This window comes from Polyodon spathula, chromosome 7, assembly GCF_017654505.1.
Source record: "Polyodon spathula isolate WHYD16114869_AA chromosome 7, ASM1765450v1, whole genome shotgun sequence".
In the NCBI taxonomy this organism is placed as follows: Eukaryota; Metazoa; Chordata; class Actinopteri; order Acipenseriformes; family Polyodontidae; genus Polyodon; species Polyodon spathula.
Window position 1 is genome coordinate 47,354,992 of NC_054540.1, and position 288,358 is coordinate 47,643,349.

At 39.0% G+C, this 288,358-nt stretch overlaps 6 protein-coding genes across 15 annotated transcripts in view; 2 read left to right on the forward strand and 4 right to left on the reverse strand.

The window, feature by feature from the left end:
* Positions 1-10,640: 10,640 nt before the first annotated feature.
* Positions 10,641-20,734, reverse strand: LOC121318689 (transmembrane protein 47-like). The gene is made up of 3 exons (XM_041255628.1): positions 20,431-20,734; positions 14,633-14,773; positions 10,641-13,226 (listed from the first exon to the last, which is right to left on the reverse strand). Exons 1-3 carry the CDS (start codon positions 20,624-20,626, stop codon positions 13,045-13,047), a joined length of 519 nt encoding a protein of 172 aa, XP_041111562.1. The 5' UTR covers positions 20,627-20,734; the 3' UTR covers positions 10,641-13,044.
* A 26,630-nt stretch (positions 20,735-47,364) lies between these two features.
* On the forward strand, positions 47,365-166,089 carry LOC121318690 (diacylglycerol kinase delta-like). Of its 3 annotated transcripts, XM_041255631.1 has the most exons (29): positions 47,365-47,626; positions 48,669-48,915; positions 135,789-135,899; positions 137,002-137,082; positions 138,379-138,483; positions 138,971-139,103; positions 140,092-140,198; positions 141,976-142,101; positions 143,174-143,276; positions 145,465-145,624; positions 146,152-146,260; positions 146,701-146,840; positions 147,527-147,611; positions 148,418-148,509; positions 148,934-149,033; positions 149,987-150,218; positions 150,968-151,081; positions 151,627-151,720; positions 152,126-152,233; positions 152,718-152,814; positions 153,672-153,779; positions 154,697-154,810; positions 156,643-156,777; positions 157,374-157,537; positions 157,987-158,101; positions 159,508-159,597; positions 160,081-160,197; positions 161,424-161,532; positions 165,270-166,089. In XM_041255631.1, exons 2-29 carry the CDS (start codon positions 48,730-48,732, stop codon positions 165,281-165,283), a joined length of 3,249 nt encoding a protein of 1,082 aa, XP_041111565.1. In that variant the 5' UTR covers positions 47,365-47,626; positions 48,669-48,729; the 3' UTR covers positions 165,284-166,089. The 3 variants fall into 3 exon arrangements, with proteins under 3 accessions (XP_041111565.1, XP_041111563.1, XP_041111566.1); XM_041255629.1 differs by having other exon boundaries at positions 47,365-48,915; XM_041255632.1 differs by lacking the exons at positions 47,365-47,626; positions 48,669-48,915 and adding an exon at positions 115,633-115,900.
* A 3,632-nt stretch (positions 166,090-169,721) lies between these two features.
* Positions 169,722-183,046, reverse strand: LOC121318692 (G2/mitotic-specific cyclin-B3-like). The gene is made up of 12 exons (XM_041255633.1): positions 182,909-183,046; positions 182,216-182,344; positions 181,768-181,848; positions 180,893-181,005; positions 179,558-179,675; positions 179,126-179,224; positions 178,853-178,945; positions 178,369-178,506; positions 174,915-175,070; positions 172,971-173,120; positions 172,595-172,722; positions 169,722-170,607 (listed from the first exon to the last, which is right to left on the reverse strand). Exons 2-12 carry the CDS (start codon positions 182,306-182,308, stop codon positions 170,520-170,522), a joined length of 1,257 nt encoding a protein of 418 aa, XP_041111567.1. The 5' UTR covers positions 182,309-182,344; positions 182,909-183,046; the 3' UTR covers positions 169,722-170,519.
* A 15,445-nt stretch (positions 183,047-198,491) lies between these two features.
* LOC121318694 (tumor necrosis factor ligand superfamily member 10-like) lies at positions 198,492-214,674 on the forward strand. Its single transcript, XM_041255640.1, has 5 exons — positions 198,492-198,810; positions 204,069-204,224; positions 206,943-206,979; positions 209,389-209,502; positions 210,227-214,674. Exons 1-5 carry the CDS (start codon positions 198,613-198,615, stop codon positions 210,685-210,687), a joined length of 966 nt encoding a protein of 321 aa, XP_041111574.1. The 5' UTR covers positions 198,492-198,612; the 3' UTR covers positions 210,688-214,674.
* Positions 214,675-217,118: 2,444 nt separating this feature from the next.
* On the reverse strand, positions 217,119-247,802 carry LOC121318693 (H(+)/Cl(-) exchange transporter 5-like). 5 transcript variants are annotated; one of them, XM_041255637.1, is made up of 13 exons: positions 247,716-247,802; positions 244,205-244,366; positions 232,882-233,033; positions 230,744-230,843; positions 229,437-229,624; positions 228,730-228,852; positions 227,679-227,885; positions 227,268-227,348; positions 226,534-227,067; positions 225,688-225,874; positions 224,569-224,967; positions 221,836-222,052; positions 217,119-220,769 (listed from the first exon to the last, which is right to left on the reverse strand). In XM_041255637.1, the coding sequence occupies exons 2-13, from the start codon at positions 244,347-244,349 to the stop codon at positions 220,679-220,681; spliced, it is 2,424 nt and encodes an 807-aa protein (XP_041111571.1). In that variant the 5' UTR covers positions 244,350-244,366; positions 247,716-247,802; the 3' UTR covers positions 217,119-220,678. The 5 variants fall into 5 exon arrangements, with proteins under 5 accessions (XP_041111571.1, XP_041111572.1, XP_041111570.1 ...); XM_041255638.1 differs by lacking the exon at positions 247,716-247,802 and adding an exon at positions 245,054-246,604; XM_041255636.1 differs by lacking the exon at positions 247,716-247,802 and adding an exon at positions 247,275-247,542 and having other exon boundaries at positions 217,120-220,769.
* A 4,915-nt stretch (positions 247,803-252,717) lies between these two features.
* The window catches only part of LOC121318695 (protein Shroom4-like), a 58,642-nt gene continuing 23,001 nt past the window's right edge, over positions 252,718-288,358 (reverse strand). For 2 of the 4 annotated variants that reach the window (XM_041255643.1, XM_041255641.1), the window contains 8 exons: positions 267,247-267,378; positions 263,339-266,102; positions 260,032-260,093; positions 258,717-259,463; positions 257,601-258,251; positions 256,147-256,312; positions 255,038-255,310; positions 252,718-254,436 (listed from right to left, as the gene is read on the reverse strand). In XM_041255643.1, coding sequence (XP_041111577.1) covers positions 254,167-254,436; positions 255,038-255,310; positions 256,147-256,312; positions 257,601-258,251; positions 258,717-259,463; positions 260,032-260,093; positions 263,339-266,102; positions 267,247-267,378 — 5,065 coding nt within the window. In that variant the 3' untranslated portion in view covers positions 252,718-254,166. Of the gene's footprint in view, positions 254,437-255,037; positions 255,311-256,146; positions 256,313-257,600; positions 258,252-258,716; positions 259,464-260,031; positions 260,094-263,338; positions 266,103-267,246; positions 267,379-271,089; positions 271,417-288,358 lie in introns of those variants that run through there. The other 2 variants (XM_041255642.1, XM_041255644.1) reach the window with 2 other exon arrangements.

Below are 288,358 nucleotides of genomic sequence, written 5' to 3' on the forward strand. Positions count from 1 at the left end.
AACATGCAGTGAAAAAGGAAACTAAATAGTTGTGAGTAGTTGGTGCTCACCAGGTGGTGCTGGTGCTTTCTAACATAAATACACTTGCTGTTGTTCCCCTATGTAATATATATATATAAGAATAGCTTTTTAACTCAGATCCTAACCTCAGAATACAATAATTGCAAACATCATAGAAAGGTAAGGGGGCAATAAAAAACAAAAACAAACTATGAACATGTAATCTGAAGCTACAGACTTTGCTGGTAAATGTTATGTACACTAATATTATGTTAAATTACATTTATTCTATGATTCCTTCACTGTGTCATGCTTTGCTATTATGAAGAACCCTCAACTCATTTATGACTATCAGTATTCCTTCTTTGTCAATTCTAGATGAAGATCCAGAACCATTTGAACTCCCCACAGCTCACCAGATATCTAGAAGAGGATTCGCTTTTTTGAAAATATTTGTGTCCGAAATGATTTGGCATTTCAGCAGTTGGGACTCTTGCTCAGTGACATTTTGTTCAAGAAGTTTGGAATATATCCCTGGTTGGTGCGGTAAAAGACAGGATGAAATAATTTCGATGGAATTAGAGACGGCACTGTCTGTTCAAAACGTCTTTCACAAGGACAGCCTTTTGATCCTCAGCACGTTGTGTGCTACTGTGAAATGTGTTTAATACGACTGTCATTGGTCTGTTTTTGTGTATTTGAACCTCTTTCAAATGCAGTATGGCTTTCTAGATCATTTGTATCCATTATTTCATGATCCGGTATGCTTAATTATTGAGAGTCATTGAGGTATTCAGGTTTCGCTTTTATTGAACAGTAAAGAAGCATTTACACTGTGAAGTAGCATTTGCACTATGTACTGTATATAACATGTCTAATAAATTCTACTATATATTATTAGAGTTAGGAAGAGGGTATACTAGGTTTGGCACTAATCTTGTTTATGCATTTCAAATCATAGGTCCTGGTTTTGACCTGTCCATGCAGTTTAATTGGAAGTGTGATCCCTGTGAATTTAGTGTGCATTAATGTTGAGAGACAATGGCACTGTCTATAGTCAGGTGTGCTGCTTTCTTCTCTCCAAGCCAAGTCTATAGAGCAAAGACTCTAGGGCACTTTACCTTGTTGACAAAAAGCAGCACCATACAGTTTTTTGGTGTTATTGATTTTAAAACCAGGTAAATTTTCATATTTGCATCCTGTCTGCTGCTGTATTTTTACAGTGATGTAGTGATCTGATTGGCTATGGGTGAGGGCATGCTGCATAATGTATGCACCTGGAAGCTCCCTGCTTTGTGATTGGCTGTGCACCCAGTCTCAGTGTTGAGCCATGGGATGTGTAGTGTAGGTGTCAGACTTTCCTTCACAGATCTGATGTGATCCTGACCTGAGAACCCCCTGCCTGGGCCTCTCTTAAGCAGCGGCTGCTGAATCGTGTGGTGGTTTTGTGATGTAGAGCGGAGACCATCAAATGCATTATATATAAGTGACCTGAGCTAGTTCAAAACAGCCTGCTGCAGCATGTACCCCCCTTTTTAATGGAAAAGGATTTGCCCCTAAAATAAAAACCACATAAAAATCAGTACATGACCTGATATTGTTGCATAAAATTGTGTTTTATATTGTAAAAAAGAAAGAGGGCTGTGGCACCACTCTAGCAACAACTTCTCTGAGAGGCAAAAGTCTACAAAAGGACACTTCATGCTGACATATTCATCTCTACTTCATCATTTCCTCAGCGGATAGAGGAATTGTGCAGTCCATTCACTTCCAATTTCAATTCCAATCTACAGCACAGGGAGGGCTCAGTCTGTTCTTGTATATGAGGGCTGTAAATCAGTGGCTGAGTGAAGCCTGTTTCATGGGCTCGCTCATGGATTTAGAATTTGCCAGTGTGGTTGGTTCGTATTATCCATTTAGTGTCTGTTTCAGTGGGACTGGTGGCTTGAAAAAGAATAATGCAGTAATCTGTCAAAGTTTATCACTGAAATAAATTATTATGTTTTCTGATCTCGTGAATAAAGAATTGTGGGAATCTGGAACCAACTCTCCAGTAATGTTGTTGCAGCTGACACCCTGGAATCCTTCAAGAAGGTGCTTGATGAGATTCTGGGATCAATAAGCTACTAACAACCAAACGAGCAAATGGATTCCTCTCGTTGTAAACTTTCTTATGTTCTTATAATATAATACAAAATGTAGAAACAGTATTTTGTTATAAATCGAAACTATCCCCCAAAATAAAAGGGGTTATTTTATCTAAAGAATAATTTCAATAAATCTTACATATCAGGAACTTCAGTTTACTATGCAGATCTCGGTTTTGAAAGACGTTGAAAAAAACTTGTAGTCGAAACGCTTGTCATTGAATTTAAGCTTCTTTTAGTATTTCTAAATTGAAAGACATGCACCAGCAAACGTGTTTTAATTTCAAACTGTATAACTGGTAGCTTCTTAATTACCCTGTTGAGAACAGGAACGGTGATTGACAGAGCTTAATTGTCTGTCAATCTACATGCCTGCCCTACAAACAAGGTGGTGAAGCCAAAGATTCTGGCCACAGTGCACCTGCACTGTGGGTACCAGGCCACCTCCTAAGAACCTAAAGTCCTATAGTTAGTTACTGCAGCTCATTTACATGCAATCAAAAAAGGATACTAGAGGCAGACTATAACATGTTTCTTCCAAAACTGCACATTTGAGGCCTACATAGTGAATGGAAGTGCATGACTGGTACGGTTTATGTAATTTGTAACCAGTTTCAGGATGTGAGCTTTATAGCACCCAAGAATATTGCTTGTGGTAACTAGGAATGTTGGATTTCATTTAATTCCTTAAACACTTATACTTTATCTTAAAGACTTTTACCCAATCAGAAAAGCTGTCATCAAAATCCACTCATTACGCTGCCTTTACTGTGCAATTATATACTACAACACGATTATGTATGAGGCTGTGGTCTATTCAGCCAGTATGAAAGCTTACCACGGTACTGTGTTTTTGCATGGTGAATTTGCAGTTTTCCCATGCTTTTCCCATTATTATACTATAGTTACCATGGTTTGCCATGTTTTTAACATGCTCTACCATACCTCTCTGGGCTTTACAATGTTATGATGCTGTGTGTACATTGTTGTATGTTTCTTTTGTACTGAGCCATGGTGTATGCTGAAGATAAATTTCCATTTTATGCTCTATTTAGTGGACAATAAAGCTTTTTTGAGTTTGAATTTGAATTACCTACTGTATGGTTTACCGTGTTTTCAATGTGATTTATTACATTGTTCTATGGGAAACTTTGCTGGCGGATCTAAATACTGATCAAGTTATTAAAAGAGGGATACCTTGTGAAAAGCAGCATTTCTAACAGTGTGAGTCTCTTAAGAGTATTTCTGTCTTTCAAAGCAAGTAATATGCCAGGTTTATTGTTTTAATATTTAAACACTGGTGGTGTTGAATAGACCCTTCATCTGTAAAACATTGATGTATCTGTGTGTAGAAATGTATTTGAATAAATAAATAATGCTGTCGTGGTTCTGTTATAGATATATTTTATCACTTCATTTATTGACACAAGGCACACATTAAATACCATCTGGCACCAGTTAAGGAAAAGTTCATTGGCATGACTAACGTGACAGAGCCTTAACTTGAAGTTGAAAGTGGGTGCAATGTGAAATCAAAAGTTCTGAAGATAACCGTCACGCTTTAATCCACTTAGATTGAGAGTCCATTCTGATTGGTTCTTTCACTGCTCTAGAAGGGTACAGTAATCTGAATTGCAGCATTAATATTTCAATCTCACAGTCAAACATTTGAGTCCCTGCCTTTCCATCCGGTTCAATGCCGTGTCTATGAATCTGAAGAGACTGAAAAAGGCATTCTCCACAGACTCGCATGGTGGGGACTAAAATGACTTTGGTTGCATTCCCAAGCTGACAAACATATTGACACCATGCAGATTCAGAAGAAAGGGGCTACATTTTCATGGTGCAGTACCTGCTATATAGGTCAGGCGGAGTTCACTACACTTTATCTTCCTCTTTGTAATAAACGTTCTTTGAATTGCAGTGCTGCTTGCTATCCTTGTCTCAAATCTTTGGAACCCACTGGCTGAGGGAGAAAACATTAATTAGTCTTGAAAGGGATTCTAACTCATGAAATAATTCCATTCCATCTTGCCTGTCGTGCACTTCTATTCACTAAGCAGGGCAACATGGAAATTTGATATAGAATTAATTTCTATTGATAGCAATGCAACATGTGCAGGATGAACATTAATTGTCTCAAAGCCACTATACAGTATGTATAAATGTATAATTAATTTGTGGTACCAAATACATATTATTCATTTGCAAAAGTATTACAAATATACATTGTTATATTACAAAATACAAGCATTTTTAATGCCTTAAATAAACACTGAAAAAGCGGTCTTAACCCAATAGATAATCCTGGCTGAGCTTCAGTTTTCTTGTAATTCGCTTCCAATTGAGGGATCTAAATGTTTGAAACAGACCGTAGAGAAGATGCCCTCCTACAGTGACATCACCCTGAATACTGATGAGAGCACCTGCTACCACTCCCTCTTCCTGGGGTTACAAAGATAAGTGCACAATACCCTCCAAACAAGAACTCATCACTATTTAGGGTGATGTGGAAATAATGCCCAATTATTTACTGCCCTATTTTCTCCTCAACTTAGAATGCTGTGGTGGAGTGTCCTGCTCCTATATGTTTATAAGTGTTTTCTGTTGTATGTAGTGTGTTTAATGTTGGTGTTTATGTATAAAATACATGGGATATAAATTTGGGTTGTGAGCACAAGTGTTTAAAATGTATATTTGTATTTAGGCATGAGGATTGCACAGCACTTCACGTGCAAGTAAAATAATATGTGAGCACGGGGAATTGCACTTTTAGTAATTCACTTGCAGTTGTACCGAGACACCAATTGAATGATTGATTAGCAATCGAGTCTTGGTACAGCTGTGTAAAAGCTGCATGTTTTCACTCACTTGGGGTTGTGTGTTCGGTGAGTGGAGAGGAGAGAATTAAAAGCACAAGCAAAAGTAAATATGTGATTTCACTCTCCGTGTTTGTCTGTTTCGCTTAGTGTTAATTCGTTTTGTTTGTCTGTTTATTTTGGCCTCAAGTGCCGTGTCCTGTGTTTTGTTTGTCTTTGCAACCTTTTATTTTCTGCTTGTTTAAAATATTAAATGCTGAGCGGTACCAATCGCTCAGCTCCACCCAACTCCACCTCTCTGTTGTTTATTTCCTGGTTCCTGTTTCTGGTCTGATGTCACCCACTCCAGCCGTCTTCGTGACACATGGTGTCAGAACCGAGATTACCAGCGCCTCCTTGATGCAGACCAGAGCAGGGACCGCAGTTTTTTGGGGGAAAAAAAAAAGTTATGCTGGAGCTGGAGAGATGGCTGCCAGGATCTGGTGGACCTCCTCGTGGTGTAGAGGACCAAGGCTGGTGCCTTGCCTGTGGGGAGTTCGGGCACCTGGTGGTGCGCTGTCCCTACCAAGAGGGAGAGGAGGAACCGGCCCAGGAGAGGAAGGTGAGGAGAAGGAGGCAGAGAGGAGGAAAGGTTAGGAGGAAGCAGAAGGAACCAAGGTAGTGCACCCTGTGCATTGCCTATGGGCATGAGGACGAGGACTGCCCAGAGCAGGAGCCAGAGGATGAGGAGCCTGAATGTCCTATGCCTGAGTGGGAGGAGCCTGAGCACCCAGGGCCCAGAAGCGGGGAGCACAGGTGTATACAGCCCACAAAGGGGAAGGCAGAGCATCCACAGCCCACGTCTCCACCAGCAGAGGAAGAATGCCTGCTGTTTGCACCACCTGTCACTGTTACTCCCTATTGTGTTTTGATTAACATGGCCATTTTTATGTCTGATTTAAAATATCTATAGACACCCAATGTTTCAGACAGCTTCAAAGAATTGAAGAAAAAAGAGTCCTGTTTTTCACTGGTAAACCTGTCTATGTCTACTTCCATATTAAGGATGCATTTTGTTGGTCCCTTGACCGGCCTGTGTATCAAGTTTTCACAATACATTACAATTGCAGTAATATACCTAGATTAGCATGTTAGCTAAAGCAGTACTGCTAATCTGTGTCTGAATAAGTGTAAACCTTTAAGTTGAGTTTTTTTTGGGGGGGGCTGGCGAGTTGCGTCTACCCTTCCCCTCCTTAATCTCCCTGTCAATCACCCCCCTTCTTCTATATAAGTCTCCCGTTTCCAAGTCCACTTTCTCTAGCATTTGTTTGTTTTTCGTACCCATCCTCCTCCCCTCCTCCTCCTTTCTGATTTAGCAGCCCTGCACCGGTCCCCTCTTGGGGGTTAGTGAGGCTCACTTTCCCTGGCCTCCCTGGGCTATGCCCTTCAAGCTGGAGGTTCTGTGTGGGGCAGAAGGGACCCCTGGTCACACTCTCTATCCTTTCGCAGCTTGTGCTTTTACCCTATTCTAATTTTTAGACTCCTTCTCCTTCTCAGCTGTCGATGTGAAGTCTGTCTTCGATCTCTTATTAATCTCTCTACTTCTTTCTTTCTAGTTCCAGGACTCATGTAAGCTCCATTCCACGAGTCCCTCTAACTTTTTCCTTTTTAAGGCTCTCCTTCGGAGGTCCGTTCAGTTCCGGTGGATAGCTCTGTGCACAAGTCGTTCAGCTACAGCAGCTCTCCAAGAGTCGGGTCCTTTGTCACCTCAATCCCTTATGGGTAGCTCCGTTCCCAAGCTGCCATGCAAGCGGCTCTCTGCAGAGTGGGGGATTCTATCTATGTGTTTTTGGGTCTTGGGTCACCGGACCAGCCTTAGGCTATAAGGTTCTCCATTGCCAAGAACTCCTGTTCTATCCCTTTATCTCCCTTCAAGTATCCTAGCGCTCTCCGAACTGTCATGAAGCACTACACTTGCTACTCACCATCGCCCCTTGAAACACTTGTAAATGATTAAAAATAGCTTTTCCAAATCCACTGTTGGAACGAGAAAGTGTTCTCCCTGTAGCAGATAACAAGGAATTTACATTTCCAATGCTGATGTCATTTCACCTGGTGGGTGAAGCCGTCTCCGCCCCTTCAATGGCGTCTTCCCTGTTTTTAACCAATCAGCTGCTTCCCCAGAAGACACTGTAGAGCAGAATAACTCAGGACGTTCAAGTGGAACAGATACCCTTACAATAAGGCATAGAAACAGTTAACTTTCTTTAACTAAAAATACCAGATATGTCTTAAAAAGAAAATAGCTGTTTATAATAATAAGTGCAACAAATGGAAGTGCATTTTGAAGTGTTTTAAGTTTAGTAAAATTGATTTTTCAAACTGATTTGACAGAAACTCACTACAAAGGTCTCAGCCTTGTGATGAAGAATACATTTCTGAATGGTAGTTGGAAGATCAATATTTTTATACTGCAGCCCTGTGGCATGTGATTAATATTTGGAACGCTATGTGCTGGCGTGATGTCAACAATATGTTTTTTTTTTCTCCCCACGCCTGCTAATGAATTGGCATCACAGTCCATTGAATTGAATGGAAAGACAAGGGCTGGACGCAAACAGCAAACGTCGCTATTCAAAGATAAACGTCTTACCATTCAGTTAAAGAGCAACTCTGTGGTCAAGAGATGTCTGAATTACTAACTCATCAGCTTCTAGGAAGGGATCCGTTGCAGAAAACCATGGGCTCTGACATATTGTCTGTTCACATATTCTTAATCATTTGTTACACCGTGCAAAAAAAACAGTGGAAAAAATGTATTTAGGTCAGTGTCGCAGGTGGACTGTTCTCACTGCTCGGAAAGCAATCACTCTTACCTCTCAATAAAACCTGATGAACCAGCAGGGGCAAGGCTGCTCAATGAATAGTGTTCACAGGTGCTGTCAGCACTGCCACGATACACGAGTGAGGTAGGCACTGTATTTTCACAGAGACTACATTTCCAAAACTGAAAGGGTTGCTATCATACCTCACTGTAACCACTGACCTCACATGACTGGAGAATGGACTGAAAACCAAAAGAACATTTGATCATGCCCAGAACTCCACACTAAGTGCAGTTTCATTTTGTCAAGGTGCCTGTGACTAGATTGACCTTGCAGGGCCCAGATTCTTACTCTCCAATGGAAAGCTGACTGTTCATTCCACAAGGAAGCAAGAGGAGTACAGACAGAGGTGAAACTGCAGAGCAAACCTCAATGGTAACTCTCCAGTCTGGTGATGTATTGGGGTTTCTAAATAAGATTTTAGTTTTCCCTCATTATGCTGGTTTGAAAACACTTGTTCCTTTGAAATAAGTATTCCAGTTTAAGACATGTAGTATGACAAATAAATATAATAGAGTAAAAGGCACAGTTCAGATGGTCTAACAATGGTGTTTAAGGTAATGGCTGCAGGTACTAAAATACATGATTCCAGCTGCAGAGAGTTGCTCTGTTTTAAAATGTGCTATTTGTCATTTAACAGGCTTGACTGATGCTGTCTTCCAAGGTGTGGCTGGGAATAATATGGCTTCTAATGCAGCTTAAATAAGAAGGAATGGAATTGAAAAGTTCAAAACCATGCATTCTATAGTATTGAGGAGCAAATATATAGCCAGTGTTTATAGCTGTGCCTGGTGTGCAATGGGATGCCTATCACGGTGGATTTGGGCTTGAAACATTTCCCATACCTCATTATATGTCATTGAAACTACAGCTGCCTCTAATTTAATTGAAATCTTCAATGCATCCAATTGACATTTCTTGTGTTGGCATTGATTGAACAGTGGGAGTCTGTCAGCTGCTGTCAGTAACTGGAATCTGTCCCTGTGTGTTTACAGAATCCAGGGACAATCCCATTACTGTGCACTGGTGATGGAATGAACATCGGACACCCACTCTAATCAACGAGCACATGGGGTATATATCTAAGCAAGATTAAGATGGGAATCGTGTCTCGAAATCCTCAGATGCTTGAAATGAATTTAAGGTTAATTCATAACTTTAGATTCTCAGTCATAAAGTATGTAGATGAATACTAGACACATGTTTAATCAATGTCTTGCCATTTATCCCGTGGATTTGTTTTTGTCCTTTATTGTTTTTCTGGACCCCCTTGTAAATGAGGCCTCAGTCTCAACAGACTTTGGTTATATATCTGAATGTATTGCTAAATTTAAGCCTGTTTAAAACCAGGCAACCTTCTGGCAACTCTTCAAAAGCAATTTTTACTCAGTTCAAGGATCACATTTCACATAGTGAAAATTCCTTAAAGATATTACTTGTAACAAGCTACCAGAAAAAAAGTTGCACTGAAGTTGCAACGAGTTTAGTTTGTTCCGCTGCTGTTTTGTAATAATTCCACTAGGTGGCAGAAGACAGTTACAATTCCTCCAGTGTGTTGTTATATTACATCACATGCTCTCATAGATGGGTCTACACACAAAGTTATATAGTATATATATATATATAGATATATATATATATATATATATAATATATACCCACACCAACATCTATATGTGTGTATTGTATGTGTGTTTGTACACATTCACATTTGTGATTAACTATTCTACGAGATAACAACAACTTAAAAGTCGTTGAGGTAGCGTCGTCTACCCTTGTAGTAGCAGATCTAAGTGCATATTTTTTCAGACATGTATTGCAAATGTAGACAACTGCCATCTCGTAACTGCCATCGGAGTCAGCTTGTTCATTTTTCTACAAGTCAATTAGTATGTGCAACGTAATGCTTCACTTCAGGGGAGATAGAAGAGCCAGGGGTACAAATTTCAAACTTTAGTTTCACATATACAGCATCTAGAGAGCAGCTTTCTCATTGTAGTGAAATTTGCTAAAGAGAGGACAATTACTAGCGCACCTAAGCTCGTCCGCTTCTAGTAGCTGATTGGTCTCAGAACTCTGTCAAGTAGGGTTTTAAAGGATCCAAATGATTCTCCTTCACAGCATGGGCATGTAGCCCATTCCATAACCTCACACTCTCTGTGTTAAGTGTCTATTACCCTCTGTATTAAGTCTATCTTCACTTGTGTTCCCTGGTCCTGGTTTCTATAGTGCAATAAAAGTAGTGGTTAACTCTTCTTTCTTCCATGCTAAATCGATGTAGTTCTTCTAGCCTTATTATCTTCACAGCTTTGGCCCAGGTATTGGGTGTCTCTCAATGTATGGATACTCTGATTGTGGGTCATGCCGGATGCAGTTGTTATTACTACCGCAGAGGTATTGTTACGGCAAGGGCTGAACATCACACTGTTATAGTTTCGCTTATAGCTGCAGAACTGCATATGCAATTGTGATTGTGTCTGTCTGTATGCATGTCACTATCAGGTTTAAGTCTGACACACTACCGATAACTTGGGTTATTCAAATATACATTTCTCTGTTAATGAATCTATCAAGCAATCCTTGTACAGCTAGAGAAACCCACATTAGGATAAGTGCAGGATAGACAGAGGATGCCTTTACACAGTGAATGTAGCTTTTTGTGCAATGAAGGCTCAGGAATTTGTTCTGACACCCCTCCCCCTTCCTTGTATTGTGGTAAGCACTGCTTGCACCCTTCCACCATACCCCAATTAAAACTAGTCTAGTGGACAAATGTTTGAACAAAAGTGTTTTTTTCCATGCTTAACAAATTCACAAGAGAACACTTTGCATTTATTTGAATCTCAGCAATGCCCATACAAGGCCAATAATGTAAAATAGAGGTGTGCTGGAGTGGCTCAGGCTGCAACAAGAGCCCTCTGTGTTTCATATACGATACGTGGACCCTAGAACACTGGATACAGTTTTAAGAGTGACATAAAAAACCCTGGACAGGAAAACACAGTATTTTACTATAAACACAACTAGACATTTTTAAAAATAATATTGAATTGACCATATAACTGTCTTACCCACTGTATCCCAATACTATTGACCATATAACTGTCTTACCCACTGTATCCCAATACTGTTCAGTTAAACTTTGTTTTAAAGTCAATACAAAGAACATCGCTCAGCATTAAGCCCAAAATGTATAAACCCTTTGTTAAACCCCACCTCCCGCTGTAAACTACCAAATGTGAAAGCTATACCACACAATCCCTACGAGAGTTAAACTGTTAAAAAAACACACGTTGGCTAACTTAAGAACTTTCTAGTAATGACACAATCTGAGCCCTTGACTGGTATTAAATCGAGAGGTTTCACTGTATGCGAAAATGAATGCACAAAGCTAAAAGGATAACTGTCCACAAATTAGTTAAAATGTTTTTTTTTTTAAGCTTTCCACTCACTCCCGCCACTCTGAGTTACAAAGCTTGAAAAATGCAGTACAGCTTTGTTTCAACAGAGAAAATCTTGAAGTTGACGTGTGTGTATCTTTAAGGTAAAGGCAGAGAAGGAGATTGTGCAGCCAACCCAGCCCAGACAGTGTTCCATTGATTATGCAGCACACAGAATAACAGCAAGCATTCAGCTCTGCCCATGAATGACATCACAAGGGCCCCCCCAGGCCATTTGCTGTGTTAGTCTAACACAGTGGAAACATTATGCTAAGGGTTAAATCAACTGGTCATTTCAAAACAAGCACCTTTGAAACTGACATCTCCTTAACATCAAAGTGTGATTCAATATAAAAAAAAATTATATATAAAACAGATAGGAAAATATTTTCTTCTTCCAACATATTTTGATACTAAGGGATGCCATCGAAACAAAGGAACTGTTAGCCATTTCAAAACAGGAAAATACAAATCTGAAACAAACATAATAAATAAAACTAGTTAAGCTGTATTCATGTGCTGTCATTTACTTTTTGAGCCCTTTATTCATGAAGAAACATGGCTGACATTTTAAGTATATGCTGCTCAGGATCTTTCAGCCAATCGGATCGCATGTTTCACCTTCTGTATTCCAGACATCACGGATTCTCCAAATCAGCGCGATTGAGGTCACCTGCTTTAAAACTAAAACCACACCTGTGGCAGCTCTTGGAATTCCATTCAAAACGGTGACATCACAATCGACCGCCTACCTCAGCCACTTAAGTCTTCATTAACCTTTTCAAGGTAACTGAAAAAATGAAATGGACTAAAAGGATGGTCATGATTAGAAAACACACAGAGCTGGATTTATATCTTGTGTACTAATAATAAAGCAGAATATCAAAGTTATAGGACACTGAATGTCTGTGTATGGGTTACATAGACACTCAAAGCACTTCAACAGACCTCGGCTTTCAGCCTCTCTACTAGTGCAGATATTCCTTAATACACAGACGTTCTTGTCCTATAACTATATAATATCGTAGGTGTTCATATAAACACACACAGCGGATCTGAAAGACCTGCTGTTCTGTATAGGGGCGTATCTGTTCACCAACTGACCCGGTTCCAAGCTTTGCGCACTCATCAGCAATGCAAACCCTCTGGACTGGACTTCATTGCCTCTGTGTGCCAGCTTTGTCACATCACACGAGGCAGAGCTGAATTCAACCAAGTAAAATCTGTTATCCTTTCAGAATATTTATTAAAAAAAAACACCACCACCACACTTGGTTATAAATTCTGAAGTAAAACTGATTAAAATCATTAAAAGAAATGTCTATTTGACCAAGTTTCAGATAGTTTTACCCCTGCCTGACAACCCTGGTTAAAATAGAGCAAGCAGTTTATTGCAGCTTTAAAAGGCACACATTTTATACACAGTGTATGTGAATAGAAGGGGGGGGGGGGGGGGGGGGTACTGAACCTGTGGAATAGAGGGAGGAAAACAGGGGTACATGACTTAATAAAACATTTCATGCTATCTCCTGCTGTAGCAAAGACATCTATTTTTTAACACATGGAAATGCACATGGAGTCAGCAGCTGAAGTTGTTACATGGGGAATGATTGCATTGGTCCTTGAGCTCCACCTCTAATAGTCCTCACCCTCATCTCTGCATGGGCTGAGACTACCAGCCTCTTCATACAGCGGTTACCAATTCTATCTTTCCAACAAGCCCAGTCCCATTTACTGGTCTAATAAAAAAAAAGAAGAAGAATCTGGTCTTGGCCTAGTAATAGGGGTCCTCGTACAAATCCGTCCGGAGGCAGAAAAGGATCCCCCCTCCAAGCATGAAGATGGTAGCCCCCCAGCCCAGTCCATAGCCCCAGTTGAACTCATGGTACGTCTGCAGCACCGCCCCATCGATGAACTTGATTGGGTAGAGGACCAGTGCGCAGGCCTGCAGAACCACTGCGAGGGGAAAGAAAGGAACAACAACAAACAGTCTATCAGGTATGGGAGGTGGCTGACTGGAATGTCTAATAAGAGATACAGAACACAGGGCAGGATTTTCTGTATCCCAACAAAGGAAATATGAAACAGGGTTAAATGCAGAAAGTGTTACAACTGCATCATTGTTTGAACTTACTAACTTATGCCTTATCGTTACAGGAAGGTGGATAATAGGGTCGATAGTATTTTTTTAAAACTTTTTTTTAAATAACAGCTCTAATAATGACTGCCCATTTCTCATACTATTCCTTCAAATTTAAGACGCTTTTTTAACCATTTTTTGCTTCTCAAAAATATCCTGCATCTTGAATTCAAGTACAGTATAGTGATGCGTGTATTAAAAAATCGCCAACAAAAGACATGACCACCCGAGTACACAAACAGCAACGTGACACTGCCGAGAAAAGACAAGAAAGATGTCTGCCCGAATACACAAGGAGCAACATAACACTGCTGAGAAAAAACAAACCAAGCTTCCTGAGGAATTCCAAGAGAAACGTTTACAATTTCAGCATTTCCAACAAACAGCACCAGCTTGGACAGATCGGAAATGCTGATCAGACCCCCGTATTTTTCGACATGCCAAGCAATGTTCAATGCTGTTGTGGTTGCTGGGTTACATGTTGTCTGATGCCATGGAGTGTTGTGTCGTGCTTGCTGTTGACAGGATGTGTGATGCCGTAAGTGAGTGGTGGCATGTGTATGACAGAGGTGCCATCTTAAGTGTTATACAGTGTGCAGCACAATAAAAACAAGCTCTGTGGTTAATATACAACAACATTGTTTCGGGTCAGTTTTGTACGATACAACAGCGTAATTGAGGTTGTATCTTTGTAAATGTATATTTTTTTTAAGTCTTATTTTTTCCCTCAAATTCAAGGTGGTAAAACTGGGCTCCGTCTTAAATTCGAGGGCGGAATAGGGTAATTTATACAGTATACTGTATGTAAGTTCAGATAATAGTGGTGGCAATACTCTGGGTATCAGGTCCAGTTCAGTATACAGTCACAGTAGTTACTACTCCATAAAAATGTAATTCTGTGCAATCAACCACATTTTGTTAGTAAAACTCATTCGATCACTAACAGCATGCAATGTTTGAATTGACAAAATAAAGGCACCTCTGCTCAACTATTTGTTGACCCTGTTTAATGTTTCTTTGCATTTAACTCTGTTACTAATACTACTGTACTTCTTTCTTTCTCATTTTCACACCTGCTGCACTTGATCACCCACCATTAAAGTACTTACCTATAACAAAGGGCGACAGTCACCACCTCAGTATGTGAACTCATTACACTGATAGAGGCATTAGCCAAGGCTTTGAGAGTTTGATACACTGGTGATTGATGAGAAGGACATACCTGCGGTGAAGAGGAAGATGGCCACAGTGCGGTAGTGTTTCCTCTGAGTGCCCCGGCACAGCGAGATGAGGCCAATCATGAACGCCACCAGAGTGACCGCTGCTCCAGTCAGCAGCAGCACCAGCGTGGCGACCTGCCAGTCTGATAGAGCAAAGAGAGACGCAACCAGAGTCACAACACTGCACCTGCTGCAGCGGCCGTGCAATGCCATGGACATTATATAGTGTCTGCCGTACTTGCAGGCCATTAGGAACAAATAAAAAACATTTTGGTAACATAATGGAAAAAATAGTTTTAAAAAACGCTGTTTTTATACTCATTTTATAGAGAAGCTCAAAGGCAACGCTGTTATAATGGAGGACTATGTTGTGCAGAACGTTCATTTTAGAGTGTGTATGAGGAAGGATAAAAAAATGAAACTAAATAAATACAATTAACGATAATTCATATACTTTGTCTCGGGCCACATTACCCAAATGTTCCCTAATGCAGGTTAGCAGCAGTTATCCCCAAACTGCAGGAGACTACAAATAGACCGCTCAACGACTGAAACAGCTTCAGCGTCTTACACAGAAATGATATAGGGGCATAGCCAAGAACAGGGGCGTTTAACGGTGTTGGGAGGATTTTCCTAGACTGCACTAGAAGTCTGCAGGTTTGAATGGAGGTATTCCTGCAGTGTTGAAAATAAAATACTGCTCCTGTATTTGTACAGGACTGGAAAACAATTCCGGTGCAATTCCAAACAGATTCGGTTTTCTGAATGATCGCTAACTAATAACAATGACCAATTTGTGGTAACCTCAGGCTAGATCTCAAAAACCACTTGATATTTATTCTTTGTAAAAGTGGCCTTAACCTTCTGATGCAGAGTTTGAAGATATTGGAATTGTGCAAGGCTGAGAACACTGAAAACATTCAGGCCAACACATTAAGGACCTTGCAAAGCCAAGGGAATCTCCTTTTTCCTTCCCATCAATGGTGGCATTTGTGAATACAGTTTGCCAACTCAGGTGAAACCTTTACCCTGCCACAGCAGAACCCTACTTCAGCCTGTGCTAATAAGAAGTAGGGTATTATACAGTTATAGTAGCATTGGCTTACTTAAAGACAATACAAGCACACATACAGGTGGCCTAATGCTACATTGTATATTGTGAAGGTATAGTAACCCACCAACTCTGTTACTTCAACATAAAATACACTGTCATCCTATAAATAAAAAAAGACACATCCAATTAAATTTGCAGTGTATCTACCCCTGCAGCCCCATTCCAACCCAAACAGCTGAATCCTAAATTACATAACACCACTCCACCTGCCATCCTGGCAACCAGGACCCTGCATAATGGAGGACCCCCCCCAATCCCTGCTTGGCTTCATCGCCCCCAGCCCTGCAAGAATGCTCACCCCTTGTTCCTCACCCTACCCCTTCCTTTGGTTCCAGCCCAATTCCTTCACTGCCTGATTTGCTGCTAAGAAAGGCTGGACTTAATTAACCTCAGTTCCCACTGCCTCAACCCAGCGGCCCTATTGTCCACTGCACCGACTGGCTTCACAGTGTTAACCCTTCGTTCCCTCATAACAAGACCGGACAGAGCTACCATTAAACTGCAGAGGGGACGGGTTTGTTATACCCCAATGTCAGGAAGTTTAAAAACAAAACTACTGTAAATGTATTGCTTCACAAAAGCTTAGTATAGCAAATCTTTCAAATATAAATAGTCAGCTCAATGAGTCATTGCTACAGGAAAGGTTTTTTTTTTTTTATGCCTACTAATATTTGTGCCTCATTCAGAGGGTTCCAATCAACTGCCTGTATTTAGTGAAGGGCCCCTTCGTTGTGAGATTGGAACTTTATTTCTTGATCGGGAGAGATTGATCTTGATAAATCTGAGTCAGATTGACCACAAAGTAGATAACGCTTTGTAGTGAGGAAATAAACTGCAATGCATGGACCTGCTACTGTATAATGAGAGTTCATCTCAAGGGACTAGACCATAACTTCTAGATGTACCACTGGAGACTTGTGTTTAAATTCAACTTGAGTCACAGTGGCAGGGTGGGGGTCTCAATTTCCCCCAGTTGACATGCCACAGATGCAGCAATCAGAACTATGAATATAACATTATAGAATGAGAGGAGGCCATTCGCACCAATGCTCATATAGTTCATTGTAACGGACTGATCCCAAAAGCTTTATGAAGCCTTCAAAAAACCCGCAATGATTCAGCAATCACCATGGCTAGGAACCCACTCCATACTCGCACCACTCTCGGTGCACAGAACGAGTCTGTCCACATCGTTTGCAGCCGTGTCCTCTGTCCTGGTTTCTGCTTTGACCACAGCACAGAAACAAGAAATACAACAGCATTAGCAGGAGTTGTTAGTTTCAAACTGAATTAAAATATATAGAAAGATTTCTTAATATTTTCTCCAGCAAGCAATCGTTTGTCTGGTTTGAAGACATGTTCTTGCCTAGGTTGGTTCCACCTCAGCGTGTTAGTCTAAACATCCCCTTACCCTGTGGATTCACGCAGCTTCTGCAGTAGATGTGAAGGGACTTCCAGACAACACACAGCTCAGCTAATGATCCCCTGCTGTTTAATGAGTACTTTAGAAAACAGTGTCACCCAGCAGGTCCAGAAGATGCATTCATCATCACTTTCACTAACTGGGAAGCAGGGTGTTAATACCAGCCATGTGTCACATTTTTAACATTTTGCTTAAACATTTAAATGTGTTAGTCAAAGACAAATGTAAGCCTTTGTGTTTCTACAGTAGCATGAGTACAGAGAAACATTCAGAAAATGATGCAGAAAATTCCAGCAAATAAACAGCATCAAGACATTTTGAACTGCAAATACTGTACAAAAAACTAACCAAGTGTTGCTTTAAGACTCACAGGGCGATATTTTCGAAGTGTTTACTCCATTCTTTAATACACTTCTGTGATATGGAAGTAGAAATAAAATTCTTAATGTTACAAAATGAAAAAGAAAACAATGAGTGTTTACATGAACTTGGAGATATAACTTGGCTGTTTGCTTCTAGTTTTGTAAAATTAACAGGCGTTTCACCTCTTTAAAAAAAACGAAAAACAAAAGGAGTTAAAGACTGCAAACGTGCCTCATACTGCGTTCTTTACACTGTAACATGCCTGAAACCAACACTTCAATATAAGAGAGCCCTGTCGCCCATTCCTCACTCGCTAGGCCTCATGAGGAAACATGAACCTATAAAAACATCCGTCTACCTTCTCTTCAGTTCACCTTGTACTGCAGATATGAATCTGAGCAAAAACTTATGAGGCACCATGAGAGCTTCCCCTTGCAGCTGCTTGTGATTGCACCACAGTCCTGGCCCTGAACACTCAGTCCTCTCTGAAGCAGCCTGTCAGCTGTGCAGGGCGAGACCTGCTTGAAACAATGTGCAAGCGGAAAGACTTGTGCCAGCTTCCCACTGTCGGACCTTTGGCTCTCTTTCCTGGTCTTGATTTGACTAAACCCCCTTAGTGGTTCTTTAAACATTACTTACAGGGATGGAAAAATTCCATTGCACAGCAGTTTGATCTGTTCCTGGTTTTAAAATGAGTTTAAGAAGACACATTGCACTTGTTACCTATACACTGCGGCTAATCAAGCTTGCACCAAAACCTGGAATGAGAGACACTGCTATGCAATAGGAGCCGTACTTCCATCCCTGAATTAACACATCGTCTGTGTTTGTGGATATTTCCTTTGAAGTCATTGCAGTAAGTGATGCGAAGGTCATCACAAGGCAGAACACCCTGCAGTGTTTACTAAAAACGCTTTGCCTTCCCTTATAAAAGTTTACCACGACATACACCTCTCTGCTTCACCATACCTCCACGCGCTACCATGCTTCGGCTATGCTTTAATTACACTTTGCTATGCTTTAAAAATGGTACACTTTTATAAGGGTTATTGTACACATTATGATTACAGCAATATATTTTTTAACACACAAATTATATTGTACATATATATTATTTTCTTAATCCTACATAGTGCGCCCAATACCTGTAACACAGGAAGTGAACTTACTTTTGCAACAGAAATAATTAGGTCTGGAAAACAAAGGGCTCAATGACAAAAAATAATGGATTTGTTAGAAATGTTACTCTAAACAAGAGAGTATTTGCTTAAGACTTGGTTATTACACCTTTAATGGTCTCTGCCTGGTCAGTATGTGTTTCTAATTAAAAGTGTATCCTATTGCATTCACACTGGTTTAAGACACATCTCCTTGATAGAACATTAGATAAGTGTGCACGCAGCTGCATTGTCCTCAAAAGCGATGGCACAAGGCCAGTGCACTCAAAGACTACATGCCTCCATTACTGAGATGGTATGCTAGCAATGTGAAAAAGCAAAATCTCACTGCTGCTGGAATTGAAGCCCAGAGTGCTTGGCTAATTTTATCCCAGTTTTTCAGTGCACACTGAAATACTTCCCACATGTTCTGCAGCTTACTGAGTCTTCCCATTACTGGCTTGGGAGGCAACCTGCTTTACAAGGACAGGAATAGAAATCTATACAACTCCTGAGAATACTTTAGCTAAAAGAAAAGAGGGCAATTCATTCTTACATATTGATGTGTTTCTGTTGAGAAAGGGAAGCTTACTTTTAACTTTAAAACACCTTTGAAAAAGAATATGTTCTGAATATATTTACATATAGATATACATGACATAATACTCTCAGCATGATATATGCAAGGATTGTTTTTGCAAAACTAACAGAAACTAAGTGAAGTAGACAAACGTTTAGGTTAGTTCTTCAGTGCACTTCAAAAATGTAATCAAAAATAGGTATCCAAAACACCTCTCGCTCTCTCGTTCTCCGAGGGATTAGAGACTCCTCATCTCTCTATATATCTATACGATATATATATATAATATATAATATATATATATATATATATATATATATATATATATATATATATTCCTGAAATAACAAGTACTTGTATACAAAAGATATTTATCAGATGGGTGGCAAGGGGAGTGCTTGTCCTGTCACGCAATAGGGCTCCCTAACAATGAGATTCTTCTATTCACATTGAGGGCAGTGTTCCAACACACTTCTCTATGCTCAGAATCAAACAAACCCAATTCTCGTGACAAGGGGGCACTTCAATAGAGTATCCTGCTGGGGCATTTCACGTTATTAATCACATCACCCGTAAGAACGGGAGATCTTCTTTCACACTAAACAGCAAACGGCAGCTTCGCCCTTCCAGCAGAAAAATAACAAAATACATCTTTGTCAAACTGACTGGATAGTTTTCAAACGAAAATGTGTCATCAACGCTGTACAATGATGTTTAGTAACTTTATCTACAGTCTTGCTTAGTTAGACCATCAGGTGTCTTTGCTTCTCTATCCAACGCCAAAAAGAGCAAGGGTTTAACCTGTTGTTCTCCTGCAGAACAGTATCGGGTATTTTTCTGATAGAGCCTGAAATGTGCGCAATTCATTTTACTGGACAAACCTACAGCATTAAAAGTTAACGCTTTGACTAGGCAGGTGGTTGAACTTTTTTGAACTTTTTGCAAACTCAGTAAGAGTTTGTTACTGATATGATACGCTAGCAATTGGGGGTGCAAGATTACTGGGATTCTCGGTAACAATATACAGGTACAGATTACAAAGATTGTTTGTATCATATGTCTAGTCTTGGTACACATTCCGAAAACATCAGTATGGTTCCATCAAATCGACAAACATGCCTGTGTTAACTTAAACAAACCTTGGTTCACAAAATGGTTCTTACCTGTTTTAAACGTAGGGGTGCATTGCCAAAAGTCCCCGTGTTTGTTACAGGACTCCCAAAGCGAAAGAGAGTATTGTTCAGCGGTGACCCAAGCCGGACTGAGCAGTGCTACCAAGTCTAGAGAAAGTGCCAGAAACACGCAGAACAGAGCGATCAGTTTAAAGGGACGCAACACGTATGCTTCATTGACCGACATCCTTTTAGAAAGTATACGAATCTCTAGTTCAGAAGTTTCAAGTATGAGAGGCGAAAAAACTCGTGTACCCACACAGAGAAACTGCTGGAGACTCACGTCAGATGTGCAGTTGAAAGAAATGAATGAGGCGACCGGGTCCTAAACTCCACCACTTCTCTGCAACGTGGAAAGCACTTTATTCAAAATACAGCTTTCAGATTCCAAAATAACTATCATAGACATTTTTGTAAACGAAAAAATACGCCTTAACACTGGTGCGTCACTATCATCCAAAACATCAGCCAAGCGCTTTCAAATTACCCACAGCGAAGTTTATACATCAATATCAACACTTCAGACCGGGTGTTCATTAGTATGCATTTTTATATTAAAAAATAGAACTGTCGATATCAACAGTTGCATTTTTTATATCATCAGTTGTATTTTCGATATCAACAATTTAATTTTCGATATCAACATTCTATTTCTGATAGTAACAATTCTATTTTTCTGTAATTTAAAAGCGCTTGGCAGACATTTTGGCTGATAGATAGTGCACCCCCAGTGTTAACGTTAAGTTGTGTTTTTTTTTCATTTTTTTTTTTTTTTTCTGTAGAAAAGCCAAGGGTTAGAAAAACAGAAGCTTCATAATAGCTGATATTAACACGTGTGGTTTTTTAAAAGTTTCATCCTACCAGGACTGTGTTTCTTGCGTTGAATTGGATTCACACAGATTATCACTTTGAAACAGGCATGTGATAAAAAAATATCGATTATGGTATCTTTACACACGGTATTTGCATGTAGGTTGTAGGTTGTAACTTTACACTAATGAGTATGTGCTTAGCACTCTGGCTGCATGAATAATAATAATAATAATAATAATAATAATAATAATAATAATAATAATAATAATAATAATAATGAAAAGAAGATCATTTTTAAAGAAAATATAAATAACAAAGCCCTGAGGTGCATCTGGGATTGAAAAAGTAAAGCTTGTATGCCAAGACACAAGTTCTCCAGAATAGTCATATGCCCAGACAAGAGACTTCCTGGGTATTCAACAGCGCTCTGTCCTGCAGAACCCTTACTGTGTTTTGGCACTATAAAGAACCATATGGAGCGTTCTACAGGTCCTATGCAAACAGAACCATCAGGGGTATAGGCTACCGTCTGTTATATTTAGAACTGCTTGGTTTTTATTTGTTTAGTTTGTCTAACAGCCCACTCCCCTTAAAAGCTGCCAGACACAATTTAGAGAGGTTTTGGTCAGTCTTTTCGTCAGTCACACAGTATTAGCAGTATCATCTCATGACACTAAAACACAGTGTAAACATGTCTAGTAAAACTAAAATAAATGATATGACAAACAAATCTAATGCTCTGATCTTTGTATATATGGGTACCAAGTCTGTACAGACCACGCTGTATGTATCATTTTGAATATTACATTTTATATCAACTCATTTCTGCAATAGCAGTTTCCAGACTGGACTAAAATAGGAATGACATTTTTTTTTTTGTATCTTAAAGATGAATTTATTTAAAAAAAACAAAACAAACAAAAAAAAAAACGTTATTCCTTAAAATATGTTTATATGTTTTGTTTCTCTATTATGGATCCATTATGTTACTGATATTTTGTTTATATAAAAAAAGAAATAATTCACAACATACAAATTACAAAGTAGCAGTAAACATGAAGAATCCAGCACCATATTCTAAAACTAAAACACATTTTAAAAACATGTTAGGGAGCTTTAGGTCCTATTGACCTATTTATCAACGTTATCTCAGGTTAAACAGTGCTTTGAAAAACGAGAATTACCCTGTTAAGAAACCATGAACTGCAGAGTCTATAGCAATAAGCTCCACCACTATCTAGTGCTCAGCTAGTGTATTGCTGGCAATACACTGCTGTGTACTAGAATGGGGTTTGTGCTTATTAATATGAAGACACTTTGACTGATCCAGTATACAGTGCATATGAGTATAGCTGGAAAGTATAACTGAAGAGCTTTACAACTTTACCCGGTCCAAGAATATCACAAGTAATGCGACAAGGTTTTACATTTAGGTTGACAAAATGGTATGTATCTTCCAGTGCTGTAAAGTCTATCAGGTAAATATGAATATAAGATATAAGATGTTTGAGGTACAGTAATAGTTCAGTAACCCCTGAGCCTATAAATTATGTAGAACCAGACGGGATCCCAATATCTGGAATGATGGATACATGAACTGTAGTCAAAGTGGAATCAAAAGAAGAATTGGAAATGCTGTGAACCTAAAATAAAGTCAAGCAGACACACATTTTGGCTGATGCAATAGTTCTGTAGCAACATTGGTCTGAGCAGGTGGTAGAATGGCACAACAGCAGTAACATTGGGATCATTTGTGCAGTAGAATGGATCAGTATAGACAGGTAATCCATTTCAGCATCACAGTACTATCTCAGCAGTAGTGCACTACAGTATCAGGATCTCTGTGCACTATGAGTTCCAAATCCACTGTGTTGCTATTTCCAGTATTGGTCTGCTGGTGGAATCTGGCCTGAAGGATGATGACGTCCTGAAGAAGAGAGGTAGTTGGCATTTCCTCTGAAACCCAGGAATATGTGGAACTCAAGCTTGTGTTAAAAACAGCCAAATTGAGGCCAGTAGCTCAGCCTGAACTGCGTGAAGCCGGAAATAAACAAACAGCACGCCTTCTTCAGATAGCTGAATAACCTAAAAAGGACAGAGATGTTTCAATCCAGGGCAGACAGCACTCCTACTGCCTGTGTTTAGAAACTGAAGACAGATATAGAATTAAACAAATATAACCACATACAATAAAAACAACACAGCATTACAAACACAGCCCTGGAAGAATACGTGATATGTTATGAATCAACCTCAGCTAGAATCCATAGCAGACCACCACATACCCTGCAATAGTAACATAGTGCATTTGAATATTGCACAGTGGTCCTGGTATTGAACTTCAATGAATTGTCTGTGTGCATGGGTTCATATCATTATGGTAATATCATGGGCTCAGTATTGTGATCTTTAACATGGTCAGTCTAGCTCTGATCACTGGTTACCTTTGCTTGGTATATGGTACCACAGCCTATGAGTAGGAAATTTTGCCTACATGCGATACACAAAAATGAAATATTTACAATGGAAGCTGGTTTCACTACCATATATTTACAGGAAAATAACTTGTCTATTGCCACACTCCATGGTCCCAAATGTATATTGAATCCTATGTAGGCTCACTTGTGCATTTGTGTTAATTTTAAACTCATATTTCCTACCAAAATAATCTATTAATATTCATCAGATCTTTTTTTTATTGTCAGAGCATGGATTTTCAGAAAACGGTCATCCCACACAAGCAGTTGTTGTTATCTCATGGGTCAACAATGGCTTGTTTCACTTTGTTAAAAAACATTGTGTTGCCATTGTCTGATAGAAGATCATTTGTAACAGACGGTCCAATGGATTAGCCCATGCACTTCTCTTCAGAAGACCTGTTTCCATTCACCAAAGCAGTTTTAGCTTCAGGGAGCATGCGCTTTCTTCCACCTTGAATATCTTCATGCCCACAATATTTCCTGTGAGGGGGTTACCCCAATTCCTGTGGACTGAGGCATGGCAGGTATTTTGTGTGGGTAGCAGAGGCAGATGGTCCTTTGATCTCAACTCTTTCACAGTCCAGCCAGTGCTGGGAAGGGAACAGAAGCAGTTCAGTACGCTGGTGAGTGCAGACAGGTGGGAAGAGGCCTCCATGCCACACCCTTGACCCCCAATGCATCATAGCTCAACACACAGCCATCTTCAGGAGATTTGCAGTGCTTGAGGGTAATGACCCTGTAACAGGGCAAGCAACCCTGTTCAGTATTTATTTTAGAATGGCGTTTCCCCCTCTGCCCCTGTACTGTATTTTGTGTTTGTATTATGATGTGTTATTTATTTATGACGGTGAAAGCCGTGGTTATTGTTTTTGTATTTATTTATTGTATTTGTATTTGACGGTGAGGCGCCACGTTTTGTTTTGTTTAAATGTGTTCTGCCAGAGACGAGGTGGCAGCCCGTCCTCTCCCAGTTACAAATTAATAAACGCGTGCAGATTGTGGCCGAGGGGTAATAGAATAATTTTACTAGCTAGGTAAACCCCTCGGCCACGATATATAAACCGGCAGCTCTCCCTGCTCTGGGTGGTGTGTTCTGAATTGAAGAGTACGAGAGGGAGCGAGGAGGGAGAGAGATTAATTAAAAACCAAAAAAAGAAGTCTAGAACAGTGAAGGCGATTTGCCCAGCCTGACCTGGATCATAAGAACATAAGAACATAAGAACATAAGAAAGTTTACAAACCAGAGGAGGCCATTCGGCCCATCTTGCTCGTTTGGTTGTAAGTAGCTTATTGATCCCAAAATCTCATCAAGCAGCTTCTTGATGGATCCCAGGGTGTCAGCTTCAACAACATTACTGGGGAGTTGATTCCAGACCCTCACGATTCTTTGTGTAAAAAAGTGTCTCCTATTTTCTGTTCTGAATGCCCCTTTGTCTAATCTCCATTTGTGACCCCTGGTCCTTGTTTCTTTTTTCAGGCTGAAAAAGTCCCTTGGGTCGACACTGTCAATATCTTTTAGAATTTTGAATGCTTGAATTAGGTCGCCACGTAGTCTTCTTTGTTCAAGACTGAACAGATTCAATTCTTTTAGCCTGTCTGCATATGACATGCCTTTTAAGCCCAGAATAATTCTGGTCGCTCTTCTTTGCACTCTTTCTAGAGTAGCAATATCTTTTTTATAGCGAGGTGACCAGAACTGCACACAATATTCAAGATGAGGTCTTACTAGTGCATTGTACAGTTGTAACATTACTTCCCTTGATTTAAATTCAACACTTTTCACAATGTATCCGAGCATCTTGTTAGCCTTTTTTATAGCTTCCCCACATTGTCTAGATGAAGACATTTCTGAGTCAACAAAAACTCCTAGGTCTTTTTCATAGATTCCTTCTCCAATTTCAGTATCTCCCATATGATATTTATAATGTACATTTTTATTTCCTGCGTGCAGTACCTTACACTTTTCTCTATTAAATGTCATTTGCCATGTGTCTGCCCAGTTCTGAATCTTGTCTAGATCATTTTGAATGACCTTTGCTGCTGCAACAGTGTTTGTATTTGTAGTGTTTTGTGTTCGAGGTTTGTTTAGTTTAATTATTTGTTTTGCTCTGTGATCAGTGTTTATTTTTGATTAAATATTTTATTTATTTTTGCTCTTTAATAAACGGCTCACGCCTCGCCTGTGAGCTGCAGTACCTGCCTGTCTGTTTTTGTTCCGCCTTCTGGCCTGACGTCACCGCAACGCCCTTTCCTGTCACAGACCCCTATTTAAAACATTGTAATTAAGGGCTCCCATTCACTGTGGAATGTATAGATACTACTTAGTAAAAGGAACCCTAGTCGGAAAGCATGCCAGATATTTTTTTTTCACTAGGTTTGTTATTTTCCTTTTGCAAAAAAATGGTGCTTTGATAACTGGGGCACATCTAGCCTTGCAAATGGCAATGCAAATATGCGCTATTTGTTTTACTGTGCCACTAATTCAAATGTTACTATGTATGAAGTAAGATATAATTCACTAACAAGCCGATGTGAACGAATCCTGTACTCACAACACATTACACAGACACTCATAATAAACAAGGAAACAACAACAGATGCTGGCCAGAATGACCCCCCTGATATTTTGTAAGCTGAGTAAAAGTAATAAACACAACTTATTAATATGAATCACAACAGTGAATCTTTCACTTGGTATTGCATTATCATAGAGCACAACAAACTTGGCAAGGCCAGTGGATGCCAGCTTTAAAATTCCTCACTGAATGATGGGACAGAACTTTACAATAATCAACGCCTTCGGCCCATTCTGCCTTCCTGGAAATCTACTTGATAATCAGGCTTCAGCACAAGGCCCAGATCGCATTACAAGCTGGGGATTGGAGGAATGTGCTGAGGATTTGCTTTCCCATTCTCGCCCACTTTCTAACCTTGAATGTTAGGGTCAGATTCCATGTCCCTACAGCCTGATAAAATCACAGCACCTGCTGCTATGGCCTGAAGCCAGCAGATGAGAATATGTAAGGCAGGAAGTTAAATACCAGCCATTCTCAAGGTTGGCTTCAGTCAGTGCTCTGGAAAATCAAGCCAGGTCTATTATTATTATTATTATTATTATTATTATTATTATTATTATTATTATTATTATTATTATTATTATTATTATTAATAATAAATGAGTACTAACCAATGTTTTACCATTTCCTTATCAACACCAGTGTTTGGAATATGTTCATATTTCAAAGACTATGCTGTAGATTGAATGCTGCTGCTGCTTCCTGGTACTTAATCACTTCCTGTGTTGCAGTTTAAACTCACTCCAATAGACTAGCTGCAATCAGACCATATGAACCTACAACGCAAGTTCCAGGATGCTGCAGTTTATCTATAGCGTTATTAAGTATTTGAACTATTTCCTGAATTAAACTAAAGATTCTCAGATACATTGAATGCAGAGAGGGTTAAAACAGGCAGCAAATGCACTCCCAGTTTTAATATACAGTGGAAAGTATCTAACAATCTAGTACAAATATTCATCTTCATCATTTAGTTAGCCTGCAAGGACCCTGAGAAGAAAAAAAGCCAATAATATTGCCGATATTAAACAAGAAAAGAGACTGGAATTATCTACAGTATATTATAACAGATGGAATCTCTCTGGGCCCCTGATACAAAACAAAGCAAAGATGCATGTTTCATATTAACAAATCCCCAGCACAAGCCACTGTCATTAGCCAACATGATTCAGCTTTCCTGCTGCAAGCTCAGTGGAAACACAATGGTGCTTGTTTTATTAATTACATCTTCTATTTACTGAAACATTGCACAGTCGCAGTCTCTTTCAAAAACAATGTACTGTAATACAATGACATTTTATAGCACCGTTCATGAGAAAACATCTCAAAGGGATTTACGATCAGTACGACCTATTACGAATCAGGTCAATCCAGACATATTTAATAGAATTTAGTCATGCTTTCTTGCATAACTTTTGAATTTAGTTTATTCACCTTTAAAAACTAGCTTACTTAAAAGTTAACACATATTCCCAATTTTTGTTGTTCATGACTTGTTATCATGTAGTAAATGGTCAGATAAAACTGTACCGCAAACATGAGATCCATGCTTGGAAATAACTCCAAGTTGATAATTGAAATGGAGTTCAATTTGTTTAAAGGCCTTTTACTATAATAATGTTTAGCAAATGAGATCAGCCTTTATCTTCCTAGTTAACAAATAAGTTAATACAATCTACTATTAAAATGTACACGTGTTAGTAATTCAATTGTTACTTGCTAATAAACTGAATTGGCATTTAAAATAAAGTGCAACCTACACTAATAATAGATAATATTACAAAACCTTCTTTCTTGTCACATCCCCCACTTCATTTTAAACAAACCCCAGTTAATGATGTAGACAAGAGTACATCTAGCAAGGCTTTCCATTGAAAGACGAATGTAAATAAAAGAGATGGATACCTACAGAGGAGCTCACTGAAAGGAACTCTAAGCAATGTGATGTTTGTGACCAAAATGTGAACAAGGGGCCTAGTGGCAAGCAGTCGACTCTACCTTCTGTTCTGAATTTCAGCTTTCATTTGTTGTTTCTCCTGCTCCCTGAGTATGACTCAGCATGTCTACCATAAACCAATAGGTACCTTGTACAAAGGGATGATTTTTGTAGTTGCATCGAAAGCAACAGTCAACACATTGTTTATAAATATGCTGTTCACACCAAAAAAATATGCTGATGTTTTGCACATGTGTGTTTTATTTATAAAGCACAGTATTATTCAGTATGTACTGAGCTATTGGAGGGGCTCCAGCTGGCCTGCTTTAGGAATAGGCGGTGCTCATTCACAGCATCACAAAAGGCAGGCTGGGGCTTTTTAGAACTATCTTATGACACTTTAAGTGTCCGAAAATCAGCATGAAAATAGAGGTGGAACAATAAACAGAATGGCGCCCCCTCCCCTTCTCTGTGGGAAGCATGTTCACTGGAGGCTGCCAGGGGTGACCTGTTTGTCTTTTGGGTGTCCTGCTCATTGATCAAGTGGCTTTTGTTCAGTGCAAATGGTTTGTTTTTTCTCAAGCCACTGTTACAAGTGTGCCCACCTAACCATGAACCCCTTTCCCCTCCCCCTCACACTACTGGACTGGAAGACCTACAACACTATGGTGTATTGTGTTTATTAGGCAGGAATAATTAATTGAAACATGTCTTTTTGCGTCTCACCTGGTTTAAGTAACACTACAGGATAGGGTCTCATATTAGGTGCTTATCTTTGTTTTTACTTTTTCGTGATATGTGAGAATTGCACATTTTTGTAAATGAAGGACAGATATCCCAAGCAGGCATTGGTGGTACATGGATAACATGTTTGACTTTTTCAAACATTTCGTTATTTCATTTAATTTGTTCTTACATTGCACACACTGCTTATACTTTTACTGTTCATACAACAAAATATGTTGAGGTTTTGTGTGTGTTTTATTTATAAACCAAATGATTGTTCGCACTCAGAAATTGCAGCAGGATTGTCAGAGCACTCGAGTTGTTTCTGAATATGGTTGATTATTTAAAAGGCCTATGGAGGTAATTTATAATCATGTTCTGTATTGCAAACACACAATACGAATGCATTCAAATATATTTCTTACATAACTCTTAATCTAAACAAACACATTTCTGCCTTTGCTTTTACCATCACCTTTTTTCTCTACCGTTTAATACACCTATTCTATCATCAATGATGCCTGCGTTGTCTGCTGAATAATAACAATGCATTTTTGTTAAACAGTTATCAGCTATCTTTCTACAGACTGACAGCACTTCCAAAGAAGAATAAGTCTTTGTGATCACTTTGACGTGTGTGTCCGGTTATTTATCCTCATTAACGTGACCAAGCCGGTTCAGGGGGAAGAGTGTCACGGGAGGTGTTGTGTGATGCTCTGCCGTTACAGATTCTGCCCCCTGACAGTGAGATGAGGTTATACGCTGTATAACCACAAATGCAGGAAAGGCCAGCTCTTTTGCATTGTGGCTAAGATGCTGGCTTGCGGTGTGCGAGGTCGCGGATTCTTGTTAGTGGCACTGGAACTAATTTTATATTGGGGGGTGCTGAAAGCCATTGAACAAAACTGTAACCCCTGTATATGGTAGAATCCATGCAAAGCCAGGGGGTGCTGCAGCACCCCCAGCACCCCTAGTTCCAGCACCCTTGGTTATTGTCCAGCCCTGTTACTATATATATATATTTGTGCTGGACAATCCTTCTGGTCTGTAACTTCAATTATTAAAAAAGACCATTAGCTGTAAGAGAGAGAGAAAATGCAACAGTAGTTTTCAAGAGAACCCACCATGGCTGCCCATCATCACTGCCCCACATGAACAGTTGTCCAGCTACCAGTCCCTGAGGCTTGATTATAAAAAGTGGAGCTGCATTTAGAGTGAACTTGTGGAACCGTGACACAGTGTAAAGATTCTATTGAACAAAGGCCAGGCCTGTGTTCTGGAATTGTGTTTGTGTTTTTTTTTTTTTTAAATCAGAGAAGCCTGGTAATCAACACATTTTTACCCACAATACCATGCAGCAGTATTGACTGGCTGACAATAGAACCAGTGAGGGTCTGTCAGTCTGGCTATCCTTCCCTGAATCTAAACAAGCTGCATTTGTGTAAAATGGGTTTGTTTAATTGCTGACAAACAATTCACACTGTCAGATAATTTTGTTTTAAATAAGCGGTACAGACTGTATTCTCAAACCAGTTATGTCCCTTATAATATTTTAGCATACTTATTTTGCATGGTTATTTTGGAGTTTTCCCATGCTTTTCCCCATAGTTATACTATGTATTTCTTTACCTTGGTTGATCTTGGTCTGCCAGGTTTAAGATGCTTTATCATACCTATCTAGGCTTTACAATGCTTAGCTATGCTTTATTACACTTTGCTATGCTTTTACTATGGGAAACTTATTGGAAGGGATCTTCAAAATATTCAAGTTTTTAGCAGAACACTTAGATTTCACATTAAAAATGTCTTAAAAATAGATTATATAACATATAGCTTTTTGGACTGTTCTAGGCTAGAGTACAGTAAAAAAAAAAACTCATGCGATCGAAAGAACAGTACTTACTAAAGCTTCGACAACAAATACTATGCTATAGTATATACACATTTAGTATAAAACACATGAAACAATAGCTTCAATTTATAGTTGTTGCATGAACGACAAAAAAATTTAAAAAATGCTTTACTGCCCATCCCAGCCTGCTAATGAAACATGAAATCTATAAATATTTGTTTAAAATGCTTTAGTTATATTTATTAGTTTGATTTGTTTAATTGTAAAGGAAATAAAATAAGATGATTGGCATGAAAAGTATTCAAGCACATCTTATTATCAACACTTAGCGTGTTGTTATACAAAAAAAATACACCGTCTGGACGACTTGTGCAAGAAACTGCAAGAAAAGGTGAAGATAGACAATTTAAAGATTTATACTGCCCTCTGTTGAGGGAATATGGAACAACAGTACAAAAGCATTACCCTACCTGCAGAGGTAATTAGAAGTTAGACTAATGTTCTTCAAACATGTTTTATAAAGATATTTATTAATTGTATTTTTGCAGTTGTAATTTGAACCAGTTGCCCTGCTTATGAATGTGCTACTGCTGATACATCATTATTGGCCAGCATGGTGACCCCACCACCGGCTCCTTCAGTGATGACACAAAACTTCAACATCAGAGGTGCAACCAGAGACAAAAAGAAAGAAAAAAACATTTTTACTAAATGTCCACAAGGGGGTGCTGCAAATTAGCCAAAACATAACCCTGCACACTCACACAGGCATGCATACATGGACATCTTACTTGCTTAGACAGCATGAAATCTCCTAAACTGTGGTTAATAAGTGAGTAATGAGGTATTACAGATCCTCGTGTCAGTCCTGCGCCCTGCGTGATCTTGGGTCTGCCGAATTGCAAGGTCGTTCTTCATGCTAACATCAGCCAGGCTGCTGAGCAACAATGCCTTCAGTACATTTACAAGATTGGAATCATTATTACTGAGAAAACAGTGCTTAAATAATATGGCATGTGAAGTCACACAATCCACAACCAGAACACATTAGTGAGTAGAACCAACATGATCACTGGAGATGCTGTCGCTTCTACTTATATATCTTCTAAATGATTTAATTCTGACAGTCTAACAGAAATCGTGTGGCACCGCGACATTGCAGCCTTTTTTCAAGCTTCTTTGTGGTGCAGTATAATATAGAAGCAGGTAAACAGAGTTGAAAGGTTACCGTGACACATGATATCTTAAACCTGGAGTCATAGACAGCTGGACAGACAACACAGCCTGCAGCTTCTGAAGTTTGGAATGAAGAGTGACACTATTTGAAACAGGTCTTTTTTTTCATCTAAAGCAGATGCACCATTTTTATTGGCAATATTCGTGAGGAGATTTTATATTTCATCCAGAGTTTACTCGTAGCAATACACTGTTCCTTCAACAGATGTTAAGAACGCCTCTGTCCTGGTCTGAGGTACAGGGAATCAAGTGATGAATATTTCCAGCAAATTTGTCATGAAAAATCTGTAGTCAGTCCTTTTGTAAATGGCCAAAAAAACCAGAGTTTATCTGGGCTTTTATTTTTTTTACAGTACAAAAAGTTGCCCGAAAGCACTCTTCTGTAGTTTGGAAGTGTTGAGGCATCCTGAGAACTGCTTAAACAACAGTGCAGATGGGAATGCCAGTGTGTGCTACACCTCCACTATTGGAACAAGCCAGGTCTGTGTGACACGTATCATTTCAATTTCAAAACACACAGACCAAAACACAGGAAAATGCATGAGTGTACAGTAAGTGAACACAAAAAAGTCTGGGGCTGTTTTGTTGTTTTTTTTTTTGGGGGGGGGGGGCGGTTTAAAACCTAACCCTTAAACCCTACTCTCAAGTTTTGTGAATAGGGTGAAATACCATTGTTATTTCAATGGCCGTCTGGTTTTCTGCCTTTTTGCATGATTGCTTTTGCCACCCTTTTACAGCCCTGAGAACCTCATCTTACCCATCAGGCACTATATAAAATAAATATTGATTGATTGATTGATTGATTGATTGATTTGTGTGGAGACACTTGGTACAGACACTAAAATCTGAAAAGCCTAGACTGGGTATGGATGTGTCTTTGAAGGCTCTCGTACAGCATGTCTGTAGATGCTCCATGTGACCCAATGCCACTCAACAGAGATCTGCTGTTCTCATACAAATGGAGTAAAGGGTATTGACCTTAGTGTCCTGGTTCAGAGAAGGTCCATCTCCTGCACCCACACAGGCATGTCATATTGCCACTGTTTATTAAAAGCTGCCTTAGCACCTCGGTTTCCCTCTCTATCGAATCCCACTGAAACATCTTCCTTACATCCGTTTCTTCATTAACTGAGGGGAGTTTTCTCAACTGAGAAGCTAAGCCTGAGGCTGTGTGTGCCTGAGGCATAAAGAAGTGCACTGTGCTGTCACTGGGGTTTTGCAGGAACAGTGTTGGCTTTCTCGGAAACAGTCACAAAGGCTATACTGTATAAATCATTAAGTCCCAAATGCCAGAATGCATTATTGGAACGTATACCAACCCATTGACAATAATTCTACAATAGACACAAGTGTCATCCCTTTAAAAATATACCACAATGTGTTTGCTCTATAATGTTGCAGTTTTCCAATGCTTTTCCCATGGTTATACTTTGTATTTCCCATGGTTTCCCAGGTTTGTAATATGCTTGACCATAGCTCACTGTGCTTTACAATGTTGACCTGTGCTTGACTATGTTTCCACTGTGCTTTATTACATTTTATTTTTACTGTGGTAACCTTTGGGTTCTACACCTGCTAAGCTTACACAGCAGTCTGGGGTAACAGGGTGAACTGTACATATCGGGGTCTTCAAGAGCAGCTTGATATGGGTTATCTGACATAATGTATTGTTGTTGCTATTTGAATCACATTGTATATTTTTTATATATTTTTTATTTTTCATTGCATATATTTTAGTCATCCCATCTGGGTGTCTTTTTAAACCCTTAAAGCACAGGTTCATTGTACTTAGTTCAAGGTGATGTCTGAGAGCTCTATTGACGAGGTGCTTTTCTGACAGTTAAAAAGTCGCCTGGACATGACGAAAATGCTACAAAGTGAATCTAAACCACAAGAAGATTACATTAATTAAATAGACATTTCACACCCACAAGAAGTTGATCCTTTTACAGTTTTATTTAATTAAATGAGGGGGCCAATAACAACTTATGAGATCGGGGCGACTTAAACAAGAACCCACAGCAGCTTGTCTGGTTATGCTAAAATACATAGACGCCTTGAGTGTGTTTTAAAGCTTGTCTAGTACCAATGAAAGTTGATGGCAATGGTACTGGATAACACCTCAAACCTGACCTGAACAACCAGCTGTCTCTGCCATTCAGTCCTGGCTGCCTACGAAGCAGATACTGTACAAAGGGTCAGCCTTTACAAATGCTTCAAAAAGAGTGTCTATAAAAGTTAATAGGGAAACACAGCACAACAGATGGTTATCCTCTAACTTACAAATACAAAAACATCTACAGCAAAATGGGAATGGAATTGTGACAATGTTAGAAATAGTCAAACACAATATAATAATAAAACATGACCCTAGATGATAACAGCTTTAATTCCAGGCTGAACGAAAGCTGAATCTGCTGCAGTGTGCTTTCAATACAACAGGTGGCAGTGTTGCTTTTCAATGTCCTTTTTAGTGATCCAATAAATAAATCATTACTTGGACCCTTACTGAAACCTACCCGTTTTACAAATGAATGTACCCTTGCATTTCATTATGACTGTTTATGACTTAATTCTGTGATGACACAGTGTTTATTCTCTTGTTTATCAGAAACAGATTGAAAAGTAATTGGATCCCAAGTTTCTAATTGGATCAAATACTTTACCACCAATAAAGCTACCACAACAGCTTGAGTACATTTTCACAAAATGAAAGAAAGCCATATTATAGCACATGTGTTTTCATTTAAAAAACGTGATGTCTGCTTCTAATTTAGGTTAAAGGAAGCTTTCAGTTTGCATCCACCTAAGCAGTGTCTTCTGGGTCTTGATACTGGTGGAAAGCATGTCAATTAACTGATGAACGAGCTGGCAGGTTAACGACAGCAAAGAAGGCATTGACGATGTGGGGACAATTTCACCTTCCACCCTTCAAGCAAGTGTAACACTAACTAAAAGCTATGGCATGGCAAACTGTGACTTCTTTTACCAAATGTAGTACCATATATAATGATTTCAAATAAAAATACAAGTTTACCTGTGATGTGTGTTTTATTGGACATGTGGGACTTATCATTTCACTTCTAATGAATGGAAGAGCATAGCCCCTTAGTGTTATGAAATAGTTTTATTCGCTACAATTCCTTTAATTAAAGCTTAGGAGACATATTACACCATCCTGTTGAATTGCAGACACCCCTGTACACATAAAAAATTAATTCTCAAAAGACACCAGGCTATTCAACAGAACATTATTGGAAGTGTTGCTAAAATCTAGGGCCTGTGCCCTTCTTATATCAAGAACAAGCTTCAAGAGTTTCAGGATAAATACAGGATTTCTACCGTTAAAATAAGCTCCAGTATATAACAAGCAATGTTGTAATAAAGATGATTCTGAAATGGGTTTAACACATTTAAAAGAATTGTTCTGCCTCTCATCAATGCCTTCTGAAGCAGGCCCTTGAAAAAACTCTCACAGATTCATAACTGAAACCAATCTCATGGCCTCTTTAAACCTTAGAACTAGATAACACAACATAACAGTTGCCAAGGAGAGGAAAGCAGGTCTGCGCTTTTGGAATGCACCTCTGTTGTTCTACTGAGGAAAACTATTTCAAAATTGAAATAGGTAGAACACTTTTTAAAATGTATTTATTTTGTATTTCCATCTTCTCAATCTGAACTATATATTACACATTCTTGCGACACGGCTCTTAGGAATGTGTAACAGTTTGTTTATACTACTGTGGTACATGACCCTCACAGAAAGAAAAGTCAATCTCCAGTACACCCTATACGTGTGGTTTGAAACTCTGTGGTGAAGGCATCAATACTGGACAAATAAGAAAATTCATGATTAAAAGAGGAAATAGCTTCACTTACCGAACCCTTTTAATGATGCAACCATTCTGAGTGCTTCCTTTATTATATTATCCCTGCTGGGGATCAAACCCCCTGCAAAGGGAGGATATTGCGGACAGGCATAGGTACTGTATGTCAAACTTTACAGGTTTCTCTATTTATCAGGAAGAGATGCTGATGCAGTTGTTAGAAAACTTGGTATCAACATTATTTAGCGGTAGTTACTGATAATATCAGAGTCTGGGGATAAAGGGGGGTGTCTGTCTGTCTGTACATCCGTACATCATATATCACACTTATAATTGTGCATATACAGTTTATGTTAAACCACTTATCCAATTGTTCTAAGACCTGGTATTAACATGATTTAGTTAAAGGTATTGCGAGTATTGGATTCTGGGGTAATAGGGGGGTGTTTGTTTGTCTGTTCATCCAGTTGTATGCCACGTTTACATTTTTGCATATAACTGGTTAATCACTTATCAAATTGTCATGAAACTTTGCAATTCCTAGCCCATACTATTCAGTACATACTGTTGACTGTATATAGGTCATGCTTTTAGTGATGCAGGACCTCTCATTTTTACCATCGTGGCGGGGTCTATATGTTACTGACACACTTGTTTACATGTCTGGACTGAAGGATGTCAGGACTGACAAAGAAAATGATACAAAGTGAATCTCAAGAACAAAAAGAATATATTAAATAACCCCTACCAAGTAATTTTAAAGAACCCCTTTACCACTTCAAATGCACATGAAATCACCACCAGTGATAATGATGGTAAACACTCAGCTGTGCAAGCTGGTCTCAAGTTTTTATGAATGAACAAATTGCATTTGCTGGTACTTCAAGACAGACCAGCCCCATTACAAAATGTTCTGAAGACGCAGGATATCGATGCACTCAGTACAGAGAAAATTCCCATCCTCCAGCCCTCGTTAGAATATCACAGTGTTCACACAACAACACTTGAGGAGGTAAAATGTGGAATTCATTACAAACTACTATCTGGATTAATTCACGTTTTCAGCATGCAGAGGAGCTGTGCATCGATTTGCATTTATTAAGTTGAGTATTTATTCCCTTTTAAGATAAGTGTCTCATAATTTAACTCTTTCCATCCTGTGCACTTCAAAGAGTTTTGTGCGGTTCTTTGGGTAGTTATAAGGATATTAAGCATGCGTTAATAATTTACAATCTATTGAACAGCTTGTTATTGTCTTGTCATTATAATGTTAGATTTCAAGCTTTTTATTTTTTTTATTCATGCTAAAATGTGTTGTACTTTGTTGTAACATATACACAGTGGAATCCTTTTAGGAAATAAAACTGTGCCAGAGGTTGAAATTATAGTTGTATTTCCATACACTGTTGTGTAAAAACATTGTTTACAAATAAAAACCATTGTACAGTACAATAATAATAACTGAAGTATCATTTTGACTGCCTTTTCAGTTAAAATCAAGTTAAACCCAAATTTAAAAAAAAAACAAAAAAAAAACATCTGTTTACTGGGTAGGCAGTTAATCAGTGTCTGTCAGGTAAAAAAAAAAAAAAAAACTAAAATCTGATTCCCTACAGTTCTGTGTTTCCTATTCCTTAGGCATATGATTTATAAAAAGGTTACAGCTAACTAAATACTTCCATAAATCATATCTGCCATGCACTCCCTTTGCTATATAAGACTTGGGTGTGCAGTTTTGAAAGAAACACATTTTTTTTTTTTTTTTTTGATAGGCTAGGTTAAGTAAAATCCTGTTTGTATTCATTACTTTCAGGCAGTCTTGCTCTTCCTTGACCATTTCATCACCTGGAGAGTGACATTGTTCTCACTTCTTCAATGCCTTTTGCCCTTTTATTAATCTGCCAGCTGCTTCTCCTAACAACAGACAAACTTTGACCTTGAAGACACTGCTGAGGTAAAATGACACAGGAAGTAAAACAGTAACTACCTGAAAGTAAACAGGGACTTTCTTTGGCCTAGTATGTGTTATTTTTCAAACGTGAGACCCAGTAAGATTTATAAAGGATATTACTCTGAATACTGGTAAGGCATTCTGTTATCCACATAGCACTGTAACAGGATTTCCTTATATAAATACCATGATAAAAACATGCCAATGCTTGGATGCACTGGAAAAGCCTTTTAAAAACTAAATTTGGCAGAACTGGGTACATTTATAGGATAAGCATAAAAAGCATGGGATGCTGCCTCATTGGCCCTTTATAAGGGTTTCATCTAAAATAGATGGCATTTTCATTGGAGTTTAAATACAACTGGTTTTCATATGAGAAAGACTAAGACGTGACTGAATATTCTTTACCTTTGGGCTTTAAGAAAACAAACTTTACAGAATTTCCTGTTTTGCAAAAAATGAGGAAGACAGTAATAAAGAGGGACTTGCCCATACAAGTAGATTGTGCCATACACATCAGGTATGATGAACTACAGTACAGGAAGCTTGGAGGTATTGCTAAACTCACAGTATCATACCAAAGACAACAGAGCTTTGCATCTAAATGGTACTCATGATTTTAAGTGAAATTAAATCCAGTAGCAATGCAAAGAATGCCGTCTTTCGTGAATTGACCACCCGATATAGATGTGTGCTGGTCCAAAATAAAATAAAATAATCAATACAATTCATATAGTTAAAGTAAAGTTCCTTGAAACTTGATTCCAGAAGACTGCAAAAGGAATGCATCAGAAATGCAAAACAGGCTGCAGTTTGCTTGAGGAAGTCACTGTGTGTGTTGTTCATTTCTGTCACCTGGAATTTATGAATTGTCCAGCAGGTGGAATGCATGTATTTACTTATAGTTACTTTTGGGGCCAAGCAAAAGGGGAGAGGGTTTAACCAGGAGAAATGATTAAGATGCTGGAGGTTACTTGGGGTTTCAGCGGTTTGCAAATGATCCAAATTCCAACAAAAAACAATGATCCCTGATAAAATATGGACAAAGGCACTGTGTAAGGAGCTAAAATCAACCTTTTGAACAGTCAGCTAGATTTGAATCGGGGTGTAATGATATGCTAATATCATGATAAAAATGTGTGTCATGATATGCAGGTCACACTACGCGATGTATCACCATACATGTGATAGTCCTGATCGGCTACTTGTATGATGCATAACAGGATCATTTAATGATGGACTATTTTGTTTAAAGACAAAAATGACTTGAGATGGAGAAAGTATGTATTCATCCCAGCTATAAAACACACTTATTCTTCATTCAAAAAGCATTTGGTGAAATACCATCAGCTAGGTTGTGCTTTTGGTCTTGCATCGCGAAACCAGTGATGCCTGTCTCATGTCATCAGTCTTAAACAAAGAAGATCAGTCTTAAACAAAGAAGACTACATGGCGACCTAATTCAAGCATTCAAAATTCTAAAAGGTATTGACAATGTCGACCCAAGGGACTTTTTCAGCCTGAAAAAAAGAAATAAGGACCAGGGGTCACAAATGGAGATTAGACAAAGGGGCATTCAGAACAGAAAATAGGAGACACTTTTTTACACAGAGAATCGTGAGGGTGTGGAATCAACTCCACAGTAATGTTGTTGAAGCTGACACCCTGGGATCCTTCAAGAAGCTGCTTGATGAGATTCTGGGATCAACAAGCTACTAACAACCAAACGAGCAAGATGGGCCGAATGGCCTCCTCTGGTTTGTAAACTTTCTTATGTTCTTATGTTCTTATGTAAAGAAATCGTGTAAAGAAAGTGTCACGATTCATTGGTACACCGATCATTACTCCCCTAGAACTGAACGCATAGTCTTTCTGTCTTGGATTTATCACGTGTAAACTGACTTTCTCTCCTTTCTGTATAGCAGAGATATAGGAAACTTAACATGGTACAATTATACTTGCAGTCGACAAAAAGCACAATTTAAAAGGAAGCTAAATGTGCACCAATTAAACTTCGACAGAAGTATATGGTTTTGTCACCCAATTTATTTCTATGTGTGTCTGCCTAAACATTTAAACTATGGTCAGAAGGCCAAATATACATGCTGTTTATAAATGTGAAGTGTAAGACAGTTTAAGACATTCCCAATATATTAACGCTGAAATGCTTAGGACATGAAAAGGTCAGATACACCCCTATCTACTTCCTCCCTGGGTTGCAGGTAATCAGACCTCATGGTACCCAAGCAGTTTCCTTTTGGCAGTATAAAATGCAAAGATTTTAGTGTCGCTGGAAAAAGAATCAACAGGCCAGCAGCAGTACAATCAGGGACCAAAAACCCCAAGACACAATGATTACATAAACACACTTTATTGGTGAAGTATGCAAATCAGATGAACACAGAACAAACAATTTGGCATAACACCTACTTGGATCGAAGATCCCCTCCCTGGCAGTTGGACGAGGCAAGAGCCTCCCCTCTTTCCCCTCCCCCAACAGAACTAATTTAAAGTAGGAGACGGGGGCAGGTGATGGGTTGCGAAAGAACGAATGTAAAAGGTCGAGTAAACAGGTTATTGATGCCAGTGGTAATTATTCAATTTGGATTCATTAGATATGATTCAGTTAGATGAAGTGACAAATGTGTGGGGGTTTGTCCATCCTCCCGAACCCAAATACGAAACTATTCCAACAGGTGTTTTTGTCAGCCTCCTCCTTCTCTGTCTCATTTTCTTTGGAAGCGCAGTCTCGCACAGTAAATGCATGCTCTGTTTTGATGTTAAATGTCATGGAAGGATTGCCCTGCGTGCGTGTGTGTTTAACCTGCTATCTGTAATCCGGCTGTGTCCTCCTGGATGACGATGTAAATGAGATGCTCCTGCCCTGCAGTCCACGTCGGTCAGCATGAGCAATAAAACCATGCTGTAATTAACGAGCTTGGCAGGAGCAGGGCTATGCTACATTGATTTGTGGGGCAAAGGGGGAAGGGCAAGAACGTGGCAGCAGGAAGTGATTCCGACTGTGCAAGGGCAGAGATCACTTTGATTTCTGTGATAATATTAGTGGTTTAAGAAAACCGGACGCGATTAGAAGGGACAATGTATTTTTATTTGTTCTGAGATTATTACATAGCAGTGTTATGTTTTTCTTTTTTGATAATAAAATATTATTAAGTACTGTATTTCCTCATTAACCGAAGTAGGTTCATCACATACGTGAAACCATGTATACTGTATGTTTATGATTTGAACTATTGAAAACATTTTTGTTATGCAGTTCCTACAGAACTTAATCTCCACCAATTTGGATTTGAATAGGTGGGATATTGAGAAAACATGCTGGAGCTGATTTCAAAGCATGACTTGGAATAGCCCGGTAGCAACCTAGGTCTCTGTTTCATTGGCTGGTCATTGAGATGTACTGTATTAACACAGATGGGTATGCAGAAAGCTTAGACTTGTCTTTCCCTTTAATGCGAGCCGAAATTATATTTGACCAGTAGGGGGCACTGTGTGCTAAATTAATATTCCATTCAAAGAGGCAGTTAACAGCAAGTCTATCGAGGACACTGGGTGCTGTACAAAAATCCCATTTCAATGTGTAAAAACATCCCCCAGCTTGATATGTGGCTCAGGGAATGATTGCCAACTATTCTGTAATAAACAGATTGAGTTTCCTTCAGTAAATAAAAAATGTGATTTGAAAGAGCCCGGTAATACCTTTGAAATGAGTTACTGTCTATCATAATCAGGAGAAAAGGTAAAGTAAAAACTGAAGATTAAATTAGATTGAACACTCAATAGTGATGAATTTAGAAACTTAATGAATTCAATGCCAACCGTTTCGTCAAAATGAAGACGCTGAAAAAGACTTCTAGTCGAAACGATTGTCGTTGCAGTTATTATGTTTCTTTTAGTATTTCTAATTCAGAACTATTGGGTGTTCAATATTTCTAACATTAAACTACCTTTTCTTCTGATTAAGCTAGACAGTAAATAACCTAAATTGTATTTTGTGTGGTGTTTGTCTGTATTGTATTAAGGTCATGTAATAAAAGTGATTTAGAAGGACTCAAAAGAAAATGAGTCACCCTGAATGAATGCCTTTACTCCTGCAATGTGATCTGTATGGGTAGTATCTTCAAAACGGCACAGTAACAAAAGTCAGTTGAATAAAATTCAGACAAGCAGTCAAAGCTACTGCCTTGAAGTGACCCAAAACCATTACTTTAATCACAGTACAGAAACCGGTACCAGAGGACACAACTGGAAATTAAGTGGTGATAGGCATAGGACAGAGGAAAGGAGGCACTTCATCACACAGAAAGTGGTGAGGGTGTGGAATGGGTTATCAAGTCATGTTGTTGAGGCAGAATCACCTGGAGCCTTTAAGACCCGACTTGACAATGTTTTGAGATCAGTCAGCTACTAAACCTAAAAGGTGGGTAAAATGGCCTCCTCTTGTTTGTAAATGTTCTTATTTTGTTATGTCATGCATACAGACAGAAGGATGGACAGAAAGATGTAACAAGACCTATGTAATATATTTAGGAAACAGGAGAACAGCTTAATTAACTAGGAACCGATTCAACATATGTGTTCTTGGTTCAAACAAGACAGGCCGCTCAGAATGTTAAACCCTTCAGTTTTATTTTTGTTTCAAATGCCTTTTTTTTTTTTAACCAAAGAAGTACAGTATTTTCAGAGTCAGTTACTATAACAGCTGAGAATGCAATAGCTTAAGCTTTTGCCCCTTCCTGTCACTGTTTCATTCTATCCTAATTGATTTCACCTCAGTGGGGTCTAAGAATGGTACTGGCTGCAAAGCATGCCAGTCAACTGGTTAGTTAATGACAGGAAAGAAGGCATTGAAGGGGTGGGACAGTTTCTAAAGAAGTTCAAGACTTCCTGTATGCAAGGCTTGCAAACTGAGATTTCTTTAAACTGCTGTAGTACAGTACCATGTTTTAATATCCAATTATGGGTTTTCAAATGAAAATACTTGGCTACAGCGTGGGATTCTTTCAAAATCAATACTGCACATTTGAGAGCTATATAGTGGTATATAGCTTGATTTTACAATTGGTCCGAGGGATAAACGATCACACCTTGACTATAAGGAGTGGATGTTGTGATGGCATGCAGTAAACAGAATGTGACACCGCTAAAGCATCACTCTACATGGCGCTGTTCTCTCAAATTTGTTCATGCTGTGCTTGGATCCTGGGGGGTTCTTGTTGAGGAATTCCCTTTGACAGGAAGGTGATGCAGGTGGTGATTCTGGGTGATCTCAAATAATGTGCTACTGGATAAGTGATAGAAATCTGGATATCACCAACAATAATAAGAGAGATCACTGATAGTGTTGCTGGTGTTAATAAGAGGCAAGGGAATTGGGTTTAAAGACTGGTTTAATGCTCCTTTAAGGCTAGTGTGTGTGTAATGTTAGTTCTTTTCAGGTCAGTAAGTATGCAAAGCCAAATGATAATTTAGAGATATCCCAAATTGCATTATAAGATATCTTAAAATATTTAGAGATATCTGTAAATCATTTGCAGATATCTTTAAATGAATATGAGATATCTGTATCTAATAAACCCTTTTGAAGATATCTTAATTTCATTTTGAGATATCTAAAAATTGATTTACAGGTATCTTTCAATAATGTTTTGCTAGCATGGTACTCCAAACTATCATTTAGGGATATCTCGAAATAACTTCCCGTTCATTTAGCGATATCTCTACCTTGCAATAAATTCCTGTTCATTTAGAGATATCTCTAAATCATTTTGTGATATCTTGAAATAACTTCTTGTCCATCTAAATCATTTTCTCTAAATGACTTCCTATGAAAATGCTCTATGTTTTAAATTGACTTTCTGTCCGTTTAGAAATATCTAGAAATCAACACAAAGAAATAGGAAGTTATTTCAAAATATCTTAAAATATTTAGAGATATGTATAAATTAATTTGTGAGGCAAATTCTATTTGACTTCATGTAATTTATGACGTGTAGAGCGTATTTTGCATGATACTTTTCTGTCATTTTTCAACAGCACCAAAACCGATCAATAAAAAATAACAGAGCGACCTTCCGAGAAACAGAATTGCAATTGAAGACCACATCCTGAATAACATGGTGGCTACTGAGAACAAATGCTTTAAAATGTGTGAAAAACGCCTAAAAATAGTTTGTGCAAATTTACATAATCAAATCATACCATGTGACCCCTTACACACATTTCCCATAGTAAAAGCAAAGCAAAATGTAATATAGCAGAGTGAAAGCACTATAAAGCAAAGGTATGCCTTGTAAAGCCCAAAGACATATGGTAAAGCATACTGAAAAACAAATCATTGTAAAAAAAAAAATTAAAAGTGGTAAGAGCAAAGAATCACCATGGGAAAACTGAAAAATGACTGTAGTAACTTTTATAAGGGACATTCTTTTACCAGACTGTGTGCCTTTCTTCGGCTACCTGTGCTTGTTTTACTATTAACCACACTTCTTCACCACTTGTTAATTCCTGTCTGTTTCAGCCTCCGCTGTACTACTTATTGTTGCAAATGTCCTTTTAAACAAAATATTATTATACAGAGTTATGTAGCTACATAGTGTACAATGCAAATAATACATTTATATATTGTCCTGGATCATAAATCTGTAAGAAACTTTTACCAATGTTATTACCCCTCCCCACCACTTAAAAAAGACTGCTGTGTTTACGCTTGAGTTGTATGTGAATGCTGGTAAATTTAAACTAGCTACATGTCATGGGCTTGCCTAGTTAAGACACCACTGCATGGTGTGCATGGGGAGTCATGCAGTCAGGGGAGTGCATCTTTGCATCCTGGCTGCATGAAGGTGCGTTTCTTTGCATGACGCTCCATAAGAAGTGTTGCTCTGGCTCTGGCTCTGGAAGAATAAATCACAGACCCTACTCACCAGACGTCCATTGAGCTGAAGTGGATACCTGCAGGAATTCTGGAGTTCCAGGGTGTAAAGGTTGCGCGATCGCATGACACCCACTGACCTTCAATTCGACAGGTCATAATGAATTAGATTCTGAGAGCATGATCCACTCAGGCCACCATGATCTACCGTACAATATGGATGTACTTAAAGCACCCGAAGCAAAGAGAGTCCAACTACAGAGGACATAGAGCACATGTGCTTTGGTTGTCCAGTGCATCAGAGCATAGCCTATCTCCACAGCTCCATTCTATAATATCCAGGTTCTTTAATAAAGCCGTATCACTGGAGATTGAATTAAATGAATTTTCCGCTTACCAATTAGATTACATTGATCTTATTACTAAACACCCCCATAGAATCTCATTATAGACAAATCTGGGATAAGAAGGTGCTTATTCTTTTTAGATTTTGATGGCTGTAATGTAATGTTATTAAATGACCCAGGAACTAGAAGACATTGATAATACTGATTACTTTTTCAACTCCAGAATGTATCAAATCAGACGGTTTTTAAAACATGTATTTACTATACCTTGGCAAGCTGAAAATCATTATTTCCAGGGGCTTCATTTTGAAGTAATTTACAGTACAAGTACTGCAGGATATTTATACTGTAAAAAAAAGAATGGCCACAAATTCCAAAGCATTTCAATACATTTTGATAGTATCACGTAGCTGTTTGAGAGCTACAATACAAATCGTTATAGTCTACATTTGACATGCTTTAAACCAGTAACATGCTTTGACCCAGAAGATGCTGCTGAGGTTAATCACACAGGGAGTACAAAACAGATAACCCAAGAAGATGGCCCTGGAGGGCCGCTGTCCTTTCTGGTTTTAGTTCTAACTGTACACTAAATTGATCTATTGGACCAATTATGCATCTAATAAGCACTTAAGTGGTCCAATTAAGTAACTTAGGATACAGTTGGAACATAAACCAGGAGGGGCAGCAGCGCTCTAGGACCAGGATTGGAGATCCCTGAAAAAGTAGTACCAGATATTATCAAGTTTTAAAATGAAAATAAATGTTTACTGTAGAGTGTGCTTATTTTAAAACTGCACATTGGAGACCTATGCAGCTAATGGGAGTGCAACATGACTAAGTTCTACAAATAGTGTAAGTGTTGTATCTGAACATATTGCAAAGAATATAGTGGTCTTTGTGACGTGCTCCAGACCTATTCTTTGTTGACGAGACTAGATTCACAAAATGACGGGGTTCTCGTCACAAAAGAGGTTGAGAAACAATAACCACACATGGTCCTACTGTTTTGGAGATTTTTTGTTATCTGAATATCATACTGCTTCTTTCTAAGAAAAAAGAAGTAGCAGCTGAGACAGAATATGACGGAGCTGGTACTGGGTAGACCGAAGCCCTGCAGGACCTAAGTGATATAAGACTTACAGTAACCCCTTCTGACAACAGTAAAATGACAAATGACAACAAGAACAACAACAACAACAATAATAATATAATAATAATAATAATAATAATAATAATAATAATAATAATAATAATAATAATAAAGCATTTATTGCCAAGCTGCAGAAATTCCTTATCAGAATTATAAAATTTGCCTGAAATTTTCCGTCTTGGGCTCCTGGGTTATCCGTCTGTACATTTGTCCAACTGCATATATTGTACGTGGAAAGTTGCTCATTATATTGTAGTGAAACATTATTTAACATAAGTCATGGGAAGTATCAGATTGTGGGCATATATGGAGGTGTCCCTGTCTGTACATCTGTCTGTCTGTATGTCACACTCACAGTTTCACATGCATCACTAAGTTAAGAAGTTATCCCACCTACTGTAAACCAGTCATTGTAATATACTGTATTATGATACTAACACCACATTTGCTTAAATACCATGTTTCAAATTTTCTTTACACTGTTCATTAGGTATTTGTGATTGAAAAACAAAACAAAAAAACTGTAATTGACTCTTTAAGGTAGGCTCTACCTACATGTTGGAAATATCAGCTTTATTGGTAAATGTTTTCAGTATAACAAAAGCAAGTTGTAAAAACAGCTTGACTGTTTGTCATATGAAGCAAATTAAAAATCGTCATTACCAAATTATATTTTTGCTATACTGCTAACATTTTACGGAAGCTATCAAAGTCTTAATAATTTAAATATTGAGTCGAATAAAGTAATAACGATCTTTATTAAAAATAAAAAAACAAACAAAAAAAAACTGTATGAGACAATATAACCTTGAATATCTCTGGGACATCCACAAGTTACGTGTTCCTCAGTGCTAAAGAGACCTGAACGCGACTGCGACAAATCAGGCGTGTGCAATCATCAATGCTTTGATAAAGCGACCACATCGTCATCTATCCATGCATTGTGATCATATAATGTTTTTTATATAACTTTCCTTTCCGGTCCTCTCGTGTCCCTATTCTATTGCACTGTGGACTCAAGGACATGCATGCATCTGTCTCTATGTACATATTGTTTTGTCCAGCCTTCTTCCCCACATCCTACCGTGTGCTTTGCATATGTAGCCGCTGTGAGGTGAATAATCTGAAATCGACTGTGACAGTTCAGTGCAACACAGAGAGAGGAGCAGCACTGCAGAGATAAACAGAACAGCATGTTCAAGTTTTAACCAGGAGGTTCAAACGGGACAGAAACCAGGACGTGCAATTCTAGAGTAAAAGTGTTGAAATTCTGAATGGACGCGTGAAATCTATTATTACGAGATGAAAAAACACATTGCCACCTCAGACTGCTCTATTTGGTACGTGTCAACCTAGCTTACAGCCTTCAGCGCTCTCGCCTGTTGCCTCAAGGTACGTTTGATAAAGTAAAATATTAATATACCCAATTAAGACACCACAGTGATTTGTATTATAACAATTATCAATAGTACCATTTAAAAAAACAAACAAAACCAAAAAAAAAACAACAAAAAAAAAAAAAAAATCAAAAAACAAAAACACGTTGTAACAGAAATGGATTGACCAGGAAACTGAATCACGAAGGAGTCGATGAATAAACCGGGCGTCATAGATGAAATTATCAACAGCACTACTGTGTAGGGTACAATAGTACTTGCAATATCATAACAGGCTGCTTCCCAAGGTGTCTCTTGAAAAAAAACAAAAAAAAAAAACGTGTAAATGGACGTTTCCGACGAATGCAGTAAATGCTTAAATAGGTAGCAAAGATATGTATTTTGAAACCTTTGAATGACAAAACGAACCTTTTCGTTGGTAACTGAACAGGAATATTGATGGAGTCATCATGCTGATATAAGCTTGTCTAGCTCAATAAAACAAAACAAAACAAAAATACCGATAGTAAAAAAAAAAAAAAAAAAAAGCTACTAGCATGTTAATCGAACTGTTTTGTTTGATTAGTTCTCGGAAACGCTTAACTGTCAGTTTAATCCCGTGTGTAATGAGTGTCATGGTGTCTATTTAAAACACAGACACAGTACTTCAAAGGGGAATGCACAGTTCAGAAACCGGGAGACACACAGACGCAAACAGCTATTTTGAAACAGATCAAATGCTGCGGGTTCGCTTTCCCTTGTACTTTTACAGTCGCGGGACTGATTAAGGGAGCAGCAATTAAGCAAAAGCTACCATCTGACTAAACTCGTACAGAGATAGCAAGGAATCAATCGCTTGACCGTTACTTCATGTTACATAAAATCTAAAGACACAACTGTGCTTCCAATTTGAGTTGTTTAAAAATAAAAGTAGAAAGAGAAAACGTTTAACCTAACAATGACAACAAGGAAACGATAGTCGCTGCAGGGAACGGGAAGTTAATATTGTGGCTAAATAACCGGATTCTATTTCTTACTGTACATAACTCAACCCACAGGACATTGGAACCTGCCAGTCAGCCGTGCGGACCTGTTGTTTCCTCTGTCATATACCCGAAGATGGCAGAGAAGCTGAACCCCAATGTGCTGTATGTGAGGGAGCCGCGCGAGTCGGTCTCCTCACTGGATTCTGACCGCCTGACCCAACCCGACGGCGGTGAAGAATCCTCGGACAGTGACGGGGAGCAGGAGATCTCGCACAAACTCATTCGGAAAGTCTCAACATCAGGACAGATCAGGGCTAAGGTAGGAACGACTTTATTGTTTGTTTTATAGAATATCTTGGTGCATATTGCGTACAATTAAAGGTGATGTGCATACCTGTTTTGCTTACACAATTTTAACGTGTATCTGACCAACATACTTAATATGCTTTTCAGTTTGCTATATACTGTGCTGTTGCGGTAATGTTAGAATATTAAAAGACGAATCTCTTACATGTTCATTAAAATGTACAAATGTAATAAAGTACTGGTGCGGATACGTTTTTGTATAGTTGTGTAGTGCTAAAGCGTTCAATATTACTCTATCTGCCTCCAATTTTGATGTCGTAATCTGTAGATTACCAGCCATGTTTCCAGACATGCATTATAATAAACCACTGCGGGTCCCTATAATATCAAACAGGAATTCTGTAACCAGCTAAACTGCTGCTACAGTGAAAAATACACACTGCATTACATTCCGTGGTTGCCAATCAATATCATTGAGTGAGTCTTATAGAATTATCTTGGAATATTTGGCTCTTAGTAAAACGACGAACCTTCTAGTAGTTCTAATAGAAAATCATATAGGAAACATACTTTATTTATTTACTATTTTGCTCTTATAACTACTGTAGTAGTCATAGCTTTACAATAGGGAGTCCCGTGATAAAATGCAACATAGTTATACGAAGGGGATACTGTAGTAAAGGCCTATATGTTAAAGGATCATTTTGTGAGTGTGATATTTATTTAATGTTTTTAGCAGTCTAAATGCATTTTTTTATATTCAACACGTGGATTAGGAAACCCTTTCAATAAACACAATCGAAGGCATCCTCTATTAAAGAGCTAGCACATGAACAATACAGTTTTTCTTTTTCTTTTTCTTTTTTCACTGTTAACACTAGGATTATCACTAAGATTAAGATTTAAGAGATACATAGGTCTTGTTAATGGGTTGAGTTAATGGGTTGTTCTCAATTCCTGGGATTATAAATGTGTTCACTAACAGCCGTGAGCCCTGAATTAGTGGTAGTAGGCCCTTCAAATAGTTGCTTAACTTAAGACATCACATTTTGTTGTAAGGCGTTCCCTTTATTTACTGTACGTGGATTTAACTTTGTAGGAGTCTCATACACCAAGGACTGCAGTCCATCCCTTTAGCTCCACCGTTTTTGAGACAGCTGTCTGTCTAGAACAAAGCAGCAATACAGTATTCTTCTCAAAGCCTTGCTCGTCAGGTTAATGAAGATTTGTAGTGCAAAATCCCATCGTTCCTGATCCCATCGTTCCTGACTGTCATGTTTAAAGAAAACTATTCAGAGGCAATTGAGAGCCCCCCCCCTACTGCATGCACCCCCCAGACCCCCCCCCCCCCCCCCCCCCTTCTGTTCACCTCTCTGACTTCCTCATGATTTTCAGTAGGCTATCACTGCATGCATTCCACTTGCAGATATATTAAAGGCAGCATCGGTTATACATACAATCATAATAACCTATTCATGTAAAATGATATGTAAATTAAACAAGGTCCTTGTTTACTGCGTTGTTCTATTGTATTTCTCCACTGTTGTCGTCTCTTAGATTTTTGTTGACCTTTTGCAAGTTGCCAAATGAATACCACATTCACTCTTTTAATCTCCTATGCCACATATTCTGTTCAATAACCTTTTGAAAAAAGGGAAAAAAGCCATTTTGACCCTTTCTGATGATGTTTATTTCACCAAGAAATTGAAAATGAAATAGTCATTATCAAATATCTCTGTTTATAGTGTATTTCTAGAGGCTTTGATGTCATGCACTAAGTGATTATTGCACCCCCTCTACGTTGACTGTCTAAGTAAGGAGTTCCCTTTCAATGGAATGACAACCATTACTGAATGGGAAGAGCCCTCTCTGACCGTCAATCACTGAACATGTATAAAAAATATATATAAAATATATATAAAATATATATAAAAAAAGCTGCCCTATCAGGGCCCTGCTTTGAAGAGGAAGTCACTCCCATCTCCTGTTGAAGAGGGTCGTCCTCACAGTAGCATATCGCCATTTTCTCTTTCAGTCCACTGAGTCAGGTCACAGATTGCCTTGTGCGTCTTTGCTCTGGGAATTGGCTGATTTGTCGTTTTTTCTAAACCCACAAATTTATTAAAATCACATGGTAAGCCACTCAAGTGTTTTTAAAGATTGCTCTTGCCTTAGTCTCACGTCAGTTTTACTGATTAGAGTTGGTTTCAACTCCTCTTATTGAGATTGGCAATCAGCCATTGCTCTCTTTACTACCTCATGTGAGGTTATTACTGTTAGTTGAGCTATTGTGGTGCTGTACAGTGAACCTGCAGGCTTGCGCCATGTCAATGTGCTCCACTGGGTCCTCCGCTGGGTTCCACCAGTGTGACCAGTGCACGGCAAAGCTCCCCAGGCGGGACGAAAATTCGTCCTGTGCCAGATGCCTTGGGCGAGACCACGCGGCCATGGCACTGGTGGGCGAGCTGGACTGCTCTCCCTGCTGCAAGTTCTCCAGAAGAACTAAGTACAGGAGGGCAGCCCTCTCCCCTGCGTGCTGCCGTTTGGCCTCTCGCTGGCGCCCTGCACATTTTCAAAATGCAGGGATGCAGCACTGGCTCCACTCAGGCTGCGGGGTATTCGGATCCTGAACGATTGGCTAGTTTGCACATGTTCCAACGCACGCGCCGAGGCGGACACCAAACAGGTGATAGATCATGTGACGAAGTTAAGGCTCTCCATACATCAACAGAAGAGCAACTTCGTACCGTCTCAGTCCACAGTGTTCCTGGGGCTCAAACTGAACTCTGTGAGCATGCTTGCCTCACTGTCAGAAGACAGGATGCTCTTCTACAGGTCAGAATATTTCAAAGGTTGTTGGGGCTGATGGCAGCCACCTCGAGAATCCTTACCTTAGGGCTGCTGAAAATGCGCCCACTTCAAGCCTGGGTAAATACATTCAAGGTACACCTGGTCCTCGACTGACACCGACTGGTGCGAGTTTTCAGACAATGCCGGAAGACACTGGAGTGGTTGCTCCGTCCCGGCAATCTGCATCTCGGACCTCCCCTTGGCTCCCTTAACAGAAGGGAAGTTGTCACTATGGATACCTTCAGCCTGGGCTGGGGAGCAGTCTGAAATGGGAGGGGAATAAGAGGTCAATGGAAGGGACATTGGCAGCAAGCGCACATAAATGCTCAAGAGCTGCAAGCAGTAGCCCTGGCGTTATCTCTTTTTCGCCAGCAGTTAGCGCACAAACATGTGCTGGTCTGGACACACAATACTACAGTGGTAGCCTACATAAACCACCAAGGTGGCCTGTGCTTGCCGGACCTTCACCACACAGTGCACACACTCCAGTCCTGGACGCACAGAAACTTGCGTTCCATCAGGGTGGTTCACCTCCCCCGTGTGGACAACAAGGAAGCAGACCTCCTGTCCAGAAGAACTCCAGACAGTTCGGAATGGAGACTGCATCCTCAAGCGGTGAAACAGATTTGGGAGAGGTTTCGTACTGCACATGTCGACCTCTTCGCCACACTCATTGCCCCCTATGTTTCTCTATGGAGAGAGACGGAGACCCCCTGGGAGTAGACGCGCTAGCTCACCCCTGGCCTCAGGGGCTCTTGTATGCATTCCCTCTGCTACCGCTATTACCCCTGATACTAGAGAGGATCAGGGTGGAGAGAGCACAGGTTTTGCTGTTTGCACCCAGATGGCCCAGGTGCCCCTGGTTTGCTCTCCTCTCCAACATGTTGTTGGGTCAACCGTGGCAGCTCATGCTACGCAGGGATGTCCTGAGCCAAGCAGAGGGGCTATTATGGCACCCGAACCCAGCTCAGCTCCAACTCTGGGTCTGGCCGTTGAATGGAGCTATCTATCCAGACGAGGTTTGCCAGATGCAGTGGTAGAGACACTACAGTCTGCTAGGGCGTCTAGCACTAGAGCCCAGTATTCATATAAATGGAAAGTTTTCTAAGACTGGTGCCTTGCTGAAGGTCACAATCCAGTGACCTGCCCTATTGAGGCAATATTAACCTTCTTACAACACCCATTTGATGCGGGAAGATCCGTGTCCACTCTGAAGGTCTAGCTGGCAGCAATATGTGTTCCACAAAAAAATTGACTCTGTGTCCCCTGGGGCACACTTCCTGGCAGTGCAATTTCTTAAAGGGGCTCGGAGACTTCGTCCTCCCATGAAAAGCATGGTCCCCAAGTGGGATCTGGAACTGGTACTGCGGGTCCTTATGGGTCCCCCTTTTGGTTTATGGCCTTATGGCTTTCACTGGAAATTACTTGCGGGTAACATTAAGAACAAACCCAGCCTTTTTACCAAAGGTGGTCTCATCATTCCATATTAACCAACCAGTGGTTTTGGAAACTTTCAGACCTCCTCCACATGAGTCAGAGGAGGACCGTAGACAGCACATGCTTTGCCCGGTCCGGGCTCTGCGCTGTTACCTGGATAGGACGGCGTCCTGGAGACAGTCCAACCAGCTGCTTCTCTGCTATGGGTCCTGCTCTAGAGGTCAGGCCCTATCGAAGCAATGTCTAGCGCACTGGGTGGCAGATGCCATACGCTTGGCGTATGAACAGACGGACTCCCCATTGTTGGGGGACATTACAGCCCATTCTACCAGGGGCCAAACAACTTCGTGGGCCTTCCTTCATGGCACCTCCTTGGATGAGCTTTGCAATGCTGCTACTTGGACAGGTAGTCAGACATTTGCATGTTTTTACCGCCATGATGATGCAAACCAAGCGAGGCCCTCTCTGGGCTCTAGGGTGTTGCAGGCAGCATGCCTTAGGCATCATGAGGGCTCTGAGGCTATCGCTGAGAGACTGTACTGCCGGTAATCTGGATCCATGACAGCTTTGGTACAGCTTCCCATTCAGTAATGATTGTCATTCCATTGAAAGGGAACGTTCGGTTATTACCATAACCCTGGTTCTCTGAAAAAGAATGACAACCATTACCCTTCGAGGTTGTGTCCCCAGCTGACCTCCGATTTCGAAAGAAAATGGCGATATGCTACTGTGAGGATGACCCTCTTCAATAGGAGGTGGGAGGGACTTCCTCCTCACAGCAGGGCCCTGATAGGGCAGCTTTTTTATATATGCTCAGTGATTGACAGTCAGAGAGGGCTCTTCCCATTCGGTTATGGTTGTCATTCTTTTTCAGGGAACCAGGGTGTGGCAGAGCAAAGCTCTGCCCTTTTTAAATTGGCAGGGATGGGGTTAATTTCCCCTACCTGCCTGGGTTTATTATGTTCAGGTGGCTGGGGTTGATTAGTTGATTAGGTTAATTAATGATCAATCAGCACCCAGCCACCTGACATAAAAGGAGGCCTCTGCTTCTCATTTGGGAGGAGAGAGCTGAGGAAGCAGGTTGGTTTTGTTGGTTGTCTAAATTTTTTCTAAATCCAGTGAAGGCATTGCCCAGCCTGGAAATCTTTATTTTTGTAAGTTTTGTTTTTTTTGTTTGGTTATTTGTGTTTAAACATAATTATTTTGCCCTTGTGCCTTTTTATTTTGTGTTTATTTATAATAAAAGTATATTTTTTTTGAACTACAGTCTGTCTCTGGGCCTCTATCCACTCGCCAGCCTGCCACACAGGGTTATGGTAATAACCTAACGTTATCCCCCCAAAAAAATCCCACTCTTTGATTGAAACTGCTGTATCTCACAGTCATGTTCAGTGTTATACTAAAATGGGATTTCTGGTTGACTGTTGACAACATCGTCAGAGCTTCTATTGGCATTCCTTTGTTGGTATTCCCCAAAGGCAATGTTAACTGGTGACACACAAGCTTCCCCTTGGTTTTTGAACACATGTACTATGGCAAGCCAAATGATCATTTACAGATATCTCAAATTGCAGTTTAGGATCTTGAAATAATTAGATATCTATAAAGGATTTCTTTAAATGAATATGAGATATCTGTAAATAAATCATTTTGAAGATATCTTAATTTCATTTTGAGATATCTAAAAATGAAATAAAGAAATCTCAAATTGGTATCTTTAAATAATGTTTTGCTAGCGTGGTAAGCGAAGCTGTCATTTAGAGATATCTTGAAATAACTTCCTGTTCATTAAAAGATATCTCTAAATCATTTTAAGATATCTTTAAGTAACTTCCCATTCAATTAGAGATATCTCTAAATCATATCGATTAGAGATACAGCATCTTGAAATAACTTCCTGTTCATTTAGTGAAATTAACAGGAAATCATTTTAAGATATCTCTAAATGACCTCTTGCAAAAATGCTCTATTTTTTTAATGGACTTCCTGTCCATTTAGAGAAATCCCTAAATAAACAGGAAGTTATTTCAATATATCTTAAAATGATTTAGAGATATATCTAAATGGACAGGGAGTTATTTAGAGATATCTCTACATGATTTAGAGCTATCTGAAAATGATTGCAAGATATCTTAAAAAACTTTTAAAGATATCTTTAAATGATTTCAAGATATCTGAAAATGCATTTTAGGTATCTCATTTAAAGCTTTATTTAAAGATTTCTGGAAATCAGTTTGAGATATCTATAAATTAATTTGACATATCTATAAATTATATTTTGGCTTGCCATAGTATACAGCCAGTATCCTTATAGAAGTTTTCCACTTTAAAAGAATAGTAAAGAATAATAAAGCATAGTGGTACAGCATATGTTAGCATGGTAAAGCCCAGAAAAGGATGGCAATTAAGCGATAGCGCCCGTCAATGAAGGCAATACTGTAGTTGATAGTTGACAGCGACTGGAGTTAAACTATGGTGGATGCATGGTATATCCATCGGAAAACTGAAGAACTACCATGCAGAACTATAGTGGCAAAAGGGCATGCCCTTCAGCTAGCTCTGCTGATGCTTTTGCAAGCAAAATAAACATGAAAAGGAAGAAACTGAACTATTTGTTTTTTTAATAGTTGGTGTTTCTGTTAAACACTTTACAGGAAGCACAGCAGAGATGATTTTTCCTGTATTGTACTCTTGTATTGGCAGGGAGAACCACACCATAAATGTTTTGACACATATCAACCAACAAGATCTCTCAAATAAGGCAGTAGGACATGTTGCTATAGAAACAAATCACGTTAACTCAAGAAGTTGGGAATATCATAATCTAGGAGCATATGAAGGCAACGGTCTATATTTGTGAATGTCAAACTTTTATTTCTATGCATCCCTGTGAAGGGAACTTGTATGAATTTGCAAATCATAAACCATTCAAGCTGGCAAATTCAAACTCCTTTAATGACACCCTTCACTTTGACCTGTGACCTAAGATGGCTGCCATATTGGGGTCATGCGGCATTTTGCTTTTTGGATGATAAAGGCCTAACACTTTGAGATATTGGTACATACTTGGTAAACAACTGTATTCTATGATGTTGCTTGTCAAGTTCAATAGTGGGTATCGTGCAATAAAAATGAACCCTTTCATAACGGTTATGTTATAATGTTACTTCTGCCACAGTGTTAGAGCCTCTTATCTCAGAAGCCATTTCAGGCAGTGACTTCATTTACAGGGTTACATATTCACTCCACACTAAAGGGGCGATGTAAGGATACATGCAAAGTGATTTGCAGGTGCAAAACACCCATATTGCTGCCAAAAAACATGTTTAACTGGTGTAAAGTGGGACGTTAGTGTTCACTAAAAATGTGGCATATTTAGAGGTATAAACGAGTAATAAAGAGGTGTATAAAACCACACACCTTCAGAGACCTGTCATTGGCCTCAGCATGGCTGCTGTGGTACACTTCCTGATGCCGCAATGCTTGGCTCTTGTTGAAGACAGGCAGGAAAACCCTTGGAGGAGAAGGGCAAGGTGGAGAAGACCCTGCATATTCAAAGCCAGGGTCACTTGGTTTGTAATGTGAATGGCGGCCAGCCTTTTGTTCCTGCTGCATGCCTGTAGTGACCAGTGACTTCAGCCTTAAAGTCCATATTTCACATAGAAAATCATTTTTTTGGCTTTGGAGTCGTACTTGGTTTACTTTTACAATGAGCAAGAAATTAAATCTTCATGATCAATTTATAGCACTGCGAGATGTAAACTATCAATAATTCCAGAAAATACCGACATTGCGTCGAAGATGCACGAAGTTGGAGTGAAGTCACTAGGGGAACACATACCAGGAACAGCTGAGATATATATATATGGCTTCAGACTGTGAAAGCTATCATTACGAATTTCTCCGACGTTTTGAATAGTCTGTATTACAATAAGGACAGCAGGAGTGTGGTGGGTAATGAAAGTGGAACGCTGGCATGAGGAATGCAAGTGACACGCCCCCTTGTCTGCTGGTCAGCAATTCTGAATGTTGTACTTGTACAGTTAACCCCAGCTAGCAGTTCATTTATGACAATAAAAAAATGTATATTTCTATATTTGGTTTGTTGTACCATTTATATCTTGCAAATAGTGTTTGCCGTTTCCCATCCACTTCAATAATAAAGCATTGTTTGTATTACAGGGCAGAGATGACTTGCATGGTTACGTATAGCTCTTCAACTTCATTCATGAAATACACACTTACGCTTTCCCTGATTTAATGAAATTAAATAGGCCTAACCTCCTTGTGAACTGCACGGAATTACTATTATTAGTATTATTATTTCTTGGCAGACGCCCTTACCCAGCAATGTGCTTATGAACATTACCTTAAAGAGAACATTGAAAATCGAAAGCTTACCTAAAAAAGCTGAATGAGTGGATTCATTCTTTTGATATCTGCATCATAAATCTTGAGCACGCAATGTGTTTGTACTGGTTTATAGTACGCTGGTCTTATTGCTTTCATTAAGTCAGCAATATGAAAGCCGTGCTCATGTGTATTTTCTTTGGGTAGTTTTGGGCCACAGAGTTTATTTGATAACGGTATATTGTATAATAATAATTATAAATAATAATAATAATATCTGACACCAGCAAAAACAAATGCAACACTTGCAGAGAACTGATTCTACGCGGTGGATAGCCTAGTAGTACTGAGCACTAGTGCACAGGGTAAGAAAAAAAAATCTCTGGTAATCATTGTTATATCTGTACGAAGTGTCATATAGATGCAGTTGTTTAAAAATGTATTTTTGATATAAAAGTAAGCAGAACGAAATAGTTTAATTAAAGCTGATAAAAAAAAAAAAAGTATTGCGGTTTCTAAATGGTTCCGCTGTTGTCAGGGGAAAATGAATCAATGGTCACTTGATGATTGTCTTTGTGAGCAGCTGTCTTTGTAAAGGTCTGCGTGTGTTTGTGAACTTGTGTACCAGTGTATTACAAAAGAGAAAAAATGAAATTTGTACCTGTCAGAAACCAACAAACAAAAGCTTTAGTCTCTTTGTTCCATGTTGTATGAAGTGATCATTGCATTGCACACTGACAAACTGGTTGATTTTACTTTGACGGAATACAGTACTTTTTTTTCATGCAATGCATTCCCTTGCACCTATCTTAAGTGAAATGTACTTTTCACACTGTTTAACCATCGTGAAATAGGCCTGTATGTATGATCGTTTTATTTATGCTATAGACAGACACATGCACGTTTATGGTTCGTGTTTCTCCCCTAGTGACGTCACAGACGTGCACTAATGTGCACTGAATACTTTGCTGCCCTTCCTCTGACATATTTTTTTAGTTTGTTTGATTTTCATGCTCCACAAATCTCATACAGCACCTACTGCTGTCTGTACTCCTAACTCACCTCACCTCCAGGCTGTAACTGTGGCTGCTGAGTAGCCCAAAGCACAGGTGGCGCTCATTGATGGTGTTTACATGGACAAGTCATGACAGTTTTCCTCACAATGTTTTGGCCTTACTTCGCAGGAATTGCATTTCAATGTAGTTAAGATTTAGGACGACAAATCAGACCGTGACAATGCAAATTACTGCAATCATAGTGATTTAGGGGCGGGGATATCTAAATGTCCCTATCTGCATACTATTTATGGAAAGAACGACTTTTAATTGTGTGAGGAGAGCTTGCATGCGTTGCCATGAAGATAAAAACATTAAACAAGATACATGAATTCATGTGTTGCCGCGCACATTCTGAATTACACGGCCATTAGCTACTTGTTTTTCTAGTTACTAAAAGTTACATTTCATTAACACTAGAACCTCCTTTACAATACATGTTTTTATTTTGAATATAACCTGCAATATTCAATTTTTTATATATGTACAAGCCTGTTGTTATCTCTACTGGACCTGGCAGCCATCAATTCCTTCATTTTGTACAAGGCAGGAGAGATTTAATCTTAAAGCTAGCCATAGTGCTTCAGCAGAACATATTGATCAAAAAAACTGCAAAGCTGCAGGCTACAGCAGCCCAACTTCGATTCTGTGCTGCGAGCGACACACACGCAAGATAAATCATATGTTACTTTCATTTTAGATTAAAAACTACTTTTGTTTTTACAGTTTTGTATGTGCATATACCTGTTTACACACTAGTTACTTTCGAAATGTTTATTTTATTGTAGTTTTTCTTTTTTTTAAGTAGTGCTTTACATGTGGTGAATTAGAAAATAAACTCTTTCATGTTTAATTGTTCATTTAAGTACGATTTCGGATGTACGATTTCGGATGTGCAGATGTTTGATGTGATGTGGTTGAATAAAACTTTGTTTGATAGTTTGTCTTTTATTTTAATATTGATGGTGTTTGAAATGTACCGGTGGGTGTAGGTATGAGTATAACCGCGGCGGTTCTAGTGTGGAAGTAGGCAATAACTGTACAGTGTGTGTGTGTGTGTGTGTGTGTGTGTGTGTGTGTGTGTGTGTGTGTGTGTGTGTGTGTGTGTGTGTGTGTGTGTGTGTGTGTGTGTGTGTGTGTTGTGTGTGGGAGTGTCTATTACATGATATTAAGTCAGAAAAACGAGATCTTGACTCCTGAAATCTTGTGATCCACAAGCATGATTCCTGCTCCGGTTTACATGGGATTTTACAGCTATTTTTATCGTGAAAAAGCGATTGACCCTGCCCTTAAAGTCCCGCTGACCAAAGGATGTTCTTTTGCTGTTTTGCGTGACAACGTCACAGATTCGCGTGACAGCGTCACAGAGTCAAGATTGTAGAGTTGATTTTCATGTGCATGTAAACCCAGCCATTGAGACCCTCATTATCATGATTGCAGCATGTCAAATTAATGACGATATTGGCATTCATTGAGATATATAGATATAGCTGAACTTTTGATCATGGACATATATATGACCAGTTTTGTGATACAAAGCCCATCTTGTCCGTGTTACAATATACTTGTTTAACCACCACAGTCCACATTTTTTTTCTTTTTTTTCTGGCATGGCATTATTGTGCAGTTACACAGTGCTTCCTCCAAAAACAAAGCAACAGAAACAAGGCATGGTAACGTAAACGTTAATCATTAAACAGTTTTAGATACTGTGATAATTTTTTTTTTTTTTAATCTGTGATCTTTAGTTGTTTTTGTGCATTTTCATTTGCAAGCGAACTGTGACATTAGGGCCTTATCGAGCACTATATTCTGCAATTTTGAATACTGACTTTGGATGCTGTTTTAATTTTGGAAACTGTTTTTTTTTTTTAATCTTTTGCTAAATTGCATTGCCTTTTATGTTTTGTGCAGTTCTGTATCATTTTGATTTCATTTTGCTGTTGGGTCGTTAATGGGGAATTTTACATACTGTTGCAATATGTACTGGATTTAAAAGTATGTACTGTATTACAGTCTACATGTCGTTTATTTTGGCAAGTGATATTTTCAGAATCATATCGTTCTGAATTAAAATACTGCTTCTGTTGAAAATATAATACTGTATCAACAAAACCAACTACAGCACATCTAAATGGAAGCCTATTTATTTTAAAACAGTCCTTTTAGCTGCAGTGCCTATAGAAAGTCTACACCCCCTTCCAAAATGTTCATGTTTTGTTGCCTTATAGCCTGGAATTAGAATGCATTAAAAAAAAAAAATCATTTATCTACACATCCTACCCCACAACTTCCAAGTGAAAAAAAAATTGTAGAAAATTAATTAAAAATAAAAAACAAAAAAGCTTGGTTGGATAAGTGTCCACCCCCCTTGTAATAGCAATCCTAAATTAGCTCAGTTGTAACCAATTACCTTCAAAATCACACACCAAGTTAAGTGACCTCCACCTGTGTTAAATTGTAGTGCTTCACATGATTTCAGGATAAATTCAGCAGTTCCTGCAGGTTCTCTCTGCTGGGTAGTGCATTTCAAAGCAAAGACTCAACCATGAGCACCAAGATGCTTTCAAAAGAACTCTGGGCCAAGACTGGTCAAAGTGTGCATGTGACAACAATATCCCAAGCACTCCACAAATCTGGCCTGTGTGGTAGGGTGGCAAGAAGGAAGCCATTACTCAAGAAAGCCCACCTTGAATCCCGTTTGAAATATGCAAAAAACCACTAAGGAGATTCTGTAGCCATGTGGCAAAAAGTTGTGTGGTCTGACAAAATTAAAATGGAACTTTTTTTCCTAACTGCAAAGTGTTCTTTTTGGTGCAAACCCAACACAGGGCATCACCTAAAGAACACCATCCCTACTGTGAAGCATGATAGTGGCAGCATCATGTTATGAGGATTTTTCTTATCGGCAGGGACTGGGGCACTTGTCAGGATAGAAGGGAAAATGAATGGAGCAAAGTACAGAGAAGTCCTTGAGGAAAGCCTGCTGCCCTCTGCAAAAAAGCTGAAATTGGGACAGAAGTTCACCTTTCAGCATGACAACGACCCAAAGCACACAAAGCTACACTGGAGTGGCTAAGGAACAAAAAGGTAAATGTCCTTGAGTGGCCCAGTCAGAGCCCCAACCTAAATCCAATTGAAAATTTGTGGCATGACTTGAAGATTGCTGTCCATCAACACTCCCCAAGGAACTTGACAGAGCTTGAACGGTTTTGTAAAGAACAAGGGTCAAAAATTGCCAAATCTAGGTGTGCAAAGTTGGTAGAGACGTATCCTAACAGACTCACAGCTATAATTGCTGCCAAAGGTGCTTCCACCAAGAATTAACTCAGCCGGGGGTGGAGACTTAATATATAATTTTTTTCTCAACAAAAACTTTTTGCCCCTTAAAAGCATGGAGTATGATGTGTAGATAAGTGGAAAAAATTCTCATTTAAATGCATGAAACTCTGAGGTAATGACACAACAAAATGTGAAAAAAGTTCAAGGGGGTGTAGAAATAAAATGGCAACAGCGCCAAAGAAAAGAAAAATATGAGCTACAATATATGTTTCCCTGTTCAGCTCCTCAAACCCAAGTCATATTTTTTCTTTCCATATGAAAGTCAACATTTTATAGGGCTGGATATGTGAGTGCTGACTGTATTATTAAGCCCCCCCCCCCCCCCCCCCCCCCCCCCCGCGCATCTGTTTTGGTTTTATATTTCAATTTGGAATATGTAGATATTTAAAAGACAATGCTATAAAAGTTAACTTTTCTGCTGCTTCCTGGCATGAGATCACTTTCACTGTGGTAGCTCCGTTTACCTGGTTAGTTTGTAGCACATATATCCATCCTACAGTACTTCAGTATCAGTATCATTTTCAATTGCAATCAAACTGTTGAAGTGAACACTCAGCACAGTTACTGTACTGTATACTGACTGTGCCTCCTACCAGAGCTGGAGAAACTACTCTTCAGTGATCGATGGAGTGAGTGGGTGAGACAGGCAGATGAGTAACTTACACTAACTACCTGTAAAGGTGAAGAGTGGGGTCTTCTTACATCTGTGTTTAACAATGCATTTGGTCATTTGTATTTTGCATTCGAAAATAGTTTTAAAACATTGGTTAGCTTTCCTTTAAAATTACAGCGCCTATAGTAAATATTCACCCCCTTGGACATTTTCACAGTTTGTTGTTATAACCTGAAATCTTGATGCATTTAAATGGGATTTTTTCCCCTTTGATTTACACAACCTACTCAACACTTTGAATACGCAAGAGAATTTTTATAAAAATATTTTAAAAAAAACTGAAATGTCTTGGTTAGGTAAGTATTAACCCCCCTGAGTGAATACTTGGTAGAACCACCTTTTGCAGCAATTATAACTGTGAGTCTTTTGTGGGTGTCTCTACCAGGTTTGCATACTTGGATCATGCAATATTTGCCCATTCTTCTTGGCAAAATTGTTCGAGCTCTGTCAAGTTTGATGGGCATTGCTGGTGGAAGCAATCTTCAAGTCTTACCACAGATTCTCAATCGGATTCCAAGTCCGGCTTTGACTGGGCCACTCTAGGACATTCACTTTATTGTTTTTAAGCCACTGCAGGTGTCACTTTGGCTGTGTGCTTGGGGTCATTGTCCTGCTGAAAAATGAATCTCCGTCCCAGTCTTAGGTCTTTTGCAGACTGAAGCAAGTTTTCCTCAAGGATTTGCCTGTATTTAGCTCCATCCATTTTGCCCTCTACCCTGACAAGCTTCCCAGTCCCTGCCGATGAAAACCACCCCCATAGCGTGATGCTGCCACCACCATGCTTCACAGTAGAGATGGTGTTACCTGGGTGATGTGCTGTGTTGGGTTTGCAACAGACATATTGCTTTGCATTTAGGCCAAATAGTTACATTTTTGTTTCAATTGACCACAGAATCTTTTGCCACATCTTTTCAGAGTGTCTCACATGCCTTTTTGCAATTTCCAAGCAGGATTTTGCATAGGCTTTTTTCAGAAATGGCTTCCTTCTTGCCTTCTTGTATTTACAGTATAATCGTAAATCTCGAAAAACTACTCACTTTGAAATCTTTTGTAGTCATTTTTGTATTACTTTAGTATAAATACATGTTAATTTGGATGCATATGTTGTTTTTTTCTGACTTTATGTGAACGAAAAGGCACACATTTGCCCGTTTTCCCATTGGAAATAGTGATATTTTGAAATATCACTGTCCTGGTCACAAAAGCAAAGTCTGTGGGGAATAATAGCCATTTTCTATACTTTTGAGGCATAAGCAATTAGGAAATAACACTTACTACCCAGGAACAAAAAAAAAAAAAAATTGTTACACAGTGTAATCAATCAGATGATTTCAAACATTATAAAAGGGAATAATAAAAAAATAAATATGAAAATGTAATTTGAAGCTAACAGTAAATATCTGTGCTGGGGAGGAAGGCATTCTATGTAATGCATTACTGAAATCTGATTTCATTTTTAACTTGTGACTGCAATACTAACTTTTTCAGACAGGTAACGAAATGTGGTAATGCATTACATTTTGTGTGAAAAAATAATGTAGTTACTTTTAGTTAAATTAAAAAAAAACGTGTATGTAACAGATTACTTTTTAAAAGTAACACTGGTAAGAGTAGAAGAGAAAACAAGTCAATTCTGCCACCTTGCATTCCTTCATTCATACATACATGACGTAAAACACAGCAATCACATGCTAATCATTCGCTCAAAGCAAATGACGGACTTGACCAGCCTATAACCTTGCTGACAAATTATAATTTTCTATAAGATAGTTATGTGCTTGATGAAATGTTATGGCTTTGAGCATATTTCTGTGATGTAATATTTCTGTTATCTCTTCATGAAATCAGAAAACTAAGATTTCCAAGAGCTATGAAAACCGTTCAGTGGATTACATGCGCCAAATTAATGTAACTCACTGGCTTATGGCTAAATTATGACATTATGTAATGAAGTTAACCCTTAGTTAATCACATGACGTACAGATACCTATAGCCCCAATGATTCGTGCTCTTACTCAGTAACTGCTGTGCAATTACATGGCAGTGGCCTTGTGAACAACATTGTGTTAGCTGTGCTCAGGGATATACATCCCCATAATTGGCTGTATTTACTAGGAGCAGAGTTATTCATTGTGTATCAATAAATCGTGATACTTACTTTACATAATATATTGTATTGTAATAGAAGACAAAAAGCACAACATAGCTCAATGTTGTTCACCAAGTGATTCTTAAATGAAGAATACGTGTGTTTTATATTTAGTGTAAATAACAAAACGTTGTCTTTTAACAAAACAGTCTGTCATTAAATGACATTTGATCTTATTGTGCATCATACAGGTAGCTCACCCTGATCATCACATGTATGGTGATACATATTGTATTGCAACCTGTGATGGGAGGTGGTGAGTAACAAGGGTGTTTGATTCACAGAGGACTTTTGGGCAATACTAGAAAGATCTTTTTGGTGGTATTTAAAAAAAAAAAAAAAAAGAAAATTAACTTGGAACAATTTTTGGCCAGATACAAAGAAAAAGCCTTTGCTCAGAATAAACACAGGAAAAGGAAACCAGAGAACAGGTCCTTAATGTAGTTTAATACACTCCAGGGATGTAGTGTGTTGTAATATTTCACATACCTCAAGCTTGGTGTTTGATATTTATAGAACTGGCTGTTATCTGGGAGATACCTATTCATGTGGGCAGCAATCAGATATTGGTTTTCTAAAACCAGAGACACAGCTCAAACTGGCTGGCTGAATCGATTGCCAGTAGATTGCATCTCCGTTTCATAGAAAGGTTTAGCCTGAAAGGAATTTGGTACTGAAATGTATCGACTATTGTTTAAATATTAAATTAATGGACCTATCATAGCTACACAGTCATGCAACTGACAAGTTTGGAAAAGCTTGGAAAAAGATATAAGGGTAGTTGCTGCTAATAGGTTCCAAAGGGGATGAGATTAAAGATCTACAATGTATTTATTTTTTCATGCCGGCTTCTAAGTGATGTCCTAATGTTCTACTTGGTTAAATGTTTTGCACTGTATAAATTGTATACCTTTCATCGCTTGATTAACACCTACTTTCTCATCTCCATTTTGACTCCCCCAACGCAGAGTTCTCCAACATCTATGGCCGTGTGAGCCACTCCTCCATTACGGAGAGGCACTAATAAAACATTATTAAGCAAACAGTTGGTTTGCTGCAAACAAAGAGATTGCTCTCCTTCACTTACTGAAGGAGCTGCTTTTTTCATTATATAACCTTTACATGCGCTGCTTTATTTTAGTCTATTTTCCCCACTTAGAAATGCTGTAACAGAAACACTTTATATATATCAATATGCAGTAAACCCCCTTTGTGACCAACTGCTTCTATGAGCTAGCTTACCATTATACCACGCACTGTCTGTCTCTATTGTAATGAATTCTCTGTGGTACAGTGGTAATATAAACTTGTGTCAGTCAGCTCTGGAAATAGTGGCCTGTGTAACACCAGAGTCTGATAGATGCACATTGTAATGTTTTATATATACAGTGGCTTGCAAAAGTATTCAGACCCCTGACAAATTCTCTCATATTACTGAATTACAAATGGTACATTGAAATTTCGTTCTGTTCGATATTTTATTTTAAAACACTTAAACTCAAAATCAATTATTGTAAGGTGACATTGGTTTTATGTTGGGAAATATTTTTAAGAAAAAGAAAAAACTGAAATATCTTGCTTGCATAAGTATTCAACCCCCACACATTAATATTTGGTAGAGCCACCTTTTGCTGCAATAACAGCTTTAAGTCTTTTGGGGTAAGTATGTACTAGCTTTGCACACAGTGTCGGAGTGATTTTGGCCCATTCTTCTTGGCAGATTTGCTCCAGGTTGTTCAGGTTGATTGGACGATGCTTGTGGACCGCAATTTTCAAATAGTGCCACAGATTCTCAATGGGATTGAGATCAGGACTTTGACTGGGCCACTGTAGGACATTCACCTTTTTGTTCTTGAGCCACTCCAATGTTGCTTTGGCCTTGTGCATGGGATCATTGTCCTGCTGAAAGGTAAATTTCCTCCCAAGCTTCAGTTTTTTAGCAGACTGAAGCAGATTCTCTTGCAGTATTTTCTTGTATTTTGCTCCATCCATTCTTCCTTTAATTGTAACAAGATGCCCAGTCCCTGCTGATGAGAAGCATCCCCACAGCATGATGGTGCCACCACCATACTTCACTGTAGGGATGGTGTGTCTTGAGGCACGGGCAGTGTTAGGTTTGCGCCACACATAGCACTTTGAGTTTTGGCCAAAAAGCTCTATCTTGGTCTCATCTGACCACAAAACCTTTTCCCACATCGCAGCTGGGTCACTCTCATGCTTTCTGGTAAACTCCAGACGTGCTTTCGGATGGTACTTTTTGAGTAACGGCTTCTTTCTTGCCACCCTCCCATACAGGCCAGTGTTATGCAGAGCTCTTGATATGGTTGACTGTTGCACCATTACTCCACTCCCAGCCACTGAACTCTGTAGCTCCTTCAAAGTGATTGTTGGCCTCTCTGTGGCTTCTCTCACAAGTCTCCTTCTTGTTTGAGCGCTAAGTTTTGCGGGACTGCCTTTTCTTGGCAGTGCCTGGGTGGTGTGGGTGGTGTGATGCAGCTTCCACTTCCTGATTATTGATCCAACTGTGCTCACTGGGATATCCAAACACTTGGATATTATTTTGTACCCTTTCCCTAATCTATGCATTTGTATTACTTTATCTCTAACTTCTGTAGAATGCTCTTTGGTCTTCATTTTCCTTCAGATTCATAGCCTTCCCAATGATCCTTCAACAGTGGGATTTTTATCCAGAAAATGTGACAACAACTTTAATGGTTCACAGGTGGAGGCCAATGGTAAGGTAATTGTGTCCTCGTTAGGGTAATTTCTTTCAGCGATGCATACTCGGAGCTTCCACAGTACAGGTTGAATACTTATGCAAGCAAGATATTTCAGTTTTTTATTTTTCTTAAAAATATTTCCCAACATAAAACCAATGTCACTTTACAATAATTGATTCTGAGTTTCAGTGTTTAAAAATAAAATATCAAACAGAACGAAATTTCAATGTACCATTTGTAATTTGGTAATATGAGAGAATTGATCAGGGGTCTGAATACTTTTGCAAGGCACTGTATATATGACAGGCTAAGTATCCAGAGCAGGTAGTTCAAACAAAAGTCATGGTTTATTATGTAGTTTTCACATGTAGTTTCAACAACTCTTCAGTGCAAACGAAATGAGATTCCAGAACACAAAATGAGATTCCAGAACACAAAATACATTGCACCGTAGCAATCCAGGAAACAGTCAAACACAAGTCCAGGCTGTTCACTTTACTATATAACAGGATTGCCCCATACAGCTCTTAAACAGTTGCAGATTTGAAGTTAGCTATAACATTTTATAAGTAGCTTGAACTCTGCAACTGTTTATGAAAACAATTAAAAAGGTCTAATTAAGCAAATTATCAGTTCAATTAAGGCTATAGTTAAGTAATTGAGAGCTCAGTTGGAATGAAAACCAGCAGTCACAGGGGGGTCCACAGGACCACAGTTGGGAGCCACTGTAATAGCGCATAGTGAAAGCACGGTAAAGCATAGGTAAAGAAAAGCAAGGTATGGTGAAGCAGATTAACAAACAGAAAAAACACAGTAAATTATGGTAAATGCAAAGTATAACCATGGGTACAGCATAGTAAAACTGCAAACAAACTGTGGTAAACTTTTATACAGCTGACATTTATTTTACTTGTGACCTGAGCCAGATTGAAACCTATAGTATATCTCATTATTTTAAGAGCTTTGAAGAGAAAATGGTAAAGACGTTACATGTGAATTGGTGGTAGGTTTATATAGATAAGGCTTTGCATAACTAATAGATATGCCTCAGCTTTGTTTTGTCCGCAGTGTGCTTTTAATTCATAAATCCATAAACTGCGTTATTGATGATAAGAAATGTCTCAGACCAGGAATCAACATGGGGTTAGTTTAGAATTGGTAAAGTCAGTCAGGGTCATTTAAAGACCAGTCCTGGGAATCAGTACTTACAAATATTTTCAAATAAATCTCTTGTTATGGTCTGAAATATAATGAAACATTGATAGCAACTGCAAAAAAATGGCAGCACATTCGCACTAATTTGCACTAATACGCATTTCAAGGGACCAGCAAAAAAAATAAAAATGAAGTTTTATCAGTAATTCTTATTATCAGGAGTCTAAGCCAAATGCATACTGTCTGTTTTTATAGTTACAGTAACACTGAAATCAAAATTGAATTACAGTACAATGAAAAGTGTTACACATTTGAAAGTACTTTGCATTTTATTGACAGTAAAGTTGTAATGCACTTGAAATCTGCAAGATTTTCTCGACATCAGAGTATTGAGCAAATCAGAAAAGCAGACGACTTGCATCCACAGTTCGCTTCACAGGCCTGTATTATTGTGTCCTGTTTTTTCTAAATTGTTGACAAAGTGTTCGTGGGAATGTTGAAATCGGCAGTAATAGTTTTCGTTTTCTTGTACTGTGGTGCATTATTCATCATTTTCAACCTCCACTTTTGTCTGTAAGGATAATGCACATTTTTTAAGCCGCTTCGTGGAAATATTGTTGATGCGTGAGTGCTATGGCAACTCAAACTGTGTCTATGGCAACTCGAAATGCATCATAGGATGAGTAGTCCCAAAACAGCACTACAATACAGAACAGAGGTGCTAATGTGGATGCAATGTGGATTTACAATTCATGACTGCTAAATGTGTCCAGGACTCTGTATAAAATCAGGAAATGGGTTTAATCTTAGTTTGTATTAATGAGAATTGACTGTAGCTAAATGTCAAGGTTCATAGCTACAAACCTTACGCTGAAGATTATTTCTGATGTAAAAGGTTCTGAATTCTATTTGAAATCATCTTCAGAAGAAAGGCTTGTGGCTAATAACCTTTTTAAAAATAAGATTCCATAATGTATAGAAAAACAGAGAGAAGACAAGACCAATTAACGTGAATAACATGTTGGTACGAGAATAATCAATTTTTTTAAAGCCCTCTCCATTCTACATTTATGGTCATTTATGGAGTGTTTAAAACTTGCTGATATGAAGTCTTTATCTCAAATGGTTTTTAAGAGTGGCTTCTTCACCAAAACAAAAGTTGGTGCTTTCAATACACATGTTACTATGGGAGGATATACAAGATTTGGGGAGTGAGCAAAAGAATCGTTCAGGGATGTCTTCTTTCTCAATGCCAGAAGCAAGAGAAGGGCTTCAGCAAATGTAGCACATGTGTGATGTCCATGCAAACATCACTATGACGTGTATGTTCATGGTGATCAAAGATCCCGCTAAAACTACAAGCCTCAATCCACTATAAACACATCATTGTTTTGGCTGTGATGCAAGAGTCCAGATAGCCAGAATAAATTTAGTCAGCTGAGTTTACATTATTAAGTTAAGTCAGTGAAAGCTTTTAAGAAAAATGACATAAGGTTACCACATGTGTAAATATTATGTTATTTCAAAAGTAAATGCATGTTGGCTTGCCAGGGTATGGTGTAATTGCAACACAGTTAGTGTTGTTCTAATACATACACTGTGGTACAGATTGGTCCATTTGTTTGTGCAGCACTTGACTTAATACATGTTTGAGTGGTTTTGCTTTCATTAACCTTGTCATTGACCAAATTGAATTGATGTTGAAACCAAGGCAACAGGAAATTCCCATTGACATCATACCACAGATCAAAGTATGCGTGTGCCTATCAGGAATACAAAAAGGCATGCAATTATTACAAAGGGATATAGCAAGTTGGAATGTTAATGATACAACAGATGAAGTTCTAGTTACCATGCAATGTAAAGTCGTGTTATAATACATTTTCAACCCTTCATTTTATATATATATATATATATATATATATATATATATATATATATATATATATATATATATATATATATATATATATATATAGTGAGAAAGAACCTCCAACAGATACCCTTCTGAGACTGGCTGAACTTGTGCTCACACTGAATTGTTTTTCCTTTGATGGTGATTTTTACACTCAAGTAAGAGGTGTTAGCATGGGAACTAAAATGGGACCATCATATGCTTGCCTTTTTGTGGGATTGGTTGAAAACAAATTTTTACGGCAATACAATGGAAACACCCCTAAACTATATCTTAGGTACATTGACGACTTCTTTGGAATTTCCACCAACCAGTGAGGATAATAAACAGTTCATTCAGTCAGTAACAAATTTCCTCCCAACCCTGGATTTCACATGAAACATAACAGAAACGGGCAATAGTATATCATTCTCAGACATTTCCATCACTGTTTTGAATTCCGCCATTAACACCACTGTCTACTACAAACCACACCACTGTCTACTACAAACCAACTGATTCACATTTATATCTGCAGTATGACTCCTAACACCCTAAGGCTTGCCGTGACTCGATTCCTTATTCACAACTGTTAAGACTCAGATGTATTTGCAGCGACAATCAAGATTTCTTCACCAAAAGGGAGGAAATGTGTGTTTTTTGGAAATTGTGGCTTTCCGGACAAGATCATCACTAAAGCTAAATCCTACATTTCAAATCCTGCATTTCCCCATTGATGTCGTATAGAAGAGACAAGAATATAAGAGAATATGTGGCACACAGTGCTAGTCGTCCTTCTGGGGAGCCTTTGAAAGGTACATATCCATATAATAGACCACAATGTAATACCTGTAAATACATTCATTCTGAAACAGAGATTGGAGGCATTAAATCTTCATTCAACATTCATGAACATTTTTACATGTAAAGGAATAGTCTACTGCATTATCTGCATTATCTGCAAGAAATGCAACAAAAAGGCATTTAGCAGACCGATTTGTAGAAAACTTAAGAAGCATTTGCATTAACACCACTGCATTTCCTGTAGCCCATCACTTCAACACTGATGATCACACTGCTGAAGACATCACAATCTGTGTGATTAATCAGTGCTATGGAAGAAATGTATCTCAGAAACAAAAGGAATGAGAGTTTATCTTCAAACTGGGAACTTTGGAACTTCTAGAAATGAACATTTTATTCTAATAATCACGACACCATCCACAGAATATTTGTATAATTACCATTCTTGAACAACAACAAGTTTTCTGCATGTGTTTACTTTAAACAGCTGAAGAAGGGCTTTTGCCCGAAACGTCCTGAAAATAAAATATTTTTTAATCTTTTAAATATTTTATAATCTTTTAAAAAATTAAAATACGGAAGTAAAAACTTTTTTTCATAAAGCCTTCAATTTGCACTCTGTATCTATATATATATATATATATATATATATATATATATATATATATATATATATATATATATATATATATATATATATATATATATATATATTTGCACAGGAACATTACCAAGGCCAAATGTGTTATCTGTCAAGCAAGTGAATTTAGAGATTAGTTTGCTGATAAATACAATTTTTGTGGAATAGGTCATGACATTTAGAACATCTGCAATTGTTGGCAGAATTGGGACGACAAAAGGGCCAGCTTTCATCAAGCCGTTAATCAGTCCCTCATTGAGCTGGCTCAGCAAAACATACGAGAACAGCAACCCAGGCGGTGTACTGAAAGTATGACTGCATATTGCATTGCACTGGCGCTGGCTACATTGAAGCATACTTGTTCAATCTGTAAGCATTATCTTACTGAGAAATTACCATTGGGTTACCATTACATTATTACCCTTTGGAGAACACAAACAGCAGCGGTAAGACAAGAGATTTGGAATAACTTGTATCGAAGATAAGCCACAGCATGTCTGAATACCACTGTGACCTATGCCAGCCCCATGTTAATATATATGTATTTTTGTGTAGATAAGTATTGTAATTGCAATTTCTTTCAATACCACTGTGTTACATCTGGTGGACAATCGTGGCAAGGATGTGGACTATTATTATATATGACTTTTAGTTTTTAAACCCCAAGGTATTTTTTGCTGTGATCATGGTCTTCTTATGCTTGGACAGATTCATATGCCATTAATAGAAACAATGCAAAAGCATTGCCATCCTTTACATTCCCTATACATCTTCTTTTAATCTATACCATCATCTAAAATATCGATTATATACTTGTCATTAATGGCAGAGTAAACCTGTCAGTCTTCTTCACCACTCCGTGCACTATCAATAGGGTGAAACAAAGACAGGGTGGAAATAGAAACCTCAAGTGCCAGTGCTGTACTCACGTTAGGGAGCATGTGTGCTTTGAGACTTTGTTGGGAGTGGTTTGAAATAGCCCGTGGAGACGAGACATCTGTCTCTATTCAATTGATCTAATTAGTGGTGTATCTAAATATCAACTCTTGTTTAAAAAATACAAACCATCCCACTTAGGGACTCTAAATACACTAGAGAGTACAGACCAGGTCTTTGTCGCATAGCAATTAAGACTTGAGTGTTTGGGTGGCGTTGTCAAAAACAAAAATGACGGCAGCTGATTTTAAAGTGGTTGTTACACAGAGTGCTGTATGGTATTTATACACAGTACAGTAAAACATGCTTGTATCAACACTTCTTTTGTGTTTTATTTTACTATTTTACAGCCAGAAATGACTATTTAGTCTGGTTTTTCTCATGATTTGAAAAGGGTTTATTAACAACAATTAACAATCTGAGTCCCTGTAGGGTTGTCAGCCCAAACCGGATGGAAGCGTCCTGCTACCTAGGCAGTGAGTGAGGGGGGCTCAGAGTGTTTTGAGTGGTAAGCTGCTGAGACCCACCCTGCACGAAAAATATTGTTACGCCCATAAGCTACTGCATCATGGAGGGCAATGTCTGCTTTTGTGAAGGCAGCAATGGGCTACTAATTGCTGAGAAAGCTGTCATTCCTTTGCAGGGCCGGGGCTGCTAGAAATCCTCTGCATTGCATGAGATTAATGGTATTAGTGGTAGTCTGCTCTTGTAGGTCTGAGATATTGATTTAAAAAAGGCTGAGAGATTGCAGTGCATTCCAGTTGATCCCCCGCTAAGCAGTACTTCTTTGTTTTATTATCTGGCAAAAAAAAAAAAAAAAGCAATTCTTTACTTGTGTAAGATTACCAAAGAAAAATACTTCTCCAATGAGGGCAGGAGGAAAAACATTGTGGCCAAAAATTCAATTTGCAGTAAATCAATTCAAGTGAACAAAACTCTGCCATACCCATTACTTCAGAAATAAGACGCAATAAAAAACACAAGGAATCATTGCTTGCACAATTCCAAGCGTTACTATAACTTACTAATTTGGATTGGGCATACAATTCAAGTTCATAGCCCATTAAATTTCAAGATTTTACAACAGAATTACGATATTTCCTGCCTGCTCTTAATAAGGGATGTGCAAACAAACAAAAATTGCTTTTTTTAAATGGTTAATTCTTCTTGTAATTACAATTTTAATCATTGCTAAGGATCTGTTACGTACCAAATCAATTTTGGATGGTCTGTTTCCCCTGTTGCATTACGAATGTAAGTATTGTATGTTTTGTTTTGGCTATCCAGTCAAGAATGTGACTTAAATGGAGGAAACTAGGAACCCTGATTGGTTGGTCACAGCTTCAAATAAATTACCATTAAAAAATCAATTTCACCATAATCTGTGCATTTTTTTCATATGCAGGTAGACCTACGAAACTTTGTCAATGTGACGTATATTAGATAAGACTGAAATTATTTTGTTAGCACCATGTGCTTTAAGCCCAACAGGTGTGGTATTCTTTGTTTAAAATTGGTTATTCTTATAAATTAAACAATGGTGTCCTTTTAAATATGACTATATAGAAGATGCAGTATACCTTTAGCAGGGCCTACGTATCTTAATGTAAGCAGGGGGTTAGGTGTTTGCAGTCCATTCTTCATGCTGTCTGTGAGCCATATATTGGGGAAGAGATGAGAGCTAAGCGCCTGGCAGCTGAGATGATCCGGTTCAATATGTAGAAGGTCACAGGAACAAGAGGGATGCTCCCTTGAACAGGAAGGCTCAAGTAGGAAACATGAGGTTCATAAACACTTATCCACCTCAGTCACAGCACACGTACTGTCAGCAACCTGACAGCTATTACCCAGGCTGCTTCTGTGATATACCTCCTGAATGCAGAAAGCAAAACAAAGGCAGTACTGCGGGGCAAAAGATGCTTACGGCGTCGTTTTTATTAAAGATTTTAATAAAACAATGCTCACAGAGCAAAACAAAAAGATAAACAAAAACAAAATCACGAACACAAAAACACAGGTCAGGCTGGGCAATCGCCTTCATCGATCCTGTATGTTTGTTTTATTTTAAATTTCTTGCTCCTCTCGCTCTCCCGTACTCTCTTCTTTACACACCCACCCGGAACATGGAGAGCTGCAGGCTTTCTATACCATGGCCGAGGGGTTTAACTAGCTCGTAATTATTCTATTACCCCTCAGCCACAATCTGCACGAGTTTGTTAATTACTCCTGGTAGAGGACGAGCAACTAACCTCGCCTCAGCCAGAACACGTTTTAAATAAAAACAATAACAAACAACATGGCTACACCATATATATATATATATATATATATATATATATATATATATATATATATATATATATATATATATATATATATATATATATATATATAATACAAACACATACAAAATAATAAATTGAACAGGGGTGGAGGGGGAGACCCCGTTCTAAAAATAAATAACAAATAAATGTACAGGACTTTTCGCCCATGTGTTTAAATACCAGGACTGAGCCTGGTATTTAAACACATATATAACTAAAGAGAATTGTAATAATATGTGTTGATACAAAGTGGGCTACCTTGGATAATAAAAACACAGTCATTAATATCTATCTATCTATTTATCTTTCTATCTCAGCTGAGAGTATAATACACAGAATCGTTCTCATTCTTTGTGCACTACAGCTGTAATGTATAAATGTCACTGCCGGTCCCTGCAGCTCTGTTGGGCAGAGGAGCTTCAGTGGACATTCCCTCCAGAGCTCCTGCCTCTGCTCATCTCCTCCGCTGCTCGATCCAGGCAAGAGTGAGGAACAGCAGCCCTGGGGTGCCAAACTGTGCCCAAGCAAGAAGGGAACATGCTGTTTGTTATCCTGCCAGAGAATACTTAATTGCAGGAAGCTGTTTTTATATGGAATGGAAGGTCAAGCTTTGCTAAAACTAATGCTATTAAGTCTGTATTACTGTTCAGCCTCAATCCATCCTTGATCATAGATTACATTGCTGGTCTATTTTGGGATGGTCACTATTATTATTATTGCAATTTTTCTATTCTGCACTTGACAACTTTTATAGTGGTAATGAAACAGAAATAAATACTACTACCAGGAGATAGAGGAGCCATATGATAAATAAGTTTTTTATACCTATAGTGACTTATTAATGACTTACGCAATATAAACTATAAGCTATAAACCTTTTAATAAAGTACAGCTACCCTTCAATTATTCAACCCCTGTTATTGAAAGAGTGGATTTCACATCTCCCTAGAAAGGATAATTGAAGGTGTACTCTATTATTAAATTACATTAAACTGTGGGTGGCAGTGGAACGTAACCACTTTCAGTGATAAAAGCTCTACAGCGACCCCTGCAGATGAGTTGCTTGTGGTGTGCATGGTTGCCAGTTCCCGCCCAGCATCCGCCCTGTTACATTAGCAATGCATTCCATTTCAGCTAAAGTATCTGAACAGTGTAATCTGTGAAATGCCCTTTCTGTTTTTCCTGCTGTATTATGCTGTTAGCATTCTTTGCTACTTTATTGGATTCAGATCAAAGAAAACAACACAGAACGCAACTCACAGCGTCTTTCATCAAATACGAAGGAATTCAGACGCACTGACTAGTTGTTCATTAGCATTGCGGAGATGTTACATAAATGAACGTGGAACTGAACTACAAGTATTTAGTTGCACAGTGTTGTCAAAATGTAAGCATGGGGACTCTCAAGAGCATTTAAGGAAACGTTTAAAGGAAACATTTTGTGTTAGATATTTCACACTGTTAAAACTATTCTGAGAAATATACTTTCTTTGTGTGTGCGTACCTCAGGAGAAAAATATTTATATTCCACAGCGACAGGGATATACATTGGAGGCGACAATACAGAACCGTTCATCCAGTTATGATGAAACTTGGTAATGACATTCTTTAGCATCATTGAGAGTGATCAGCATCTGGGGGTATGTTGAAGCTGTCAGGCTGTCTTCTGTCTGTACATGCCAGTCCATCTCTCTGCTGTCTGTGTGTCAGGTCATGGTGATTTCCTTTTTCATGGGAATGTTGGCTCTATAGTACATCCATGGTAGTGTATGTAAAGTATTGGTTAGAGTTAACTATGTCAATTGCTTTTAAGATTTTAAAGACTCCCCTAATTCTTTCTTGTTCTAGGCAGAATAGATTCAGTTCTTTCAGCTGGCTGTATCTTCAGCACATTCCTTTAACGACCTGTGATTAATCTGGTTGCTGGTTGCTCTTCACAGCCACACTATCCCTTCAGTACTGTTGTGACCAGAGTTCAGACTCACCAGGGCATTATCCAACCAAGCACCTACAATCAACCGTCTTAAAAATCCTGTGGAATTGCCTCTTCTAAATGATACTAACTTGCAAATGTCATAAAGCCCAATTTACATAAAAGTGTGTGCTATCCCTTATAAAAGTTTACCATAGTGAAAGTGCAATAAGCATTGTAAAACCCAGAGATGGATGGTGAAGCATGTTAAAACATTTTTTTCAAAAAAACCCATTGCAAACGATAATAAAATATGGTAAATGTATAGTATAACCAATAACTGCAAATGTAGCATGGTAAACTTTTATAATGGACTGTGGCAAAATGGCTGCTAATTGTGAACAGGTGCATAGGTGATACAGTGCAGGAATAATCACACCGAAGGAAAATGTGATCTGTTTTTGAAAAGGGGTCTTTATTTGTATTCCTGGTCTAGTGACCAAATAATAAACTCCGGTAATACACAGCAATATGTAAAACACTGAGTACAGAAAACAGGGATTGCAGCCCAAAACAGTAAACACATGTTATCCGCCCCACAATACTTGCTATGGTCACCTGTCCAGGTACATTCTCTGTCCCCTTTATGCTGTCAGGCATGACCCCTTGGTAAATGATTGCAGCTGTCTCTATTGCCTGCAACTGCTACATCGTTTACCTTCCGGTTCAATACGTTCCTGCAATGGAGTCTCGCCTTCTTCCAAGCTGATCGACTTCCCCACCCTGGAAATGAACTGTCAGGCCAGCCTGTCCAAAGACTTCCCCATTCGCTACTTAGCGCCCGTACAGGTCTGGAGGTAGATTTACAACCAAAACTCATTGTATTTCTGTCACATGGACACATTGTGTGTTTCACAGTCTGTTCACACCTTGCATGCACTGGAGACTAATGTCTATATGTCACATTTTGACATGTAGGGCCTGCTTTTTCATTTGCATTTATATTTTGGGCTGTGGCAGGGGTGTGTCAGAGTTGTATTCATTTTCAAGTTCATATTGGAGAACAAAGGAGAACGAGGGAGGCAGTGCATTTTCAGTGAGGCATTCAATGGAAATGAAATCAGAAATGTGGCCTGCATGTGATATGCAGCAGGACGGCAAAGGTTAGCTGCTGGGCAGCATTGTGCTCACAATTGTGCCTTCCAGCAGGGTAATGAAGTGAAACGCTCTGAAACAACATCATGGAGAAGAAAGGAAAGATTGAGAAATCAATTGAGAAGTTCTTCAACCTGCTTTTGAGTAACTGTGCAATAATGCAGTAGTGACATTATAGGGAGAAACAGATCAAAGGACCCGTGTTTTTTAATCTAACTCTTAGAGAGTAGTGTCAAGTCTAAAAGTGTTACAGAACACCCTACATTTCTAAACATATTGCCAGCTCTTTATAAAAATGTAATCGTGGGTCAGTCAACTGGGCAATACATTTCTGAACATTTACTCAGGAACGTTCACCTGGATTGCAGTGTGTCCGGATCACGCTCCCCCCCTGCAATAATGCTGTTTTTTTTGTTCCCACAATGCACCGCATGTTTTAATCACCAGCACTGCTGCAGGTGGGAGCATGACACTGCACAAGTTCAGAAGAAAAAGGATCCTTCTTATACATTGCAGTGATATGGACAACTCAGCATACATTAATGTCAAAGTACGAAATATCAACACATATCCATAAAACTATATGTAAGCTTTTGTGTCCAGGCTGTGCTAAGTCGCCTGTCTTCGCTGGGGGTTCCAGAAGGAGCGTTGCATTGGCTTAGGTGCTCCTGCAGGTTAGGGAGGATGGCAGGGACTGTTTCTTCTCATAACGCTACAGTGGACCCTTCTAGCCAGGCGCCTGGTGAGTTCACCAGCAGAGCCAGATACCAGTAGCTTACTGACATCCACACTCAAGATCCTGAGTGTAAAGAGGCAGGTGACTTGGTCATGGGATCGGAGAATGCCCACTAAACGTTCAGTTCTCCTGAAGTCGCTGCAATGAGGGAATGTAATTGAACTAAATTTGGGAGAAAGTTCAGGATAGAATGATTACACATGCTAAATACATTTTTTAAATAAAAAACATAACAAACTGTGGTAAATTGTGTGCTAAATGCATTGTATAACCATGGGAAAAGCATGAGAAAAGTGCATCATTATTGTGCAAATGAAAGCATTAAATAAAAATAAAATATTAGAAGGTTTACATGTAAGTTGTTGTAAATTGCTAAATGTTCCAATCTATAATGTTTGAAAGCACCACATAGGATATAGAACAGTGCAATGTGTATGTTTACTGTATATTAAATAGAAATTGTATTAATGCACATTACTGTAATCAATATGCCGCACTGTATTTCGAGTTCCACAGGAAGCAAGGTGTTAAAAGATCTGTTACCATTTTTGCTCAGTCCCTTTGAAATGCTGTTAAAAGGGTTTTACTGTATAGCTATGGAAGTGCCACATAGAGAGAGGACAGTTGAGTGGGGTGTCACAATACTGTATTACACTGGAACATTCTGTGATGTAAATGCAGTATATATCTCCCACTCAAGACCATTAACCACAGTGCTAGCACTGAAGTGTGTGCAGGACTCCTTTTAGATCAGCAGCATATCTCTAAATTAACTAAATGTCCCACCTCACACTTTTCTGACTAAATCTGGAGAGCCTTTTGTCCAATTGTTATCAATCCACTGCAAGTATGTTTTTGCATATATAGTACTGTGCAAAAGTTTTAGGCAGGTGTGAAAAAATGCTGTAAAGTAAGAATGCTTTAAAAAATAGACATGTTAATAGATTATATATATCAATTAACTAAATGCAAAGTGAGTGAACAGAAGAAAAATCTAAATCAAATCCATATGTGGTGTGACCACCCTTTGCCTTCAAAACAGCATCAATTCTTCTAGGTACACTTCCACAAAGTCAGGGATTTTGTAGGTATATAGTCAGGTGTATGATTAAACAATTATTCCAAACAGGTGTTAATGATCATCAATTCAATATGTAGGTTGAAACACAATAATTAACTGAAACAGAAACAGCTATGTAGGAGGAATAAAACTTTGTGAGGAACAGCCAAACTCAGCTAACAAGGTGAGGTTGCTGAAGACAGTTTACTGTCAAAAGTCATACACCATGGCAAGACTGAGCACAGCAACAAGACACAAGGTAGTTATACTGCATCAGCAAGGTCTCTCCCAGGCAGAAATTTCAAGGCAGACAGGGGTTTCCAGATGCGCTGTCCAAGCTCTTTTGAAGAAGCACAAAGAAAGGGGCACCGCTGAGGACCGTAGACGCAGTGGTTGGCCAAGGAAACTTACTGCAGCAGATGAAAAACACATCATGCTTACTTCCCTTCACAATCGGAAGATGTCCAGCAATGCCATCAGCTCAGAATTAGCAGAAAACAGTGGGACCCTGGTACACCCATCTACTGTCCAGAGAAGTCTGGTCAGAAGTGGCCTTCATGGAAGACTTGTGGCCAAAAAGCCATACCTCCGATGTGGAAACAAGGCCAAGCGACTCAACTATGCACGAAAACACGGGAACTGGGGTGCAGAAAAATGGCAGCAGGTGGTCTGGACTGATGAGTCAAAATTTGAAATATTTGGCTGTAGCAGAAGGCAGTTTGTTCGCCGAAGGGCTGGAGAGTGGTACACGAAATAGTGTCTGCAGGCAACAATGAAGCATGGTGGAGGTTCCTTGCAACTTTGGAGCTGCATTTCTGCAAATGGAGTTTGGGATTTGGTCATAATTAATGGTCTCCTCAATGCTGAGAAGTACAGGCAGATACTTATCCATCATGCAATACCATCAGGGAGGCATCTGATTGGCCCCAAATTTATTCTGCAGCATGACAACGACCCCAAACATACAGCGAAAGTCATTAAGAACTATCTTCAGCGTAAAGAAGAACAAGGAGTCCTGGAAGTGATGGTATGGCCCCCACAGAGCCTTGATATCAACATCATCGAGTCTGTCTGGGATTACATGAAGAGAGAGAAGCAACTGAGGCTGCCTAAATCCACAGAAGAACTGTGGTTAGTTCTCCAAGATGTTTGGTCCAACCTACCTACCGAGTTCCTTCAAAAACTGTGTGCAAGTGTAGCTAGAAGAATTGATGCTGTTTTGAAGGCAAAGGGTGGTCACACCAAATATAGATTTGATGTAGATTTTTCTTCTGTTCACTCACTTTGCATTTTGTTAATTGATAAATATAAACTATTATCATGTCTATTTTTGAAAGCATTCCTACTTTACAGCATTTTTTCACGCCTGCCTAAACCTTTTGCACAGTACTGCATATGTAGAGAACTGCTTATTAAACTATGATTAAGCATCACATTGCTAATTTTCATTCCATGCTATTCAGTACATACTGCTGATAGATGTCAGTAACTTTAATTGTAACAGTAATTTCATCATACTCTTAGCTTTTGAATTTACAGCCGTAGGTGAGTTACTGACATACAAGTTTTAGGTTACTGTCAGAAATGATCAATAATTATTTAGAAGAATAAATAAATAAAACAATTGATAGAATCTTGCTTATCGATTCCCGTTCCAACCCTATTTTTCATCATCACATAGTCCCTTTACAGGGAGCTCTTGAAATGCATGAGAAATGGATAAGCATACATTGGGAAGACTGCTTTCAAATCACACAAGAGGAGCTACATTGGTGGAGGCTAAATGGATTGACAAGCATCTGGCATCATACCGCTAACGGAGATGCATTGTGGATAGCGGGAGCAAACCTGCCTGTTTCGCTATAGAGGGGTTTCACATTGAGCAGGAGAAGAAGCAGCAGCCCTTTCTCCAGTGCAGCATGCTGACTCTAGAGATGGGATGCACAGCAGAAGAAAAAAACATCCATAAATCTGCCACCTCGGGCCACAGAGAAAGATAAAGCACACTGCTGAAACCTGAACTTCGCAGCAGCAGGTGTGGCCAAACTCACTTTGACAGCGCTATATTATTTAGTATCAGTTGTTATGCTGCATACAATAGCTGCGCCTACATATATTTATTATGCTTTATTAAGTAGGTAAGCAAACCAACTTGGTGTAAGCAAAGTTGTTTTTGTGAAATACATACTTAGAACAATGCCTTTTGGTTAATTATTAGCAAAGGCATACGGAAATATATACATAGGACCTCATTATATTTTTAGAAGTACCTGGGGGTCTATATGCACAATAGTTCCCAGAAAAGTCCTGCACTATTAAGTGTTGAAGCAGAATAACACGCTATTAATAGCTATGCTATTTCATACAGTAGGGCCCTCAAACCCCTTAAGGTACGCAAGGAACTGAGCGTTTGTTCAAACGGTTCCTTCTTAAAATACATCTGAGAGCGACTCAAGTATCACGAGGAAACTGCCAACTTGGGTGAGCAGATCCAATCTGTCAGTACATTGTAAACGCTGTTTCATGCACCACATTGCAAAAATAAGAAAGTCTGCATAATGTGGGACACATATTTCCTTGTACCTTAAAGGGTTAATCACAGCATAGTACCTGAGAGGTTAAAAATGTTTTCGGATTGGGGCCAAATATAATCTCTATAGGGGGCTAGATAAATGTAGTCTGTAATTATCACCACCTATGTGTACTCACTTGAGAAAATATTTTATTGCAAAATGATTTGCTAACAGCTAGTAGGAAAAGTACTGCAAAGTGAGGCAATTTAAAAAGTGCAGTTATTTCGTAAGAGCTTACAAGGATGTGTTGTGTTTTCAGTTTCAGAAAACAGGAAGTGACTCCTCTCTACTTTAATAAATATTATGTTTATAGCTTTTACAAAAGACAGAAGTCAATAGCTATTTTGACATTATCTTTCCGTTCGCTTACATCCAAAAATAAAATATAGATTAATTTATGAGACGGCTACCCAAATAGGATGCTCGTAATAATATGTCTACGTACCCAACATAGTGTGAAAAGTACGAGTCCCTGTTACCAAACTAATACCAACAAGTGTTTGCCGTTCTCTGAGAAAAGACAACAGATTTTGTTTTATAGTCGCGGTCAAGCACTGAAAAAAAAACAAAAAACAAAAGTGGTCGAGCACTGCTTCCACTGTAAGGAAGGTTCAGCTCCAGTAACTCTCTGCACTGACTCACCACTCACTTACTGGTGTGGGAAATAAACCTGGGTTGGCCAATCACTCTCCTGGAGAGCCATTCCACTACCTCAGGGTCTGGATTGAGGTTCAGTTAAACCATTTAGAACAGGGTTGGAATGAAGACCAGGAGTGGAAGGGACAACTTTGGCCACCCCTGCCCTAAACTAAATCTATACTTGAAGGTTTCAGTTATCCTGGTCTACACACAGTGATAATGCAAACCAAAAGTTTCTTTTCACATTTTGCTCACCTTGGCTAAACACACTGCCATGTGTGTTTTCAAACATGTGATTTCAGGTGATCGTCAAGCCAAAAACACTGATTTAATTTGTTTTTAGTCATTTAAGATCCAATAACATTTAATATAGACATTTTTTATGCTGTGCCTTATGTTATTTTGTGCTGTGCCAATATTTCCTCCTAGACTGTTTCATGAGAAATCAGAACAAGGTGCTTTTTCCTGACATGAAAAATATATACGGAAGAATGTGACCAAGAAGGAGTTTTGTTGAAGGTTAGCACTTGGAAACATACAATACCAAAACGTTGTATGAATCTAAATAAGATAATCCCAGTGGAAGATACTTGGAAGGTAGATGCATGGTGTATTGTACTGGCAGTGGGGCTACTGAATCCTACGTGTAAAACCATGTTCTGCCATACTGGGGCCACAGGCTTTGCCAAGTCCATTTGGAAGCAGTTTCCTATTGGTTTAGCAGAACCCAGGTCCTTACAGTATATCTCCTGGCTGGTTGTTGCAGCCGAGCCTCAGTCAGTCCCAATGGCAGTGCTGCCCAACTGCAGTCTAGTCCCAGGGAGGAAGCATGACCTTTCTTTTAATGAAGAGCACTGGCACAGAAGCTTTGTACCCATCAATACACAGGCTGGCTCTCTCCCTGGGACTCAGAGAGTGCATAGGGAGCTCAAAGCTAACCCCACACAGGGATATTCTTCACACACACAATTTATTGAGACAGTTCCTGTAAATCTGGCCTCTCGATTGTACAGTTTGGAGACTGACTCCCTGTCACATACTGTTTTTACTTTAACGATGGCTCGTAATGTGTCTTTTTTTGTTTACCTAATCTCATATTGTATACACTAGACCATAATCAACTTTCCCTTTCAGAGACAATAGAAGTGCAATGGAAAACATAGCTAGATAATAGCCATGTGTGGTAGTGTATATACCGGTGCTGGCAAGTCTATAAAGAAAAAATAGTTTGAAGCCAAGGTTGTTTAATACACACGAGGGCTCAAGTGGCGTCTTACCTTTACTTCAGTGTTGTGTAGGGAAAAAGTAGCTTTACTTGAGTCAAAGTGAAAATAAAGATTTGCAGAAAAACAAAAACTTTCTTGTAAAAATGTTGCTCTGTCTATGAGAGCAATAACAATAAGCGGGTACGGTAAGATTTCAGTAAATATATTTTGATAAGATTTGTATAAAAATATTCTGTAGCTACCTCGTTTGAAGATGCTGTACAGCTCGTCCCTTCTGACAGGCGAGCTGGATATAGAGAAATGCAGTCTTCAGACCCAGTGTTTAGTGAAGTTCTGTTCAAATATATTAAGTCTGAATTTAGACCAAAGTTTACTTCAATTTGAGAATATTAAAGTTTTGTAACAGCGTTTGTTTTAAAAGATGCGCATCATGCTTAACGACAGAATGTAAGTGCTGAGTCCCAAAAGAAAAGAAATAGATCTGGCCAATAACTTTCCAGGAAAATAATTCTTGGAAATTTAGCCACATGAGTGGTTTACATTTTTTTTAAAGCCTTGGCTATTTTGATAAGCCTCTGCAAATTCCACTGCTGTTTCCCAATCAAATAATGTTAACTTCAGGACATAAAACAATGTTTTGTCTAAGCTCTCAGATGTCTCTCTATTGAGGGCAGCTGATAAACGGATGACTCAGTGTTTATTTTTATATGCTTGTGATGTGGGAATTGAAAAAGTCATTTAATAAAGTCATTTATCATTGTATGGTGTCATCTTTCTTCATGTGCTGCCTTTACAGATTCAGATTGCACTGTTTCATTTTCCCAAGCAAACTGAGAGACTTCTGCCTAATTTTGGGGTTGTTTTGTGTAGACTGATTTAATTTGTGTCCTTAACTGAATTTGACTCCTGAAGTTAAGATATAACATCAAATGAATGAGCCTGCTGTGCTAGCTACCCTCTTGAGAGGGTCCTTTTTCCCTCAGTTTACTGTACAGTGTAGTTAATCTTCCAAATACAATTCACACTCTTCCACATTCTTGGAGAATGTCTGTGTGTTGTAGTTGGGTTATAGCACAGTGTTTGATCGAGGTTTGTATTATACAAGATATTTAAGCCAGATCACTTACAACCATCTATGTGCACTGGACACGTATATACATCAAATCCGTCGCAGGCTCTAGTTTTAGTCCCGGATCCACCCGAGCAGTATCCACCCCGACCCTTTTTCAGTCCGGTCTTCTACAGTTTTTTCTTTATTAGAGGAAGCTGAAAAGAAATATTTTTCTTTTTTAGCATGAATATATATATATATATATATATATATATATATATATATATATATATATATATATATATATATATATATATAAGAAAAAAGAAAGTGAGAAAATGAACAAACTTAACTACAATATACCATGTGGTGTCCTAGCAGTAGGTTTTTAAAGGTCTGTTGTGGAGAACTAACACTTCAACACTAAACTAAGATCGAAGCGGCCTGTCTTTGAGGTCTTTGGACTGAGGACAGCCGAGAACAGACACCCAAGGCCAAGGCTGAGACCAGAGAAACTGTCCTTGAGTACTCCAGACTGGGGCTATATTCCAAAAAAGAATAATGATGTAAGGTTGTAGTTATGGTGTGGTTACCGTACAGATGAGCTAATCTGCAGTCTTAATACAAAACAACTACTAATAAATAATATAATTACCTGAAGCCAGTTATAGTCACTCTCCGTGTAATATAAAACAATTACCATGTGTTCTCTATTCCCATCAGTTACACTGGCTGGATGAGCGGAGTAGGTCGTTCCTTGTCATGGTTTGTGCTTTCATGTTTGCTTCTCAGAATAACGTTTGCCTTTAAATAAATGTCACTTCCCTGTTTCACTGACCACGGCTTACCTTTCCTTTACTCGTCTCTCTACGAAAGGAAAAGTGAATACGACTAACTTCCTCATCCCTTCTCTGTTTAAACAGATTGTATGTCACTGCAGGATTGCTAAAAAGCTAATTGTTTAAATACAATAGTATCTGGAAAGGGTTTTGTGATTTCTAAAATACAATTAAATACATATTTTCCTCCTGCAATAGTTCATCATAAATTCTAGGTGCAATTGTGTTTGAATGATTTCCTAGTTTGTTTTTGGATATAATCTATGTAAATCACTTTGAGTAATTAAAAACCTATTTAAAAAAAAGTCCCTTGAACAATGTACACCTTTATAGTACACACTGCTGGACTGGTGACCTACTGGTATTACAAGCACAGGCCTGTCTTGTTTTTTTTTGGTCTGAGAGCTTTGCTATCTTTGTTGAGGTTAGATGTGTAATCTGCTCGTTCTATTTCTGGGTTTACTGGAAGTCGTACTGCATTGTGTTCAGATGTTTATGTATCAGGATGTCGAGTGGTATAGAAATAACTGTTACAAACAGCACTGAATTAAAACTAAAGGAAGTGGTTTGAGCTCAGCTTATGCAGTAGATGTGGCTGTTGTCAGTTTTTTTTGGACAGACGGTATATTTTTAGCACTGGTATATTTAGTTTAAGTTTGATGTACACTTGCATAAAATGGCTGTTATTTAGAGCAAAGCTGGCGATGTGAAAATGTGGTTTGTATATCGTTGTGTCTCCCTGCAGGGGTACATATCCCTGGTTCAAGGATAGAGTGGGAGCATGTGTGCAACTGTCCACATGTCACACTTACATTGTTTCGATTTATAAGGGGAAACGATAATCAAATTGCAAGTAAAGATATTGAGAGCATTTGAATTTAGGACAGCATTCTAACCTGGTGTGGGTTGGGCTACTAGTCTATTTTGTAAGAACCAGTCACCTACATTTTAGGAAACTCAGTATTGTTAAAGAAACATGTATTCAACATACAGCACTTTGAACGTAGTTTGTGGTACCCCTGTCCTATCTGGATGTCATGCTGTACAGTACTTACATTTTTTTTTTTACTTATAAATGAATCATTGAACTCTATTTTCACAGTAACTCGATCATAATCACGCTATACTAAGGCTGTATCTGGGGAACCTTTTACATGACTATGATCCAACTGCATCGATTTTTATTGCCATAAGACACTGAACTTGATATCACAGCACTTCAAATAGCATTGTAGGTTTTAAATGGGTTATATCTTGGCCATGTAATGTATATAGTTTTGGAACACCCATGGTATTTGAAGTTTGAGCAGTAAATATCCATTACTGAAGTATGCTACAATCCTTTACCCTAAGAGTGTGCAATATATCAATGAAAATACTGGCTAAGGTTGGTATTGTTTATATTGCTTGCCTGTGGAATTGTAGCAGTAGCATGTTTGCCATTATAATAAGAATGAAGACAGCATGCCTATTTGGCTCAAAAAAGCCAAAAAAAAACAAAAAAAAACAGTGTGAGCTAACTAGTGGGCTAACCTATGATAGAATCCAGTAAACAAACACCAAAGTATGACATTCTATTGACAAATTGAGCTATAATCTAGCTATAATGAACTCCCATTGACTGTAGTTGCTTTTTATGTTGGGACCACTGGAAATCTTGCAAAAAATACAGAGTAAACGAAAATATTTTCTTATATTGAGCTTTTACGATCTTAACTAGTAAAACCCATTAGCATGAGAAATCTATACGTTTGCAGGGCTTGAAAGAGAGGCCGGCTGCAATCTGAAGCCAAGGAGAGGCAGACCCTCATTGAAGCCTGCATTGGGTTATTGCTGTAGCTAAGAGATGGGTGCTACAAAGCAGGAAGCAAATTTGCCTATTTGTGCAGCGCATACACAGTAGGGCTCGCCCATTATGAAAAATGAAATTGGAGCAGTCAGTACTGCTTCAAGAGATATTCATTCTAAAAAACACAGATAAGTGCAGCAAGAGATGCCTGAGATCGTCCGTGTGATGTAGCATGGAAACTGAATAGTATAAATGAGTACATTTTATTATACACTTACAAACTTGAAAAGATAAATCAGTTCAACAGCTTTTTAAAAAAATCAAGCAAGTCGTTTGGGGAATCGTTTCTGTCATTTACTCCCTTGCTTGTACAAGTTCAGGAACAGTTAGGAAATCATCAAATGGGTGGGACAGAAATCAAACAGACCTTCCATGATTAAAACCTGGCGTTGTAGGAGACTGTCAACCAGGCAGTTTGGCGAAACTGTTAATAGGAAAACAGAATGCTTGATTACATAGTCAAATGTGTAGAGTACTCCTAAAGGGAGGGTATGATGCAGCTGAATAATGCTCTAGTGAGACATCTCCAGCTCTGCATTCAATTCAGAGCCCCATATTACAAAAAGGACATTGAGGCTGTGGCGAGAGTCCAGCAAGTAATGATGATTGCTCTTAAGAATCCGTGACACCTGCCAGTTTCTGCTGTAGCTGTTTGTTCTGCATTCACATGAAGCAGTGCAGAAAATGATGGGAGGAGAGCTCAGATCCTGTTCGGCAGCTTCCATCCTTATCAGTCATTGTCTGGCTGTCAGAAGCAGCTGCTGCAGGTTATTGCAGGCTAATCAGCTATGCCGCGACCCACAAAGCCATTCAATGAACATCTTTCTTAAGGGTAATTCACTCACTGCAATCAATCAGCTGGAACTGCCATGTGAGGTTTAGGTTGGGTGCTGACAGTGTCCTTGAATTCTCCCACCATTGGTAACCCAGCTGTGTCCTCTGGTCATGCTTTCTGCGCTTAAAGTATTGGTTTGGGGTTAACTTTGTCAAATCTTTTTTAAAATTCTAAGAACTTCACTCAAGCCCCCCAAACTTTCTTTGTTCAAGGCTAAATAAATTCAGTTCCTTCCATCTGAATTCAGAGCTCATTCCTTTAAGTCCTGGGATAAGTCATTGGAGTCTCTCCAGAGCCACAACATCCTCTTACCAGAGCTGAACACAGCATTCTGAGTGGATTCTTCCCAGTACTCTAGCCTTTTGTATATAGATTGAGCATATCACCAGAATCAGGGATATATTTGAAATTACTTTCATGAAATCCATTCCTGGAATGCCCTGAAACTTTTATCAGGTCATGAAAATTGATGATTTTATTTTTTGTGTGTGTGAAAATTCGTTAATGCGTTTGACAAATGCAGCATGTATTCCAAAATATTCACCAAACAACCCTGAAGTGTGGCCTCAAAGATTAGCGTGATATTTTGCTTAAATGCAACAATAACTAGCTAATTATAATGTTGTTTAGTGTTATTATTTTGTAAATTGGCAATGTTTTACAAAATAAATGTAACACGGTGATTAGAATGAATAAGAATTATTGAGAGTAACAAAATCTGGAGATTGAGATTGAAGATAGATCTCTAAGCAAAACATTCCTTAAATAATATTAATATTTATTACAGCATTCCTTAAAACAGTCACTCTTACATGTTTGGCTTTCAAGTAAACAAATGTTTGGGCTAGTGCCTTCATCAGACTACTGATAACGCTGTTATATATTATTGCATTATGGTATTATGATATGTCAATAAGGAAGGGTTAGACTCCCTGAGTAAAGAGCACTTGTGCTAATTATGATTAGTACATTTACTGCATGCTGTGGATACAGATCACAGTGAACCGCTATTGAATGATACTGGAAGATTTGAATTCCGTGTTTACTGTAGAGGTGTGGGGATGTATGCAAGACCATTAAATAAGCTTCTCAAACCGGAGCTAACTAGTAAATGAAGCAATACATACAGCATCCTCAAAGGATACCCGAGCAATGTATTTTACTAAGTGCAGCACTTACAGATAGGAAGCCCTGAGCCATAGGAATAACAGCAATGCATTGTGACTTTCAGAAATCTGTTAAAATCAAGGGGCCCCTTTCTTTTGCCTCTGATTTTAAAATAGGCAGAAAGAAAAGTGCCAGCAAAGCCATTATGTCCAGTAGCTCAGTTCTCAGTGAGTACGTTGAAGTCAAAGTGCTTTATTATATTTATATGGGAGTTTTATTGTGGTGTTTAATGAATAACGAAGGCATGCAACAACTTTTTAAGCTTGATATTAATTGGTGATATTAAACTGCCTGATGCCATTCTCCTTCATAGGAAAACAAAAACAGGGCTATATTTTGGTATCTACAAAAAAAAAAACTGCAGGGCTTCTTGGTTGAAGAAGATAATCTATAATTTTCATTAAGCAGAATATTATTTGACTTAAGTACTGCACATGCCTTTATATCCTCTCTCAGTTGACATTGAGAAGGTATGACTATATAAAAGAACATGGGTTTCTCCACTTGTAAATATGTAAAAAAATTTACGAAACTTTACCCCAAAAATTCGCCTGAATTTGTATTTAAAAGGTGATGTGACATAGTAGTGAAATATTTTTTGTTTGTTAAAAAATTAATTTAATAGATGTGTATAAGCATGAGGTAAGTGTGCTCTTATAAGAGTGTCAGTATGCCCAGATTTTGACGTTATTGCACCTGAGTGATTTTTGGTTTGAATGTAGGAGGCTGTAGATATGTGGTGAAAGGGAAAGCCCCTCCTACAGTAATACAGCAGTTCTGTTTTCTACCTTCGGATCCCCAGCCCACCTCTCTGTGACATGGTGAAACTGCGGAGGCTATAGGTTCTTTGTGGACTGAGCTACAAAGATCTTTGTACTTCTGGTGCAGTTTTAAACAGATCTCTAGTACAAATAACTACAGCCCTCATAATGTGCAAAAATAGTGTATATACTGGATGTACAGCTATGGCCAAAGGTTTTTCATCACCTAGAATTTTAGGATTCAGACATGTTTAAAAAATAAACAGAAATCTGATAGTACAGTATTTCATGTTAGATTTCGAAATGTCAGATTGTTCAGTTTTTGTCAGTTTTTCGTGAAGTATCTGGAAAACTGCAAAACTGTGTGTAATTCAATATGTCAGCGTAACATTGTTCAGCAGGTTTCATTTAACTTTATGAAGCAAAATTAGTTAATTCTACAGGGGGATGCAAAACTTTTGGTCATAGCTGTATATATGTAGATACAGTATATAAACCAGGGGGAGACCAGCAAGGGACACTTTGTGATTTAGTTGAGTGCTAATCTTTAAAAACAGAAATGAAACATAACGTGGGTTTTCATGAAATGGAAATTGACCGATATTGAAATGGAAAAATTACTTGTTTTCTCCAGTGTCATTAGCACCATTTTTTTAAAGGAGAAAAAACCCCAAGCTGTAAAACTTGAAATAAGCAACTTTAGAAATTGAATTAATTCTCAAATGGTTTAAATTTAATGTTCTTTTTCTTTTCAGTAAAGGAATGGGGACACTAAAGATAATTACCACTATGTATTCTGAAAGTCTTTTAATAGTGGCTGCTTTATTCTAAAAAAACCAAAGAAAACATTTTTATTTCAGTGATATTGAAGTATTGTATTGGCTTTTCACTGGGGGGGGGGGGGGGGGGGGGGACACCAGACAGACAGTCATTTTAAAAGACATCGCAACCAATATATGAGAAGCACAGCACTAAAATGATGTGCTGAGTACATTTAGCCCTATTTTGTCTTGCAAAAGAAACCCAGCCGAGTGTCTCTGAGGTTATATTCTATCGAGAGGGAAGAATGGTGTGACACTTTGCAGAGCCCTGATGCGTGTCTTTGGGAAATATTGCCAGTGTTGAAGAACTCCGCTCTGTAGCTTGTGTAAACCACAGGCACTCACATCAGCCACTCTCTGCTGGGGTTTGGTAAGAAGATTACAGGAGGACCTGTGTTTGTGAAACTCCTTTGTAGAGAGAGATGGGCGAACACGGTAAAAAGTTGACTTACTGAGAACAAAAGAACAAAGTAAAGCAGAGAGGAAACCCAAGGATGGTGTTGATAAGATTGTAGCAGTTTGTAGAAGTTTGTTGTTTTAGAGAGAAAAGCATGGTTTTGCAATGTCAAATGAACATGAAGCAGCCCATGTTGCTGTACATTTTAGTCCCCTTTCAAGAAGAATTTTCACACAAACTTTTTTAATTTTATATTTTCAGATAAAAAAGATATAACATTTTGAAATTACACAACACATTATTCCAAGTTTTTGCAAAACTGTCTATATCTTCTGCTGGGGAGTGGGGATGTAGGCCTACTGTATGTATGTCACACATTAATTTTTATAAATACAGTCGACTCATATTTGGATTACTTTCAGTTTCTTTACCATGCTAAAACTTTCTGGTCTAGTCTTTATTTAGTGTTTTGTATACTTATACGTAATCAAAAATAGTAACCCTTTCAATTAAAATAGACAGCTGTAAATGTGTTATATACTGGTAGTTACAGTAGACTTATTATAGTGAGGATTGATTTCTACAGCTGATATTAGCATGCATTTCATTAGGATAGCATGGCTTGGATTATAGGTCAATTTGTATTATCAGTGTTTGGATTAGTGAGAATCTATTGCAGGTAGTAAAACATTGAGACATTGAAGACTTCTAGTTGAAACATTAGTCATTAAATTGATTAAGTTTATTTTAGTATTTATAAATTATATTTATTTATATATAGTAAGAAGAAACAAATAAAGTTTATTTTAGTATTTCTAAAACTAAAAAAAAACTTTGGCAAGCATTTTGTTTAGAGTTCTATCTTCATGTCTTCAGTAGAATTTTAAGTTTAGTTTAGTATTACATCATATGACTCATTGATTGTATCCGAACCATGACACCAAACCTTTTTGGTCCAGACTAGATTTTCTCTAATTAGCCCAGAATAAAATAGGCAGGTGTTTCAGCTAGTGCCCTCAAAAAAGGCTTGTGTACTTGGCTTACTTTCTTGTATTTTACCTGAGAAATGTACGAAAGGGTTTTTGACAGCTTTGAATGATCACACAAATATTGGTGAATTAAAATACAAATTAATTTCTTCAATCAGCTCCTGGAATAAAACAAAATGAGGTTTCCTAGCACTTTCTGGGAAAGTCAGAAGTTGTATTTGATTGTGAATTTTCTATTAAATAAAGAAAAGATCCTCTCTAAAGATTCAGCGGCCTCATGTTCTCAAATGATAGGTCAAAGAAGGTAATTTCATATCCTGAACAAGTTTCACAGCTTCTTTTTATTCAAATCCCTCTGAATTCCTTTTCAGAGTTTGGAGTTTAGGAGACACAGAGCTAGGGAAAAATCATTCACCCCAGTTACATCTTTGATTGCTGGATATTAATAGATGTGTAAATTGAATGTTCTGTAATCATTATTCTTTTCAACAAAAAAAGAAAGTGTTTGATGTATTAGCTTTGCAAATTCAATAAGTATTATTACAGCATGTTCATTCATTTGCATGCACAACACTCACCATTGTGTCGATATTATTACGCTGTAATATAAAGAGCATCCTGTCTTAACAGATAACATTGAAGAACGCTACACTTCTGTGCTAATTGAATAAACATGTCTGCTGATTCTCATGCCGTAGTTGAAATTACTGAAGTGTTTTTTAATGTCAGTTTGCTATTTGAATAGACGACGAGAACGAATCTCACAGCAGCACCCACTTCTCGGATCGCTTTTCGTGTATTATTCTTTTATTGGGTGTGATGAGTCCACACACACACACACAATATGTCCCAGTCTCTCTATAGCTTCAGTACTGATCTTTCCACTTTGACTCGCTGATTCCAGTATAATGGTGTTTATCATTTACAGTGTTGGATGTATTTTGTTTTAAATATGTTTTGCTTGGCAGGACACAGTTCCACAGTTTTGCCGTTGTTATAGTATAGTTTACAGTGGTTTGCAGTGTTTTTAACCAGACCTATCTCTACTTTATAATGCCTACTTATGCTTTTCCATGCTTTAATACACAATGCTATGCTTTTGCAACGGGAAACTTTTAGAAGGGGTCTCTTAAGTACACAGTGTTTTTTAAAACAGCAACGTCGATTTTCTGTCCTTTGACAGAGAAGGAATATGTTAAAATATAGTTTTTATCTTTAAGTTAGAGACAGTAGGGTTGTAACTAAGACCCCAAGAGGTGTTGTTTTTGTGACTGCAGGTGTTCTTAAAGCAGCAGCGTAAAGCATCTGGAAAACCACAAGCATCCTTTTGTTAAAGCATAATGTGGAGACACAAAGCTGGTTCGAGCAATCTACTTTATCAGACCTATACTATGCTTTAAGAAGTATGTCCTATATATACTGCTCATTAAACACAAAACCACATTTCACCAGAACATCAATAGGGGGATTCGGAGAGAAGTAAAAAAAAAAAAGTAAAATAAATCTTTACAGTACAATAAAGCCTAAAGTGGAAAATTAATGTTAGATGTTAGTCAGTGTTAGAGTGGATTACTTGTGGTACATTTTTTTAAATGAAACAATTTTAATAATGTATAATACAAGCCACGCAGCTTTGTTGCAGGTAGGCACAGTTCTGAGTAGTTGTTTTCTTGCTTCGAGAAAATGTGCTTTTTCACTGGACAGTATCAATCCGTTCCATCTGCAATCTATAATCCAGCCTGCTGCCAGAGGTTAAACAAAGGTCAAAGATTGCCCATGCGTGTGGAAATAAATATACCTTCTTTCCAACCCAGTCATCATTAAGACTGCACATAATTTACATATGTGTAGCTTCCTTCTTCAGAGCTATTTGGAGAAATGTATTTCTGCCAGCCCCTAAACCTCACTGGGGCTGACAATCCAAACTACTTTGATTGATGAAAACAGACATTTTAAGTTTAGCTCAACCCCAGTGGCGTATAGCAACGGCCAAGTATGGCTATTTTGTAAGCTATTGCAGATCAAAACAGGCCGTTGCAACTTCAGAGACATCAACCTGGTGGTTGCTTGTTATTCTCTGCTGATTTCCTCCTGCAGGGCAGTGGGGTCGAATGCTACAGAGAGCTTGTTAACCTCTGTAGTGTTGTAATATAGGTGAGGCACATGAAGCAAGTAAATGTGTACGTGTGTGAGGTTCTTTGGTAACAAACCCTATTTTTTGTTGCGGTCACCCTAAGCAGGGGTGGGCAACCTATAGATCCCTAAAGGTCAATGTATGGACCAAAGATAAACGAGATGTAATGTTTTAGATTCAAGTGCCCAATTTGACCAAGGGGCATCCTCTATTAAGTATGTCAGTTCAATCAATTCTTTTCATTCTGAACTTGAGCAACAGAGATTAAATGCTAAATAAATGGGGGGTGGGGCATTTGTTGCCTGTTGTGGCTGTTAAACTCAACAGAAACAAAATAATCTATTGAGGAAACCGTCACACAAGCACACTGGCAAAATTGAGAAACTCTCATCTAGACCTCAGGCTGTGTGCAAGAGACTGTTTATTGGCAAGCTTGCTGCTGAAAGGTGTAGTTTTCACCAAATTAATTAAATTAGAAGGCTGCTGCACAGATGAAACAGGGAACAGGTGAAACTTGAATTAATAATGTTTTGTATTAATAATATAATAATAATAATAATAATAATAATAATAATAATAATAATAATAATAATAATATTTTTTTAATTCCTGTCGCTCGTAATCTAACCTGGATTTAAGCTGTTTGGAGCTTGTTGTGCATTAGGTGCTAATATAAAATTAAAATGAAATGTTCTGATGCTGTAAACCTGCCATGGTTATTTTTTGTCATAAACCAGGTGGGCAAACAGCAAGAAATCTGTGAATAGCTGTTTGAATTCACAGATTTTTTGCCAGCAGAGCAGCCGCTGGTGAAATTTCCATCTGTGTTAATTGGGTGTGGAGTAGAAAACAGTCCCTCCTTTTCCCACCCCAGTGCGTTTTTGTCATGCACAACAGAGCCGTTTCTCAACACTGAGTCCTGCTTGATCTGCATAACCAATGCTAGAAAAGCAGTGCGAGCCAGCAGTGTGCAGGTCCTTTTTTTTGTGCTGTTTATGGAAGAGCATTGAAATGCAAGTGATGTTATGACTGCAAGGTGAAGGTGTAAGGGGCTGCTGTCTCCATTGCCTTCGGCGCACAACTTCGACCCAGTTGAAGTGTACACCACGCGTGTGGGTGGAGGGTTTGATGCTAATTAAGGCACATGTTATTCATTATCAATATTACACCGCTGTACATTTTGTCAATAGGTGATTCTTATTTGTATTTTTTTAATTTAAAAGTTTTTATTAAACAGCTTTAAAAATAGTCCCTTATACATTACTCCTTATAGAAGATAAAAGCATGTGTAATACACAGTAAAAGCATAGCGGAGTGTAATAAATCACATTGACAGCATGATGAAGTGTAGGTAAACACTGTAAAGCATACTGTGAAGCATATTAAAACACACAGTGGTAAACTATGGTAAATGCATGGAAAATCTGTAAAATTACTGTGCGGATTTACTGTGTTGATGATACATTTTTGAAATAGGATTTAGTAATACAACATAGGTAGTTCCACCTTGTAAGATGACTTGAATTTAAATACCGGTCAGCAAGGAACACTCAAAAGTCAAATCAAGTTAAACGGGTTTAACTCAAACACTTTAGAAGTCAGCTGATAATAACTGTCAAATCATACTGTAAGCAAGAAACATCCCACAGCCAGATGTACTACAGTAAAAATAATCAGATTGACTCAAGCCAACGCGCAGCGACATTTGAGAGAGAGAAAATGGTGCAGAACAAAAAAAACAAGCAAATCAGCCCTTGATTGTGACTTGTAGTTTCTGAGAGGTTTCTATTGAAAAACAGAACCTTTCTCCTGGTGGATTTCCTATACAAAGAAAATGAAAAAAAGAAAAAACCCAGAGTGCCTTTCACTCAAACTGAGCACTTTTTTAAAAAGAGCTGGAAACGGACAGGCCTGTCTGCTTCTCCTGTGGTCAGCTTTTAAAATGGTTTCAATGTCACTTTAGCAGGCAGGGCCATTTCTTTGGGGCCTTTGTGTAGAGAGATTCTTTGCTTGTGGAATAGGAGAAACAGTTGCTTTTCCAATAGTAACCATTATAAAAGCTGACCACAGTAAAAGCATGGCGTGTGTTATAAAGCATGGTAAAGCACAGGTAATCATTGTATTGCCCGGAGAGGTATGGTAAGGTATAGAAGTAAAATGGTAAATGAGAACAATACAGTGCAAATTTACAGCAGTAAATTTTTATAAGGTAAAGGGCAAGTTAAACCTTCTGTTACAGAGTTGGGCATTTGAACAGATATTCATTTTGCACATCATATTTTCATTGTTTTCTAAGTGTTTATAAATGTCTATTTTAAGCTTCTTCGTACTGTGTCAGTTTCGCTGCTGTTGTCTGATAACCCTCCCTCTGACCAGGCGGATATCGCTGTGGTTTTTATCTGGATCTGCAGTCGAATGCTAAGTTTCCATTATGTAAGCAAGACCCCCTTTTTATAAAAAAAAGAAAAAGAAACTCATTGAAGGGTTGAAGGGTTTATTTTCTTGCTGAATATGGATTCTTTCATTAGTTTATTTTTTTTTATTATTATTTCTCGTATGGCCGCTTGGTAAAGATTTTTAAATTATTATTTTTTTAACCTTTTGTTGAACAATGATGCATGATATCTGATGAGGCCTGCCATAATAACGGTAAGCATTAGCTTGGCTTTATATACTTCAGCTGGATTGCATAAGAGAATAACCAGCCCTACATCAGTAACCGTTTGCCAAAACCGGCGCTGACAGTATTTTGAGAGTTCTCTTTTCGAAACGTCTGCTTACACATAGGGCAATATGTTCACAGTGTTTACACTAGTCTTCAATTAACTCCTGTTTTTTGATAGATGCTAATTCAACAATAGTGCACAAAAATGAGAAACGAACAACTGGAGAGTGCTTACGAAGCCTTAAGTTGCATGATATTTGATATTTTGTAAAGTTAATAGGGGATTTTCTCCTTTCAAAAAATAGGAGTTAACTGAAGACTGCAGAAAACGTTTTGAAAATATGGCCTACAGTCAGTTAGTAATTACACACATGGACAGTTTGGCCCTTTTACATGATTTACAGTCTATGTAACATTTCCTAAAGTCCATAACCGCAACTGAATGTTAACAACAGTTAGGATTCCCATTATGCAGTTCGAACCAAAAAATGGTATTGAACCACCAGAAATTCTAAACCTGATTCCATTTTATGAACACCAATGTAAAAGAGAAATGCTTCTGTCCACATCGTGGGGTGTATTAAGCTATTTTAAACAGTAATCTAAATACTGTAGCCCTTCAGATAACTAAATAGCACCCTCTGGATTGTCAAGAGGGCTCAACAGTGATTCTGGCATCCCATCATCTCCCCCCTCCGTCCCCCACTCAACTCAGCCCAGCTTATACGTACATCAGCGTTGCTTTCTTCCTATTGTGCTTGAGATCCCCAGCCAGAATCTTTCCATCTCAACCACAGCCAGTTGCTCCTCCTTTCTGCTGCTTCAGATAAGTTCTTCACTGCACATCGCAACGCGTGGCCACTGAACTCTGCATCTCTAAGAAACCGGGTTGTAGAGTGTGCCACAAATCCTCGACAACACACCTCCACTGGGTAAACCCAGACTCTCTATCCTCGTTGTTCCGCTTCAGCTGCTAGTTGAGCATACTGAAGTTTCTTTCTCTCATACGCTTCATCCACAGCATCCTCCCATGGCACTGTTAACTCTACCAGATGAACAAGGCGTTCTGATCCAGACCACAAGACAATGTCTGGTCAAAGGTTAGTGGTGGCAATCTCAGGTGAAAAAATAAGCCGTTGACCAACATCTGCCAGCATTTTCCAGTCTCTAGCAGCTTCTAGTTGTCCAGGGCGAGGCTTGGTTTTAACACCTTTTCTTGGTGTTTGCTCTCCTGGATGGAAGAATATTGTCTTTTATGTGTAATGCTTTGATGGAACTGGTGGCAACTTATTGGTCAGGTTACGCTTGTCTTCCAATGCTAAGGCCAAACATCGCAGCACATGGTCATGGCGAAAGTAAACCACCCTTGGTTAAGACCCACCTTAAATCCTGTCAAAATGTGCCTTAATGTTGCATGAACCCTTCTACTGCTTGTTGTCTAACTTCTCCCACACTGTGTCCTTTAGATCTCTGTCGTACCATCTCCCAAGACTTTTCACTGGCTTCTCGGACACTGTTGGCATTGCCTCACTGTTAATGTAAAACCTTTTATCTACTATTTTACCTTTAATTATAGAGATGCTCCTCGATTTCATGGGCTTGAATTACATTCCTGCCCATTCAATGTTATTGGTTAATTTGCCCAATAACCAATTAGTGCAGGCTACTGTTGTAGTCATGGTTGTCATGCTCGAATTGGTGTTAGTTGCATTCCAGAGCCAAGCGCTCTCCCCCCACTACCCATTTTGATGCCCTAATAATTACTTCCATTGCCATGGTAAAAGCCAGTGGAGAAATGGTACATCCTGCCATTATTCCAACTTCTAGGCATTGCCATGTAGTTCAGAGTTGTGAAGTTGAAAAACTAAATTGCAAATCTCCAAAGTAGGCTTTCACTAAATTTGTTATTGTCATCGGTATGCTTAAAAAATCAAAGAAGTTCTGCCCAAAGAAGTTCATGTGGCACTGAACGATATGCATTATCCAAATCCAGGAATGTCACATTGAGCTCCTTCCACTCCTTTTTTGATGATTGAATTTGTTGCCAGATTACGCTGATGTGTTCTAAGCATCCTGGGAAACCTGAAATGCCCGCTTTTTGTACTGAAGTGTCAATGAAGCAGTTCTTTAATAGGTAGGTTAATAATGCTGAAGAAATTCTTGCCTTCTATGTTTAATAGGAAAATAGGACAAAACTAATTGATGCTTGTAGAATCTTTTTCTTTTGGTATAAAGACTCCACCTGCTCGGCGTCATGCTTTTGGTACAACCTGTTTTTCCCATGCCACTTTCATCAATTTCCACAGGATTCGTAGAACTCCAGAAGCACTCTTGTGCACTCTGTATGGAACTTCATTAGGCCCTGGAGATGATGACGCCATTGCTTTTTTTCACAGCTTGCTCTACTTCTTTCCACTTAGGTGCACAGTCCTCCATTTGGTGTTCAGATGGATTGATAGGTGGGATGTCTGAAGGAACTAACATAGGCTCCTGCCTTTTTGAATCTGTATGTGTTTCCTCCAAATATCTCTCTAGCTCAAACTAGATGATTTTAGTGTGCCATTTTTCTCACTGGTGAATATCTTCTTTACAAATTTGAATTGATCTATATAAAAGTTAGTTCTCGCACGCTCTTTATTTTTGTAGCATTTCCGTAGGCGCTCTACTCTGCGCAATGTTGAAAGCTTTGTTCTGATTTTCTCCATTGCTTCCTCAACTGCCTCCTTTCTCTAAGTGTTCAATCTCCTGTTGCTGTCTAGACTTTCCAGGAAGTTTGTAGTTTTTCCTTCCTTTTTTCAACTCCAAACCTCTCGGTTCCATATGCGTAGATGATGTCCCAAAATGTATCCAGTTTCTTTTCAACTGTTCCATTTAACCTTTCCAAAGTAAAACAGAGATCCATGTTTACTGTGTCCCATGCAGTTTTCTCACAAGCTCTTGGCCATTTAACTCCAGGCTTGTGACCGTTGAGGTTCTTTTCTCTCTTACGCTGGTTCATCTGACTGGGTTTGCAAGGATCATTAGGTTCATCACTAGTTGTATCCACGGAGGTCCTCCACATGTCTATGACAGGGGTTCTGATATCCTGCAAACTGTGGTTTGCTTCCTGTCGCTGGATTTAATTCGACTGACTTGACTGACTTCTTAAGAAGTACTGATCGATGCGAGGCCCTTGTCCCTTCTCCCTCAAGCATTTCATTCTCCCTTGATGAATCTTCAAACCCCTGACCATTGTCACCTTGCTCCAGCCACAGACACAAACCTGGAGTTCCATGTCTTTGCTAACTGCAGATCTTGAACTAGTGTTTTGTGAATTTATCTCCATTCACATATCCGTTTCCGTTCCTAAGTCGTTAACCGTGTTATCCAACGTTGAGTCGTCTTCCGCCCCTGCATTGGCAGACTCTAGGGTTATTTTTTTCTTTAATTTCTGAGAAGCCTTGGGCGGGTGTCTCCAGCATCCTCTTTACCTTTGAAAACATAGAGCTGGATACTGCCGACAAGGGTAGCTAACCCTTGCCAGCCCCAATGGGGTCTCCTTCCTCCTGTCATCTGTTTCTCCATGCTGTCACAAGGTCTTTCCCTTGTTGCCAGCTGCACTTTTCACAGCAGTCACTGGACGTAAATCCAGATCTTCATGATTTCCATTGCATGAGAGTAGATGTTAAATCTTCTTGCTGATTTGAACTTGGCTCTCACCAAGATAAGCACCAACTAAGACATAGCTTTACAGTAAACTAATATGATCCATCTGCAACTCCATCCATTTATGTTGCTTTCCATCTGATGATGTAGATATGCTTCTGTCTGGTGTTGATGTCTGAAGTGTAATGCTTGTTCCAGGGATCAGCTTATTTTGCCTCCCCAGCGCATCATCACACACAACGGCTGAGATGCTGGCTCGGGGATCAACCACAGTGCGGTCTCCCCAGCGCATCAGCATGACATAGTACATCTCTGGGATGTTCAAGTGGGCACCTTCCATCCTTGGTGAATGTAAATATCCACCATGATCCTTTCTGAGAATTAAAAAAGTCCGAAGTCTGGTGTGTTTTGTGCACAGAGTATGGCAGCCCAGATTAAGCAGGGAGATTTTTTGTGCAAAATAAACCATGTTCTAGTTTAGAAGTCCTCCAAACTGCAATGTATTAACCAGGAATATATTTGAGGGAAACAGGCCTATAGATACCTTCAATTCTTTGAGAGATAAGGACTATAAAAACTCGGTACACTCTACTCACAATGTGAAAATGTGAACGCTAGGCCAGCTTTCAGCATCATGGTGTGTTTTTAATAAAGCATCTTACTCTTGCCGGAGGCAGGATGGCCACTCCTGGGAGGATTCACTACTGTCCCAAACTTTCTCCATTTGGACAATATGGCTCTGACTGTGGTTTGGTGGCGCCCCAGAGCCTTAGAAATGGCTTTGTAACCCTTTCCAGACTGATAGGCATCAACAACTTTATTTCCGGAGGTCTTCAGGAATTTCTTTTGATTGTGTGATGGTGTGCCTCTGGAACCTGTGTGCTGACAACTTGATGATGGTAAGGGCCAAAGTTAGTCACATGGGAATGGTAATTAACATTGCTTGAAGTTCTTCCTACCAATAAAAGTGGCCAAACAATAATAGTGAATCATTATATTGTTATATTACCTTACAGCATCCTAAACATTAAACTATTTAAGTCAGTGCTTTGCCTATTTGTTTTTAATTGCTTTATTTGTAGGTGGTGTAAAACAATGATCAGCTTGATGTAATTTTGAGATCAGATATTGATTATAATCTTGCAGTACACAAGTCACTTGTATAAAAACTAATCAGAGAACTGACTGGAGGGGAAATCCACACTCTGGAGTCTAAAATGACTGGACCCACAGCAACAGCAGGGTCCGTATGACTGGCATTATGTTCAATTCATTCTGCTACATGGGGCAGGATTCAAACACGTCTGAACATCACATGCTTTTTGATGTTTTTACAGTGCAGGGTTGTTGTTTTTTGTGAATTTAGTGCTCATAAAAGATAAGGGAGAGTGGCACTGGATATAGTCTGACATGTTCAGCAGATCAGAGCATGCCTTTGGTTTTCATTGCTGTCAGCAAACAGACAGTTTGGGGAAGCACTTAAAAAGGCAAACAGAATGCTTGACTATAGTTAGAAGTGTTCAGAACAAAAGGTTGTGATGAGGTCACTGAGAACCCAGCGTTCAGTTCGGGTCCCCACAAAATGAAAAGAACTCGGGAGCTTGGGAGAGAATCCAGCAACCAAACAGACTAATCCCAATCCATAGAGAACATAATTTACTGATTGAAATCTTTAAAAGCTTAAAAGGAGTCAACACTAGACAATACTTTAAGCTTTGTACAGACACCGGGACCACAGTTTGAAATTAAGTGTAGGCATACTTAGAGGGTAAGAGGCAGCTCTTCACACAGAGAGCACTGAGGGTGTGGAATTGGTTACCTAGCCATGGTTGTTGTAATTGGGATCCTTTAAGACTTGACTTGACGTTTTGAGATCAACCAGCTACTTGGAACCGGATGAACACTGAAGGGCTGAATGCCCCGCCTCTTGTACGTATGTTTACTGATGTTCTTATATTCTGTCCTGGGCCCTTCCCAAGCAGATACTGACAACTGTGAAACTCCACTAGGGGCTACAATAAGTAGGCCTCTCAGCCTGCCCCTCAAATGAAAGAATCTTGAATCTATTGAAGAGAAGCCTGTTTTAACCTCCAGGATAGCTGGGAATTCCCAGCAAGCTCTTTTCATTACAGCTTTGTTTGAGGGAAAAAACATTTCACTGGGGGATAGAAGCGTGACCTTTTCATCAATACAGAGTACTTGAACTCTGTACAGTGTGCTCTCAAAGAATGTGCAGGCAGCAGGCATGGTGTCTCGAGTACAGTACAGCACAATACATGCAAGCTACGCCCTTTCCTAAGGCAGTATTACTACAGTACATGGTCACGTAATTTGGTCTGGCAGCTTCTGCTTGAAAATCACACTGAGAAGGCCTGTAACAAATTCAATTTAAATGGAAACAAGCTTTCAAAGCACTCACGTCTCAAATGACCTGTAGAGTCTTCCTCAGTTGTGATGATTTACCAGTTTCATTGAGTAACCTCTGAAAAATAAATGAATGAATACATTCTTTGAAAGAGTTTACAGTCTAGAAAACCACACGGCCATTGTCTTCACTGTGACTGCAGGTAGACTGATATATAGTTGTCATTTTGGGCACTAGACATTTCTTAAAGACACTTGACTGTAATGTGCCAACTAAGCCAAGTAACAAACTGCTGTAGGTCTTATATACTGAACATATATACACTGCATAGTTTTAATATTGAGATTATTTTTCTGAATATTTAATATTCTGGAATCTGTGATGGTAGCATAGAAATATCTAAAAGGAGCAATTAACAAATTGTCATCACTACTTGTAGTACTTGCTGTGGGTGACTTTCTCAATTGCCACAACCCCTCAAAATGTATGTCAATTCACAGCCAGCATGGCCATAGTGTCCTTTCAGCTACAGCTGCTAGAGACACCTGTATGAGGAAGGATTTGGATCCAAACAATAACATGATGATGTGATTTGCGTGGTTAAGTAGGATCAAGCAACAACGAACGTGACCCTTTCAAGCACATGGATCTCTATCATGTGTAGTAATGCCTTCTCAGAGAAGAGTCCAGAAAGAAAAGTAGAAAGCCTTGCACAAGCTGTTAAAACACAATTGCAAAACTTGATCGTTTTTTCAGGTTGGTAGTTTAGAAATCTTTACGATACTTACAAGTGCTTTTCTTTGAGATTGATTTTTTTTTTTTCCTAAAACTAATGTATTGTTGGGGTTTGGGTGTGGTGAAGAAATAACTTATATCAATAATTCAGCTGGATGCAGTCAGATTCCACTGTCACAGTGTTATTACTGCAGCTCACACATTGTTTTTCAACCTCTCAACTCAACTTACTTCATGGTTTCTCAATAAAGCTTACTGAATACAAGACCATTCAATAACTTTATACAAACAATTAGAAGGCAAACACAAATACATGACTGCAAAGAAAGCTTAATGCTAACAGGAGTTTAACCAATTGACTTATTAGTCTTTAAACAGTAAGGATTTTTCATGTATTATTATTATTATTATTATTATTATTATTATTATTATTATTATTATTATTATTATTATTATTATTATTATTATTATTAATTGTAATATGGATGTTGTTTTATTCATTTTTAATATTGTACATTAATTATTATTTTTATAAATATAGGTGTTAACCTAACTTTGAAATGCGTACAAGTCCTTAATGGTCTTAAACAATAACAAAAATAATTTTACACTAACTTGAATATGTTTCAATTGTCATTATCCCCTTATTTTAATTTCCTTATTTTTACCACAACTAATCCAAAATGGTAGGGAATACTATTCTACATTGTATTATGGTGTTGATTATCATTAGTTGTGCATCTTAAGATGAAGTTAAGTTTTTGTTTTTCCAGTTCATCCATGAATGCGACACAACGGCTCTCATACGTTACATGCAGGAGCGAGATTTCAGAGTTTAGTTTATTTTAAACTCAGTAGAATATAGGCAATTAAAAATGATCCCATGGATTAGTGATGAAAGCCAATGCCTGGCTTCACCCAAGGGAGCTATGTCCTCACAGGCTCCATTCTCTAAGCTGCTGGTTAGTTATTATTAAGTTAAACTGTGTTGTTTCTTTCTGTTTCCAATAATTAGCTTTATATATAAATCCGAAGCAAATTAAGTTTAGTGGCCTTGGTGCTCTCTACAAATATATTGAACTGAAGGCCATATTGACCTTGAGCCCTGTAATAACTAGAATAAAATACATATATTTGATTACAATCGAATACATGTTTAAAATCATTTGTCTTTTACATGGTACAATGTAATACAAATGTATTAATACATATTAGCTTAGATTTATTTGACTTATTTTGGTAGCTCTATGGCAAGTCTTTTTGGAAGTATTTTAGCTTTTTGCATCTCATTGATATAAACCGATACTTAGTTTCAGCTCCTAGAAGAACTAGAAAATTAGTCATGATTGCGGAAGTCCTCTACATTCCACATAGGAAGAGGATTACAGTCTCTTCTGAAGTGTAAATGACTCACAATTGCAAAAATAAAAGCAGATTCCTAACTGGATGAGTTGAATTCTAGTGATGTTTTCATGCACCATTCTGGGAGCTGTGTCTTGCATTCCCATGTTGTTTGCACACAAAGCACACACACACACCTGCTTACAAAACATCATCTGGCTATTTTAGCACAGATCCCCGCCCCCTCATGGTGGCTTCCTTCTCATTGGACCTTCCTGAGCGATTGCCGTGGAGACCATGTCCCAATCAGCATGCAAGGCATGGATTTGTGAATGAAGGACTCTCCAGCTCAGCATGCCTCTATCCACCACTGAGTAGTTCACAGATATGGGCAAAGTAGATTATTTTACAATCAGTTTTCTGATATTCTGATCTCTTGGAATCACAAAAGATTGTGTTTCAATAACTAGCAAGGTCAGTGAAGAGTGTAGCAGCTAGAACAGTGGAACACACTTGTGATTGATGAAAACAAGACAATGTATTGGGAACATGCATGTGCAATCTGTTGGAATGTATAGACACACAAGGTTGTGTTGATAAAGGACACATTCCAGTGTCCAGTGACATTTTAAAGTAGAGCTAAACAAAATAAAATCTTACTTTATTATTGCCATCTCTTCCATTAAGGAAAGATGCACACAATATAGTACATATGCATTTGATTTTTTTTTTTTTCATTCAAATTAGTGGACAAAAAATAGACAACCTCCTGTGCACATATTTGAGGGCTGCACTTCCAGTCATGAAGACAGTGAGTCATGGGGTAAGCAATGACTAAGCACTACATTCATTATACTGTATACGTCTAAAATGTGCTCTGTTGAAAGAAACACATGTTTTAGCAATGATATCTGCTACTACATAAGGATAAATAAATCTGTTTGCAAGCCATGCTTTTAGACTGTCTTGCACTTCCTGGATCATTTCGCCTGGAAGTGAGTAAAAGTAAAGCAGTAACAGACTTCCTGGAAGGCAAGACAAGCAAACTGAGAACTTTCTTTAACTCGATGTAGTAAAATGAAAGTACATGTTTGCTAAGCCATATGTTTTTTACAAAGCTGCACATTTGACATATACTGTATGCAGCCAATGGAAGTGGAAATTGGGTAAGATTTATGGAATTATTTTGTTAGCTACAATTTATTTAAATGTATCCACAAATGTCTTTTTTAAAAAGCCTTACTTGATATTCAGTCTTGTTTAAGAACAATTCATGAAGACCAGATATTCACAGGTAAACTGTGACTTCACTGTGCTACCACTGCTCTTCTTTGTACATCTCTGGATCACCAAGGGTTAAAGGTACAGAACTATTTGTGAACAAAGCTGCAGAATCCTGGTACAGGCACAATGCACCTTGTCGTGACAACTCATGGTCGAAGCAGCAAGCCTGAGCACTTAAAGAAAAGGAAAGATTATGAATAGGTTTGATTCTGTCTTTCATATAAACACTGTAAAAAAAAAATGAATAAAGTGAACGATTCTGAGCATTATTAACAGGCAACAAATGACATATTATCGGCTATACTAGGGCCTTTATAAGATCAGCTATTCCAACAGATTTCCAGAGAAAAAGGCATGGACACTAAGAGCTTTCTTTAACCCAGTGAGGTCCCACATATCAGCAGTTCAAATTAAAAGACATGCTTGTATAACGTGTTTCTTTCAAAACTGCACATTGGATATTTGTTACAATTGCAAGCAATGAAAGCAATCAGCAATATCGAGTGTACGGTACTCAGCATGCCCAGTACTGGTCTTATTCTGTTTCTATATGCATCATGTGCTTTATTAATAGAATATATGTGCGCGTTCGTACGTGCGTGCGTGCATGCGTGCGTGCTTGCGTGCGTGCGTGCGTGCATGTGCGTGTATATGTGTGTATATTCTATTAATAAAACACACAGCTTTCAGAAGGGATGTGGTTTTCCGATTAACTCTACCTACGCATTTCAGAGCATCTTTTTCTTTTTTTTTCTAAGTGATCTGCTTGTCCTCAAAGCCCAAGTTGTTTATCAACAGCACTTATCTACAAGGCTGCAGAGCATTCACTGTAGCGTTGCAAAGACCATACTGCTTCGTTCATGCATTTGTTTCTGAAGTGAAAGTAATACTACTTAATACTAAGTCACTGTATAGCAGAGGGGAAAGAGGTCAACTATTATTCCTAGAAAGTATGAACAGGTGAAGCTACCCATTTTAAATGGCAAAGCATTGGCACTGTAATGGCAATGCAAGGTGCTGTAATGTGCTGCAGTGGTGCCTGCTATTGGGGTACAATAAGGCACTGTGGTAACAGTGCAAGTGAATCACAGAGCAATGATTGTGTCAAATCCATCTGGGTGCAATTTGTGGTAATGCTGTGGTCTTTAATGGGGTTCTTGTCCAATTATTTTAGCCCCGATTTCCTGCCAAATTTAGAATTTACAATTACGTTTCCAACCACAGCAATTCCCCCCAACAGCTCAGTAGAAGTGAAGGTCAGTGGTCATCCTCTGATCCCATGACCAAGCCAACTGCCTCTTTACACCCAGGAGGACAATCGACAGCCATGCAGATGTCCATTTGAGCTCACCATGTGCCTGGCCAGGTCTGCGTCTGTATTCGCAGCTGTACAAGATCATCGATCTTCACTGGGGATTCCACAGGGACTTAGTAATTTCACCTTGCTACAGTGACCCCTACTGGCAGGTCCGGACCTGTATTCGCAGCTGTACAAGATCATCGATCTTCACTGGGGATTCCACAGGGACTGAGTCATTTCACCTTGCTACAGTGACCACTACTGGCCAGGCACCTACAGGGCTGTATTACAGGTTTGAGAGCTCGCTGACAGTGGAGCTCCTGGGTGAAAAAAGGCCATAGGCTTGGCAGTGGGACAGTAGTACGCCCACTGACTGTCCACTCTCCTGAGGTGTTGTGAGGGAACATAACCGGACACTCTGCATTGTGAAGGGATACAGGAGCTATTTGGAGGTGAAATAGTTGGGCGCTATAAAAATGAACAAAAACAACTTGAAGACAGACATGTGTGACTGCTAATGCTTACTCTGCATACTATTTTCTGTGTTATGGCAGGTGTTTTTATACAGCCTCTGTAAATCACCACAATATTCACCTTTCTTCAACCGATGCTTAACTGAATACCTTAATGCCAGTTTGGTCCCAATAGGGATATTGTAACGTTCAGTGTTGCCATAGCAACCCATAATGAGTTTGACAAACCACACATCAGACAGCCGGCAGAATTAGGAACGTCCCTTCAGACAGCCATCAAGGATGTCTCTCGGTTGCCGTTAGCTCCAGTGCAGTAAACAGCTGTTATTTTGGAGGCTTTTGTTTTGGTGAAGCGCTAAAGGTAGCAGACGTTTCTCCTTTCAAGACAGAGGCAATCTAAGCAGTTTACTCTAGTTTCCTTTAAAAAGATGATCAATTAATGCAAATGCAATTGAATTAATACAGCTTATAGTTAATACAGATCTCATGTCTTATTTTGGTGTCCATTACAGCAGGCAGTATACCATGGTGTAGTGAAAACATAGCAAACAGACAAGCAATGTAAAGCACAGATATAGCTGTGGAATGAGAGGGCAGAACTGAGGAATCACCATGCAAACTGACAGTGGCATGGTTACGTAGCTACTGATTGAGGAAGAGACTTATCCCCAGGGTTACAGTTTAATTGCAGTTTTTAATTAAGAAATTATATGATATACAACCAGGCATTGGGGCAAACATGTCACCTTTTTACATTGAAAAAATACCTGTTCTTTCAAGCTATAGATACATAGCTAGAAAACTGAACATGGTACAATTGTGCTGAAGGGAAGCTGGAATAACAGCAGCTGACAAAAACTGAAAGCCGAGCAGAAGGGATAGACCATTTTTGTTAACGAACAGGAATATAAAGTATATACGAAAATAAGAAAATGATAGTCATGATAATATTCATAAAACATTAGCACCCCAAATAGTTTAAAAGCCTTTCATAGCCCCTTATAAAAGGTTACCACAGTAAAAGCATAACAAAGTGCAGTAAAGTGTAGTGAAAAAAAGTATAACCATGGTAAAAGCATGGGAAAACTGCAACAATATAGTGCAAAAATACCGGAGCTGCACATCTATATCCACTGTGCAATGAATTGGTTTCTCAAGCCATTACACTGAATGAAAAGGCAAGGGCTGGACAGAACTGCAAGCTGTCTAGTCGAGAGGCATTATGAAGTGTATACCAAAATTTTGAATCAGTTCAGTCCGCAGCATTTGAGTTTCAGTTGAAGCAAGTGATGGTGAACCTGGCACATAAACTTCCAGTCACATCTTCAGCTATGTATGAGTGGTCTGTATCAGACCTGTCTGACCCTATACGTGTCTGGATATTCAGATCAGCGCAGGCAGGGTCAGTGCCACCTGTGTGGAGATAGTTTCCATTCTCCTATCTTTAGTCTGCATGCGCTAGTACCTCTGGAAATAACAGGCAGATCGTGGCACTCACTAAGTCTGAATTCCCACATTTGCTGTTCAGTTTTATCATTGTGGTGAGTGTTGCACCTTAAATAAGATCATTGTTCGTAGCAGGGTTACTCTGCATCACCTCTAATTGTACAATGAACTTACTGTGCTTCACCATTCTTATGCTTCTGTCCTATAATCCATGACTATTAAACAGTCTTTAAGGTTATATTTATGAAATTTTTTTTGTGCTTGTATCCTAGTACTATATACCACACGACAGATGGACCCTCAACTAATAACTAGCTAGTGTGCTTTTCATTCAATTATAGAAAATAACCGCGGTATTTAGTATTAGTATTTTTAGTATTTAGTATTTTTTTATATACTGCATATCAAAAAATATGTATACAAAACCAGTTTAACTCACTAATATTGATTCAGTCTGAATGTGGTGCTTATATTTAAAAATTGCCATTTTATTATCCTGTTGAAGGGCTTGCTAAAGATAAGTTGCACAATTTCGTGAAATATGAATACACAATTTTATAATTATAGCGCAACACATTGTGTAAAGTATATTAATGCAATGAGCTATTTAGGTTCCAAATAAAAAGCTCAACGGTGTCTTTCTCTAAGATAGACTTATGTTTCACTGTGTTTCAAAGGACCAGACAGCATGGGGCAGTAAAGGATTCTGGCACTAGGGGTGGCGAATACAAATGACTGCACCACTGGCAGTGTCATCTCAGTGCTGCTGCCTCCCCCTTGTGGACTCACAGAGTACTACAGCCTCTTACCAATTCAAGCTGCAAGGGAATGCAATTTAGGAATACATACTTCTTTCAGAAGTTCACACTGTTTTAATTTATATAGAAAATCAGTGACACCTAAAATAATTCCAATACTTTAGCTGCTATGTCCGACTTGAATTATTTATGAATTTGTGGATATGTTTTCTTAAATTCTCTACAGGACTAGACAAATCATAACAGAATATTAACAAAATTTCAATTGTTCATAGACACAACAGTTTTAATAAATTGCCACCAGTGCAATTCAAAGCAGATTCCAATGCAGCTGCATAAAAAGTGTTCTGACAACCAGATGCATAGGTTTCTGGGATTCCCTGTTGAAGCCTGATTTCAGCCACTGTGATCTGAAATACCCGGCTAGACAATCTCTTTATATAGCCTGCAGTTAATAAGCTGCTGCCGGTTTATACTGGTAACACTTGCCAGCTTTTATTCTGAAAATTATTTACCTGCAGCCTTTCTGTTGTAAAGCTTTTTAAAACAATATTGCTGGCAATATTACCAGCAGTTAAATGTAAATTTTACCGGGAGAGAGAAAGAGGATCCAAATCAACAATGAAAAAAAAAAAAAAAATCAGTTCTGTTTGATTTTGTGGCAAGTTGAGGATATAAAAGAGCCTTCAAAAATATGTGTGTTCATACTCAAAGTTAGCTGTTAACCTTCGAGATGTCTATTAGAATGCCATTCCGGAATGACGAGGAGGATTACATCACTGCTGCTCTAGGCTGGATATGAAATGCACCATTGTTCCACGTGGGAATGTAAGACTCTGCAAACGAGTAGATATGAATGGAAACGGTATTTGGAGTGGTATTTCTGTAAAGACACTGCCAGCTGTTTATTTGAGCTCATTTAATAACAGCTCCGGCTTTGCCCTTGATTTGCATGAGGATGTAACAGAAGTGGGCGGTTCCGGGAAATTTTAAGGCACGGCGACGCAGAGAGGTGCTGTAAGGGGTAAATCGTTTTTTGTGCCAAAAACCGATTGACGGATACACCTTTTGGGAGTTTTTTGCATTACTTAAGCCTGCAATGCAGTTTATATAGGATGATAATGGTAAAGGACAGAGGTATGTGGCATAGTAGCCAGTGCATAGTTGTGGTAATAGTAAGGTTACCAAGGCAACCCCAGTCCGTATATGATACTGTGTGACCTACTGCTTTTGTGTTTTGAGTCTATTTAAAAGGACTGCTGTAGTATTCCTGGCAGCAGGGCAGTGTGTCAGAGATTTGATATGTAGACTAGCAGAATCCTATTTATCAAAGATCAGTTCCACTCGTGATAGGGCTGGTTTGATATAGGAATGGGATGAGATTGAGTGTCGACTGGCTTCCTGGTACCGTTGGAAACGTGGCTTTGGAATTAAAATCGGGTTTCCCGCCTCTTCATTAATATGAAATCAGTAACACGCCCAGGGGTTAAACGGGCGTATTTGAACACCCTGTTGATGCACTTCATGGACCTCCGTTTTTTTATTCATACTGGAATGCTCTAATTTTGAGTTTACAGCTGTGATAGGGGTTTATGTGTTAGTTTTTGTACTGTCTAGTGCATACTGATGTCATGTTCATGAGGAGGTTTGCGGCTTTGCCATGCCTCACTCTGATTGCATCAATTCCAGGTATACCATCCAGCTTCCATATTCCCTTAATAATGTTGTCTTCAAAACTGGTACTAACTTCCCTGTTACAGGTTCCACAGGCTTTACAATGGCAGAGTCAGTGAACATTTACCTTTCTATATTTTTTAAACTCCCAAAAAACCCTAGGGATTTAACAGCTGCCTCCTGAAGTTATTTGTGTCTGGTGGCCTCCTGGGATCCTCAGTTTTGATTGATATTGATAGCATGCTACACTAAATGATAGCCAGCTTCAGCTTTATTACTTGGTCTCTACCCAGCCACCTAGAACATTGGGTGTCTTCTGGACTCTAATGAGATATGAAGCCAGGGATATGCTGCCGATTTAATAGATTAATAGGTTTGGATTATTAGCTCAGGGTCCAGTTATTACCTCGAAGCCTAATTGAAAATACACTATTGATCTCTCGCCATGGCACTGACAACATTGAGTTATGCAGAATGGAGTCTCACAGGGCTTATCCTGCAGGGAGTGAGAAGGGTTAATGTGCAGAGCAGCTAACTTTATTCAGCATTCTTTACAAGCAGGATTCTTTGAGTCAACCTATGTCTAGACAGTTCACTGGTCCCATGATTCAGGACCAGAAACATAGTTGAGTGTACAAACTTTGTCATTAATATCCCCCCGCTGGAGATGAAACACTCTGCGAAGGGCATATAGTGGAGACACTGGTACACCTGCATGCCACATGTTACATATCTTCATATGTTGCTTATCCATTGATTACATTCAGACATATTTCTGTCTGTACATCTGTATGTCACACTTACCACAGAACCGCATATCCAATTGTCATGAAACTTGGCATTAGTATTTTTTTTGTTTAAGCTGAGGTGGAGGTGGTTGTATGTACAGTAATGTATGTATAGCACAGATTTCCACATAGATCATGCAACTTCTCAGATCTCAGCGATATAGGCGGATGCCTGTCTAGCTTACATTTTTTCATATATGTGGATAATCACTTAAGAAACTGTCATGACACTTGACAATTCATGAACTTTTCCATCATACCGGACTCACAGCAGTGCCAGTGATTACAAATCCACTACATCTGCAATGATGAGGGCTATTCAGCGCTGGTGTTTAGACATTTTTATTCAGCCACTGGTTTATGAATCATGAATCAAATAAAATAATATGGCTACAAACACACTAGAGGAATAAAGAAAAATAATCACATAGGCATGTTAGGGCATGTGTTCAGGTCAGAGACCCAAAGTGCTCAAAGCCCAGTGATAGAGTGCTCTTTCCCTATTTCATTTTCAATGTGTTCATAGCACTGCTTTCTTTGACCTTGTTTTCCAAGTAGGACAAGTCTCTTGATAGCAGTACAATCAGCTACTGGCAGTGGATATGTAATCATCCTGCAGTGTGCATGTGTCCTTGCAGATCACAATGGCAGTGCTATCTTCCAATAATAGACACTTTTACAGTAGCGGAGTAGTGCTCCAGTCCTATATGCTCAGAAGCACTCCTCTGGACCCCTCAGACCAGATCTAGCCCAACCAGTTCTGTAGTCAGTTTTATATGTTTTTTAGAAATTGTACTATTATAGATAAAAGAAAAAACAAACAATGCAGTGTGTGGTTTCTGTAACGTTGCTTAGTAATGTATAAAAGTGTCTTTTAAGTGTTAATGTTGTTTGATCCCTGTAAAAGTTGGTCACTTTGACCACAAGATTGAAAATCCTGGAACAAACCCTGATTCAAGTTGGCCAGCAGTTCAAAGTTTTGATTGCTTGTTCGTGGCCGTCATCTTTGCCAGGATCCTGCTCTGGTTGTCATACTTTTTATGCCATGAAATACACAACTTTCCAATGGATATATGGTGGTAATATAGTATATATTTGATCATTCAATTTTAGTATGACATATATTAGCACAGGTTATTGAGTAAATTTACATTTTGGGAATTGACTTCTGTTTTTGTTCGATTGATTCCTCAGAGTATTAAAGACGCTGAATTCTGTAATTCTTTTCAATCTAGGCTTAAGACCTACTGTTTTGTCGTCACTCTGTGTTGCCTACAGGAGAACTATAGAATGTTTGTATTGTATTATTCTAGGAATCAATTTCTCCGGCTGTAGCATTTCTTACATTCAAGTTTGTGATAATAGCATAGTAACAAAGATGTTGTCTTGGGAACAGGTATCAAGTATTTGATCATCCTTTGCATTGACATTGGCAATTTGTTATTAAATAATTTGGGATATGTCTTGAGTCATATTCAGAGTTTAAAAGATGGTTTAGACTCCAGTGTATGCATTGTGAAAAAATGGAGTTGTCCTATTTAAGCATATCTTCTTCCTGGTCTCTTCTAAAAATAGCCCAGTACCTATTCCTATCAAGTCCTAAACATATGCGAAGCATCCCATTACTTCAGCCTTCTGCCTCTCCTTGCGATTGCTTTTGTGCTACCTATGGTTTTCTGCCTCAGCTGGTTGCCCAAGTCCGTCCCCTATTCTATTTATAATTGCAGCCCCGCCTCAGAACTTACCAGGATCATTTCCTTTACCTGTATCTTTTGAAAGAATGGAAGAGGGGGAGTTTATTTGCATTGGTAGTCCTATTGGCAGACTAGCTATCACGGTATCTAGTGCACACCTGTGGGCTTAGTGTGAGATATTATGCGAAAGCCTCACATCAGTAATGCATTGTCATGCCTTTAAACTACACACCAAACAACTGCAGAGTTTCTCAGTCAAACATTTCACAAGGACCTCGAGACGGAGCCGGGATGAGGTTAAGAAGACACGGCAGTCTGGAGTTTCTGGAGGCCTACACCAGCGTGCCTGAGAAAGAGGTTTGCAAATGAGTTTTGTTTCTTTAGCTGGGGAAAGGACCGCTGATGTTTCTTTCATAACAAAAGATGGGCTGAGATGGACAGGATTCTTTTAGCTTGCGACACGCTGTCATATAGTAAAATATTTTCTTTTGTTGAATATTGATGTCTTACAGTAAGAAGCAGTTGATATGGCCAAAAGTTGAAATTTGATAGTTTTGATTTTGATTTGGTTTGTTTTAGAACCTACTGTAAACGATATGACATTTGCGTATAATGTACTGTTCTTTAATTCTGTCCATATAATACCATTTATTACCTAACTACGAAAATACTGTAAGGTTTAGGGATAGGGTTAGGGTCAGGGTCAGGGTTAGGGTCAAGGTCAGGTTTGATGAGGGGGTTACTTATGGAAATGTGTAGTCCTATAAGAGTGGTACCGGCCAGTTCACATTTGATGGGTTAAGGTTTTTTCTATATTTTCTATATTGAAAGGTAACTAACACCGTATACACCTGTATGATTTCATTTTATTTTTTAAATCAGCCTATTATTATTATTATTATTATTATTATTATTATTATTATTATTATTATTATTATTATTATTATTTTGTACTTGCACATTCTGTGTCAATGAAATGTGTGAATCAGTGGAACTGGTTACAAGCATCACATGAGCTTCCCCTCACAGTTCTGCAAGCTCAGCTCAATCCTGACCTGTCTGCTTCCATCACCCGATGCACACGGCCACCAGGTTGAACCCAGGCCACCAGGAGTTAGAAACATGACAAACACAGCCTTGCCCCACATTGTCTAACTTTAGCATGGTCATTTACACTATGCTATAATAAAAGAAGGACCAAATAGTCATACAAATGCACCATTCCAGCACTCTGTCAACATATCAGCACACAGAATGAAAAACGCTTAAAAATAGATCTGAAAAATTGATCTACGAGACCAGGGCAAGCTAAATGAGGCATGGAAGAATATAGCCAGGTCTGGACTTGAATGCAGCTGTGATACGCTAATCATTGTCAGTTGCACAGTGAACAATGTGGGCTAGAATTCAGAAATAAGACACACTCATGCCTGCTTTCTCTGTGTCTCAGTGCAAATGCATCTTTAAGTATGTTTACTCTGTAACCTAGCCAGCATTGAAACAGAGGTAAAAAAAAAACAAAACATGCCTGTCAGTACAAGTCCCTGAGGTGGGAACCGCTTAGCATTCTTTTGTTTCAGTTGAAGTGGTTACTTAAAACAACACCGACAACAGCTTTCACTTCTATAGTACACCAATTGTGTTGAAACCTCCTACAGCGTGTACAATTAAAACAAGCCCAGGGCTGGATATAAGCAAACTACATGAGCAGCTTCAAACAAGCACAGTGGGGCTTAAATATTGACTAAAGATGCATCTGTTGTGGAATTCCTCAGTGGTTCTCCGGCATGTGTTTTTTTGTACTTATTTATAGTGCGTTTACACTTACAAGTCTGACACGAGCCTCCTTGCAGTCGATTGGATTTAAAGATTCTTATCAGTTGGGCCACCCATTTACGCTTGCACTGGGATCTAAGCCACCTTAGACCTGTATGCACATGCATAATCCTGAACTGAAGCGTGTGACCTCAGACACCATATCTCCATGGCTACCTCACTACAAACAGGAAGTACAGTAAATAGATGTGCATTGTGGGCTTGCAAATGATTAAAACAGCCCTTGTTCATTTTATTGTTTAGAATCCCAAAAAGAACAAACTATTCAAAAGGGTATAGTTTTAGTATCAAATTGAACAGGAGAGTGAAGCCTGCATATAGTCTGAGCAAAAGGAACGTTTTTTTATTTAACAGTCTGGGCTATGCAAACACATTGTACACAATTGAGGTGTGTCCCTGTAATGAACAGAAACCTTTTCTGGCTGGTTGACACTTAGCTGTTGATTGGTTGCCTGTCTAGAATTGTAAACAATTATTATTTTTTCCACAGTACTAACATGCTGGTGGGGGACCAATTCAATCAACGTTTAGCTGGAAAAATCAGGTCTGGGAAATACAGTTTCGGCCAAAAGTTTTGCTTGAATTAACTAATTTTGCTTTATTCATAAAGTCAAATGTAACCTGCTGAATAATGTTATGTTAACATATTGAATTACATACCGCTTTATAGTTTCCATATACTTAACAAAAATTTAAAAATGTGACATTTAGAAATCTAACATGAAACACTGTACTGGCTTCCAGTAGGCTTTTGCGATATCATTTGGTAGTTAATTTGATTACACGGTGTTAAATGAAAGATCAAAATTATATTCATATATATGTGTGTGTGTGTTTGTGTGTATGTATATATATATAGATATATAATGTCTTAATACTAAAATTCTAGGTAATGCAATAGTTTAATGAGACTTAATGACATAGTGGTCATTACCCACTAGAGAATGATGTGTGTATAGCTGAAGATAAGTTACAGATAAAGAACACTGTAGAGAGTATTAATGCTATTATAAACATAATACATATGTTTGTGTTATATTTTGAGCTGGATCGCTAATATTGATCAATTTCAATTCAGATTTGTTATGACAGTATCTGAGTGTTGAAATTGCATTTCAGAACATTTGCCTCTGACCTTGCCTCCAATAGGCCCCTATGTGAACCTGAGCAGTCAGTGCGTTCATTTGGTTGAGTTACCATCCAGTTTATCTTTTGTTTGTTAGTTTGTTTGATTATAAATGCTTCTGTTGCTGACAGAATATGACATACAGATATGACACACTAACAAATGCTTTCATATGCCTCTTAATAGCTTGTGCTGAAGAATATTCTCAAATTACAACTTAGTTGGACAATCAGTCCTCTAAATATGTGGTACAATGTAGATGTGACAGACAGACAGTTCAATAGATGTACAAACTATGTCCCCCGGTGGGAATATTCATTAACCAGGCAATCAAAAAGGCAAAGAGAATGCTTGGGTACATAGCCAAATCAAAGGAGGCTGTGACAAGTTTGTAAAATGCACTGGTGAGACCGTACAGGTACACTACTGTGTTCAATTCAAGTCACCACATTACCCTGGAGAGAGCAACCAATCTAATCCCAGGACCTAAAGTAAGAAGCTATGAGCTGAATCTTTAGCCTAGAAGAGCTTGAAAGGTCTGAGCCTAGAAGAAATAATTTCTTTTTGTGAAATACACATTCAAAAGTGCCCGCTAGCTGCATTGTTTTGTTAATTATTGGAATTATTATCATATTGCAATGTATAGAGCAGAGATCCTCTTTTGAGACATGTGTCCGGTATCCCAGGGTGTCCTGTACAAACAGAAAATCCAAGTGTACTAACCACCCACACCTTACCATATACATGAGTCTTTTAATCATCAAACAGTAGCAGATCTTAATATCACCGCCTTCAAACTTTGTTTTTGGACCAAAACCGAGAAAATGAGGTCAGGGCTCTGCTTCAGGAAAGATAACGTAAAACCCCTTCTAAATAAAAACTCACCCTGTTTTGTTTGCTGCCTCTTAGCTGTCAGGGCCTGGAAGCGTACTACTACACACCCTCCTTATTGTATTGCGATACTAAGGTGTTTTTTTATAGCAAGGCTGTTGTTTAAGACAATGGCATATAAAGCTGTACTTGGTTCCCCATGCTGTGTTTTACTACAGTGGTATGTACCAAAAGGCTTGCACAATTGCTTCAGGAATCCAGGTAAACTCGACTGAGATTCAGATCATTTACTGAAAATGAAAACTCCTTCCTTATGAGATAGAAATCAGTGTCTGTGTTAACAAATCTAATGCATTCCTTGCAGATGGTCAATCCAAGAACATGCAGCTTTAGGGAATATTTTCATAATGATGAACTACTATATACGTTTTGTATTTTCAGATACAATTGCATTACATGTTGTTCCAGTTTATATTGCGCAAAGGTTTGTGATAACTGAAACATGACGAAGACCATTAACATTGTTGTCACCTGGCCGAGTGACTGAGGATAATAAAAACACCAGAATTAAATTGCAAAAAAAACAATTTAGTTATAGGAAACAAAAGAAAAACTAGAGAAAGACATTCCATGTGTAATACAGATACAAAAATACTTCACTAACATCATCAAAGAAATATTTTGGCCAGACTCACACACATACGGTTAACCATACACATATACAATACAACAACATAAAGAGAAGTGCACTTTTAAATATTAGCTATGACCTTTAACCTCCAAGGTCAGCAACCATTTTCTTTCTGCTGATGTGGCACTATCAGCCATCTTTATATGCTGAGGTATCACTGGCGGCCATCTTTTATACAATGCTGACCAGCTACTATCAGCAACAAGGATTTTTGCACACAGGTATGAATAATACAGCTTTGATTTTCTAATTATATTTTCTCTTTGCTTATGTTGTTCTCCAAGAATGGGGATACACTGCAGTGATTTGGGAAAGTGGTATGTAAGAATTCATTCCTCATGCATATCACAGGCACACACACATTCATACATGAAGGGAAGTAGGAAAGGTTCTTGGAGTCAACAAAAATACCTTGATACCAAAATAAATTAAAAAGCCACCCTGTCACAATTGTGTTGTGGAGCGCTCGTGTTTATCTACAGGAGAGACACTAAGCCAAGTGTCTAGGTCAGTGAGCCACTGAGGGTCTACCTGCTGACCCTATATATACAGTGCCTTGCAAAAGTATTCAGACCCCTGACCAATTCTCTCATATTACCGAATTACAAATGTACATTGAAATTTCGTTCTGCTTGATATTTTATTTTTAAACACTGAAACTCAGAATCAATTATTGTAAGGTGACATTGGTTTTATGTTGGGAAATATTTTTAAGAAAAATAAAAAACTGAAATATCTTGCTTGCATAAGTATTAACCCCTGTGCTGTGGAAGCTCCCAGTTTGCACCGATGAAAGAAATTGCCCTAACGAGGACCCAATTACCTTACCATTGGCCTCTACCTGTGAACCATTAAAGTTGCTGTCACATTTTCAGGATAAAAACCCCACTGTTGAAGGATCATTGGTAAGGCTGTGAATCTGAAGGAAAATGAAGACCAAAGAGCATTCTACAGAAGTTAGAGATAAAGTAATGCAAATACATAGATTATGGAAAGGGTACAAAATAATATCCAAGTGTTTGGATATCCCAGTGAGCACAGTTGGATCAATAATCAGGAAGTGGAAGCTGCATCACTCCACCCAGGCACTGCCAAGAAAAGTCCTTCCCTCAAAACTCAGCGCTCAGACAAGAAGGAGACTTGTGAGAGAAGCCACAGAGAGGCCAACAATCACTTTGAAGGAGCTAGAGAGTCAACCATATCAAGAGCTCTGCGTAACACTGACCTGTATGGGAGGGTGGCAAGAAAGAAGCCATTACTCAAAAAGTACCATCTGAAAGCACATCTGGAGTTTACCAGAAAGCATGAGAGTGACCCAGCTGCGATGTGGGAAAAGGTTTTGTGGTCAGATGAGACCAAGATAGAGCTTTTTGGCCAAAACTCAAAGTGCTATGTGTGGCACAAACCTAACGCTGCCCATGCCTCAAGACACACCATCCCTACAGTGAAGTATGGTGGTGGCAGCATCATGCTGTGGGGATGCTTCTCATCAGCAGGGACTGGGCATCTTGTTACAATTGAAGGAAGAATGGATGGAGCAAAATACAGGAAAATACTGCAAAAGAATCTGCTTCAGTCCACTAAAAAACTGAAGCTTGGGAGGAAATTCACCTTTCAGCAGGACAAGCACAAGGCCAAAGCAACATTGGAGTGGCTCAAGAACAAAAAAGTGAATGTCTTACAGTGGCCCAGTCAAAGTCCTGATCTCAATCCCATTGAGAATCTGTGGCACTATTTGAAAATTGCGGTCCACAAGCATCGTCCAACCAACCTGAACAACCTGGAGCAAATCTGCCAAGAAGCATGGGCCAAAATCACTCCGACACTGTGTGCAAAGCTACTACATACTTACCCCAAAAGACTTAAAGCTGTTATTGCAGCGAAAGGTGGCTCTACCAAATATTAATGTGTGGGGGTTGAATACTTATGCAAGCAAGATATTTCAGTTTTTTATTTTTCTTAAAAATATTTCCCAACATAAAACCAATGTCACCTTGCAATAATTGATTTTGAGTTTAAGTGTTTTAAAATAAAATATCGAACAGAATGAAATTTCAATTTACCATTTGTAATTCAGTAATATGAGAGAATTGGTAAGGGGTCTGAATACTTTTGTAAGGCACTGTATATGCACACCCGATAGGAATGCTTAATTAGTTAATGCAAGGAAAAAAGGCTGTTTAGTCATTTTTAATGACACCTTGTAACAAAGTGCCCGCCCCTGTGTATATTATCTGTTATGTGTTGCGTGTGGTGTGTTTAAATGTTGGTGTATAGACATTGGTACACGGGATATAAACGGGTCTGTGTAACACGAGTGTTTAAAATGTATATTTGTATTTAGGCACGAGGATTGCACAGCACTTCACGTGCAAGTAAAATGTAGTAATATGTGAGCACGGGGAATTGCACTTTATTAATTCACGTGCTGGGATTCAAGTGAATAATTAATTGGTAATTGAATCCCAGCACAATAGTATATATAGATGCACGTTGGCACATACTGGGGTTGGGTGTTCGGTGAGCGGAGAACGGGATTGGAGACGGAGGAAATAAGCAGTAGTAGTAATGATAAGAGGAGAAAGTATCCGCTCATCGTGTTTGTCAGTGTCTGTGCGTGCACCGTTTTGTTAAGTTTAGTCTGTTTTCGTTTGTCTATTTATTTTGGCGTAGTGCCGTGTCCTGTGTTCTTCGTGTTTGTTTAAACCTTTTATTTGGTATTAAACCGGCGCCAACAGGCGTCTTCATCACTTCATTTCATCCGTCCTGTGTTTTGTGTATTTCATTACTTTTCCTGGCTCTGACGCCGCCCACTTCGGCCGTCTCTGTGACACGTGGTGTCCTGCGTGGGATTTAACAGCGCCTCCAAGCGTCAGAACCAGGAGAGGTTTTTTTTTTTGTGTGGGAGAAAAAAAAAAAAAAAAAGGGGCGTTTTTGGATTAAAAAAAAAAAAAAAAAGAAAGAAATGGGGAGAAGCAGGAAAGAGGATAAAGAGGTGAGGGACAGGGAGGAGGAGTGCCGCCTAAGGGCCAGACATCCCCGGCGATGTAACCAGTCCTTGCCGGGGTGCCTCCTCTGCAACCAGGACCATCTCTTTGCCAATTGTCCCTTCCGCTGCCCCTACCAGGAGGGAGAGGAGGAACTGCCGCAGGAGAGGAAGGTGAGGAGGTGGCAGAGAAGGGGAAAGGGGAAGAGGAAGGCAGAGGTCCCACCGCTGTCTCCACAGCCGCACCGGTCCCCTGCAAGTGAGGAAGAGCCGCACCAGTCCCCTGCAAGTGAGGGAGAGCCGCACCAGTCCCCTGTATCAAGGGGAGACTACACACCGCTCCCACCTCCACCACCAGGAGACTACACGCCGCTCCTACCTCCATGGGCAGGAGCAGAGCAGCAGGAGCTGCCTCTGCCTCCGCCACCTCCACCGGCAGGAGCAGAGCAGCAGGAGCTGCCTCTGCCTCCGCCACCTCCACCGGCAGGAGCAGAGCAGCAGGAGCTGCCTCTGCCTCCGCCACCTCCACCGGCAGGCGCAGAGCAGCAGGAGCTGCCTCTGCCTCCGCCACCTCCACCGGCAGGAGCAGAGCAGCAGGAGCTGCCTCTGCCTCCGCCACCTCCACTGGCAGGGGGAGAGCAGCAGGAGCTGCCTCTGCCTCCGCCACCTCCACCGGCAGGAGCAGAGCAGCAGGAGCTGCCTCTGCCTCCGCCACCTCCACCGGCAGGGGGAGAGCAGCAGGAGCTGCCTCTGCCTCCGCCACCTCCACCGGCAGGGGGAGAGCAGCAGGAGCTGCCTCTGCCTCCGCCACCTCCACCGGCAGGGGGAGAGCAGCAGGAGCTGCCTCTGCCTCCGCCACCTCCACCGGCAGGGGGAGAGCAGCAGGAGCTGCCTCTGCCTCCGCCACCTCCACCGGCAGGGGGAGAGCAGCAGGAGCTGCCTCTGCCTCCGCCACCTCCACCGGCAGGAGCAGAGCAGCAGGAGCTGCCTCTGCCTCCGCCACCAGCAGAGGGTGAATGCCTGCTGGGTCCCTGTCCACCAGCAGAGGGTGAATGCCTGCTGGGTCCCTCCCCCCACCAGCAGAGGGTGAATGCCTGCTGGTATCACTTCCCCCACCAGCAGAGGGTGAATGCCTGCTGGTATCACTTCCCCCACCAGCAGAGGGTGAATGCCTGCTGGTATCACTTCCCCCACCAGCAGAGGGTGAATGCCTGCTGGTATCACTTCCCCCACCAGCAGAGGGTGAATGCCTGCTGGTATCACCTCCCCCACCAGCAGAGGGTGAATGCCTGCTGGGTCCCTGTCCACCAGCAGAGGGTGAATGCCTGCTGGGTCCCTGTCCACCAGCAGAGGGTGAATGCCTGCTGGTATCACTTCCCCCACCAGCAGAGGGTGAATGCCTGCTGGTATCACTTCCCCCACCAGCAGAGGGTGAATGCCTGCTGGTATCACTTCCCCCACCAGCAGAGGGTGAATGCCTGCTGGTATCACTTCCCCCACCAGCAGAGGGTGAATGCCTGCTGGGTCCCTGTCCACCAGCAGAGGGTGAATGCCTGCTGGGTCCCTGTCCACCAGCAGAGGGTGAATGCCTGCTGGGTCCCTGTCCACCAGCAGAGGGTGAATGCCTGCTGGTATCACTTCCCCCACCAGCAGAGGGTGAATGCCTGCTGGTATCACTTCCCCCACCAGCAGAGGGTGAATGCCTGCTGGTATCACTTCCCCCACCAGCAGAGGGTGAATGCCTGCTGGTATCACTTCCCCCACCATCACGAGGAGAGGAGCTGGAGCTTCCTCTGCCTCCACCTCCATCAGGGGGAGAGGAGCAGGAGCTGCCTCTCCCTGCACCACAAGGGCCAGGACTAGATGCTGGCGGTCCTCAGCAGCCCTTGCATAGGCTGCTGAGGGAAGCACGGGGAAGAACCTCCCGGCTGCAGTGGCCGAAAAGAGGGCCAACACCCGCACCCCAGCTTGTCCTGACTGCCAGCCTCGCTTCGCCCAAGGATGCCAGCCTCGCTTCGCCCAAGGATGCCAGCCTCGCTTCGCCCAAGGATGCCAGCCTCGCTTCGCCCAAGGATGCCTTCGCCTCTGCATCGCCTGGGGTTGCCCGCCTCTGCATCGCCTGGGGTTGCCCGCCGCTCTGCATCGCCTGGGGTTGCCCGCCGCTCTGCATCGCCTGGGGTTGCCCGCCGCTCTGCATCGCCTGGGGTTGCCCGCCGCTCTGCATCGCCTGGGGTTGCCGCTCTGCATCGCCTGGGGTTGCCCGCGCTCCGCATCACAGCCGGAAGTACTGTGGCCGGAACCCCACGAAGGGGAGCTGCCGGCCACGAAGAAGGGGGAGGAGGTCTGGAGACCGCCAACCCCAGCAGCAGTTTCGCTGCCGGAGGAGGGGGAGGAGGTCTGGAGACCGCCAACCCCAGCAGCAGTTTCGCTGCCGGAGGAGGGGGAGGAGGTCTGGAGACCGCCAACCCCAGCAGCAGTTTCGCTGCCGGAGGAGGGGGAGGAGGTCTGGAGACCGCCAACCCCAGCAGCAGTTTCTCCGCCGGAGATCGTGGGGGAGGAGGTCTGGAGACCGCCAACCCCAGCAGCAGTTTCTCCGCCGGAGATCGTGGGGGAGGTCCGGAGACCTGCTCCCTCTGCAGTTTCTTCCCTGCAGGAAGAACGGTGGTTGAAGCCCCACCAAGGGGAGCTGCCGGCGCCGAAGGAGGGGGAAGGTCAGGAGACCACACCCCAAGCAGCCTTTCCGCTGCTAGGACTACCCTGGCAGGAGAATGCTACCCTGCTGACAGCATTACGACCTGTGGGCCCCTGGAAGCCTCTGGTCCTGGCCAAGGACTTTGGGCGGGACTTTTGGGCTTTTAAGGGGGGAGGTGGCCATTGAGGCCATGTGTGCTTTGCACAGGAGGGGGTATATGTAACAAAGTGCCCGCCCCTGTGTATATTATCTGTTATGTGTTGCGTGTGGTGTGTTTAAATGTTGGTGTATAGACATTGGTACACGGGATATAAACGGGTCTGTGTAACACGAGTGTTTAAAAATGTATATGTGTATTTAGGCACGAGGATTGCACAGCACTTCACATGCAAGTAAAATGTAGTAATATGTGAGCACGGGGAATTGCACTTTATTAATTCACGTGCTGGGATTCAAGTGAATAATTAATTGGTAATTGAATCCCAGCACAATAGTATATATAGATGCACGTTGGCACATACTGGGGTTGGGTGTTCGGTGAGCGGAGAACGGGATTGGAGACGGAGGAAATAAGCAGTAGTAGTAATGATAAGAGGAGAAAGTATCCGCTCATCGTGTTTGTCAGTGTCTGTGCGTGCACCGTTTTGTTAAGTTTAGTCTGTTTTCGTTTGTCTATTTATTTTGGCGTAGTGCCGTGTCCTGTGTTCTTCGTGTTTGTGTAAACCTTTTATTTGGTATTAAACCGGCGCCAACAGGCATCTTCATCACTTCATTTCATCCGTCCTGTGTTTTGTGTATTTCATTACTTTTCCTGGCTCTGACGCCGCCCACTTCGGCCGTCTCTGTGACACACCTTAATAGGTTATCATCTCAAATCATGTATTTTTTTTTTTTTGGTTAACAGAAAAAGTGGGCCAGTCTGGTCAGAACAATTGCTAATGTTTAAAGATAATATGATAAAAATAGCAAATTCATAATAAACCTGCCTTCTTATAACCAGCACATATTGTTAATTGCAGCCCTCCTTTTATACAAGTCACCGTAGCAAAAGCATGGCAAAGTATAATACAACGTAGGTAAGCATTGTAGAGCACAGCAGAATGGGGCAGAATGTATAGGGATTCTCACTGTACACACTCAGTGATGAGATATACCCAAAATCGAATCGTATCTTTACTGAACTCAGCCCAGGCCTTCTTCTAGGTCCTCCAGTTAGTATCAGATACAGAGTCTAACAACTCCCTATGTGTCTTCTACCCTCTGTCCTTAGACTGTTTCCTGTAATTTCCAATGGCGTCCTTTGGTTCTGGTTTCTGTGCTGTGCTTAATGTATTGGCAAGAGTTAACCAACACTGTAGATATATAGACAAAACTCTTATTACTTACCTTACTCGTTTTTTTGCCTCTTTAATGCTGTTGAAATTTGTTTTCACAGATTTATTGGTAACAGTACCTGTCTACTTGACCTGATGTGCCCACCATATTGTGGCCATGTGGCTTTATGGTTTCCGGATGATAAAGACCAAATGCTTTGAGATAATTGCTTCAAATCAGATTTTGTTCCTTATGAGTGTAACTGCTTCTATTTATTGTTACCTCCAGTATCGCCCTAATTTTACTCTAGTACAGAATGTGCACAGATGTTTTAAAACACTCTTTAATGTTATAAAACTAGTTCACTGTGACTGTATCTTACCGTCATGGAAAGGCAAATAGTGTTGGGTTACATTGCCAAAAGTGGAATACAGAAGTCATGCCAAGAGCTGAGGGCAAAAGAAAAGAGGAAACACATTTTTAGTGTGTAATAAACTAGGGGAAGTAATAACAGTTAATATTATAGGAACAATAACTAAATAATGGTGTTCTCCTAGCAAAGCCCACAACAGTAGCAAAGAACAGCCTGGTTCTCTGAAGTGTTTTTCAAATGAAGAAAAAACAAATAAAAGAAGTCTTGATACCCTGATCCGCTTCCCAGCACTTCAAGCTAACAACATAGTTTAAGGTTTTTGTTTTATCTTAAATATTGGGGAAAAACAGATCGCTTGTTATTTCCATTGCCGGCACTTTGCATCCTTCTTGCTGTGTTGTTTCCGTCACAGTGCTCAATAATACAATTGGGCAGGAATAGGACCCATCTGGTGGATGCTGCCTCACAGCTGAACCACAGGGTTGGTCGGAGGCTCTCTTATTCTGAAGTATTGCATGTCAGTAGAGGTACTGAACCTTGGGCAACACAGTGGTGCACCAGCAAGGCATGAGCCTTGAACTACTGAACAGTCTTCAAATCTCCACTATATAAAAATTGTTTCATGTAAATGTGAATTCATAGGTACAGACAAGGTGACGTTTGGAATAAGTATTTTATTGCAGGACATTTGGAGACTCCTTGTTGAAATAAGAGGTCACACTGTGTCTTCTGGCTGCTTGCCCTACTGACCTGCAATTAACCTCATAGCTTTTCACTTAGTGAGCTGGTTATGCGTTAGTGTTCTTAAGATAGTAAAACACAGCAATAATTGCTTCCAAAGGGCAAAGCTATATAGTTTTATTACTATTCACAGTGCACAGAGATACGAGAAAGGTATGGCACAAGACTGCAGGTAATCAGTGTTGTTCTGAGACTAATGGTATAAGAAATTGTTTTAGAAGAGCTTGCAGTATAAAAAAGTAGCAGAGTAGCTTTCTTAAAAGTTTAAAAAGTTTTTTCATATCATAATATATATATATATATATATATATATATATATATATATATATATATATATATATATATATATATATATATATATATATATTTATTTTATTTTTTACAATATTTGAAAATAAATTGTTAAGGCATGATTATGTCTTTTTAAAATATAAAACCAATGCTGCAAAATTGTACTTTTCCTAGAAAGAAAGGTCTGCTTTCTGTTACCATCAGCAACTTCTTCAGGTGAACAGTATTTTGGAAGTTTTTAGATATCAGCATGGAACACACTTTTTGTTTCCAACGTATATTTGCTTAAGTGATTTCTGAAACTGAATATTGTATGTGATCTATGTTTATGCTTCATTTGTATGCAGATAAAGTGATCATTAAATAAATATAGTGACATTTGCAAACAAATGAGATTTGCAACTGGAGAATAAAAAAAAATCAATCGTTTGTTTCTATTGGTGCTTGTCAACTTATCAAATATAAAGCCTGTCATGATAAAGGTTCCTGCATTGCACATTTACAAATGTTATATCTTTAACCTCAGGGCATAATGAAAACCTGTTGTATACTAACAAACACAACAATGTCATTTTGTCACAAATTCGATTCAAATTCCAAATGTTGGGGTACTGGGTTCAGTTTTGGATCCTTCACTACAACATTGCTTGGGAGAGAGTCTAGCGAAAAGCAACCACACTTACCCCAGAGAATCAGTACAAGGTATGAACTGTGAAGTCACAGAGAGAGCTGAGGGTTTGGAATTGGTTATCAAGCCGTGTGGCTGCTGCTACTGATTTATTGGGTTGAGAGCAAACCAGACAAGCACTGATGGGTTAAATGGCCTCCTCTCTTTCATATCTGTTCTTGTGTTATAAGGAAAATACTATATTGAGAATGCTGTCTTCTAACTGAATTTCTCATGACTGCAAAAGTATTTTTTTAAAATGCATTACAGACATTCCATCCCGACTAGCATTTGAGGGGGGGGGGGTGTTGGGGGGGGGGGGGGGGGGGGGGGGGGGGGGGGGGGGGGGTTTGAATAATCTCTAATAATATGAACTAGATTATTATATGCAATAGTCATAGTATAAATAGTAACCAATTGTGTAGTATTTAAAATCATATTTATTTATTACCTCATATATGTAATGTTAAATAGATCTGCCATTTTAGAAACATAGCACATAAGCTACATATTGTTCATATTAAGGTAAGCTTTGTAATAGATTTTAAATGCACCGTTGTGCTTTGTAGGCAGGAATTAAATAAATGAAAATGTGCGACATGTCTTGCGTGGAGATGGTGTTGCTCCGCTGAGCTGAAATAACATGGCCACTAATAATAACGATTCCCCAAGTGTGGCTCTGCCTGATGGCCTGAATGACAAACTGCTGCGCTATCCAAACACTCCAGCACAGTTTGATGCTGCTTTACTGAAATGGCAAGTGAAGCTTATCAGAAGCAGCAGATAGACTCTCAGCAGGGATTCATAAATCTGCTTGCAAAATGTAGGCAAGCTGTCTTCAGGCACATCTCCATTAACCTCCAGAGGAAGCACTGCAGCACAGAAAGAGAGAGGACGAGATTCTTTAGCACAGAGGTACTTCAGTCGCATTGGAAATTAGAACTCATCATTTACTGGGTCTCACTGGTCAACATATTGGAATGTAAAACACCAGAGTTCCTGTTTCCTTACAATTCTATCAGAGCACCCTTTACCAGAAACCACACCTTATTGGCTGTCCAATTTGTTTACATTCGCTAAATGTAGTTTCATCTGCAGGTTGACAAGTTTCAACTGGGCTACAGTGAATCACTGCCCCTTTAAGTGTAGACCATAACTGTACTGCAGGGCTCCAAATTACCACCGGAATGCCCCTCAAAATGTATGCCTATACACGGCTATTATGGCCACAGTGCACTTTCAGCTACAGCAACTAGAGGCGCCTGTATTAGGAAGTGTTTGGAGCCAAACAATAACACGATGACGTGTTTGCGTGGTTAAGTAGCATCAGCGAGGAAAAAAACAACAACAAACAAAAACGAACATGACCATAATAATGCCATCTCAGAAGAGTCCAGTAAAAAAAGAGTAAAAAGCTTTGCATAATATTAGGTCAGTAGTTTAGAAATGTTTACAATACTTACAAGTGGTTTTCTTTTCAGGTTAAAAAAAAAAAAAAAAAAAAAAAAAAAACATTTTACTGTAACTAATGTTTCAATTGCTGTTGTCCCCTGATTTTAATTTCCTTATTTTTACCACAATGAAACCAAAACGGTAGGGAATACTATTCTACATTGTATTGCGGTGTTGATTATCATTAGTTGTGCATCTTATGATAACTGAACGTTTTTGTTTTTTTAGTTCATTCTTAAATGCAACACAGCGACTATGCCTTCGATACGAGGCTTTCTGCAATGCAAACATGCAAATATGCCAAAACAACTCATTGAAAGAAGTGTGGACCAAGACTGTGTTTGGTTTGCCTGGTTCTCTGGTGATTATGACACTAGCTCACAGGTAGCTTATTCAGTGAGCTGAACATTCAGTTGGAAATTCAGAATGCATTATATTGTATTGGAAGATTGTTTCCCTTGATAGACAACTAGCTTGGTGGCACACAGCAAGTCCTCATTGGAGGAATCTCTCCAGTCTGCCTTCTGATGCGGAAGGCCACTGGAAACCAGACGAGAGTTTGATATGCAGTCTGCTTTATGTTCTGGATACAGTATTTAATGACAGTAGTAAAAATGCCACACTCAAGCAACAGTGTTTTTAGAATGAGCTGGCTTGGTGAAGTGATCTGTTTTAACTACATTTCTACATGTATTATGTAAATTCTTGGATTTAAGTCAAGACTTGGCTGTTATGTGGTCCAGTGTAAAATGACACCTCTTTAGAAGCTGCCACTAAAAGATATCTTTAACCTTTAGAGTTATTTTGACGTCAGTGATGATATTACTCCATGAGAGTGACTGCAGACTGAAGTGCTCAGTTTATCTACAAATGAGTTGTGTACCATAAACAACAGTACAAGCTTCCCTACAGCCAAAACATACAGCATTGCTTTATAACCGCTCCCTGTTATCTGACACTAATCAAGCAAATGTAGGTCATGCAATATCAAATGAACAGGATGCACAGCATGAAACAGCTCTCTCTCCTATGTGTAATACATGTTATTTGGTTTTCATTATTTTGTTTGCATTTTTCTTTATGTTTGTATTTTTAAGAAGTTTGGGTTCAGCACAGTCAATAAAAGACGTGTTTGTTTTTAGTCAGTTCTCTAGAAGAGCTTTAGACTAAAGGTAAGAGAGTGAGACTACAGAGTGTATTTATTGAGCTGTAGAACAAGGATGGAGATTCAAAGATAAGTGATCTGTTGATAACGTGATGAGAAGTGGTTATTAGCTGCTTTTTGTCCAGTTTTTCTATTTATATCACCAGTGTTGTAACAGCATTTTAGTCACATTTGAATTGCTATAATTACATGCTGTACAGTAACTGCTGTTTAAGAAACCACTGTAATTACAGTAATCTATGCTTTGACAGTGAGCTTGAATAAATGTGTTTCGCTTTAAATGATATCTTTATTTAAAACATTTCACATGAATAGGTAATAACACTGAGGGTGTCAGAATGGCAGGCCAAGACGCATGAAAGCTGTGCTTGAAAATCAGGGTTATTCCACCAAATATTGATTTCTGAACTCTTCCTAAGTTAAAACATTAGTATTGTGTTGTTTAAAAATGAATCTGAACTTATTTTCTTTGCATTATTCGAGGTCTGACAACACTGCATCTTTTTTGTTATTTTGACCAGTTGTCATTTTCTGCAAATAAATGCTCTATATGACAATATTTTTATTTGGAATGTGGCAGAAATGTTGTCAGTAGTTTATAGAATAAAACAAAAATGTTCATTTTACCCAAACACATACCTAGAAATAGTAAAACCAGAGAAACTGATAATTTTGAGGTGGTCTCTTAATTTTTTCCAGAGCTGTGTGTGTGTGTGTGTGTGTGTATATATATATATATATATATATATATATATATATATATATATATATATATATATATATAGTGAGCAGGGAGAGGGTTAATTTCCTCCCTGCTAGAAAAAAACACAGGCGAATGCACATTTGTTTGTTTTTATTGTTTAGTTATCACCTGCACCTGGGGATCATTTCAAATTAGGACCAGGTGCAGGGTTTAAATAGTCAGCAGCCAGTATACTCAGGGCTGCTGAGTAGAAGGAGGCAGAAAGTGTACTCTGCTTCCGAGCAGTCAAAGTAAAGTACGTGCTGTGTTAAACCGGTGTGGTTTGTTTGGTGCTGTTTTATGTCAGGTAAACGGCTTAGCCGCCCTGCGTGTTAGTCAGGGATCTGTTAATGTATAGTCAGAGCTCCAAAAAGGAGTTAGGTTTTGTTTGTTTATTTATGATTTGTGTTTATTAAAAAGTGCGCGTTAGCGCTGCAAAAATTCAATTTCCGTGTCTGGGTCTACGTTTTTTAAAAGGGGCAACGAACCTTGAGAGTTGCAGGATCTATCACTATATATATTCTAGTGCTTTTATTTTTTGTCAGATTTCGAGCTTGGTATTAACGATATTTAGCATTAGTTATTGAGAGTATTAGATTCTAAGGTTATACTGGGGTTCCTGTCTGTCTGTACATTTGTCCAATATGGATTTGGTCAGGACCTAAAATCAATGACAAATGATACAGGTGTGTAGAGGGGCTAGCCCTTATAAAAATTGGCCGTGATATTTCTGCATGTTATTTTTGAAGTTTTGCCATTCCCATGGTTATATGCATTTACCATAGTTTGCCATGTTTATTAACATGCTTTACTATACCTCACTATTCTTTACAATGCTTACCTATTCTTAACCATGCATTCACTATACTTTCTTACACTTGTTTTGCTGTGCTTTTACTATGATACATTTAATGCTGATTAGACATGTTGTACTGCACTTACTCTTTAAATGTGTATAACAGTGGTTTCCATAAAAGCTGTCTATATAAGCTTGGACTGTTTAAGTGATGCCATCATTGGCATGTCTCACTCACTGTGAACTAGAGAACCAGAAATTCAACCCCTCCCACATACATACAAAAAAGCAAACAACAAGCATTGCTATTATAGTATTAGATGTGCAGTCACCTTTCTTCCAGCTCTATCACGGTAGTGTCCTTGTAAAGACCACACCCCTGACACTTCTATATGACATGACACCACTGTCTGATAGCGTATTAGCTGAAAATCATATCTAATAAAAGAGAACGAGAACTGCATTTTCCTATTACAAAAATAGCAGTGGAGCATGGCAGCTTTACTGACTATCAACACATGTTGGATGGATTCTATTCCACAGTACATATTTACATTTACATATGGTTATTCCGGGTTACCATCATTTTCCATTGCTTACCCCTATTCTGTTTTTAACCCTAACCCACACCCCGCTCAACCCTAACACATGAGATATGAATGTGCACAGATAACCCATTTCATATTACACTTGTATCTTTCTAGCCCACTATTTAAAATAGGGAATGTTTAAGTCTAGTAAGTAAATGTAGCCAGTCTTTTCTATCAGTGACAGGTTGGAATTTGCATATACTATTAAAACATTGATTTATTGTTTTAGGACGGTCAGTGGGAAGAATATTTTCCGAGTATGTTTAATTCGTTTCCCCCCCCCCAACCCCCCCCCCCCCCCCCCCCACCCCCAGTTCTGTCTTGTGTTTGTTAGTTCCTGTCAGCGCCTCTGCCGTAGTGTTTGAAGTGTATGATTAGAAAGCAAGCTCAGTTCCTATCTCATAGCAACCCACTGCACACTCATCAGCAGTGTGTACAGTGTTATCAGTTCTGAACAGTAATGACAGCCCCTGCTGGTGAGATGGAAATTGAAAGAATGTCCTATAATTAGTAACCTGCTACTCTATATTTAACCAAAACAGGAAGTTAACACTATCAGTGTGTAGATCTACTATAAATATTATGAAGGACCTACACTCCATCTTTTTTGTACAATAGTGCAGCAGTCAAACCTGTTTGTTTTGTTCACAGTATTTTGTTCCTATTTATTTTACCATACAGTAACTGGTAAATTATAATCGTAATAATTGCTCAACTCAGATATCATCTGTTAGTTAATAGCTGAGACTGCAGTGTCATAGTTTAATTGTATGCAGAAGGGAATTAGAGAAACACCTGCAATATGTTGCACACACTTTAAAGTAATTATAGTGCAATGCATTTTCTCCACCATGCACATCCTTTCATTAAACAGTTTTAAAATGTTTTAGAAAGTATGTTTTTTTTTCATTGTAAAACATGATATCTGGTACTACACTAGTTAAGAAACCTGTTTGCAAGCCATGCTTTACAACTGGCTTGCACTTCCTGGGCCATTTCCCATGGAGGGTGAAATTGTCCCCACCCCACCCCAGATAACCAATCACCTGCTTCCCCTGTTAGTGTAGAACCAGATTTCTGTTTTAAAATGAAAAAGTGTGCATTTGAAACCTATGTAATCAATGGAAGTGCATAACGGAGATGTTTTATAAAAAAAGGGCAGAATACCTTCAAGTCATCAAAGTTATTCTTATCTCAAAATCCCACGTATATAAATAGAAACATGGCTGGTGGGTTTGTAACCAAAAAAGCTAAATATATAGTCCGATCACAGGTTAACATTGAGGAAGTCTTATATTTTCAAGGCTGTTTGTATTCGCTGTAAACTACTTATTTTTGGATACTCTTTTTTACATATGATGCATCCAACTCAAAGAACAGCAATCCAGTAACCCAGCAAAGCTTTAACGATATTAACTTATGACTGAAACCAGAGAAAATAAGAACTGTGGGGAAATCTTTCTTCAGTGTAATCCTAGGATATTGTAATGGTATTGGTTGATCTTTGTTGTAAGGATAGCTGTTTACCCAGAAGTTCTGTAAGCTATCATTGTTGACTGTGGTTCATCCTCATGGTATAACATACACTGCAATACAGGCTCTATTGAGTCAGGACTAGCCCTGCCCACACTCTGTGTACCAGGATTCAGTACATGTTTGGATATAACAGTGTCCCAGTTCTTCGGTTACAACTGCCACAGATCTATATATCCCTTCAGTTACCACAGTATTTTTGCATGCTATTTTTGCAGTTTTCCCATGTTTTTCCCACGGTAATACAATGCATTTACCATAGGTTAGCAAGGTTTGCCATGTTTGTTAATATGCTTTAGCATATGTTGCTGTGTTAACAGTATTGTTATTGCAGACTGGACTGTGGGTCACCATTGCTCTTTGTTCCAAACCCCATCAGCATTGATGTAAGAATTGTGTTCTCTTTTTTTACCTTTCAGAAAAGTGTGAAGGAAGGCCTGCTCCTGAAGCAAACCAGCTCGTTCCAGAGATGGAAGAGAAGGTACTTCAAACTGAGGGGGAGGACTCTCTATTATGCCAAGGATTCCAAGGTAATGACTTGCATCAGAACACCAAGGAAATGTGTTAGAAAGAAAAAAAAAAAAGTTTTAACCCTACAATTCCCAATATGGTACAGCAAATAATCCTAAAGTTCGATAGGTACGATTGCTGTAGCTTTGTAGTGAAGGATAATGCCTTGCCTCCAAGTGTTTTGTTCTTTTATTTTGAAACTTTATTTTGGCCCTCATGCCTTGTTTCTTTGTTTTTGTTAATTTTCTTTAAATAAATATGCACTTCAGTGCTTTAAATGCAGCTTTCTATGTTTGAGTCTGTCTCCTGCCGGTAAACAGCCATGCCAGTGACATTACCCTTTCACATGGGTGACATAATTTTTCACATAACATGACTAGGTAGCCCATTCCATACCCCCCACCACTCTCTGTGTGAAGTGTCTGCTCTCTGTCCTAGGTCTGTCTCCACTTAATTCCCAGCCATGTCCTCTAGTCCTGGTTTCTGTACTGTGTTTAAAGTATTGGTTTAGGAAATTAAATGGAATAGGTCATGAGATCTTTTTTTTCTGAAAGGAAAACAATCACCAAACATAATCCTAAAGCAAATAAGAAGCAACTGCAGACTATATTCAAGCTTTAAATTAAATTCCCAAGTTTGTTTTTATTTCTGATTTGGTGCATTTTACCTGTCTGGAAAAAATAATATTTATGTAATGATAATTTACAGTAAACAGCCTTTAGTGTAAATAGTGTCTTTTGTGTTATATTACAAAAAACAAACATATGAAAAGCATTAAAAAAATACAACAAAAAAACATGATGTTTGTTTATAGGTGTGAAACACAAAGTGAAACCTGTGCACAGTGTTTGTTTTCAGCAGTTAGTTTATCTCAGATTCAAGCTAATCAAACTCAAACAGGATATAAACTGTGTGTATCTTGACAGCGAAACAGAGTAGCACGAGGAATAGTTTGTACTGGTGACTCCAGCAAAACAAAGTCCATTTTAGAGAACTGTACTGACAAACCAAGCAGGAAACTATGAAAAAAGAAGTGCTTGGATCTAGAACTGATACAGTTTAACAGCAAGTGTACGGACAGGAATCATTTTAACGATTTCATCTTCCTATTACTGTTTTCAGTCTTTGATATTCGATGAAGTGGATCTGTCGGATGCCAGTGTTGCAGAGACAAGCACAAAGAACATTAACAACAGCTTCACAGTAAGTAACAACTTGAGTACATCGAGAATGAACCATATAGCAGATCATTATATCTTTTAAAATTTAAGTTGACAGCTTTTATTTACTTTCATGCTTTATACTGTAGTGTACATATTTATCAGAACACCTCAAGATGTGCCATTTATAGCCTGTATATACCTATCTGCATGAAAACCTCAGGGTGTGATTTTCAGTTAGTAATCAGTGATATAGAAATAATAGGTGTGAAAATGGTTGACCACTTTGTGCTTAAATTAGACATCATAAAAACAACTTCTAGAAAGTCTCATGCATTTTACCATTGTGGCTATGTGTTCTCTTGCTCTTTAATGAATGTGTGGCCTAGTTAAGTCATTAATTAAATTAGACAATCAGTAATTTGCCTATTCTGACAATTTTCAGAGATTTTCAGTTAAAGTGGTTTGATTTAATATGCAAAACAAAAGCAAAACTACAGAAGCAATATAATGTTTTAATACATGTGCACACAACTGTATATATTTGGATACTCTTCAGTATTAAGGTATTTTGATAAAGGTGTATGATTTGTGATGCAGTAAAACATTGTTAAATATATATTGTCTGCATGGAATTCCATATGTGCAATTCCAGGATAGTGTGCTCAGTGCATAATAAATATCTCTAAATGGGAACTGCAATGTAACTGCATGTAGCTAATGTATTTTGAAGTGGATGATTAATAAAATATTCACCTACTGGCCAGTGTCTTTTGTGACAGAGCTACTTTTAATATGTCCTATATTTTACCTGAGAAATGTGTATTCTTTCAAGCTCACAGTTTATTATTTAAAGGAGATTTGTACAGTATATATTGAATTATAATAGAATTAGTCAAACTCTCTTTGCATACAGTAATGAAAAAAACATTATTCATGAAAAACAAATCTAACAGGAAAGCTACCTAATTTCAGTGCTATGTGATGAATACATTTCCTCCAGTGTTACTATTTGGCTTCATATCCACCCTGTAGCTGTTGACTACATTTTAAAGTAATACATATGGTACGGTATAGACCATCAAACTCACCTCAGACTCAGATTAAAAAACAGGAACAGTACAATTAAGTTCTTCTTTTTATTTGTAGACTTGCCTGCTTCACATTAAAAATAAGCCTTTGGAATAAACCTTAGAGCTATTCTTTTACAGTTTAGCAAAATATAGTTATGTAAGCAGGCTCTTTTGGAGAAGGGTCGATGAGAAGGGCTGTGTGTTTGAAACAGAGCTTATCTCCTTGTAACTCTCTCTCGCTCGCTCGCTCTCTCTCTCTCTCTCAGGTGATTACTCCATTTCGGAAGTTGATCCTCTGTGCAGAAAACAGAAAAGAAATGGAAGACTGGATCAGCACACTGAAATCTGTCCAGAAATGGGAGATTTATGAGGTAGGCACATTTAGACTGTGCTCATAGTGAAACAATGTTGATAATAAAATGTGGGATGGAATAGAGAGGGTTTACCTGTTTGAAGAAAGCTGTGGGTCCACCACTGTTAAGATCCTTATTATGGATGGATGACAAATCAATCCTTGCTAAGGATCTTTCCAAGACATCTTATCCTGTGCATAGATGTTATCCTTTACACAGAACATAAATCAAAAGTTTAAAAGTGTAAAAAACAACTCCTCTTTTTTTAATGGTAGTTCATATTCTTCGTTTTTGTGATTTAAAATTAGTTAATACATAATGCCTCTTATTATACCAGGAATCACTTCAGATAGTTTGAGCTGCTCTGTCCTCTTAACCAAACTGCACGAGTTTCTTTTCAAGACATCTTTTATAACAGAGACACCCTACACATGATGTATTGACAATGAGACCATGCACGAGTCTGTTCTCTAACGCTGAAGCAGAGACATGTTTTCTCTTGCAGGCCAGCCAGTTTAACATGGAGCATTTCTCTGGGATGCATAACTGGTACGCCTGCTCTCACGCGCGCCCCACCTTCTGTAATGTCTGCCGGGAGGTTCTGTCTGGGGTCACCTCGCACGGACTCTCCTGTGAAGGTGCAGTATAGCGGCGTTCATTTTACTGTTTGTTTTTTTTTTTAAACGGCCTATCAGAGCAATATTCACAGACTGGTAGCTTCCCGCGCTATTGCGTTTCATTCATTCGCATCCCTCCGCCTCCCCCAGCTCCACCCTTGTAGCTGCCCTTTGGTCTATTATGGGGCTTCGACCAGCAGGCCAGGTGGTGAACCCTCATACCAAGCAGGTTTCAGTTGTTCATTTCTCTATGTCACATAATCGTCAATAAATTATGAATTATTCAAATTGCTGTGTTGTGGGGGTTTGTCCTGAAACTGTCTGATATGCAGACTTTATATTTCTGGTGTTACAGAAACTCAGAAGGTACCTTTCATTTACCTGTCACATGATATAACTGCCATATTGCAGCTGAGTAACTTTGCAGATGACAAAGACCACATGCCTTGAAATAGTTGCTTCACGTTTGGTACACAGCTGTATTCTATGACTCTATAACTTTGTTATCGTCGTCATATCTCAGAAACCATTTGAAATTTAAACTGCATATAAAAATACAAGAAAATGTACGAACAAGACCATTCAGCCCATCTATGTTCATCTGGTTCCTAGTAGCATATTGATCTTAGAGCTTTGTCAAGTTGGAGCTTAAAGGATCCAAGTGATTCTGTCTCAACAACATGACTAGGCAGCCCATTCCCTACCTTCACCACTCTCTGTGTGAAGTCTTCTTCCCTCTGTTTAAAGTCTAACTCCACTTAATTTCCACTTGTGTCCTCTGGTCCTGGTTTCTGTGCTGCGCTTTAAGTATTGGTTAGGGTTAACTAGGTTTACTCCTTTTAAGAAATCATATACGTGACCTTGAAGGGTGGCAGTGATCTTAAACTTGACTTCTAAACTAATATGGCTGCTATATAGATATATTTTCCATTTGTAGACGATAAACACCACTTACATATTGTCACCTCAAGAAAATGACTAATGCCTCTTTTAACGGATGTGTTTCTAGTGTGCAAGTTTAAAGCCCACAAACGCTGTGCTGTGCGATCCACCAACAACTGCAAATGGACTACACTGGCTTCCATAGGAAATGACATAATCGAAGATGAGGATGGAGTAAGTACACACAAGGTCATTTATGTTTTTCATGGATGACAAAATGATGAAACTACTCATCAAGCGAAATTAAAAGGTCCCTCAATGCTCACCCTTTGGTCGGTGGTGGTTGAGGTCCATCTACAGTATCATCTTCTTGGAACCAACAACAGTGAAACCTTTTTATACAGGCCAGTGCTTATTGTAGTTTTCTTCTATCCAAAATGTTCAAATTTACTGTTTTAGTTCCTAATACTTATTGTTTTAAATCTAAATCAGATGTGCAAACGAATGGAATCCAAGCTTTCAGAGGGTTTAGTCATTTACAGTGTATTGGTGGTTTAACAGTGGTTTGAGACGTTACTGATGGTGGCTTTAATATTGATTACAATTTTTCAGTGCTTATTTTTAGCTATTTTCGAGGGTTTTTTTTTTTTTTTTTTTTTTCAGGGGCTATTGCTTTTATATACCGTTTGAAATTATTGTTTTCGGTCACTTTCCAAAATGCTTGGCCTTTTTTTTCTGTCACTGTATGTATTGTACCTCGACAGTATTTGCACACTTAAGTTGTACCTTCTTTTCTTTGCTGACTTCCTCAACAAAATCCTTCTGGTCACAGGCACATTCTTCTGGGTTTTTTTGCTGTGTCAAGGCATTTTTTTACATTTCGCCATAATTTTTCAATTTTGTTTTAACTGTAATATAGCTTTAAATCCCGCAAACAAGTCTCCGTTCCTAATTGTAATCTTGTTTTAAATCTCGCAGGTGGAGTCTCCAATAGAAATGTAGGAATTTGCTGCTACTCAGTTATGAATTCTCACACCACCAAGAGTGAATTGTGCAGGCACTTGGGGCCTTATAATTAAAGCTTGAACTGTAAAACAGCCATCCCGATCCCACTAAAATGCCCTCCGAGGAGTAATGAATCCCTTTTCAATGAGGAGACTTCTTTCTCCATCCCGGATAATACCTAAATAAAAGACTTCCTCAAGCCTGTAATTGACAAGCGCATCCAGCCAGATTTAGAAACATATCCAAAAAAGGATGTCAGCCGAGTTTGCTATGCAGCATTCCAACAGAGATGCAATCTGCTGGTCTAGCAGGAGTTGTTTCAGCTCATTGTTTCCTGTTTTCATTTAATGCATTTAATAGCATTTTGGGCAAGGCACCAGAAGCAGATGACAAGTGATTCTTCAGGAATATGTACTCTCTTGTCTACCAAATCAATGCCCTGAACTTGTTTGTAATTCATGGCGGCACTCGCAAGACTAGCTGTTTCATCAATAATGTGTTTTTCACAACTAAGGATTTGGTAATAACCAAACCCATTTCACTTGTGGCATAAAACACTGCACAACATAGAGTCCTTAAAGAAACATTTTACCAGAAAATAGAATGAAAGATCAAACACACACTTAAAAGCCAAAGTACTTCACAGTACCATACTGAAATGAGTATACTTTTACAAATTAAAAAAAAAATTACTAATTACTATGAAAAGGGGTGAAAACAATAAGTAAATTACAGTGATCCAACCCTGTGTGTTTCATGGATACTAAAAGCAGCACCACAGGATCACCCTGTGCTATTTGATGCAGTGTCCAGGGATCCTACCCTGTGAGAGTCACTGTGGAAACATCAGAAAGCTTTAAAAGGGGGCAACCTCACCTATCCCCCAAGTGGTTTATTGATTTATTTATTAATAATTCAGCCATTCAAACAGCGAATGCCTTCACTTCTGTTGTTTTGCTGGGTGAGCTGCCCTTGCTGATCGGGGTTTGTGGTCATTTCTGTGCAGGTGTCCATGCCTCACCAGTGGCTCGAAGGGAATCTGCCGGTCAGTGCCAAGTGTGCGGTGTGTGACAAGACGTGTGGGAGTGTGAGGAGGCTGCAGGACTGCCGCTGTCTGTGGTGCAAAGCCATTGTGAGTACTCTAGAACAACCTTCAAATCTAATACATAAGGACAGGGACAGAACAACTGGGGCTGGGCCATGTGTAGCCCATTCTACCATACTCAGAACCTCTGCTCATTACATGTTGTTGCTATCCTTAAATAGAAATGTACAAAAACATGTAATAGATTGTAATCCTGCCCACAGTGGTACCTCCAAATATTGTCAGTTTTCTAACAATGCTGATGTATATGGATGTTTGTTATTAGGGGCAGCACCAACTAGTCTAGCTGAATAGAAAGGAGAGAGATGACCTTAGAAACCAGTAGTTGACTAATCGCAAGTCACGTGATTGTGAAGTAATTGTGAAACATGTGCTATCAGTCGCATAGTGTGCTGCAGTACCCCATACAGAGTTTTCAGATCACGGCTATGCATACACTTAAGGTCACTGTGTGGTTACTGGTTGGGGAAATGCATTATTTTTGTATTTTTATAATATATATACAGCTATGGCCAAAAGTTTTGCATCACCTAGAATTTTAGGATGAGACATCTTTTTTTTTTAAACTGACATGAACATAACTTAGATCTTTTTATTGAACATTGTGTAGTCAAAGAAACTAAGCAGAACTACAAAGCGATAGGTAATACAATATGATAACATAACATTATTCAGCAGGTTTCATTCGACTTTATGAAGCAAACTTTTAGCCATAGCTGTACATGTTATTGCTTGTCGTCACAGTTGAAGATGTGACAAAAACCTGGTACATGTAAGATTTCAATACTTAAATACTTAAAAAGTGTTTACTTCAATCTTTAATTAACTCCTGTAACTGCAGACATGGAAAAAAAAAATACAGCAGCTTCACAGAGGTAAACATAACCTTGATATAGCTTAGCTACTATAAGCAAGTATCGTGAAACTTGAACCAGAAACTGTACGCCCCAAATCTCTCACTTTGTACACAGCTGACATGCTGAATGATATTCACCATCCAAAATAACATTTCCCAACATCTACAACCATTTAGCTTCACCCCTTTAGTACTCACTGTGAATCTATTGATAACAAAAGTGTTACTGGCTTGTTGCTGCAGGTACACAGCGCTTGCAAGGAGCAGTTTGGAAAAAAGTGTTCCCTGGGTCCCTTCCGTGTGTCGATCATCCCTCCCACTGCCCTCAACAGCATCGACTCCGACGGTGAGTTATTGATGATGTCACACCATGTCACCCCAGCCTGCCTTTTTCAATCACAGAGAGAGAGAGAGTGGAGGAAAAGCTTTCGCCTGTAATTGATCTGGTCTTTTTTTTATTACAGAGATGGCCTTTTGCTAGCTCAGCTCCAGAAAGTCATTTCTCATCCCTTACATTATGTTATGAAAACCTCAGTGGCATAGCAAGTACGAGAGGAAGAGGGGGAGGAAGAGGGAGAGAGGGGGAGGGAGAGGGAGAGATTGGATTGTAGAATCCTGATGGATGACCCCCACATGTCAAAGCTGAGCTGGTTTCTTGCATTGGGATAAAGCAGCTTTAACAAGGCACTCGTATGTAACTTTACATACATCTATAGCCTCTGACTTATGAAACTTTAGGTCACACATTTTTACATGTAGAGAGAACTGCTTAGCAAATCATGATAGAACTTGGTTACGGCATTCTTTAGCACAAATTACTGAGGAATCAGAATATGGGGAGGAGCCAGTCTTACCTACATGGTTATACTCGAGCAGTCATTGGATTGAAGTCATGGTGATATTTTTTTTCATATTGCTGGCACTAATTGTGTTATTTACAGTGGTGGCAGAGGGATGTATGTCATGGCTGGAGTAATAATACTTCAGAATGATTTCAAGTCATTTCCTAATGTCAGAAAGCCATCTGATGCATTCAATTTCTCCTAAGTTTGCATGACTAATGAATGGTACAGAATTGCTGGCATTTCATTTAAAATCGAGTGACATCACCCTGGCAAGCTAAGAGGCGCTTTCAAACGTGGCTGTGCCTACTGGCATTAACACAAGTCGATCATCAAATTCCATCAGTGTCATATCCCTATTTATGAGTGTGCAGAATGGTATTCTCGTAGTTAGTTCTCATGAGCAGATAAATTCCCTTTGTTTGACGGAGGAGTTTGTGCTGTGTTTTTTTGTATTGCTTTGTATCAGAAGTGAAGGCAAATGTTTGTTCCTGTTTTTGTGTTTGTTTTGTTAATAAACGTATGCACCAGCACTTAAACTGCAGCTATCTGTCTCTGGGTGTCTTTCCTGCCGGTAACAGCCTGGGCCGTGATGCTACCCTGTCACATGTGGTGTCGGAAGTGATCTGATCTGATCTGCCACAGGGAGAAAAATTGATAAAATAATTGGGCACACTAACAAATAGATTGGATGGTATTTTCATAAACATATCCTATGAGAATGCAGACCATTATGAAAATACAAACATGAAAGGTGGATGATCAAGTACACCCAGAGGGTGAAAGGACATTAGTAATAACTATAGTAGTAATAGTATTAAGTTAAATAAAATAAACACAAGACATCAATAAATCATTCTGCAATGCCGTTTTATTTCCCTGGATGATTCTTACATGCTAGTAACTAGCTGCCATCATTGAGAGCCACAAAGGCAGGATGTGCTAATCTGTCCTTATCTACTCTCAGATAGATGCTTCTGAAATGCCATTGAACAGGTTAGCTGAGGAAGAAAATTCCCCTTCCTTGTGCTTTAGTTCACCCTAGGGCTGAAAGACAGATCTTCAAGCTTAACCTTTTCTCTCTTTGCCACCTAAAGTGTTGTTTTAGAACAAACAGACTAACAGTTTAGGAGTAAGTGCCAGTGCTGCTGTTAAAGTACAATTCAACTACTGGAACAGAATAAATATTGAGGACCCATTTGATGACTTATATTGCAAGTAATTGTATTACTTATTTACATTTTTGTTACATTATTTAATGTATTTAGAACCAACTTATATAACAGGTAATTCCATTCTTACAATTACAAGTATAGTGTGCTAAATGCATGTAGTAAATATTAGTAAATGGTAACTACAGTGTAACAGCATTTAATTCACTCAACTGTATTTCCCCTGTATGTTGGTATTCTTAAGTAGATCAACATCTTCAAATATACTTAAAGTATTTTATTTAGCAGTCTGCACCACACCATGCCCAGAATAATATTAATTTAATACCATTTAATACCATCTTGGGTGAGCTGGGACAATTGTGCTTCATTTTACCCCTTAAAATGAGTTTCAGCAAACCGCCAAGACAGCAGATAAAATTAAGGACACAATTGATGTCCCCAACAGATGTCCACATGTCTTTGTAAAAGACAGTACATTGTTTTCTGCTTTATAACTCGTCTTTGCTTTTCTTGTCAGGTTTCTGGAAGGCCACTTCCCCCTCTTGTTCCAGCCCCCTGCTTGTGTTAGTCAACTCCAAGAGTGGGGACAACCAGGGAGTGAAGTTTCTACGCAAATTCAAGCAGCTACTCAACCCTGCCCAGGTCTTCGACTTGATGAATGGAGGACCCCATCTTGGGTGAGCTGGGAATACAGCGGCTTCTCCTTGTGAAATGTGTTGAAGCTTTGAAAGAGGGGTGATCCACTATGGCTGGAAGGAATGGTTCAACCTGGATAGGAAACCATAGACACACAAGGCCTAGCCAGACAAACAGATGCTTGGTATTTATTTAAACAGCATGCAGTGTATCCTGCATCTAATTACAGTTTGACTTCCTCGTTATTACTGTAAAGTGTAACCAAGTGTTTAAAGATTCAAATGTTTGTTTGTTTTTTGGTTGTCAGCATTTTTTTAAATAGGAAAAGCTACTTTATGTAACTGGATTCCATTTCTTGTACAAAACGGCAACACATACTGTACTGCATATGAAAAACTCTGGCTTGTGAGGCTGGATTTAAAAAATAATAATATAAAAGGGTGGAGATAAGAAAAGGGCATTACATGGTTTTATGATGAATGATCGTTTACACAGAAGGTTTAAACGATGTGTCTATTAAATGTAGATTTACAGCCTTATCAATAGCTAGGGTTTCCCTGTTTTACAGTTTAAGGCTGTTCCAGAAATTTGCTACCTTCCGAATCTTGGTCTGTGGAGGGGATGGAAGTGTGGGCTGGGTGCTGTCTGAACTTGATAAACTAGGACTGCATAAGCAGGTAAGGCAGGGTATAAACCAGAACCTTGCTGTGTGTAGTATAACCGGAACTTAAACTGCCTTGAAAATAACTGTTAGATCACAGTATGTATTACGAATGTAATGATTATAACAGTTCAACCTACTTCAGGGAAAATTATAAATCATAGTCATCTGAATCACAAACATTCGGTTACATCTTATTCTGAATTGTTGTCTCTTGCATGGAAACCAATCAACTGACAAAAAGAAATATTCTACATGGATCATAGTAAAATGGTTATATAAATTGAATGAATGATTCATTTTTAACAAAATGTAAATTCCACACAAAATATTAAACTGCTGTTAGTTTTAGAATTTTATGCAGTGGCTGATAAATGTATGACTAGCTTGTAGCACGAGTGACCTGGGACGTGCCCTCGGTGTGACCCCTGTAACCCCCTTGTGTCTCCTCCCCAGTGCCAACTGGGAGTGTTGCCACTTGGCACAGGAAATGACCTCGCCCGGGTGCTGGGCTGGGGGGGCCTGTGTGATGACGATACCCAGCTGCTGCAGATCCTGGAGAAACTGGAACGTGCCACCACAAAAATGCTGGACAGGTAACTGTCTGTCACTGTACAACACAAGGCTGCACACACTTACCACTGGGTTTATATACAGTGACTAGCCACCACAAGTACTGGGACAATAGTTATTTGTTGCACGCTTGCCATCACTCAGATCCTTTGCTTGCTAAATATCTTGGTATCCCTGAAAAGATAATCTTGTTCTCTCTAAGAATATGCATAACATTTTAATGAGTAGGCTGTAAAGAAACAAGAAGTCTTATTCATAACTTTATTTTGTAGGGACAAGAATGAAACCAAAACAGATACTGTTACATGAAAACAACTTTATACATAGCAGGGAAAAAAGAAACCCTGTATATAACCGCTGACAGAAAACATCAGGTCTATGCACAGGTCTGGAAATAGTATAACAAGAACAGTGAAACAGGTCTGTTTAAACTTTCTGTTATGAACTGTACCAGAGCTTAGAGGTTTGGTGGTATATAAAATAATAATATTGGTGCTATATTCATTCCTGCAGTTCAATGCAAGTGGATGAAATGGAAACCCATTTATCCAGCTGATAATGCTCTTTGTAGTTTAAGAGGCTTTTTTGGATCATATGAAACCAATTTGCCATTACTATCTGAGCTTAGTGGACCGGTGGGATGATGACCAGTGAAGTCATCTTGGCTAATATAAGAATGGGTTTTCCTTCTTTTATCCCTGCGATACAGGTGGAGTATCCTGACATACGAGGTGCCATCAAAGCAGCCCCCTCCAGCCATTAAACAGGAGGAGAATGGAGACTCTGCTCTGCAGGTACGCGGAGCACCCAACTAGAGGATCCAATTCAATGAGTGGACCTGCCCACTCAAAACAAAGAGCTTGGGACAGTACCAGAGGGGTTGCTGGGTTTGTGGTCAGGGGATACCAGAAAGGACAGCGCTGCTGACCTAACGAGAAAGCACTTATAGATTGTGGATGAGTGATAGCAAGGCTTTGGCCAAAGAGAACAAGGGGTGGGTTAGCGTTTATGACGGATGGTGATGTATTGAGCTTCATTATTATCAATGGGAATTTGGATTATGCTTAAAGAGATGCTGTGTTATTTGTAGCTCAGGGAGGACTGTGGAAGTTTGGGACAGGACACTGGGGTGACAGTGGGTTGATATTTTTTTTCTGTTAATAACTTCAAGTTCATGGTTCTAACATAGTGGAGGTCCATGGATGTAATGAGTAAGTTCTAAGACCTACCGTGTACATCCAGTGATCCTTTTATAGTTATTAGTTAATAGTTATAGTTATTTTGTTGTAACTCATAATACAGTTCTCCCCGCTTATACGGCTGTAGTCACTAACCATAGTTATAAGCTTGTGCAATTTGTGTTCTGCCTTATAATGAGAATACTAGTGCTAGTGTGTCATTATGGGGCAAATGGGAGCCATGACTGTATAGCCTTACAACCCGTTTCACTGTATAAAGGACTGGCTTATAATGAGGGAGCACAGTGGAGTTTAAGAAATTGTTTCAGCAGTAAACACAGGCCTTCAGTATAATGTTTTTTTCAGGAATGCAGTTCTGTTGTGTACTAGCTCTACCAATCCTCTTATTGGTTTCGCTTCAGGTTCAGCTGACCCAGTACTCTGATTCTGTTGCTTTCCACCTGGCTAAGATTCTGGATTCCGACAAACACGCGAATGTCATTTCATCAGCCAAGTAAGATTTCTGTCATTCACTGCCTTCACAGTCAAGCAGATACTGGATGATACTAGGCAGACCATTATGTTGATTTGAATGCTGTTTTGTCATTCTCATATGGATTTCCATGTAATATCCCTGTAATCAATGCAGTGCTGATGTAGAACCTAATGGATACCATGTATTTCTAAATTTGCTTTAGTAACAAATGCACAGTTAACAAGAAATGTACGTAATACGCACTGATATATTTGCAGTTCTAAACCAGTATGCACGTACATAGGGGGGCTATTTTAATGATCTGACAATGGCAGACCTTAATACCCCAATATGTGGCTGAGATTCTTTTAAATATGCTGTTAATAATAACCCTGAAGGGTTTGCCTTGTCAGCGATGTATACTCCTGCTGATTCCTGGTTTGTTGGCGCTCCTGCCCCCCAGGTTCCTTTGTGGCACAGTCAATGAATTTGTTGCTGAGGTGGGGAAGGCTTATGAACGGGCCACGGAGAACAAAGAAGAGGCTGATACAATGGCCAAAAAGGCAAGTACCACCAGGTCCATCCAAGCACCTGTAGACTGTAGTGGCTTATGTACTGAATCCACATGCAGTACACTTGTTAAGAATGTTGATAAAAGGGGTCTAATTTGCTTTAATTGTTTAAATGTGACATAAGAACATTTACAAACGAGTGGAGGCCATTCGGCCCACCTAAGTCCATTTCCAAGTAGCTGATTGATCTCAAAGGTTGGGTCTGAAAGGATTCAAGTGATTCTTCCTCAACAATGAGGTAACCCACTCCATACCCTCACCACCCTGTGTGTAAAGAAAGTGTCTCTCTGCCCAAAGTCTATCTCCACTTAATTTCCAACTGGGTCCTGGTTTCTAGATTTACTAAATATGAATTCAATAGGACATGTAATTACTCCATTATGCCAGGGTGAATTGCATCAGAATTAACTAGCCACTCTGGGGGTTCCTGCCAAAACAGTTGAGAAATGTGAAAGCCTGTGCCCTGTCTCTAGCACTAAATATTAATTTATTTATTGAAGAAAGAAGTTAAAAATGCAGTCACTAGTGCTGTAAGGGCAAGTGAGGTTAATGTATAGTGATCCTTAAGATACAATTGAGTATCACTGATTTAGCACATTGCTAACCCGCGGCTGTTACAAATAGCAGCTGGGCTAAAGATAGGTTTTTGGCATTTGATACAGTTTTAGCATTCCATAATTCCACAATGATCATGTTAAGTGGTGCTTTCAAAAAGAATAAAGATAGCGGCACCATAATGTAAATACAAGTAAGAGGTGGACTCAGTCCAGAAATGCAGCATCACTGTTATAAAAGTTTTCTGACTGTGTGCCACGTCTGGATCTCCAGTATCTGGGAGTTGAACAGAGCCATTTACAAGGGCAGCTGTGTGTTTGGTTTGAATCCCTTCTATGAAGGGCCCCAGAGAAGCCATCCTGTAACCACTCTGGTGTGTCCCTGTGCAGTGCACATTGCTGAACGAGAAGCTGGACTCCCTAGTGAAAACCCTGAGTGAGGAGGCGGACGCAGTGCTCGTGCCCTCTGGCTCCCCTGTGATGTCCTCCAAAGAGACCAGACAGGGGGGGAAAAAGGAGGAAGACACCCTGCCCAGGATCTTCAGATCCAAGGACCAGCTCATGCTGAGAGCCAATAGCCTGAAGAAAGCCCTGAGGCAAATCATTGAACAGGCAGAGAAGGGTGAGTCTTATATACTGTATGAAGAAACAAACAGGTACAGGTACAAGCACTAGTGCTTCAAGCACTTGAAGTGCTAACTGTTTTATGGTGATTTTCACATTTATTAAAAACATTTCATAATTTGTAATATCTTGCTTCATTGTTAACTACTGTAATTGAATACTGTACAGTGTGTGACAATTTAAAACACAGTAGTAAACTAGCTTGACAGTTTGCGCTTGTAAAGAATTGTGCTTTTAGATCTGTTAATAGCCAGGGGTGGGTTTTGGGGGTGTTTGCATCAGTTATTAATCTGGAATTGTGCGTTTCAATCCTCCACCATTATGAATGCCTACATACAATCTCAGATCAATCCAACAAGCCATCCACAAGTCACAAGGATCACAAGCTATCTTACAGTAGAAACACCCAACGATCAAGACAACGTATGAAATAAGAATGGACAATGCCCAACAGTTCTCACACATCAGTAAAATGATGACTGTGAACACTAATCAAGTCTACTTTGTCATTGAAAATGTGTGTAATTATTTAAAAAGAGACTGCTTTTACACAGAACGTTTAACCGTTGAATCTATGAAACAGGTACAGTACATCCTTATACAGGTATACATGCAGGGTAGCTGCAGTACACTCAAATCAAAATTGAAGCAACCAGATCCGTCAGTTATTTAAATAACGTCTTGCTGCCGTCCCACAAACAGTTGACCTGCAGCCTCTTCATGCTCTGACCTTGTGTTCTCTCTCAGTGGTCGATGAACAGAACAGACACACTCAGGTCTACCGGATATCTTCCTCTTCCTCGATGTCGTTGAAGAAAGACAGCAGCGAGGAGTTCAAAGAAAAAGAAGCCGATGCTCTGCGTGAGTGCCCTGTCCTATTTTCTGCCTAAACCCTAAATGAAATGTCTGGCAGACATGTCTGTTAGATAGTCTTGCCTAGCTTGCAACACAGAGGTTTTTTATTTTTATTTTATTTCAAGTTTACCAGGCAATTATTATTCTTGAGAACTGATTTTTAGGAAGGATCGCGGCAAAGGGTAGCATTCTAAAACAAAATTTAGAAGTGCGACTTAAAAAAAAAAACACAATTTACAAATCCCCTTTAGTCCAGTAATTGCATTTTAAAAGTGCCGTTTAAAAGTCAAACAAGTTATCAACATAAATCAGATGCAGCTTTTACATATTCCAGAATGCCTGACAGGGGTACCGTTTTAAACAAACAAAGGAATTCGTTATGTCAGAGACTGTCCATTTAGTCAAAAGTGTGTGCTATATAGCTTCTCTTTTATTTCTCAATCACCATTAACAGTGAACATGATTTTAAACAGTCTGAAAGCAAAGGAGAAAGTATCAATGAGCTAATATTGTCTTAATCAAGCCAGCTTCGTTTTGTTTCTCCTCCACAGGTCAAGGGACAATGAGCTCAACCACATCCTCAATCTTCTTGGAGAAGTCAGACAGCTTCAGCTCTGTTCATTTCACTGAGGATCCCAACTCCATGTAAGTCTCAAGCTGATGGAGCACAAAGTAACTTTTTCAGGAACAGCAAAGTTCCAAGCTGCAAAGTGGCTTCATGTTCCCTCAGCTTTAGAACGTGCATTCCTAAAGAGATGCAATAGCTGTGTTCTTATAGATGTATTGCACAGGTAATGTTAGGTCACCAGAAAGCAGTTTTTTTTCAGGACTAACTGTACAGAAAGATTCCTTAGGATAACTAATGAAATATTCTTATTCTGAAAAACTGAGAAATAAATACAAACGGTAGATTTGTCATAAGCTGTCTTTCCTAGGCTTGTATGCAGGTCCTCTGTATTGAAAGAAATCTAAGAAACAAAACAAGTACACCTTCAGGGATAATGTCAGTAACATACAGAATTACTAACTGACCTCTGAATCTGTTCCCAGACAATGCACTGAGAAGTGTGTCATGAACAACTACTTTGGGATTGGACTGGATGCCAAAATCTCTTTGGAGTTCAACAACAAACGGGATGAGCACCCAAAGAAATGCAGGTATGGATTGACCCCGTGTTCCAGTTCTTCATTTTTCCTGGTGTGGGATTCCCTGCTAAATGGTTTCTTCCTACTCTCTGTTTTCCAAATGCGGATATTGGCAAACGAACACAAATAAGTAAACTTTGATCTACATTTTGACGTAGATGAGGATATTTTAATAAAGGAGTTTAGAAAACACGGGTCTAAAGACTGCAGTTCTCTACATCCAGCTCGCCTGTCAGAAGGGATAAGCTCCATTCTGCTTACTACATACTGCCTTGCAAAAATAGATTACTGTACGCTACCTTCAAATGCGCTAGGGTAGCCACAGTATATTATTATCAACATCTTATTTTTAGCTAATCGTTTTTACAAACATTTGTAACAAATAAGGGCTTCTTTATTATCGCTGCACCCCATGACAAGTATTGCATGCCATGGGGTTGTATCACCTATCCTGAGTTTAATATTAACATTATTGTCCCTCTTTTTGTCACCACAGCAGTCGTACGAAGAACATGATGTGGTACGGAGTGCTGGGGACCAAGGAGCTGCTTCAGAAAACATACAAGAACCTAGAGCAGCGAGTGCAGCTTGAGGTACAGCAATCTCACCAGAGCCCAGAAACAGCGCTGAGGGGGAGGGGTAGTGTGGGGATGCAGAAGCAAACTATTCCAGCTGAAATGAAAGGGTGGATTTGATCAACCTATGTATACCCTGTTGGGGAAAGCCAAAGCTGCAGCCACCTGCATTGCATCAGCCACTACTATTTATAGGTGATTCTGGAATAACCACATGTAGGTGGTTGATGCAGTCCAGGGTGACCCACCCCCCCCCCCCCCCCCCCCCCCCCCCCCCCCCCCCCCCCGCCCCACTCCCAGTGCTGTAAAATGCAGGGTATAGGTTAATCAAATCAATCCCTTACTCAGTGCCTTCATCAGTGACGTTTTTTTACTTGACTTTGTTTCTTATAGGTTTTATCTATGTCCTTAATTTGAAAAACCAGAGCTGCATTACACCATCTGCATCTTATTTACACCCAGTGTACAAACTACTGCTGTGGCCACAGCACAGGTTGCAAGAATAAGGGCTTCAGTTTAAACCATAAAAGAGAGTGCAGTTGTTGTATTGCTCATAATAAAGTTGTTTTTGAATGACGTGTGTCAAAGTCTATATGTTAGACCACCAAATGAATGACACCTCCAAAGGTTAAAAGCCTGCCGTGGTAACTGTTTTCAGACTACAGTGATTAGCAACAAATATTAAAAACAACCGCAAGAGGAACATGCACTTCCCTGACATGTCTAAGTATAACCCTGAGGTTTGGGTACTGTTTATTTTTAGTAACTTTGCTAGTTGTTTTTCACGAAAGCTTTGAAGATGTTTGTCTGTTGTGTGGTGCTGTGCCAGCCCTCTCTGCTGTGGTGCTCATGCTTTGGGTGTGCTTGTGTTGCAGTGCGACGGTGTGCCCATGTCCTTGCCCAGTCTACAGGGGCTGGCAGTGCTCAACATTCCCAGCTATGCCGGGGGAATCAACTTCTGGGGAGGGACCAAAGAGGACAACGTGAGTCATTGTGCATTAGCTTTCAGAATGGTCTGATCCACTGTGAGGTTCAGGTGTGACTTATACTACAGTGGCCTTATACTAGATAAGCCTCTTTAGTACAACAACAACTTATTTGAGGTTGACTAGTCGACCACAACTTCCCCATCTGAAACCCCACACGTCACAATTAATTTCCATTTTAGTTCAAACAATACAGTTCAAATGTTTACATTGTTACATCCCTACTGATACACACATTAAACACACAAACACCTTGCTGTGTTGCTGCTGCTTTGAATGTGTGATTTAGATGGCTACCAGTTTCTGAGGTTGACTGCCACTTTTCTAGCTGACTATTACGTGCCACCCCTGTTATAAAGGTCTGTTACATACCCTAGTAAAACATAAACAACCTAAAGATAGTAGACATTGCAGAGTATAGTCAAGCTTGGTAATAATGCCATCAAGTGTTTTGCCCTGCATTATGGGTACTAACCCCTGTTAAGAGACAAGATAATGGCCGATGAGCTTGTTTAAAAACAAAGAAAGGCACAGTTCACCATGAGCACTCGAGGAGTAGTAGTTAACCCAAGACTGAGGAATAACCCACAAGCAAGGGACGAGTGGGTATGTAGCTATCCTCATGAGCGAAATACTCATATTCCATGTTGCTGGAGTATTCTGTTTATATTCAAAAAAAAAAGTTTAACCCAAAATTAAAAGAGCTGAATTCAGAGTATTACTTTTACTTAGATAAAGCTCCACAGCCGCTCAGCATGGTGAAACAGCCATTCTCTTGTTGGAGTTGAATGAAGATAGATTTCAAAAAAGTTTGGGTTAAAAAAAAAAAACAATATTTACTCTGTAGCCTTGAGTACGGAAAGATTTTCAATGCCCTGTTCACTAAAGACCCCCCCCTTCCTCACCCCCCACAGTTTTTTGGTGCGCCCTCGTTTGATGATAAGAAGCTGGAAGTGGTGGCTGTGTTTGGGAGTATGCAGATGGCGATGTCCAGGGTTATAAAGCTGCAGCATCACAGAATAGCTCAGGTAAGAACGTGTGAAAGAACGTGGAACTCAAGGAACTGCCGTTTTGTGAGAAGTAGAACAGATCCATAGTTGTAATTTATAACACAGCATGTTGGGCCAGATTCTCAAAGATATATATATAGATACTTCAAATCATCATTAACACCATTTTAAGAAACAAAAAACAACAATAAACAACTCACATTTAATTTAGTGTCTTGTAAGACGTTAATTGTTTATTAGTTTACGAATTAGGAATTATTGGAAATAAAGTAGCACTAATAATTGCAAGTAACTGCTTTTGAGAATCTAGCCCGTCATCTTGTAATGTTCACAAAGGGTAATTTGAACAAATAAGCTGGCAGTTCAGTCTGTATTTAACCCTTAGTATCTCTTCTGAACTGAAATGGCTGTACAAAATCCTCCTGGTCTGGTGCTTGAATGTTTCTTTGTAACCTTAGTTTGTGTGAAGACTGGGTGGAAGGCCGAGCCCTGGTTGAAGGAGTTCTCAAAGACTAACCTGAATTTGAGCCTGTATAGCACATCTCGTTTAGATGCAGTTTTTGAACTGTTTTATACATTAGCTTGTTTTGTATTGCTAGGATGGCTCTGGAACAATATATGTAAAAAAAAAAAAAAGTATATTTTTGATATAAGAACATCACAGTTAATGGGTTTATGGGTTTGACTACAGGGTTAATCGGTAGTCTTTTTAGCAATGGTCAAAATGCGACAATTGATATGGTGTTAAACAAGCAATCTGTTTAATGAGTGCAAAATATACTGAAGCAGTATCATATTCAGAAGTAACTTAAGGTGGCATTTAAATGACCTCTGATACCGAAGGGCTGTTTTGTTCCTGAATAAGCCTGTAAGAGTAGTTTAGTTAAATCTTATCTCTAATTATTATAAATAGCGAGTCATCAGTTTAGCAATTAAGTTTCTTCTTCATGAAGTATTTCCAGTGATTGATGCCTGTTGGATCCTGATTCTCCTTGGATATAGAGCGGTTTGATGATTTTGAATTCTCTGTACTGTCTGTAAACCACACAGCTGTCTGAAATAATAAAAAAAAATAAAGGTTATTAATCTTAATGTCTTTCCTACGCACTTTTATGAAAAACTTTTAGCCATGACTCCTTGTTTACCTTTGACTGTCATTCATCTAAGTCAGTTGGGGTGTAACCCTATTTGAGCTGCTACAACCCCAAGGCTATTACTGTACCTTTTGAGTTTAGTCAGGTAACAATATGGCTGAGCACATGCAACCTAATACTGTATTTACATAGATGACCTTGAGTACTGTCTGAACTATGTTATTTGTAATGAATATTGGCTAGGTATTCAGTCCATCTCTCCTGCACAAGCTTGTGAACACATATGTAAACCTGGGTATATTACTACAAGTTCAATTGTAAGTTCATTCAAGTAACATTTTCGTTTTTATTTACTTTCCCCTTTACCTTTATGATGCTATTCTGAGTGATTCTTATTGCAGTTACTCACACACTGTTTTTTCAGAAGTCTGTGTCAAGTCTATGTAATATATAGACACCAAACACAAATACTAGTGCATGCACGCATGCTCAATGCTACAGTAGGTTAAAAACTTGTATAAAATGAAAAGGATAATGTGCAATCCAAAAGGTCTAGGTGGCTGTGAGTCTAGGATAGTTCAAGTGTTCACCAGGTAGACAGAGAGCCATGTGCAGAAGGGTCTACATTTGAATCCTAATGATCCTTCACTGCGCTCCTACACAAACAGCAGTAAATTAGCATGGTCACCTCAAGGATGCAAAGGCAGATCTGAAGGGGTGTTTTGCTCAGCGCTCGTGTGTGTGCTTGGTTTGCAGTGTCGGTCAGTAAAGATCACCATCCTGGGAGATGAGGGGGTGCCCGTGCAGGTGGACGGAGAAGCCTGGGTCCAGCCCCCCGGAATCCTCAAGATAGTGCACAAGAACCGAGCCCAGATGTTAACCAGGGACCGGGTAGGACTAAGGAGCTCTGATCCATTGTACTCCACTACTGTCTACTGTGCCTCAGTCTGGATATAGCTGAAGAAAGTCCGGTAGACAAGCATCTCCACTGGTCCTCAAAGCAAATCTACCATTAGCAATACTGACCTAATGAGAAATATACAAATGTGCTGTAATAGGCATATGTTTGTTGAATTTCTCGCCATCAACATGTAAATAATACAGGGGTAGTGCACTGTGACAGATACTCTTATTTGCCGATATAAAACAAATCTAAAGTAATAGTGTAAGCAAATAGGTTATTCTACTTAAACTGTTTAAGCACATAATGCATAGTACCACCTGGAGGGCAAATGTTGCAACTGTAGTTGGTCTAAATCAGATATTCTGCCTCAAACATGGCGCTTTTTTTTTATTATAGTTTTTAAAGTTTCAAAGTGAAATAAAAAATCATAACTGGTTGCACATTCCTGTTTGTAAATTGAATTTGGTAGCTTACAAATGGTTCACATTTCTATATCTCAATGTTTCCAAATCAGATTTTTACGATTTGTTTTTTAAAGATGTATAACGAATCTAATACTAATTGTTGTCTTCCCTGTTTCCAGGCGTTTGAGAGCACTCTGAAATCATGGGAAGACAAGCGCAAGTGTGATAACTACCGGGATTCACGGCCACGCCTCAACTCACAGCAGTCTATGGAGTACCTCACTGAGGAGGAGTATTCACAGCTGCAGCAGTTCGGACAGGCCGGGGACACGCTCATCAACAAGTGAGCATAACACCCAGCCTGCACTCCACAGCATTGGGAGGAAGTCATACACAAATAGCAATGTACCGTACAGTCGCTCCTGTTGCACTCCTCCCTGATACTGCGTCCCATGCATTCCTTTCCCAGCAGAGTGCGCCAGAGAGCTTTCACATATTGGCTGCACTTCTGCGTGGCTTAGCTTGGAATAGAGCAACGACTGTTTTAATAGTCTAATAGTTTGCAGTAGTTGAGGTAACCGATCTACAATTGTTTAGCTTTGTAATTACTTTGCAAATCATGTGACACGTGACGAGTCAACGTTTGCCTGTCACTCGTCGACACTATTCCGTTCTGTACAAGATCATTTTTTCAGCGGTATAGCATTTTTTATACGTTCTTTATTTTGTAATACTATAGGCTGTCACAAACTTTAAATTGCCCAGTGATTAAAAACTATTTATTTTCCCTAGAATCCGCGAAGCAGCAAAGACCCAAAAGGCGATTGAGCAGGAACTGGCCCACCCAGTCAATGCCAGCGCTCTCATACTGAATGAATCCTTCTCAAACAAGGCCAGTACTCCAGAGGTAAGGGGGCACCAAACTCCTTCCACTTGTATACCAAACCCTGCCCTCCAGAGATGGAGAGTTTGGAAAGTTTGTCATTTATCCAGGAAGTTAAGTCATTTTATAAACAGAGCCAACCCAGAATGTTAGGGCCTCCATACAGAAAGTGCAGAAAGTGTTCCATAAACTGTGAAATGAAAATAGCAGTTTGTAAAATCCTACACTACATGTATTGTGAGTAAGCAGATTGTGGGGGTTGACTTTATTCAAGATTAGAACGTGACTCAGAGCTCCAGACCAGACCAGATTGAAATTCTAATCTCATCTGGTTTATTAATGTTGTAAAGGAGTGACTGAGTGCTTCCTTTAGGGTCATGACGTGTACATTGTAAGATGCAGCAGTGTATGAGTCATATCCTCATTCTTAACAGGTTTTACCGTAAATGTGTGTTTGATCTTTTCCAAGTACTGTAGCACGTGTACTCGAGTTATCTGATGAAGTCAGAAGGTTAGTGGGATTGTAGCCAACATAACTTTTACAGCTAGTGTACGTACCTCTGTTATATAAGTCTCGAATGTCCAGTTTAAAAAAACGCATGTTATAGTTAACTTGTAATCTTTTTTATTTTAAAACATGACATATGGTACTGCTTTAGGTTAAAGAAATCTCTCTTGGGAAGCTGTGCGTTCAGTTTGTGTTGCACCTGGAGGTTGAAATTGTCTCCAGCCCTTCAATGGCTTCTTTCCTGCCATTAACCAATCAGCTGCTTCCCCAATTGACTGACTTGCTTTCATCCAGTAACATACTTTGACCCAGAAGCCACCGCTGAGTTGAAGTGACCTAGAAGTACAAGTGAAGCAGATAAAGCATAGTAACTGAGAGCTTCCTTTAACCAAAAGCAGTACCAGATGTCATGTTTTAAAATGAAAGTATATGTGTGCTATAACATGTGTTTCTTTCAAAACTGTATATTGGAGACCTGTGCAGATAATGGAAGTGAGAAACAGGTACGATTCAGGAAGTTATTGCTTTAGCTAAAATTACTTTAAACAAGCATAGAACTGTCAAACGTACTTGTTCAAGAATGTATAACTTATCAAGTACTAACCCTATTGGCTTCAGTTGATGCTTTATACGTCTACGGATATGTATTCAATTAACTTTTGTACAACCATTTAGTGTCAATGCAATTCAAAAGAAGTGCCTTAGATTATATGGCTTGCTGTAGGTAAAGTGGTCAAATTGCAGCTAGGCCACTGAGTTTGAAGTAGAACAAATTAAGCTATTAGATACTAGGAAATAGGCAGCGATAAAACAGCTTGCAGTTGCCTGATTGCCTTACCATTTGTGAACACAGTTTTAAAACATGCAGCATTTCCTAGCCGTGGTGTGGAAGAGGTGCTAAAGCACATTGATTTTCTTGCAGTATCTCAGTCGGAATGCAGCAGTGGATATTGTGAACTCTGTCAAGGTTCTACAGCTGGAAACAAAGATGCTGCTGGAAGGGAAGCTATTGGTGAGTGCAACACAGGACAACATATGCATGTAGCTGAGCAGGGAAATCCACTGTATTATATGTACATCTGTGCTTGCTGGGAGCCTGCCTTTATAAGAGTTCACTATAGTACAGTTTGCATGGTCCTTTTGCAGTTTTCCCAGTCTATTCATTCCTATGGCTGCATTAAGCATTTACTACAGTTAACCTCTGTTGCTGTGCTATGCTTTATCACTGTGCTATGGTTTTTCTACAGTACATTTTTATAAAGGAGAATATAACTGTGCCTATATACTAATTTGTACTATAAATCTAGGTGTTCTGCAAACATAAACTTACAGATTAATAATATGTTTGGCCCCTGGACTCTCACGCTATCCCAGTAGGCAACATTCCAAACAAACATGGATTGGGTCTCCTGGTTTGAGAGTAGAAGCTGGCCATTGTGCGATCAGTTCTTTTCTCTTTATATGTCATCACTGGCTCATGTTTGTTGTATTGCAGCAGCTGGAATCTCCCCAGGAAGAAGGGCTGCACTCTGCACTGAATAACCTCAGCAACGAGCTGCAGAAAGTAGCAGAGATCCACTGGATCACACATATCATCAACTGCACTGAAGAGGTCAGTCAGGGGAACCTCCTTATTAAGAAACTGCTTTCAGTCTTCCATTGAAGAGTTGACTTCCATGATCAGAACAAGTATCCTTCTCTTTTTATTTAAAATTCAATATTTTTGCCAAATCACAGCATACATTAAATACCAGAGACAAAGGTATATATTTTTCGATTTTGGTAAGTTTGCCTGAAACAATCACGATGCATTGTCTGGTTTTGAAAATCACGCTTAAAAAAAACTCTACTTGAAGGGGATAATCAGGTTCTGTTTTATTTTTTATATATATTATATATATATATATATATATATATATATATATATATATATATATATATATTATATATAGATATATATAGATAACGTATCATGGTTAATGCATAGCAAAGTGTGGTAAAGCATTGTGAAAGCACAGATCTATGCTTTAGGTTATGCTTCGGCACTGTTCATAAAATGCTCTGTGAATGACCTTCGGAGAATACTGTTTCAAAACCTTTGGAAACAGTGCCACCTAGTGGTGAGAAATTTTAGTTTTAAGTTAGAATGTTTGCAACTTTAAGAAATACAGTTCCTCCTGTTTCTAGTAAAATATATAATAGACAGAATGTCTTATTTAAGCAGATAACATTAGACTATTAGAATGATGAGTGGTGTTTACTGTATCTGAAAAACAATTTCTTAAGGGTAGATATTGAACTATTCCAGTTTTAACTGTGGTATATAAGGACGTGGTGTTATTTTGAACAGATACTGTGGCCAAATAATTGATGTGATAGGGTTTAGAACTAAGAAGTGAGTGTTCACCATCCAAGGAAGTTTCCATTGATATACATGAAAAAGCAAGTTACACAAAGTAATTACAGTATCTAAAATTATAACACTGATTGGGGAGGGGGGGGGGGGGGGGGGGGGGGGGGGGGGGAATGCTCCTCCTAGAAGCACAGAAGATTCCCAAAACCAAAAAGGTTGAGAGAAGAGTCCTTTACTCTCAACTACATGTGGACAATAGTTGTTCATGGTTAGGATTTTGAACTAAACCTTGTGGTCTTCTAAGGTCAAAAAATAGTATGTGTCAGTTTCTTAAAACCATCTCCATATTCACAGTCTTGAGTCTTGTGGATTTCTGGCCCTATATTGATTTGATTTAGAAAGAGCCCATAAGGGTGAATGAGCGAGCTTACTTCTGTTGTCTCACAGCAGGAGTTCAGTGTATGTTCCTCCTTTCCATCACTCAGGAGGGCCCCAGGAGCAGTAGCAAGAGCAGCATGAAGGTGAAGATCATGCCTAAAGCCAAGAGGGAACGAGAGAAGCTGCAGAAGCAGAGATCCAACAGCTCACTGCCCGGTAAGAGAACTGGAACCAGGGAGCATTTTCACTGACACAGCACAGCAACGCATTAGCAACACTTTCATGTGTCACAACTTAAAGCTAATATGATTTTTAACAGACTTATGAACAGAAAAAGTTACATTCGGCCAAAGTTAAAATCAACTAAAACCACCTTTATCTGAAAGTGAAGAAGGCAATAGATTCATGGTTTGTATATACAATTTAATTTAAAAAGTATCCAAAAACACATTATTATCTTTACTCATTTGCTGCTGCTGCTTCTTCCTGTTGCAATTAATTCTTTTTTTTTTTTTTTTTTTAAACACAGCTCCAATTTTACTCCCCACAGATCGTATCAGACAACAGCTCTATTTAGCAGCATTCTCGTGAACATGAGTGAGTTGCAGGACCTCGGCTACAGGGACATAGTGAAGAAGAACATCCTTTAAAAACACACAGGGGAGACATTAAGAAAGACTTCGAGTCTAAGCATTTATACAGGGTGTGGCAAAGTGGCTGCTGATAATGAACAGGTGCAGAGGTGATGGTCTGCAGGAATAATCACAGGCAGACAATTGTAATCCAGTTTAGAAAAAGGACACTATTTGTAAATCAAATAATAAGCTCCGGTAACAGCAATGTGTAAGACATGGAGAAGAGTAACAGGGATTGCAGCCCTAAATAATAAAAACAAATTATCTGCCCCACAATAATACTCGCCACGGTCACCCGTCCTGGTGCATGCAGTAGCGCTCATGGTGGGTGATAACAATTTATTATTTCTCGTGACAGTTTTAGTGCAGATGATCCAATTTTGTGCTGGCCCAAGGAGACAGCTCCAGATTCATGTTTAGCTGCCTAGTGATAGACAAACACAGGCAGTTACTTTAAACAGACACGTGGGTGATAACAATTTATCAACCAGCCTAGGCACAAGTTGCACTAAACCACTTTTCTAGACTCCAGGTCCTACACGTCATCGTGATTTTGTCCTAAGAGGTGTATCTAAACCCTTACACTTAACACAGGATTCTACGTTTTGAGAAGAAGAGCTCCAAGATCAAAACTCTTCTCTAAGAGGTGCTTTTTGTGACATGACACATCAGACTACTTTGGTACTTTTTAAATAACCTATAGACCTACCTTACAGCAGGCTCATCCGGGGGGGGGGGGGGCGGCACATTAATTAATAATGAAATAATCCCCTGTTTCGGAGGTCACATCCTATATCCTTTCAATGAAAAAGACAGGACAGTCTAACTGTGCCTTCATTCCTTCCAGGGTATTCATACACTGATTTCATTTGTTTGGTTTTCATGTTATAGTAACCAGGAAACCAATTATTTTAGTGTGTTGTTTTTTAATTATTGAGGTCACTGGTTGTTCAAACTGTAGATAAAGGATAGAAAGGAAATCAGGTTTTAAATTGCTTATGAGAGGATCAGCCATAATAAAACTCCCATTTTTCCAGTTACAAAAATATATATCCACAGGGTAAAAAGTAAGACATTTTTTGAGGCTACCAGTGGTTTAGAAAGGTTTGTAGTTAAATACATTTAGAGAAGTCACCCTTATAAAAGTTTCCCATAATAAAAAGTGTCAAAGCATAGGCAAGCAAAGTCCAGAGTGGTACAGTAAAGCATATTAAAACACATGGCAAACCATGGGAAACTATGCTAAATGCATGGGAAATGCAAAACTGCAAAAATCTGTAATGCACATTTACTGTAGTAAACTTTTATAAAGGACTTTGAAAATGGTGGGATGAATATAAACTGTGGATATTTTTTAACCTAGAGTGTTTAACAGTTTTGTGGAAAATGAATCACAGCACACCAGCTCTCTTTTTCATGCTCCTCAAACAGCACTGTCTATCAGTAACATGTGGAAAAACCCTACAGCCATGCAGAACACTGTGTCTACATCTATGATAAACTCATTACTGTAGTTTTAATTACAAAAAAGATGCACTGGAGTACATAAAAAAAAATATTGTCATTGTAGCCCAGCCTCATGAATAATAGCAGAGGGCTTCCTGTCTCCTGTTGAAGAATTGCACATACCTGTAAACTACACACATGCCATCATAGAGGCAAAAGATAAGAAGCGGACATGGTCCAAGAAATCCTCTACACACTTTCTACAAATCTATATTTACCCAGGGCAGGCATATAGTTGCTTTGAGGTATTTTCACACATGTTGTGGCTTAGTCACAGTAGATTATTTCGGTATTATAAAAAACACAGACCGCCCAGAGAGGGCACCTTGAAGCCCATATCACATGGTCTTCAATGGAGCCACACAAAAAGATGTTGCTGTGAGTGCTTTTAATTCTAGTGGCTTCAGACCTCTGAGGGAGCTTGTACTGTTGCAAGCCCCATCACAGAAAGCTGTGCCCTGTTTCGTCTGCTCTGGACCGCTCCTCTTTGTGTCTCTCTTAGTCTGTGTCTTTGCCTGTTGATTCTTGGTTTGTATGTGTGACAATAGCAACTAGTCTCCGGGTTCAATGACAAATTAGAAATCAAACAACTAGATAGTTTCAGCAACTTTATTTTTTTTCAGCAATCATAACAACACCACAGTCACGGTGCTCTTTTCTCTTACGGCATTACTCACGGAATATTGAGGAAAACTTTTGTATTCATCAGCAACAAAAACTAGTGCTGTATAAAATCATGAAAAATAGTCAGACAAATGTATCCTCATAAGAGGGCTTTACTGTTTTGGGCTTGGTCATGTAATGGCACGATGCAGGACTTACCAGATGGTAAAGCCCTCTTTGGGTTCTGTTGATTTAAATAAACGTAGGGTACAAATACTTTTGTCTGTGACTGTATTTAGTTTGTTTTTGAGGTTCTGGTAAACTGGAAATATTCAGTGCGCTATTTCTGACAGTCCTTTGATCCAATATTTAAATTAGAATCATCTGGATTTAGAACTTGAATGCATCTGTTCTGTTTAACCAAATCTTCAACCTATCCACACGTTACCTATTGCATATGTATCCTGTGAAATCTACATTTTAGACATTCAAGAGGCAGATGGGGGAACATATATTCAGCTAAGCAGAAGAACATTTTGGCAAGTGCCTTCGTCAGTTTGGACATTTTCAGTGAACTTCCCTCCTCCCTTCTTACTTAAAGATCACCTCTAAGAAGCCAAACTGATCATAATTTTTAGAGTGACAGAGAAGTGAACCTGGGTTCTTCTATTCTTGCGTACAGCACTGGGACCCAGGTATTATACTTCATATTTCTGCATGTGCTAGATACCATGTGGATGGGGTGAAATCTTTGTAAGAAATGGAAGTAAATTAAGAAAATGTAAATCACCTTAATGTTTGGAGGATCAGATAAGACAGATTTGGAGGCCCAATGTCAAGTACAGCTAATATCAAAACCAGCAGGGTCTGTTTTACCTCATCGCACTACAGCAGACCCTACTCAGGATTGGGGGAAAAAATACAAGGTGAAATAATTGGGCACTTAAAATTTAAGTGTGCCAAGTTTTTCTCATTGAGAGATTACTCTTACGTGAACATTAACACTCTTGTGCTGTTTCTGAATATGGCTCTGTTCTGTTTTTCATATTGTTTTTAATAAGCCTTTTTCCATTTATGCATTATGTACATTTAGAAAAAATTTACATCACTGTATTGGGGCCAGTTTGTAGGAGATCATTAGGGTGGGTGGTTCGCCATTTGGTTCTTAATAATATACAAATATTTACATATTTTGTTTCTTATTTTTAGGATCTTGGGATTAAAAAAAGTGGGTCATATGAGGCGGATTCTCCAGGGAATTAAAGAAATGAGCAGCCACTTCTGACGAGGGACAGCGGTGCCACATTTGCTTCAAGACCCCTCTGCTACAGGGCCCGTCTTCTGGGAGGGCTGATGTTGCGTGCAGAAGCCTGCCCATTTCTTTGTCCTGGGAGGAAGATGGCAAAACAAGGGCATGGTCACACATTTTTCTTTGCAAGCATGTAGTCTCATAACCATACAAAGAAGTTTGGGTGGAACTAGGCCAAAGGGCTTCCAGCGCCTCTGATTCCTGTCAGGCCCTGCAGCGAGGACTCCTTGAAACCCTCCGTTAGGGTCTAACAACATGACAAAAGCCACAAACCTGACAGAGTCTGTCACTTTCAGCGACTTTCAGGAATCCCAAGGTCAAAATATCTGGGCTTTTGTTTCTTCTCCATGGAGGGATACTGTATAAGCACCTTGAAGAATGTATGTGCCGCTGCTGCTGTTTTTGACTGTCTGCTTTGGAACTTGTGTGGAGTTACAGTAATGTTAGTGCTGCTGCTGCCCTGGTGCACCAGTGTCTTGTGTCTCCTGCATGGCTTCCCCTAGTGATGCAATCTTAGTGACCTGCCAGATTTTTGCTCGTAGTGTAGATTGTGGCCCTATTGTAATTCTGTTCAAAGCTTAAGCTGAATGCAGGACCTTGATATTAAACCTGAGCCTCACTGACAATGGTACTAGGCACCAGTATTGATATTTTGATATATCAATATCGATAATAATTTCCGTATCCCGATATCGTGGGATTTAAAACAAAAATTCACATACGCTAATACTAGAAATACAAACACAAGTTTGTTATATTAAGATAAAAAAAAAATAAAAAAAACTATACATACCAATCACTGTCAGTGTCGAAGGCAAACACCACAGACAACAGCAAGTAAACAGAGGAATGGAACACTTTATTTAAAAAAAAAGAAGTAACTTCTTTTATTTTAAGTAAAAGAAGTAGCTTGTAAAAAGTAATACAAGCTCACTGTAGAGCAGCCATTTATCCAACTCCTGACGCAGTCCCATGTTTCTATATGTAAAATACCCAGTAGATGGTGCTCCTTTTTAGGTATACGGTTAACACACACACACACAAAAGTATTATTTAACCATGTTATCCCATTGGCATTTAGGTACCAAACGCTATCTGCATGCTGGATTAAGGTCACCCATTTGCCATTATTTTGAGATATGCGCACACACAAAGGTTCTTTGCATATTGTCTGTGTGATTACTTACTTACGCTATTATTAATGTATTTTTAAAATACGAACTTTCGGTATTATAAATGAGATGTAATTTTAGAACATCAAAACAATGCAAAATTTATCATGACACCATACTTAATACTTTTGTGTGTCAGCATTTATACGCAGAGCAACTGAAGATTCAGTTACTTCCAGATTGGCAATGCGCAGTGAAGTATAGAAATATTTAGGTTTTGAGGTGGCTAATGATGGAATAGTAAAACAATATAACAATATCTTGTTGTTCTCCATGGATATTGTGAAGCAAAGCACCACTAAGTTAAAGTAAGTTATTGCTTTTCATATGTAAATATGTTATCGATATCTATATAGTTTTCATATGGCTGCTCACCACTAATAATAGCGTTATTGTTTTGGACGTATCCCTTGGAAAATCAGTTTACCTGGGTTCACAGTATATCACTGTCTTTGGTATAGACTTAATTGTTCACCACCAATCATTAATATCCAGTAAACTACATCCCTTACCCTCATCTCCAGCAAATAAGACCACACCTGCAAGCCTCAACTGAATGTTACTGTAGTCCTTCTATCGACTAATCAGTCGTATATTACACAAATTAAGTCTTGATAAACAATATTATATTAAAATATTGCAAAAATATATGAAAATGAGATATTTACCTCAATATTACAGTATGCAATACTGTGTTTACAATCAAGCCTTAATTGCCAACATCTTCATATGCAACAGATCAGGTGTTTGGCACAAGGAAATTAGGGTCTAGTTTGATATGGTAGTTTTTCTCCATACAAAAATACTTGGCAATTACAGGGCTTATATCAGTTTGTTTGCCCTGGAACACTTTGCAGTCACAATAAAAGACAATGCAGAAAATCGAATAAATGTATTTATCCACCGCCAATGAAGATTGATTATAACATTGTTTGGTACTGTCCTTCATAGCTGATTCAACCAGTAAAAACGCTGACTGAAATTCAATCAGCTAAACGCTTCCATCTATAGCCAGACCATGCGCTTGTTTTCCTCAGCAGCTCCTGGTGTTAGGAGGTCTAATATTCCCCACAGTCATTTAAGAGAATGAGCTTTCTTGCGTTTTGCAAGTTGGTGGGTTTGCTGAAGTTGCAAACGAGGACAGTTGTAAAATTAAATAAAATAAAATAAACATCAAATTGTAATAAGAATATTAAAACCGCAAAGGAATGTATTAAGAGCATATATAATATAGAATATATTACAAGCCAGCACAATCCCATGAGGTTTGTAATACAGCTAGGTAACACAGGATATAAAAACAAGCTGCTACAAAACATGGTATTTGGAAGTGCTGCAGGAAAACATAACATTTACTAAACACATTATATAAAAAAGGTGACTGATGACCAATAAAATGACAGCAAAATCAGAAAATCATACTATTAAAGTATACAAGAACTGTGTAGTCTCTGTGATTCCTGAACAGATGGATTTTTTTTTTTTGTGTTTCTGTGTGTGCCTTGGGTGGGTTATATTAGGTAGTGTATTTAAAAATAGCCCAAGACACTGTAGCTTAATTTGGCTTAATTGTAATTGTGTTTGTTTATTTTATTAATATGAGATATAATGTCTCCGAGCCAAAAAGCAATGAAATGTGTACAGTGCACTGATGACTTCTATTTAAATGATCTGCTGTTGCTGTTTCAATATTCATGATCTTATTTATTTTTGTAAATGGTCTCATTGAATTCCATTGTGGATATACCTCCAAGATGGCACATTTATTGTACTTGATCGTTTACATGTCTACCAACATTTTTGCTGAAGAGTTGATGGATTGAGGAAAAGCAAGTATTAAAGTTGTACTGGTACTGGACAGTTTCTATTGTGTTTGATTGACTGAGCCAGCTTTCTATGTGCAAGTGTATGATTAGGGGTTCCTCAGTGTATCGCCTGATAAAAGCAAGGCCACTTGGTGTGCAGTGTGAGTCACACAGGCAGGAGAATGCAGGTCAGGGTCACCCACCTTGCAATTTTTTTTTTTTTTTTTTATATTTAGTCTCCCAATTTGTTATGTCCAATTATTTTTTTAGGCTCAGCCAATTGTGTGCCAGCCCCTGGGAGCTCCCATACACAGTTGGCTGTGGAATAGCATGGACTTGAACCGGCAACATCCAGGCTACAGGGCGTGCCTTTACTGGAAATGCCACTCGGGAGCCTCTGTACTTTCTTTCCTCATAATGTCCTTAGGTCTTATTTAATTCTTATGGTCGTACATGGACACAATTTCAGAGTGGATCATTTGCTTTGTTGGTCTGAATCCTTGACAGTCAAAATTCCATCCAGAATGTCTGAGAAAAAATGTGTTCTAATTTTTGCAGTATTTGTGCAGCAAAGCAAACATATTAATGGCAAACTTGGCAAATGCAGGAAAACATGGCTGCCCATTAGGTGTAGACAAGGGCACAATTTTGTGCCAGTCTTCAGATCCCAGATCCCATCTAAGAACCATCAAGTCAGTCACTTGGTATTGCATATATTCCATTTCTAGGCTATCCAGCATATTTCTATTAACAATCTGGTAAAAGGATTAAAGTAGGACGATGTCTCCCGATCGCCCTGTGCTTTGGCTACTTGGTTGAAGAATGCCTACCAATTTCAGCACAGTACTGTTAAATTGGCATTCTTTTTTTTTTTTTTTTAAATACTTTTCACTGCCATCACCGAAGGGGTAGGGTTATGTCATTCGAGCTGATTGGGTAAGCGACAAGCTTACCAAAATCACAGAAAAGTTTTATTACTTATGGAAAGTGTTCAAACGTGACTGTAAATTTACATTTGGCATCCTGGCTGGGCAAAGTCGCCGGTCTTCACTGGGGATTCCAGAGGGAGCATCACACTGGCACCGACACTCCCACACGTTAGAGGCAAAACCAGCAGGGACTGTTTCTCCCGGCCACACTACAGCAAATCCTACTGAGCTTAACTGTGCACCTGTAAGGGTGGCCTTTGTCATCCAGTGTAGTCTTTGTAGATTTCATATCTTTATACAGCTGGTCCCTTTATTCTAACATGAGTGTTTTTGGACATCTTCCCAAAACCAAAGAACTGTACCTGACCAGCAACACAAGGGGAGGAAACAGTAAACATCAGCAGAACAAACTCAGATACCTTATTTAATATGGAAGCTTGTTTATATTTTTTTCACAAAATGTCATCTTTATAAAATAAACATTATAAAATACATTTGATTATAAAACAAACCCATCAAATATTTTTACTAACAGTGTCTCTGGCTGAGGACAAGACATTATAACTACTTATCGTCATTGTAATTGGTGAACTCAGTTGGACAGTCAACAGTATAATACTGCTGCCAATTTACTCGATACAGTCAGAGAGAAGGAAACATTTAGTGCACACAAACTCCATTCACCAACACAAAACGTTCACAAAACCTACTCCACTGACCCAGAATAGCAGACCATTAATAGTCACAGTTTTGCATGAAATGACTTGACTTGACTTTCACTATAGCAACCAGGGAACTAAAAGTAATAAAACAGTACTGTGGAAAGACTAATATTACCAGAATAAAATGCAAGCACATGGCAAATTCTTGTTGAAAAACAGGCTTCTGCCTGTTAAAAGCTTGGCTATTTAGAATCATTAACAGCTTAATTATTTTTCTTAAGCATTGATGAAGCATTCCTCATAACAAATCCCAGTTAGAATGCATCTGGTATTAAAACTAGTACCAACCTGATGTTCTTACTAGAACATGCATTAGTACTGCACAGTAAGCATGATCCTAGCAACAACAGTTTGAGTCACAACAGCCAGATACTGTATTTTCACATAAAAAAAAAGCTTACACAATTACAACTGCATTTTTTTTAGAACATCAATTAACAGTACATACCATATAAATAGTTACAAATTATATAAATTTACATTCCTTGCATAATATACATATTTTTTATTTTTTTCTTGCTGCTATGGCAACTTCTCCACGTACCCGCTTAATATTTCTTGCAGTTTCAGCATGTCAAGGGGCTTCAGTTTTGCCACTTCGAAAAACACCCTGCAGGAAACAAACCCCAAACACGCAGCATAAACACAGGGTTCACCATGGAGGGGAAGGGGCACAGTCTGCGTTAAAACAGGATTTCTTGGGTACCAATAGGGATACAGGGGGCTACATTTTGAAGTCTGTTGTGTCCACGCACTGAAAATGAACATGTCAATTCTACGACATCACTTCCCATTGCTGTTGCTGAATAGTTGCACACATCTCTTGCGCTCAGTTTGTTTGGCCAGTCAGTAATTTATATATCGTGGCTCTCAAAAGTATTTCACGCCATTGGACTTTTCCACATTTTATTTACAACATAGAATTAAAATGGATTTAATTAGGAGTTTTTGCCACTGATCAACACAAAAAAAGTCCTTAATGTCAAAGTGAAAAATAAAATCTACAAATTGTTCTAAATTAATTACAAATCAAAACAGAAAATAATTGATTGCATAAGTCTTCACCCCCTTGAGTCAATATTTGGTAAAGGCACTTTTGGCAGCAATTACAGCCATGAGTCTATTTGGATAAGTCTCTACGAGCTTTACACATCTGGACACTGCAATTTTTGCCCATTCTTCTTTGCAAAATTGCTCAAGCTCCATCAAGTTGGATGGGGACCTTTGACTGGGCCACTCCAGGACACTGACTGTTTTGTTTTTAAGCCACTCCAGTGTGGCTTTGGCTGTATGTCTGGGGTCATTGTCCTGCTGGAAGATGAATCTTCCCCCAGATCCCAGGTCTCTTGCAGACTTCAGCAGGTTTTCCTCCAGGATTTCTATGTACTTTGCTGCATCCATTTTGCCCTCTATCTTCAAGCGCTTTCCAGGCCCTGACGCAGAGATGCATCCCCATAGCATGATGCTGCCCCCACCATGCTTCATGGTAGAGATGGTGTTCTCAGGATGATGTTTGGTGTTAGGCTTGTGCCAAACATAGCGCTTAGCGTTGAGGCCAGAAAGCTCTATTTTTAATAGAATCTTCTTCCACTTGGTCTCAGTCTCCCACATGCCTTCTGGCAAACTGTAGCTGAGATTTGATTTGAGTTTTTTTCAACAATGGCTTTCTTTTTTCCACTCTCCCATAAAGGCCAGTTTTCTGAAGCACCTGGGCTATTGTTGCGGTAAGCACAGTGTCTCCCAGCTCAGCTGTAGAAGACTAACTCCTTCAGAGTTGCCATAGGCCTCTTGGTGGCCTCCCTGAGTATGCCCTTCTCGCCCGGATACTCAGTTTTTGAGGACGGCCTGTTCTAGACAGATTCACAGTTGTGCCATATTCTCTCCATTTCTTAATAATGGACTTTACTGTGCTCCGGGGGATATTCGATGCCTTGGAAATGTTCTTATATCCTACCCCTGATTGGTGCTTTTGAAGAACCTTATTCTGGATTTGCTTTGAATGTTCCTTCGTCTTCATGATGTAGTTTTTGTTAGGAAATGTACTAACCAACTGTGGGACCTCCCAGAGACAGGTGTATTTAACCTGAAATCATGTGAAACACCTTAATTGCACACAGGTGGACTCCATTCAACTAATTATGTGACTTCTAAAGACAACTGGTTGCACCAGAGCTTATTTAGGTGTGTCATAGCAAAGGGGGTGAATACTTATGCAATCAATTATTTTCTGTTTTATATTTGTAATTAATTTAGAACAATTTGTAGATGTTATTTTTCACTTTGACATTATGGACTTTTTTTGTGTTGATCAGTGGCAAAAACTCCTAATTAAATCCATTTTGATTTCATGTTGTAACACAATAAAATGTGGAAAAGTCCAAGGGGGGGGGGGGGGGGGGGGTGTGTGTGTGTGTGTGAATACTTTTGAGAGTCACTGTGTGTGTGTGTGTGTGTGTGTGTGTGTAATTATATATATATATAACTTCACAGTTTAGTTGTGTTGCACTTCTAGTCATAACAAAAATCAACTGCACTGCTTTGGAGCCAGCATCAGGTTTACATAAAACAACATAAAAAATAAGTGATCAGTAGCTTACTTGTGAGAGTATTTGTTTCTGACAGCCTTCAACTTGTCGTCTGGGAAGGTGATGAGGAAGTTTAACCTCTTGACCAGGCCCACCAGCTCTTCAGCAGTGTATCCTGTGTAATACTGCAGTGTGGGGGTCTGAAACAGAGGCAAGAAGCACAGTCAGCCAGCCATTTCACTGAACTATGAGTGTATCTCAACCCAGGGAAGTCCAATTGTGTTATGCTACATAAATTCTTAATTTAAAAAAAATGTAAAAATGACAAAAAAAAAAACACGATTGTGTGCTTTCTAAACAATCCTTAGTATGGAGGGGTTCACACCACTCAAATACCATACGTTTTAACGCTTTTTTTTTTAGGCCCAGACTGCAGCAGCAGACTCACCCAGCCTCCAAGCCCCTTCATGGACACCGCGAGGAGCAGGCAGGCAGCAGCAAGATGGGATGCTCTCTCAGAAACAAAGTCCAGCTCTTGCAGGGTCAACTCACAGATATAGCGGGCCAGGGTCAGCGTCTCCATGGAGGCCCGAGCACACTGGAGAGATAACAAAACCCAGAGACGATATAATTAACCACAAAATGAAAAGGATTTACAAAAGCTGGGCAACATCGTTTCTTAACATGTTTACAGACAGACCTGAATTAGCTTCAGGTGCAACAGTATGCAAAATAAGAATACATTCATACCACATTTGTTCCTTACTGTACTTCACATTCCATTACACAGAGCATACAACTCAGTAATCCACAAATAAGGCACCCTAACTGAACAAACTGACAATAATTCAAGGTCAAGGTGAGGCCAAGAACAAGCTTTCAGCTGTACCTGCAAAATGTCTTCCCATTCACCCCTACAAAAAGGGAACCATGCAAACCAGAAGGCTTGCAGCTATAATGCATTCACCAAGGATGTGACAGACTAGTTCAGCACAGTCAGCACTTGTTTGTCCGACCCCTCCTGTCCCAGGAGCCACTGGCCGATAAATTAGAGGCTCTTTTACTTAAAAAGCCCGCTAGACCAAGGTGCTGAACCAAAAAGTTAATAATCTAATTCCATTATACCAGAAATAAATCATGCAAGTTTTGTATAAAAATGTAATTTCCAAACATTGCATTTAAATAACATGCATACAGTTTATACTGCAATTTAACCTACAATACTGGAAAACAACATTCACAGTACAGGTCTGTCCAGTGCTGTATTTAAATGGTATTTCAAACAGTGAAACACATTTAAACAAAAAACAGCAAACTTTCAGCTTGCAACACAAACCTACATGATTCAAAAACATAATGTGTGAATGCACTTAAGAAATGAGAAACACTCTGGATGGCACTTGTTTTTACTTTATCAAATGCAATATCAACAACACTGTAACTTAACTTTGTTCCGGTTGCTACAAATGGCTTCTTAACAGGTAAAACCAGCAAAACAAACAGAACTATAAGTAGGCTAATTCCACAGTTCAGTAGTTATTAACTTGTGCAATCATTCCTGCAGCTTCTTGTTTTTAAAACCCAGGAGTATCTTGGGCAGGATGTACCAGAGTTAACCCTTTGCGGTCCTATGTTGGACCAACATTTGCTCCAGCATTACATTTTTTCCTTTCTGGTCCGATTTGCCCTTTCTGACCCTGCCCGCCATCATCAAAAAAGGTGTCACACACAGGTCCCTAGTCGGAAAAAGTTGAGAAAACCTTTCAATGGCCGAGAGAGGCCGATAGGCGCCGAAAAAAAAGGGGAGGCGTATCTGAGCAATAGGCATAGTCCCTTCACCACAAACATAACACGGATATAAACAAACAAGACAGCTGCTTCCGCATCCAGTGCTCAAAGAAAATCGCTGGCATTTGCCAAGCTTTTTGAGATGTTCTAGTAATAAAATAATGACTTGGATCGCATTATTGAGCAGTTTGGCAACAAATCAAGTGACCAGGAGATGATTTATCAGTATGCACTACTATGAAGAGATGATATGTGATGAATACAGCGAACAAGGAGTGTGGAAGGGCTGGAGATGCAGTACTGAGTGTCATTTTGATGTGCTGTGCCTTTAAACCTGTTTTACTGTGAATAAAATGACTTTTAAAACAGCGCCTGTGAAAATAAATTAGACCGGACGCGACTGACAGGCACCAAAATAATAACAAGGAAACGCAGAAAACGTGACACAGTTAAATGTTGTATGTTATAATAGAATCAATCTGTTACAGCGCTAACCAACAGCTTAAATGAAAGTGATTAATGAGAGCTAGATAAGAGTGCTGAAGAAGCTAAAGAATTGGAAGGGCTTAACTGACCAACCAAGAGTCCAGCAGTGCGTTCCTACCTTGGCATATCTCCTCAGGAAGCGGTACGCTATGGGAATGCTGATATCAAAGTGAAGCGTTTTCAGAATGTTCATTTCCATGGCGATTAGCTCCTCCCTTTTGTACGCATCGTCACAGATGTACATGAAGTCATCCACACAGGGCGGGCAGCGCTCCTGCAAGACAGAAACAGCCCAGCAATGAATTTACTGACAGACTATCAAATATGGAATGGATATTGATATAGCAACTTAACATTCATTGAACAACCGCTGGGACAGGTCTGAACCTGCACTGCAATATTTGTTTCAAAAGTTTTTGTCCTAAATTACTTACAAAAATGACACTTGGTGTTCGATCTTCTTCCTGACTTGGGTAAAGGTAAAGGGAGCGGAATACCCTGGACAAAAAGGCATGACACTTTATTCCCATGGGTAGGTGGAAGTCGGCCGACCTGAAAAGGGACTGAGCTACTGTACCCGAACGGGAAACAGTGTGGCATCTGCGGATTGGAGAGGCTGATGCGCTCGTTAACCAAGGGGTCATGAGTGAGGGTATAAAATAGGGGCGTAGCAAAGTAATCTGTTCCTTGGTAAATGATTAGTGTTAACCCACAAGGAGTTGCCGTTTTGTGAACCATGAGTTTTGTCTTGTGCGTGTTAGTGTTTTGTTAACTGTTTGTTTTTTAATAGATTACTAGCAGCACGATCCGGAGCTGTAGTGAAAGCCAGCATAAACCCGGACAACGCTTTCACCCCTGCATTTCACGGAGAACTGTAATACACCACAAGCACGTATTCACTGTCACTAAGAACGGTGTTTGTGTTTTGTGTTAAACTGGACTTTTGTTTGTGGGCAAAACCTGTGGGATTTTTACAAACATAAGTGATACACGCCGCTGTATTCACTTCCATCATTTGTTATTTATGGACATTGTTAATAAACCAATAAACACCCTTGCACCTGGAAATCATTGTCTGTTTTGTATTCACTCAGCACTGCACACATCTGTAATCACTTACCACTTTGCCACAATTATTTAAACTGTTCCTGTTTTGAATAAGTGTGCTTCTGAAGTGGTAAGCATTTCTTATATACAGTATTTTTATGATTTGGACCAAGCCATCAATAGTAAATGCCTTTAAAATGCCACAAACAAACATAAAACTAATAAATACAATTCTGTACTTGGAAACTTAACGTACAAAATATAGAAAAAAAAACTGTACTGTAATGCAGTAATCAAATGTAGTGCTGGGAACTTATGTATAAACACAGAGACGCTCATTGTAAGATATAAAATTACAACACTGGGCTAAAAATGAATCTTTACGGCCAAATTAATAATTTTAGAAGCAGTACATTTACATCTCTCCCAACACCCCTGCAACTCTATTCTGCAAGTGGTGGCCTATAGTTTATGAAAGACACCTTTTTTGCTCCCTGAAGACAGAACACATAATAAAATGACAATACTGTATCAGGTAATAAACAAGATACTAGAAAGATTGCAGTTATCAAATACAGCACAACTTCATGAAAACTACAAACAATTTTAGAAGTGTTGCACTTTTTCTACATCCCCCTCAGCTCTCCCGCAAATGCTGCTGTTATGGCAAATTCTGTGCTCGCTTCCTCACTTTTCTTTGCCTGCTTTTTCTTCATTTGAGCATCTCGCCATCAAGCTCCCCTCTCCCATGTGCCTTACCCTTGCTGTTATCTACCGTCCACCTAGGAGCAACTCTGCTTTTATTGCAGTTTTCAGAATTCCTCTCCCTCATCTGCACTTCTGCTGACAAAATCCTTCTACTAGGTGACTTCATGTTGACTTCATGTTGACTTTCCTTCCTCCCCCTAGTGACCGACTTCAACACGCTTCTGAACTCTCTCAATCTGTCAAAGTCCCCACTCGCAGCCGAGGACACACCCTGGATCTGCTCATCACCAGGGGCCTTACATAGATGTATGCATTTCTTAATCATTGCTAATATTAATATCGGGTCACTTCATCTGCCAACACAGCCTCATGTTTCACTCCTATGCTGACGACACCCAACTCTACTTAAAACTCAGTCCTGGAAGCTCCTCTGCCATGGTTTGGCTCTTGGCTTGCATTCAAGACAGAGGCCTGGATGTCTTCCAATTTTCTTCAACTGAGCAACAACAAATCTGAACTCCTCCTAGTAGGATCTAAAACTCAACTTATGAATCTCAATATAACTGCCCTGAACCTCAGAAACTGTCTGCTGCTGCCTTCCTCCACAGTATGAAGCCTTGTTGTACTTCTTGACTGCAACCTCTTCTTTGATGCCCACATCTCCTCCATGGTCAAATCTTCCATTTACTATCTTCGAAACATCTCCAAAGTCCGTCCCTACCTTTCCCTCCCAGATGCAGAGATACTTTGTCATGCATTTGTCTCCTCTTGACTACTGCAACCCCGGATGGTCTCTCGGCACGCACCATAAACTGACTGCAACTAGTTCAGAATGCTGCTGCTGCCAGGATCTTACCAGATGTAAAAATGTGATCACATCACCCCCAGTCTTGCTCAGCTGCACTGTCTACCTGTAAAGTTCAGGATTATTTTCAAAACTCTTATGATCACGTACAATGCCCTTCATCACACAGGTCCCGAGTACCTCCTCAACCTGCTGACCCGCTATGTCTCTGCCCACAAACAGAGGTCCTCCGACTCTGGCCTGCTTTTTATCCCCAAGGAAAAGTGCGCCACACTTGGACAATGCTCATTTAGCTTCATGGCTCCAACTCTTTGGAACTCTCTCCCAGCTTTGGTGCGTGATGCTCCCACCGTCACTCGCTTTAAATCAACTCTCAAGACCCGCCTGTTCTCTCTGGCTTTCCATGTTCTTTAAGCCTGATATCTGCTATTAGTTGCTGCTACTATTTCACATATGTTACTACCATGTATTATGCACTTTCCACTATATTTAATGTATTATGCTACTACCATGTATTAAGCACTCTCCATTATATTTAATGTATTATGCATTTTCCACTATATTTAATGTAATGCTTTTTAATTTTTAACAGTATAGCACATATTATACATTTCTCTGTATATAAATATATAAAGTATTATGGATTTTCTTCTTGTTACTGCATCTTGTAAAGCACTTTGTGATGGTGGTCCACTATGAAATGCGCTATGTAAAATAAAGACTGATTGATCGATTGAAATCTCAACCTATTCTGTCAGCGAGCAGGAGCCGTGACCGATTTAAAATAAAAAAATAAAAATAGAGATTTGTTATAACCCTTGAAATGTACCGCATGTACTTTGAAGGATTACTTCTGTTCTCAGAGACAAACAAGTTGTTGGTATCGTGAAGTATAATCATGTGTAAGGGTATCCTACACTCTTCAGAGTAATGTGATCTGTTCACTTTAAACATGCCCAGGTGCACCCCTGACACGGATCAAGGGTTAACCAGACAGCAGGAAGTCTCTTACCTCAAATTTGGAGGAAATGAGCATCGCGGAGGAGCCGATCAGCTGTAGGGTCTCTCTCATGCACACCGTTTCTGCCAAAAAGTGATCCACCAGCTTCACAGCAAGGTACAGGGTCTCATGATTCAATTCAAAATTCTCCTGGAAAAAATTATATTTCACAGGGGACAAAGAGAGATAGGTCAGGAGAGGAATCAGAAATAAAGGTGTTATGAAACTTTATACTTTATTTTTGGATTTTGGTCAGTAATTTATTTTTATTTTATTTATTTATTTTTTTAAATATAACAAATCTATTTTATACCTAACAACTTGTTAGCATTACAGGTGAAAAACAGTGCTTGACTGAGCCTTGCTCACCTAACGCTATAAAAACCAGCTGCACCCAAATGTTCAAGTCAACTGTACTGGAGTTCCCTATGACGGCACTAACACATTCACTGATGCACAGTCCTTCAAGTAAAAACACAGAAGAAAGCAAGATCACCTGAACTTCTATCATCCAGTCCACCAAGATGGCTCTCATCTCCTTGTTCAGGTCAGACTGCTTCTCCATGTAATTTGGAATGACAAATTTCTCCTGTTGAAAACACACACACAGATTAATTACAACACAGAACACCTTGTCAATCCAACATATCTAGAGCTATGCTTTCAGGAACAGTACAGCTTGCTTTAATATGGAGTACAGGGGTAGCCTTAAAAACAAAGATGACTACATGTTGTCATCAATATGACCAAGGCATGAAAAGCAGTTCACCTCTCTTTTCTTGAGATAATCAAATATATCTTTGGCATATTCTGCACTCAAACAGGGATCCTCAAGGTTTTCTTTATCAACGTCATCAATTGCAGGAATCTGCAGGGAGAAAGTCAGATTGATAAAAGACATCCTGTTAAAACCTGTGTCAAGGAAAATTGCTAGTTTAATTTAGGATTACACTACACCAGAATAATTTTACAGAGCCATTTACAAATGTCTAAACATGCAGTACGTCACAATGAAAAAATAAATCTGGTCACTAACTATTTATAACATAACAAAAGAACTCCTGGACATTCTGCCACCTGAATGATGTAAAAGTTGCGTTAATCACAGCATGAATACAAGCACTTTTAGTGACACCAGCAGGTTAAGTGACTTTCAGGTGTACACATTTATGAGAAGGTCTATGTGAAATCAGTTTTATACATCTGCTGGTTTCTCTTCAGAGAGCACGTTGGTATTTTTTTCTTCTGATTTTTGGACATCCTTCTTCTGCTCCAGCTCAGCAGGGGGGATCTCCTTAGTTGGGATTTTATCCTCTGACCTGAAACAGCAACAGGTTATTGAACCAGCAGCAGCAGCTAGCGAGATAGGACTACCAGCAACCTGTAGTTTTGCAGATCAAGGGTACATCAAAATATTCTGGCACAAGAAATACTTAAATGTTTTAATGAAACTGGGGTCTAGTTCTTCCAGTAGAATATTGCCTAGCCGCTGGTTCTTTCCCTTGTATGAACCCCCTACAGTACTTGATGTACCCTACTCAGTACCTCTTCTGCTCAGGACTAAAAAAAAAAATCACTTGGTGATGAATGAACTTGTCATGACATTTCGGGAAAGGATGAGATCTTTTTTTTTTTACACATTTTGAATATTCGAACGAGCTACTAAAATATGTACATATAAGGTGGAAGTCATTTATTATTTTGTTCAAAATAAAAAAAAAAAAGAAGAAAACACTTTTTTTGTTTTTGTTTCATTACTTTTTTTTATTTTTTTGCATTATCAATATAATGGCATGGATTTTTTTTCAGTTTTTTTTTGGAGTTTTTTTCTTTTTTTTTGGTTTTTTAGATTTTTTTCTGATCTGTATTGTGGTGACATCGGTACTTGTTCTTGTGTCTTCTGTAATCAAGGTTTTGCAAGCTTGTTTTGTTTCTGCTTTGGCTGCACTGCTCTTTTTTTTCTTATTTTGCTTTTTTATTTTTTTATTATTTGTTTAAATTTTTTTTTTTTGTTTTTTTTTTTCTTTATTCCCATGTTTTGTATCCAGCTCTTCCTCTGACCTGAAACAGCAACAGGTTATTGAACCAGCAGCAGCAGCTAGCGAGATAGGACTACCAGCAACCTGTAGTTTTGCAGATCAAGGGTACATCAAAATATTCTGGCACAAGAAATACTTAAATGTTTTAATGAAACTGGGAAATGTGAAATAAGATTACCTGGATTATTAAGCGCATTAATAAAAACAAATACAAAGACTAATTGGATCCAGATGGGACTGACCCATTTCATAATATTACATAGATGTAGTACTGATCCCAATCAGAATCATACTTCAGATGTCTAGTCTTTGCTTTTAGGTTTGATACACTTTTTTTTTTTTTTTTTTACACATTTTTGAATTATTGCAAATGATGAGCTGCACCTTTATTATATGTGGAAGTCAATATGCCAGTAACATTTCAATTCATTACTGCTTTCAGCATGCATTTCAATATAATGGCATGGATTATTTCAGACTTGGAGTCAGTAACTTACTTCTTTAGATTGGTTTGATTGTTTGTGGTGACATCGGTACTTTTCTGTGTCTTCTTAATCAAGGTTTTGCAAGCTTCCTTCTGCTTTGGCTGCACTGCTTGTATTTTGCAGGCCTATTTAAAAAGACACACAATTAGGAAACTGCACACAGAACTCCATCTCCCATGATTGTATCCAGCTCTTGGACACAACTCAGCTTCCTTCCTCCAACTGCAGAGATGTTTAATGTGGGGAAACCAGTCACTCACATTCAAGTTTTATGTAGTAGAGCAGGGTTAGAAACTCACACTACCCTCAACGAAGTCTATTATGATTTATTTTGAAATGATCAGGAACTAGGAGTTTGCGCAGGGTTAAAAACTAATGCTAGCCCTGCACCCAGTCCTGTGTTTCAGAACTACCATCACTTAAGTATATTATTTAAAAGATTCAGTAGCCAGGAGTTTTGGGCAACCCTTGTTAAACATATTGTACCTCCCCTTATAGCTGCATGAGTCAACCTATAGACACAGACGAGACTTACTGAAGTGTGAACAGTTCAGAGCAGATTTAGCAGGGGCCTGATTGTTCAAACCCCTGGCACCTATTGATTTCAATACCTAAACAAGGAGATTGTGAAATCCAGGACTTGGTGCAGGACTAGTGGAATGTCTAACCCTGGAAGAGGAGGTTAAGAAATTCATGTTAAGCTCAGAGTCTGCAATATGCAGAACACATTGAAGCTGGAGCCAATGCAAAACAAATAGCAGCCACTGCACACAAGTGTGGTCTCTTACAGAACAGAATTCTTGTTAAAGTAGCGGTCTACTCCCAGAATATTTGGACTTGATCTGTTTTAAACACACACTGTATGTGAAACATACAGCAGTACTTACATTAGTAATGTCTCCAAATGCAGATCTCTTCTTCGGGGCTCCTTGAGGAGAGGATGGAGATCTCTTGGTCTGGCTGCTCTCCTACAAAGGCGAAAGCCCATCACTCCAATTAAAAACCTTGTATGAGCATCATTCATAGATTGAAGCTCAGCATTGTAAGATAAAAAGTGTAGTGTGGGATGATTGACTGTTTGCTCATCTACAACACTATACTTGTTTAGCATTAGTACTTATGGGAAAAACAGCAAAGAACAATAGATTTGTAGAGGACGTGATCCCATATAGAACGCATCTTAAAGCCAGGTTATCTAGCTTACAGAAAAACAGAGAATACATTTAAGCCATTTTAGAAGCAAAGTAAATTCATACCACTGATCGGTCCTGCAGGGTAGAACTATGGCGCTGGAATGCGTGCAGAATTAAGAACTACAGATAGTAAAAGGTCTACCTTTTCAGACCGGACATTCTCCGTGCTTCCAGGCTTACTGCTCAGCTTGGGGATTTTGCTGGTTGTCTGTTTTGTACCCCGCGATACCGGCATTTTTGTTGTCTTTAAAGAATAAAGGATGTCAAAACGCTGTGGGGATAAATAGGAACCATGTTATTTTAAAAGATGTTGTAGGAAAGGCTACAGCAAATGATAACATATTTCCAAAATACTAAAAACAGTTGTGTCAAACCACGGTCCTGGATAGCCATTACTTTACTACTAGTTTATTGCACGTGATGCGTGGTCTGACCAAAGATTCGCTGCAATGTTGTTACAATCAATGTCCTGGATATATAAACCAACAAAAAACAGCATTAACTGGGACGCAACAGCCAAAACCCAAACGTGCTAGCATTGCTTTGTGAAACTAGCCCCTCGGGTGACAAAGCTGCAATCATGTTTATTCTTCATGTAACAAAGAGTCTACTGTACTTTACAAAAAAACATTATCACAAATACTAAAAATGCAACACAATCGCGAATCAGCTGCACGCTGGTTACAGCAATGCATTAATAACAACATAATTTTTCCCCAGACGGATTTGGGAAGAAAAACAATATACCCAGACTTCCGAATTCAGCGAACAACAGATCGCAAAAACAAACGAGGGTGGTATCTATATTTTATAGAAACAAATCACAAAATCTCACCTTATTCTTTTTGGAATGGTTGTAAGATAGATGTACCGCTTCAATACATTAAATAATATTAAGATTAACCAAATTAAAACCTTGTTTAATGAATATCAGAGGCTGCTGCGCAGTGTTGATAATCTCTATGTTGCTGTAGATTTTTTGAAAAGTGCAACAAGAACACGCAATTCCCTTTTCCGTCCTCTGATTGGCTGACGGTCATTTCCCACTATCCTATGAGCGTATCGCTAAGATGCCGTTGTTAAGGGGCGATGCTCTTAGAATTTTCAAACTTGGGGATAGCCTATGGAAGACACACAATGCATAAACGTCACATAATACTTTTTAAAGGTCCAGTTCCCAATAAATAGATGCGTGGTGGTACAGAGCCGTTAGATCCAGTCTTTAACTCTCAAAGGAGAAAAAAAAAAACACATTTTGAGTGCAATAAGCCATTTGTAAATATGGCCCATTTAGTTTATAGTGTGTATTGTTTTTACAAGTGGCAAAAGACGTTCAGTAGAAGCAGAATTTGCTACAATTAGTAATTTGTATGATAAAATAAGAAGGATGTTTTTTTTTTTGTTGTTGTTCTTGTTGTTTTAGCCAAAGCTAAATATTATCTTATTTGGGTATAGTGTTAATTAAAACATAATGGTAAAAAAAAAAAAAAAAGTCAAATTCCTTAGTATCTCTCTCTCTGAAAAGGTTTTATATTATTTAGATGAACACGAAAGGTTTAAATGATAAAGACGTCTCAGTCAAATGCCCTTCCTCAGCTGAGTAGAAAGAAGAGTAAACATAGTGCAGTAATCTTAATTTTCATATAGCGTGCAGGGGAAGGCAGCAGCAGGGCTTGTAGGTGACGTAATCACATACAAAGACATAAGTCCGATATACGCTCCTTACGAAGGACCCGGTTCTTATACAGCGGTATCGGCGCTATTCTTTAGTGCGAGAGGTCCCGGATTCGCAAAAATCAATAATTAAAACCTTTTTTTAATTAACATTTTATTATAACATCCAACTAGCTTCGGACAAGCTACTTTTTATGACAAATACACATTATATATATATATATATATATATATATATATATATATATATATATATATATATATATATATATATATATATATATATATATATATATACAAGAGCTAGCACCGGTACTTTGTGTGCGTGTGTGTCTGCTTGAACTGTGTTTGTACAGAACTGTGCTGGTTTGCAGAAGCTAAGCTGCACAGGTCTGCAACCGTGCTTCCTGCACGCTGGAGTGCTTACCCTGCTGCAGATACTGTTCCCTGTTACTGGACTATTGGTGCAATAGTACCAAGGGATCATTACCTGCACCTGGCAGGAGACGGGTAGTGGGGCTGATAGAGGCTACTGATTGGTCGGGGTTAACCTGCAATGTGGCGGGATAGAGAGTTGGAGGAATAATCTATCTTGCTGAGAAGTATTGCCGACCTGCTTATCCTGTGCTTTTATGCAAAATAACAGTGATTGCTGCTTTTGAAGAACTCCTGTTTCACTCTCCTGTTCTTACCAAGTCAGTATAATAAGTAGAAATACATTTATAAACTACATGACAACAACACTTATACCTTCACAATCATTTTTTTTCTGTTTTACAGCACTTGAGTCCTTCAAGTAACATCTCTTATTATCACAGAACAATCCAGAACCTTAGCAGAACATAGGCTGCAATTACTGTCAATGACTCTGAATTTGAATACATCTTAAATACATCAGATTATCTGAACTCGTGTCATGCAACAAGGAAACCATTTAAATTGTAAATGATATAGTCCTTCTTAAAAAAAAAGTCTCTAGAAGACAAGTCTGATTGAATAGGGTTTTGCTGAATTGGATCAACTGAGGACAGGATCTGCCAGTGGAGACATGGGGAATACCCTTTTCTAGTTCGAGGGGAGAAGGATAGAGTCGTCATCTGGAAGCCCTTATATTGATGTGATGAGCGTTCCCTGCCTTCTAGAGAGAGACTAGACTGGCTTGCATCTGTCACTGGCCATTGCGGCTAGAAGTATCTGATACCTTCTGTGGATTTCAGGATTGTTTCTTTGGTGTGAATTGCTTCAGCATTTACCTAATTTACCTTTAATCTTACCTTGAGCTAATCCTGCACACCTACTTTCTATCCATGATTATGAATCCCCAGAACATCCCTGCCACGCACTCTGAAGCAGAAAACAAACACTATTGGAGTGTTGGAGAGAAATTACTGTAATCTGATTACATTGTTCAGTAATTTGTAACTGTAATGTGATTACATATTTACTTTTAGTTACATTTGAAAACAAGGACAGCGGCTAATGCACAACATGGGAATCAGAAGGCGCTTCTACATTGCAAGTCAAACCTTTTTTTATATTATTTTGCTAGGGATTTGCGTCAAAGTGAATGAGTGGGTTTGATAGCTGGATCTTCAAAGCATGTTTCTGTAACTAGCTGTTTAAGTAATTTGTAACTTTTTAAAAATGCAAACTTTATTGATTATTAGGTGCATAGAAAAACACAAAAATACAGACAAATAAAATACAAATCAGAACACAAAAACAGAAATAAACGACAATAATATGCACATTAGTTTACGCGCAGTAAAACGGGAAGTACAGTAGTCCGTAAACAATGCTCCTAAGCTGAAAAGATTCTTCAATGAGAGAGCTTAGTCAGTCTCTACAATGGAATGCATGCACCCACAGTAACTGTAGCGGATTATACAAAGCAAACAAGGAATCATATTTCTACTGAATTATCATTGATTAGAATCTAATTAATATTGTTTCCCATTCAATCTGTTCTCAGTGAGAGAGTTCATTGAATTGGGTGAAGGGAGCCACGGCCAGGGGCCACAGCAAGGTCCAACTTGTCAACAACAGCAGCCTCATCAGCTTGCATGTGCTGCAGATTCTGTGGGTGCTAAAGAGGAAGTCACCGCCAACACAAAACCACTAGACCACCGACGCTCAGTACCTTCTCGATCAGCTAGACCCTGCGATCATTTGTTCAGAAGCTTTTCTTTACAAATCAGCCTTGTCATTTTCAGATTAAGTACAAAGTTGAATTCCACATTTTAGATTTGTTGTGCTGGCCTCGCCTGTATTGTGTGTGAAATTGTGGACTAACATTTGGGTATTTTCAAATTGTCAAATTACAAAGTACAAGGAATTTCTTGTTCGATTGTTGCAGCAATTTCAGTTCAGTTATTTGACAGCTTTTGTTTGACTTACATGTTAAGATATTTTTTTATATGTGGTTATAATATGTTCTCATTTTAATACAACAAATGATCTCAGAACAAAAAAATGATAATTAAAATAATATGCATTAGATGTTCTCAGTAATAATATCCCGTGCCATACTGCATAGAACAATTGGGCACAGACAAGTGACAGACAATGCAGGAGAATAAATGAAAATGTTATTTAAATATCTGGCAAAATCACAAGTAGTGCAACTTAACTGTTAACCTGCCTTTGAAAACTCCCTAGTGAATTCCAAAAATGCCAGTACTCTAAATGATACACTTTATTGTAGTTTTAAAAATGTTAGTAACAGACAGCCCCCACCACAGGTGTGAATTCAGGTCCCCCAAAATGTTTTCTTTTTTTTTCTAGGAAAGCTGTACAGCTGTGGAGGGAAGTTTGTTGCCTGATAACTTTGCTTAGGTTATTTGCTCTCTAAATATCTCGGTATCTCTGAATAGAGAATTGTTTCCTCTTTAAAAATATGCTAAATATTTGAATGAGCAGTCTGTCCCACAAGTACCTCAAATACGATCCTCTTTCTACCAATGCACAGTGACTAGGTATCGCATGTATACCTTTTACCCTCAAAAATATGTTTCTGGCCAATGACTCCACGTAATATACCAGTCTTGGCCTTCGCCATTCAGGAAACTCGTTGGGTAAAGCATTTGTCATTCAGCATTTGTCGTAAATTAATTATATTTAGAATTCCAGTGTACAGAGAAGTTGCTCATTAAAATCTTTAACACATTTTTAAAGAGGAGACATGCAGGGACACCAGAAAATGTAGCAAGCAAGCAGCTGAGGTGAAGTTATCAGGCAACAAATGTAAATTTGCCAACCCAGAGAATCCTTTACAACCTTTAGCAATAATGTTTTTAAAAATTCAATAAAAAAATTTAGCACCTCTTACTGCCCCACTTTATCTCCCTCTCTTATGGCGCTATTCAATCAACTCCCAGAACACTGCATTCGGCAAAAGTGTCAGAACTTGAGCAAACATTCCAAATGCTCATTAAAGTGTAAATACATTTTCTTCATTTGTTACCGTCCCTTATATTTTGATGATGGTTGCAAGGCAGTGTGGTTCTTATTCAATTCAGTTGATTCCTATGATGATAAGCTATAACAAGGTTGAATCAATACTGCGGCTGGGTCCGTATGATCAAAGGTGAATCACAAATGCTTGAACAAAGGGTGCTGCAGCCTCTCACTGCCCGGTCCTGTGAAAAGCTACTATGTGTCTGCAGGTCATGAGAATGCTGCCTCAACCTGATCACTTAATTAGAAACAGAGTGAGCAAAACAAAGCTACAAAGCAGCGCAAGGTCCTATTAAATATGAAATATATACCATCAAGTGGGGAAAGTGTAAAACAGAAAACAGCTACCAGGCCCTCCTGAGGAAACTTGTGTGGGGAGACCAGAGCATGCTGTTGATGTTATCTGGGTAGAGGGGGGTGGAACCAAACCTGCTGACAGATGACATGAGCTGGATAACCATGATTTAAAATGGAGATTATACTGTCGGTTTGAATTGGTTAGTAGACATGGCATTTATTATACATGTAACATATATTTGAAGAGGAATTATCTTCTTTGTTACTCTCCCCTTAAGGTATTATGATGTTTACAATCATGAATTATTGCAATTACTCAAATACAGTGTTTTATTTTTCTTAAAGCCTGTCTTAAGGTGCTTTCCTCTGAGTTCACAACCTCGGTTCTAGCTGCCTGTCACAGTAATATGTAAAACAAGCCAAATCAGCCACTATCTTAATAGAAGAGCCAGTGGCATCTAATGATCTGCCAAGTTTCCTTTTGTTTTGCTGGCATGCACTACACTGCTGTGCACAACAAGGGTCTGCTGCTTATTAACATAAAGACTTAGGCTGACCTAGCCTACGTATGTCTATAGCTGGAAACTAGCATTGAAGAACTGCTTGTGAACTCACAGTCACACAGTTAGCAAAAAAACAAAGGATTTCACATTCAAAGCTACTCATTCTTTAATTCTGTAAAACACAAAATAAAAAGCTTTTGGATGTTAGTCAAGTTTTTTTATTGTCTGTAACACTGTAATCACCATTCTAAAAGTTCCACATAAAACAAGCATAGCAAAGTGTAATAAAAGCACAGTGAAAGCATAGCATTGTAAGCACTGCAAAGCACAGAGAGGTATGGTAAAGTATAGTAAAAAAAAAAAAAAAAAAAAAGGAAGACCATGGTAAATGCATAGCATAACCATGGGAAAAGCACAGGAGAACTGCTAAATGACTGAGCAGATTTACTGTGTTAAACCTTTATAAGGGCAGACACATAGCTGACAGTGTAATTATTCATGTAGACAGCTGTCTAACTAATCGAGATTTAAATCTTTTACTTACTTATCGTAGAATTCTGATATTCTGGTCTGGTTTCTAGCAGCCTGTATTTCATTATCTAGTTCAAGCTGGATTACCAGGGTTTGGATTAGCGACAGTTTATTGTATGAAGTTACTATGTACCCACCAAATATGCCTTTGTTAAGAGTGATATTTAAGTATTGCAATGTTACAACATAACCTCAGGATTAAATGTGAACTATGATGCTGCTTTCCTTAAAAGCATATCCGTGTAATAACGCATAGTGAAAGCATTATTAAACATTGGTAAGCATTGTAAAGCCCAGAGAGGTATGGTAAAGCACATTAAAAAGCATGGTACAATACAATAGTAAGTGCATGATATTGCAAATTTACTGTGGTAAACTTGTATCCCCTTAAAGTAAAACAAAACAACTCATTTTTGTGACAACTCATTTTTGTTAGTATGACATTATTGCATACAGTTATCTTTGTTGCCGTTATTTTGATACCATACAGCAATTAAGATTTGAGACCAGTGTTATTCATTCATTATATATACATACAATATATATATATATATATATATATATATATATATATATATATATATATATATATATATATATATATATAATGTAAAAGACCCAATTATAGTACAAAAGTTGAGTGTAGCTTTAACCAGCTCCATATTAAAAACTGTGTTCAAGAGGTAAGCCAATTTGTACACTGCCCACTCAAACCCTCTCAAAAGCAATGCCTGCCTGTCTGAAACAATTTATTCTCTGTGACGTCTTCTCAAAAACTAGCCGTCCTTCCTTCCTGTCTGCCACGTGACTACATTCCTATAACCCCCCCCCCCCCCCCACCCCCAGGGTGCAGAAATGTGATTTCAATTAGAGTTCACTCAAAATGGTTCATGGCTGAGGTTGAAAAGCTTTATTCTCTGAAAAGAAAGCACTCTCTGGTTTGAGATTCTGCTCATGGAAAACTCTTAGTGAGTAAGTTTCTCTACACTCTAACAACCAGTGCTGGTGAACAAGAGAAAGGGGAGCTCGTAGAGTTATTAACAGTCTTCCTTAGTTCTGAGCAGCTCAGGCAGAGGAAATGCGGCTCTTGAAGTTGCTTGCCAACCTGTTTTCAATGAAAAGCTGTCAAACCTAGATATGGCACACTTCCTTAGTATATATAGTGGCCGGTGGCTGTAAATTGAGTTCATTGCATTTCCTTTTCCCTTTGCAGAATTCAGGAGCTGTGTATCTTACCACACAACCAGGTGTGAGTCCCACCTACAAAAGAACAGCTGTTCTCAACACACTCAATGCATATACACAAGGATTGAGCCAGGCTCTAGGCATGGCTCCTGGGGAGCAGGGAGCAGAGACTGATAACATTCCCCAGCACTCCACAGAACCTGGGTACAGTTCGATTTCTAGCTATGCAGACTACATGACGAGTGATATTACGCGTGTTATTAAAAGGCAATTAGAACCAACTGTGAGCAGAAATGCTGCATTAGAGTTGAACTAACCCCTACCTGACTGGCAGTCTGTATCCATTGGTGGAACAGGTGTCATGCACAAAGAAGGTGATTGGCATGTGTCTCCAATGGAATTAGATGCAGGTACTACTCCCAGCACTGATGGTAAGGGCTTCCTGGGTTTGGCTACTAAGCTGTCATCTATTATTATTCAGGAAATACATGAAGAGATTAATAAGGGGCTAACAAGGCTCTTCCTCCCAATGCACCAATAGCACCTTATCAGAAGAGAGGAAGATTACTCGTATTCAGTCTGTTGCAGAGGAATTTGCATCAAAACTGACAAAGGAACTGGACTCTATATGTATGGACGAATTAAGAGACACAATAATGACATTGACCTTGAGGGCTCTGTTGGAAATGGATGGAAGTATAATGGGCCATGAATCATGTACCAGTGGGAGGTTCTCTGAAGAAGCTAGACATATAAACTCAGTCAGATCCCCAGACACACCAATGCCTTGCTGCACCAGGAACTGTTGCAGGAGAGATCAGCATTATTGCTTTCCCAGCCCAGTGGTCTGCAATCCCCTCTTAAGTGAGGTGGAAACTCACTGCAGGTTTTTCAATTCATTTTTAAGAGAGTACGGGACAGGGGGCTTCATCACAACAAGACAAAACCAAGAGCCATCCTGTTTTTCAGCTCCAGCAAAATCTGTGTTCTCCAACAAGAGTTTGATGGACTATCCTGATGCTCCTCCACCCACCCCCCTCGTGCCAGAGAAAGGTAAGAACCAGAGCAGCTTCTCTAGGAAACTGAAAGGTGGCCCCGCCAAGGAGTTCCTCCCATCTCCCCCTCCGCCAACCCCCAAGGAACACTCTACTAGTTCTTCCAGGAAAGAGCAAGACACTAGGGATAAGGCAGAGTTCATGGCCAAACTCATGAGGTTGCTCCCTCTGGAGTATTCAGAAAGAGAAAGGGAAGCAGAGCAAAGTATTGGTCAGGCCAAGGAGGATGGAAGGTCTCAGATGCATTCAAGGGAGAATCAAGGATTTCAACAGATTTCAGTCTATGCTAACTAGTTAGCTTTAACTATAATGAGCTGGAGTGCAAATGAAAAACTTTTAAAATACCTGAATGTGAAGACTGGGGACAGCTGTGTGGACAGCACTTCAACAGAAGGTAATCTAACAAGTATCCAGGAGCAGTCTCAGATGCAGAGCGTGGCTCTCATAAGAATGACTCACAGCCCACTCAGCCCTGTGTCTGTCTATGCAGGGAGTATGTCAAGAAATAAGAGGCGAGGTTGTGGCAATTCAAAGAGAAATGTTGCTTGAAAACAAAATCCCCTGCAAAGCCAAGGCAGCAACAACAACTAATGGGATCCAGCCACACTGTGAAGTGCATCTCAGCCACTTGGCAGAAAGGCTTGCCGAAGAACTCATTCAGGCCTCGTTTCAGATGCTTGTGACAAGCCTGTCGGTGTCGGATATCAAGACAGGCAGAGGAGGGGGGACAGCTGTCCAGAACTGTCCCTCATCCAGACTGACATGTGATGTTCAGCCAGCAGTCAGTTTTTTTTGATGGGGTGATAAAGAAATGCCAGACACATCAGTGGAGAATGCATCAACTAAGACACCTGCACCAGGCAAATGTGCCGTACACTTGGGAGACCAATATTAACTTTGGTGCTTCCTAAAATGCAGACCTGACCCAATTTGCAGGGTTATTGATTAAAGATGTCCTGCAGGAAGCTGTCAAACAACTCAAGAAAACCCCTTTTGACAATGTAAAAGATCAGTGCCCAATCAGACCAACCATGGTAGAGGAAATAGCAGAGAAGCTGAGCAGAAAGATCTTGGCCTGTACCGTTCCTTCAGTGGTGGAGCAAGAACACCACCAACTCCATAGGAAGCTTTATGAAAGAGAGGGCGCATCTGCAGTTACCATTCCCCAGCAATCTGGAAGGAGATTCAATGGAGGTTGTACACAGTCACACCAGCCAGAATTGATTGACTTCGAAATGATGAATTTGCATGGGTCCTATGCTGAGGATTTAGCTAAAGCTGTGCTGAAAACTTCATTAGATGAAGCTGGCAAATACGGTAGTGATCTTTTTAATAGCCCTATTTTAAAGCCTGCCATTGGCACAAAAAAACCCCACAACCTTCAGGTTCACACATGTGAACTCAGGAGAAAAAAGGAGATTCCCAAATGGAAGGGCCTTGAAGGCATACCAGCACACTGACCCTGAAGGAGCCTTCTCTGCATCTGGGAAGCCAGGCCTCAGGCCAGTGGTGGCACAGCTGGATGCTCACTGCGACATTACCACACACCAGCTGCAGGGAGTGCTCCAATGGGCAGTAGCCTCTCAGTCAAACATGCCTGTACTCCAGTGTAGAACCCTAGCAAAGGACCTTAGAACAAAGGTAGGTAGTCACATGCTGTACATGCGCTTAGTAGCAACATTATCACTGGCAACCTTATCATTTGGTATGCAGATTTCTTTCAAGGACAGCACTGTTACTTATGATCTGGGCTTCAGCCAGAAAAAAAGTAGTTTAGACTTATACATCTAAAATGCAGAATTTTAAAAAAGTTATATTATTACCCTTTTCAACATTTTTTTTTACTCATTTAAAAATGACATTGTGTTCTGAACTGTTAGCTACTTTGATAACAGTCTGAAAACTTTTCATGCATACCACACGTAAGAGTATGATGTTTTTAACAATACCATAGAAAACAGTAGAGATGCTTAGTACACTATTCACAGCAGATGCAAAGTATAAATTGCTCTTTAACCTAACCAGAAGGGGCCTTTTAGTAAGCAAACCCTTTTTTAGACATACAGGTTTAACTGTGCACATAAATAAATAAACCATTGAGGCCAGATAGTTAATCTATTATTATTTTGTTTTCTGTCAGTTTTCCAGCCTGGCGCGGAGGGCTGTGGAGGGGGGCTGGACGGTGGGGGATCTGGTGATGGCTCTGCTTCGCTACAGTGACCTGACAGAGCAGACCGCAGCCAGGGGTCACAGTACACAGAGCTCTCTCCTGGACTGGCTGTGGGACTGTATGGATCTCCTTCACACCACTTCTCTTAGCAACAGTTCTCCACCCTAAACCAGTCCCAGTTTTCTTTCAACCAGTTCCTATAAAAAGGGTGGTTTTATTGTCAGTTGGCCGTTTTGAAATGCTGCTGTGGAAATAAAACATTCAAAAGTGATTTTAAAAGATGCCATCCATCAGGAGGTCTTTTGTGCCTCTGTGAAAATGCAGCATTGGTGGTTTTAATGACGATCTCAAAGTTTAATCCAAAATGTCACAAGCATGATTTTTACATGTACTAATAAACACATCCAATAACGTTACCAAATCTGAAATAAGCCGCAAAGACGTTTACTTTAGGGCACTATGAGCAGACTGAAGATGATTCCTATTGCTTTTAGAACTGTAAATAGTTATCTGTTCTTTTTTATCTCTTGACAGTGTGGAGTAATCAATCAATCACATTATTTTGATACAGTGTCATATTATAAAGTAATCTATTTAGCTAACAATTTAAAATCTCATAGACAGTTTGTGAATCTTAATGTACTGGGAATACATTTCCAGACAGAATTCCCTTCAACAAAAGTCCTGGATCAGTGTTGAGAAGAACAACCTTATATAATTTGGAGCTGCAACTTGGAATAACGAATTTTATAAACTGATGAACTAATACTGGCCTACGTTTCCCTTGGAGTGTTTTTTGATTTTGTCTTTAATTAATTGTTTTGTTTTTTTACATCTTTGTTTATTGATTGATGGCATGTCTATTTAATTTCTGTGTACCATTTCTCTTTCTCTCCTTTCATGTTCTTTCTTCTATTTCTTGCAGTGCAGGAAATTGTGTTTTGAAAATTACTTCGGGGAAACTGACTTTGTAATACATGCATTCCTAACATACCTGTGTGTTGTCAGACAATCCTAATAGACAGTACATACACAAGTGTTTGGATGTATGGTCTAGAAAGGTTTTGTACTGGCTGCAGTTGTAACTTCTTAGAGCCTGGTCTAAATCTCATAAGCTATGTGTTCTAGAATGTACAATTGAACCTGGGTTACAAAGGGCCCTGGATGAAACCTGCATCGCAATTCATTTAGATGCAATTCATGTGCCGTGGTTCAGTTCAAACACATTCTGATTTCATTACTTAAGCTCCATTCCGCCACGGCGCCACTTCCTTCAACCTGAGCAGGCAACAGTACCTGCGCTCGACTGAACCGATACTGAGTTCATGATATTGAAACTGAACAGGTAGAAGGAACTGTAATCTTAAATATACAAAGTTATGCATAAATGAGATCATCATGTTATAGCTATTCAACACACCCTCTTGAAAAACATATGTTTAATTATACAACAGAGACTTTGTTTACAAAGAGCTGAAAGCTCTTTAAAATGTTTTTTTTTGAGTCTGTTATACACCTATTACTGTTGAACCAGTTTATTTAAAGGTCATAAACCTCCACGTCATGCTGTCTCACGCCATCCTAAAATAGCTTCTGCATTCAGCTGTTGCATCATTATTCTACAAAGACCATTACAACAGCACCAAAACCAAACTTTCTGTAAACTTACTGTGAAAGGCTTCTGTTATTTATTATTTGTATAGTTTTAGATTTTATGCTCCAGAAAGGGGCTAATAGACACCCAAAACTTCACGCAGACACATTAACTCTGACCTGAAGAGCCTGTCCTGCTTTTCAGCATTGGTCTCCATGTCAGAAAGTATATGGTAGAGTCGACTACAGCTGCGGCCAAAGGTTTTGCATCACCAAGAATTTTAGGATTCATATATATATATATATATATATATATATATATATATATATATATATATATATATATATATATATATATATATATATATATATATATATATATATATATATATATATATATGAACATAATTTAGATCTTTTATTTATCATAACATTATTCGGCAGGTTTCATTTGAAGCAAAATGAGTTAATTCTATAGGGTGATGCAAAATCTTTGACCACAGCTGTACATGCTTATCATGGTATTATTCCTTTTCATCCTATAGTTTACGTAATTCATTATCCCAAAAGATCTTGAGGTAAATCCTTTGGCAATGCATTCTTTTTGCATGCTGTTGTACCGGGGCAGATGTTATTGTTTCAGCTGGTCTCCCTGGTCAGTAGAAGTCCTGTCTCCCCCCTCCGGGGCAGCTGCGATGTGGGGGTGGGATATCTGTTACTTCCAAGTCTCAAACACAGCATGTCTGTTGAACAACAGCATTCGGTATGCATACATCTGCCATGCCTTGGTTTTAGTGTTTTCGCTTGGGGCTAATCAAGCCCACTCACATTAATATAAGAGCTCCACTGTTCAGATCTCAGTGAAAAAATGTCGCTGTTCCAGAGTGAAATATTAAGTTGTCTCAATTTGTAACAATGTGGTACATATGCTCAAACCATATGGTGTACCAAGCTGGTGTCTAACTGAACCTTTTATAGTAATCAAGGAAAGTCACTAGTAGGGATTATCACGCTATTTTGTAATACTAAAAAACCATATACCTAATCTATCTCACAGAAAGGGATAAGGTATTGAGAAGCTACATTTGCTAAGTTTGGAAATACTAAAAAAAACTTAATAAATGCAATGAATAACGTTTCAGCTAGATGTCTTTCTCAATGTCTTCAATGCTAAAGTGAATTTGAATTAACATACAGTAGTTACATTACTGGATGGTGATGGGTGGAGTCAACATTCTCCAGTGATAGATGTACAGTATGTGAATCTAAATTATTTTGAGCATGGAAGACAATAAGAAAGAGTATTAATATTTCTAAATTCAGCACTGAGTGCTTAATGGCTACAGATGAAGAACCACACTGTGCATTTAGAACATTTAAACCACTGGTTCCTAATATCTTATCACTTCCTGTGCTGCGGATTAGCTCTATGGTCTAGCCTCATTTCCTTGGGTATCACTGTAACAAATGGGGCAGTCATACAAACACCAAAGCCCTGCAGGAATAAGCTTTTGGGGAAGTAATACAAAAGATGTGCAATAATATGGGCTATAGATTTCAAAACTAGAAAAAGAAAAAAAATGACATTCTCAACAACTGCTCAGTAAATGGGAGTGTCAATCCTATTGATGACACCACTGTAATTTCACAGCTGCACTTGCTGCTGAGATGAGATTAAAAGCTTTATAAATGTCTCCTTTGTGCGGTGGTCAAGACGCCGCAGTATGTGTGGTCACTGGTTCATAAATAATAATCAAATACTCAATAGATAGAAATACTACACTTTTTTTAATTCAATCACTAGAAGTCTCTCTCAAGGTCTTCAATGCTGAAATGAGTCTAGATTTGCATTCTTCTATCAAGTGTGAAAAATTTCTTAATGTGTTTGTGCTAATTATTCACAAACAGGAAATTAACCTTGCAAGTAGGCAAGAGATAAAAAAGAAGTGGAAAATTAAGGAGGAAAAATAAGCCTATGAATGGAGAGAAGGGATCAATTTGTGAAGTATTCCATCCTCCTTCCCCTTTGTCTTATAATTCAGACCATAGCGATCCAATTAATGTGCTACTGTGTGCACAGTAATACTGTATTCATCTCTTCCTCACAAAGATGGATGTCTTTACCACATGCATGACTGAATCATTTTGTAAGGGAAAAACATTGTCAGTATACTAACTCTGAAATCTCTTCTTGTAAAGGTTCTCTGTATAAATAGAATGGGCTTCAGCAGCTCACTACATGATGGACTTCGCTAATGCCATGAAAGGATCAGTGGGTTTTTTCTGACTGGTGCAAAGCTAAGGTCAAGACTAGATTTCACTCTCTAATTGACTTCATTTGTTCCAGTTGGTTTTCCAGGAACACAACTTGTGTTTATTTTAAATGACTTTCATTTGCTTTTCTAATTGTGATTCAATTTTGTCTGATCTATTCTAACATTTGTTGTTTTCTATAGTTTTTTCCCTTTATCATGTCTTATTATTCTATTTGATTAATGCTGTCAGAGTCTAATAAATTCTTTATACTATAATACACTCTGGCTAGGTGTTATAATAGGTGATTGCTGTGTTTTTTTTCCGAATTTGATTCAGCTCAGTGGCCTGCATCTATTGTTTTACCACAGAGCTGCCGTATTCTTGTAACCCAAAACTAAACCTTTGATAACATTCACTTTCATTTACTCCAGAACAGAGACGAGATCCTGAACACTGTCTTCAATAAACACACTTTACTGAAGTAGGAGATTAAAGTGATATATTACTAGAACCTTGCTAATCTGAACCCTGATAGTCCAAATTATAATCTGAACCACAACTATACAAGATGTTATGCTGACAATAGCTGTAAAAAAAAAAACTGAATTTCCATTCAACTGCACATCATGTTTAGTATGGCACAGTTTCTGGTCACTACATCCTTCAGCAGTTTAACCTTTGGTTCAAGGTACTGTGTGGGTTTTAAAGAAAGGATACATTTCCGACTGCAGGAATCTACTGTACAAAATGGCCCAAAAATGAAGCAATGTCAAACTCGTGTAATTATATTAAAATGTTTAAATCTCAAAATAAGTTTAGTTAGTTGTTCATGTTCTTCCTCTCAGCCAGCAAACACATTAACAGTAAAATATAGCATAAATCCCCTGCCATGTCTGTAAATTTAAAATTAGAACTTTACACTTTCAAAACTTTACAATCACACATGCGTATATCTTTAGTGTTCCCTGGTGAGAGAGCATACACACAGCTCGACAGTGCTGCCATCAGCTTCATTGTGTGGGTGCTGGGTGTTCCCAGTAAACCGGTAAATCATTTTCTTAATAAGGTCGAACGGGAATAAGAAGCCTGGAGGCAACGAGTTAATCCTTTATCGCCTGAGGTGTGTTCTGAACCTGTTAACCTATTCATGGGTTTAACTATGTTTTTTTTTTTTTTTTAAGTGTCTTACAGCATAAACATTCACTTAGTTTAAAACATTTAATAAGGTTCCATGAACTGTAAACTTGCTTTTATTATTCAGAATGGAACAGTCTTTGAAAACATTCACTTAAACCTCTTTTGCGACAGGACCCTTTATTTGAAACCTATATTTTCATATGAATTTGCTTTTTTACTACTTACTTATTTGAATGTGTTGGTGAAAAAAAACAAAAAACAAAAAAACAATTGAGACAATTCAGTTCAGGTGTTGTGTGTGTAGGGCTACAGGGCTGGTATACATCATTTTATATTTCTATAGAATTTTATAATGAACATTACTCTATATAGTTCTACTGTAGACATATTTGTATAGATAATTATTGGTATGTATTTTCAAAATATTTATTTATTTTTAAATAGTTGTCTAACAATGTGACTCTAACCTTGGTGCTGGAAAGGGTTAACTACAGCTCATTAATTTGAAACGTGCTCGCTTGTTAGCAGTAACGCAGTAAACGAACTGGCGCTAGTCTGAGATATAACACGGCAAAGTCCTCCCATAAAAAGCACTCTGGCAAAACTTTTTAGCAGGAAGCTGCTTCCTTCAGTGAGTAACCAGGGTCAAACGGTACTGGATGTGTGTACTACGAGGAATGCCATGGCTAACCAGAACAACCAGGATTACTCTAGATCCAACAGCAACGACTCAAAAACGTACATGGTCATCCCGGCTGCCAAGCAAGGGAATAATACATCTTCAAAGCTATGGGTCGCCATGGTGGTCATTGTCGTGATTGCGCTACAGATTGCGTGTACCACGGCGCTGTTCGTTTACTTCAACATGTCGATTTCACAGGTAAGATATTGACATGTTGCTCTTTACTTAATATGCAAGTGCAGCAACACACAGTAGCTGTGCTCAGGCAGGCGAGTCTTTCCAAACACCGCTGACTGTACGAATTGGCACAGGTTCACCACCGTTGTGTTTTTCCAAACTGATTTATTTTTTAGCTGTTCCTTTACAACAAAGCAAAGTACAGTAGGCTAATGCGGTAGGGCGCAGACTACTGCAAAAATAACTGCGTTAAAAAAAGTGAACTACACTGTACAGTATTGTAATACTGGAGTTCCCTTGATTTAAAATCGTATTGCTAATTAACATCTAATTTAATGGTATTTTGAAAAGTGAATAATAATAATAATAATAATAATATATAATAATAATAATAATAATATATTTAACACTTTAGTTATGCCTATTATTGGCTAACGAGGGGCGCGCTTGTTCTGGGAATGCAGTAACTGCGCTGATGTCAATTTGAAAATAAATAATAATCGATTATCAGGCAGTAAACATTTGGGCAAATAAAAACAGGGTTGAGATAGACAGCTGGTAGAACTAAAGTGATGCCAGGAACAAAACGTGTCATTGTAAATCAAAATAGGAATAAACTACACAATTCTGTAAAGCCTAACTAAAATGTTTAAAAGATAAGCGAGGGCACTATTATTATCTCTCCACAATCCCTCGGTCTCCCTACACCCCATCTCTCCCTCTTTGCGTCGACTGGTCATGCCTTCCCTCCACTCCATCCTGCAGTTTAAACAGTCACATAACTGAGAACAGGTAATATTTTGAGCTATATCTAGAGAACTGCCTATTCATATGTGATGAAACTTAGTATGTGGGCATTGAGTATCAAGGTTATGGGGCTCAGTGCACAGATGTTTTAAGGACTGTTTTTACAAATTGATTGCATAACATTTCGAGCAATATTTTCAGCTACGGTGGGTTACAAGTTTATTAATGTGTTCAAAACATAGGTTAACCAAAACAAATGTTTGTAAACACTTAAATAAACATAGGGAATATGAGGACCTACTTTATTCATAAGTTCTGGCTTGTGACTGGGGTATTGAAGGTTATGTCTTAGGAAATGATCCTGTAAATGTCTGTCTATTTTACAATTGTTTTCTGTATCATGTCATGCAATTACAATGGATGTAATGTAGTGTATGGTATCATATGAATCTAGCTGTGATCACTACATTCAAGCATGGTTTGTGATTGGTCAAGCTAATAAAGGATATCATTTGGGTTCAATCTTTACATTCCCTTTTTTTTTTCTTTACAATAAGCTCTTCTGCAGAAGTTCAAACACGTAGATCTCTGGTTCTGTGATGCTATGAATGCCTTGATGTGCTTAGCTTGGGTCCAAGTGAATCATTTTAGATGTTATTCTAAAATAAAATGCAGAGCTGCAATTAAACAGCCAGTAGGACATTCTTGTGTAATGACATCTTTCTGTTGGTCTCAGATGTGATTGAAAGGCTGGCCAAAGCCTAGTTTATCCCTGAGGTGAAATAAGATGTTTTTTTTTTTTTTTTAAGTTGTGTATATTTCTAACCTTTTCACATGGTAACTGACTCAAACTGACTGCAATAAAGTTTGTCTAAACCTGCCAGTTAGAAATGTTGCTTTGCATTATTAATTTGAGTCCACAGCAGTGATGTACTTATATTCTGTAGAAGGAGAGGCACTGGCTGCAGTCAGACAGTGCTCAGGCATCATGGGAGCTTCCCCCCCTCTGGGAGCGCACCTCAGTCCTGGGCCTCTCGCAAGCAGGCTGCCAGCATTGTGTCAAGCTCTGCGGGTGTGCAGCAGATTAACGGCCCATTTCACATCATGGATTTAACCCAAGAGTGAGCCTGCTGTTACACCCAACCTCCTCCACCCCTACACACAGCAAAGACAGCCTGTGTGAAACCAGTTCAGATTACAAGTGAAATGAGCCTGGTGGTCTTTATGTAAAAAGCATCCCCCTGTATCCACTGAGACCATCTAGGAGGGAAGGAAGGCTCTACACAAAAAATATGTAAATGTTATTGGCTCCTTAACATAAATACATTGTCAGAAAAAGTAATTAAAGACTAGTGTTGCATTTCTTTGGTGTTGTAAGGGAACATGTTTGGTTTTGCTTCCTGTAAGCATTGTTTTACTTATTCATTTTAATATACAGGTTCTTAAGACATTATTAAAATAATTAAGCAACTATTGATTACTTCTTGCAACTCTGAGATGAAAAAATAAACAGTGTTTGTCATAATAATACTAGGTATTCAGTATATATCTATTCTGGACATAGTAACATAGTGCGATAGTAAATGCATCACTTTCCACACTATTGTTTTACTATGTCCTTTTCTTGTGTGTCACCTTTAGATTAGTTTCATTTCATAAGAAGGAAAAAACGGCAGGTAACAAAATGAAAGCTATAACTTTTATTTCTCCTATCTCATCTTGTTCTTTTGCCCCTAGCAGATATCTTGAAAAGACTTCATAAACTAAATCCCTGCTCAAGGCACTGACTCCTACCGGAACTAAAACACTTTGCTACACAGTCTGTAGAACATTGTAGGGCTGATTTTCACACAAACGTCCAAATGTGACATGAGTTTAATTGTACAAACCTAGACTTGTTACCTCCTGAGGTCTATCCAGTTTGGCTCAGATGTGACTGCTCAGATTGAAACCTGGATCAGCCCAAACAGCTGATACCGTGCACTACCACACTTCCACCTACTGACTACGTTTTTCTGTGCCGCCCTATATGATAATGCTTTGTGTAAGTCTGTGACCCTCGCTTGTAAAAGTTTACCATAGTTAAAGCATAGCAAAGTGGAATAAATCACAGTGAACATGTGGTAAAGAATTGGAAGCATTGTAAAGCCCAGAGAGGTATGGAACAGCATGTTAAAAAGACAGCAAACCATGGTAAATGTAAATAAATAGTATATAACCACAGGGAAACTAGAAAAATGACATTGCAAATGAACTGTGGTCACATTTTGCAAGGGCTGCCCCTGCAGCTATCACACCCAAAAGTGATCAAAGTCTAGTCATGTTCATGAGTCACCTACTAAGAATAAGAAGGAATAGACAATAACAGCACTAGGCAACTGCTGACTGCTATTTGAATGAGACCTATTGAACTATTAGCCTTCTGTTCATAATATTAGAAGAAACAAAGTTTGATGTCGTATCAAAAACATTACTTAATATTAACAACATTGTTTTATTTATGAAATACCAATAATGATTATCTGAATATGATGTCTGAAGCATTCATTCCATTTCAGTACAATTCAAACATTAAGACAGAAGTTCATTTACAGCCAAAATTACTCCACTAAAAAAGGGAAGCAGTTCAGCTCCACTGTACAGAAACCGCTGTGCAGGATGGTGAACATCTGTATGAGTAGAAGTGTTTTCTAATTATTGTCATCCTTTAGTCCATTTCATTGAAAAGAGGGAAAAGGTTGAAGAGAACTCTTAAGTGGCAGGTGATCATTTGTGATGTCACCGTTTTGAATTGTCTTTGCAGTTGAATGGAAATCCGAGAGGTGCCTCTGGTAAGACTTTTTAAAGCAGGTGTATTCTCCATGTCAGCACGGTTAAAACTAAAAGTGGGACACTTGATGTCATGTTCAGTTTTTCTGTGATGTGGAATGCAGAAGGCGAAACGTGCATCCTGATTGGTTGAAAAATCCTGAGCAATCTATAATCTATAACATAATGCCTTTTTGTAAGAAAGATATAAATTACAGGACCATTTAAAAATTGTTTTCAGACTGGAATGGGTTTGTTACATTTTTTCATTGACTTGAAAACTTGTGCGTGTCTTATTTACTCACCTACAGAATGCAGCCTATATGGTAGTCTCCATATTTAATGGCCTGTTACCAGTGTATTACAGACTTACATTTTCTTTTTAAATTAGAGCATCAGTAAAATAAAATACAATAAGTTAATGTTATACTTAACAAATAAAAAATCATGAAAAAACAATCTCATATTCATGTACTTTGGATAACTACAAATCTATTGTTATTGAAAACACTTGAGACACCATGAATTCTGAAGATCAGCTTACATACTGGCAGCCTAAAACAAGATAAATGTTTTTGATTTATACTTAACACGAAGCAAAGCAGCCTTAAAACAAAGATTTCTGGAAGCCATCTTGCTTAGTTTTACGATTGTGACCAAAACTGTAAGACAAAAAAAAAAAAAAAAAAAAAAACCCTCAATAAAACAGAAAACTAGCTAATACATTTCCTTTTTTAAAGTTACAGCTTGACTACGGCACCGCATTCCACAAATGTCTTATCTTTCACTTTCCAGTTCCTGCGTGTGTTTCCACTAAACTACAGAACGTTGCCAGCCTTTAAGAGCTGTTTTGGCACAGTGGATGACTGTTGCCTTCGTTTGTGCTTGTCTTGACTAAAGTTATAACCACATTCATGAGCATGTAAATACATTGGGTCGCCCACTCATCATTTATCCAAATTCACAAAGTTAATATTCAGCCTACAAGGAGTCTGCACTGAAAGGAATCTAAACTGAAAATCCTGCACACACTAGGCACTTTTTTCATATATGTTAATGCAATGTAATGAGAAAATAGATCATATTTTTTCATTTACTTATTTTGAATAGCATGCCCAATTATTTTACCACCATTTTTCTCCCCAATTCTGCATGTCCAATAATGTTCCCTCAACCCACAACAGCACGGGTGAACTGGAGATCAGTGAGGTCCTCCAATCCCTTGACCAAGTTCCAGTGCCTGACTGTATAACTCCCCCTGCACACCACTCGTCATAGGGATCTTGTTGCCTTTTTTACTTTGCAACGTGGCAGGCTTCTTTAAATTGCTGGTGTTTCCTCTCTGGCAAAGACAAATGCATTTCTCTGTATTTGAAGTATTATGGATTTTTTTCTTACTACTGCATCTTATAAAGCTCTTTGTGATGGTGGTCCGCTGTGAAAGATGCTATATAAAATAAAGATTGATTGATTGATAAACTCTTGTGGTGCTGTGGTGGTTCATACATATCAATAAATAGTTTTCTCATCAAAATGTTTGTCTACATTTTATAAAATGTTTCTTTTTATTCCTACTGTGGGATCTAAAAAGTCCAAAATAACAAAAACTATATAAAGAAAGAGGTTCCCTATAATTGTATATGAATAAAAAGTTCAGCTTTAAGTATGAATGAAACTGCACTTTTGTAGTACAAAATAAGACTTAAACATGTTGTCTTTTGCAGACAAAAAACCAAGGTGTGACTGAGGAGCTTAAGTGCCTGAAACTCCTGAACAAGCTAGAAGATACAATCGCTGGAGGACAGATCCCAGAGGAAGTGAGGGTGTTCATGGAGCCCTGCATGAAAGTGGCAGACAGTATCAAGTCCTACATATCCAAGGTTACCAACCAGGATTTTCTAGATTTCATAGACTTCATGGTGAAGCTGCTTGTTCAAGTTTCCCTTCCTTTAGGTCATACACTCCTGTTCTGTGCTCCATAAAGGAAATGTTGCAGTGGGGTCCTCTTACCTGAAACACAGGCTGTGGAGAGTTACTGCCAATAAAGTGAAATTAGTCAAGAAAAAAGACCAGCAAGACAAAAAGGAGTGTTCTAATGAGAGAACATTTTATAAAACTGAAATACCCATGATACAATATTTTCATCTATGTACACAACATGTTCCAAACCTCCAGCATCCATGCAGTACTTCAGCTGCATCTGGTCTGAACTTGAAAGCTGTTGGTTTCCATCAGTTCATTTCAAATGGCCCGTCAGGTTTGTGTGCTCGCGTCATTGTTGTGAAGTGTGTGTTACAGTGGTTAGCCTGGCGTGGAAGTTCCTGTCTTTGATCCCTGGTCAGTATTGGTTTAGGGGGATGCAAATTATAACAGAAATGGAGGGCAAGCTGCTTTCCTGTACAGAGGGTAGTTGCATCCACTTGATTGGAGCCAGGGGTATGAGAGCGATGTCTGCATGGTTCCATCAGCCCTAGTGGAGAGGATACAGCCATCCCAGGAGGCTGTGAACCAGCATATGAGTAGATGAATGGAATGCCGGTCTTTTTATTAGATTGTCTTTAGAAAAGTCTGATTTATACAAACTAGTGTCTGTAAAATTCTCAAATCTTCTGCAATCAGTTGATTGGCACTTTGGTGCTTTTTTTTCTTGGTGTTTCAATTGTGCATCCAAGTATTTATTTATTTTGTATTATTAATTAATTTTAATACCTTGTGTCACAACAATCTTCAGTATTACATATGTTCAATGTTGGGCAGTAACACATTACTATAATCTGATTCCACGTCTCAGTAACTGTAATGGTTCATTTTTTCTGACAGGCAGAGAAACGTGGTGACAAATAACATTTTATGTAGTTACAGTTAGTTTCATTAAAAGAAGTGCATACCTTGGAAATCCTGAAAGTGATTCAACAGTGCAAGTGAAACCTTACATATCACACAAACATGTGTTTCATATCATCCTGCTCAGTGGAGAGAACTAGTGTGTTTGATAAGTGGCTCTTCAAAGAACATTTCAAGCAGCAGCCTGACCAAAAAATACCTATGTAAAATGTGTCTGAGAAGTAGCTATTTGTAACTGATACTAACTAGTTACATTTTCCTAGTAATAAGTTACTGTAACTAGTTACAAGTTTAAGTAACTTGTAACTGTAATAGATTGCTTTTTGAAAGTACTGGTTTGACATGAGGAGTCAGCAAGGGGTTTAAACTGTTAAGAATTTGATTTGGCTTTTTCTTCAATCATTGAAAATCTGGAGCCAGCACTTCATTTTTTTATTTGTGAATTGCAGAATTCAAGTAGGGGTGCTATTTTCATAACAAATGAATGTAAGGGTGAGCTGATTTACACAAAAGTGTGCATACTGTCTAGATCTATTTCACATGTCTATTGTTCGTTCTTATAGATGATAGCTGGCATTTTCTCAGTCAGTCTGCAGGGGCTAAGGATAATGGTCTGAATTGTGTGGGGCAGGTTTGGCGTGTGTGTGTTCCTGCAGGCCCTGCTACATGAATAAACAAAGACTGGCCCTTGTTATCTGGAACAAAAATATTTATCTCTTTATAGGTCAACATAGCTTGGAGTCCTTTATTCTTGCGTTTTGAATTGATTGTTTTAACAATCCATTCTTTGTTGGGGATTGATCACATTAAAAACAGATTTCTTGGACACAATTCTAGTTTTCCATTATGTAGTTCAGTCAGCCTCAAACAATTCAAATATTTATACAAGGTCAAAGACACATTTTTCATGCTAACTTCCTTGTATCCTGCATGTATGATTGGAATTTAAACTCCTGTAAAAGGAAGATTACCTGTGTTTTAGATGCAATTGCATTGTAATTGAGAAATGTTTTGTAATATCAGTAATAGATGGAATAAATACATTAGAGGGCTTGGGCTTATAAAAGCTTACTGTATTATACTGTGGTAAAATCCTAGGAAAATGTAGTAAAGCAAAGTGAAATTACGGTATAGCACAGGTAAGCGTTTCTCTCGGGTAAATGTAAAAACAGCGTGCAGAATTACTGCGGTAAACTTTGACATTGGTTAGTTAAAGGAATACTTCATACTCTGAATATGATTCATACTGTTTTTTGATCAGTTGTCTCATTTATTACAGTTTTGCACTCATTGGTGTTTGGGATGTTTATTAAAATCACCAGCATAGTTTAATGTTAGGTCTGTCTGAACATGCCTGGATAGTATAACAAAAGAATACAAATGACACTATGAGTTAGTCTGAGATTTTCCATTGCAAATCTTTATTAAACGTACTGCTTCTGGAGGGCAGTAAATTACTGGTGCACACCCCTAGTGGTCATGTTATACTGGCCTCATTATAGAAATCCCACCTCGTTCACTGTAAACGCCAACTATCCAACAAATAAATTATGTTTAAGAACATGTATTATGAGATAATAAATAGATAAAAAAAAAATGTTTTGCAAATTCCAAGGGTTTAAAGTACTCATTTAAGAGCACTCGCTCCTTTTAAATGTGTTTTTTCTTATTCAGGTATCTCCGATAATGCTCACAGTTTTATAGCTTGTGTGTAAAGATTACATGTGTAAGTAAAGGTTACTGTTGTCTTTCAGGTTACTGAAAATGTCATCAGGAGACATGTACTTCAAGGTAAGCACTTGTTAGCATGCTTGTCATTCTGAAATCTAGAAAGCTGTATTGGATGCAGGGTTAGGCGTGAGGGATGTCACGGTATGCCGGTTTTACGGTAAACCGTGGTATAAACTGCCAGTTTATGTTCGGTGATCCACTGGGTTCGTCAGAACTAACGAACACTGACATCAAGTTCTGAAAACTGCCATGCATGAGACTATCCGAATAGGCTGTTTAATATAAACCGCCATACTAAACAGCGATGTGGTGACATCAAACCAGAAGAAAACACACAGCACTGTGAGTGATATGGTAAATGCGCTTGCTTGCGCCGGTTTATTGTAAAATAAAAAGGGTGAACGAAACAAACAAAACACAGGACACGGCACTGGTAGCCAAAACAAAGAGGTGAAACAAAACGGATTAACACTTAAACAGTGGACTAACAGACGAACAAACACTGGGAGTCAAAACGTTCTATTAACGTTATTTTACTTTGTTTACTCTCCTTCTCCACACCCGTTCTCCACTCACCGAACACACAACCCTGAGTGAATGAAAACATGCTGCTTTTATGCAGCTGTACCGAGACTCGATCGCTAATCAATCATTCAATTGGAGTCTCTGTACAACTGCACGTGAATTAATAGTGCAATTCTCCGTGCTCACATATTACAACATTTTACCTGCATGTGAAGTGCTGTGCAATCCTCGTGCCTAAATACAAATATACATTTTAAACGCTTGTGCGCATAACCCATGTTATATCCCGTGTACCAACTACAATATAACCACATTAACACACCACATGCAACATATAACACCGAAATACACACAGGGGCGGGGCATCATTGCCACAGATTGTCAGTAAATGAAACACACATACAAATATCAGCAAGAACAAGGCAGTGGCACTAGACAGTCCCCTAGAGCAGTGGTTCTCAACCCTGGTCCTGGGGGAACACAGCCCTGCTGGTTTGGGGGCAAGGTTAAAGAGCAACTTGGATTGGAATCTTTTGGATTCACCTTGTATATCATTATCTGTTTTCAGTCGTCACATATCAGTGAACCGATGTGTAACTATTAACCCCCCCCCCCCCAGCAAAACTATGCCCCAAGTGGATGTAAGAAATACTTCATATAATTGAAGTGGTACCATATCCACTAGAGGCAGAGTGTCGCAGGGGACAGATTAATGATTACACTTCAGTGTACCGGGTTTAATTATAAAGACATTATTGCAGGACACAGGATTGTTTTCAACTTTGATTTTTAAAAAGTCCCCAGGATGTGAAGCGAAGTGATTCTAAACCGTAAGGAGAATACATTAGTAAAGATAACTATGATATTTCAGAACTGGATCTACTTGCTCTTCAGGACTACCAATCTCATTAATAAATCAGTAGAAACAGTCAAATATAAGTATGTCAACAAACTTTCAAATGAAACTAGGAATCCAGCTTTGGTTGGAAAATAAGTGTCCATGCTCAGTTTTGGCTGGTGTTGTGTGCTTGGCATGAACACAGTCCGATTTTATAATGCTTTAGCAAACTGTACAAACCACCCCTAGAAGAGAAAAGCCAGAACTGGAGATAACATTCTCAATGCTTGAGATAATGTTTCAGAACTAGTTCAACATGTAGCTTCATATGTTTATTCCAAAGCTCCTCTGTGTACACATCATTTGATTAAAAATAATGAAAAAAGCATGCTTTTGTGTTTTGCAATTAAGCCGTTTTTAACAGGGTTTCTTTCTCTTTGAATTAATACCTTAATTAAAACATGTCAAAGGGAATTACTTGGAGACTCCGAGTATCTGCACAGCCCTATCATGAGTAATTAAACTGCTCCTACTGGGGTGCTAAATTCCGTTTAATTTAATAAACATTGAAACTTTTAAAAATATAGTTTAAATGTTCAAATAAAAACATTTTGAAAGACGCTGTGTAAGGGGGGGTAGTACGCGTCCCCCTCTGTGCGTCTCGACAGCAGGAGAAAACAGGAATTCGGCCATCTTGGGGAAGTGCGTTACCTGCAAGGGCTCCAAGGATTTTAAAATAAATAGCTTTCTATAAATTACAGCATACACAGTGCCGAGAAGAAGTTTGTGAACCCCTTAGGATTTTCACATTTCACGTATTTCAAATCTAAAATGTTATTAGATCTTAATCCAAGTCCTAATAATAGATAAAGATAACCTGATTAAACAAATGACATAAAATATGATGGTAAAGCATACCTCTTTGCGCTTTGGGGTGTGTGTGGGAATCCCCAGTTGCTAATGCAGCCTTGAGATTCCCCCAGAGGGTTTAGTAATGAGGGCAGAGCTGTTTGAGAAGTCCAACCTTAAGGAAGTGAAAAGTTCTGACTGTCAGTGTTTCTTTGGAGGTGTTTCCTTACTGGAGTTGTGTCTGTCCTGTTTTCTAGAAGCAAGAAACATTCCAAGGAGTTTCAACACATCGGATGCTCAGTTTGTGAGCGAAGTCACCCAAAGACCTTCCGCACACCTTTCTCTGAGGGACGTCAGCCATCGACCACACGGTGAGACCAACGAGTTGAAATTGTGATATCTGCTTTAATGCAAAGAAGATTCTCAAGTCTTATCACTTATTTAACTGTTGATATGTAAGTCAAATCCAAATAAATATTGTCCCAGTCAGTTCACCACCTTTTCCTGATGAAAAAGGTGTCTGAAATGGCTTCACAGTGAACACAAACCAGAAAGCCGCTATTGGCTTGCACTCTGTATTAAAACTCCAAACAACACTTTTTTCTGACTTAATGCCTTCATTGTCAAAGGAGGTTTGGATGAGGTTGTGTAATGCACTGGTAAGACCATTCTGGTCACCAAGTTACCACCACGTTGGCCTTGGAGAGTCTAACAAAGAGAAACCAGTCTAATCCAAGGGATTAAAGAAATGAGCTACGAGTACAGGGGGAGGGAATGGAATTTATTTAACACAGAACAAAGGATTAGGGGAAACTTTGACTGAAGTCTGAAATCTTAAAAGGAGTTGACAAAGTTTATCCTAGCAGAACCAAAACCAGGACCGGAGAACACCGTTAGAAATTAAGTGGAAGTAGACTTAGAACAGAGTGAAGGAGACACTTCATCGCACAGAGGGTGGTGAGGTATGGAATGGGTTACTTCGTCATGCTGTTGAGGCTGAATCATCAGGGATCCTTTAAGACCCAACAAGTTTTTCAATGTCTCCTCTCCCTCATGCTCCCAACTCTGCTTACCTTTCCTCCTCATTTTGTCCAGATGAATCCCAGAGCAATGACTTGCACCAGTCTTGCCGTCACCCCATCAGAACCTGGGACACTGGCAGCTTCGGATCGCACATCCACAACATGAGCCTGAGCGAGGGGTGGCTGAAAGTGCCCCGGGATGGCCGCTACTACCTGTACTCTCAGGTCTACTTCCGCTACCCCTTGGACTCCTCCCTGGACCCCCACAACGCAGCCCCGGAGAGCCACAGCAGCCACCAGCTCGTCCAGTGCATCTACAAGAAGACGTCCTACCTGAAGCCCATCCTGCTGCTGAAAGGCGTGGGCACCAAGTGCTGGGCGGAAGACGTAGAGTACGCCCTTCACTCTGTCTACCAGGGAGGACTGTTTGAGCTGAGATCAGGCGACGAGGTCTTTGTGTCAGTGTCCTCCGTGCCCATGGTCTACACTGACGAAACCTCCAGCTATTTCGGGGCCTTCCGACTTGACCTGTGATCGTGACGGATCGTAATTGCAGGTGCATGGATCCTGTGGAGGTTATTAATGTGAATGGAAGAGAGGGAGAACCATTCTTATGAATTTATTTTATTTTTCTGAATTTTGCATGTATTCAGAAGAAACTTTAAATCTAGTCCTGTTTACTGTGCGGACATAAACAGCTTTTTAAGAAAAGCAAATCTAGTTGATAACCCTGGCATGGATAAGAAAGCAAGTCAATTCTTCTTACCATTCCAAGGTCACCACTATAAATGAGAACCCGTTGGCCTGACCTGATTCAATTGGAATTCATAAACAGTATACATTTGGTGGAAAATGTCCCACAGTTCCTGCTGCTTCTCATATATCATATGTTTTGACTTGTTCCGTTTTAAGATGGTAAATGGGATCTAATGATTAGCTTCCTGCTTGCCTGAGCTTGAATGTAGCTTTCTTCATTAGTCAAGGGATTTGAAAAATCTTCAATGGATTATCAGGCAAGGTAAAGATACACTACACAGTTTGGCACAGTAGTTACAAAGCAAAGGACAAACTACCAGAACATACTAGTTTGGAAGCTCTTGCATCACAACTGACCCACTCATTGAACCAGATTCTGATTGGCTCCCACCCCAACCATCAAGGGGAGCAAAAGCAGGAACTCGATTGATACCTGGAATGTGGACTCCTTACCTTTCCATAAACCCTAGCCTAGAATAATCCAAGTACTGAAAAGAAAAAAAACTGTTGGTTCAGCAGGTTGGTTGGGAATGTGGGAGAATACTACGCCTTCACCCTTTTGATTTTAATCTATTAAGACCTCGTCGTATATAATAAATACATTGAAAATGAATTGATTTATAATTCAGATATAGTTTATTTGGCCTGACATTAAATATATAGTAACTGTATTGTGGACTATTTTCATATTCAGTTTGTTTTGAATAATGAATTTTAAGGATCAGCAAATATGTTTTAGATATATTTAATAGGTTTGATATATAATATGAAAAATTTTCAAAGAAATGAGTGACGATAAATCCATTACAGCCCTATGCATTTATCAGGGAGCTAATGCTTGTTATTAAGACCTGCAACTAAAGTTAGAAAATCAAAAGATTAAGACCTTGCTGCAAAATGGAATAATTGTGCACATGCACACAATGTGTGCCAAAGGATTTGGTCGGGACTTGAAGATTTTCTTCCAGCTGTAATTTTCTGAGAGCAGACAGGAACATTCTCATGTTGGCATCAGCAGGTGCCAGAAACCCCCTTCTGAGCTATTTTTTGCACGGCGAAGCGAATCTCTTCTCAGATTCGAAAGCCTAACTTAAAACTTTTGTCTTTGTTAGTTTTATAAACATATAATGATTTGGTTCTAGATGGTTTGGAATTTGTGGCTCTTTTTGTGGCATTTGTGGAATGTATCTGTACCTTGCCTTGCTGGTGCTACAATTGACATTTACAATTTTAAAAATCTGTTTTATTTGTAACAGTACTTCACCTCATCAGTCATTCTACAGTTACAGTGATAGGGGACAATGCACAACTCCTGTGGAAAATCTGATTACTGTAACAAAATTAGTTTAGTAAATCAGACTGCACCCAGAAAGGAAACAATGTAAAAGTGATATAAATTGGATTGGATTTCTGTGTGACCCCGAAACATGCAGCTTATGTTCTTTTATAACAAGAGAAAAAAAAAAAAATCGATATGCTTTAAGTTTTAGAGAAAAAGTTGTTTTTTTTTCCTTAGAAGAAGAATGGTGCCGTGTACAGAGAACAAATATATTTTCAGTTTTACTTTTGTATTTAAACTTAGGAATGCCTGTCCTGTAAGGTAACTTTGGTTGTTTTTGGAGGTTGAAGATTTTACACCTTACACATTTTCTGTCCACTAATTATATATATTATACTTTTTTTTTGTTGTTTTGTTTTTGCACATTAATGGAATGTTTGCCATCTCGTACACTTCTGTACATACTATATCACAGAAAGTAGTGTTTTTTTGGAAAGGTTATTATACAGTCTCTGTTTGCATTTATCTTTGAAAACTGTGCAATATCAACAGGTATATTTTATTTGAAAACTTAAAGTTCATATCTCAATTTTAGAAATACTAAAAAAAGCATAATACATTCAAATGACAAATGTTTCTTTTCAGTGTCTTCAGAATTGAATTGTCTGTCACTGTATTTATTACATTTTTGTTCGTATTTCAAAATCCCACGCTGGTGAGTATTTAACAGTTAGGGATGAATTCCTTTTCAGAACTGTTGGTGCACAGTGTTACTGTCATCATTTTGATTAGGTGTGAGTGGAAATCGTTGTTTTGGAGTTGGGTTGAAATACACTGGTGGGAGGATTGTCATTAGCGCCAGTGCTTACCGGGTAGCTCTGTTACTGATATACTGTGGTAAAGTGCTTTAAATTCTTGTTTAAACTGTAAATAGTATGAAACTCCTCATACGTTCATACAATTGTATCTATGTGCACGCCTTAAGAGTCTCTCGCAAATGTGAATTGACCCAGTTTTTTTTAAAAATGCATTGTTGCCATGTAGCTGCCTTTTAGTTTTATAAATTCAAAGAAAGCACCTTCAAAGCCTGTCGAACAAAACAAGAAGTCTGATAAGTGTTAGAAAAACCTAAATAACATGGTAACAAACCATTGAACTGCCATCACTGAAATGCAAACTGCTCCACTTATTGGGTGTACTGTACCTGTAAGAAGTGTTGGCTGTCACAAGAGGCTCTTTGGCCCTTTCCAGCACACTATTTGCCCCGGGACATTACATCGAATGAGCCCCCCCGTGTTTTAGCTTCACTTGTTAATGTATGCAATAACATTCACAGTATGAATTGTTGCAGAGAAAGAAAAAAAACAGATTAAAATATGTAGGCATACCAGTTCTTGATGTGAACAAGGTGCTCATTGGGAATTTGTGAATTTGAGTCTGACTGGTAGGACAGCATACTTCTCATCACGAAGATCATATGTTGACATGCAAAGACAGCTTGAATATAATGGGGATGTTTGGTAGATTTTAATGCATTCTTGAAGTATGACTAATTCTTTTTTAAAGAATACACAAACTAACATCTGGTTTGGATGAAATAGAGTGCCGTGTGTTAATGTGACCATTTGCTGGGGGTTCATAGTGGATAATTAAAAAGGCCTAACTCTTCTGCAAAAAGATGGTATTTCAGCTTTAAGATCTGAACATAATGTACACATTATTTCAGTGTAGCATACACACCACTGTGTCAATGGATTAGAACTGACAATATGAAAGAAAAGCATTGCATTAGTATTAACAATTAAATCACTAAGTTGATGGGATCACCGGCTGTCACTGTCTATCTTCATCAGCTTTCTTATTGGTCTTCTGTACAGCATGATTAAGCGCTTGTAAAAATAACTCTCCTTTATTGATGACTAACCATGATTAAAAGACATTACTGAGGAATTGAATTGTATTATTGTTCTATAACTTGTAAAACAGCAATTCTATGTTTTATTTCAATTTTTAAAAAAATTAATTCTGCTTTTGAGCAATTGTATGTTTTACCGACTAGTGAGAACAGATTAGTTCAGAGTTTTTACTGTTTTAATAGATTTTTTAAAAAAAATTTAAATTAGTAGTTTTTAATATTACAAATCAGTAAATTAAACAATGTTGTGGAAATGCTAGGCATTTAGTGAAATGAGCCTCTGCTGAATCATTTCATATCCTGATTTTCAGGATGTGCACCTGTAGCACTTACTTTTTCATAAATTTGAGGACCAAATTAAGTTCTCATCAGTCTTATATTCATCTCAATTATAATTTACATGAGGCACTATTAATGTTTCATTGGTCTTTTACTGTGTTATGTAGAAATTTGCAATACCTCTAGAAATGCACAATGTTTAGGGACCACTTATTGATTGTGAATGTATGTGTCTGTGATAGGGCACTTTTTCACTTGTATATTTTCTGTAAAATAAAACCACGATTCCTTTGATGAAATGTCTTATTTAGAACATCTTCAATGCTGTTCTTTATGTAGCAAGCATCCAGTGATGCTGTTATTAAGACCTGATCTTGACTCTCTAGATTTTATTTCTTTTAACAAAACTGAATGAACTTGTTTAACACCAAGATACCGGGGACAAAATAAAGGTCAAGTGTGTATTACCTATAATCATGGGAACAATGAAGAAACACATGCGGACTGGATTTTGAATGATCCGATATAATATTTAAAGTTTCATCAAAATGTGACTAGCGTTCTCAAGGTATGTAGTAAAACTTCAAAGTAAAATTAATTTGTTAGTGATAATTGACAAACACCTACACAAGGTGTGCTACATGCAAAACCAGCACACACTCATTGCACTAAACTGAAATATTAAGACACATAACTCTCTGGTATAGGAGTGTGAGCTCAAAACTTGTTTCACCAGCGAAGACATTGAAAGACCTGTAGTTCCTACTGGGCAACACGGTGGCGTGGTGGTTCGCACTGCTGTCTCACAGCACCAGGGTCCTAGGTTCTATTCCCTGTGTCTGTGTGGGAATTTTTGCCATCTGTGTGACTGTTTGTTTGTGTGTGGTGCCCAGTGATTGACTTGCATGTAGTACTGCCTTGCTCCCTGTGTCTGCTGGGTTAGGCTCTAGCTCACCACGATTGATGGATGTAGTTCTAATGGCTCACCTGGTAAAGGCACGGTCACACTGGGAATCCTGCAGTTGCAGATCTTCACTGAGGATTCCACAGGAAGCGTTGTATTGGCTCTGGTGCTCTGTGGGTTAGGGAGACAAAACTGGCAGGGAAGGTTTCTTCTCATGCACTCAAGTGGACACTACTGGCCAGGTACCTGGTGAGCTCAAAGCAGACATCTGCAGCCCTGGCTTTTTTTTAAACTTCTTTATTTGTTAGGGACAATTTTTAACATTCATGACAAGTCACAAGATGTATTGTACCCAAACCTAGCTATAAGCTAATTTACATCATAAGTCCCTGGGCTTGTGAGAACCCCCAATTCTATATTATATAGAATCTTAACAAATACTTACTACAGAATTTTTCTACCTTTTAACTTAAATGTTATTGCATGGTTGAAGTTGCAATTGAAATATGTATTTCAAGTTTTAAAACACCTTCAATATGTCTTTTTTTGTTTTGTTTTAATGGGAATCATTATTTGTTTGGGAAATCAAATGCAACTGGTATACAACAGCTGTCTTTAAACTGAGAAAGAGTTTCATTTTCCTAGAAAGCGCATTTGTTGGTAGGACAGCATCATTTCTGGCTCAGTTATGTTAATGTGGCTCATTCTGCTCAGAGACTCCTATGCACCTCTTGATGAAGTTCAACTCCCTGTCTCAGAGGAAGAGCTGGAAGCTGGGTGTGTCTTGCTAGCTGTTGGCAATTGTTAGCTTTTCCTGAATGCATAAACACTGTTATTTTTCCTACTGAACTTAACAGAACCTAAAAAAAAAAAAAAAAAAAATTAAAAACTAAAAAGTAATGACAACAATAAGAGAATTTGATCCAAGTATTCCTTCCAACAGTTGCTTAAAAGACTTTGCATACAGAGAATTGCAGGCAATGTCTATTGAACCCAGTTTACTTTATCACTGGGTTAAAGAGTGAGGGTTATTTTGTGTTTATGAATATTCTTACTGAAACAAAGTTTATCACAATGGGATAAGTAGTTCTCTTGAAAGGTAAATGTGTGGCATACCTGCAGACATGTGCCTCCATATATATCCCAGATTCTCAAATAATTTAAGATAAATAATGTCCTTTCCAAGTTTCGTCGCAGTTGCAAGTGTCCACAAGTATTGACACCGTCAAATAATTTCAATGTGATTCCCTTGAGGAGCATGCAATATTCACTGTGACTAAATATTATAAAACTGGGTGAAAACATCAAAGTTCTTGTTCAATAGCCCAGACTTTCTCCAGTCACCAATAATTGGGTGTAATGATCAAGACTTTACTTGGTCCCCAAGTGGCTCACCTGGTAAAAGCCCGGTCACGTGGCGTGCAGGGCAAGTCATAGTCAAGGGAGAGCAGGCTTGCATCCTGGCTATGCAAAGTTCACAGTCTATGCTGGGGATTCCATAAGGAGTGTTGCAATTGATCTGTTGCTCCTGTGGATTAGGGATGCAAAACTGGCATTGTGCTACAGTGGACCTTAAATGACCAGGCACGTGGTGAGCTTGCCTTTTGTCCATGAGGTGCCAGTAGCTTGCTGAAATCTGCTCTCGAGCCCCTGGGTTTAGAGGCAATTGGCTTGGTCAAGGGATTGGAGGACGGCCACTGACATTCAGTTCTCCTGAGCTGTTGAATTGACTTTATTTAACATATCAATTTTCATTTAAAATTGGTATGAACAGTAATAAAAGATCTGTATCAAAGTGATGTCACTGAAACATAGTTATGTAGTTTATTTTATTAATACTGCAACTATCTATGTCTATAGTGTTTCAGATTTTAACTACCTGTAACAGAAAATAAGAAAGAAAAGCAAGTCCTAAAGAGTTATTGCAAGTTTTTTTTTTTTTTAATACATTGAAAAGGTGATTAGGTTAGGGTCTTTAATTATGCCTTCTTAGTCACATTCATGCACAGAGGATGCAATACTGTATATTACAATGGAATGTTACAACACACATTTGCATTGGATTTTTAACATATACACAAAAATAATCAATATGTGAACACAAATTAGGTTTATAAGTGTTACATTATACCTGGACATAGATAATAAACAGAAACATAATATTACAAAGTACTTCAAAAATGCCACTTTCTCTCCCATGACGAACATGATTAAATATAGGATGAACTGGCCTCAAACCTAAACACAATGATCTTGCTGGCACATCTGAGTTAAATAAGAACATAAGAACATGTACAAATGAGAGGAGGCTGTACAGCTCATCTATACTCATCAGTTACCGATTCATCTCAGAACTTTGTCAAGTTGGATCTTAAAAGTATCTAAAGCCAAGTCTATGGAATAAAGAAAGATTTTTTTCTTTTACATATCTGTCAAAAGGAATCAAAATGTTACTGTTTAATAGCTTGTTTTGGTAACACTTAGAGATTCCAACATATACTTTGTGTTATCAAAGTTTTACAGGCCATGTAGTCTTATCTTTTGTGTAACCAGATATTACTTGTCCTATAAACTCTAACAGGGAAGGATCCCTTACCGTTGCTGTAAAAAAAAAAAAAGGGGGCAAAAGAACAAAATCTTTCAAATAGGATTTCATTGTTTTGTTGTGGTTTTCTTTTTTATGAGGTTTACATTCCGAGTTGCTTTGTTGCTTCAGAGTTTATTAGGGATACACAAATGTAAACAAAGGCTCTGAGTGGATTGTCACCCAGACGTTCGTCATCCCTTGAAAATGGACTGTTGACTGTTGTGAGAAGACCTTTCATTAAAATAATTTACATTCATTTGAAGAACTGAAGGTTTTTGATTTACGGAGACAACACAATTTATAAAGCAAAAGAAGTTTAAATAGGCAACAAATGTCCCATAACAATGTTTAATCAAATTGCTGTTGGATGGTGTTCAGAATATGCTTTAATTATCCCAACCAGTCAGAGACCAAAACTCATGAAAAAATATGTCACTCTGATCTGATACACCCAAGAGCTTATCACAAGTTTTATAACAGGATAAGTTGTTCTCAAGATAGAGCTTCAGTGTGATATATACTGGTGCCTCCACTATATCCCCATCACCAATGCTAATCACAATCCCAGAGGGATAATACAACTCTTCACTTGAGCAACAAAAACACCACTCAGAACCATTATAATAGGGTCAAGAAAGGACAAAACAAAATACAATAAACAGCATCTTCTCATTTAGAACAGGTATTCATTTAATAAATAATGATTCATCCAGACCACTCAGTCTTGATCAATGGAATGATTCCATGAATTTTCAGCCTATAAATTCTGATACAGCCCTAATATTTAAAAACATGTTTTTGAACCATCCTGGGAAAAAAACAAAACAAAACTGTTGTGGTAATTGAACCTGGTTACCTTCAGGTTCATGGCGTTTATAAGACTTGCTCAATTGTACAACAAAAACACGCATTGTACCTGTAGTTAAGACAAAGTAGTGATAAAAATATATTGGTCTGACATAAGGGTGAGTTGTGCACCATAAACAATGTCCCTGAATGAGTGAAAGTAACTCCGGCAGTAGCATGGATTTCCTATGGTGCATAACTCACTTTAATGCAAATCTTGTTTTTTTATATAGACTAAAATCACTGCACATACAAAAATCAAGGAACACATCTCTATCTCTTTCTTTCTGTGTCGTTATGGACTTCCTTATTTTGAAGAAAAGTGTTTAAAGTCCTTAGAAAACAGCTTGTTGTCACTACACATTACCAAACATACTCTGCAAGGAAGTTGGAGGTTTAAACTTGCTAGAACATCTCAATATACACCTGGAAAGGACAACACACACACACACACACACACACACACACACACACACATATATATATATGTAGGGGATAACACAATCCTGGGAATGATCTGCACATTTTGATATTCCTCAGACTGTATCCTAGCTGACTATTACTTAATAAATTCAAGTCAACATCCCTGCAAATAATGTGTGTGGATACTCCTGCTGAGAGTGATGTTGTCATTGTGTATTGTGTATAATCAGATGGAGAGCTCCTTAACAAGGGAATTAGCAGGAGAGTTAGGAAAGAGTTTTTTTACAGTGTAGTGACATGCAACAGATCCAGGCAGCTGGCTATGCCTGCAGTTATAAACTCACGCAGGCTCTGCCTTTGTTCTGGCAGTGGAGGCGTGTTGGACCACATCTCTCACTTATTTGTTTTGATTTTGCTTTTGCCAGAAATCCCCCAGCATGAAGTGAAAATATGCTTCATTATAATAACAATACAGTAGAACCCTTTTAAGACAATGTCCCCAGTACCAAATGCATATTTTAATGTAAATGCTTACTCGGTACTGGGAACCAGCTTGGTTTGTAGACAAGTATTTACTGTTACCACTATTAATACATCTTTGCTGCTGGATCTGGGCTTAAATTTAAAGCCTTTAAAAAGCATTTCTCATTAATATATCATTGTTCTCTCAATCCCCTTATTATTTTACATTTTGTAGACTTTGACTCTGGTAATAATTTATTCTGCCACTAGTACATTACCTGCTTGTGCAACTGTTATTAGGACAGTAGCGCTACACTCACAGTCTCAGAGAGAATCAGACTATTTTACATTAGTTTATTCTGCTTATCAAAACCATTGTATAATTAGTTTTCCTTCTTCGGTGTCAAATAGATCAATTAATATTATACATGGAGGGAGGGATCACAGTTTAGTTTCTTGATTTATGAAACTGCTCTGCACTGTGCAGCTTGTGAAAGACTAATGCTGAACCCTGAAGCACTCTCAGAAATTGCACAACATTCAGACAAAACCCACCTGTGCTAGTGCATGCCACCAAGAAACCAGGTCTAACAGATGAAACAGAGACACACACAAACACTTTCATACCAGCACGGTCCTGCAAAGTTTAACCAGAGATGCTTTTCCTTGTCAGTATCGAGTCCCAGAATCATCCTGCTGCAGTCAATTCTGCAATATATACTGGATTTGTATGTCCCTTCATTGTTTACATTCATTAGAGGGAATCGGCAGTGCCAGACCCTAATTTACTGTACAGCTCCGACCCTTTCAAGTTGATATGTTAAGGACAGGACAGAGATCTTGCAGCAATGAATGTCATGTCCAGTCAGGTTCCTATTCAGGCTCGACTGCAGCACAATGGCTAGTGTGGGTCCCCTGTACAGCTGACACTGCGTTTGATTCGACAAAGAAACCCAGGTGAAAAGAGACTCCCACAGATAAAGTAGTGCAATTAATCTGAACAGTTTGTATGAAAAGAAGCTAACAGGAGTATCCCGTCATCCTGGGTGCAGTCACAGTGAAGGGGAGGCTACTTCAGTTGAAAAGAATGGAGTCTGGGTCCTGATTCACTACCTGGGCCATGTGTTTTAATATGTCCTTTTTCGTGATAATTCCCAGAAGGCGGCTGAAAGGAAGCAGACATTTTTTAAATTAAAAATAAGGTCTATATACATACGTTCTTGCAAAATTGATGCACATATTTCATTACCAAGACAAAGTAAGTCACCATGGCCTTAAACTACAGTATGTAAAATAACAGCTCATAACAAATGGACAACCAGTTTACTAAAGAATACAACAGGCTGATCCCAAGAGAACTTCACTAGAGTAGCTAATAAGCCCAGAAACTTTCACAGTACAGCATGTGGCATGATTACTAAAGAACAAGCAAAGTTTAATCAAATTGAGAACCGATGTTAGCCCCTCTTCCTTGTATTCAAGTGTTAATTCCTTTAATCTGTCCCAGTCACTACAAACTGTATACTGCACAATTATTAAGTGTATCTATGTGCAAAGAGGTTCTTAAGATGCGAGTAGCAATGTCAAATTTGAAAATGAAAGATAATTAGTCCAGCAGATAAACCATCTGTCAGCATTGAAAGATTTGTCTAAACACACAGTATGTCTACTGGTCTATTTCATATTCCATCAAAAAAAAGTGTTACATTGGTGAAAATAGTCCACTGCAATTATTTTAGACACAGATTCACCAGTTTAGTTATTTATCTCAAAACATTTGCAATTCAACTGATATTCATTCAAAATGTGATTGCCAAATATCACCGACAACATAAAAAATGTACGTATGTCACAAATCTCAGGAATTAATTACAAAAAAAGTGTTGACAGCTACCAGTCATGCAAATTAACTCGAAACGCTGACATTTCAATTCCAGTGTTTTAGTTTGTAAGAAATGTTCTAAAAACAAGTTATGAATACTGGTTTTCAAAGTGACTGACTTTCAGAGAGGAAAACAAGCAACTGACTAACAAATCCACAGTTAAGACACATTCACAGTTCTCTGTGTGCTCAACTTTATTTGCTCGCTTACCCCAAAGACTTGGAGTAGAAGAGGTTATGAAACTATAGAGCAATTAGAACCCCTCATAGGAATGCAGTTTCACAGATGTTTCTACCTTGTAAAGCTTGATTATCACCCCAGTCACAGAGCCCCTGGGCTGCCTCTTACCCATTGTGAGTGACCAGACACTGGCGCAGGCCCAGCTTGCGGAAGATGTCCACCACAATCTCCATGGCCGTGTGGTCGGTGACAGTGAAGGGACTCAGGTCCATGACTTTGCGCAGTTTGAGTGTCGCTGGGCTGCTGGGAGGCTGTGGTGGAATGTGCTCTGTGAAGTAAATATCTGAAGAGCTAACAACACCATCCTGCCTCTTTCGAGCATTTTCTGTAAAGAGAAAGATAGAGAAAAAGCTCACTCTATATACAGTACTTCTGTAAACAAACCTGCATTGTGATGGAACTTGCAGAGATCAAAGGACTGGTTCTGTACGATTTTCTGTAAAACATCTTATAGTCCCTCGTACCTGAAACAAATGTCCTGCGTGCTTGAGAGTTTTACTAACAAGATCAATTTAAACGCGATTGTAATTCTAGAGAAATGTTAGTGTAGAACTTGTTGTGCTATAAAATGAACAATTCATGCTCTATTTTACATTTACTAGCAATAGCTGGAATGAAACACTACTCTAGTATCTTGTAAAAGCACTTTGTGATGGTGGTCCACTATGAAAGGTGCTATATAAAAATTATTATTATTATTATTATTATATTATTATTATTATTATTATTATTATTATTATTATTATTATTATTATTCTCCTCTTTGTCTCTCTTTTAGCTGCCTGGGGACTACCCAGTGGAAGTTATGCAGAAACCAACAAGTTCACATTTCACACTTGCAAATATATAAAGATCCATCAACAAATTTTTATTTTAAACTACAAAGATAAAACAAAGAAAATAATAGTAATCATTATTTTATAAAATAGACACAAATGCCTTGTAAAGCTAAAGTTGTACTCGCAATCATTGCAAAAGCCATTTCCTAATTTCGTTGATTTTAAAACATGATAAAAATGAGAATCTCTCTTACTCCACTCATTTTATAAAAGGAACAATCAATACTGAGTCGGTGTACAGCTATGCTAACAAAGGTATAAGAGCCTGCCTCAGCCTACTTGCTCAGCTCACTGCTCAGAGACAGTACTTGACCCAATCAGAGATTTATTAAATAATTAAAAAAACAAAACTAGAAATGGGAGTTTGTGAACTGGGGGCATAATGAAAGGGGCCTGGCATATCACATTGAAAGGATACGTGAACAATATCTGTATCATCGATATGTAATGGTTAAACAATGTGAAATTAGCAATGCATTTAGCTTCACTGGTGCTTAACTACAGACAGCTTCAGTTTTTTTCAGCAGAGGCAATGTTGTTTCAGTGAACCACCTAGTCAGGCCCTACAGGCCACTTCTTAAATTATTATTTGTCAAACATTAATACGCTTAAGAGGCTCACTTGCATGTTAGAAGTTTCATTTTTAAAACTAAGCAAAGAGCCCTTTTTTATTGTAAACAGTGGCTTTACTACGTATGTGGTATGGTGTCTTTAAATACTGGTGTACATAACACAGCTGATGGACTGCAGATCATTTATATATAATATACCGATGAACAAAATGCAGATCATCTGGTTTAAAAGCCTTTTGGCAATAAAGGCTTTAATGTAACTTGGCAGTAGCAAAGCAAAAAAGTTTAAGACACCACCTCAGTCAAGTGAACAACAAACAGGAATGTGTGGACGCCAGGGCACAGGAAGGGGGTGAATACCAAGCTGGAGGTGCATGGCGTGGAAAGGACCGGTTCTGTGCAGCTCTTATTGTAAATAACTGTGATGGTTTAGAGCCAGACTGAGCTTCAATGGATAATAAGATTGAACTGGAACATGATGCACAGAACCACACCTTTTTCTTTTAGACAGAAGCCTTACCTGATCTTCAAAAAAAGCATTTTACCATAGTCACAGCTAAATAAATGTATCGCCTTTATGCACATATTGCCCTCAGGCTTCCAAAACCTACTTTGCGTTTTAAATTTACATGAGTCATAATAAACAGGATTTAGACTGTATAAGAAGTGCACAGAACCTATCGCAGTGTTTAAAAGAAAGGCTATGACTTTACTTCTTTAATTGTTTTGATATTTGTAGTCACAAGTCATAAATAAACAAACTAGGGAATTTGTTTTTTTCTCTTCACTTTTCCACTGTTTTGTAAAGTGCAGTGTATCCAGATCATGCTCCCTCCTGAAACAATGCTTGATCTGGATACACTGCGATCCTTATAAGCCAGGCGAATGCTCCTGAGTACATTTTGAGAAAAGTATTTCCCAATTGACCTTGAGAGTGGGCAATCCATTTAATACGCTGAGATACAGACAACACAATGCAATGTGATTCTTGTAAACTGCAGGTTGTTCTTTAACACTAAAACATATAACTTAACCAAGTAGTATTTAAAAAATAAATGACATTTATTACCGTTTTTAGATGTAACTTATGCTAGCCATCTTGCTAGTGCCAAATTAGAAATAGTACAGTTTTGTTTTCCTCCCAATCATCACATCTCCCCAAGGTACTTCCCTCAGTTATATTGGAGGGCAATTTTACTTCCCACTGTACAGTATACAAGCAATGGGAAGCAGGGATATACATAACTGGGAAATAAACAGAACAAGGGTAGCCCAGATCCTAAGACCACCCCTCTGTATATAGAAAGGTTTTGAATGACAGTCAGGGTTTTTACTGGATTTTGGGTTTAATGTGTCAGGTGGGACATCCATTTATACAACTCTTCTTCAGAACTTTATGAAGCAGCACAGCTGAAGAATTAAACTCTTACCTATTGATATAATAAGATCTCTTTTCAGAACGAAGCCGACCAGCCTCTGGGACTCTCTGGACACTACCACGGGGAAGCCACTGCAAGTGGTCTCATTGATAAGAGTCTCCACGTCCTCCACCTTTAGGCCGTCCTGTGTGAGCACAGTCAGCGGCGGGTCATTCCTGCGCGGCCGCATCACATCCATGGCTAGGGTCTTGTGTGTGAACTCCTCCTTGGCCTCCAGGAAGGGGTATCCATTCAAACGGATGTGGGCATCATAGATCCCCTCTCTGCCAATTGCATCTGCCACCCACTTGCTGGTCATGGCCGCAGCCATCAGAGGCACAATGTATTCCAGCCCGCCGGTCAGCTCGAACATGATGACCACCAGGGACACGGTCATCCTGGTCACCCCACCTGGGAAACAAGACATCGTCAACTGTACAGGAGTCTTAAATTAACTATATCAACACTAGAGGGGTAAAAAGGGTAGTATACTGTTTAAACACAAATGACATCTTACTGAGAATCTGTACAATCATTTTTCAGAATCATATTCTGATGCAGAATTTAACCAAATCGGACCGATTTTTGCAGCTTCCCCCACTTCTCATTTCTTTCAATTGTCTCATTCACAACCCACTTCTGAACTGAGCTTCCTCTAAACCGACAGCTCTACCATTGTAAAAACACTAACTGCAAGAGAAAGTTGTGTAAGGCTAATCTGATTAAATACTGGCTTTAGACAGCAAAATGTCAACCATCATTGGATATTCTGAATTTAAGTATTACTGCATATAAAGTAAAGGTCAAATCTACTAGACTTTTTTTTGTCTTAAATCTTACATAATAACTTTGTTTAGTAAATGCACAAGGTGGAAAGTTACACAAACACAACTTCCTTCAAAAGTATTTAAGTGGTAAAAGGGCTACAGGAACAGAATATAAGGAAATGGAAACCCCTTCACCAGTAACACAACTTGAACAGCTGGCACTCCAATCCTTAGTGGAGGGGAATGGCAGAGTTAGCAGAGTGAACTGTAATTTAAAGACCATTGCCAAGAGCTGGTTCTATTAATGAAGATATTAGCACCTGGGTCAAAAGAAGGAGAAGACATGGATAGACTGGCTACTTACCAAGGCATGCTGCTGCTCCCACCATGGCATAGAGCCCTGGAGTGATGCAATCTGCCCCTGGGCTGCACCAGCCTTTGAAGATGACCCAGTCGTGGTGGTAATAGGCCAGCTGTTCCATTCCAATTCCCAGCAGCCTACCCGCTATTGCACCCACAGCCAGACTCGGGATGAAAAGTCCTGATGGGACCTAAATGCACAAAAGAGACACATATTTAAACCAGATCTATATGACAACTGCAAACCCACCCTTTCTATGTAAATATATACAGGGGTTACACAGGGGTTGAGTAAGTATATATGTCCCCCCTGTAGGTCATTACAAAGACAAAACAGATGTGGCCCTGCTACTACATGCAACTGCAAGATGTTACAAACAAAAACTGCAGGCTGTACTGGCGCCAAGGGACCACAAACAAAATTACATTTGTTGTGTGAAACACCCTAATTACAAAGGTAAAGAAATACAAACATTGATACAATACTCATGGTTTAAATATAAATGGGTGATGAGATAGTATTAGGTCATGATTTTAAATCAAATTGCTCTGTTACAAATATAGTAGTTCTGCTTGCATTCCAGATATTGCTTGTATATCAACTCACTACAAATGAGAGGACACCATTCCACCCATCTATGTTTGTCAAGTTCCTTAAAGTATCCAAGTGATTCTGCATCTAAAACATGACTAGGTAGCCCATTCAATACCCTCACCCTCTGTCTGAAGAAGTGTTAATTTTCCTCTATCTATCAGTCTATCGCAGCTTCATTTGCAACCGTGTCCTCGGGTCCTGGTTTCTGTACTGTCATTCCAGTCCTGGTTAGCGTTAACTTTGTCAAGTGCTCACCTTCATGCCAAAGGTGATGATTGTGATAAAGACCTTGAAGACGAGCGCAAGTGCGAGCTGCCACATGGCGGTGTAGACGTTGGGGCCGGCAGCGCGGTCGTCAGTGGTCTCGGTGGTGTTGTCATTGATGTAGTCGCAGAGCTTGGAAGAGTCCAGCAGGCCACAGTCATTGAAGAGCTCTGATATGAGCTCACTGGTGCTGATGCGCGTGTAGTCGTTGGGGAAGGCGACGATGGCTGTGATGGCTGTCACCACCAGCACCTCCAGCACGGGGTAGCGGCCCAGCTTGGTGGTCTTGCGGCGGTGACACCAGGCTATGTTGGTGCGGATGAAGAAAGCCCCCCACAGCCCCCCAAAGATACCCAGCATGATGAAGGGGATGAGCTCCAGTAGGTGCCAGGGGGCGTGGAACTCGACATAGAACAGAACCAGCCGGCTGTTCCCAAACGGGTTGATGGAGCGCAGGGTGAAAGCTGCCACCAGGGCGGCGAAGAAGGACCTCCACAGGGTCTTCAGGGGGAAATAGTAGCTGACCTGGAAACAGGGAAAAGAAATCAGCTGCACATAATGGGCTGAATTTTAATGATCTAAACAGTTGCAAATCTAAAAATACAGCCCCCTTTGAACTCTATGAACTCTGCTGGTGTGTCATTCCCCCGCCCGTGACATTTTCTTTCCCATTCTTTAACCCAGTGTAATGCCACATTAAGTTGAGAACATTACAAGCACCCTACCTCCTCCAGGCTGAACAGGACTCCTCCGATAGGGGCACCGAAAGCCACTGAGACTCCAGCCGCTGCTGCTGCAGACAATACCTGAAACAAAGCAATTGAAGACATTTTACACAAGCCAGGTTTTGTAAATAGGCATAATAATTTGAGTCATCCCTTCATTATTGCAGCAAAAAGACCAGCATAAGTGTATCTGTATAAAAGCAGGAATCAGCTACCAAACTCCTGATCATTTTGAAGCCTGACCTCTCTTAAACATATTCATTATTATTGTTGATTATAATTTGATTTGTTGCAATGCTTCTCATAGAACAGGAAAATAAAGTACAGAGGCGCTGAAGGTTTGCATTGATTCCACACCTAAATAACTAAAGAAGTCAGTCCAAGCCTCCCAGAGTGCCCCACTGCCCTCACCTCTCTCCTCTTGGCCTCATTCTTACTATACTTGGTGAAGAGGTGGCAGAGGATGTTGCCACAGCAACAGGCCACGTGCACCAGCGGTCCCTCCTTGCCCAGACTGAGCCCAGACGACACAGCCAGAACCAGGGTGATGGTCTTGATCACCAGTGTCCACTTCCCAAGATAGCCCCGGATGATAAAGCCACTCAGAATGGTCTTAATCTGAAGAGCAAGGTGAGCAACAAGGCTCTGTAACAAACATTCTGCTGACTCTCAAACCGTTTGCATGTTCGATACGATCATGCACACATGGCTTGAAATTCGAACTGTACAACACAATACTATATATTATCTAATGCTGGAATGACCACCAAATACTTTTCTGTACAGTAGAGTAGCACTTATTTATTTCAGACATCACGTAATACAGTACATATAAATCTGACTACTCAGATGGAAGGTTTTCAGTACACTAATGTCAATAAATTATGTTTGATCATTTATATGTAGCAATACTAGATATAAAACAGGTCATCAATACACATCATTGTAACATCAGCAGGTCGTTCCCCCCACCCCACTCCTGCACTCAGAAAGCCCCCAGTGGAAATATAGGGCCTACTTGACAGTTTTACAAGTAATACATCGAGAGTAAATATTTCTGGACATTCCAGCCCTGTATCCCTGTACCCTAATAAATTAAAATTCATAGACATGTGCCTTTTCTCAACATACAAGCCATAATCAGCGATGACAGCTGCCTAGCAATGAGACAACGTTTATTTGAGCTTTTCCTACTGAAGCTAGCTGTGGTTAAAAATGTGTAATTTTTACAGCAAAAAACCTAACTAAAATCTGGTCTTACTTGTTTCCTATTGGTAGCCTAGGGCTCTGGTGGGGTTCTATTACATGCACAGGAAGTGAACTATAGGGTTCTGGCACAAATTGGCTTCACCAGAATCATAGTCCAGAAAATGTAAGCAATATGACAGCAGGCTTGTGAGCATGACGTATTGCTTTGGTTATTCTACCTTTGCAGTAACAGCGTGCAGGTATCAGGGCTTACCTCTGGGATTCCAGACCCACAAGCATAAGGAGCGAAAGACCTGACGAGGGACACAGCCAGGAATGAGAACAGCAGGGCCCAGATGACGTACATCAAGTAGTTGACTATGTAGGCAAATGCTCCCTGTAAGACAGAAAGAACAGATTTAAGCTCTGTTACGCTCAAAAAGAAAGACAGAGATTTTGTCACAAAAGACAAAGCAGCCAAGAGCACAATCAAAGGTAAATGTCGTGTAAATTTGACTGGTTTGTACATTTATTTGCAATAATGTGGAATGTTTTAAGTCCTGTCTAATAAACATTCCCAATAAAATTGATAAATAAATAAATGTTGCTTTCAAAAAGTCATTGCTTGAAAACATTTTACATATTTTCATTTACCTGGCTCTTTAGTGGAAACAAATGCTATATTAGAAAAGAAAGAGCAGAGCCTGACCAAATGAAAGCTGTCCAAAATTACTTTGTGTACATGTAAATGTAAACAACAATATGCTATATTAAAAAAATTAAATGTACAAATGGCTGAACTTTGGAAGAATGTACTAAATAGGTAAAATAATAATAACACAAAAACAGCAGATGGCACTATACGTACATAAAATAAGTTTCGAAGTTCAAAGCACCTTGGCTGCACATTGGGGAATCCCAGCCAGCCTATGCCACTGTATGACTCTCTTATAATATGCTTGTATTATGAAAGGCACTCACATCGGGCTGTCCGACAATGAGCTCGGCCCAGCTCCTCCACTGAGGGCACTTGTCTCTCTCGATGAACGTGGTCTCATTGGAGGTCCAGCAGCAGTGTTCATGATTGAACCAGAACCCAGAGAGACACACCCCCTCTTTCAGATCCGTCATCCAGTGAGCAGAGATATCGATCAGACCAGCAAGGGAACCTTGAAAAGCATCATGCAGTAACATGAAAAATAGAAAAAAATATCCTCCTGCATTAGCTTTTTGAATAGATTTGAATGTGCATCAAACATTTCTTTGGGACGGAAATGTTTACTGTTTTACAGCAATTTAAAATAAACAAATAAATTATGGTCAATCACAAAAAAAACTTTATTATGAGAGGGAGATAAACATTTTTATTCTCGTTGATATTTCCACAACTGAGACAGCTGCTTCTTTTACACCCAGGAACGAGAGAGAGGATGTCAGCGAGCTACCGGTCTCTGGAGAACAAACCCCAGCCCTGCAGGTGTCTGCTTTTGAGCTCACAGGGCGTCTGGCCAGCAGGGTTCAGCTGTAGCATGATGAGGAGAAACAGTACCTGCTGGTTTTGCCTCCCTAACCCACGGGAGTGCCAGAGCCAATGCAATGCTCCCTTAAGAAGCCTCAGCGAAGACCATCAACTTCGCACAGCCAGGACATGAACCTGTGCTGTATAACTCTTTGACACTTAGTATTTACCGGATTCTGCCACGTCAACGCTGGACTGAGTTTGAGAAGCCCTACTGTAGAACAACGTCACCCTTTGGGTACTGAAGGCTCAAGCCAGCATTTATTGAATGAGTAAGGATAGGGAACAGGAACTGGAAGCAAATAAAAGACTAAGGTAGCTAATGAGCACAGTGATTCGTAAACCCCCGGAGGCCCTCTCCAGCAGGTACTCTGAGACACAGATAATAGCAACAGAAACACGAGCTACAGCCTTGCTTAGAATTTAATCTGCACGGTCCCGTCCCCACTCAGCACTAGCTGCCACTCCACATTCGTGCTACTCACACTCCCCAAACAACTCCAGATAACCACCACAAACACACCTGGGCTCTCGACACCCAGCCATTCAGCATTCCCTCCTCGCTTAAGACCCCCCCCCCCCCCCAGGAATATAAAGCTGTGTATTTCATTTGAAAAAAATATGCACACAATAATGCAGTTAAATAGGAAGCCAGGCAAAAAAACGAAGCAACTCTGATGTTTTCTTGTTCTACAGTATGAAACTGAAAAAACAAACAAACAAACAAAAAAAAACAATACGGTAAACAGAAACAATGTGGTGTTCGTACCTGCCATAAGACCAATTAGCAGCATCAGCAGCCAGCCAGAGAAAGCATCGCTCACACTCTGGACAAGTGCCCATGTTGATTCTTTGCTTTTATTTGCAATCTGAAAAATAAGCAAATAAGGTAGGTGAACTCAGTTATTTAGGTACAGTACTCATTCCACATTGCCTCTACCGAACAAACACTATTGTGCTTCACAATGCCCTCTGCTGGCGATGCTGTGACCTGCTCTCTGAATCAACAATAACAGCTTTTATTATGTTACTGAAAATAAACACTTTCAGCACTGCAAATACTGAGCAAAGTGTAGCCATAGAGAACACACAGTTCTAAGAAACCCAGTGCTAAAAAAAACACAAAATGTTTTCATCAAAGTACCTGTACTTATGAATCTGACAATGATTTAGAATGTGTTATACAGTATGTACACTCCTCATAGTCCCATACTCTCAGTAACTGCACTAAAGAATGTCCTAAGCAAGTTTCAAAGTTGGAAAAGTGATTATATTTTTAAAACCCTGAAGTGCAAGTCTTACCTATGAATGGGCGCCTCAGTGGGGGTTTAAAACTCATATGCACCAACTACAGAATCTCCATTTTTTAAACTATGAAACTATGTGGATGCTTAAAGAATCCATTAATCTATACCATAACTTAAGCCGCTGGTTAGATATTGAGCAAATTTAATATTTAACAAGAGAATATAAAAGTTCACAGTGTCATGATTAAGATGGACCTTTGGGTTCTGATAAGGATTACATTGCACTAACAAGACTACTTTATTGTTTTACATTAGACGCAAGAAAGATGGAATGATTAGGAAAAAGGGTGAGAATATATTTGTACAGCAGTAAACGAGTAAGTCAATAACATACATTCACCCCCACGGCAGCTTCAAAATTAGAGCTGAATGAATAAGCTGATAACCAGATATACAGGGTGATTAGAAAGTAAGTTTACCGCATTAATGCACCATATTAGTGGTGTGGTAAACTTACTTTCTATCAACAGTATTACAGAATATTTTAAGAATTAGCAATGAAATGTGCAATCACGATTTGATAAACCATTCTCTAGATTAAATTATAAAAATAGGTGTGTCACACAGACGGGTGGACGGATTAACGGACATACAGACACTCCCCTGCATCCCTAGAATATGATATTCTCAAAAACTTAATCTAAATAATACTAATACCAAATTCAAATGACATTTGGATGAGCGGTTCAACAGTCACCTCCACTAAATTTCATCCACGGAGCGGATAACAACATCAGAGTATACTGTCTAAAGGGAAAACATCAAAATGGTACAACAAGTATTTTAGTAAGATGCTTTTCCCGCCACGACCAATAATGTAACATTATAACCATCGGTTGGATCACCTTGACCTACTGAAAATCCATTGTTTGCAGATGTCAAAACGTACATGTGCCACACGGACCACACCATATATGCCCAGATTCTGATCCTCACAATAACCTGCTGTAACAGCGTGTTTCCACAGTTGGAAAAGCAGTTTAAATGTAGGTGTGCCTCAACCCTGTTGTAGTATATCCATAAGCGTCTCTTAAATCTCCAGATTCTTACGCTTACTGTACTGAAGGTACGACCTGCTCCGATGACATGGTTAATACACAAGAGTAAGATTTTTTTTGTTGGACCTAACAATCAGGTTTAATTGAGCTTGATTATTAATTTGATATGTACTGATTATCAATTGTGATTGATTTCTAGTCAGCATATCATCAGATTTATGATTAATATATCACCTCACCAGTACTGTTTTAAAAAAGAACTGAATGTCATCAACTGAATCTTTTGGTCGATACCCCTGGGTGACTGGGAGTGCAGGTAAGAGATGGTGGGAGATGCTAAAGACCTCATAGATTGCAATGGGTGTGGACAAAATCTTAAAAAAATAAAGATTGTTCCTAATTTTTTTTAAAAACACAGTGACATTGGTGGTATTTTGAACAGGGCTAATAAGTGTTGAAGCTACCGGGTAGTATAACTTAGAGCTACTTGCCCTCCACCTCCCAAGCCATTGAATTGGTTGCGTCCCCATATTTCTGCAGGTCATCCTTGTGCCCCCACTGCAGCAGGGAGGCATATCTTGTGGCCAATGTCTATTACTCACCTCTCTGTGCCTGTCTCTGTCCTTCGACTTCTCCCTCACCCAGTCGATAGTATTGAAATCTTCATACGTCCCCACCCCTGGGATAGGCTCCTCTAGGAAATCCATCATCTTACTGGCACCATTCAAGCCTTCTCCATTAAAAGTGGAGTGTCCTGCAAAACAAAGAGAGAGCGAGAGAGAGAGAGAGAGAGAGAGAGATGAGTCTAGATCCCTTCTACTCAATACTGTAGATGAGGCCTACAATGACTTGCAGGGCAGAAGCTTTGGATTTCATTGACTTCATTGAAGAACCTCCTAATCCAGCTCCTCTACAAGATGGCACTCTGAATAATTTGTCATTATTTTGCGGTCTCAACCAAATCCCTATTAAAATTAATGGTGTGACTCTACATAATCTGGAACCTGTCTATTGTGGAATCCGATACTATTTGTAAATCTTGTCAGCCTAAAAATCACTGTACTGTCCAGCACCAAGTCATGTGATTATTCTTCTCTAAATTTATAATTCAGTCAGTTTTTAAAGTGTTAAAAATTGTACCTTTGTTCTTTTTAGGTACAGTGTTAGATTTTGCAGTACTTCCCTAATCCAGCACAGGTTCCCAGACAAGAGATACTGGAATAACTGGTTTTACTGTACTAATAGCATAACTTCTCACAGAAAATAAATACAACTAGAAATGAGAACAAATTCTAGCTAAAATGTCTGTAATTTAATTTTTTAAGTTTCTTTTGGCATTTCTTCAATGTAACACTATTGAGTGTTTAGCTACTGTGTGGGTAAAAAAAAAAAAAACCTCCCACATTTAACATTGCAAAGTTAATGGTCCCATAATGTGCATGACTAAAACAGTGCTTGTAGGGTTGTATCTGTTTAAGGGCATGCCAAAGTATTACCTCTGATACAATAGGTTTGATTGTTTTACATGGATTTTCTGCATGCACAAATTTGTTTTTTTTTTTTTTTAAAAGGTACATGATTTGCACGGTCTGGTAGGTTTTACTATGCACACACTAGAAAATGTATTTTTCAGTCCTGCAGTATATTTCACAAGCTCATATCCCCACAAAGGCATCAAGGAATAAAGCACATCCCAGTCTTGTATCATCAGCAAAATAGACAGCAGTGGCATTAACATTAATGGAATTGTGACAGGCTCGCCACTTCCTTTTAAGATGTCAATATGGTACCATTTGGCTGAAGTGGTTAATAAACAAACAATGACATGGGTTCCTCATTATTTCTTACTGCATGAGTTCTTCCTGGCTAGCATCAGTGATGGGCAGTGAAAGGAAAGATTAGAAGTCATTAGCCTAGAAGAGCTGGCACTGCGGTTTCTTTTCTGAAGTCATCGAAAAATAAAACCAAGCACATCTTGATTTAAGGGCATTATTTTCCACTGACTTATTTACTGGTAAAGAGATTTTGCTCCTGAAGGTCTAGGAGAGGATTACTTTATTTATATAGGGGATACAACAGAAAAAGGCCATTAGTTTTTGATTTTTAATAACTAAACTAGGAAACATCTTGCTTCCTCATGTACTAATTAAAACCAGCAGTGTAAGTGCTCAAGAAGACACTATTCTGACATCAAATCCTCACTTCTAGGCAAGATTGTATCTATGTTCTGTACTGAAATGTTTCAACCTGTTTTATAAATGGTCACTTACTCCCTAATTTCTTACTTTAGACATTTATATTTAAACTTTCATATTTATTTCAAATTAATTTAATTTCCAGATACAGTATTTAATTACAGTGGTTTACAATGCATCATTATAAACTGAGACTTTTTTTTTTTTTAAATATATGTGTATATGCAACATTTTAAAAATCCATGCAAGATTATGTCAAAACAGGGCATTTCTCAATTAAACGTTTTGATAAATACTATACCATTTAGGATTTGTATTGTTGAAAACCTTTATAGGCTTTAAAAGGTACAAAGCTGTCTGCTGATTTTTGCTCTGCTTATTTGAGTGAGCCACTTAAGAACTCATGGCTATATCCCAAGAACCTAATTAAGGTGCTGCAGTGCAGCTCTCATGTGCCACTGCTCTTTAATTCAATACAATGTTCTATCTGGAGCACAGCAAATATGTTTAAGTACAGAAAACACACGCATTAGCTTAGATAGCAGTCTAGACATTTGTTACCTTGAAATCGGTATTGTATGATATAATATATCTGGTCTGGTAACAAAAATCTCAGAGTAGAGCTTTTTTACTAAAGTGACCATGATTTTAATATTGGGGAGGGACCTATCCTGGAGCTTAGCCAATGCAAAGGTTACACACAGTGGAATTCAATTCAAAATCTTGTCACATTCTTAGACCTTTGCACCACACCACGTTTCCTGTTTCTTTTAAGTGGCTCATAAAGGCATCTTGAAACCCAATACAATAGTTTTAACCAATTAATGCCCACATACTGTGCTCAGTAAATTCACATTAGGAGGTGTCCGTGACTCCTGTGCATGGGTGCCTTTATTAAAACTTTAAAAAGGATTAAAACTCTGGCTAAGTCAAACGGGTATCTGAAGAATTGCCTGGGCTGATATGAACAGGGTACAATATTTCACTGGCTGATGTGCAACTCACTACACAGAAACTTTTTTTACTTGGGCTATAGAATCAAATGTAAGCTTTCATTCTAAACAAGCCGTTACTGCTTTAACAATGCCTAACATACCATACTGTACTGTTTTCTCCTTCCTGTGCTTTTATTTAAAAGCATTAGTGAGTGTGAATGTGTCTTATTCATAGACAAGTGTTACACTGTGGTTAAAACATGAACTACTAACATGGTCAGCCCCAAGTTATTCCCAGACCATGCTTACCATAAAACTTTAAATAAATGCGCTGGTGTTTATTTACAATATTTGCCAGCAGCCCCAGCGACTCAATGCCCACTCAATAAATACGAAATCCAGTTTACCGACTAAAAAGAAAGGTTTGAAATCTAGAAGGGTAGGAGGCTGGTCCCAGCATTTAAAACTGAACCCTGTATGCAGTTACATCAGTTAAATGACCAAGATAAAAACAAGGAAGCTATCTGACTGGCTGGCCTGTACTAATCTTCTGTCATCGAGCTGTCAGCATATAAACAGATTTAAGACAACACTTGATCAGACCACAGGGAAGTGAGTGAATGCATGTGTTGATTTTGCCCCGACTGTTACTACTGTGCCTTGTATTTTTCTGGTCTGGCTAAATTTTAGGTGATTGTTTTATGTATCAAATGGCTTAACCCTCAAATGACTATCAATAATCACTTTAAATCAGCGTTGGTAGTTTCAGATGACATGTAAAGCTAAAAAGGAGAAAACCCCATTACTGAGACCCTTTGTTCTTCTCTTTCTGAATGAGACCTATTTGTTCCAAATTTGTCCATATCATGATGACGGGAGCAAGGGGAAATTACATGAGCTACTCTACTTTACCGTGACAGACAGCAGTGGTATGGCCATATTTAAAAGCCACAAGTGAAAACCAGGCAGGAGAAAAAAAAGCATTAACAGAGTTAACAAAAAGGAGAAAGTTAAACTAAATGAAAAGTACTGAGTCTATATTTTATTAGCACTCGAATTTTCTCGAGCAGACAGAACACCAAGTTAAACTATGTTCAAAGGTAACAAGCAAAAATCTTTAAGAACAAGCCTGTTGGCACCAGTCTTTGAATGCAACTTTGAACTGACATTTACCAGGGACTGAACAATGTTTCTTTGACATGAAATAAAGAAGGGCTAATAAGAACAATCCAGTCATACATAATACAGCACTTACATTCTCAAGCACCTCAGCACTTACTGATTAGTGCTATAATCAGGGAAAAGCATCAACCCCCTAACCCGTTTCTTACCTTGTTATTTCTCCCCTTTCCATTGCATATTTTCTCCTGAGTTAAAGCATGCTGTTGAAATGCATGGCTGAGGAAAGCTGCACGGTGCTGTGTTTTCCACTGTGGGCAGCCTTGTCCGTGGCCTATTTGAAATCCACAGCCTTGAGATCTCTCTCCCCTCAACACTAAATACGCTCTCTCACACTCTCTCTCTCTGCACAGCATTCCAATTCACCTGCACTCTGCTCATGATGTCATCAGCGGCAGGCATAGCCCATGCTACAGAGGGAGCTGAGAATATAGCTGCATCATGGTTCATTTCCTGAGTCGCTGTATTTGTTGCTGTCTCCCATTTTTATTTTTTTTATTTTTATAACTTGTGTGTTTGTGTGTGTGTGTGTGTGTGTATATATATATATATATATATATCACACACACATACACACACACACACACACACACACACACGTCTGCAGATAGGTGCAAAGGGTGGGGGGCACTTGCCGCCCCCCCCCCATATGAATTTCCAAAAAAAACTAAAAATAACAATAGTTGTACAGTGTTTCTCAGGGAAATTAATAGACTGATCTTTAGGTCTAGTTGCATTTTTTAAAAATGTGTATCAGTTAAGTTTTTTTTTGTGTAAATAAACAAATAAAAACAGACTACCTCTAATTTTCTCCAAGAGTCATCCTCCCTCTCTTACGTGTCGAGAGAAGTTACACACACACACAAGGGCTTCTGGCTTTTGGCGTTTTCTTGACTTTTCGCCTCTGCTTTACAAATTCATTTCACAATTAACAGTTTCTGTTTTAATTCAGAAACCAAAACACATTAAAACAGTGCTCAGGGTCATTTAAAATAAAATAAATAAATAAATATATCATCAAATATATTCAGTACCAGTCAAAAGTTTGAGTACACTTGCTGGAAACTTGTTTTTTTTTCATAATTGACAATGTTTTACACTGTATGTTTCTGTAAAATGAAAACACATGTTACAATAAACAAAACAAAACATAAGGAGTATCAAAGCAATGTTCAAGAAAATTGAAAATTGTCTCTAAATCCTGGATTCCTCAAAATAGCCACCCTTTGCCTTAATAACAGCCTCACAAACATGAGGCATTTGGTTAACAAATTTCAACAGGAAATCACCCGACATGTCTTCCCAGCTCTTCTGCAGCAATTCCCAGAGATGTAGGGCACTTGTGGGTAGCTTTGCTTTGACTCTTCTGTCCAGTTCGTCCCATACAAGTTCTATGGGATTGAGGTCTGGAGACTGGGCAGGCCAGGTCATTAGATTGAGTTGTCCTTCACTTTCCTTCTTCGCCAGATAGTTCTTGCACAACTTTGAGGTGTGTTGCGGGTCATTATCTTGCTGAAGAATGAAGGACTGCCCAACTAGCTGTAATCCTGATGGAATGGCATGACTCTGAAGTATGCTATGATAGCCATGCTGATTGAGCTTGCCATGGACTTGGTAAAGATCATCAACTCTGTCACCAGCTAAGCAACCCCAGACCATGACACTGCCTCCTCCATGCTTGACAGTGGGAACCACACATGCAGAACTCATGCGTTCACCCTCTCTGCGTCTTACAAATACTTGGCGGTTGGACCCAAATATTTCAAATTTTGACTCGTTGGTCCATAAGACCAACTTTCACTCCTCAAGGAAAGGAAACTCCTCTCTTCCTCTTATTCTGCACTCTTAACACTGGTTTCTTTGCAGCAATTCTTCCAGTTAGGCAAGCTTCACGCAATCTCCTCTGAACAGTTGATGTTGAAACAACTGTACTTCTAGTAGCATTTAGCTGAGCTTGTATTTCAGGGGCAGTTAATCTCTGGTTTTGAAGACATGTGACTCAAATTAACTTGTTCACCCTTGGCCTGCCTGACCTTGTTCGGTCCTCATGAGTGCCAGTTTCTTCAAATCATTTGATGGTTTTGGCCACAGCAGTTACAGACACTTGCAAAGTTGTTGAGATTTGTCTTAAAGATTGACCTTCATTTTTTAAAGTAATTCTTTTTCTTTGCTTAACTGAGCATATTTTGCCATTTTCTGCTCCCTTACATTCAGGAATAACAAACTTGTGCCTATGCTACCTATATTTATAGTAATCATGGACCCTCACCTGTTAATAATTGGTGACAAACGGTTAATTAGGTAACATGCTAGTTAACTCAGAGAACATCTAACAAAGACACTTTTATACTTAGGCCAATGTTCTAACACTGTGTTATACACATTTCAGACTTTTAACTGCCTTGGCTTCAGACTGAAATCCCTTTGCTTTGGGTGACTATTTCATTGAAATTGACAAGATTTACATTTTCATTTAAAAATAAAATTTTTTAATGCAGTTCACTTATGGTTATCAGCTTATATAAGTACACGTATCATATAATGAAATATTAAGTTTATAGACAAATTTATAGAGTTAAAAATATCGATAATCATGAAAAACCTGGTTTCAAGCAGGTGTACTCAAACTTTTGACTGGTACTGTGTGTATATATATATATAGCATTGCATGATAATATAAATATAAGTTTATGTAAAATAATGTTAATTAGAATTAATATAGATTTAAAGATATAAGTAAAAGTGATGTCACATATAGAACACCATTACATCATGTAAGAATAAATCATGGATTTGAATATAAATAATAAGTAGTTGTCAACACCTACAAATACCTCCAAGGTTCTGATTCAAACAGAGGCTCCCTTGAGAAAGATACGTACAACATATTGAAACGTTGGGCAGCTGGCTTTTTGAGCTCTCTATATATATATAAGCTCAAAGAGTACCAGTACACACAGTACCAGTATTTGTGTGTATATATATATATATATATATATATATATATATATATATATATATATATATATATACACATACATACACACACACACACACACATACATATTTATATATTAGTATATTTACATATATTATATAAACATGATATATAAATTTATATATATATAAATTTAGTTGTTGCCAATAATTTTTTATTTTCTCCCAATTTGAAATGGCCAATTATTATTTAGGCTCAGCTCACCGCTACCACCCCTGCAATGATTCGGAAACGGCGGAGACCACTTCTTTACACACTGCAGATTCAACATGCAGTCACCCAGGAGCTACAGCGTGGGAGAACAACGCAGCTCCCGGGCAGCTAACAGGCAAGCCCGCAGCTGCCCGATCAGACTATAGGGGTCGCTGCTGTGCGGTGAGTTGATGACACCCTTGCCGACCTAGACCCCCCCCCAACCCCACCCCCCAGCGACGCTCAGCCAATTGAGTGTCGCCTCCTGGGAACTCCCGTCCATGGTAGGCTGTGGAATAAATATAATACTTGATTTTTGTGCAATCAATGGATCTGAATTGAATTCTCCTGGAATGCATCTGTGAGGACAGGGTGAAACGCCAAGCTGCAGAGTGCAATGAAACCAAGTGCAGCCCAGTGCTGTGCGGCTCGGACTCAAGAAATGAGACACAGGGAGATACAGGTATATGTATGAGTTGAGTATTAACAGACTCTTCCTTTAGTGTTATCATTAACATTTTCTGTATTGCATTCTGAGCTACAAGAATGAGCAAAGATGTCTTAATAACCTCCTACTGTTGCTGGCAGTAGCAGCAGCTTTCCTATGTTACTCAAAGAGTGAGACAGCGGTAACTAGCTAATACGGTCTCAGGTACATGAAAATAAACTATACTGTGATCAAAGTGTCTGGTACAGAAGGCTGACCCTTAGAATAATGTAACAGTCAGCAAGGAATTATAAACATAATGGAGTCGAGAACAGAAGTGACTGTGAAATCAGACTTTTCTGTGTAATGTGTTAGAAATCAGCCTCTGTCTAATTAATAAAACAAATGCAGGTAAACAGAGTCTGGGTCCTGCAGATGAGAACATCATCACAACAGAGTATTGTTTTAAGAAAGACATCAGTGTCGATAAAGGAAAGATTAATGGCTCATCATCACAAACCACTGATTGACATTGCATGGTGTAAGCCTTTAAAGGCATACATTGTTGATTTAGTATGATCAGTTAAACCTCTTTGGTTCTGTTCAGAGTGTTGTTTTTTAGTACATGCCAACTTTCCTTTATACAAAACACAAGCCATTCCTCTCTAGTGAGTGTGCACTAGAGAAAAACTGGTTCAGAATGTTAACGATGTCAAGGTGTTTATTCAAAACGGCCAAAGCAGCTTCAATTCCAAGACAGAGCAAAAATGTATGGGACTTGTGGGGAGAAGGTGATGGCAAGGTTTTTTTTTTTTTTTTTTTTTTTTTTTTTTTAAGATGAATTATCTCACTGCAATCCCCAATCTGCTTGCCTCCAGACAATCTTGACAATGTATTTGCCTCTTCAGATTCTCAATATGTCAGATCTATAGATTTATATAGCTGAACACTGCAGATTGTAAATGCAACCCAGTATCAGGATCCTGCTTGTGTGAACTGGAATACCCTCAAATCAGCAGCAACCGATACTGTGACCATGGTAACAGCTCACTAGTGTGATGTGATGGTTACTTAATGTTTGTATGTAAAGGAAAAACTAACACCTTTCAAAAATAGGAACGTTTATCACATCTGTGGTGAGGTTAAAAAAAAAAGAAAGGCGGCGGCCCTGAAGGGGCCCTGGCACAGTGTACATCTACTGTAGCAGAAGAACACTGTTAAATGAAGTCCATATTTGAAAAAAGACTTTTATCCTGTCTCATATTTAGTGCTTTTCAAGAGCTGTTCTAACCAGAGCACAGAGCTCTGCTTGATTGAAGTATAGGAAATGACAAAAGAACAGTGAAAAGGGAAACGGGACATTCCATCCCAAGTGAGACGATGATGGTGTTGGCACACTCTACTCATACATAATGATTCCCACAGCCCTTTGAGGGACAGCCCCTTCTCTCCCACCTAGTTGATGTTGTCTCTCCTAAACTATTTTAGCCATAGCTGATTAACTAGCTCAAATTAAAGCTACAAAGACTAGAATTCATACATTTAAACCAGGGGTGCAATTTTTTTTTTTTTTTTTTTTTTTAATTCTAGTCCAAGTAACAAAATGCTACAAAAATCTACTTGTCCCTCCACGTCACACAAAAAAGTAGAATATAACTTGTTGGAATTGGGTTTTACTTACCACAATCGATCAATTAGTGATTAACCGGGGCGGATCTAGCCTTGTAGCTTGACTGGTTCTTTAAGTTCTTCAAGATACACAAAAAGTTCCCTGTGACACCACCTCACCTCAACAAATGTATAACATACTTTAAGGAAATGTTTCTTTCAGTACAGTTTGGAACAAATTTAAGTAACAAACCAAGATAAAAAATAGCTTCTGCCTGTTTTTTTTTCCCCACTCTTTCTCTATATGTTGATTTTAACTGCTGATATACAGGTGTTTCAGTTTGTTGCATCACAGATACAAAATCAATGTTATCAAATACTACTGCTGCTTAGTGAAATTCTGACTTTTCTTGATGTTCTTTCGGTTTTGTAACTGCTGAACCCCAGATTTTTAAAGGACTTCTGCATAGGTTTCTCTGCATTTTTTTACTGTTTTTCTACCAAAATGCGCACAGTATTTACAGCAAGCTCCATTAAATTCTGCAAAGGCAAAACATTTTTTAGTTTTTGTTTATTTCTGTTATATACTTTTTTTTTTTTTTTTTTTTTTTAAAACATTATCTAACATCTTGTCCCATGATGGCTAACTGGAACACTGCAGCAGCAGGGTGCTCCTGGTTTCATACCCTAATGGATGGGGGGGCAACATTCTTGTACTACTCACTGGAAAAAAAACAAAAACATAAATGAATTAATACATAAGCACATTGCCATGAGATTTACAGTTATTTTATTTGAAAATAATAATACAATATTGTACAGACTCATATAAAAGTGTTTAATTTCTATCATTATAAAAATATTTGTCAATCTTCATGTTTTAGTAGTTTCACAAATTGATAGATTGTAAAGAGCTATAAAATATACAGTAGTTTTTTTTTTTTTATATAAATTTTACTGTTGCTAACCAAACTTGCTATTTACCTATTTTTTTTTTTAGATTTAAACGCTATATTTAAAAAATAAAAATGTTTTACTAGATTTGAACAGAAGCAATATTAATTATTTATTGGCCATGCACAATCCATCAAAACTATATGTGAAACATGAAGATTGGCAAATATGTTTATAATGATAGAACTGAAATGCTTATATATGAGATTATCTGTACAACATTTTCTTATTTTTTAAAAATAAAATAGACAGTAAATCTCATGCAATGTGTTTATGTAGTGCAGGGAACAAATGCTGTCCTCCCAAAAAAATCTAAATTAAAGAAACCCATCAAGGTATGAAACCAGGATCCAGTTAGTCGTCATGGGACAAGATGTTAGATGAGGAAAAACAGCTGTAAAATGTTGTACACTGTTGTGTCTCTTTTGTGTATCTTGAAAAACTTAGTGAACCAGTCAAGCTACAAGGCTAGATCCGCACCTGTTAAACACTAATTGATTGATTGTGTTCACTGTTAACTAAAACCAAAATCCTATAAGTTATATTCTACTTTTTGTGTGTGTATGTTTTGTGCAACGAGGAGGGAGCAAGTATTTTGAAAAGGACTGTGACAGAGATCGAATGACGCTCTGTGTTAGAGCTCCCTCCTGATCTGTGAGGGCACTAGGTAAAGGGAACAGAATACCCTGGACTAAAACGCATGACACTTTATTCCCATGGGTAGGAAGTCGGCCAGCTAGAAAAGGGACGGAGCTATGGTACCTGAACTCAACGACGTGGACAGGAAACGGCGTGGAATCCGCGGTCTGGAGAAGCATATGCGCTCATTAACCAAGGGGTCATGAGGGAGGGTATAAAATAGGGGCATAGCAAAGTAATCTGTTCCTTTACAAATGGTTGGATTTGACCTTGAAGTAAATACTGTGTATACTAAAAACTGTGAGTGTTTGTTTTGTGTTTGTTAGTGTTGGCTGCAAATGTTGTTTGTCTCACTAGACTACCAGTAACACAATCCAGAGCTGTAGCGTAAGCCGGCATCAACCCGGACATCACTTTCACCCCAGCATTTCACGGAGAACTGTCAATTGCACCACTAGAACGTAACATCACTTCACTTCACTGTCTTGTGTTTTGTGTTTAGTGTTGGTGTGTGTAAAAACTGGACTTTTGATTTCAGGTCCAACCCGGGGATTACAATTACGAGTGATACACGCTGCTGTATCACTCTAACATTTATTATTTACTAGTGTTTGCCTTCAGGCTCTGGAAATTACCATTCATTAAATAAAACACCCTTGCACCTGAAAGCAATTGTCTGTGTGATTAACCTGATCTGCACTGCACTCACCTGTATTCACTTACCACTTTGCCACAAGGACAAATGAGAGCTGCACGACTCTAATGTTTAGTATGGAAATGTAATGATTGAAAACATACCCCTGGAAACATCCCTGTCCAACGGCGGCACATCGTCTGTCACTGAGGAATCCAATGTGGCTCCAGCTATCTCCACCATGTCCTCATCACTGGTGCCGCTCTGCATGCTGTTAAAGCTTCCTCTGCGGTACCCAGGCTTGTCCATGTCTTACCAGCAAAGACCTGAAAGAAACCACATCACTTATGAAAATTACATCCTATTACAAGTGCTCCTCTCTTTGCCTTACAAAATGCCTCAGTTTTCCCATACTGTTTCCATGCCTTACGATTGTTTTCCATGCTTTTTAAAATATGCTTTACCATACATGTCAGGGCTTTACATGCTCAATCTGGGTTTTCAATTACTGTAGTTTTGGGATCCCGAGTAGTGCACCCAGTAAAGGCACTCCTCTCGGAGTGCAGAATGCGCTCTAAGGTTGGAGTTTGCCGGTTCGAATCCAAGCTATGCCACTGCCGAGTTCCCAAGTTTCCTGGGTGCAGCGCACAACTGACCAAGCGCTGGCTGGGCAGGGTAGGGGTTAGGTCGGCTAGAGAATCCTTGGCTCACGCACATAGCAACCCCTGTGGCTGGCCGGTCGCCTGCAGGCGGGCCTGTATGCAGTTCAGGACTGTGTGGTCCTCCGACGTTTCAAGTTCTGGATATGGCTGTATGGCGGGCTTGCAGAGTGAAAAGAAAAAGCGGACGGCTAATAGCACTCGTTTCCGAGTTAGTTCGGGGGTTGCAGCAGTGAGCCAGGTTGAATAATTGGACATTCCAAAATTTAGAAAATGAATAATGAAATGAAAATGAATTGATAATGAAAAAAAAAATAATAAAAATAATGTAGTTTTAAGGTATGTGGCACTTACAAGGTAGTAGGGGGCACTGATATCATCGTGGCTCATAGCGCCGCTGTGAAGTGTGAGAGGGAGACATTTTTGGAAAGAGGGATTATAATGGTGCACTCTGGAGCATTGTTGCATGGTTTAAGCATGTGCTAGACTAGTAGTGGTCTGCTTGTAGTGTCTGATAAAGAACGCCATTAGTGCAATGAAGGAGCTTTATTTCAGAACTGCTCACAGCAAGATCAACAAGAAGAAATTTTACTTTAGGATCATCAAGACCCCTGCAATACAAGACTCGCTGGAAATGTGTGTGGAATTGGTGGTACAAGACAGCTCTTATGATTACATGTTACCGTTTATTTTTCAATAAAAACAAGTTTAAATTGCAACATGTTCTGTTATTCTCGATATACAATGCACTACAGCAAGCACATTGTCATATATTTTCATTAACACAATCAGAGCTAAATTTTGTGAATTGAAGTTCTTTTTACTGTAGTCAAGTAAGTACATTTAATTTTCACTTCCCTAAATATTTTGTTTCTTTTCTCCTTAAACTCCTTATGGTAAAAATGTTGCGGCTGCTAAAGAAGATGCAAGAGACATTTAAAAAATCTGTTTGTGGGACTCAAAACTTTCTTTAGGCACTCTGTTATTTTACTGGCAAAAGTTAACGTTATTTGATTAGAGTTCACAAAAAGCTTGGTACGATAACCTTTTCACTTCCTTTTTTGCTTAATTATGGAGCTGCATTACAGTCTTACGATAAAATTATTTGTGTAAATGGCAAGTGTGCAACACACAAACCTTAAGTGTATTTTATTTTAGTATTTTGCGGTTCTAAATTTCTTTATATCCTATACCCAACTATGGGATGATATAGAAAAATCCAGAGGAAAAAAGTTTAAAACACTGTAGAAAACCTATACAATTACAGTGCACTGTAATAAAGGGTCCAGAAGGATTACCATTTATTATATTGTCTATTGCAGAAATGTGTTTGAGCTCATCCAGTCGGTGGTAATACTAATGCACAACTAACTAGCATTGTGTCTCTGTAGTTTCCAGGAGGTGGATGCCTTGGAAGTTTCATAAGAGTTTAACAAAGCGTTTTGCATATTGAAATCCCAGAACTGGAAAGTGGCTAGTTCAGTCCCTTTGGTGACAGGTGGTTCAGGTTTAACTAGCCTACATACTGCAAACAACAGTCTATGATTAGGCAGGTACACTTTTTTATGACGAGCCCACTGATTTGTGTATCAATGGGCTATATTCATAAAGCAATATCAGGCCAGTAAATTAATGATAGTACACCTCTGTAATTGGTACACTGAAGCTTAAAAGAACAGTGCATACTATGAATGTAGCAGTACATACTTGAATGTGAAGTTTGAGACATTATTTGAATTAAATGTGCAAATGAACAGTTATACTTCATGGTAAAACAACATTTACAATACATGTCATCTCACATGATGCCTGCAAAGCTGTTTAACCACAAGCCTTCATTATGGTCAATGGAAATATGGGCCTACAGTACATAGGTGCTGTACTGAAGCAAGCATGTTGCACTGTAAACATTGTTATATATAGTTCCATCAATCTCTGACAGATTAACTAGAAGAATGCAAATCGTATCATTGGACTTAGAACACCTTGTGATTCTCTCATAAAGAACAATACACACAAACACATCATTATCCATACAGTAAAAAAAAAAAAACTCCTGATACTCGGCAGTATTGAAAATCACCATTCTGAGCTTCGAAATCACCGATCCCCAATTCTAATTTCCATGCAATGAACTGTGTGTGTGTAATTACGTATGACTCTGCCGAACCAACAATATACACACGTATTTAATAAAACCGATTGCTTAATTAAAATGCATGACCATCAAAAACACCAGTAAATATGTAAACTGACTGACGGGGTAAACTAAAAGCATAAATATGAATCAATAATAAATTTTTAAGTACAATTACAATTTATTTATATTTAAAAAGTACAATTACATTTGAATATAGACGTCTTATTTATGGTTACTTGTTAATTGATTCGGTATCCAGTATATTAACTCAATTTCCAGCGTTACATTTTCATTCACATTTCAGCGCATTGCCGTTCAGTACGTCTATATTGAATAAAATGATTACCTACCCTTTTGGCCTGTGTGATGTCGGGAGAAACTATTCAGTCTGATTCCCATGTCTTGTGACACAGCTTTTAAAATTTAGGTACATACCGTCCACAAGTAATGTCTTTGAAGCTTTCCTGTCCAAACCGTGCTCTACTTGTTCATGTTCCTTTGAGAAAGGCATTTCCCGTGTTCTTCATAATAGTCTTGGCGATAATAGTTATAAGCACGTTGCCATGTTTTCCAAATAATATGCGCGTAATATTTAAAAGTTATATTGAAAGACCTGTCATTATGACAGCAACAACGACTCTCAGCCCCAGCTCAGGCTAGTTTCCTGTTTGGGCATTAAATCGATCTCAGAGATGACGATGGAAACGTTCAATCGGTGACAAACTACACAGGCTGCTGTCAGGTTAACTATGAAAGCGTATGGGGCAAACAGTGTGTAAGTCAGTCAGTCAGTCAACTAATAACGTACATTTTTTATCCATATTTTCTGACTATAATACCTTTTATTATTATTATTATTACACGACTTCTCTTTACCTGATTTTTCTTCCTTGCATGTAGCGTGCACTGGGGAATGCAACAGCAGAGTTATGCTGGAGTGCGAGAGGTCCCGAGTTCGCGCCAGCCCTCTGCCTGTGTGTGGCCTGCCTGCGGGAACCGAGACAGACAGATAGATATAATGTTTTGTCTGTGTGTGTGTATAATAGCATCCGTATTGGGATAAAAAAAATATCAGCAAGAATCGCGAACTTGCCTCATTTGCAGATAAACACGAAGTGCGGGCGGTGCACCGTTGCAGGTGTGACTGGTAGAGTCACCGTGCCTCCTGGTTTCTCAGAAGCCGAAAGTTAAGTGATGTTTTTCACAGAACTGCACATATGATTAGTCCATTCCCACTGCAGTCTGCAGCAGAACAGAATACCACCCAGGTAACCCGCAAATTTACATTAAAACCCGGCCCGCAGACCAGACCGGTGAAAGCCACTGTACAACCAGCAAAGTAAAACGTAGATCTCTGTTTGGATGATATAAACAACAGAACTTTGTCATTAACAACATATTATGATTCTATGTAGACGCCACTCATTGAAATGCTCTTAATTCCCACTTATCCACAGCAAAGTCTGGACCAGCATTTCTGTTGAGGAAACCAGGGACCTATGCAGAATTATTTAAACTCCCCCAAAAAAACGGATACTACGTTCAGATGCTGTATATCACTTGAATTATTTTCTTATAAAAGTGACATCGTGTATCACATGCTTACTAGCCAATAGGAGCAGATTTGCATGATTTTGTTTGAACAGGCTATGGTCTCGACAAATATTTATATATATATATATATATATATATATATATATATATATATATATATTATTATATATATATATATATATACTCGTAAGGATTTACCTCCACACTTGTTGGATTTGGATATCTAGACAAACATTGACTACACTGATAACAATACAACATACAACAATACTTTACAGTACTTACTTCTGCTTCCACTATGGTACAACGTGGATATACTATATGTTTAAACAATGGGGACCAGACAGCAAAATGCATGGTGCAGACTGAATATTTCAGGGGGTTTCCAAAGTTTTTCAAAAAGGGAACTTGGGAAAAGTTGCAAACTGTTGTCATCTGTTAGATAGTGGCAGTAAGCTGTTACCATGAAACTAAGTCAGTTTGCTGTACTGTATCATCTATCCTGTCTTACCCTTGCCTCCAGTGACATGGATGTAGGTCAGGTGCTCATACATTTTTATTGATCATATCTTGAGATACATGTATTATGAGCTGAGAATGTGGCCTGCATGTGTCATTTGTCATGCTGTTGAAATCTGATTGGCAGAGGTAATCAATGATTTAACTAATGGGGTCTTTGATGAGCATGATATTGACAAAGAATATATCTCATTAGTCAATCCACTGTATGTAAAGCACAAGATGTAAATGCTGCCTATAAGTGATGGCCAAAAATGAAATATTTCTCTAATTCAGCCCCTCTACAAACCTGTCTAATTCAGCATAATGGCCTAAATCCCTATTGAAATAGTGGTGCGGTTCCCTCTACAATCCGGAACCTGTCTATACCAGAATCCAACAATTGTTCGGTTCAACTACCCCCCTAGCTTCCATGACTGTAATAGATGTGGTAATCCTTGAGGAACTGAGTTATCTCTTCAGAATACTAGAAAAGTGACAGTCAACCTCAGATACTGATAGTCAACTAATCGCACGCTTCAATTTAAAAGCAGCAGCAGCAGCAGCCTTATGTTTTGTGTGCTTAAAGTGTATTCTAGTAATGAATGAATTATATTAATTGTATTCATCTGTTTGAATTAAACAGAAAATAATTGCAAGCATGCAGTTTCAGATGGCTGGAAGTGTGGTTGCAGTTGCTATCCATTACATGAATATTATATTTCATAACATTAATAAATATTCCAAGCAGTTTTAAAACATAGTGCCCAAACAGCAAAGTGGTAAAAATCTGTACATACACAGAGAACTAGTTTATTAATATTTTCTTATTAGTGGCAACTAGTCAATTCTGGCAAATAAGTAGTCATTCTACTATTAGGCTTTAGTGGCAGTGCTGTGTTCAGACTACACATACCTATTAACATTTTAAATGGATGTGTTCTTTAGCAGAAAGTAAATATGTAAGAAACTGAAATACGTTTGTGAACTAGAAAAACTCCACCCGACATCAAGAGAAGCTGTGGGTGTTGCTTCTAGGCCCAGTCCGTTCTGAGAGATAAGAGCTAATGAGTCACTTCACAGCCAGAAACATTTTCCAGCTGAGCTTCATCACACAAACTGTGAAGACTAGTTTAATACTGCATGTGAAACCTAATTCTTGCCGTCTTGTTTTTGTTTTCACCTCAGTGATTACATGCCATTATTTTAATTTCTTTGAAAGTATTTAGGCAAGAGTCCCTCTTAACTACTCTAGTAATTTTACTAAATTTAAGGATAGAGGGGATTATCGTGTATGTTTAAAATGCATTTGTTTGAATATATTATTGGCTGGCAATGAGCTTCTTTGAATATGGAGCTCCTATAACATTTTCAGAGACTCACAGCCAGCCAGTAATCTGTTTTTATATAATCTGTTGTGGATTAAACATTTAGAATGCTTTGTCATTGGCATTCAGAGCATGAGAGCTAGTCTCAGAGATATTATAAGTGTAGTTGTGGCTAATAAATTCCAAGTGGGACATAACTTTGGAGGCTTGGTGGTCAAGTGGTTAAAGAAAGGGGCTTGTTACCAGGAGGTTCCATGTTCATCCCGGCTCAGCCACCGGCTCGCCTTGTGCGACCCTGAGCAAGTCACTTAACCTGCTTCGGCTCCATCCTTCGGATGAGACGTAAAACCGAGGTCCTATTGGAAGGTACTCAGCAGCAGCAGTTGTGATGCATAGTTCACCCTCAAGTCTCTGTAAGTCACTTTGGATAAAAGCTTCTGCTAACTGACGAAATAATAATATCTGTCTCAACACCAGCAGCTGAACATAGTTTAAAATTACCTTGAACAACCCAGAACCATGACCAAAAAATGTAAAAAGCAAGCTACAGCAAAACACTTTGTTAGCATCATTTATATGGCAGGAGAGTACAAGTTACAAAAAAATACAGTATTCAAATGAACTGTCAAATTTACACTCTCTACACATTTCTTAAAATTAAGAAAAGGATACATTTGCAACCGAAGTATTGTTTAAATACAACTTTGGCATTATCATACATAAAGACAACAAAGGAAACTATTGTACAGCACTGTTAAGTCAGAACCATACAGATGTAACATTTAGCACACACATATAAACATGGTTATACTGATAATTTTCTGATCCCTCACTCCCTCCATCTCCAGTTTTATTGTCACTAGCACGGACAGTTTCACTGAATGACTAGTGTCTCAACAATATTAGTGTTATAATGACAGGCACAAGGTGCCATAGAGACTACTCAAACTGTTTAATGTCTCCAACACCATATCAACAGGTTACTTTAGTCTGCCCATTTCAATTGTGCAATGAGGGCGGTGTCTTTACACAACTTCAGAGTAACCCTGTTTTTGTATCTTATCAAACAAAATAGCGTTCTGATAAATAGCGTTCTACATGATAAATAATGTGAACTTTCTGACCTCACATAAACCGTTGTCCCCAGTAACTCAAGTCAGTCATAAGCTTAAAAAGGCACATTATTAAAGGGTACATAAGGACCTTTATTTTATTGTGTTACATGTTCCTGTGTGTTGCTACACCTGTTTTCATAAAGTGTGTGTATTGTTTTCATTTTTTTTTATTTTTTTTTGACATTTTGACCACTTTTTTAAACTTTTAAATTGCATCATCCTCCTGCTCACATACATAACTGAGATGGATTTACCAGTGAGCAGGAGGATGATGGGGAATGTAGTTCTGAGAGGTCCACGCAGATACATGGGAAGTCATCTTGGAGGCAGGGAATGCAATTTAAAAGTTTTAAAAAGTGGTCAAAATATAAAAAAAAAAAAAAATTGAAACAATACATACACCTTATGTAAACAGTTGTAGCAACACATCAGAACATGTAACACAACAAAATAAAAAGGTCCTTATGTACCCTTGAAGATGCTCTGTCATTCAGTAACACTCTTCCGCCTAGTGTTTCAGAAATTATAAATGGACTTTAGTATGTTAAATAGGGAGAGAGATAGTTACAGTGAAATTAAACTCTGTAGTGTTTTAATTAAGGCTAGCTGTGTATTGAGTGTACAATTCAATATCAAATAGGGTTCTAATTGTATAACCCAACCCTGAACAGTGAATGAATGGCACTTCCCTCTCTTTTAGACTGGTAAGAGCCACACACACCATGATGTGAAATGGAGTAAACATGCAGAAGTAGTTATTAGGTGATCGACAGTTTAACTGCTCACCAGTCCAGATTAAGCCCTTGAGTCAATAATCCTTTTGGTTTGTTTTGTTAAAGCACTGTCTAGGTTAATGGATACATATTAAAAGATATACAAATAAAAAGCTATTGTGGCTGGAATCACTTTCCCTCAAACATTTATTTGTATTTTTATTTATTTGTTTATTTATTAATGCTAAGCAGTTGTCGCGCCATCAAGAGGGCCTTTTAAAAAAGATTCAGTCAAATTGCAATTTTAGAAATCAAATTAAAATGCAGGAAGAATACTATAAATATATTTTAAAGTTATATATAATATATATATATATATATATATATATATATATATATATATATATATATATATATTATATATATATCCACATCTACAGATGTTCAACTAAATTAAAGTTATTATACAGATCATCCACAGACAAAGATCTTCAAAGCATGTCATTAACTCATCTTGGGCAATCTGCACAGTTTCAAATAAATTGCTTATTCACAGTTGCATATGTTTGACAGTTTATAAAAGTGTTCCTGTCAATTAAAAAAATAATAATAATAAAAAAAACAAAAGCAAAACCAAAAGATATTTGTCAAAAAAAAAAAAAAAAAAAAAAAAAAAAAAAAAAAAAAAAAAAAATGTAAAAAGAAACGTGCAAGTGCTCATTACTGAAACACGACACACTAGTGTTTTCATAATATTATTATATATGGTACGGTGTTATATTTTTACACAATTATTTTGCAAAAACCTTTTGTCCTCTAACTGCAGATGAACTGAAGGCCTGGCAGGATGAAAAGAAGCCTACATATCTATAGAAACACATACAGATGCAATGGACATATACATACATTGATATAGGAATAAAGTATCCATGCACTCCAGAAGGATTGTCTGTAATCATGTGTACAATATTTTCCTTCTATGCAGTCTCCTGAGTGTTTCATTGTATTTGACGCTGCCCCGAGATTAAAGTACTACTTACTTCATTTAAATAAAACTGAATTGCAACAAACCATATTTTAAACAGAACGATTTTAGTGTTGTTTTTTATTTATTTATTTATTTTTTAACAAAATGTACCTAACAATCTCCTGCAGTAAATATTTCATTAGCATTTCCAGTTTTCCATTATCAGTTTTGTTTGGCATGAACAAGGCACTGTTTTCAGGCTATAAATACATAAAGCTAGAATGCAACAAGAGAACAATTAACAGTGTGGAATATAACTTTCACGGTATACAGGTTTCAGGAAGCCTCTACAGCTATAAACTAGTAAGAAAGATTAATAATTTGCAAATGCTTTACCATTGCTTAGAAAAGGTCCAGTACTGTAACTGTTTGGTCTGGCTCTCCAATGACTTCAGAAGCACGATACTGCTCGGTTTGTCATTGCTGATTGCCTAAAAATAAAATAAATTTTTAAAATCGCCTTTCGAAAACAGTAAGAATTTGTTTTAAGAGATATTTCTTTGGCATTAAAAAGGGTAATTTTTGCATAATATCAGATTTTTGCAACTGTCCTACTCAAGTCTACTAGTTAACTAGGATTCACACAGAAATTGATATGTTGCTGCAGAGATATTTTATTTATGTCTACATTGATGGATACGCTCTGTACTCGAACATGATTCCTATCAATACATTGTTTTTGTGGCACGCTGGACATTAAGCATTGGAGCAAATGACAATCTTTGCTGTCAGATTCTTCAGGTATTTGAAGACATGCAACAGGGCTAAAAATGTTTTCTGATTGTTTCTGAACAAAATCGTTCATTATTTTCAGAAGTACTGCAAAACTTTTATAATATTGGTCACTGTACTGTATTTAAAGAAAAAAACCTGCATAGTAAAACCTGTATTAACTGTCACCTGGAGTAAGCTGTACTGACTCGGTATTCGCAGTACAGGTAAATGTCAGCAGTTACAAATGTCCCATTGGCAAACTAATATTTTAGCACCTGTCACACCACCAGATTCCTTCATTCTAGACCAGTATAGCCAGGCTCCTGGTAGTTTGTTCAGCAGTGTGCGAGGCCCATGCCCGGGCTCCTGGTAGTTTGTTCAGCAGTGTGCAAGGCCCGTGCCCAGGCTCTCACGCAGGCACCGCAGCTGCTCCTCCCCCAGCCGGATCTTTTCCTCCAGCTGTCGCTGCTCAATGATGAGCGCTGACTTCATCTTGACAAAGTGCCGATAGTCCTGGAGCTGCACCTCAGTGAGATATCGGGACAGCACCTCCAGCACCACGCGCTCCCGCCTGTCCACGTGCTCCTTCAGCTCCCGAGCCTCCCCGAGCTGCCCCGACAGCTGCTTCTTCTTTTCAGTCAGGGCCAGCTGAGAAGAAACCATGACAATTTGGAATTATTTTGTTAGCTACAATCACTTTAAATAAATGGATCTTCACATAGAGCTGCATGAGCAGCTAGCTATTAGTAGACCTACAGACTCAGGTGAGACTTATTCATGCTATACCGAAACAAGGGGAATTTGGAAACCCAGGACTGGCTGCATTACTAGTGTTTCTAATGCAGATTAGAAACAACCAAATTTACAGAGAGACTGTTCAAGCCATGCCACATACAACGAACTAAGCTAAACAACAACAAAAAAATAGCAATACATTACATTAAAAAATAAATCTAAATAAATAAATAATTAAATAATTAAAAAGAAAATAAACAGGTCAAAAGTCTGGTTTTGAAAAGGGACACCAGGCTAGAATCACTGACTGAAACGACCTGGACATTCCAGAGGAGCTAGGCTCCTGAAATCATTGAAAAATTTAGACGAGAAAGACCAGGGATCAACCTGAAAACACACTTGGCAGCAAGTGACTGGAAGTGAGGACAGGTGTTATGAGCCCAAAGAACAGGGGATCTCCTAGGTCTTACTTGATTTTCCCCAGCCTGTCCCCCACTCTACAATCCCTTCTTACCCTTTCATCATGGCTGGCCTCGAGACTTAGGCCACTCAGAGCATTCTCCACCCTGGCCAGGCGTCCGGACAGGGACAGCAGCAGGCTCACCACCTTCTCCAGGTCTCCAATGAACATGCGGAACTTGTCCAGCTCGTTGGGCTTGCAGACGGTTTGGACCAGGCTCTCCACCTCCTCCCCCAGGGTGCAGTTTGCACCAATATCCTCCAGGAGGCTCTGCTGGGCTTCGCGGAGCACCGACAGCTTCCTGCTCAAACTGTCAATCAGCTGTTGCTGTGGAAACGGACACACCAATGTTATGAACAGTTTTAAAAGGTGAACAAATTCAAATGATTTGATGTGATTTAAAACCAAGCGCCATGCATGCACTCTCCAGTCTGCCAAATACAGATCCTTCTTTCTCAGGTGTTTTTCTGTATTTATACTATGCATTTACCATAGGATTATCCAGGCTTGCCATGTTTCATAATACATTTTACCATACCTGTCTGGGCTTTACCATGCTTTCACTATTGTAAACTTTTATAAGAGTCTTAGAAAAAGCACATTACCAAAAAGAATGTAAAAGGGATGATAAGAGTTTAAACTTTAAATGTTTTCCATGTGTTAAACATGTAAACATTTTTCTAAACATTTTAAAATGTCAGATATAGGTCAGCTATAGTGCTTATACAGCAGAATGTGTGTAGTGCCCAGTGATTTATGCAATATGTATTCCAAGTCCTACAAACGCAGAGTCCACATTAATGGTGCAGTGCATCATAAAGTAATAGCACTCTAATGGTGGGCTTGATTGAAGTATATTAAAATTGAAATGCATTTAATCCTGAAGTAGGAAATTAAATGGAACCTAGCACCTGTCATTAGCATATGTTCTTTTGCAAAAGAAAAAAAAAACACACCTAAACACTATCCTAATAAAAATAAGAACTAGTTAAGTCTACTTACAAGCTCTTAAATTAACTAGATTAAATTTTTTAGTAACACTGTTGGGTTCAACAAGAGTTTAGAGTAAATAGCTTTGAGAGCCAAAATGTCATTAGTGTTATATTGCAGAACATTAGACAGACTTTAACATCACTGCTCTGTAAACATCTTGTGGGCTGTACCTTCTTGAAGGTGAGCTCATCATCCTCTTCCTCCTCCTCCATGCCTGGCAGCTCCTTCATCCTGTTGAGCAGCTCTGCCTTGCCCGCGGAGGTGCTGTAGTAGGAGGAGCTGGAGGTAGGGCTCGCCGAGGGGCCTGGGGTCGAGGAGGGGTCCAGCGGGGAGCACCTGGCAACAGGCAAGAGAGTTCACTGAATAAAGCAGGGACAGCAGCTCCTTATCGATAGAGTAGATAATAAGATTTACATTAAAACATGAGCGTTTACTATGAGAGGCCATTTAGCCCACCAGTGCTCGTCCGCTTCCTAGTAGCTGATTGATCACAGAACTTTGTCAAGTTGAGTCTTAAAGGACTTCCAGTGATTCTGACTCCACAACATAACTAGGTAACCCATTTCATACCTTAACCACTCTCTGTGTGAAGAAGTGTCTCCTACCCTCTGTCCTAAGCCTATCTCCACTTAATGTCCTTTGGTCCTGGTTTCTGTGCTGTGCTTGAAGTAGTGGTTCGGGTTAATGATGTCAACTGCTTTTTAGATTTTAATGACTTCAATCCCCCCCCCCCCCCCCCCCCCCCCCCCCCAAATTCTTTTTTGTTCCAGGCTAAATAGATTCAGTTATTTCTTTGTAGCTCAGTTCTTTAAGCTCTGTGATTAGTGAACATCATGTAGCTATATCATCCTTAACTATTAAGCACACTGCGTGCTTAATAGTTAAGGATGATATAGCTACATGATGTTCACTAATCACAGAGCTTAAAGAACTGAGCTACAAAGAAATAACTGAATGTTACATCTAAAATATTCTGTGGGATTTTCCCCTCGATTTCCTATCGATTTATGCCATTAGGCCACTTGATGGCAGTGTATACACTTATTTCAGACCACTTGGGAAAGGCAAATGATTACCTTGCAATTCAAAATATTACCACCAGATGGCACTCAGTGTAACAGAAAGAATCAGACAACAGTAACACGTCTTTGCAGGCAGGTTGCCCTTTATAGCACACACTTATATGGCCAAATGACCAAATACAAATATTTTCCTTGAAATGTATTCCATAATAAATAAAAGCTTTTAGAAGTTTAGAGGTGGAGATCATTTTAGGTTGGTGACATATCCCTCAAAGCCGATGTAGCCCTGGCTGCCCACGGTAGGCAAACCACTATTTTGACAGTGGTATGGCAGGTATTTATATATATAACATAGACCCTGATATTGATGTGAAGCAGCTATCTGAAATCTCTTTGTATCAGATGGAACTGATGTCACAAAATTGACTATACTGTTAAATGTATCTTTTTTTAACTACTATAAAAAGAATAGCATAGTAGTGTGCTGGAAATGAGGACATTTTCACCCACTCAAGGTCAGTGCGGTGGAGTTAATATCAGCTTGTAATATGACGTCTTAAACAAGAACACCAGCTCAAACACCAACTAAAACAGCACCTAACCTCTCTGGCTGAATGTCCACCTTCAGCTGCAGGACGTTTCGATTGTTCCTCCTCTTTTCCGCTGGCCTATTCTCCTCACTTCTGGGGAAAATCTCCTCCATGAGGTCTGCGGCTGTCAGTCTGGAGCAGGGGTCCAGGATGCTTGCGAGGGAGCTGTCTGTGCTCACAATGTCCCTCAGGAGCTCCTCTGGAGTCAGGTTGACCAGAGCTGCCTTCACCACTTCCAGCTGGGGAGGCTCTTCCCCCTCCTCAGAAACGGTGTCAATATCAGTCTCTAGAACACTCACACCAAGGTATGTTGGAGTATCCTGGGTGCTTTGATAGCAGGCTGGGAGACCTTCACATATGGCACCTTCATGTCTATATTCGTCTATGTTAGTTTCTAAAATATTTTCTTCGGGTTGAATGAGAATGCTTTTAGTAGTTGTTGGAGCTGCCTTTTTAAACTCCTCTGGTCTCTTATAGACGTCTCCGTTTTGTTCATAGTTCATGGCAAAATAGGACTCAGCCAGTCCTTCAGAGCCCTTCTCAGGCTTGATGCTGAAGCAGAGCAGGTTACCGTAGAGAGCCCTCTTCTCATGGCCCATGACCTTCTGGTGTGTGTTCATGGGCACCCCCATTGCTTCTTTGTCCATTGATGTTTCTGACATCCTACAAGACAAATGGAAAGTTAGCAATGGGATAACATTTTACAAAATGTAATATTTAAGAATCAGAAAGGCATGAAATTATTTCTGTTGAGCTCTATGGACATTGCAAATGTAGTTTCCGTCTTTTGAACTGATAACAGATACACCTTTTTTATGATTTGCTTTGGTTTGTAATGCACAGTAGGTAAAATTACATTTAAGACTAATTGCATACACAAACAATTTTGATTTAAACAATGTTCAAACATTTAAAATTCCCCAGCGCTGTAATAAAATATAATGTGTAAAACCTTTCAACTGCTATTGCCTGTGATAATGAAATACTGCTGTAATCCAGTTAACAAGTGGCCAGGGTCCAAGCAATGACCTAACTGTAATTTAAACTGGGCAGACTAATGCCATGAGTTGTGTTCTTTCTGAGGAATAAAGAGACTACAGGGACCCAATGCCCCCGACAAACACCCACCTCGACCGCAAGCCAGCCGCCACTGGCACAGCGAGTGCGTCTGGAATCTTGGGTGGCACGGGGTCACCATGAAGCTCGCAGCTGCTGTCTTGCCTCCCTGCACAGCAGACTGGGTTGCAGGTTTTGGGCACAAGGGCAGACCTGTGATTGGCCAGGAGCAGCTCATGTGGCTCGTGGAAGCACTTCAGGTAGTTCTCTAGCGGCTCTCTCAGAGGGAGGCTTCTCGAGCGCTGTCTGGAAGTCTCAAGGCTGCAGGGCGGAGGAGAGGAATCTGAGGGGCTGCTGTTATACCCGAGTGGTGGTGCGCGCTGGGAAGTCGGCAGGCTGCAGAGGGCACTATGGGATGCTCTCCTGTGCTTGTATCTCTCCCAGTTTGGGGGTGGCGGCCTGGGAGGTGGCGGCCCCTTCTTCTTGCCAGCCTCCTCCTCCCTAGACCTCGGCTCCTCCAGCTCGCACAGTGCCGGTGGCCCCCCAAACTCCCTCCTGTGCAGCCGTTGCAGCCGCTGCAGGTCCACCTGGACATTGCTCTCGGACAAGGCCCTTCCTCTTTGGGGGTAATTGACAGCGCCTTCCGAGTGTCCTTCCAGGGGAGTGGTGGTCCAGCTGGTGCTGTCCTGGTCTTGGGAAAGGTCATAAGATGATGCGGCTCGGTGGGGAATCCACCTGCTCTCAAAGTTGTCCCTAGGCTGTCGAGACGAATCTGCCAGCTGGCAACTGTTCCTGCAGCACTGAAAGTCTCTGAAGACACTGAAACAGAATACCATACCATACAATACAATGCAATACAACACAATACAATACATTGTCAACTCTTAACTGCTGCAGAGAAAAAGCTTTGTCAAAAATATTTTTGGTGAATTTAAAGATAATTAATAAAAAGGCTGCCTTTGTACCCTTATCTTGGCAGTTTCAGTTATTGATTTACTTTTTTTTTTTAAATCATGTAATTGTCATAAATAAACAGATGTTAATGTAACATGCACCTAAATAGGGTTTTAAAATGATGCAAACCTTTATACATTTGTTTAATCTAGAATATTGAGATATTAAATGGGTGTTAAGTGTTCTAATATAATTCCCCATCTATCAACGAAAAGTTGTTTTTTTGTAAATGTATGGACACAGCTCCAGATTCATAGGAGTCAAGTATACTTAAGAAAGATGAAAAATAAAATCTGAAAAGAGAAATTTCTCTGCACTTTCCAGATCAAGCTGCCGTTATTTTTATTTTTTTTCTTGCATGACAAACAATCTTCCCATCAAGTGACTATTAGTCATGCGTCACTGAGACCCACAAACAAGGGAAGTGCCTTACCTCTCTGTCAGACTCGCTTTCCTGTTGATTTTTCTTTGCTCCTGTTCTTCCACAGGAAATGTCTGTAAGAGAGGATTGCCAGTTTAAATGAAGTGAAAATGCAGCTGCCACAAGTGTTGTAATTACTGTAAGGTAACTAAAATAAGAACAACAAAAAGGTCATAAACAGCATTGTTCACATTTGTGGAGTCTGCGAAAAGCCAAATAATAATAAACCTGCTTAATAAATAACAAATCAGGGGAGTGGAATTCATCACTGGAATTCTGAATCCAAATGGTGCCCAGATTAGTTAGCCTTTGTTATTTCTAAACTGGAAAGGGCAAGACAATGCTTATACTCTTAGGAATGGTAGGAGAGGGTCCTTTACACTGGAGAGCTGGGTCCTGGAGAGGAGGCTAGTGGAATAACATTACTAGATCACATCAAAATACATGGAAACTATTTCTTAAAAAAGGAATTAAACTATAAACAAGTCACCTTTAATTCACCTTTAAAAAAGTTACAGTTACTTCCTTACGGGACGATCACAGTAATTGTGTAGCACATACAGTAGCACTACATCCAAATGTGTATTAACAAAGTTAATTTTGCTTTTTGTATAAAGTGGATTTTTAAATGAACAGTATGGTTTAGACAGAACATACGTTCATTGGTTTCAAAAATATTAAACCCAGAAAAACTGACCATTAGATTGGAATAGGCATACATTGCGCACATGCCTCGGATGAAGCATGTGTAAATACACAAAGCTACCACTGTGGAATGCAAACTAGGCGTAAAGGGAATAGATTCTGGTGGTTAGAATAGCGAAAAGAAAGCAATTTAATGTAAAACAGAACATGGCTGTTGGTGTCAGCTTTAATATGTATGTACAACACCTGGAAAGATGTTCTCTCTCTCTCTCTCTCTATCTCTAGCTTTCATTCTAACGTATTAACACATGTAATGAAACCTGAATTAATGGACACCAATAAGACAGAACTGTTAGGCTACTGTGTTTATGTATTTAAATGTATTTAAAAATATTCATAGAGGTTAGTCGTTATAAGTCACTTCAATTGTTCCAGAAGATTACGTGACGATTATTCAAGGTTTACTGTCTAATTCCTTCAGTGATATCTGCAGCAATGTCCTCAATCTTTCACATAAGGAAGCACCTACCAACCGAACACCTGCTACCAGCTAGAGAACAACAATCCATCTTGCAGCTTTTATATATTACAGAATACAGGCTGAGGAGCAACAGCCTATTTTAACAAAGGTGTATGATATATATGCACCCCTGTTTGTTTTTATTCATTTACCAATTTTCTCCCAATTTGGAAAGTCCAATTATTATTCAACCTGGCTCACCGCTGCAACCCCCGAACTAACTCGGGAGAGACGAAGACGAGCACTCGCATCCTCCGAAACAAGTGCCATCAGACATTTCGCCTTTTTTCACTGCAAGCCCGTCATGCAGCCATATCCACAACTGAACTGCACACAGGCCTGCCTGTGGCGTCTGGACAGTCAAGGACTCCCTAGCCGACATAACCCCTACCCTGCCTGGGCAGCGCTTGGCCAATTGTGCGCTGCCCTCTGGGAACTCCAGTCAATGGTCAGCAGTGGCATAGCTTGGATTCAAACTGGTAATCTCCAAGCTACAGGGCGCATCTTGCACTCCGGGTGGACTGCTTTTACTGGATGCACCACTTAGGAGCCCCCACCCCTGTTTTTTGCTTCATTTGTATTTTAGTTCAAATTGGGACATAGTTGATTTAAAAAAAAAAGATTCTTGTAATTTTCGCATTCCCTGGTCCCGGACCGCACACACCCTCACAGAACACAGCTTTCACAGCTTAATGCTGTACTTGGATCACAATGTAGTGTTTGGGATCCAATGGAAGCTCTAAGGGGAATGCAGTGAATTGTTTTATCCGACAACATCCTATTGTTTTCACTGCCAAAGGACTCCGGCCTGGGCCAATGGTCAACATTTCACACGGTCTCAGCTGGGCCTGCCTACACACTGCCGGGACAATGGAATCTAAAAAACAAGGCCTCGACTTTCTTATTTTTTTTTATAGAAGAAGAAACCAATTCAGTAACAAAAAGAAATAAAAAAAAAAAAAAAAAAAACACATTCTGATTGTGTTTAAAAATAAAACCTTTACCATCAGTAGCATACAGGAGGCAAAAATAGGAAGCAGTGAGTGTTGTAGAAGAGGCGCTCACACACACACACGCAAACATAACATTTTTTAACATATTTATATTTTGAATTACAGCAGCTTATAGAAATCTGCTTAACACAAAGTGGATGCGTAAGGTTATAGTGTGCATTTGGCCGGTGGCCCATAATAATTCTGCATTCCAGACAGAAAGTGGGATCTGCAGTTACTGTTGTGGTAAAACAGTGATGTTGCTGCTTGGCCAGCCCCTGCTGCTAGGCCTGTGGTGCCCCCACAGGAATTTAGTAGGGCGGTGCGGCCACAAGGACAAAGGGCTTGTTTTTCTGGACTGATATGTATCTAAACAAATAAAGCTATTAAAGCAAAACATTTCCAAGATTTTTCAGAGCCCCCTGTATGAAGCAGCTCTGTTCCAATTTTTTTTTTTATTTTATTTTATTTTTTTAAATAAAATTAAGATATTTACTTAAAGCTATTTTTGGAGGGCTGGATTTTAAAGTACGCATTCTATTCTTTTCAGCTTGGTAAACTTGTGAAGAAGATGGTGGTCCAGAAAGGTGCTATATAAAATAAATATTGATTGACTGATTGATTAATAGCCTCTGCCATGCTCATCCATTCACTATATACTGTAGGTCCCAACAATTTTGAAATATCTGTTTTCATTTAAAAGCGTGATATCTGGTATAACACAAGGTTAAAGAAGTGTTTCAAGCCTTGACTTCACATTGCCTGACACTTTCTTGGTCATTTCACCTGGAGAGTGCAATTGTCACGGTCAGTGACCAACCAACTGCTTCGCTTAATGATTGACAGTTTGCAGCCAGTAAGATACTATAACCCCAAAGACCCTAATGAGGTGAAATGACCTGGGAAGTAAAGAAGCAAAATACTTTCTGGAAAGCAAGGCAAGCAAACTGAGAACTTTCTTTACCCACGTGTAGTACCAGATGTTATGTTCTAAAATAAAAATACATTTACTAGAACATAACTGCACATTTGATACGTACATAGTGACCTAAATGTACAATTCTAAAAAAATATTATGTTACCTACAATTACTTTAAAATGGGAATCTGCTTCCCTCACAGAAGGCAGCTGGAAATATCTCACTATGACATGTTTAACTTACCTCAAACAAAGGCTTCCTTGCCGGGTTGCAGACATGATGGGAGGCACATTCCTCATAAAGTGCAACAGGTGTGGGATAAAAATCAGAGTTTCTAGTGTCTAAATACTGATCACAAGGCTGCCTATGTCTGTGGGGTAACACCCTGCAGTCTTCACTTACAAAATAGGCCTTGAGTTTGTGTGCCACTGTTTCAGAAGCTCTGATCCTGTAACAGCAGCTGTGATCCAGGTCTGCTTCATCCTTATCTTGGTTGCAGCATGTTTGTTGTTCCACGGGTCTGAGCTCTGTGGGATGACAGGCACTTAATACTTCAGGACTGTGGCAGGTTTGTCCTGTGGAGTATCTCCTTTCTCCTGGACAATACAAGTTGTTAGGATTGCAGTTAGGTTTTTCCAGGTATTTTCCACTGAGATCAGACTTATTGTGCTTTAACGGAAGGTTTGGTAGATGAGATGAAGCAAGGCTCTTGCTTGTCTCCTCAAAGAATTTCCTTCTGTCTGCAAAGGGCAGGATATCACTCTCTTTGGAAGCCAGGGTTGGAGCTGGCTTGCTAGGTCTCACCACATCCGAGGTCATCCTGCTGTGGTTTTCCTTCTCTGGCTTCACCTGTGGTTGTAGCTTGTGCTCAGGTGTCCACTTCCATCTTCCACCTCTACCGTGGGTCTGGTCTTCTTTCTTCTCTGAAATTTCTGGGGAAGGAGTACGATGTGTGGTTTCTCTAAACCTGCTGCCAAAGTTCTGTGGACCCGTCTGCTGTAGGGGAGGACTTCTACAGCTGGTTTTCTGCGGTAACTTCAGCTGTGGAGGACTTCTGCATCTGATATTCTGTGGACCTGTCTGCTGTGGAGAAGGACTTTTGCACCTGATATTCTGCGGACCTGTCTTCTGTGGAGATGGACTTCTGCATCTGATATTCTGTGGTAATTTCAGCGGTGGAGAAGGACTTCTGCAGCTGATATTCTGTGGACCTTTCTGCTGTGGAGAAGGACTTCTGCAGCTGATATTCTGTGGACCTTTCTTCTGTGGAGAAGGACTTCTGCATCTGATATTCTGTGGTAATTTCAGCAGCACAGAAGGACCTCTGCAGCTGGTATTCTGTGGACCTTTCTGCTGTGGATTAGGACTTCTGCAGCTGGTATTCTGATGCCAAGAAGAGCTTCTGGTCTCACGGAAAACAGCCTCTTGGCTTCTGGCATCAGGTTGGCTAATGTGCACCTCAGTAGGGTTGGTGGTTTTATTTAATTTGGACTCACTGCCTTGTGAAGAGGGTGAGCTGTCACTACAAGGTGAATCATATTCTGGTTGCTCGCTCACCTCCTCCACTGTTTCTTCTCCATACAGAAGGGTTGAGGAGCCTCTGCTTTTCTGCAGTTGTGCCTTCTTTCGCTGGATCTCGTTGCGCAAATTGGTGGCAAACCGCTCACTTCTACGCCTGGCTTTGGAAGACCTGTGCTGCCGAGAAGCTGCAGGCTTGGCAGCAACCTCAGGCTTGCTTTCGTCATATATCCTGGTTTCACCCAGTAGAGTGTCTACACTGGAAGCTGAAGTCAAGCCTGTGTTTTTGAGGTCAAGGGTTTCTGGCACAGGCTTTGGCATCTCACCAGAAACACTAAAACACCTTCCCCAGGTTCGATTGTTGCAGCTTCCAACATCCAAATGACCATCTATAGTGTCAGTTTCTGCTTTGGGCTCCACAATTTCTGAAGCTGTGACTGATCCAGGTGTGGAGCACCCGCTTTCTCCCCACTCGGCATTATAGCCTTTGGTTGCAGAGTGAGGAAATTCTTTGCTTGTCAGGTTCTCTTCTTCTTGGGGATGCAAAGGGGACCCTTTCCACACATATGGATCATGAGGAGCTGGCTTATCTAAATCACTGTCTCGACGACTTGAGAGGTCAAGAGATGGCAACTGTGATGAAAAGAACTTTTCAGGTGCACTATGTGTGTGCTCATGATGTCCCATCAAAGCCTCCCTCTTTCCACCAAGGCACCCAAACTCTTCAGGCACACAGGGGCTATAGTTCTTTTGCCTTGAGGCATCTGTGCTATGCTGATTAAGGTAACCGTCATTTGGAACGGTCTCAGGGCTGCAGCTCTTACACTGCTCCAGTTGTGAGCTCAGCATGTAGTACTGGTCAACAGCATCGTTTTGTTGGAGATTTCTAGCATCTGGTGAACAGCCCGAATTGCAGTTTGGCAAGTCCTTGCTGTTGGACAGCAGGGTATCAGAGGTACAATTACTGGACTGGTTCAACATGTGCACAGGATCAGAGGCTGTACGCTTATCCGCAAACCCAGGACCAGTTCTGGTGGCTTTGAAACTCTCCCGGCGGATAGGAGGCTGGGGAGGACCTTTTGAAGCACTTCTGTTCCTGTCTTCACTATAAGAGGACTGATGACCCTTTACCTCCGAGTGCTGGCTTAAGCAACAGGGCTTACCGTCTTCCGATAGTCCACCAGACTCAATGACACCATGAACGCACCTCCCTTCAGCGTACCTGCAAGGCCCCAGCCCATGCAGGTTGTCCAAGGAGCCGGCCTCATCAGGCTTCAGAGAGACAGCGTAGTCTGAGGTGTTGGAGCTGGCAGAAAAAGAGCTGTAGGCAGAGTCCCTCTTGTCGTGGAAGATGGACTGGTCGACTGGAGAAAGTTGGCCCTCGTAGTAGCCCTGGCTGGGCGGGTCCAGGCTTTCCATACTACCAATGGAGCTGCTTCGGTCCGTACTGCAATGTCGAGAAAGCTGGTTCCACTGCATTGAAAGATCACTGGAAAAGAAGACAGAGTATTTGCTTTATTTACCAGCCCACTTGAGAAACTTTAGAAATAATTACTGTCCAAATATTTTTTTAATTTTACTTCAGAATAGCCCAACAAAATTGAATTCAGAACAAACTAAATATAAATTATTACTGATATAGTATGACCTTGTGTTTTTCAAGTCGGTTTTAAGGGCACAATACTTACAGTAAGTGGCTAATAAGCAAAATTATTATAAAGAACAACAATTGACCGAGCCATATAAGTCTGTTTCATTTTTTTGGAGATTTCAGAATCAAACTCCCAAAATAAAACATGTATCCTGTACATGTTGAAATTCAACCAAACTTCCTCATAAGTGTCTCACTGGGAATATGTTACTCACAGAAATGTCCCCTTTTCAATATAAACAGAATTGTACAGGCACAGTACTGTAAGTACAGCATTGCCTGTGCAAACACATCTCTTGTACATGTGTACGGCAGCATTTCCGTGCTTTTAACAAAACATCTGAACAAAGAAAGCACATTGTTTCCTATTAAGACTTCTCTTACTGTTATGCATTTGACTTGTTTTTCAGGTTTTTTTTTTTTTTTTTATGTATTTGATCCCAGAAACTGGCCCTTCATATCTAAATCTGATACTGTTGCGAGGGATGGGGAGAGGAGTAAATTGAATTGATAACAATTTTCTTAAAAGAAGGTATAACAATAGTGTGCACTCTGTGTATGAGATCAAATACACATGATCACAAAACACTCCCCATCGCACTCTTACCGAAAATAGTATTGATTATTGAAACTAACAATAACCGATACTATTTTTAGAACTATTTAAAAAATCGACCATGCCATGCTAAGGATTCTCCATATTCATTAATTACAAAAAATAACCTTGTAATAATGTAACTATTTCATTTTAGATTTAAAATGACCAAATGTAATCAAAGTGCAGGATAATACACATTATACTACAAATAGAAGTAAAAGTGAAATGAGAAGTACAAGTTTAACAAGAAGGTATATTGAAATTCGTTCTTGGCTCTCTGTTGTTAAAAGCTTTCGTTGCAGCTCACTACAGAGGCACACTTTACCACACTGGGCCCTAGTTTGGTTTGCAGTCTTCACAAGATATAAAACAGAGCCCACTCACCTAGATTCACACCCAGAGTGCCAGGACAAGCTGAAGGAGCCCGGGTGAAACTGCATGGCAGGGCTGTCAGGCTGCTGTTCGGAGAGCTTGGCCAGGTGCCATGAGTGAGGCCTGATCACTGGAACATTCCTCCTGTAACAAGGGGCAGCAGTGAGCCAGTTAACCAGCTAACATTTCACCACTCACTGAGATAAGACTGTTTTAATTCAGTGTTCTGCACTGACTCCATGCCAATGAAGCAATACACTCCACTACTACCTGGTGTGGCTGTTAGAAGTACAGTATACACTGGTTAGAACGCCACAGTCTGGCGGTATATAGATTTCTAAAGTAAAAGCCAATTTAATTAATTCTTAAAGTACTTTTGTACATTAGAATGTGTGTTATTTAGTTCACAAGATGCCATTTATGCATTGGTTTTCTTTGCATGATAATAATAATCTATTTTTATATGGCGCCTTTCACAGTGGACCACCATCACAAAGCGCTTTACAAGATACGAGACTAGGGTGTGTGAATTATACATCAATTGTAGAGTCTCTTACAACAACGTCTCACCCGAAAGACGGAGCACATGAATACTGGCTATTATTAGCCACATGTTACACTAACCCCTCACCCCCACCCTCAAGTATATTGTATAAACAATTATTGCCCTGCTTTGATTAACTGGCGATTTAAAAAAAAACGTACATTGCGAAGAGGACATGTAAAGGTAGTAAAATGAGTGTTTTGTGGTGGGGGAGTGGAATGTGGGAGAGACAGTTGCCTGATGGAATGGTAAGTGAAGAGCAGAGGGCAGGTTACTTCAGCTAGCAAGCAGTACCTTGTCTTGGGTGATCTACAGCCTGTGTTTGAAATGAGGTAGCTCACATGCCTCTGGGTAGGAGGAGCCAGTGCGGGAGTCTAAACAGCAGCAGGGTGCTATAAAACCACCGTCTGTCTTTCTTAGGCTAAGCATCAATTTCCTTTCAGACTCGGACAAAGCACAAATACAGGCCGGAGTGATTGGAGTGAGAGAAAGCAAGCGTGTGCCTGTGGGGGGGGGGGGTGCATTTCATTCCACATTGTGTAAAAATCCGAGCCGTTCACCAAGATGAAATATTATTTCCCCAAAGTTCTTCCAGACGATACATTCTTAGAGAGGTTTGGAAACTTCACCCTGAACATTCTTCCACCCCATTGTGGATGAAACTATTTTGCACCATGGTATTCTGTTGAATGTGAGTGGAATGACACATGCTATACACCCCCAATGAATACTCTTCAGAAACAAGCAGCAGTGGGTATACACCATTTCTTTCTTTATTTCTCTGCTTTTACTGTTAACTTCAAGACCACTCCAAGTCAAACTAGACGGCAGCTCACTGCACAGCCCATTTTTCTTTTTTTTCAGCTTGACAGCTGTAAAAATACACCATGTTTTTTTTTTTTCTCATGTATGTAGGGGAGACACAACTTGGAAATACATTTTAGTTATTTATTCTTTCATTCCTTTTAATATGTCTTTCTGAAAGCATGGGTTGCACTTTCGAATAATGTTATGGTTTTAATTTGCTATTCAGTGTTCATAATTTACCTTTTGCTCACTATCCCTGACTTTTCATGAAAAATGAATTCACAGACACCAAACATATTTAAAGAACTGTTTATATTTACACATGCAGTAACCAAGAGATGCTTGTTCACAAAGGTTCTTGAAAAACCCAGTTGGATTGATATTGTAGCCTATGTGCTATACTACCCATGCCTAGGGCACGATTCACTGTGTATCAAAGAATCGTGATACTTGCTTTACGATATATCGTATTGCAGTAGAGGTACGTATCGTTTGTAATGTGACCAAAAGCACAACGTTTTTTTACAGTTGGTATAAACAGATACTCTCCCTATCGCATTTATTTGTCTTTTAACAAAATAATCCATTACTAAATGATAATCTGATCATATTGTGCTTCTGAGAAGTAGACCACCTCATGTATCGTGATACATATCGTATCATGGCCTGCATATCGTGATATGCATAGTATCGTGACATTAGTATATCGGTTCACCTCTACTCCTGACAGGAATCCCATTTCTTCTCGTGGAGTTGCAGGCAGTTATTTTTAATAAACGGGGGTGGGCTCTCTTGGCACAATAGTTTCTACAACAACCCTCCAGGTGTTGGCCAGCATTCACCGCTAACACACCTTTAGCAAATACAATGTGAAAAATGCAATATAGCCCTGTTTGGACAGTGCTTACTAGAATGGGAAAATGAATACAAATGAAGTAGCACAACTGCACTGGAGAAAAAAAAAAAAAAAAAAAAAAAAAAAAAAAATCCAGAATAATCTTTTTTGGCTTGCTCATTTCTATTTGTTGCAATGTCAAAACGTACTTTTTAATTGGTTGTTCCAGGAAACCAGCAATTTAATTTCCATAATTATCTTATCATCGGAAGTTTTATTTACTGATGCAGTACTCAGTGGATGGAAAATGAGAGTCAGACTTAGACAACTATCAGAGTACGATACAATTTATTACATTGTGTGGTTTTTCACGCAAATTAGGGACAAGTTTTTTAGTCGTCGTAGTGCACAGGAGCGAACGTTGATCTCTGAAGTACAAAACTTTGTATTTATTATAAAGCTGCGATGAGTTCCATATATATTTAACAAGCAAAGTTCTTACACATCCCGTTCATACACAGACAATCATCTTGATTCCACATGAACAGCATTTACAAATATCAGCTTAAAAGTTAAGTTTTTATTCCCAGAGAATAACTGTTACAGACTGGTTTCCAGCACATGTTTTAAGCACCAAAGCTACAGAAATAGCTGTAGAGACCCATATCATCAATCTAAGAGTTGAAGCCATGTGTCATCATGAGTTACCTTGACTTGTAATCAAGTGGCTTAAATGACAGCATAATACTGAAGTTTCAGCTGTCCAACCCACACTGAGCTGTACTATCCACTCACATCAAGAATATGTTGAGTCTTATTACAATGACAGGCTGGCAAACTCCTAACACGCTTTCTCAAAAAAAAAAAAATCAATTGGCTTTGTTTATTTCAATGTTTTTTTTTTGTTTGCTTTTTTTAATCTATGGTTTATGTTTCTAAACAGCAAATAATAATAATAATAATAATAATGATAATAATAATAAATTAGCTCAAAGAGCCACATTTCGATATGTTGTACATATCTTTCTCAAGGGAGCCTGTGTTTCCATGATTTATTCTTACATGATGTAATGGTGTTCTATACATTGTGACATCATTTTTACTTATATCTTTAAATCTATATTAATTCTAATTGACATTATTTTATATAAACTTATATTTATAGTATCATGCAATGCTGGCTCTGAGGATCAGCCTTGATTTGGCCTCCCCAGCACATCATGCATGCACAACTTTTGAATGAATTTTGTTTGTTTATTTATTTATTTTTAACTTTGATATATTTATTGAAATGAATTAGTTCATTCTTTTCTGTTGAGTCCTGCTGGTATAATCGTGTTCAGTCTATTTATCCATTTACTTTCTTTTATTCTTCTATATGTCGCATTGCCTAATTTGAGCTGTTCTAATACTACAAACTTTATATCATTTATGTTTGTGTCTTTAAATACAATAACCTAGAAATGTTTGTTGTTGTATAAAAGATTAATTGGATCATTCTTATTTTTAATAGTCTCTATTGTTTTATTATATACACACATCAAGGCACTCACATTTCAATGCAATGACACTTAAGACAAAGTTAAGAGAAATGTGCAATGCAGTTCACACAGATAAAGACATACAGCAAACAGTCAAACAGATAGACTTTTAAAGGTGTAATACTTACAGGGCTCCTCATGCATCAAGATTCAGCTAACACTTTAAACAAGCCATGCAGAGACCGAATGGCAGTCAATTATCAAATCCATTTCCTGGACAGACTCTTAGTCCATTTATGAATATTTTCTTCTATCTGTGTAAATCCACAAGAGGCAGTTTTAAGCCAGTCTCAGAACAGAAATACCATGCCACTTCTGTAGCAGAACCTTCCCAGGTCTTACCAAGTGGAGACAGACAGAAACACTGTTGAGTCACTATATATGTTAACCCAACCTGTTGTAGTCAAGTTATAGAGTCACATGACCTCAGTGAAGCTAGACGTCACAGAGCACAAAATGTATTTAAAAAAAAAAAAAAAAAAAGGAAGATGATGATAGAACAATCAAGTAGGTTTTGGGACCTGGCCTCATGCAAGGGCCAGTCTCTATGCCCCTGGTTTTGTATCTGTCACACTGAGCTTTGTTTCATCACTGCTCCAAAGCCAGCCCAGACTCCAATCAGATATGGACCCCCACCCCCCTCTTATTCTCCTCTCCCCACAACACACCACAGTATTATAAGGCAGGAAACCTGGCACGACTAGTGAGGAAACAATGCTCGGAAAAGATAAAGCTGTCGCAAAAATAAAATGGAGGTATTTTAAAAAGCAAGCCCATCCTGTCATCTAGAAACTCATTTGTGTTCGGCTGCTGGAGCTGGAGGAAGCGAGAAAAGAGAGCTAAATGCTTTGGTGGCTGGTTGCCAAGGCAAATGTTTTTTTTGTGTCTGTTTTCTTTAAGGGCTTTTGGAGATGCTGATAAGTTGTTACAGAACACATCTAAATCAGCACTGTTGAAGGCCGCCTCTGCAACTCTACAAATCCCCACCACCTAAAAAGGCAACAAATTAACTTAATGGTGTTGCAATAGCTATACTTTACAATGATGGTGCAGCCAAGCAATTTTAATCTTAACCAGAGCCCCAATCTTCCTACACTGTACACAGTGCTACAGGAGGGGTGATGGATGCATGACGTGAGTACCATCCTACGGAAGAAATGCAAACCGGACCCTATTAAAATTCCTCTAGTCCGCCTTGTAAAAACAATTGTGTGACACGGCAATAAGAACTTGAGGGTCATAACAAAACACAGTTGTAATGGTTTAATTGTGAATCAGTTGGGGTAATACGGCCACGTTATGGTGTAAGGCAATACCTCCTCAAGTCCCAAACCCACAATTGTACAAGCAAACCAGAATTTTCATGTGGCATGGTGACATGCGACCAATTTCAGCAACCCTTACGAAAGGCAGGTGCATCACATGATAAATCAGGAGTCTGTTTGAGAGAGGTCCTGGACTGAATGGCAGGTAGGGGGTAGACACGAACCGCAAACCACACAGTTCAAAGAGGAACATCTTGCCATTCAACTAAAGAACAAGCTCAGCGGTCGAGAGGTAAGCCTGTGTCTTGTGCTGATGTCAGTATTACTGACTGATGAGCCGCTAGGAGGAGATTCATTACAAAGCTTGTCCTTGAAAACACAAGTGTGAGTGCACCTCGGCTCAGGGAGTTTCAACGCTGGGCTCGTAATCGTGACCAATCGCGTCCCCCAGGCTTCAGAGGGACTTTACTAAATCATTTATGTCACAAGCCAGCATACATGCTGTAGTGTACAATAATGCAAAGAACACAGACATTAAATTACCTGGCCGTTCTGACTTTGAGTGGGGTGAAAATCAGTTTGTATGAATACTTAATTCATTAGTAACAGCACAGCTAAAATGAATGGGACACCATTTATTTCAGAAGACTTTCACATTAATTCAATGTTTACAAAAAATAATATTACTAATAATAATAAATTTAAGCCAAATTGCTAAAAATGTAAATAAAAGTTCATTACAACACTAAGGGATGCTGAAAACCTGTGGTTCCATATGACTTATGCATCTACAAATTGGAATTGACTAATCCAGCTATACACACATCCCACGGGAATAGGCTAGCTTACCAGACCATTGCAGTGGTCTCAAAAAGCTTCAACTCTCATGTCCTTGACCTCCCTCCTACCCTCAGGTTGCTTTGTTTCCACCATTAACTTTAATGGTTTCTTTATTTTATTTTATTAGCAACAGGGAGTCTGAATAAGAATGAGGCTCTGCTCCACACAGGTTTATAGGATGAGGTCAGTGTGTGTATTAGTCACTATCCCTGCTGATGTCATGGAGATGAAGATAGAGCAATAGGACTGATATGCCTCGAAACGGTCATGTTTCCACGTTTCTATGGAAATACAGCAGGCTGTTTTATGAGCAGTAAGGAAAGGCAGTAAGAAAACCTAGCAATCAGCACTCTGCAGCAGTAGGCAGATATCTAAAAGAAATTCGAGTGCAGAGGAAACAGCTTTAAAACAAAAGACTTTTATAAGTGCAGGACAATGAAACAGACTTTAAAAATGACACTATCCTGACCAAAGAAACAATGAACACCACACACACTTTCAAAACATGCCAGTAGACTTTTCATTTGTTTGTACTTTAAAAAGACTGACGATATATAGAATATTATTCATTTTTTCTTCTGTGAACTGACCACAATGAACAGGTTGGCTGAACAGTACCTGTACTATTGCTAATGAATTTTTGCACATTAGCTTTAAAAAAAAAAAAAACCCTAACACAGTAGAGGTATGTCCAGTTTAATTACATGTCACTAAACACCCCTCCAAGCATCTCTTTATTGGCAACCAAACATAATCAAGATTAAACTAATTGAAGGAAGATTCTTTATTTTTTTCACAATACCACAAACAAAAGCAACACTAGTTTCAGCGAGTTTTTTTTTCACTGCATAACAACGGTGTAAACATCCTAGATAGAAAGGGGTCTAGAATATACATGCTGGAAATCAAGGGAGTCACATAATCAGGCAGTGACTGGAAGAGGGTTCCGAATGCTGCTGGGAAATCCGCACTCCAGTCTCTATGGAAGTACTAGTTACAGGGTTTTTGAATAAATGAAAAGTGGTCCGAGTTAATGAATTTATTCGATACATTACATCTACTGTGCTCATTCATTCATTTGCTATAAAGGTCTTACATGTGCAGTTTTGAAAGAAGCACATATTGTTGCAAACATTTATTCATGTATTTACTTATTTAAAATAAAGGCATAATGATGTAGCTTCCATGATTCCTAGCAACAGAGGACATCATGGGGCAATCTCATAACACACTTTCTTAAGGGAAGCTGTTGCTTGAAAATCCAAACCCACTATCCCAGGACACATGGCTCTTTCATAACAGTATGTGAGTTTGCCTGCCTGTTGCTTACTAAATTTTGATGAAACTGGTTCATTATTTAGCATTAGTTATTGGGAGTATCATTATGGGGAAGACTTCCTGTATGGAACACAAGAAGTTTTCCCACATACTGTCATTTTAATACATTAGTACTTCACCATACTAACCTCATATAGGTCTTAATTGCCACTTTTCCCATTTTCGTTTAACTATTAATTTCTACTTCCTGTTCTTATTCCGTACAAACTGTTGAAATATGTCACGGTGATAAACTTTTCACCAAACTGTTAACTCTAATTGTGTGGCAATTGCGGATGGATGTTCGTGACATGCTTGTTTATCAATGGTTTATGGCCTTTAAGCTGAACACCACCCTCAAAATACCCTCATCCAAAACGGACCAAACCTGTTTGCAGACTCCAGTAATTAGTGCTTAACTTATATAGAAAACTAGAAGCAAATAACTAGCAAGGCCTGGGCTGCAGAAATGATTAAAAACAGCAACTCAATGCATTTCTGGAAGCTGCTGACCTTTCCAGGGACAGTCTCATGATTTGGAGGAAAGGTTAAAATTCCCCAGATTCTTACCGAATGGGTTAATTCCAATTTCCCCTCACCGGTCCCTGATTACAATTAAGTTTATTTGTGTTGAACACCAGCTTTCCAAAATACCACACAGATATGCATTCCATTGAATGATCTGCGCAGGACACGGCCGTGACTCAGTCCACACAGGAAGGGCGCTGCAGGGGCTTTCTCAACACAATGCCCTGTTTGTTATTTTAAATATACAGAAATGAGTTCAGTTAAGAAACATATTGTGCATGAATGGAAGTCCCTCTCCTTATATATTAAAGGTTGCTTGATTACAAAAATGGACCAGACTGCTTTTATAACAACACATCACTTGTATTCCAAACACTATTCAGTACCACATATGTGTTTTTATACTATATATACCATACACTTTGTGTTTTGTAACATCATATTTAAGGGATAATGGCATTGCTGTGGAGTGCTACGAGGTAATAATGGAACTCCCAAGTCAATAAAGCCAGAGACTGGAAGAATGCCATTATCACGATTATACTACAACTTTCTAAAAGTTATTTATTTACAGTATTTACGTCTGTGTCTAAAATAATCATTGTAGTCCACTGAAGTCTCAGCTGTGCTTTATTTGCCATTCTGTCGTGGAGTTATAACATAATATCTGAGTTCCATAGAAAACAATGGGAAGGCAGTGTCCGGTACAATACAGTACACTCTTGCTATAACTAACCTGTTGGGGTGCTTCCATATAATATACTCATATTCTATACTCTCAAGAACTGCATCAACAAAGATGAAACCAACAGCAATAAGTCAAACAAGGAGAATGACATCAACATACAACCAATACAAAACCTAGACCAAGACCAAGACCACATTCCACACAGCAGCTCCCCCCACCCCACCCCACCCCACCCCTCCCTCAATCAGTCAGCCTCACAAGGCCCCTTGGTATGATAATTGCTCATTATCTAAATGGACTAAATTGACCAGATTCAGGATAAATGACCCATTTAAAGTATGATTGCGATCTCTGGAATAACACTCCCCAGAGCATTAAGCCTCGTGTCTAAGAATAAAGCAAACCTGACGTTCTAACTGAAGCAACGATATGTCTATGGTCGATACAGTAACCATGTACTCCTCTTCACTCTGTGCTTTTCAAAACATGTTTGAATGCCAATCCAGGCAGCCACATTTAGGATGGTTTTCAATAGTATTATGTATTTCAATTATTGGATGCATTTAGATTCTGTGACGCTGCTTGTCTGTACCCATAAAGTGGTAACCTCTATTTTAGTATGCTGTTAAACAGTCCTCCATGTAACACTGGCTTTGAGTTACAAGCATGCGCAAAGACACAAAGACAGCTAGGCTAGCCACTTGTCCAGTAGTCTTTGCGCTCACATACTACTACATGCTAATTCCATTTCTTTTCCCTCCACTGGGGATGAGATCCATTGCGAAGGAGCTCTAGTGGAGGCGTCCATCTGTATGTCACTGTGACACGCGTTGCTGGGCAACCAATTGAGCTGGACGCTGAGCTGATCGGGAGCTCCGGATTGACCGGGAGGCGTGCCTGGGGAGGCTGCACGCAGCTGGAGATGACTGCACCACCATGCTGCACAGAGGGGCGCTTTGTTGACATTGAGGAGGAGAGCATCTGCTCTGCAGAATTAACTACTACAGCACTCTTCAACTGCAAGGCGGTTCCTGTAATGGCTCTGCTCAGCCAGGACCGTCGCAATGACCCACAGTCGCTGGGAGCCCGGGACTTCAGGAGCAACAGCAGTAGGTTAGTTTACGGGATGCTGAAACAGCTAAAATACGAAACAGTATAGAGAGAGAGAGAGAGAGAGAGAGAGAAGTTTTAGTAGTGTAGTAGGTTCCTGGAGCGGGGTGTCTCTTTTGGTGAGGCTAGCACTCATAAGAACAAAAGTTTACAAATGAGAGGAGGCCATTCGGCCCATCTTGCTCATTTGGTTGTTAGTAGCTTATTGATCCCAGAATCTCATCAAGCAGCTTCTTGAAGGATCCCACGGTGTCGGCTTCAGCAGCATTACTGGGGAATTGGTTCCATACTCTCACAATTCTCTGTGTAAAAAAGTGCCTCCTGTTTTCTGTTCTGAATACCCCTTTGTCTAATCTCTGACCATTTGTGACCCCTGGTCCTTGTTTCTTTTTTCAGGTCGAAAAAGTCACTTGGGTCATGTGGCAAAGTGCCCCGCCTCTGGGCTATTTATTTGTGTTGTATCTTACGTGTAGTTTGTTAATGTTGGTGTATAGTCATTGGTACACAGGATATAAATGGGTCTGTGTAACACAAGTGTTTGTATTTAGGCACGAGGATTGCACAGCACTTCATGTGAGGGTAAAATGTAATAATATGTGAGCACAGGGAATTGCAGCTTTATTAATTCACGTGCAGTTGTACAGAGACTCCAACTGAATGATTGATTAGCAATCGAGTCTCGGTACAGCTGCATAAAAGCTGCATGTTTTTACTCACTCTGGGTTGTGTGTTCAGGGAGTGGAGAACGGGATTGGAGACGGAGGTAATAATAATAATAATAATAATAATAATAATAATAATAATAATAATAATAATAATAATAATAATAAATTTCAGCTCACCATGTTTGTCTGTGTAGTTCGTTTTTGTTTGTCTCTGTATTTTGGCGAAAGTGCCGTGTCTTTGTGTTTTGTCTTTACAACCTTTTATTTTCTGTTTGTTTCTTTATTAAATGCTGAGCGAAACCATTCGCTCAGCTTCACCAAACTCCACCGCTCTGTTTATTTCCTGCTTCCTGGTTTCTGATCTGACGTCACCCACTGCAGCCGTCTTTGTGACAGGTCGACGTTGTCAAAACCTTTAGAATTCTGAATGCTTGAATCATAGTCTTTTTTTGTTCAAGACTGACAATTCTTTTAGCCTATCTGCACAAGCATGCCTTTTAAACCCGGAATACATACTAACCACTCCCTAATCCATGTGCATACATTTCCTTGAATCCCTACTGCGTTCAGTTTGAGAATTAATTTTTTATGCGGGACTTTGTCAAAAGCTTTCTGGAAACCTAAATAAACCATGTCATATGGTTTGCAATTATCCATTATCGATGTTACAAGCAGGTTAGTTAGACACAATCTCCCTTTCCTAAAACCATGCTGATTGTCTCCCAGGATACTGTTACCATATAGGCAATTTTCCATTTTGGATCTTATTATAGTTTACATAAGTTTACATATAAGAGAAGTCAGGCTTATTGGTCTGTAGTTACCTAGTTCGGCTTTGTTTCCCTTTTTGTGGATCGGTATTACGTTTGCAATTCTCCAGTCTGTTGGTACAACCACTGTTGCATGATCTTGGTTAGTGGTTTGTAAATAACTTCTTTCATTTCTTTGAGTACTATTTGGAGGATCTCATCCGGCCTAGGGGATTTGTTTATTTTAAGAGCTCCTAGTCCCTTTAACACGACTGCCTCGGTTACGCTAAAGTTATTTGAAACTGGACAGGAACAGGTTGACATGTTGTCCATATCCTCCTTTGTAAAAACTGGTGAAAAGCAATCATTTAATATATTTGCTATTTTTTTTTTCTTTGTCTATGATTTTGCCATTTGTATCTCTTAGACATTTAACCTCCTCTTTGAATGTTCTCTTCCTGTTATAATATTGGAAAAAACATTTTGGAACTGGTTTTAGCCCCCATAGCAATGCTCATTGCTATCCCTCTCTTGGACTTCCTTTTTGACTTGCGTTTGCAGTTCCAGGTACTCTTTCTGTGTACTTCGCCTTGTCTGTAAACTTATTTTCAGCTTTGTTTCTTTTTCAACCCTTAGCGGTCCATTTATTCAGCTGCATCAGGTCCAGTTTATTTTCACACACACTATTTTGTTCAGAGTAAAACAGGTTTATAAGGCACTACATAGCAAAAGGACATCAGTACTGCATCTCCAGCCAAGCTGAAAGGTTTTGTCGGCTTTTTCCGGAGAAAAAAATGACTAGAGACCTGTGCTTGACGTCTTTTGGACTGGAAAGAGAAAATTATAATGTCGGACCTGGTCCGACATAGGACCGCAAAGGGTTAAATCTGACACTAGGGCTACTATTGCTGGTACCCTAGTGGTAGAACGTGTGTGTTAATTAAATCTTAGCCCTTGTGCAGCGTGTCAAATCCCGTTGCTCTGTGTCGGCCTCGGTATTATTCAGTGACGACCCGCACACTTAACACGTCACCTGGTTACAGTCACACTTACATTTTTTCACATGTGGAGAACTGCTTAACAGACTGTCACAAAACATTGTTAAACCTTATTAGCTTAAGTTATTGGGGACAATCAGATTCTGGGGACATATAGGATATACTTTATAAAGTTTTACCATAGTAGAAGCATAGCAAAGTATAATCACGCATACTGTAGTAAAGTATAGGTAAGCACTGTAAAAGAACCACAAGATATGGTAAAGCATATTAAAAAAACATGGCAAACCAGGGTAAACTAGGGTAAATGCTTAGTATAGCCATGGGAAAACTGCAAAAATACCAGGGCAAACATTTATAAGGGATCTCTGTTTTTATTAATTTGTTTGTATGTCACAAAATATTGTATATATCTGGAGAATCGGTTCATGCAGCTCTATAAGCTAGACCAAGCTTATTAAAATTAACATTTTATGCTAAATCTTATTCTATACCACTCTGTAAATACTAGTCATACATGTTTTCCCCATACTGGCTGCTCGAATTTAGAATTTACTGTGACAGGGGCGTAGGTCACTGACATACTTGTTTAGTAAAACATTGCCATCTCTGGTAAAAGCGAGCAAGTTAAATGAGCTGACAATCAAAGTTGTGTGTCAAACTGTTTCACAGTCCAACTTTGTTCTCTAACTAATTTTATGGGAGCTACACTATTGCAACTTACCCAGTGCATCCCCATCAACTCAACTTACCCAGTGCATCCCCATCAGCTCAACTTACCCAGTGCATCCCCATCAGCTCAACTTGTCAGTGTTAAGAGTTTGATGGAAGTACTTTCTCCCAGTTGACTTCCTGAGTTACAAGTAATAGGCCCCATCTGACCCCTGCAGTAAGGCTCAGGTCATGCAGTTTTTATTACCTGTAACATGACATTTTCTTAAAGCTGGGCCTGAAAGTACAAATAAAGTCTGGGAGCAGGAATCAATAAATAAGGGACTTGTTATGCTAATTAAGCTATACAGATATTTAGTAAAACCTTTGTTTAAGACAAAGTGGTTATAGTGAATGAAGTAATGCCATGGTTTATTTGTGTTCAGAAGACAGTTGCTGAAAGTCTTTATCTGTGTGAGAGTGACTTAGTATGGAATGGATGTTTTGTGGATAATGAATGCTGCTGTGTAACGGACAATTTAACTTGGGACGGTAATGCATGCAAATGGAAGTGCAGAGCATGTACAGAATAATTTCACCATCCAGACAACCCCCCCTCCAGCCCCACCCGCCCCGCTCCGCTCCTGTCTGCACGAGAAAAGTACTTAAAAAGAAAAGCTTCTCAAAATGAATAAACACTAAACGTCTAGTCCATAGTAGACCAAATACATTCTTTGGCAAACATCTACAGGAAACAAGCATCCTGGTTAGTGTTTTTTCCTCTCAAACTATGTAAACAGGTCTTCCTTGTGTTGTGTATGTAGTCTGGAATATTTTAAGGTATTGGGTTTTTTTGTTTGTTTTGTTTTTTTTTTAATTTTTTTTAACTGATATACAGTAGGTGGAATTCCAGAATGTTTGGTGGCAGTCAAAATGAAGATACCATCTAAAAGTCTTCTTTTAGGATTAGTGATCTTCACAGTCTTTACATTATGTATAAACACCAGCATTCATCATATCTGTCATGATAGGCAGGTGGTCTTTTATATAGGGTTCACTGTACATCTAAACCTTTCAGACTATAAAATTTAAAAACAGGAGTAAAACCACAACATTATAAAACTCAAGTGTCTTGATTCCACACTCAAGAGATAATGAGATCTTGATGAATCCAGTCAATGGAATAATGCAGAGATAACCTGCTGTATTTGTCAGTGCAAGTCACTTTGGATAATAATTCAAGTAGAACAGTTTCTACTAGTTTAAAAAGACAGGAATAGTTCTCTTACTGTTTCACTGTATCCTTACGTTTTCATGAGGTTTACAATGAGTTGAAGGAGTTCTTGCAACAATTAGTGTAATATTGTTTCAAGTCTGTATTACAGTGAATTCAGAGCAACCCGTATTACCCATGGAGGAGTGAGGAAAAAGTTGTATTCATTAGCAACAAAAAACTAGTGCACAGGGATTTAAGGGCACGAGGTGGGCCTTACGAGATGGCAAAGGCCTCTACTGCTTAGTTCATTCATGATACTCTAGAAGGAAGCCCACTAAAGTGAGAGTGCCCTACAGCCCAGGAAATAATTTGGTACCAGGAAGCTACAGCAACTTAACTGATGGTGTTGTTTTAATAAAATATCTGTAATAAATGTTTAAATACTGCTAATAAAAGGTAAGATTATTAGCCATCACTTTAAGCAAGGCAACATTTCTCCAATAAATATCAATTCTACTTGGACCAGTTTAAAAAGATCGGAAAGACAACATTGTGTGTTTAATCACCTTGTTAATTCACCACAGATTTCAAGTCCCGCCCCCCTACAGAATAACACACTGACACGCCACACCAGATTTTTCTCCAGCTTCACTTTGTTGCAAGTTAAACACAGTATGAAACGCGGCCCAAGGATGTTTTTGCTTTGATGCTCTTAGACCTAATCAAACAGTGCGAAGTGGGAAAGACCAAGGCAGGAGGAGTGGAGGCTTCTCCAAGCTCCAGTTACACTTGCAGTAATAAATCACTGCAGAATGGGATCAGGGCGTTCAACAGCATGCAAGGAATTTTCATTATTTTCAGAGGGACGGCTCCATTTCCTCCCGTCCTGAATCAAAGAAGAATACACTCCTCTGTGGATCAGCTCCAGTGTCCTTATGGGGAAACAAAACGTTTCCTGATGTTTTAAAGCTTTCTAAATGCTACACTCTGCCTTTCCCAATCCAAAGTCTGTAAAACATTTTGCAGCTGATTTCAGCTGGGCCAATTCTTATCCTCTTTTGGCACTCTGCTTTCACTGCTATGAAAAATCTTAACAGTACCTTGTCGTCATTATTACTAACCCTAGCCTTCTCCACATTACTCTTGAATGGCACTCATTTTGTGCAGATCTCAAAACCAGGCACTCTCTGTTGTGTCCCTGTGAGCTCATAATGGGGTCTATTGAAAGATGCAAAACAAATCAGATGCAATTCAGCACAAAGTTAGAAGACGCGATGCCTTGCATCCTATTGCATGTTGGCATTACTAGGGATAGGATTTCTCCACACAGTACAAGTAATACTACTGTTAGTATTGGTTTCTCTTCATATACTAATCCAGTATGTTGAGGCCTGGCCCTACAGGAAAGTGCCTGCCAAAAGCTCTCATGGAAAACCAGTGCAATACACAAAGCCAAACCCCCCATTTTACACATACTCCATTCTCTACAGCACTCAATAATCACCTGACCCCAGCTTGTAGCCCTGTGTACTTTAACACTGCAAACATATCAAAACAAGGCTGATTTTATTGCATTGCCAAAGGTGTAGAGCAGACAGGAGGGATGACTCCTGCTATTATTACCCATTTTAAAACAGATATTTTGGATACAGGTGGTTGAGCAGGGATTTCCTTGACTGCTTTGGTCCAGGGAATGCTTCCTCAACAGTAAACCTCCACTGTAGCTTTTAGCGACAGTTAGGGGTCTTGACAAGAATTGCTGCAGAGGGTAAAAATTAAATGTTTTTGGTATAAAGATTTTTTAATGTGGCTTTGTAGGTTTTTCTGATTATTTTGGCTGCTTTCCTATGTGTTCTGAGAGGCAGGTTTGGTTCTTAGGATGCAATATCAGCTCATATCCCCTCCTCTGTATTTACGCTTGATAGATGAATATGTATATTTAGGCAGTATTGGCTGTGATATGTAGAATATACCCCTTTTTTCTCAGTTCTGACTATTCCAGGATTTTAAGTGTCTTAAATGCTTTAAATATTGGCTAAAATCACATACGTTTGCACTTAAACGGCCTTGTCCTGAACATTTAGTTTAAAAATATGTTTTTGCATGAATGGCTTTTTGGATATTTTCTCCACTGTTAGAGAATGAGTCGATTACTACTGCTTTTCATTATTGCTTTATTTATTTTTTTTACGCACCTTTACCATATGTGTGTTTGGTTTATTAATGTAAAGCACAGTAACTTTTGGATTACTAATGATATCGTTTATCAATTTTAAATCTTGGGGGTAAATTTTGGAATTTGTCCTTATAAAAGAGTAAACAGCTCTTCAACCGCAACACAGGTCTCTTGAACCAGCATGACCAGTTAAAAACCAGCACAACTACCACTTTGGATCAGGTTAAATCACTGCTGGTCTGAATTTTCTACCAAGGAGAGAACTTTCATCGTCACAAAAACAAAGAAAAACAAACTGCTCCTCTTTCACAGGTTTTAGCTATTTGTCCCCACTTTCTAAACAACCTTCATTGTAATTTCAATACAGTGCTTGTGCATACAGGCACCTCTTTTTCACTGTTTCCACAGCTGCTTTTGATTCTCAATAAAAACAGCTTAGTCTTCACTGAAAACCCCTGTCAGTCAAAGCAGCCCCCCACCCCCTACCACCACCCCACCCCCTTCTGGCCCGCTAGTTGCCAAGTCTGGGGCTCCCACAGGAAGTGGAGAGGAAAACAGCAGGGACCGAACAGGAAGTTTGATGTCATGCCCAAAGAATTCCTAAACCGCCCGCCTCAGACTGTAAGAAAACCCAACAGCCTGACATGGAAAAAATATATAAATGTTAGGAATTTTCCCTTCATAAAATAGGAATCACTTAATTAAGAGTAAAGGCTGCCACCCTCAAATATATTTAAACTATTAATACAAAACTGCTGCCTGTGTTTAGTCAGTAAATAAACTGTTATATAACATTGAGCCCATTGCATCACTTAATTCAACAGACAACACCTCTATTTAATAGTATTCAAATGATAAATTCCTACTGATTAAGAAACAATAAAATGACAGTACATTCCAATAAATGTTTAAACCTGACTTTTCAAGCTTCACTATTTGGGCAAGGCGACTGTTGCTATGAAGTAATAATTCTAAAATAAGCTGAAATTGAGGGTGCAGGTGAACAGACTGTATTTGTCTCACACCAGAATCCAGTTTTCAATTGGAGACAGCAGGCAAAGTACATGTTTTAGTGTTGTCTTTAAGTACTGTAAGTGGTTCAGAACTGAAGGGCCATTCAAAGCATTTAATTCTGTCTGTCATTAACTGTTTTTTGAAAGTCAGAGCAATTTCTAACAATAAAACAATGTTCGGTGGTCAAGATTTATCAAGCAAGCATCGTCACGACTACTTATGCAATGTATACGTTTGTCAAAAACAAAAAAAATTAACCTCTTGCCAAATGCTTCAGAATGTAACAAAGATTCCATTCTGACATTTTATGCTGTGAAGCCAATTGAAAAGGAAAGCAAACTAAACCGCTAGAACACACTGTATCAAGACTACTGTTAGAAGATATGTTTTTTTTGAGAAAAACCCTGTTTAATACTAATGGCATAACCCGATACCTCAATACAAAGGTTACCACTGTATCAGTGCACTTATGCCTTTAAAACTCTGAACTTAGCTGTTACTTGCCTTCCCAACCTACAAAACCCAGAACAGATTTTATTTTGAATACAATGAGATATGCACCTCAAGCAAGCAGCCACCAATGTACAGTCCCACTGGTGGCCAGCTAAGAGTCTGTGTTTGGTCTCATATTAAGATGGCAGGCATTCAAGGAACATGGGTGTTTTGGAAGTGACTGGATACTGCGTTTTGCTTAAATTGCAAACCAACAGGTCTGAATAAAACACTACATGCATCCTTCCTTTACATTAAACAGGAAGACCAAGCAGACTGAATAAAGGTCTGTGGGAACAGAACATCATGAACGTCAGAGCTTTATTCAATTACCATCATCTGACTAACAAAGACCATGATGTAATGAGCACTCCACCTCTCTGGGACTACAGGAACTGACTCGTTGCTATTCTGAGGCTGTCTTGGAAATTTTTAAAATATACTGGAAAATAATTTAATCAGGTGTGATTTACACTGTAGTTGAAGTTTCTTTTCCAAACCTTGTGGTGTATATCCAGTGAAAGATAAAAAGGTGGTTTGAAGACTATTGCCATCAACTAGTCTCACCAGTGCACAGTAGGAAGAGGATGCAAAGGTCTTTATAACCACATGTAGCTGCATACTTCTATGAGCCAGGGACAAAATAGGCTGCAGTCTTAAGAGGCTACATTTAACTTCAAAGTGGTTTGAAACAGTGTCAAAACAGCACAGTAGGCAAAATAATTAATTTATAAAACACTGAAGCTTAGACTATTTGGTTAGGTGTGCAAGTGGAAGTTACTCTCAGTTTCAATATGGCAGTCAACTTACTTGATGTTCAATGGAAGGTAAAGCATCAAGAAAGATGCAACAATTTCAATTTCCACATGCCTGTTGTGAGCTCTGTAAACGCCATGGGAATTGAAAACCTCCAGCCCAAAAAAAACAAAAAAAACAAAACAATTCTCCCCCCATCACTCATCTAAATGGGGCTAATTCCAGAAGGAATGTTTGTATTTTGCGCTTGTTAGCTCAAATAATAGCAGGCTTCAGGAAAGGAATCCTGTTGCGATGGAAGTTCAGTAGACAATTACAGAGGTTTATTGGGTTCAATGTGAGGCCGCCTGCTTGCTTATCTTACCTTCAGCAGCAACAAGAAGCTAAAGGTACGTAAACAAGTCCAACCCAAGTGAAACCAAGTGTATTTCTGTATCAGGCAGTATCTTATGAATCATTCCTGACCAATGTGCTTCTTATTTGTTTATTTTCAGGAGGCCTTTCAGTGGCATGCGCCTGTATTTGTTATTGCATTTCTTTGTATATGCAGCACCCAAATTTGGCCCAAGGCTGTTTTTCAGCCAAGGCTATATTGACACAGATTACATTCTTACAATGTAAACAGGCTTGATGCAACAGTAACTGACTCCTTTCCCAGCAGCCCCGGTTTCAGCAAGACCAGCATCTCTTAAGTACAGTGTGGTTATGAAGAGCCTTGTGCACTTGGCAGCAAATGGAAAAGGTATTAGGCTACACATGGTGTTATAGGTGATGCCCTTCATAGAAAGTAGCAAGCAAGTCAGTAACAAATCTCCCACCACATCTACAAATTCAAATTAAAACTAATGACCTTGACATACATCAACTGTACATACAGGAGAGGACAGAATAAGAATTTAAGTGTTTAAATCTCCACATATAGGCAAAAATGCAAGTGGCATACAGATGAATGGATGAATGGACAGACAGACTTTCCCATATGTACAGAATTGGATGCTCTCTGTCATTAAATTACATTAATACCAAGTTTCATGACAATTGGATAAGCGGTTCACCAGATATACAGGAAAATGTGAACTGTGACAAACAGTACATACTGTACATACATCTTCACTATTTCATCATCAGCAGGGGAAAATAATTTAACAATTGGATAGCCAACCTGGCTTTAACTGGCTAAAAACTCTTTTAGAGAACACTGCAAGATGTCCTTCATGGCTAACACAGATAATATCACGTGTGTCTGTTAGAACAGGACAAGCAGACAACAAAAACATTCGTATTATTCGTCAGCACTTGTCCCCCCACGCACCCCTCCAGCAAGTTAGTTGTGTCCAGTGAAGAAAACGTGCTCACTTTGGAACATTACCTCAAACCACCTAAACCTTTTCAATATCAACAGCAGTGCCCCTAAGAGCCAAATTGGAAACTGTGGCACAAAATAAAAAAAAGGAAAGTATTTTCCACAAAAATAAAACAAACAAACCAAAACATACATTTTAAAAACAGATGCTGATAATCCCGGAACTTGTACTTTAAGATAAATATACTGTACCAGTCAAAATGAGCACAACTGCTTGAAACCAGGTTTTTCATGATTATCTATGCTTTTAATTGTATAAACTTGCCTATAAACACTTACTATTTCATTATATGACACGTGTACTTATATAAGCTGATAATCATAACTGAATTGCATTCAAAAATTTATTTTTTAAATTAAAATTTTAATCTTGTCAATTTCAATGAAATGGTCATTCAAAGCAAGGGGATTTCAGTTTGAAGCCCAAGTCAGTTAAAACATTGGCCTAAATAAAAGTATATAAGTGTCTTTGTTAGATGTTCTCTGAGTTAATTAGCGTTACCTAATTAACCTTTTGTCACCAATTATTGTTAACAGGTGAGGGTCCATGATTACTGTAAATATAGGTACCACAGGCACAAGTTTGTCATTCCTGAATGTAAGGGAATGTAAGCAGAAAATGGCAAAATACACTCAGTTAAGCAAAGAAAAAAGACCTTAGAATGAAGGTCAATCTAAGACAAATTGCAAGAACTTTGCAAGTGTCTGAAACTGCTGTGGCCAAGACCATCAAACGATTTGAAGAAACTGGCACTCATGAGGACCGAACAAGGTCAGGCAGGCCAAGGGTGACCTCAATCAGAGAACAAGTTCATTTGAGTCAAGTCTGAGAAACCAGAGATTAACTGCCCCTGAAATACAAGCTCAGCTAAATGCTACTAGAAGTACAGATGTTTCAACATCAACTGTTCAGAGGAGATTGTGTGAAGCTGGCCTAACTGGAAGAATTTCTGCAAAGAAACCATTGTTAAGAGTGCAGAATAATAACTAAACATATTTGTTTAATTGAATTGTCTATTTCAACGTGTATGCCGACAAAGCATCAGGAATAACGTGGTGCACACCGTAAGCTGACTTGTTCCAGAGACAGATACATTGACATCCCAAGACAGAGAAGTAAAAACTTTCAGGAAAAATGATCACTTTACAGTATAAACCTGGATCTGGATAATAATAATAATAATAATAATAATAATAATAATAATAATAATAATAATAATAATAATAATAATAATAATAATAATAATAATAATACGTCACTTGCTTTCTGCTCTTATATATCTCCCTATTTGTTCTGGTTAATTTTTTACAGCCCTCTGAAACGATCCCAGAACTGCAGGACACTCACTACAGCATTAATCTGCACCAGAATTCTCCATCTCACTGCTGCGGTTCCCATTCCTAACACAAGGGGCCCCCACTACACACTTTTAAACAGATAAAAAGGACATCTCTCCGGCTCAAAGCTGAACAGTTCCAAACTAATTGAAATTGGAAGATAACATGGACAGCCAGCCTGGTAGTGTGCTGCTGACTGCCTCCTATAAATGTTTTACATCCTCAGGCTTC

Excerpts from the sequence above, each read along its gene's own strand:
- LOC121318689 (XM_041255628.1), bottom strand. The coding sequence starts at position 20,626 with ATGTCGGTCAATGAAGCATACGTGTTGCGTCCCTTTAAACTGATCGCT. Across the intron at positions 14,774-20,430 it reads CACCCCTACGTTTAAAACAG|ACTGGCAGGTCGCCACGCTG; the intron begins GTAAGAACCATT and ends TTGCTCTATCAG. Across the intron at positions 13,227-14,632 it reads CATCTTCCTCTTCACCGCAG|TGGTTCTGCAGGCCTGCGCA; the intron begins GTATGTCCTTCT and ends TTCCCCTCGCAG.
- LOC121318690 (XM_041255629.1), top strand. The coding sequence starts at position 48,730 with ATGGCAGAGAAGCTGAACCCCAATGTGCTGTATGTGAGGGAGCCGCGC. Across the intron at positions 157,538-157,986 it reads GGGGACACGCTCATCAACAA|AATCCGCGAAGCAGCAAAGA; the intron begins GTGAGCATAACA and ends TATTTTCCCTAG. Across the intron at positions 160,198-161,423 it reads TCATCAACTGCACTGAAGAG|GAGGGCCCCAGGAGCAGTAG; the intron begins GTCAGTCAGGGG and ends TCCATCACTCAG.
- LOC121318692 (XM_041255633.1), bottom strand. The coding sequence starts at position 182,308 with ATGCCGGTATCGCGGGGTACAAAACAGACAACCAGCAAAATCCCCAAG. Across the intron at positions 173,121-174,914 it reads TCCTGAGGAGATATGCCAAG|TGTGCTCGGGCCTCCATGGA; the intron begins GTAGGAACGCAC and ends TTATCTCTCCAG. Across the intron at positions 172,723-172,970 it reads TGAAGGGGCTTGGAGGCTGG|ACCCCCACACTGCAGTATTA; the intron begins GTGAGTCTGCTG and ends CCTCTGTTTCAG.
- LOC121318694 (XM_041255640.1), top strand. The coding sequence starts at position 198,613 with ATGGCTAACCAGAACAACCAGGATTACTCTAGATCCAACAGCAACGAC. Across the intron at positions 206,980-209,388 it reads CAGGAGACATGTACTTCAAG|AAGCAAGAAACATTCCAAGG; the intron begins GTAAGCACTTGT and ends CCTGTTTTCTAG. Across the intron at positions 209,503-210,226 it reads CGTCAGCCATCGACCACACG|ATGAATCCCAGAGCAATGAC; the intron begins GTGAGACCAACG and ends CATTTTGTCCAG.
- LOC121318693 (XM_041255637.1), bottom strand. The coding sequence starts at position 244,349 with ATGGACAAGCCTGGGTACCGCAGAGGAAGCTTTAACAGCATGCAGAGC. Across the intron at positions 227,349-227,678 it reads ATGAGGCCAAGAGGAGAGAG|GTATTGTCTGCAGCAGCAGC; the intron begins GTGAGGGCAGTG and ends GCTTTGTTTCAG. Across the intron at positions 220,770-221,835 it reads TGTCTGGTCACTCACAATGG|CCGCCTTCTGGGAATTATCA; the intron begins GTAAGAGGCAGC and ends GCTTCCTTTCAG.